The sequence below is a fragment of the Ochotona curzoniae genome, unplaced genomic scaffold (genome assembly GCF_017591425.1).
Source record: "Ochotona curzoniae isolate NIBS_2020 unplaced genomic scaffold, NIBS_Ocur_1.0 scaffold_4937, whole genome shotgun sequence".
Classification (NCBI taxonomy): domain Eukaryota; kingdom Metazoa; phylum Chordata; class Mammalia; order Lagomorpha; family Ochotonidae; genus Ochotona; species Ochotona curzoniae.
Window position 1 is genome coordinate 1954285 of NW_024467126.1, and position 272457 is coordinate 2226741.

General features: G+C 56.1%; 14 protein-coding genes and 1 non-coding gene across 28 annotated transcripts; 8 read left to right on the forward strand and 7 right to left on the reverse strand.

The window, feature by feature from the left end:
• Nucleotides 1-2479: 2479 nt before the first annotated feature.
• On the forward strand, nucleotides 2480-3800 carry CST6 (cystatin E/M). The gene is made up of 3 exons (XM_040970976.1): nucleotides 2480-2760; nucleotides 3228-3353; nucleotides 3654-3800. The coding sequence occupies exons 1-3, from the start codon at nucleotides 2521-2523 to the stop codon at nucleotides 3735-3737; spliced, it is 450 nt and encodes a 149-aa protein (XP_040826910.1). The 5' UTR covers nucleotides 2480-2520; the 3' UTR covers nucleotides 3738-3800.
• Nucleotides 3801-17618: 13818 nt separating this feature from the next.
• Nucleotides 17619-20936, reverse strand: GAL3ST3 (galactose-3-O-sulfotransferase 3). The gene is made up of 2 exons (XM_040971044.1): nucleotides 20652-20936; nucleotides 17619-18818 (listed from the first exon to the last, which is right to left on the reverse strand). The coding sequence occupies exons 1-2, from the start codon at nucleotides 20735-20737 to the stop codon at nucleotides 17642-17644; spliced, it is 1263 nt and encodes a 420-aa protein (XP_040826978.1). The 5' UTR covers nucleotides 20738-20936; the 3' UTR covers nucleotides 17619-17641.
• Nucleotides 20937-26303: 5367 nt separating this feature from the next.
• Nucleotides 26304-42975, forward strand: SF3B2 (splicing factor 3b subunit 2). 3 transcript variants are annotated; one of them, XM_040970848.1, is made up of 22 exons: nucleotides 26304-26470; nucleotides 26597-26643; nucleotides 26925-27002; nucleotides 27634-27873; nucleotides 28037-28087; nucleotides 28963-29080; nucleotides 30259-30368; nucleotides 30582-30678; nucleotides 30760-30851; nucleotides 31107-31358; nucleotides 31454-31591; nucleotides 31761-31841; nucleotides 32079-32306; nucleotides 32919-33068; nucleotides 33894-33983; nucleotides 34071-34178; nucleotides 35236-35343; nucleotides 35591-35733; nucleotides 35813-35914; nucleotides 42148-42247; nucleotides 42335-42520; nucleotides 42736-42975. In XM_040970848.1, the coding sequence occupies exons 1-22, from the start codon at nucleotides 26338-26340 to the stop codon at nucleotides 42805-42807; spliced, it is 2724 nt and encodes a 907-aa protein (XP_040826782.1). In that variant the 5' UTR covers nucleotides 26304-26337; the 3' UTR covers nucleotides 42808-42975. The 3 variants fall into 3 exon arrangements, with proteins under 3 accessions (XP_040826782.1, XP_040826783.1, XP_040826784.1); XM_040970849.1 differs by lacking the exon at nucleotides 28037-28087; XM_040970850.1 differs by lacking the exon at nucleotides 28037-28087 and having other exon boundaries at nucleotides 31764-31841.
• Nucleotides 42976-43877: 902 nt separating this feature from the next.
• PACS1 (phosphofurin acidic cluster sorting protein 1) lies at nucleotides 43878-174709 on the forward strand. 2 transcript variants are annotated; one of them, XM_040971024.1, is made up of 24 exons: nucleotides 43878-44471; nucleotides 145247-145334; nucleotides 152233-152322; nucleotides 152871-152996; nucleotides 154565-154709; nucleotides 154871-154962; nucleotides 155049-155129; nucleotides 157020-157079; nucleotides 157655-157815; nucleotides 158538-158631; nucleotides 164276-164356; nucleotides 164885-165000; nucleotides 165098-165233; nucleotides 166125-166229; nucleotides 166826-166932; nucleotides 167560-167714; nucleotides 167829-167939; nucleotides 168424-168526; nucleotides 168830-168872; nucleotides 170409-170451; nucleotides 170688-170823; nucleotides 172034-172260; nucleotides 173274-173393; nucleotides 173478-174709. In XM_040971024.1, the coding sequence occupies exons 1-24, from the start codon at nucleotides 44104-44106 to the stop codon at nucleotides 173591-173593; spliced, it is 2904 nt and encodes a 967-aa protein (XP_040826958.1). In that variant the 5' UTR covers nucleotides 43878-44103; the 3' UTR covers nucleotides 173594-174709. The 2 variants fall into 2 exon arrangements, with proteins under 2 accessions (XP_040826958.1, XP_040826959.1); XM_040971025.1 differs by having other exon boundaries at nucleotides 44257-44471; nucleotides 164888-165000.
• An 8916-nt stretch (nucleotides 174710-183625) lies between these two features.
• On the forward strand, nucleotides 183626-190443 carry KLC2 (kinesin light chain 2). Of its 3 annotated transcripts, none has more exons than XM_040970999.1 (15): nucleotides 183626-183920; nucleotides 185557-185787; nucleotides 186184-186253; nucleotides 186652-186874; nucleotides 187097-187184; nucleotides 187286-187387; nucleotides 187462-187635; nucleotides 188051-188150; nucleotides 188357-188406; nucleotides 188488-188555; nucleotides 188818-188926; nucleotides 189010-189162; nucleotides 189262-189386; nucleotides 189487-189544; nucleotides 189627-190443. In XM_040970999.1, exons 1-15 carry the CDS (start codon nucleotides 183687-183689, stop codon nucleotides 189708-189710), a joined length of 1869 nt encoding a protein of 622 aa, XP_040826933.1. In that variant the 5' UTR covers nucleotides 183626-183686; the 3' UTR covers nucleotides 189711-190443. The 3 variants fall into 3 exon arrangements, with proteins under 3 accessions (XP_040826933.1, XP_040826934.1, XP_040826932.1); XM_040970998.1 differs by having other exon boundaries at nucleotides 183661-183920; nucleotides 188051-188154; nucleotides 188340-188406; XM_040971000.1 differs by lacking the exon at nucleotides 185557-185787 and having other exon boundaries at nucleotides 183632-183920.
• A 598-nt stretch (nucleotides 190444-191041) lies between these two features.
• Nucleotides 191042-197088, forward strand: RAB1B (RAB1B, member RAS oncogene family). 2 transcript variants are annotated; one of them, XM_040970861.1, is made up of 6 exons: nucleotides 191042-191137; nucleotides 193152-193224; nucleotides 193419-193514; nucleotides 193601-193696; nucleotides 195515-195646; nucleotides 195732-197088. In XM_040970861.1, the coding sequence occupies exons 1-6, from the start codon at nucleotides 191124-191126 to the stop codon at nucleotides 195924-195926; spliced, it is 606 nt and encodes a 201-aa protein (XP_040826795.1). In that variant the 5' UTR covers nucleotides 191042-191123; the 3' UTR covers nucleotides 195927-197088. The 2 variants fall into 2 exon arrangements, with proteins under 2 accessions (XP_040826795.1, XP_040826796.1); XM_040970862.1 differs by lacking the exons at nucleotides 193601-193696; nucleotides 195515-195646.
• Nucleotides 197089-197654: 566 nt separating this feature from the next.
• Nucleotides 197655-202414, forward strand: CNIH2 (cornichon family AMPA receptor auxiliary protein 2). 5 transcript variants are annotated; one of them, XM_040970875.1, is made up of 7 exons: nucleotides 197937-198017; nucleotides 200744-200812; nucleotides 201185-201238; nucleotides 201302-201352; nucleotides 201383-201495; nucleotides 201583-201726; nucleotides 201808-202320. In XM_040970875.1, exons 1-7 carry the CDS (start codon nucleotides 197937-197939, stop codon nucleotides 201833-201835), a joined length of 540 nt encoding a protein of 179 aa, XP_040826809.1. In that variant the 3' UTR covers nucleotides 201836-202320. The 5 variants fall into 5 exon arrangements, with proteins under 5 accessions (XP_040826810.1, XP_040826813.1, XP_040826809.1 ...); XM_040970876.1 differs by lacking the exon at nucleotides 201302-201352 and having other exon boundaries at nucleotides 197655-198017; nucleotides 201185-201232; nucleotides 201808-202414; XM_040970879.1 differs by lacking the exons at nucleotides 201302-201352; nucleotides 201583-201726 and having other exon boundaries at nucleotides 197933-198017; nucleotides 201185-201232.
• Nucleotides 202415-202652: 238 nt separating this feature from the next.
• Nucleotides 202653-205530, reverse strand: YIF1A (Yip1 interacting factor homolog A, membrane trafficking protein). Of its 2 annotated transcripts, XM_040970671.1 has the most exons (8): nucleotides 205353-205530; nucleotides 204618-204829; nucleotides 204353-204457; nucleotides 204113-204191; nucleotides 203499-203556; nucleotides 203259-203414; nucleotides 202941-203034; nucleotides 202653-202864 (listed from the first exon to the last, which is right to left on the reverse strand). In XM_040970671.1, exons 1-8 carry the CDS (start codon nucleotides 205381-205383, stop codon nucleotides 202718-202720), a joined length of 882 nt encoding a protein of 293 aa, XP_040826605.1. In that variant the 5' UTR covers nucleotides 205384-205530; the 3' UTR covers nucleotides 202653-202717. The 2 variants fall into 2 exon arrangements, with proteins under 2 accessions (XP_040826605.1, XP_040826606.1); XM_040970672.1 differs by lacking the exon at nucleotides 203259-203414.
• Nucleotides 205531-207827: 2297 nt separating this feature from the next.
• TMEM151A (transmembrane protein 151A) lies at nucleotides 207828-211238 on the forward strand. The gene is made up of 2 exons (XM_040971021.1): nucleotides 207828-208037; nucleotides 209872-211238. Exons 1-2 carry the CDS (start codon nucleotides 207963-207965, stop codon nucleotides 211228-211230), a joined length of 1434 nt encoding a protein of 477 aa, XP_040826955.1. The 5' UTR covers nucleotides 207828-207962; the 3' UTR covers nucleotides 211231-211238.
• Nucleotides 211239-220282: 9044 nt separating this feature from the next.
• On the reverse strand, nucleotides 220283-222514 carry CD248 (CD248 molecule). Its single transcript, XM_040971066.1, has one exon. The coding sequence runs from the start codon at nucleotides 222512-222514 to the stop codon at nucleotides 220283-220285; it is 2232 nt and encodes a 743-aa protein (XP_040827000.1).
• A 9195-nt stretch (nucleotides 222515-231709) lies between these two features.
• RIN1 (Ras and Rab interactor 1) lies at nucleotides 231710-237561 on the reverse strand. Its single transcript, XM_040970800.1, has 10 exons — nucleotides 237518-237561; nucleotides 236646-236826; nucleotides 236438-236552; nucleotides 236281-236362; nucleotides 236083-236174; nucleotides 235252-235992; nucleotides 234826-235131; nucleotides 234468-234599; nucleotides 234147-234298; nucleotides 231710-233754 (listed from the first exon to the last, which is right to left on the reverse strand). The coding sequence occupies exons 1-10, from the start codon at nucleotides 237559-237561 to the stop codon at nucleotides 233308-233310; spliced, it is 2292 nt and encodes a 763-aa protein (XP_040826734.1). The 3' UTR covers nucleotides 231710-233307.
• A 420-nt stretch (nucleotides 237562-237981) lies between these two features.
• BRMS1 (BRMS1 transcriptional repressor and anoikis regulator) lies at nucleotides 237982-243423 on the reverse strand. Of its 2 annotated transcripts, none has more exons than XM_040971002.1 (10): nucleotides 243318-243423; nucleotides 241198-241343; nucleotides 241027-241117; nucleotides 240808-240935; nucleotides 240633-240712; nucleotides 240344-240440; nucleotides 239853-239945; nucleotides 238899-238963; nucleotides 238756-238795; nucleotides 237982-238527 (listed from the first exon to the last, which is right to left on the reverse strand). In XM_040971002.1, exons 2-10 carry the CDS (start codon nucleotides 241334-241336, stop codon nucleotides 238520-238522), a joined length of 741 nt encoding a protein of 246 aa, XP_040826936.1. In that variant the 5' UTR covers nucleotides 241337-241343; nucleotides 243318-243423; the 3' UTR covers nucleotides 237982-238519. The 2 variants fall into 2 exon arrangements, with proteins under 2 accessions (XP_040826936.1, XP_040826935.1); XM_040971001.1 differs by lacking the exon at nucleotides 243318-243423 and adding an exon at nucleotides 241629-241830.
• Nucleotides 243424-243738: 315 nt separating this feature from the next.
• Nucleotides 243739-245805, reverse strand: B4GAT1 (beta-1,4-glucuronyltransferase 1). Its single transcript, XM_040970838.1, has 2 exons — nucleotides 244606-245805; nucleotides 243739-244420 (listed from the first exon to the last, which is right to left on the reverse strand). Exons 1-2 carry the CDS (start codon nucleotides 245659-245661, stop codon nucleotides 244229-244231), a joined length of 1248 nt encoding a protein of 415 aa, XP_040826772.1. The 5' UTR covers nucleotides 245662-245805; the 3' UTR covers nucleotides 243739-244228.
• A 439-nt stretch (nucleotides 245806-246244) lies between these two features.
• On the forward strand, nucleotides 246245-246326 carry TRNAS-GCU. The gene has a single exon. It is a non-coding gene; the product is annotated as a tRNA-Ser (tRNA).
• A 5728-nt stretch (nucleotides 246327-252054) lies between these two features.
• On the reverse strand, nucleotides 252055-259222 carry SLC29A2 (solute carrier family 29 member 2). Of its 2 annotated transcripts, XM_040970869.1 has the most exons (12): nucleotides 259188-259216; nucleotides 258907-258988; nucleotides 257702-257865; nucleotides 257455-257594; nucleotides 257026-257160; nucleotides 256416-256513; nucleotides 256164-256248; nucleotides 254506-254642; nucleotides 254193-254298; nucleotides 254005-254090; nucleotides 253454-253653; nucleotides 252773-252974 (listed from the first exon to the last, which is right to left on the reverse strand). In XM_040970869.1, exons 1-12 carry the CDS (start codon nucleotides 259214-259216, stop codon nucleotides 252863-252865), a joined length of 1374 nt encoding a protein of 457 aa, XP_040826803.1. In that variant the 3' UTR covers nucleotides 252773-252862. The 2 variants fall into 2 exon arrangements, with proteins under 2 accessions (XP_040826801.1, XP_040826803.1); XM_040970867.1 differs by lacking the exon at nucleotides 254506-254642 and having other exon boundaries at nucleotides 252055-252974; nucleotides 259188-259222.
• Between the last annotated feature and the right edge of the window lie 13235 nt (nucleotides 259223-272457).

The window sequence follows — 272457 nt, forward strand, 5'->3', positions numbered from 1 at the left end:
TTTCGGGAACAGCTCAGAACTGGGGTGGGGGAGGGTCACCAGGAGTCACAATAGCAGGTGTGGCTTACTAGGCACCTCTTGCTTATCAGGCAGGATGAGCTCAGTCCCCTCCAAGCCCTAGTGAAGACCCTGAGGGACCCAGCCCAGACAAGGTTTCTGTGTTCCAAAGACACCCCACGGCCAGCTCCTGTGGGGAAACGTTGGGAGTGCAGAGAATTGCAGACAGAAGCCGGACTTGCCCATTTCTCAAACGTTTTAGTAGATGCTAAGCATTTGGAAGGCAAAGATTGAGTTACTATCCAGGTACTAGGTCAACCCCCCAAATTCCAGGCTGAAGCCAGAACCTGGGGGCTCAACTTGGGGTCTTTGGGAGCTACAGGAGCCCGAGGGCTGCAGCCATCAGCTGTCGCCCCCCCCCCTCCAACTCTGCCCCCAGTGTGCACACCAGCACAAAGCTGGGAGTGAGTGGGAGCAGAGCTGGTATGTGAACCCGGCCACTGGGGCATAGGACATAGCTGTGCCAAAGCCTGCCCCAGGGATGCTGTTTTCTGTTTCTTGTTGTTTGTTTTTTCTCTTCTTTTTATTTTTATTTATTTTTTTTATTTTTATTATTTTGTTTATTGGAAAGGCAGATATACAGAGAGGAGATACAGATAGGAAGATCTTCCGTCTGATGATCCACTCCCCAAGTGAGCACAACGGCTGATGCTATGCCGGTCCGAAGCCAGGAGCCTCTTCCGGGTCTCCCACGCGGGTGCAGGGTCCCAAAGCTTTGGGCCGTCCTCGACTACTTTCCCAGGCCACAGGCAGGGAGCTGGAAGGGAAGCGGGGCTGCTGGGATAGAACCGGCGCCCATATGGGATCCCGGGCGTGCAAGGCGAGGACCTTATCCACTTGCGCCACCGCGCCGGGCCCTGTTTTTCTCTTCTTTTGAAAGATTTATTTTCATTGGAAAGGCAGATTTACAGCTTTACAGAAAGGGGAGAGCAAGATCTTCCATCCCCTGGTTCCCTAAATGCTACAACAGCCAAAGCCGAGCTGATTCAAAGTCAGGAGCCAGGAGCTGCTTCCTGGTCTCCCACGCAGGTGCAGGGTCCCAAGGCTTTGTTCCATCCTCGGCTGCTTTCCCAGGCCACAGGCAGGGAGCTGGGTGGGAAGTGGAACAGCCGGGACAGGAAGCAGCACAGCTGTGGGTTGCTGGTGCCGCAGGCTGAGGCTTAACCTTTTACCTACCCAACAGTGTCAGGTCCTGACTGGCACCTTTCCTCATTTGTCCAAAGTGAGGAGGTGACAGAGCTGGTTTGGAGCCCCACTCCATGCCAGCTCTTACCCTTTGGCTTAGGAGCACAGGTTTCAGGGATGGCCGGTGCCACCATTTGCTGTTTACCGGCTGGTGATCTGTTGTGTGGGAGCAGGGTTGAGTCCCCATGCGATAAACAGCCGCTAGCCCAGCCTGTCCTCTCCCACTCCCTTTGTATTCAGCACCAGGCCTCTTCCAGGCTCTCCACGTTAAGCACATTAAACATCATTTTTTTTTAAAGATTTATTTTAATTTTTTTTTTTATTGGAAAGGCGGATATACAGAGAGGAGAGACAGAGAGGAAGATCTTCCGTCCGATGATTCACTCCCCAAGTGAGCGCAATGGGCCGATACTATGCCGATCCGAAGCCAGGAGCCTCTTCCGGGTCTCCCACGCGGGTGCAGGGTCCCAAAGCTTTGGGCCGTCCTCGACTGCTTTCCCAGGCCACAAGCAGGGAGCTGGAAGGGAAGCGGGGCTGCCGGGATTAGAACCGGCGCCCATATGGGATCCCGGGCGTGCAGGGCAAGGACCTTTAACCACTTGTGCCACCGTGCCGGGCCCTAAACATCCATTTTTTAAAGATTGACTTCTATTGGAAAATCGGATTTACAGAGAGAAGGAGAGACCAAGAGTTTCCATCCCCTGGTTCACTCCCCAAGTGGCTGCAATGAAGCCAGGAACTTCCTCCAGGTCTCCCACTTGGGTGCAGGGTCCCAAGGCTTTGGGCCGTCCTTGACTGCTTTCCCAGGAGGAGCAGCCAGGATACAAACCGGCCCTCATATGGGATCCCAGCAGATGCACTTTAACCACTAGGCTTCCACGCTGGACCCCTGCAACACCCAATTCATAGAAGAGTTAACTGAAGCAGCGGGCAGTTAGGTAACCCCTCCAGGTCACCTCACTAGGACTGGGTGGCAGTAGGAGTGCCCCAGGACACTGGATGGCCCTCTGTGAGCTGCCCTCACGGTGGCACTCGAGGCTGGGGTCTGATGCTGCCCCTCCCTGGACAGGTCGCCCTCCGAACTTCAGGAATCTGGACAGGTTGTGCGCGCAGATGTGGGGCCTCGCCCCCGCCCCCGCGGCCTGTCCCCACCCCCCAGCTCCTGGCCGGCGGAGGCGCCGCGCGGAGGCGGCGGTGGCAGGCGGGGCCGGGTGGGGCATCATTGGAGCCCGTAAAAGCCGCGCGCGGACTGCCAGCTGGGCACTGACAACGAGAACCATGGCGCGTCCCAACCTCGTTCTGGCCATCGGCCTGGCCCTGCTCGCCTTCTGCCTCCTGGCGCTGCCGGAGGACACCTGGGCGGCGCCGCGGGAGCACATGACCGGGGGACGCCAGAACCTGTCGCCCGACGACCCGCAGGTGCAGAAGGCGGCCCAGGCAGCCGTGGCCGGCTACAACATGGGCAACAACAGTCCCTACTTCTTCCGTGACACCAAAGTCATCAAGGCGGAGAGCCAGGTGAGGAGGGCCCTGGGGACACCCGTGCCGGGGGAGGGGCACACGAAAAGAGAAAGCCCTTTCTGAGAATACTCAAATTGCAAAGGCAAGCTCCAACTGCGTACAGCACGCTTGGTTCCCTTGGCTTCCACACTGGTCTCTGCCCGAGTGGGGTGCGACAGAGGGCAGTGGACAGCGCCCAGCGCTGTCTTGCCTGGCGTTGGCAAGGGGTGGGCAGGTGTTCTCAGCGCCTGCATGGGCCATGCCTCTGCCTTTTCCCCTGGACAACCCCGCCGGAGCGCCTCCCCACCCCAGATCTGAGTGCTGAGCTGGGTACACTGTGTGTGTGTGTGTGTGTGTGTGTGTGTGTGTGTGTGTGTGTGTGTGTGTGTCCTGGACCCTGCAAGGGAGGTGGGGAGAGGCAGGTGCGAGTGGGCCCCCGGAGGGGTTGCTTGCTGCCCCCTTCCCTGACCTGCGGCTGTCCCCAGCTGGTGGCAGGCATCAAGTACTACCTAACCCTGGACTTGGGGAGCACGGCCTGCAGGAAGAGCAAACTTGCTGGAGACAACGTGAACCTCACCACCTGTCCCTTTGCTGCAGGGGCAGAAGAGGAGGTAACAGCCCTTCCGCCCCACCCAGCTCAGTGTCAGAGCCCAGAGCTGTCCCTCGTACTGGCTGTCCAGCCATCCTGAACTGGTCTGGCTGGGCAGGCCTGGCTGAACCTGTCCGGCCCTCTGTTGACTCAGCCTCCAGGCCACAATGATGGGGTGCTGGGAGGCGGCAGCGGCTGGGGCTTCCCCAGGGTGTGTGGTGTTTGGGCAGCTGTGGACTCCAGCTCCTTCAGGAGGTGGCTGCGCCCCAGGAGTGAGGCCAGCAGGGGTAGGCTAAGCCGGTGGCCCCTGCTCTCTCCACAGAGGCTGCGCTGTGACTTTGAGATCCTAGTTGTCCCCTGGCAGAACTCCACCAAGCTGCTGAAGCAAGACTGCGTGCCACTGTGAGGCCCCGGCGGGCAGCTGCCGGGGGCACCCCAGCCTCCACCCAATAAATCCCCAGCAAGTGTCCTGCCTTGGTTACTTCTGTGCTCTGTGTGCCCTCCCACGCCCCCGTACCTGCGTCGTGTGCAAGGGCTGACTGGGGACACAGCCCCCCCCCAAGATCTACAAACCCCCAAACACTCCTGCATCAGAGATGCCCAGCGTTCCCAGAATCACAGAACAGGGGTGTCGCCAGCCCCGCCCACGGCTGGACATCTGAGCACTTTGAGTCCATGGGGAGCTGAAGCAGCTGGACGGCCCGCAGTGGGCTCTCAGCCCGCAGGAAGCCCCAGATTGCCAGGGGGTCAAGGACAAGTTGTGACCTGCAGAGCCACTGAGGGCTAAGGGGCCAGGAGTCCCAGGATGGCATCGCCCCCCAGGGCCACTCCAGGACATCCCCCCCACATACCTGGTCCTGGGTGGGACTCTTGGGAGGGGCCTGATGGGGCCCCCACGGGGTGAGCTCAGTCCGCTGTCAGGAGGGAGGGAAGGGTGGATGTTGCTTACAGAGGACTCACAGCATGGTGAACCCAGACCGAGGGCTGTGGGTGCTGCTGGGGCATACAGCGCAGCACCCACAGAACCCTCAGCGGAGGCGGAGCCCTGAGGGGCGCAGGTGTTCGCCCTCCAACTGCCTTCTCCGAGGCTGGGCGTTCTCAGCACATCATGGGGAGCAAGAGTGCACCCTTCAATAACAATAGACCCAGCACATGTACACACACACAGATCTGCCACTTACACACACACAGTCATACACACAGACCATCACACACACACAGACCTACCACATATACACACCCCACCTGCAGCCACACACACACACTTCTCATGCACACAGAGCTACCACCTACCTACACTCACACTGTCTACTATCACACACAGACCTACCACCTACACCTACAGAGACCCACTCCCCATGCACAGGCCCGCTACACACACCACATACTACCACCTACACAGACACACCATACACACACCACACATACAGAAACACACACAGACCCACTACACAGACACGCACACACATGCACACAGGACCCCCCCCAAATCACAGTCAGAAACACCCATAGGTAACCCCCTGGAGTCGCACATATAGACTCCAAATGCAGCCCCAGAACCACCCACCTCGCCAGGGGCTCCTGAGACGCACCAGCACCCACATCCACATGGGGGTCACATCCACTGGATGCCTTGGGGACCCAGCCAGGCAGCTCAGGGTGGTGTGGAGGGCACCCCAAGGCCCACTGCTCACCCTTCCAGGCAGGGCCCAGCACCCCTCCTGTGTGCATGTCTGTCCCCTCTGGGATGTCATGAGTGTCCCTGTGTCTAGACTGTCTCCATGGGGCCTACGTCCTGCCCCTGGATTGGCCTCCACTACAAATGAGATGGTCAGGGCAGACCATGTGAGACCCCTCCACCCGAGGCTGAAGCCTGACTCGCTGGCTGGGTCTCCTCACCCAGTGCAAGCCCTGCCCGTGGCTATCCCTGGCCAGGCATGATGCTGAGCCAAGGCTGTGAGTGGGGTGGGCTCCTTCAGGCCCTGGTGCAGGTGGTGCTGGCAGCAGCCACCAGCCCCTCACTTTGGGGGTCCCCTCCCCATAGCCCTGCCCCCTCCTGCCTTCCACCAGACTGCCCTCATTAGGGCTCCCTAGTTTAACCCCAGGGGACAGAGGACAGTGATGACCCAAGACCTCTAGGTCCGTAATGTCCCTGTTGAGCTGACACTTTCTGGATCCAGAGGTTCTGGCAGGCCTGGGCTCCTGGGCTCTGAGGGCACTGGCCCCTGGTGACCCTGCACTATTTCAGCTGGTGCTATGTCTCCAACTGGCATGATATCCTCCCCAGAGCAGCTCTCTGGCCACCCTCACCTCCCATGCAGCAGCAGCTGGGCCTGGTCCCCTGCTGATGGCCAGGATGCTGAGTCCATCCACCACCCCCTTCCCACTTAGTGCCCTGGCCAGTAAATCACACAGCTTCTTGGGGTTCCAACTCTGTTTGGACGACCGGACTGCATGGCTGGGCCCACCATTCCATCACTCCTAAGACTTGGTCCCTGGCCGGGCAGCCCTGGGACACTGACAGCCATGTCTGGGGTCCGGCTCTCCAGGATCACTTCCTGAAGTCTTCTTCTCCAGCCTGGGAGGGGAGAGGACAGGTGCCTGAGTCTGGGCTGTCCTGCTGTCCCAGGACCCCTTCCTACGACCTCCCCTCTGCCCTCCGCACCTCGAAGGTTGTGTCCACGATCTCATCGATGACCGTGGCCTGGGAGCGAAACTTCAGCTGATGCTGCTCCACAGCGGCCACTAGCTGCAGGTACCGGAACAGCAGCTCCCGCTGCCTGGGAGGGAGGGGCGCTGCTCGCATGTCTGCCCACCCCGGGCCGGCACCCCCACACCTCATCCCCACCTCCCCCCGCGCCTCCTCACTTCTCCGTCATGGTTCCGAACTTCTTCTCCAAGAGCTGCCTCTGCATGGTGCTTTCACTCACTACCTCCTCAGGCTCTGGGCGAGGGGCAAGAAGGTCAGGTGTCAGGGAGAGGGGGCAGCAGGGGTGCAAGCAGCTGGAGCTCACCTTGCTGCAATAGCTCTGCCCATCCAGCATCCCTTTCCCGTGTTTCTGGGCCAAAGTTTCCCAATTTGCCTGGGGAACTGGCTCTACCATATGATTGAACCCTTGCTGCCTGCAGTCTCCATGGCTCCTAGTGACTGAGCAGCCATTCACATCTCTGTTCTTCAGGGGTTCACCATCAGGTGCACCTGTTTGGGAAGGGCCACTAGAGAGATCTGCCACATCAGTGAGCTTGGACGCTGCATTGTGAGAGGGAGGCCAGCGAAGAGAGGTAGGGTGGTCCACTCCAGGTAGACCAGGTGGAACCGAGCCAGGCTGGGCCCCTACCTGCTTGGCGGAGCTCAGTCACCGAGTCTTCCAACAGCTTCTCCTTGATCCGTGCAGCTCTCTGAAGCGGGGAGGGGAAGAGACAGGAGGTCCTGGGTCTTGTTGACCAGTCCAAGCCACACACCCCTTCCTCCATGGATCCTAGATAGTACCTCCTGCTTCACTTTCTCCAGGCCTTTGAGCAGGGCCATCTGGAAGTTATCCACCAACACAGCGATCACCAGGCTGCAGAGCAGGGGCGGAGTGTGCCCAGCGGGGCCTGGGCTGGGGCGGGGCCTGGGCCGGGCCGGGGCGGGGCCTGGGCAGGGTGGGGCGGGGCCTGGGCAGGGCGGGGCGGGGCCTGGGCCGGGGCAGGGCGGGGCCTGGGCTGGGGCAGGGCGGGGCCTGGGTCGGGGCAGGGCGGGGCGGGGCCGGGGCTGGGAGCAGAGCCGGTGCTCACTTGAGAAAGATGAAGTACTGGATGATGATGTAAATCATGAGAATGGGGATGATGTACCAGGCGCCTGGGGAGGGAAGGACACGGGGGTCACCAGGAGGGGCCAGCAGGCATCCTGAGCTCTGCCCCACAGCTGAGATTCAGGGTGAGCCCCGCTTCTCCCCCTTCCAGTCAGCTGGGTCCCTTGCCCTCTACCCACCCTGGGCCCGACTGTCTATATAGATGAGGGACCAGTCATCCAGCGTGAGCATGGTGAAGAGGGTGAAGATGGTGCTGAAGATGTTCTGGAAGCGCTTGGGGTCGGACTTGCGAAACAGCGCGCGCAGGACCACAGAGAAGAGGACTGGAGGCTGCTGAGGGCCATCTGCGGCACCGAAGGCCCCCCTCACCCTCTACCTACCCTCCTGCACCGCCTCCCCCACCAGCGCAGGATACAGAGGCAGGTGAACATCAAGATGAGGATGGCTGTGATGGATGGCAAGGACCGGGCCAGGGTCCCTGTCACCTCATGGAGGTTGGTCAAGAAGCTGCAGGCAGAGGTGGACAGGGAGACCGGGTCAGTGGATGGGAATGGAGGACATGACCCCGTCCCCGTGGTCACTTGGGAGAGCCCAAGCCCTGATCTGGAAAATACGTGCTAGCAGGGTCCCCCCACTCCTACCCCTCCCCAGGAGGGTCCCAGCAGCTTCCTCAAGTCAGGGGAGGGACTCAGGCCAGCACTCCCACTCCGCCCCCCTGTGGTGACTGGCTGACCGGAGCCTCCGCAGGACCCGGATGGCCCTGAGAGCGCGCATGCTCTTCAAGACTTTGAGGATCCGGAAGAGGCTTTGATTGTAGAAGGAGTGGGAGAGGGAGTTGATCTGCATGAGGATGAAGTCCAGTACCGCCACCATCATGATGCAGAAGTCTGTGGGGCGCAGAGGTGCCAGTGCCCTTAGCTGGCCAGCTCACCTTGGCCCGGGCCTCCTGCATCCGCAGTCTCCCCCATCTCCACTCACCCAGATTGTTCCAGAAGTCTCCAAAATATGCAAAGCCCAGCGCAATGATCTTGAGCAATGCCTCCACCACATAGATGGAGAGGAAAATACAGTCCAGGAGCAAGAAGTGCCACTCTGTGGGGGACACCAAAGGGCTCGCTTGGGGCCATCCTGGCACCCCTGCCTTTCCCTATGCAGTCCTCATCCTCTTGCAGATATCCTAGGCTACCCTGGCTTTGCCCTCAGAGCCTGTTTGACATAACCACATCCATGCGCCCTTTGGCTAGCCTGTGAAGTGGGGACCACAGCAATGCACTTGGCAGTTACTTCTGGGCAACGTTAAGTACTTAGATCAGCAGTCGAGTCCTCTGATGCCCTACCCCCACCCATGGGGGCTCAGGGACAGCCTCCCCAGGCCCTTGGCTCTTGCCCATCCAGGAGCCCCACCCTAGTGGACCCTGGACGTCTTGAAAAGGAGCGCCGCCAATTGTCTGTAGCCACAAACAACAAGCCTCCTAGTTCAGCAACCTCAGAGCCAGCTTTGCAGACTCTGCCAGTCAGCTGAGTTCTGTCCATCTCCTGGGACCGGGTTCGGGCCTCAGGAGGTCAACATCGGCTCTTACCTCCCCGGATCTCCACTTCAGCGAAGGTCTGGGCCACCAGCATGGCAGTATTGAGGCAGATGACAAGGAAGATGAAAGCCTCAAAGGCCAGGCATTGGGTCAGCTTCCGCAGCATCCTCTGGAGACCACGAAAGAGGAGTTCTGACTTTTCCCACAGCCACTGAATGCAGTTCAGCGGGTTCAGCTTCTTGTGGGTCCGGGTGGTGCGGCCAGCTGTAAGAAGCCAGAGCATCAGGTCTGCAGCTGGGGTTCATGCCTGCACGCATGTCAGCTGCTCACTCCCGGGGCTGGTCTCGGGGGGAGAGGGGTAGTGGGGGGAAGCTGTACTATCTTAACCCTTTTTGTGCCTGTCACCAGTCTGGTTGCAGTTGGAATTGGTTTGAGCATACCCCAGGAGTCCCCACACCTACACCTATGTGCCTGTCTTTGCTTATGCAGCAACTTGAGGCAACCCTGAGCCTCCACCACCATCTCCTCTTAGCAAATCTGCCCTCCTTCCCTTTAAGATTCTGTCCAGGGAGCCAAAGCTGCCATGTGGTCGGTATAACTGCTGTCTATGCACCAGTATTCCACAGGGACGCAAGTTCAAGTCCTGGCTGCTCCACTGCCAATCCAGCTCTTTCTTAAGGCTTGGGGAATCAGCTGAGGGGTAAGACCTGGATGGAATGGTGAGTGGAAGGGTGGGGCTGAGGCTCACATTTACGCTTCTGCACCTGCTGGTCATCCTCAGAACCACTGTCTGAGTCCTTGCTCTTGGCGTCCCGCTGGGGGTAGACCTTGGTGGAACCAGCCAGGCGGGAGGGCAGGGTGCTGCAGCTGGAGCTGCAACTGAGCTCCAACTGCTGGGAAGAGAGAGGCTTCTGTAGGGCACCAGGAAAAGGCTGCTGCAAGGGGACTACCAGGTGCTCCCTGCGGTGGTGGTAGTCAACGGGCTTCTGCTTGTCGTGCTCCTGGTCTTTCTGTTGAGGGTGCTCAGCCAGTTGACGTCCATGGTGGTGAGGCGTGCCCTCCAGGGAAGTGCGGGGCACATTCTCTCTGTGGCGAGGGTGCCTTTGGTGTGGGGGACTGTTGCGACGGAGGGGGCGGCCATGGTGGCGGGCTTCCCTGTGCTTGTGGTGGGGCTTGGTGTTGGCATGTGGCTCATCTTTGTGATGGGGACCACCGTCCTCTGCGTGAGATTGGGGTCGACCATGCTGAGAGGGATTGGTAGGCTGGTGAGGTCCACCAGGGGGAGCAGGAACAGTAAGGTAGGGGGACCCACTGTGTCGGTCAGGTTCAAGGTAGTGGGGGAGTCCACCATGGAGAGAAGAGGGCACAGAAAGGTGGTCAGATATAGTATAGTGGGGTCCACCATGTTGGTCGGGCACAGTATGATGGTGGTGGGGTCCACCGTGTTGGTCAGGCACAGTATGATGGTGGTGGGGTCCACCGTGTTGGTCGGGCACAGTATGATGGTGGTGAGGTCCACCGTGTTGGTCGGGCACAGTATGATGGTGGTGGGGTCCACCGTGTTGGTCAGGCTCAGGATAGCGGTGGGGCCCACCACCTTCATCAGGCTCAGGATGGTGGTGGGGTCCACCGTGTTGGTCGGGCACAGTATGATGGTGGTGGGGTCCACTATGGTGGTCGGGCACAGTATGACGGTGGTGGGGTCCACCGTGTTGGTCAGGCTCAGGATGGCGGTGGGGTCCGCCATGTTGGTCAGGCACAGTACGATGGTGGTGGGGTCCGCCATGTTGGTCAGGCACAGTATGACGGTGGTGGGGTCCACCGTGGTGGTCAGGCTCAGTATGGTGGTGGGGTCCACCATGGTGGTCAGGCTCAGGATCGTGGCGGGGTCCACCGTGTTGGTCAGGCTCAGGATGGCGGTGGGGTCCGCCATGTTGGTCAGGCACAGTATGATGGTGGTGGGGTCCAACATGGTGGTCGGGCACAGTATGACGGTGGTGGGGTCCACCGTGTTGGTCAGGCTCAGTATGGTGGTGGGGTCCACCCTGTTGGTCAGGCTCAGGATGGCGGTGGGGCCCACCACCTTCATCAGGCTCAGGATGGCGGTGGGGTCCGCCATGTTGGTCAGGCACAGTATGATGGTGGTGGGGTCCACCGTGGTGGTCAGGCTCAGTATGGTGGTGGGGTCCACCGTGGTGGTCAGGCTCAGTATGGTGGTGGGGCCCACCATGGTGGTGATCAGGCTTAGTGTGATGGTGGTGGGGTCCACCGTGGTGGTCAGGCTTAGTGTGATGGTGGTGGGGTCCCCCATGGTGGTGGTCAGGCTTAGTGTGATGGTGATGGGGTCCACCATGTTGGTCTGGTACAGTATGATGGTGGGGTCCACCATGGTGATGGAGTCTTTGGTGATGCATTCTGGAGCCATGGTGGTGATCGGCATCCATGGTCTCCTCAACATTAGGGTGGTGGGTGGGAGCAGTGTCACGGTAGGAGCTCAGAGCAAAGAATGCAGGCTGGGGGGCCATCCCAGGGGCGTGGGATTGGAGAGAATGATGGGCGAAGGCACCATCATCATCAGACAAGTCTTGGGACTCACGAGAACCATTGTGATGATGGGACACGCCAGGATGGGGGCCCTTGTCCCCGAGCAGACGGCGATGCGGGAGTGTCGAGTGGGCACGAGAGAACTCGTCCAGGTCGTCGGTGTCTGCCTTATTTGGATTCTTCCCAGACATGGAGAGCTGATCGGCTATTCTGACAGGACCCTCTCAAGGGAGAGGACTCAAGTCTGAGGCTTTCTGTCTCTCCTCCACGTGAAAGCCAGCTGAGAGGACAGAGGTTCCAGGCAGATCTGACCACTCCCGTGGAATGCTCTCCTGTGTGATGTCATCGTCAGGCTGCTGAGGTCATCCTCCCGTGCCTCCTGGGGGCGAGAGTCAGGGGTGACTTTTCCCTGAGAACAATTAACATGAGGCTGTCACACTCACCATTTTTAATCAACCAAAGTCTTTTTCTTGATAAAGAAAATAGATTTTTTATTTGTAATGGAAAGGCAGATTTACAGAGAACAGAAGGATTTTCTGATTGTTTACTCCACAAATGGCCACAAATGGCCAGAGCTGAGCCAGTCCATCTAAAGCCAGGAGCCAGGAGCCAGAGCCAGGAGCTGTTTCAGGGTCTTGTGTGCAGGTGTAGAGTCCCACACTTGGGGGCATTCTCTGCTGCCCTCCCAGGGAGCTGGCTGAGAAGCGGAACAGCTGGGACACAAATCTGTGTTCCAGGCTTTCCTCTTCTTTGTCATCTGCCTCAGCACCGCATGCTGGTGGTCCCGACTTCTTCCAAGATTCCTACATGGATAACAGGGGCCCAAGCACGTGAGCCATCCACCACTGTTTTCCCCATGCACGTTCGCGGGGAGCTTAGTCAGAGGTGGAGCAGCCGGGATATGACTCACGGGGGTGCTGGTGTCAGCGGCAGTGGTTTACGTTCCTCCCCACAATGTCCCTTTATTTTTGACAATCTTTACATAGATGATTAGGGCATCAAAGGTCAAGTGGGTAAGACCATTGTTTCCACATTATTGCTTTTTTTCTGTAGTGAGGTACAGGGGGAGATGAAGGGAAAGCCCCACCAAGCCTCACCCCACCCCAGGTCCCCGATGTGGGACACGCTCCGAGGGTCCTGCTTTGACATGAGTTGAAGCCAGTTTCACCATTCCAAGCACAATAAAGTCGCTGCAGAGTCCACTGGCTGACATAGTCCACCTTAGAGTCTCCGTTTGCCCAGATTTTCACTGCCAAAACGTGACTGGGATAGTTGATCAATTTGTTCTGTCCTCTGTTGTGGTACCAGGTGTCCCCCTGCAGGTTCCGATGCTCTGCTATATCCTCCACGTGAGCCTGGATATGCTGTCCACTGCTCCGTGTGAGCCTCTGAGGAGGCTCGTGGGCCAGTTCTTAGCTGGGTGTCAGGTCCATGACCTGGAGATCTTTAGATGTAATTCCATCTGCTGCAGAATGGAGTTAGCCAACGTGACGGCTTACACAGGCTCAGACTGGGCTTGAGTGATCATGTCAATCTTCTATAAAGGGAAGAACAACAGAGGCAGAGTGCGGCCCCAAACTGCAGTGAGGGACACCATGGAAGAGAGATTCGGAGAGGTGATTCCTTGTGGGGATTTTTTTTTTAAGATTTATTTATTTATTGGAAGGTCAGATATACACAGAGGAGGAGAGACAGAGAGGAAGATCTTCCATCCGATGATTCACTCCCCAAGTGAGCGCAACGGCTGATGCTATGGCCGATCCAAAGCCAGGATCCAGGAACTTCTTTCGGGTATCCCACACGGGTGCAGGGTCCCAAGGCTTTGGGCCACCCTCGACTGCTTTCCCAGGCCACAAGCAGGGAGCTGGAAGGGAAGTGGAGCTCCCGGGATTAGAACCAGCGCCCATATGGGACCCTGGCGCATTCAAGGGGAGGACTTTAGCTGCTAGGCCATGCCACCGGGCCCCTTAATTTTTTTTTAAAGAGAAAGTTATGGGTCCAGCATGGTAGCCTAGTGGCTAAAGCCCTCACCGTGCACATGCCAGGATCCCATACAGGTACCAGTTCATATCCTGGTTGCTCTACTTCCCATCCAGCACCCTGCTTGTGGCCTGGGAAAGCAGTCAAGGACAGCCCAAAGCCTTGGGACCCTGCACCCGTGTGGGAAATCTGGAAGAGGCTCCAGGCTCCTGGCTTCACACCGGATCAGCACACCTCCAGCTGTTGCAGTCACTTGGGGAGTGAATCAACGGATGGAAGATCTTCTTCTCTATCTCTTTTCTGTATATCACTTTCCAATAAAAATAAATAAATCTGTTAAAAAAGATAAATTTATTTTCTGAAAAGGAGGGAGAACTGAGCTCTTCTATCTACTAATTCACTCCCAAATGTCTGTAACAGCTGAAGCTAGGACAGGCTAAAGCTAGGAGCCAACAGCAACTTTTTAAAAAATTCTTTTATTTTGGTAATCTTTGCATAGTTGATTAGGGCACAAAGGGTCAAGAGCTACAGGAAAGTAAGACCATTGTTTCCACATTGTTACTTTCTTCATCCGGGGTAAGGGAAGAGATAAAGGGAGAAGCCCCGCCCAGCCTCCCACCGATCCCAGGCCTCCAGTGTAGGGCACGTTCCGAGGGTCCTGCTCAAGCAGTTTTGATAGTTGAACAGTTCCGAATTGCTGTTAATCTTGCCATTCCAAGCACAATGAAATCTCTTCAGAATCCACTGGCTCACATAGTCTCTTCATGGTTGGGGTTCTGGGATCAGCAGTTCAGTTGGAGGGATCCCCAAAGAAACTTCATCTGAGGTGATCCCAGGTCTGATTCTTGTGTGTGCTTGCCGGTACAGGGGCCGGCACCAACCGTCGCCCCAATCAGCTTATGCACATGCTGGTTATTGTAATTGCTGTCTTCCTCATGAACCAATCGTTGTTGCAGTCCAGCCCGATCCTGCCCACCTCACACTCGGCCATCATGCAAACCAGTGGGAGCTGCAGCCTAATTGGAGCGACTCCCCATAATCCCACCAGGTCTGCCCCCTACCCTGGTTCCCATGCTTGCCACTATGTACCACAGACTTGTTCAGTCTGTCCGACATCCCATTTAGCTCTTGCACATGTCAATGGGCATTGAAGCCAACCAAACCTACTGTCCAGCCCACACAATATTGGCAGGTGCTGTTCTGTCTAGTCACCACTGCCCCAATCCCAACAGAAACTCAATCCAGATGTTGTCCATGGGTGGCAGGGACCCAAGTAATTGAGTCATCGTCTACAGTCTCCCAGGGTGCACATTAGCAGGGAGTCCACGGATGGAAAGCAGGAGAAGCAGTGGGTGGGGCAGCATGGGGGTCGTAAGCAAAAGCCTACAAAGTCAGCACCCAAAGTGATCACTTGTGGAGTCCTGGCTGCTCCACTTCTGTTCTAGCTCGCTGCTAGTGTGCATGTGAAAGCAGCGGAGGACCCAAGTGAGAGACCCAGAGGAGGCTACCAGCCTCTGCTTGGCTCCATTTTGGCTGTTGCAGCCAGCTGGGGAGCACCCTGGATCCCTAGCTCTGCAGCTCTGTTTTTCAAATAGAAATGAAGAATGAAAATCTTGTAAAAGAATAAAAAAGAAAGCTAGGCAGACACTGCAGCCCAGGTGCCGTTATAGGATCTGAGTAGCCTGACTGGTTTCACGACCTCTGGGAAACCGCACCTGCCCCTTCCCCTGGCTCCTGGGGGCCCCTCGGGGCTGCCTCTGCCTGTCTGGATTGAGAACCGCGCAGAGGGGCAGCCCAAACTTCATTTTAGATGTTTATTTATGTGAAAGTCGGATTTTTACCGAGAGAAGGAGAGACAGAGAGACCTTTCATCTGGTGCACTCCCCAGATGTCTGCCAATCTGAAGCTGGGAGCTTCTCTCTGGCTTTTCACACAGGTACAGGGTCCCTAGGCTTTGGGCCGTCCTCTGCTGCTTCCCTAGGACACAAGGAGGGAGCTGGATGGGAAGCAGGGCCGCTGGGACACAAACTGGTGCCCTTAAGGATTCTGGTACCTCAGAGGGAGGATTAATCTGGTATGCCACGACACCCCCGCACCCCATCTGGATTATTTCTTCTCCTTCATCTTCCTTCTCTTCTTCTTCTTTGATTTATTTATTTTTATTGCAAAGTCACATATATATATAGAGAGAGGAAGAGAGACAGAGAGGAAGATCTTCTATCCGATGATTCACTCCCCAAGTGAGTGCAACGGCCGGAGTTGCGCTGATCCAAAGCCAGGAGCCAGGAGCCGTCTCCAGGTCTCCCACACGGGTGCAGGGTTCCAAGGCTTTGGGCCGTCCTCGACTGCTTTCCCAGGCCACATGCAGGGTGCTGGATGGGAAGTGGAGCTGCCTGGATTATAACTGGAGACCATATGGGATCCTGGGCGTGCAAGGCGAGGACTTTAGCCACTGGCCACCATGACAGGCCTTAACGTGGACTTCTGGGCTGGACACTGAAGGCCTCTGGTAAGGTGGCACAGGCAGCGCTCCCCCCAGACTGCCTATCACCCACCTAAGAGGTGTGGATTCAGTTCCTGGTGGGGCAGAGGTGGAGTGGAGGTGAGCATTTGGGGAATGTTCTCTGTCTCTTCAATAACAAAAATGTAACAAAAAGCCCAACCCAGGGTCTAGCACAGTGGCCTAGTGGCTAAAGTCCTCACCTCGACCGTGTCAGAATCCCATATGGGCGCTGGTTCAAAACCGGTGGCCCTGCTTCCCATCCAGCTCCCTGCTCACGATTTGGGAAAACGAGTCAAGGATGGTCCAAAGCCTTGGGACCCTGCACCCACGTGGGAGACCTGGAAGAGGCTCAGGTTCCTGACTTCAGATTGGCGCAGCTCTGGTTGTTGTGGCCACTTAGGGAGTGAATCATTAGACAGAAGATGTTTGTCTCTGTCTCGTCTCTCTCTATATATCTCACCTTGCAACAAATAAAATAAAATAATCTTTAAGACGATAACAGCTGGAATGGTCTTCTGGCATTGTTGACTGCCTGTACACCATTCTGGCTGAGGAGACGGAAGTGATGTCAGTGTTCCAGAGTCAGCAAGCAGATACTGGAGTTGGGCTTTAAAAAAGGGGCCCAGCGTGGTGGTCTAGTGGCTAAAGTCCTCACCTTGAACGCACCAGGATTCCATATGGGCACCGATTCTAATCCTGGTAGCTCCACTTCTCATCCAGCTCCCTGCTTGTGCCCTGGGAAAGCAGTCGAGGACAGCCCAAAGGCCTTGGGACCCTGCACCCGTGTGGGAGATCCAGAAGAGGTTCCTGGTTCCTGGCTTCAGATCAGCGCAGCACAAGCTGTTGCGCTCATTTGGGGAGTGAATCATCAGGCGGAGGATCTTCCTCTCTGTCTCTCCTCTCTGTATATCTGACTTTGCAATAAAAATATATAAATCTTAAAAAAAAAAAAAAAGAAAGATGAGGACTTAAGCCGCAGCGCTGGGCCCCTAGCTATGCTCCCCGAGATGTGTCAGTGTCGCTCGGAACAATGCACCAAGGCACCTCCCTGGGACCGCCTACCCCTCTTGAGGTGGCTTCTGTTTGAAGTGCCATGTGTGCTGTTGCCACACTGAAGGGCACTGCCCAGAGGACCTGGGCTGCACCACAGCCTTTCTCTTGTGAGGAAGTCAGGGACACGCAGAGAGTTAAACTTTGGGGTGCCCTGGAAGCTTATCCTCCAGCCGGCATTATGAACCGGGAGCCAGCATTTGGCTCCACCTGCCTCCCAGCTCGTCCCGTTTCTAAGCCCGGCTCCTGGTTCCCATCCCTCCCACGAGTCCTTACGAGTCCAGAGGCCCCAGGAACAATCCGGGGACAATGCCCGGTGCAGCCATTCAGCTGAGGCTTTCTGGAGTTGGGGTGTGCCTCTGAGGGGGGTAGCTATGGAGTGCCCGCACCCCCAAGCCATGGCCACAACTTGTCTTCCTTCTCCAAAGTGGGGGAACCTGACTTTCAAGGACTGACTTACAACATACCCATTTTAACCATGTTTTATTAAAAAAAGAAAAAAGAAAAGAAAACCCAAACCAATTAATCAACCAATTTACTCAACCCAAGAACTCCTGGTTCCCGGGGTCCAGGAGCAGCTTAGGTCTCTGGGGGAAGTAGAAATCTGGAAGACGGACAGTTTGGTGGCGGGGTGTGTGTGTGAGGGGACAGATAGGAAAAGCAGCCCTACCCCCAGGGCGCAGCCACTTGGAAATCTCGGTGAGGGCTCAGCCCCCAGGGGGGTAAAAAGGGAGGGGTAAGGTGGACGGCTAGCCTGCAGAGCCCTTGTCAAGGTCATCCGTTGGACGGGAGGGCCGTCTCTTGGAAAATGAGGCTCAGGAAAGGAGCCGCACCCCCAAGTTGGGAGCAGGACGCAAGCCCTTCAAGGAAGGGCGAGCCCTGACTGGTCCAGGAGGCAGGTGAGCAGGACTCAGGGGCCTTGTTCCTGGGGCCCGCGGGGCAGCGCTCGGACGGGCCGAGGTGGCGGTGGGTTGTCTAGGATGGGTTCTGGCCGGGGCCGCGCGCCTCCCCGGCGCTTCTGTTTCCTCAGCAGGTAGTTGGAGTACTGCACTTCGGGCATGGCCAGCTTGAGGCAAGCCTCGGTGGCAGGCCCGCTGCCCGCCGGCAAGTCGTAGCCCATGATGTCCACCTTGCGGCTGGGCTGCCAAGGCTGCAGCTGCTTGGTGCGGATCTGCGCGGCGGGCCGCAGCACGGGCTCGTCGCCGAAGCAGCGGCGCAGCAGGCGCTGGCGGGCCTCGCGCAGCTCGCGCGCCTCGCGCTCCACACACGCGCGGCCGGCCCGCGCCACGCGCCGCCAGAAGGTGGCATTGAAGTGGTCGTAGAGGCCGGCGTCGAGCGCGTTCCAGGCGCGCGCCGCCCGTGCCAGCGCCGCGGGGATGGCGGCCAGGCGCGAGGAGGCGGCGCGCGCGTTCAGCTTGGCGTACAGCACGTCGTCCAGGTCCCAGGCTAGCAGACGGCGCAGCAGCACGAGCGACTCGTCGAAGTACTCGGCGATCATGACGAGCGAGAAGACCTCCTCCACCTGGCGGATGAGGCCGGCCAGGTAGGCGGCGTCGTCCCGCGGGCTGCGCTCGTTGTCGCCGCCCAGGTCGTAGGCCAGCGTGTTGTGCGCAAACATGGCGAAGTGCTCGCCGGCGCGGTAGTAGGCCTCGGGCGCCCGCAGGAAGGCCTCCAGGGACGCGTTGGGCACGCGTCGGAAGGCCGGGCAGTACTGGTTGTAGTAGCTGAAGAGGGACTCGAACATGGCTGCCGGCTCTCGCAGGATGGTGACATAGACCGTACCGGGTGGCATGAGGCGCGCGAGCTCGGCGCGGTCGAAGCGCAGGTGGCTGGCCAGCATGTGCGGCGGCCGCGTGGCCGGGTGCACGAAGTGCGCCGAGAAGTTGCGCGGATAGCAGAATTGGTGCTCGCAGCTCGGGTGCGGCAGGGCCACCGTCAGGTTGTGGCGCTCGGCGAAGCGGAACAAGATGTTCTGCACCGTCGTGCCCGCTGTCTTGTGCGTCTTCAGAAAGGCCACGGTCATGTGCTTGGGGCGCAGGGGCGAGGCCCGCAGGGGTGGGCAGCTCAAGGGGAACAGCTTGGGGTACCTGGAAGGGTCGATGCGGGATACGTGGAGAGGCAGGTGTCAGAGACGGACTGGCCGTCCTGGGGCTCCCTGTAGCCCCTGGGATTCCCGCTGGCCTCCCGGAACACATGCCCCTTGACCTCGTCTCCCTCTGGACTCTGGGATGGAGTCAGATTTGCAGGATCAGAAAGTAGAGCAGAAACGACAGCACCTTGCTTGCAACAGCAATGGCTTCTCATTCAGCCCGCAGAAGGCAAGCCATCTCACGGTCAGCCACCCCCCAGGGAGGTAGCAAGATGGGACAACACCCCTAGGAAACCGAGGCTGGCTGTCCAGTGTCTAGGCTTGGAGCATGGAAGGGGGACGGGCCCCCCAACCCCGACACACTCCAGTAAGCCTCCACAGGGCGCTCTTCCAGTGCAGCCAGCCTGCAGGTACGGCCACATCCCCAGCTGACACCCTGGCTGTGTCTGGCAAAGTCTGCCCCAGAGGGTCCCCAGAAAGCCACACCTGGGCTTCTGGTCCCCGGAAACCATGACAATGGTTTGAGTGTGTTGTTCTCAGCTTCTGCACACTCCAGACACTTGATTCACGTGGGAGTAGATTACAGGCGAGCGCCCTGGCAGAGCTCTGCTTCTCAGATGTAGCTACGGGAGCACGTGGGGAAAAGCCACCCACAGCACGTCTGGAGTCAGCCCAGTCCCCAGATCCTCTTCCGCCTTACTCTGTAACCGGCTCCTCCCTGTGCTGCTACAGGGGCGTTTGCTGGAGGGTTTGTGTTTCTGCTCAGGTTTGTGGGGCCTCCTGCACTCGCCAGGCAATCGCCTCTGGAGCCTCTCACTATTTCCAGGATATTGTCTTGGGCTCAAGATACCACAGTGTTCAAAAAAGATCTTTGGGGACCAGTGAGGTAGCTCATCAGACTAACCTTCCACCTATAGCGCCGGCATCCCACATGAGCACTGGTTTGTGTTCCGGCTGGTCCACTTCCCTTCCAGCTCCCTGCTTGTGACCCGGGAAAGCAGTGGAGGACAGCCCAAAGCCTGCGTGGGACCCTGTGTCCATGTGGGAGAGCCAGAAGAAGCTCCTTGCTCCTGGCTTTGGATTGGCTCAGCCCTGGCCATTTGTGTTCATTTGGGGAGCGAACCAGAGGATGAAAGATTTCTCTCTGCCTCTCCTTGTAAATCTGCCTTTCCAATACTAATTAATAAGTCTTAAAAAAAAAAAAAAGCTGATCATTCTCGTACATTCCTGAAGGGCGTTTGGGGATACTGGGGCCCAGGGGGTCTGTGTACATCCTGATTCCCCCTTCCTTCTAAGCTGAAGTGATGCGCAAACCCTGTGCAGCCCTGAGAACGCCCTGGGCTGCCTGCCTGGGGCTGGTGTGGGTTCAGGCTAGCGTCCACTCAGACATCCCTTGGAAATCCAGCACATTCCCTGCAAGGGGGTCAGAGTCCACTCACACTGCTTCTAGAGGAACACACCCTAGGAAAAATGGGGACCCTGAGGCCCAGAGAGGGGCAGAGAGTGAAGCAGGCTAACTTGCTGGGTCACTTGTAACAGCACCCTGCCAGGCACCACGGAAGCCGTGACAAGTTGCCACTGTTCCCTGCTGCAAAGCCCAGGGGAGACGGCTGGATTCAAATCCCAGCCCAGTCTGATCAACTCTGCAAAACTGTGAGCCAGCCCACGGAATCTGTGTGGCCCTAAAAGGAATATAGACAGCAAGAACTTTCAGGACAGAGGGACGGAGCAAGGCCCGGCAGAATGCCTCTTTGGGCAGGTGCACGAATGGGCAGGGGAGCGGCGGGTTCCATCGCTAATCCAGTCCGACCCAGTCCCGGTCCCCACTTACCAGCGGAGCTGCGCCCCCTGGTGGATGAGCAGGCTCACGGTGCTGGCGCCCAGCAGCAGCAGCAGCATCTTGCGGCGGCTCATCATCTTCACGTTGTGCTCCAGGTGCTGGAGGACGGTAGGAGGCACGGTGGGAGCACTCACCCCAGCACCAGCGTGGGGCCTCACTAGCCAGGATTCCCTTGGCCAGCACTCATGGGGGCTCCTGGGGCTCTGGTAGCAGGGCCAGTGTTCCCGAGTACCCTGGCAGGAGAAGGAGGCAGACAGGTTTGTCCTGGGCAGAGGAGATGGGCTCTGAGCCCCAGCAGGGCTGCTGCAAAGGAGAGCCCCAGTGAGTGGGGTGAGCCGAGAGGCCGGGGCAGATCAGATTGCTGGCTACCATGACCAGAGCCTGTCTCCTCACAGATAGCCTGGCCTGGGGTGGAATTACAGGGCCTTGGGTGGGGCTGGCCCTGCAGGCCCTGGCCACTCCCACCCTGAGTCCCATCTCCAGCATTCTCTGACCCTCTTTCCTCTTTGTCTCCCGGTTGTGTGTATCTGCCACCTGACAGACTGGCCGCAGTGTCACACTAACTCGGCTAAGAGCTCAAGAGTCCCAGCCCCAAGTGTCCCATCCTGTGGGACACCCTCCCCAATGGGTCCAGCCCAGGCTGGTCTGGCTGCCCTCCTCATGGAGGCTCCCAGTGACACTCCGAGCCTTCCACGGTGACAGTGTCATTCACTGGGCAGTCAGTCCCTGCACAGAAATTGCTCCCACCTCATCTGTGACGAAACCACAGCTCTAAGAGATGGCAGAGGTGACGGACACAGTGGTGAAAGGCAGAATGAAGGCTCACACCTGTTCTTCCTTGCTCCACAGTCCATAGACCCCGTTTGTGCGTGTGTGTGTGTGCGTGCACGTGTCCCCACCCCTGCCTTGGATGCTGGAAGTTTTGCAACCCTTAGCTCTGCCCCACCCCTCCCCTGTGCCCCCACCATCTGAGCTCCTGCCCTTTGGGCCCAAGACCAAGAAGTCCACGAGGAATAAAAGGGACTTGAAATCCTGGAACCCAACGTGGATTCCATCCCCAGACACCTGAAACCTAGGTGGCCCCATGGGGTGACGGCAGCTCAAGGTGCGTGGACAAGGCACTGGGCTGGCAGCCTGGCAGGGTTGGGGGCTCCTGTGTACGAGTGGGCCTGCTGAGAATCTCCAGGAGGGGAGCCCTCATCCTAGGTGAGTGGCAGGGAAAGAGAGAGCTGTGGCAGAAGGGCCTGGTGTCTGCCCGAAGCCCAGGATGGCCTCACCTTCAGCAACTGAATTGAAGAGTTGCTTAGGCAGCTGTGCCTAGACCAGGCTGGGCTCCTGGCTCTTCCCACGGGTCTGTTGCCAAGCCCTAGACAAGCCCTCTCACCCCTCTTCCAAGGTGAGGTGGCAGGGGACCCTTGTGTGTGTAGGTGGAGCTGGGGCGCTTGGGTCCCAGGAGGGGTGAGGCAGTGTGTAAACCCTGGGGCCTCACCCCACTCACCCTGGGGTCTGGTGCCTTCCTCCCACTAACTCTGGATCATATGTAAACATGGCTGCATGGAAACGTGGCCCTTCCCCAGCTTCCTGTCTCTCCAGGGCTCAAGGGTGTGGCCCCAGAGAGTGACGGGGGCATGGCAGAGGAAGCCAAGGCCTGCCTTGGCCGCGTGGGGCTGGCTGGGCAGAAGAGGGCTGCCTCAGCCTTGGGACTGCTAGCAGGAGGAAGGCAGAGCGCCGGCCCTCCCAGGATGCACTTCTTCCCTTTGCTCTTCATCTTGCCCGACAGCCTTGCTGCACAGATGGGACCAAGGGAGGACAACTTTGGGGAGTGAGGGTAAGTCTGTTCTTCTCCCACCTTTGCTAACCTTGCTAAATGCACCCTGGTTTCCACAAGAGTCAGGTCAGCCCAGGAGGTGCAGTGCCACCATGACTGTCCTTGGGGGGAAGAGCTACAACAGCCACACAAGGAGGTGCCAGGTGCCTGCCTCACCCCTTTCCCAGCCTCCCCTCCGAGGCAAAGCTTCAGGGAGCTGGCCAGATGCCGTCCAAGACCTGCTTGGGAACCCCCTGGCCCTGCTGCTGGCCACTCATGGTGCCAGGGCTACTCACTGCCCACCTGCAGCCTGGCTCGGTTCCTTCCGAGCGGCCTTGGCTATCCCAGCATCCTCTCTGGGACAGCCGGGCTCACCCCAGCACTGGCCCCTCGGCCTCCGTGTTGCTCTGCTGCTGACGCCGCCAGGAACACGTGGAGCATTTTCTCCCTGAGAGACCTTCAGGTATTTGGAGCAGCGACCCAGTCCCTGGGGGGAGTGCTGGGCTGAGGCAGGCATTCCAGGGCCCAAGAGAGTGAGTGTGGAGCCAGCGCTGAATGAGGCCTAGTTTCGTCTTCCTCTTGCCTTCCTGGGCAAGCTCCCTCAACTAGGGATGCACCTGGCACGGGCAGTCAGTTGGGGGTGGGGAGGGCTCCATGTGTCCCTCCAGGTGGGGAGCCAGGCCTTGGGCAGTAGCCCTGGTTCCTGCCTGGGGGCCTCAGCTAGCTCCCCCACTCCTGGGTGATATCTGTGGAGATAGGTCCCCCCTCCAGCCGTGCACTGGCAGGTCGAGGTGCCAGGCTCATGAGAATGCCTGTGCTAATTTTAGTCAGAACCGGCTACCACAGGCGGCTGCCTGGCTTTGCAGATCGCTTCGCTTTCCTCAGGGAAGCCCAGGGCCTTCTGCCTCAGGCCTGGATGCCTACCTGCTCCCAGATGAGCCCTCTCTGCCCTGTCCAGCCAAGCTCCAGGGCCAACTGGGATGCACTTGAAGGAGGGGGTGCCCTGGCTTGGACCATGCGGGTGCAGGGCCAGCCTCCGGGTGGCTTTGGGTCTCTATCCTGACTTGAGGGATGGCACAGACCCAGCCGAGAGGGAAACTGACCCAGGGCACTGGAGGGGAGGGGCCAAGGGTTGAGGGCACTGCCAGTTAGTGGGCTAGAAGATCAAAGAGCTCCCCACCCCCAGGTCCCCCAGCCTTCTCTCTCTCAGCCACCCCCATAGCTTCTTCCCTCCAGACCCCCTTTATTCTGTTCTCTCCATCAATGCCCACTCCCACCCCATCCCCCTTCCCTTGGTTGCATCCTAGCCTCCCCAGGGATAGGCCAGACTTGTCTCCCCCCAACCTGATCCTCCCTGCAACCCCCTCCAAGGAGGAGAGCGTCCCTCCACATGGCTCTCCCGCCTTCCTCACGTCCCCCACCCCTGGCCAGTCAGTCTCCAGCCCTGGCCCGCCACTGCAGTACTCACGCCGCGCGCGCTTCGGCGGGGCTCTGCCTGTGACTCGCGTCCCGAGTGGTCGCCCCTGCTTTTTGCCTCTGGTCCGGGAAACCCGCACGGGGTCCGAGGGCGCCCTGGCCCTGCACGCCGAGCGCGGGTCGCTCGCCTCACCGCGCCAGCATGGGATCAGGTGGCGGCGTCTGCTCGGCTCCGCTCCTCTCGGCTCTGCCCGCCCCCCGCCCCCCATCGCACACCGGAGGCGGGGCGGGGGCCGGGCCGCGCAGGAGTTGGGGGAAGGGGATAGGGATCTGGAAGGGGAGGGGGTACCCATCTGCTGGCGGCTGCCAGCGAGCTCTCTGCGGGTGGCATCTTGGCAAGCAGGCGCCTTTCTGGGGCAGCGCTGGATAGGCGGACACCCATGTGGACAGCTCCATTCACTCCCTCAGCAAAAAGGAAACTGAGGCTGCAGGGGCGCCCTCCTGGGCCCCACAGGTCCTGCTGGAGCCAGGATGAGGTGGAGCAGCAGCAGATGCACTTACAGGCAGGCACAGGCTCTCTTAGCCCAGTGTCTGTCCCGGGACGGTGCGCCTGAGGCAGATCCCTGCAGCTCGCCCACACCAGCTCCCGGCAGTGGGGGCAAGCTGGCGGAGTGGAGGAACACTCCAGACCGGAAAGCAGTGGGAGACCGGCACCAGGAGCCCGCTGCTTCCTGGGGTTGAGGGCCACTTCTGTGGCTTCACGCTGTAAACTGGGGCACCCAGAGCCCTCAAGGTGAGGGCAGTGGCTGGCCGTGGTGGGTGAGGGGGGAACCTTCTTTCTGCTTTGCTCTGAACTTGGGAAGGCAAAGATGCTGGAGCTGGGCACTGTCACCCAAAGCTGGGACCCGAATGGGCAGGGGCAGGTGCCCCCTCTCCCACCCAGAGGCCACAGGTGTGACAGTTCTTGTTGAGGAGGATGGCAGGGTTAGTCTGGCCACTTGGGTCCATCAACTCCTGTCACCCTTCTTGTGTGTGTGTGTGCACGCGCAGCGTGCACATGTGTGTGGAGGGGGTCCCTCCTGCTGGTGCGATCCAATGAAGCCAACTGTGTGTCCTGCGGTGTGTCCTGCTCTGGCCCCACTCTGTTACTCTGTTTCTGCCAGTTTACCCTCCTCCCCAGGTGTGCATACGCCTCGGTGCCCGCAGCCTCAGACGACCTGCCCTGGGTGGGCTCTCAGGTTGCAGGGAGCAGAAAGGGCCTTCCTCTAGAAGGTTCCGCCTGCCTGGGCTGATGTTCCCAAGGGAGAGGCACCACTATTTTTTTTTTCTGTCCTATTATGTTTTTGGCTTCTCTTCTGGGAGCAGGTACCAGGGGTGGGGATGGGTCTGGGCTTGGGGGAGAGTCAGGAGAACTTCCCAGCTAAGGTGGTGAGCCCAGCTTTCCCAGCCCAGGCCTTCTCTGTTCTCTCTCCCGAACCCCACTTTTGTGTTATTTCCCCTACTCTCAGCTGTTTCTCCTTTGGGGGCAGTTATTGAAATGGAGCTTGCCAGAGAAAAGACCTGAAGTGTGTGTGAGAGAAACTGTGAAATGAGGCCATTTCCGTCCTCCAGAGCCAGCGGCAGAGGTGGAAAGGGAGATAGAGCGGACGGGCAGGCCAGGCCGGCATACGTCCATCACCTGTGGCACAGGGAGTGTGGGACCAGGGAAGAAGACTGGGGCGGGGGGAGGGGAGATACAAATGTCCAGGAAGGCTTTTTCAGGTCTTTATCACCTCTTGATCGCCAGCTGCTGCCAGACAGGAAAAGAGGAAGCCCCCTGCTCGCATTGTTAGGTGGTTGGAAGGGAGAGCGGCCTGGACTGGGCCTCGAAGGTGTCACAAGGGGCTTCAGTATTGTCCTCCAGCTGGAGCGCCTCTCTCTCGGGCTCCGATCCCCTTTCAGCCCATTCTTCCGCGCCAGGGCCGAGGGTTGGCCGGAGACAATCAGACTCTCTGTCCGCCACCGGCTTCGGCACCCAAAGGTGCGCGCCACAGCGGGGAAGCGGCCTCCCGGGACTCCCCAGGAACGGAGACATTCAGGCCTCTCATGCTGAGGCTGAGAGCAGGCTCCCGGGGAGGAGAGACACAGGAAAACAAAACAAAACAAAAAGCAGAAACAGTCTCTCGCCAGCAGCCTTCTCTCTCCCCGCGGCTCCGCCCACGGCCTCCGCGGGCTCTCCAAGGGCCGTCGCCTGGCTCCGTCCTCCACGGGCCAGAAAAAACTACGACTCCCAGAAGGCTTCGCGCCTGGCCACCTGACGACGCCGTCACTAGCCAATCGCGCCTTCTGACGAAGCCTGCCTTCGGCCCGCCCCGAGAGGACGTGGCGTGCGTCGTCGCCGGAAGTTCCGGGAAGTAAGGGTCCCGGAGGGTGGCCGGAGCTTCCGGGTGGGTCGCGCGCCTTCCCGTGGCCAAGATGGCGACCGAGCATCCCGAGGCGCCCAAGGGGGAATTGCAGCTACCGCCGCCTCCACCTCCAGGGCACTACGGCGCCTGGGCGGCCCAGGAGCTGCAGGCCAAGCTGGCAGAGATAGGAGCTCCGATCCAGGGTGAGGGGATCGGAGGGGCCTGTGCAGAAGCGGGGTCCGGTGACCCGGGAGACTCGGGCTGGGGGAGGTCCCTGCTCGGCGTTGGGGTTGGCGTGGCTCGCACTGACCCCGAGCTTGGTCCCGCAGGGAGTCGCGAGGAGCTGGTGGAGCGGCTGCAGACCTATACCCGCCAGGTACGTGATGGCAGCGGGGCGCCCCCGACGGCCCGTTCTGTGTGGTGAATGCATCGTGTCAGGGCAAACGCGGGCTTTTTCTTTTCTCTTTTTTTTTTCATTCTTGCTCCTGCTTGTCAGTTCTGCTGCCATCGCGCCTGAGATGGTTGGTTCTGTTCTGTGCCAGCCTGCGCCCTGGCACACGGCCCAGGGCACACTGCGCTGAATGAATGGGAGAGTTTTGTGGGGGCGGGATGGCGTCCGTGTACACCAGCCTGAAGCCTTCCATTTTACTTTTGCAGACTGGCATTGTGCTGAATCGGCCGGTGTTGAGAGGCGAAGATGGGGACAAGGCTGCGCCCCCGCCCATGTCAGCACAGGTAAGAGTGGGGGTTACTCTGCCTGCGAGTGCCGTTGTGGGTTTGGGCAGGGAGCTACCGAGAGGGCACTAATGGGCATGGACTTGAAGAGGTGGAAGCTTGGCTTGCCCACCCGTGCCGACCGGGGACCAGCCACTTGGCTCATCCTGGCCTGGTCACCGTGTTACTCAGTGAGACGTTTAAGGACCAGCTGCCCAGTTTGGTCTCCTACTTCTGTTGCACGTACTGGGTCATGATTTCTGTTCATGGAAGTCGTCTTGGCATCCACTCACTTCCTTGCTAGGATGTGACTGCTTTTCTGCAAAACCCCATCCCTCTGACCCTGCGTGTGACTTGTGCCCCGCGCCCCAGGCGTCTTTGGAAGTGCCTTTTACAGGTGTCCTGGGGTTGCATGTGAAAGCTGCATCTGTGAGCTATTCCCATGGACACAGCCGAAGGCTTTCTCTGCTTGGCATTCCAGAGAACAGCTCGCTTCTCTTCCTGCCATTCTGAGGCGATCCCTCTTACAGAGCAACAGTCAGTCCCCTTGGGCTTTGGGTTCTAACCCCTGGTTCAGAGTAGAGCCCTCAGCAGTGTTTGCAGACTGAGTGGATTCGAAGTCGCCTGGGTCACCATCTTGTTCTCTCTGCAGCTCTCCGGGATTCCCATGCCGCCCCCACCCATGGGGCTCCCTCCTCTGCAGCCCCCTCCGCCACCCCCGCCTCCTCCACCGGGCCTCGGCCTTGGCTTTCCTATGGCCCACCCAGCCAGTCTGGGGCCCCCGCCCCCTCTCCGCGTGGGTGAGCCGGTGGCCCTGTCAGAAGAGGAGCGGCTCAAGTTGGCACAGCAGCAGGCCGCGTTGCTGATGCAGCAAGAGGAGCGCGCCAAGCAGGTAGGGCAGACAGCGATGTCCCAGAATCAGGGCTTCTGGGAAGGTTTGGACCAGAGAGAGTAGAGTGTAGGCCCAAGGCTGGAAGAGAGGCCCAGGCAGCAGGCGTTGTGGCAGCCGACCTGCGGGGAGCCAGCGCTGGTGTGAGCTTGTTTTCTTTTTTAAGCAGGGAGATCATTCACTGAAGGAGCATGAGCTCTTGGAACAGCAGAAGCGGGTCATACCCCTCCTGCTCTCCTCCTGGTCCAGCCCGCTGGCTGTCCCTGGCAGCGCCCAGCGTGCAAAACGAGAGGCGCCATCCCCAACCAAATCCCAGAGTATCTCAGGAAGAATTCAGATTCTTTTTTTTCTTAGCCTGCAAGTTGGTAAACCACAACCTGTGGCCTATCTCTGTATGCGCTATAAACTAAAGGTGGTTTTTGTATTTTTAAAAGATTGTTGTAAGCAAAACCCTAATCAAGACTATGTGACAGAGTCTACACAAATAGCCTGTATTTCCTGAAACAATCACCATCTTGGCCCTTCCGAGATTGCCGACCGCTACAGGTCTCAGCGCATCACCTGAGGCGCCCGGGAAGGGTATTTGGGGTGTGGGAATGATGTCAGAGAATCTTAGGCCCCAAAGGTAGACCCTGTCAAGTGTTATCCAGCGGTTACTCAGGACTATTAAAGCCTTGAGAGCAAAATAGGGAAGAACGGGTGAAATCATCTTCACCCAGAGCGTGTGGCTCTGAAAGGGTAGAATTTAGGGTTCCTTCCAAATAACTTAAGTTTTTTGGAGCGGAAAACTCATTGAGAAAACAGAAGGCATTGTTTAACTAAGTGGTACATTTTTTTTCATTTGTTTTTTCCTGCTAGGATTCAGGAGTTTCCTGGGGTTTTCCTTAGTGTTATTTTCAGGGGTTTCCCATTGCTGGTGAGAGGGCTCCCCTGTTTGAATCAGCGAAATGGGTGAGGCAGAGAGGCTGGCAGACCCCAACTGCCTGATTATTTTGCTCGGGCTTGTGACCCGGCCGACCTAATGCATTCTCCAGGGGCTGCCTGCCAAGCGCACAGCTCAGCAGTGTCTCTGCTTGCACGTCCCTCCTACAGGCAGCCGTGTTACTGGAGCAAGAACGGCAGCAGGAAATTGCCAAGATGGGTACCCCAGTCCCTCGGCCCCCGCAAGACATGGCCCAGATGGCTGTCCGCTCCCCTCTGGGTCCTCGAGGTAAGAACCAGGAAGGAAGGAAAGGCTAAGGAAAGTGTTGTTGTTTTGTTTCTGCTTTTGAAAGATTTATTTGTTTACTTGAGAGATCTCGCCCATCTGCAGGTTCCCTCCCTAGACAGCTGCAAGGGCCAAGCCTGGGCCATCCAGGAACCAGGAGTGTCATCCACATCTCCCACATGGGGGCACAGGCCATTTTCCTGCTAGTTTTCCCAGGCACATTAGCAGGGAGCTGGATCAGAAGTGGAGCTGTGCCCTGCACAGTAGCCTAACAGCTCAAGTCCTCACCTTGCATGTGCTGGGGTCCCATATGGTGCCGGTTTGTGTCCCAGAGGCCCCGCTTCCCATCCAGCTCCCCGCTGTGGCCTGGGAAAGCAGTGGAGGACGGCCCAAAGCTTTGGGACCCTGTACCCATATGATATACTGAGAAGAAGCTCCTGGCTTCGGATCAGTGCAGCTCCAGCTGTTGCGGTCACTTTGGGAGTGAATAAACGGATGGAATATCCTGTTCTCTGTCCTCCTCTCTGTGTATCTGACTTTCCAGTAAAAATAAATAAAGTCTTAAAAAGTGGAGCTGCCGAGACTTGAACCCAAAGCCCATGTGGGATGCAGGTGGAAGCTTTATGCTTTAAACCATGGCACCTGCTCAAGAGTGTTTGCAGTGGTTTATAAGGCCAGTACTCACTCCGTGAACACATTCAGCTCTTTATGTTTGCTGGGTCCTTGGCCCCGTATGTAACTGCAGGTGGAAGATAATCAGGAAAAGTTTTTGTTTGCTGCTGTACAACTTTGCTAAACAAAACAACAAAACAAAGCATTTACATTTTGTTAAATACTGTCATCCATCTAGGGATAACTTGATGTATACCAGAGGGTAGGCATAGGTTATATGCAAATATGACCCCACCATCTGTAAGGACCTTAAGCATCTGTAGTGTGGGTGTCTGGAACAGCTGGATCTGTGACATAAAGGTGCAGCTCAAGGCAGATTCACCAATAGTGTGTACTCAGTCAGGACCCAGACCTTCTGGGTCTGAACTCTCAGCTCGTGAGACACCCCAGGCGCCCTTCTGGTTTCCTGTGCCCTGAGGGATACCCATCACCCTGACTTCTAGGGAGGGAGGTAATTTTTTAAAAGACTGTTTTGTTTCTTCTGTTGAACTGCTTATTTGCTTCCCTAGTTGCGGCCCCAGTGGGCACAGTGGGTCCCACTCCCACTGTGTTGCCCATGGGGGCCCCTGTTCCTCGGCCTCGGGGCCCCCCGCCACCGCCTGGAGACGAGAACCGAGAGGTGAGACGGAGGCGCTCTGGACAGGAGAGTGGTGGCGTGGCAGGGGCTGTTTCTGTGCGGGGCTCCCTGTTGCGGGTTAGGACTGCTAAGGCAGCTGTCGGGGGCAGCTGGCGATGTGCTGCCTGCTGCTCGTTCTCTCCTGGATTGCGGCTTGTGCTTCAGGAGGAAGGGGCTGCTGGGATGCAGCCCCTCTGACTAGGCTGTTTTGGGCAGATGGATGACCCCTCTGTGGGTCCCAAGATTCCCCAGGCGTTGGAGAAGATCCTGCAGCTGAAGGAGAGCCGTCAGGAGGAGATGAACGCCCAGCAGGGTGAGCGGGGGCGGCCCGAGGTCAAGGACGGCTGGGTCCAGGGGGGGTTGGAGCACTGATGGCCGCCTTCCTCCCTCACAGAGGAAGAGGAGATGGAGACAGACACCCGCTCATCCCTGGGCCAGTCAGCCTCCGAGACTGAGGAGGACACGGTGTCCGTGTCCAAGAAGGAGGTACCAGGCGGTGGGCGCGAGCTGGGGGAATATGGGGAGACAGGGTGTGGGTGCCAAAGTGGCCCCTGGGGTAAGCGTTGAGGAAAGAGGAGCTGGGTTCTTTCAGAGAGGTCCAGGAGCTCAGCCAGTCACACAGAGCCTGACGGGGCAGGGCTGGCCTGTGGTTGGCTCTGCAGGGAGAAGCGGGGTGAGGGGTTAGGGGGCAGGTATGATGCTTGGGTTTTTGGACCTAGTGAGTTTTTCTTGTATGGACAGAAAAACCGGAAGCGCCGGAACCGAAAGAAGAAGAAAAAGCCGCAGCGAGTGCGGGCAGCGCCCTCGGAGAGCTCCGGGGACCGGGAGAAGGACTCCAAGGACTCCAAGGATGGGAAGGACGCCAAGGACTCGGGCCGGGCCCGTGGCTCCGACTCGCCGGCCGCCGACGTGGAGATCGAGTACGTGACGGAGGAACCTGAGATTTATGAGCCAAACTTCATTTTCTTCAAGAGGATCTTCGAGGCTTTCAAGGTACAGGGAGCGGTGGTGCTCGGTGGCGGGCCGGGGCGGCCGGGGCGGCCGGGGCGCAGGCTCAGCACCTGCCTGTCCCCCGTCCGCCCTCTCAGCTGACTGACGATGTCAAGAAGGAGAAGGAGAAGGAGCCTGAGAAGCAGGACAAGCTGGAGAACTCGGCTGCCCCGAAGAAGAAGGGCTTCGAGGAGGAGCACAAGGACAGCGACGATGACAGCAGCGATGACGAGCAGGTGGGGCACGTCCCCTCCTGGCCCCGGGCACCTGCAGCCCGGCACCCTGCTGCCCGGGGCAGTGGGGGACTCTGGGAGGGAGCGTCTGTGTCTTCTGTTCTGGGGAGGGCTGGGCACCATGATTCCCTGCCGAGAATCCAGCCCAAGAGGGACTATTGCTTTGTGCCAGGAGAAGAAGCCGGAAGCCCCCAAGCTCTCCAAGAAAAAGCTGCGGCGGATGAATCGCTTCACTGTGGCTGAACTCAAACAGGTGAGGTCCCAGCCTCCGCTCTCCAGGAGCCTGGCTGCTGAGGAGGGCTTTGAAGGGGGCTCGGGCATTTGGGAATGGGTACTTCCAAGAAGAGGAAGGTGAGAGTCCGACCCGCGAGCCGGGGGTGCACGTGAGGAAGGCGGGAGTCCGACCCGCTAGCCGGGGGTGCGTGTGTGGGGTGTGGGAGTCCGACCCGCGAGCTGGGTGCACGTGAGGAAGGTGCCCTGTGCTTTCCAGCTGGTGGCTCGGCCTGATGTCGTGGAGATGCATGATGTGACGGCACAGGACCCCAAGCTCTTGGTTCACCTGAAGGCCACACGGAACTCTGTGCCCGTGCCGCGGCACTGGTGTTTCAAGCGCAAGTACCTGCAAGGCAAGCGGGGCATCGAGAAGCCCCCCTTTGAGCTTCCAGACTTCATCAAGCGCACAGGCATCCAGGAGATGCGGGAGGCCCTCCAGGAGAAGGTGGGGACCTTCTCGGGGCCTGCGTGGTGCTCGGCTGAGGACTCCGGCTCCGGCTTGGAGGGAGGGCTGGGAGGCTGCGGGCAGGGTGGGCTCCGGGCCGTTCTCTCCCAGTGCCTGCTTAGGACCCTGGCTCCGAGTGGCACTTTCCTTCTCCCTTCCTCTGCTTTCTCACTTGGCCAGCTTACCTGACGCCTCCTTGCACTTTGTGGTTGGGCAGTCCTAGCAGCAGGGTCACGGAGAGTTGGGTCCCCGGTGACCCAACGTGACACACAGGGACCCCGGTGTGACCCCGGTGACACACGCCTGCAGCAGGTACCCAGAAAAGCACTCCCAAGAAGGCTGCCTTCCCGAGAGCTCTGGTGCCTTTGTTCCCTCCAGGGACGAGCGAGAAGCCTGGGTGCTTGATTAAGGAGTTTGAAAATGGCTGTTGACCTACTGAGCTGAGCTAATGTCATCCATCTGGCTTATAGATGATGTGATGTGGAGGGCTTAGTGCAGGAGGGGTTCGTGGTTTTCTCAGTGAGATGTGCTTCCCTTGCTGTGTTTTGGGGTCCTGTGCTAAGGGTTGAGCCTGGGGGAGCCTGCTAAGGTGTCCTTGGCCCTCTCCTGCAGGAAGAGCAGAAGACCATGAAGTCAAAAATGCGGGAGAAGGTTCGGCCCAAGATGGGCAAGATTGACATCGACTACCAGAAGCTGCACGATGCCTTCTTCAAGTGGCAGACCAAGCCGAAACTGACCATCCACGGGGACCTGTACTACGAGGTTCGGGGCCTGGGTGGCAGGGCTGGGCCGGGGGTCGTGACTGGAACCCTCGTCAGAAGGGTGTGAGCAGCGGGTGAGCACCACAGCCTTAGAATTGCCCGTTAACTGCTGTTGGATGAGATGGAATTTAGAGTTTTTTTTTTTTTTAAATTGTTACTTATTTGAAAGAATTACAGAATTGGGGAAAAAACTGAGACAGAAATAGAGAGGTCTTCCATTTACTGGTTCACTCTCCAAAAAGCCAAAGCCAGGAGCTCCATCCATTTCTCCTCCATGAGTGGCAGGGCCCAGGTACCTGGGCCATCCTCCACTGCTCTCCCAGGTGCAGAGGTGGGAATCTGGATTGAAAGTAGAGCAGTCAGAACTTGAAGTAGGATTCTTACAGGATGCTGGCTGGCAACATGGGCAGCAGCTTAACCCACTGCGCCACAGTGCTGGCCCTGGAGTTTGAAGTTTACACTGAGGTTCCTCTTTGGTGTCCAAGTGCAGACCATGTCTGAAAGCAGTGATAGTTTGTGGTAAGTTGCGTAGGGATAGAGGCTAATGGCAAATGATCCTCAGGATACTTAGTATTGGAGATGCAAAAAAAGTTTCCTTGATTTCTGACCTTGAACTAGTAATGCATACCAGGGACGTTTTGAAGGGCTCACGGTGGGTCGGGGGCGGCCCTGGGCACCCAGGTCCGCTCGCTTGTTCCTTCTGCTTGTGCTGCGCAGAGCCCTGGTGAGGCAGTGGGCAGCAGGCAGTGGTCTGGTTCTCATGTCTTGCCCCGGAGCTCGCGGGGTGTGTGGTGTCCCCGCTGAGCAGCCTGTGCTTCCTCCTCAGGGGAAGGAGTTTGAGACCCGACTCAAGGAGAAGAAGCCTGGAGACCTGTCTGATGAGCTCAGGATCTCCCTGGGCATGCCGGTCGGCCCGGTGAGTGCCAGGCCGCTGGGTGGTTGGCTGCTGGCCGGGGAGCAGGCCGGTGGGGCCCGGGCTAGATGCAGTCTTTCTGTCCCACAGAATGCCCACAAGGTCCCGCCCCCATGGCTGATTGCCATGCAGAGATATGGACCACCCCCGTCGTACCCCAACCTGAAAATCCCCGGTCTGAACTCGCCCATCCCTGAGGTGAGTGATGGGTGGTCCCGGCCACCTCTGCTAATGAACGGAAGGTGAGTGTGTGTTTTCCATCTGAGCTCCATTGCGTATGTAGAGAGAAACTGGATCTGCTTTATAAAATATGCTGGGTTAAGAATTACACCGATGAGCAAGCCTGCAGATTCGTGATTCAGGAATGGCCAGTGTTGTTTCCATGTGGACACTTGGTGAATTCCCATGTCACCCTTGGCAGGGGCCGTGCCCTCCGCTGTGCTCCAGTTCTGCTTCATGTGTCGCTGTAGCAAGCACAGAAATCACGAACGCTTGGGCTGTTGCCATTTCCAGACACCTTACTGGGCCGCACATTGAGGCACGAGTGAAAATGGTTTTGTCTCTTGAAGGGTGCAAAACTTAATTTTTTTTTTAAGATTATACAGTTTTTTAAAAAGTGATTTATTGAAGGGCAGAACTATGGGGAGGGGAACACAGAAGGCAGTTTTTCATTTGCTGGCTTATTCTCTAAATGGCTGTAACAGCCAGGCCCAAGCCAGTAGCCTGGCGCTTCCTCTGGGACTCCCACGAGGGTGCCAGGGCCCAAGCAGTTGGGCCATCTTTCATTGCTTTCTCAGGTGCGTTAGCAGGGAGCTGGATCAGGAATGGAGCAGCTGGGACTCATTGGGATGCTGGTGTTGCAGATAGTGGCTTAAAGAACTACACCACAACCTTGACTCTGTAAAACTTATTTTTAAAACAGCATTGTTAAAAACAAAACAAAACAACAAACTAACATTGTGAAGCCCTAAGTTTAAAAGTGGTATTTTTGAACTTCAGATAAAATTTCAAGTTTCACCTTCAGACGTAGACCCTGCCGTGAAGGGTGAGGTTGCCCGCTTGCTCTGTCTCCTGTGTCTCACTTGGCATATCTCGGGGTGTTGCTTGCTCACATGGGATTATGTTCTGCACTCATTCTCTGCTGTGGGCCTAGGTGCAGGCTCAGCAGTCTGAGGAATAACTTCTCTCGCGGGCCCTGGGGTTGTCAGGGGGTGGCTCAGTGGCAGAGCTGACGGTACCCCTCCCCTGTTTGCAGAGCTGCTCCTTTGGGTACCACGCCGGTGGCTGGGGCAAGCCCCCCGTGGACGAGACCGGGAAGCCACTCTATGGAGACGTGTTCGGAACCAACGCTGCTGAGTTTCAGGTGCGGGCGGGGTGGCGGCAGGCCTGGCTTTACTCTGTGTGGTGAGGGACCCGAGTGGAGTGGTCGGGCTCTGGTTGCCTTATGGGGGCCAGGAGCTCCTCAGAGACTGATAAGGGCAATGTGTTCCAGCGGGGTGGGGGTGTCCCATTTCCTTGTGTCTCCCTTCAGTTCACAGGCTTGGCACCTGCTGGATACTTAGTAAACAGTTACTGAGTTACTGTTTACTAAAGTGACTGCTCTCTTTCAGACCAAAACTGAGGAAGAAGAAATTGACCGGACCCCTTGGGGGGAACTGGAGCCATCTGATGAAGAGTCCTCAGAGGAAGAGGAAGAGGAGGAAAGTGATGAAGACAAACCTGACGAGACTGGCTTCATTACCCCTGCGGACAGGTGCGGGGCAGAGCTGGCCTGCTGAGGTGTTGGTGTCTGGGGGCTTCCTCCTGAGCTGGAGCTTGTCATCCCTTTGCAGTGGCCTCATCACCCCTGGAGGGTTCTCCTCCGTGCCTGCTGGAATGGAGACCCCAGAACTCATTGAACTGAGAAAGAAGAAAATCGAGGAGGCGATGGATGGGTGAGTGCACTGGGTCGGCTGGACGAGGGCAGGGCTTTGCCGACTTTTTGCTGCCAGGCTAGTGGCTGCCCTGGCTACCCTCCCTGTCCCAGCACCTTCAGTTAGAACCAGTTCTGTGCCAGGCCCTCCTGTAGGCAGTGGGGAGTCAGTGTGAAAAAAATGGGCAACGTCCCTAGGCACAGGGGAGTGAGATCATTTCCTGTGTCGGTGAGGGTGGAGAGGTAGAGACGTCATGGGGGCTGCTGGGGCAGCGGAGCCCTGAGTGGCTGGTGAGCCAGTGCCATGACACGGTGGGGCCAGCGGAGCCCTGAGTGGCTGGTGAGCCAGTGCCATGACACGGTGGGGCCAGCGGAGCCCTGAGTGCTGGGGGAGAGCTAGCCCCACGATGCTGCCAGGCCAGCGGAGCCCTGAGTGGCTGGTGAGCCAGTGCCATGACACGGTGGGGCCAGCGGAGCCCTGAGTGCTGGGGGAGAGCTAGCCCCACGATGCTGCCAGGCCAGCGGAGCCCTGAGTGGCTGGGGGAGAGCTAGCCCCACGATGCTGCCAGGCCAGCGGAGCCCTGAGTGGCTGGTGAGCCAGTCCCGTGACGCTGCAGTGCCAAAGACACCTGCAAGGCCCTGAGATGGGCATGCTGTGCATGGCCCTGTGAGTTTCTTTCTTTCTTTTTTTTAAGATTTGTTTATTTTTATTGGAAAGTCAGATATACAGAGAAAAGGAGAGACAGAAAGATCCTCCAACCGATGATTCACTCCCCAAGTGACCACAACAGCCGGTGCTATGCTGATCTGAAGCCAGGAGCCAGGAACTTCTTCCAGGTCTCTCACACTGGTGTTGAGTCCCAAGACTTTGGGCCGTCCTTGACTGCTTTCCCAGGTCACAAGCAGGGAGCTGGATGGGAAGTGGAGCTGCCGGGATTAGAACCAGTGCCATATATGGGATCCCAGTGCGTTCAAGGCGAGGACTTTAGCCACTAGGCCACGCCGCCAGGCCTGAGTTTATTTCTTAATTTTAATTTTTAATTAGTTTTAACAGATGCTCAATGTGATTTGTAAGATGTTCCCTCACTCCTACACTCCTTCCTTCTCCCTTTTTTAGTTTTTGAGATAACACTTTAAATTTACATTACAATAAAAAGGCCTAATGCTTCACCAAATAAGTTATTAACAAGTAAAAAGTAAAAGACCTTACTTTAGTGGGAATACAGCAGCTATAAGCACTAATTACAAAGAAAGTTGACTAAATTGACTAAGTAAATTTTAAAGTAATCACAGAGCGTTAAAACTATAGTAGCATAACATTCGTAACCATTGGCCTGACAAGTACAAAACAAAGTTTTACAAAATGTATATTTTATAATATGAAATAGTACAGACAGACTATATCATATATATTCATCTATTTTTCTCTTTAAATTTTAGCTCCCACATGAGGGAGCACGCGGTGTTTGTCTTTACGGGTACAGCTTATCTCAGCTTGAAGTGCTCCAGTGAGGCATTTTGCTGCACATAGTAGAATGTCATTTTTTTCTTTTCTGTTTTTAAATATATAGCTGAATAACATTCCAGTATCTACACATTTTGGTTATCTGGTCCTCAGATGCTGGCCCTCCAGTGCTGGTTGTAGGTTTCTAGGTGGAATCTGCTCTGTGTCCTGATTAGACCCTGAGCTGACTCTTTGACATTGTCTTCTTGCTCTCTCTTTCTCTCTTTTTTTTTAAAGATCTCTGTGATTTAAATTATTGTCAAATAGTCCCTGGTCCCTGCCATTTTTTTTTTAAGTTATTTTTATTGGCAAGTCAGATTTACAGAGAGAAAGATCTTCCACCTGCTGGTTTATCCATAACCAAGTGGCCACAATGGCCGGAGATGAGCTGGTCCAAAGCCAGGAACCAGGATCTTCTTCCGGGTCTCCCATGTGGGTGCAGGGGCTAGAAAACTTGAGCCATTCGTGGCTGCTTTCCCAGGCTGTGAGCAGGGATCTGGATGGGAGGTGGAGCAGCTGGGATACAAACCAGCATCCTCTGTGGTGCTGGAGCCACAATGTGGAGGATTAGTGTATTGAGCCTTGGCTCTGGCCTCTTTTTAAAAATTGTAGCTTTTGGCTTAATGAACCATTGGATTCCAGTGCACCTCCTCTGCTGGCGTATGGTCTTTGCTCTAGGGTCCGTCTCTGTCCCTGTCATGACCTGCTCTGATGAGCTAACTCTTGTACAGCTTGGGAGGGCTCCCCAGCCAGTAGGCAGCTGGCTTCTCTCCTGGCCCTTCCTGCTGCCCTGGTAAACCCCGTCGGCTACATAGTTGTTATTGCTGTTTCTTCGGCCGTTATCTGTTAGGCTTAAGTAGCAGCAGGTGGCTGGTTACATTTTCATTGTCCTTTCCCTGCTTTGTATGTGTCTGCATTATGCTTTATGTTTGAAGGGCGTCCTTTAATGTATTTTTTGTGTGTGGATCTGCTGGTCACAAAATCTTCCAGCTTTAAAGAAATATAAAAAAGCTAGGGGAGAAGTGGAGGGGCGGTGGAGGGAGCCCTAGTTTGGTAGCCTAGATGCTGAAGTTCTCACCTTGCATGAGCCAGGATCCCATATGGGTGCCGATTTGTATGCCGGCTGCTCCACTTCCCATCCATCTCCCTGGTTGTGGCCTGGGAAAGCAGTCGAGGACGGCCCAAAACCCTGGATCCTGCACCCACATGGGAGATCCAGGCTCCTGGCTTCAGATTGGTTCCGCTCCAGCCATTGTGGCCACTTAGGGAATGAAACAGCAGATGGAGGATCTTTGTGAATCTGACTTTTTAATAAAAAAAAAAATCTTAAAAATTTTATTTCCTTGAAAGGCAGTGTGAAAGAAAGAAAGATAAGGAGACACAGAGAGCTCTTCTTTGTGCTGGTTCTCCCTCCAAGGGCTGGGCTAGGCTGAGGCCAGGGGCCTGGGACTGTCTGGGTCTCCCACATGGGTGCCAACGGCCCAAGGACTTGGGCTATCTTCCGTCGCCTTGTCAGGTGTCTCAGCAAGGAGCTCGTGAGGAAGTGGATTAGCTAGGTTATGAACTGGTACACATATGGCTGCGTCATAGGCAGTGGGTGAACTTGCTATGCCACAGAGCTGGCCCTGAAAAGTTTTTTTTTTCTTATTTGAGACACAGAAATTCCTTATTTGTCATCCCCCTTGCCCTGCCATACTTCCAATGGCTAAGGTTGGACTAGGCTGAAGCTGGGAGCTGGGGATCCAGTCCAGCCCCTGCTCCATGGGTGTCAGGAAGCTAATGACTTGAATTGTCTCCGCAGCCTCCTGGGTATGTATCAGCAGGAAGCTGCGGTCAGTAGCCAGAGCCCGAGCTGGGTTATCAACCCAGGCACTTCAGTATGTGATGAAAGCATGTTAGCTCCTGGCCAGATGGTCGCCCCTCAGTTTCTGTAGTTTTAAAAAGTTCTTGACTTGACCTATCTTTTTATTATTATTATTATTATACTTATTTGAAAGGCAGAATGATACGAATCAAAGACCTTGCATTGGGCTGAACCAGAATGACCTCAAGAGCCAGGAGCTTCTTCTGCGTCTCCCATGTGGGTGCAGGATCCCAAGCACTTGGGCCGTCCTCTATGGCTTTCCCAGATTAGCAGATGGCTGGATCAGAAGTGGAATAGTTGGGGACTAGAACTGATTCTCATATGAGATATCTGGACTGCAGGCAGCAGATGAACTTGTTAAACCACAGTGCCAGGACCCGTTTCTATTGTGACAATCTATTGAATGTAGCTTTTCTTTCTTGATGTTTTAACTTAAAATTTTTATTATTTGAGAAGCACAGAGAGAAGCACAGACAGATAGGGAGTGGGGTGAGTATGAGAGAGTGGTCTCATGTTCGCTGCCTTCCCAAATGCTGGGCCAGGCCTGTGCTAGGGTCCAGGAACCCAATCCAGGACTCCCACTTTGGTTGATGGTTCCCAAACTCCTTGGTCCACCCCTTCCTGCCTCCAAGGGTGTATATCAGCAGGAAGCTAGCATGCAGAGTGGAGCAGGACCCCGGGTGTCTGACCTGGCGTCTTAGCCGCTAGACTCCCAGCCCCCAATGTAGTTCTCATCTCTCAAACTTTGATTTGGATCTTCTTGTTATGATCTCATTCTCCACTTTTGGAGCACGTGGAAAGCAGTTGTAGTATTTTAATGTATTTGCCCGATTCTTTAGCAAAGCAGATTTATAGGGAAGAGGACAGGAAGATCTTCCATCCACTGGCTCACTCCCCAAGTGTGGCCAGAGCTGACTTGATCTGAAGCCAGGAGCCAGGAGCTTTCTCTGGGTCTCCCAAGGACTTGGGCCATCCTCTGCTGTGTTCCCAGTCTACAAGCAGGCTGCTGGATGGGAAGTGGAGCAGCTGGGACCCCTGGGATCCTGGCCCCCGCAGGTGGTAGTTTAGCAAGTTGAGCCATTGTGCTGGCTCATCGTCTGCTAGTTTTAATGTTCCAGTATTCTGGGTTGATTTCAGTTGAGGATTCTCTTCTTTATAGGTTCTGTTTTCTTGCTGTTTTGCATGTTTGATAAGTTTTGATTGGCTGCCAGGCTTTGTGAAGTTGACCTAGAGTGTGTATTTCGTGGTGTGCTCACATGACGTCTTCAGGGTGTCCAGGGCCACAGTGAGGGGGAGCCAGTTTCTCTCAGGTCTTACCTCGTCTCCTGTCTCTGCCTCACACCCTAACTGTGAGTGCAGCTTTTCTGGCCAGTGGCGTCAGCACTCAGCCTGTCATGAGCAGGTGGCAGGCTGCATTCCCATGAGCCCTTTCGGGCAGTTCTTTCCCAGGCCTGGTCATCTCCTTTCACACGTGCTCCGGGTCCCCTACGGCCTTCCAAGGGTTGAGTTCCTTCCCAGTTCTCAGGCTCAGGACCTCTGGTTGTGGTGGGCTCCCTGGACTTGGGGCTTCATCCCCTCAGCCCAGGGTATCACACCCTGCCTGGTGTCCTGGTTCTGTGGCTGGAAACTCAGTGCAGAGTGGTGGGCCATGGGCGGGTTCACCTTGCTGCTTCCTGTCTCAGGCGATCATTAGCTTTTGTTGTCCCACGTTGCCTGTCTTGAAAGCCACTTGACTAACTTATCCAGGGTAGGTTGCTGAATTAGTTTATGAAGCTCACAGTTTGGGAGGTTAAAAGCCGAAGAGCCAGCAGTGTCATGGCAGGGCTGAGGGTAGGCACACAGATTACACTGCAAGATGGAGCCAGGGGCAGGCGCTGTGGCCTAGCTAGTAAAGCTTCCCATGTGGGTAGCATTTCGAGTCCTGGCTGATCCACATCTGATCCAGGTAGGTCCCTGTTAATGTGCCAGGAAAAGCAGTGGAGGATGGCTGTTGCAGCCATCTGAGAATGAACCAGCAGGTGAAAGATCTGTTTCTCTCTCTGTAGCTTTGCCTTTTTAATAAATAAATAAAATCTTAACAAACCAACCAACCAACCAACCAGGATGCCAGCGAGAGGCGTTCAGAGGTCAGTCTCCAGTCTTTAACACCCGACTCCTGCCAGAACTGAGAGGTACAGAGAACTGTCTGTGGAGCCGGCACTGTCTGCCCCCTCGCACAAGGCTCTGCCATGTCTGTGCTGCCGAGCCTGGGCCAAGCCGCCCACACATGATTGCGTGGGGAAGCAATGCCTCTGTTCAGATTTTGGACCCTTTCAGCAGCAGCTTTAGGATGTTCAGGAGAACCGGAAGGGCGCTGTGGACAGCACAGCGAGGCTGGAGCTGGGAGGGCCACAGGGTGGGCCCTTCAGTCGCTCCTCGGAGTCCACACAGGATCTGGCGCGAGAGTGAGCTCTGCTTTACGGAGGCTGTTCTGGCTGCTGTCTGCAGAAGGAACAGTCACCCTTCTAGTTGTGCGTCAGGTGGAGGCAACGCTGTGCCCTGGGGTAACAGTGGCAGGTCTGCTCAGTCTTCTGAGCCACAGGCAGAAACGGGCAGGGCGTCTGGCTGGGTCTGAGCCGTGGGCGCCCCGAGGGCCGGAGCCCGGTACATAGCACTCACAGCCTCCTCTCCTCCAGCGGTGACTCTGGACCAGAGTTCTCGCCGATGCTTTCAGCCACTCTGACCTTTAGCGGCTCGCTGGCCCGTGAGAGTTCAGGGGGCCTCCTGGCTCAGTCTCCAGCTGGTCCAGGCTCTGCCCTGGCAGCAGCACTGCACCCCCGCTCCCCCAGCTGCCCACCCAGCACAGACTCCAGGTGCCACTGGGTCTTGACTGCACTGTCCTCTGCAGGAGTGAAACCCCTCAGCTGTTCACCGTATTGCCGGAGAAGAGGACAGCCAGTGTTGGCGGGGCCATGATGGGGTCCACCCACATTTACGACATGTCCACGGTGAGCCCTTGGAGGATGCTGCTTTGGGGGCCTGGGAGGGGGCCACCCAAGGCTGTCCGGAGGTAACAAGGCCTGGATGTGTTGTAGGTGATGAGCCGGAAGGGCCCGGCCCCGGAGCTGCAGGGTGTGGAGGTGGCCCTGGCGCCCGAGGAGCTGGAGTTGGACCCCATGGCCATGACACAGAAGTATGAGGAGCACGTGCGGGAGCAGCAGGCCCAAGTGGAGAAGGAGGACTTCAGCGACATGGTGGCCGAGCATGCTGCGAAGCAGAAGGTGGGAAGCTTGGCTCTGCCCAGCCATGTGCCCTCTGGTGGTGAGGCTGCAAACCTTAGAAACCCTACAGCCGGCAGCCCTCTGAGAGCCTTGGAGCTGAGGCTGGGAGGGAGGCGGGCGCCAGCTCCAGGCTCAGGCTCTGTATCCTGCTGCCTGCCCCTGGTTCTGGCCTGTGCATGAAGCGGCTGCTGTAACCTCTTCTTTCTCTCCTCTAGCAAAAGAAGCGGAAAGCTCAGCCCCAGGACAGCCGCGGGGGCAGCAAGAAATACAAGGAGTTCAAGTTCTAGGCACCCCTCCACACTCAGCCCATCCCGGGTCCACACTCAGCGCGTCCTGGATACCCGGGCTGTCCACGCGGGTCCCCGAGAGCCAGTTCTCCTGCAGTCCCCAAGGGTTTATCACTTCATGTTCCTATTTTAGACCTGTTTTGTAAATAAAGCTGTTTCCCAAGGAAAGAAATGAGAATGTAACACTCCTGATCCTCCCTGTCTGCTTTTAGCTCCTTCTCCAAAGGGACCTGAATAGCGGCCGCCTCTCACTGCTGGGCCGCCCGTGACGGGTGCTGCAGGTGCGGCCGGGGGTGCAGTCCTGTTTCTCCCCGCACCTCCCAGCTGTGGGAAGGCTCTGGGCAGGTCCCTCTAGGTCTGGGCTGACCTTACAGCTTTGTCCTTGGGGTGTAAAAATAGGCGGCTTAGTGCCCTGGCCAGACTGGGGGCATGACAAGTGGGCTTGGGGAGAGGCGGGGTCAGGGCCCAACACCTCAGGGGGCCCCAGGTGACCCACCTCAGGGGCAGGACCAGGGTGTGTGTTGGGGTGGGGGACAGAAGGGGTTGGTTTTTCTCCCGGTTGTCGCTTTCTGGGTGGGACTAGGATCCCAGCGCGGCTGCACGGAAAGCAGCCGGGCTGTGCAAGGGCCCGCGCTTAGTTTGGGAATTCACCCTTGTGAAGGACCTGCCGGCCTCGGGGCGGAAGCTTCCCGGCAGCGCGGCGCTTGGCCGGGGCTCTGCCGACCGCAGGGGCCGTGGGTCGGCATCGGGGAAGACCCGGCCTCAGCCCGGCGCTCTCAGCAGCCCCGCACCCTCCGAGGGCCCGAGGCGCGCTCCCGCGGCTGCCCTCCCGGCCGGGACCGCGCCCCGGAAAAGCGGGGTTTCCGCTGGCGGGGGGCCCGCTGGCGGCTCCGAGAGGACGGGGCGGAGCGAGGAGGCCGGGGCGGCCGACGTCAGGGCTGCGCGGGCCGCTCGCCGACCCCCGGCTGCTCCCCCAGCCGCCCGCGGCGCGCGCCCACAGCCCGCGGGGGGCTCCCGGCGGCGGCGAGCCCGGGCCCGCCCCTCGGCGCCGGGCGGGGCCCTCCCGGGCACGCCCACCCAGTGTCTCGGCCGCGCGAGCCGCAACAGGCGGCGGCGGGCGAGCGCGAGGGCCGCGCGCCGCGAGGCCCCGCGCGTGCGTGCAGACTGGCTGGCTGCTCGCGCTCGGGCGGCGGGCTGAGGAGAAGCGCCGAACCCCCGCCGCGGGGGGAGCCTGGGAGCCGGCTCGGCGTCGCCTCGGGCCCCGTCACCCCGCGCCCCCGACCCGCTGGCGCGGCCATGGCGGAGCGCGCAGGGGCGGGCGGTGGTCCCGGAGGCGCCGGGGGCGGCAGCGGCCAGCGAGGCTCTGGGGTCACCCAGTCTCCTCAGCAGCCGCCGCCGACGCCGCCGCAGCAGCAGCAGCAGCAGCAGCAGGCGCAGCAGCCGACGCCCCCCAAGCTGGCCCAGGCCACCTCGTCGTCGTCGTCCACCTCGGCGGCGGCTGCCTCCTCGTCGTCCTCGTCCACCTCCACCTCCATGGCCGTCGCGGTGGCCTCGGGCTCCGCGACTCCCGGCGCCCCGGGGCCAGGCCGCACTCCTGCCCCGGTGCAGATGAACCTGTACGCCACCTGGGAGGTGGACCGGAGCTCGTCCAGCTGCGTGCCCAGGTGAGCGGCGGGCGGGGTCGGGCTGGGCAGGGCTGGCCGCGGGGCCGCGCCGCCGGGCTGGGTCTGGGCCAGGCCCTGCCTCCCCATCTCTGGGTCCCAGCGCCCCGGGAGCCGCTCCCCCTCCCCCAGCCCGCGTCCCGCTGCCCGGGCTAGCCTAGCGGGGCCTCCCCGGAGGGACCCGCCCTCTCCTGGTGGCCCCACCCTCGGCCTTGGCGGGGACCCCCTCCCCGCTGCCCAGGGCCTGTCTGTGGGGTCTGCGCGAATCTGGCCTTTCTGATGGGCAGTGTCCCTCCCCATCTCCCCGTCCCGTCCACCGGCTGCCCAGATGTGGTCAGGCTTTCTCCTGGCTGTTGAGAGATGCCAGGAAACTTGGCCTGTGCCCATCCTTCAGGTCCTGGAGTGACCCTCCTGGCTTCTTGTTGACCATGGGGTACACATCTTAAGCGTGGGACTCTCTGTTTAGTTTTTGGGTCCTTTCGTGTGTTTTTGGACCCCGTTCCTCCCCACGTAGAAACTTGGTCATACAGAGCCCCCAGAACGTGATAGCTGCAGCCAGTCTTGCTGGAACCCTGGAATTATCTGGGGGACTTAGGTGCCTGTGACAAAATAGGCTGAGGTCCTGCTCTGCCTCTCTGGGGACAGTGGGCTGAGCCTGGCCTGTGCCCACTTTTTACCAGGAAGTAGCGGGGAGTGGTACGATTGGGGTCTGTTGCCTTCAGGTCTTGCGGTCACTCATTTTGTAACTCGAGGTGGGCACAAGGGCTTGTAAGGGGAGTGAGGGGGCCTGGCAGGGCGCCACCTCAGCCGTTTTTCTCTGGTTCTGCCCTTCTGTGGCCCAGGATTCCATGCACAGAGCATGCAGAACTTGCTGGGAAGTTGGGAAGTTGTCTTCAGCCTGCAGGAGCCTCAGCCCTGTGACCCCCTCAGCTGCGTCCCCAGGGGAGGGGAGGGGTTCCAGCAGCATTGGAGTAGTTTTTTTTATTCTAGTTTTACTGTGTAATTTGCATGATGAAATATTATTTATTTCTGTTCTGAACAAGACATCTTTTGAAGTTTGTATAAACCATGTCGTAGGAGGCACCTCCAAAAAGTTTTTGCAAAATTGAAACTAAAGATAAGTTGATTCTGGTGATGTATATATGTATATATATGTGTGTATGAGGGGTCTTCAGAAAACGCATGGAAAATGTGCATTATGAAGAAACAGGGACTTCAAAAAATTTTTTGCAAATATGTTTATTTATTTGAGAGTTCTTTATTTTGAAGGAGTTAAAAAGCAAGAGGGACAGACATAGATCATCTTGGCTGGTTCACTCCCCAGATGGCCACAGTGGCCAGAGCTGGGCCAGGCCAAAAGCGTGAGCCAGGAGTTTTATCCAGGGCTCCCGTGAGTATTCAGGGTCCCAAGCGCTTGGGCCATCTTCCACTGCTTTTCCCAGACAGGAGGGAGCTGGATCAGAAGTGGAGCACAGGGTCAGAGCCGGTGTCCTTTGCAATGCTGGCATTGCAGGTGGCGACCTTACGTGATAAGCCACAACACTGGCACGTGTATGTGTTTTATTTATAACATGAAGATTTTCAGACACTGCTTTTAAAAAAATTTTAATTGGAAACTCATATTTACAGAGAGGAGGAGAGAGAGGCTTTGGGTCGTTCTCTACTGCTTTCCCAGGCCACAAGCAGGGAGCTGGATGGGAAGTGGGGCAGCCAGGACACAAATCTGCACCCATATGAGATCTCAGCACTTGGAGGTGGAGGATTAGCCAGTTGAACCATTGCAGTGCCCCCACCCCCAAATATATTAAATTTAGTTTCCATGAACTTTCTGAAGTTCCTTATATGTGCTGTCACTTAGGTGCTTTTTTTTTTTTTTCTTTAAAAATGTTCAGATTCTTAAAATTTTAACTTCACATTAAGTTGTGGAATTGTCAATGAAACTGACAGGTAGTGTTGCGTGGATGACCATGACCTGACTCTCCTCACAGACACTCACAGAAAGCTTCCTGTTTGTCTTGGCGTGAGCGGTAGAGCTGGCTGGCCCCCTCAGAAGAGACACACATGGGGTGCAGGTTGGGGCTCCGCTGGGCAGTGCCCACCCTCTTCTCGTCTCCACTCCTCTCTGGGCTCTGGGCCTCAGCGTTACTGCTGGCCATTCCAATCTCCTCTGGGTGGGCGCCCATGTCCTAGGCCTCTCCCAAGCAGGCCCTAGATTGTGGATCCAGGGCTAAGGGAGCATGAAAGCTGGTGGCGAAGATTTGGGGGTGAGCCATAGAGTGTGAGGAAGGCTGTATGTCTTTCCCCAATGCCTGTAGAATATAATTTGCTTAAGAAAAAAAATGACATTGCCTTTATTAGATATTTAAATAAAGGGGAGAGTTGTGGTTGTTTCTCAACCCTTAATAGCTATTAAATTTCCTTATAATCATAGTTTCTTTTTGGAAAGTTTTTATAGATGAATGGCATACCTACAATTGTTTTAAAATAAATTAGCCATTCATTGTCATTATAAAAAGAGATGTATTTATTTGAAGGGCAGAGTTGCAGAGAAAGAGGGAAAGAAACTTCGTCTGCTGGTCACCCCCACATGGACACAGAGCTGGAGCTGGGCCAGTCTGAAGCTGGGGGAGTGAGCTGATTTCAGGTCTCCCACACGCGTGCAGGACCATTCTGCTGCCGCTTCCCTTAGGTACATTAACAGGGAGCTGGATGGGAAGTGGAGCAGCCGGGACTTGAACTGGCACCCATAGGGCATGCTGATGCTACAGATGAAGACTTAACTAGCCAGTCCTCTTTCTTCAGGCTTGGTGTGTGGAGATCTTCCTTCATGTCTTGTCTTGTCTTGTCTTGTCTTCTCTTCTTTTCACTTCTCTTCTCTTCGCTTCTTTTCTTTCTTCCTTTTTTTCAGTTCCTGTAGATCACACAGACAGAAAAGTTGCCATATTTTATACAACCAGTATTTCCCCTGTGCTGTAAAAGTGATTGCTAAGCGGTAGCGGCCTTCCTTTGCCGCTCAGGGCAGAGCCTATTTGCATGTCCCTTTCAGCCTGTGTGCTTGGGGAAAGAGTGCCAGTTACCAGCCACAGTTCTCCTTATACCATGTTTGTGTGTGTGTCTAAGATTTATTTTTTTATTTATATTGGAAAGGCAGATATTCAGAGAGGAGAGATATCTGCTGCTTCACTCCCCAAGTGGCCTCAATAGCTGAAGCTGAGCCAATCCAAAGCCAGAAGCCAAGAGCTTCTTCTGGGCCTCCCACACCGGTGCAGGGTCCCAAGGCTTTGGGTCGTCCTCGACTGCTTTCCCAGGCCACAGGCAGGGAGCTGGATGGGAAGTGGAGCAGCTGAGACACGAACAGGTGCCCATATGGGGTGCTGGCTGTACAAGGTGAAAGACTAGCCTAAGCCACTTTGCCAGCCCCAACATGTTTTTTTTTTTTTTTAAATTTTAAAAGTGAATACTGAGGGGCCATTCTTGTGATTTAGTGAGCTATCACCTGCAGTACTGCCATCCCACATGGGCTTGGTTGGTGTCCTGGCTGCTCTACTTCCAGTCTGGCTCCCTGCTAATGGCCTGGGGAAGCAGTGGATGGTAACCCAAGTGCTTGGGCTCCTGCTGGCTGTGGGCAAGTTCCTCAGGGGGCAGGGAACCTGCTGTTGGAAGATCTCTTCCTCCCTCTGTCTGTAACTCTACCTTTCAAATACATAAACCTTAAACACACACACATAGATACTGAAAGGAAACGTTAGTGGGCGAAAGTGTTGGGCACAGCTGAGTTGGCGTGACTGGCCCACGGTGGGAGGCTGCTTTCTGGAGGGCTCCTTGGGGTGACCGTCCCTCACCGCGGCAGCACGGGGCAGGTGTCCCACTCTACGTTTGGACTGCACATCCGGACATTCTCTCCCTCATCTTTGTTTTTGTGTTGATTAGGAATGCTTTCAACCATGCATTTTAATGCATTTTAAACGGTATGGGTGAAGTAGAATGCATTTCTTAAATGATAGAGTCGAATCAAGTGCAAGGGATGGGAGCAGAGCGTGCTGGTGGCACTGCTGGTTTGTCCCTGGCATTAGAGGTCTTAAGACCAAGTGTGTGTCATAGGAGACCTGACTTTCACACGGTGAGGCTTGTAATGGGATATCCTCCCTATCAGGGCCATGCTATCCCTCCTCCCTATGGCTGCTCAGATTCCCAAAATGCACGAGAGAGTGACTGACCGCGTCCGGTGCGCGAATATCGATTCACAGGTCTCCTGGACACAGCAGTGGTTATGTGATTTCTCTCCATGGTAGTCCTGCAGATTCTTCACCAGGGCTGCCGTCAGGGAACGTGTGAGTTGGGTTGGGTCGGGGCTGTATCTCTTACTTCCCACCCTTGGCATGGTACCCCTGTTTGGGCCTGGACTCTGGAAGGTCTTGCGGGTTCAGTGAGGTGTGCTGGGTTCTCAGCCAGGCTTGTGTCTGTCCCATTCTGGAAGTCCTTGAGGAAGCTGCAGTAGCTTGGGAATGATGAGCAAGGGCTGGTGCTTCTCCAGCAGGAGGCCCGAGTGGAGCTGAGGTGCTCGAAGGAAGACAAGAGCTTGCCATGGCCCCAGGGCCGTGTGCTGAGAGCCCTCAGTGAGGTGGTCGGGTTCTGTGAGGTTTTGGGCCAGCCCCAGGCCCAGATCAGCATAACCGGGCCAGTTCCAGTGCCCCCCTCCCACTGGTCCCAGTGTACCTCTCTGGTCAGAAAACCAGAGGATGGTGTTAGCCTCAGCTCAAGGTGTCCCATGTGGTGAGCCTCCCCCAGGTTCTTGACCTTGGGAAGTCCAGGTAAATGGTGTGTTATCCCTTAGCTTAGATGATAACTTATAGAGAACAGGTTTTTTGTATTTTTTTTTTCCAAAGCTTTCCTTTTGATATTGAACCATGCCTTAAGATCATGGGGTGTTTTATCTTTTAAAATTGTACCCTTGGGCCCAGAGTGCTGGCTCAGGGCTAAATCCTTGCCTTGCATGCTTCAGGATCTTATGGGTCAGTTTGTGTCCTGGCTGCTTCACTTCCCATCCAGCTCCTGTTTGTGGTTGTGGACTAAAAAAGTATTCGAGGATGGCCCAAAGCCTTGGGTCCCCGTACCCATGTGGGAGACCTGGAAGAGGCTCCTGGCTCCTGGCTTTGGATCAGCTCAGCTCTGGCTGTTGAGGCCACTTGATGAGTGAACCAGCAGATGGAAGATCTTTCTGTGATGGGCGATCTTTCTGTCTCTCCTTCTCTCTTTATATCTGACTTTGCAATAAAAATAAATAAATCTTTAAAAAGCAAAATAAACAAAAAGCTATGCTGTCAGGGCCAACATTCTAGCATAGTGGGTAAAGCCACCATCTGCAATGCCAGCATCCACTGTGGGTGCTGGCTTGTGTGCCAACTGCTCTGTTTTGGATCCAGCTCACTGCTGATGGCCAGGGAAAAGCAGCAGGGAATGGCCCTTGTGTTTGAGCCTTGTCACCCATGTGGGAGACCTGGATGAAACCCCTGGCTCCTGGCTTCGGCCTTGCTCAGCCTTGGCCATTGCAGCCACTTGGGGAATGAACCAGTGGATGGGAGATCTCCCTGTTTCTCTCTCTCTGTATCTCTTTCAAAATAAAGAAATATTTTTTCTTTTGTGTTATTATCATCGTATTATCATTTTATGATACAGTTCCATAGGCCCTGGGATTTCCCCTCCCCCCGCCCCCCTCTTCTGAGTTCCTCCTGTATCATTACAATGTAAGTCCACCATTGCGGGCATGGACCGTGGCAGAGTGTCCAGCAGCCTACTGTCAAGACACATCCAACGGTTTCACAGGAGTCCATCCTCGATCCGGAAGTAGAGCTGCGCACTGCACCGTATCCTCCCATCTGGACATGTCAGTCTCCACCACACAGTCACTATTAATCCCCCCAAGTGAAGACCCACAAAACAAAACCAACAGCAGGAAGAAAACAGAAATTTACAGTGCCATGAAGCTAAGCAACATGCCGCTGGGTATCATGGTCTCCATTACAGTTACTATGCATCCCCTTAAATGAAAAGCCACAAAGTAAAATTAACAGGAAGAAAACACAGAAACTCCCAATGCCATGAGGTTAAATAACATGCTGCTAGATGGCTAATGTGTCGCTGAAGAAATGAGAGAGGAAATCAAGAACCTTCTTTTTTTTTTTTTTTTTTTAAAGATTTATTTTTATTATTTTTATTATTGGAAAGGCGGATGTACAGAGAGGAGAGACAGAGAGGAAGATCTTCCGTCCGATGATTCACTCCCCAAATGAGCGCAACGGGTCGATACTATGCCAATCTGAAGCCAGGAGCCTCTTCCGGGTCTCCCACGCGGGTGCAGGGTCCCAAAGCTTTGGGCCATCCTCGACTGCTTTCCTGGGCCACAGGCAGGGAGCTGGAAGGGAAGCGGGGCTGCCGGGATTAGAACCGGCGCCCATATGGGATCCTGGGCGTGCAAGGCGAGGACCTTTAACCACTTGCGCCACCGCGCCGGGCCCAAGAACCTTCTTGAAGAAAATGATGCTACTATATCATCTGAGTCATGAGAGAATTTAGTGAGAAAATGTGTATTGAAGAAATGAAGCTAAAACATCAAAATCCATGAGATGTAGTTTCCCTTGATCTTTTTTTATTGGTGAGATATGTCTCCTGTAGGAACAAATAGGTGAGTTGTGTGTTTTTTAAATCTAGTCTACTAATCTATGACATTCAATTGATGAGTTTAAGCCATGTACATTCAGAGTTAACATAAATAGGTGGTAATTTGGTCCTGTCATTTAGCAATGGATTGTTCATTGATTTAGTCTTGTGTTGTTTCCCGGGATGTTCTTTATATTTTTCTTTGTTTTTTGTGGGTGCTATTCCTTTTCTCATCTTTTTTTTTTAAAGATTTATTTATTTTTATTGCAAAATCAAATATACAGAGAGGAGGAGAGACAGAGAGGAAGATCTTCTATCTGATGATTCACTCCCCAAGTGACCACAATGGCCAGTGCTGCGCTGATCCAAAGCCAGGAAGCAGGAGCTAGGAACTTCTTCCAGATCTCCCACATGGGTGCAGGATCCCAAGGCTTTGGGCTGTCCTCAGCTGCTTTCCCTGGCCACAGGCAGGAAGCTGGATGGGAAGTGGAACTCCCGGGGTTAGAACTTGCACCCTATGGGATCCTGGCTGCATTCAGGTGAGGATTAGCCGCTACGCCACCACGCCAGGCTCTTCCTTTCTCATCTTGAAGTATCATGTGTAGGGCAGGTTTGGAAGAGACGTATTCTTTTAACTTTTCTTTATTGTGGAAGAATTTTATTTCATTTTCAAAGACAAAGGAAACCTTTGCTGGGTATGTTATCCTGGGCCAACAATTTTTTGCTTTTAGAATCTGGAATATGATGCTCCGTTTTCTTCTGGCCTGTAGAGTTTCCTGTGAGAGATCAGCTATGAAACTGATTCTCATTCTTTTACTTGTCAACTGATTTTTTTTCACAAGTACATTTAAGGATCTTTTCCTTATGTTCGATTGAAGAGAGATTAATTATCATGCTTCGTGGTGAAGATCGCTTTTGGTCAACCCTTTTAGGAGTTCTGTGCCCCTCTTGGATGTTGTTTCCAAATTCTTTCTCCAGATTAGGGAAGTTGTTTTTTTTTTTTTTAATTATTTCATTGAATACGTTTTTAAACTCAGCTTCTCTTTCTGTGCCTTCTGGAACTGCAACTCTTATATTTGGCCTTTTCATAGTCTGTTAATTCTATAATTTTTTTTTTTTTTTAGCTTGACCCAGCTGTTTCCAGCTTTTTGATTGTTTCTCCATTGTGACACAAAGTATCTTCCATTTCTGAGATTCTGTCTTCTGCCTTATTCATTCTATTATTGAGACTTTTCACTGAATTTTTAGTTGCTCTATTGCTTCCTTCATTTCCAATAATTAGGCTTGATTTTTTTCAGTGTTGCTATTTGCTGTGTGACATGTTTCTTAAATTCCTGCATGTGCTTTTCATTGTTGGTAAGAAGCTTTATAACAAGTGTTTTGAATTCTGTATCCCTCGTTTTCTCGATGTATTGCTCAGTTAACTCTGAGGTTGGCAAAGGTTTTTCCTCTTTTGCAGAGAAATCTTCAGTAATATTCTGTGCCTTTGTTTCCTCTTTTGGTCTTGGTCATTGTACTTCTGGTTATCAGATTCTTCTCCTTGGGGCAGGTTTCCAAGCTGTGTCACCCACAGGTCTGCAGTTGGATTTTACTTATTGTGGTTGGTACACTGTTCTTTGTTTGCAGTCACTTGTACCCACTCCCTCCAGTGAGTTTCAGATCTGGGTTCTTTTTTAAAGATTTATTTTATTTTTTATTGGAAAGGCAGATATACAGAGAGGAGAGACAGAGAGGAAGATCTTCCCTCCGATGATTCACTCCCCAAGTGAGTGCAACGGCCAGTGCTTGTGTCAATCCGAAGCCAGGAGCCTCTTCGGGGTCTCCCATGTGGGTGCAGGGTCCCAAAGCTTTGGGCCATCCTCGACTGCTTTCCTGGGCCACAGGCAGGGAGCTGGAAGGGAAGCGGGGCTGCCGGGATAGAACCGGCGCCCATATGGGATCCCAGGTGTGCAAGGCGAGGACCTTAACCACTGTGCCATCGTGCCGGGCCCCAGATCTGGGTTCTTATGTTAGGTTTCCACCATGGTCTCCGTAGCCTCAGCTCCTGGCTGAATACTCCACCTCCTGTGATCCACTGCTGTTGTTGCTCCGTTGTCTGTACTCCCTTCTCCCAATTCCAGTTCACGCAGTTCCCAGGATGATAGCGCATGTGCAGCTCACTGTTGCCCCTGCAGTTTCAAAGCCTTTGCCACACTGTACAAAATGGCACCTGATATACAACTCATGGAGTTCTTGATCTGCTGGCCGTTAGGTCTGGGGGTTACCTGGACCTTTCTTGGGTGGAACCTGAAGGATGCCATGTCATTGCAATTCACTGAGCCAGAAATGAGTTCACTCCAGCTCAGTGCATGCAAAACTGTCCCATAGCCATTGCCTCGCTACACAAGATGGTACCCGATTCTGTCTAGAGGGGGTTTGGCTGTGAAATCTACTCTGTTACTGCACCACATGTTTGGGATATGCTGTTCTGACTCTGCTCCTAGTCAGATAAAAAATAAATGAAATACCAGCAGGATGGATGTTCTTTGGGTTCACCTCCCAAGCTCCCACTGAACTCCCCTTCCCACCTTGTTGCTGGAGGAGTTGCATCCGCTGGTAGAGTTAAGATCACCACTAGCTGAATGCTGCTGGGGTATCAGTCACTGCAACACCACACTGTTGTCTCCACTGCTTTCCTGTGTCTGTCAGTCTCCAGGTGCCCCTCTGCTGTTGTTCTGTCCTCCTCTATTTCCTGGAATGTGCCCTCTCTGCTTCACCCTGGCTAATGTTTCTCCATCTGTTTAAACCTGTCCTCATCCTATCCCGCCATCTTGATTCTCCTCAAACTAAATAAATCTTAAATATACACAGATCTTGAAAAAAAAATTCTGATTAATACAGTAGCCACTCATCACATGTGGCTGTTTAGATCAAGTAAAATAAAACTTTAAAAAAATTTACTTCCTTGGTTGTACTCGCCCCATTTCATGTCACATGAATTGAATGTGGCTAGTGGCCTTTTTTTTTTTTTTAAATGTTTATTTTCATCTTCTGGGAAGGCAGAGCCACAGACACAGAGATGAGGTGTCGCACCCGCTGGCTCACTATCCACACACCTACGACAGCCATGGCTGGGCCAGTCTCAGAAGCCAGGAGTTCATCTAGGTTTTCCGCCTAAGTGGCTGGGGCACTTGAGCCAGCTCTTGTCTCCTCCCAGGCACACTGGCAGGAAACTGGATCGGAAGCAGGCTAGCTGGAGCTCAAGCCAAGCGAGTGGCAGCTGAGGCTGCTTGCCACCGTGCAGTGTGCAGATCCAGGACCTGCCCCAGGCCAGACAGGGCCTAGACTGTGCCACTGTTACAGAAAATTGCTTGAGTTTTTCTAGTTACTAATATTTGTGGTTCCAGGAGAAAACATTTACAAGCTCATCTCACGAGGGATTAATGTCCAGAATGTATAAGGAACTCAAACCACTTAATAGTAGAACAAACAGACTAAAATTGATTAAACATTTCTCCAGTGAGGATGTACAAGTGGCCAACAGGTTTGCTAAGAAAAGCACAGAGAGGCAGCGTCTCACCTGAGCTAGGTGCCTGCTAGCCTAAAGATAACAACTATGGAGAAAGAGGGACCATAGCACACTGCTTTTGCAGTGTAAGTGTGGCTGTTACAGCGGACAGTAGGAAGGCTCCTGAGAACCCTGGGAGTCAAAGGGCCCTGTGGCCCAGCTGTCCCACCAGGGCTGTATGGCCAAAGGGCTTGTCTGTTGCAGCCCTATTGGTTCACAGTTGCTCAAGTACGGGCAGATAAAAAGCTTCAGAAAATGTGGTGTCTTTGTTCAGTGAAATTTTAGTCATAAACAGCAATGAAATCCTGTACATTTGCAGCTACGTGGATGAAATTGAAGGATGTTATGTTGAATAGGGAAGGCTGGACCCAAAAAGACACCACCTGCGTGTTCTCATGTCCCTCTAGAAGCTGGGAAGGTTGATCTATGTAAGTGGAGGCTGAACACGGCATGCAAAAGAGAAGGGTGGCTTACTAGGGGCATGGTGTAGGTGGACAGGAGGAGCGCCTGTGGTCCACAGCTGTGGTGCACGTGTTTCAGAACAGTTGAAAGAGGACTTAGAAGGTTTCCAACCCAAAGAAATGCTAAATGATTAAGATGAGGTGTATGCTAATTGCCCTGATTAGATTGTTACATGATGTCTGCATGTATGGGAATGTCACACTCTGCTCCCAAGATATGTCCCACTGCCATACATCCCTCTCTGTAACCGCCTTTGGAATAAAAATAAATACTAATAACAGTGAGAACCTGTTACGAGTTGTGTCTGTCTGGTGTGTCTGTGCTGGGGTCTCTGGATATTTGCCTCCAGGAATTCCCTGAACTCCCCTCCACACCCCCACCAGCTGGAGACGTTTCTCTTGATTTATTTTGCTTTGTATCCTTTTGTTCTAATAAATCCTAGCTATGAGTGAAACTGATAAAATGATTTGTTCCTATTCATTTATTTAAAATATTTTTGTCCTCTTCCAAATTATTTTGAAATATGCCTTTCCTTTATTATTTCAAGGGCCCATTGGTTTTCTTTCCTTTTCTTTTCCCCTCTTTAATCATTGATCCTGGCCTGGGACTGGTGAATTGTGATGTAGCAGGGTAAGGCTCCACTTGGAAGCTGACATCCCATAAAGGACCTGCTTCAGTTTTGGCTGCTCCATTCCCAGTTCAGCTCCCTGCTAATGGCCTGGGAAAGCAGGGGAAGATGGCCAAAGTGCCTGAGCCCCTGCACCCATGTGGGAGACCCGGAAGAAGCATGGCTGTCCAGGGAAGGAACCAGCAGGTGAAAGATGTCTGTCTGTCCGTCTATCTCTCCTCCTCTCTCTCTAACATTAGTAAAGACTAGTGTTAAAACAGTAAGCATTGGTATTGCCTGGCTAGCTCTACCTCAGTTATTCTGACAGTTGACAAAAACAACCAGAGGTACTGACTCCAAAATGATTTTTTAAAAAGATTTGTTTATTTCACTTGAAATTGTGAGAAATTGTTTATCTGTTGGTTCACTCCCAGTGGTGGCAACAGCAGAGCTGAGCCTGTCTGGAAGACAGGCGCTTCTTCTGGGTCTCCCCGGTGGGTGCAGAGCCCCGAGCACTTGAGCCATCTCCCTCCGTCTGGGTGGGAAATAGAGCAGCCGGGACATGAACCATTGCCCACATGGGATGCCGGCGCTGTAGGCGAGAGCTCGGTGTGCTATACCATAGCTCCAGGCCCTCCAAAAATGATTGTTACACTTATATTTTTAGATTTTTAGGGATTGTATGTGGTTAAACTTTTTTTGAGTGATTTCTAAAATTTGTACAGTAGATGTATCATATCTAGTAAATCCTTTTATAAGGCTTATCTGAAAGGTAAAGTACACACATATATACAGATTGATCTTATGTCTGCTGGTTTGTGCCCCAGATGACTGTAGCAGCCAGATCTGGGCCAAGCAAAGCCGGGAGCCTGGAACTCCATTCCAGTCCTCAGTGTGGGTAGAAGGAGCCCTGTCCTGTTGCCTTCCCGGATGTGTTCACAGGGAGCCCAATCAGAAGCAGCACAGTGAGGCCTGGACTGGCACTCTGATATGGGCTGTTGGTATCGGAAGCAGCAGTGGCTTATCCCACTGTGTCATAACGCTGGCCCCAATAAACACTGCTTTACAAGTACTGACTCGGAATCTAGCATACTAAATACAGTCGGACTGTATAATTCAGAGCAACGAACTTTATGAGTTTTAGATTGTAATGCTATTTTAAAAATACAAATTGCATGAGGCACTGGATGGATGGGAAGATGGGCACCAAAACTGTACTCTACCCATTAGTTTGTTCATCTTTAGGTTTTTAAAGATTTATTTACTTAACTTGATGGGTTATTGGCTAAATCCTTGCCTTGCATGTGCCAGGATTCCATGTGGGTGCTGGTTTGTGAACCTGCTGCTCCACTTCCCATCCAGCTCCCTGCCTGTGGCCTGGGAAAGCAGTCAAGGACGGCCCAAAGCCTTGGGACCCTGTACCCACATGGGAAATCCAGAAGGAGCTCTTGGCTCCTGACTTTGGATCGACTCAGCTCTGGCTGCAGTGACCACTTGGGGAGATCTTTCTGTCCTCTTTGTAAATCTGCCTTTCAAATAAAAATAAATAAATCTTAAAATTCATTTACTTAATTTGAAATAGTTACAAAGACAGAGTCAGAGAGAGAGATCGATCTTCTATCTGCTGGTTCACTCCCCAGAGAACTGCAATGGCCATGGCTGAAACAGGCTGAAGCCAGGAGTTTCACATGGATCTCCCACAGGGATGGCAGGGACCCAAATATTTGGGCCGTCTTGTGCTGCCTTTTTCAGGCCATTAGCAGGGGCCTGGATGGAACACAGAGCAGCTAGGACATGAACCCTCAGCGCACATGGGATGCCGGCCTTGTAGGCCATAGCTTTATCCATGATGTCACAACACCAGCCCACGTTCATCCTCACCAATCGCAGAACTAGTGAATGGAGAATGTTGTGGACGGGATGAGGCAGAGAGCATGACGGTGTAGATATGTCTGCTTTCTGCCTAGTCTGACTGTGTAGATTTATTTTAAACTGTGAAGGTTTCGTTGTTGTTTTCAAGATTTTTTTTTTTTTTAATTGGAAAGGCATATATATAGGGAGGAGATACAGAGAGGAAGATCTTCCATCCGCTGGTTCACTCTCCAAGTGGCTGCAATGGCCAGAGCTGAGCCAATCTGAAGGCAGGAGCCAGGAGCTTCTTCTGGGTCTCCCACGCCGGTGCAGGGTCCCAAGGCTCTGGGCCGTCCTTGACTGCTTTCCCAGGCCACAGGCAGGGAGCTGGAAGGGAAGTGGAGCAGCCAGGACATGAACTGTTGCCCATATGGGATCCTGGTGCATACAAGGCAAGGATTTAGCCACTAGGCTGTCATACCATACCCTGTTGTAGTTGTTTTTTGGATGAATCAAAGGTTAGATTGTTTTTAATTTAACTCTGTCTTCAGTTTTCCTAAATCTTGAATACAGTTCCTCCTTCTCTGTGAGTAATTTCCCTGTCCCTTCCGGTGGGCTTGGGTTCCATTCGTGCTCCCAGCACTTGCAGGACTTGGAGTCCTATAAGCTGGGTAGTGCCCGTGGCTCATTTGGCAGAGGTATGTTTTAGGACTGTGTGCACCCTAAGAAATTTCACTGTGGGTGATTCACTGTATTTTTGAGTGACCGGACAGAGGAACATGCAGGCATGGGAGAAGAGAGGTGTTAGCCGAGTCTCCCACCACAACGCCTGTCGCTGTCTCTGCAGGCGGGGCCGTGGCTTCCGATGAGAGCCTGCCTCTCAGAGCCTCGTGAGCAGGGCTCCTGGTATCTGGTGGGTAGAGTTGGATTTGTCTCCAAGGAATTTTAGACTGGCTTTTATGGTTAGTTATAGAAAAAAAATGTTTTTTTCAGTTCTTCAAAGTGTATGTTTGTGGATCTGTGTGTTTCAGTTTCTTTTTATGTCTCTTCACAGGTGGTCTGTAGCAAGTTTTGTGTTTGCTTTTTAGTAGCTTAGACCCCAGAGGACTTAGGACCTCAGTGGTCACGTGTTAGGTGTCCCCTCCACTCTGACCTCCTGGCTGAAGAACTCTGGGCGGCTTAAGCCTTAGGCAGCAGTCTCTTCTGTTTTCCGCTCCCACACGCATTGCACCTGTGAAGGTAGGCCAGCAAGTTCATGGAAAGCTGGACTCCAAAGGGAAGTTTATTTTGGCGCCAAGCAAACAAAAACCAAAACCCCAAGAAAAACCATGTGTCCTCATCTGTTGGTGAACCTGCGTGTCCTTGGCCACCCTGTCTTTCCAGACAGCCACGCCTAGTGACAGCTGAATCTGTCCCACAAGGAGCAGGTCACACCATCCCCTCCCCTCAGTGTGACCTTCCAGGTCATCTAGTCAGCAACCCAGCTGCCGCCTGCCCCAAGTGAAGCCCTTGATTACAGGAAGTGTGCAGTCAGGGCCGTGGGCGGGGGTGGGGAAGATAAGAGACCCTCCCAGATAGCTTTCCGGCCCACTTAGAATAAAACCGCTTTTTGTGGCTTGGGAGAGGTTTGTTCACCCCTGTGGTTCCTTCTGCTCCTTCTGCTCCATGCTCTGGGCAAACTGTGCGAGGGAGGTGTGGTTCTCCCTTAAGGCTTTCACACTTGCTGCTTCCTCGAGCTCGGATGCTCTTCCGGCATCATGTGCCTGTCCACCCTCAGCGATGCTTTGGATCTTGGCAGCCTTACCTGCACAGCCTGTCCCGGAAGTTCATGAAGCATCTTTGCGTTTACTACAGTAAATGTGTTCATTCCTTTTAGTCACTTTGTAGGCGCTCAGTATACCATTGTCAGTTAGTGACACTGATTTTCATGCAGCAGTGCCCGTTTATGTGTCATGGTTATTGAACAACTCTCTCTTGGCCCCGGTGCATCTGCTTCAGCACTGTTTATTGAGGTCTCTGTGTTGGGCACTGAACCAGGTGCTGAGGAAACAGTAGCAGACAGCTCAGCCATGTCACTCCTCTCCCAGAGTGTGGGTTCCGGCAGTGCAAGACAGGTGGCAAACCATCAAAGAATCAGGTCTGAAACAAGTGGCCGGGTAGGAAAGCAGGGTGGGGAGTTGGGAGTGCTGGGGCTGGTCAGGCAGTGCCGATGCGCAGTACGCGGCTGCTGCCATTGCTGTCTCGTGCAGAGTCTTCCTCTCTGAAGGGAAGTGAAGGCCATGGGAGGCCGCGGCGTTTCTGGAAGACCTCGCTGTGCCCAGGTGACTGCAACTGGGATTTGTCTGATGCCCCGGGCCCTGGCTGTTTCTCCTGGCTGCTGCCCGCCATGCAGGGCCTTCTTCTGCACGCTGGAAGCTCAGCAGCCTGCTCTGTCCCCTTCCAACAGCCAGAGGCCGTGCGGCCCAGTAGCTGGGTAATGCGGCTTCTTCACCTTCTGCCATTTGTGTGACCTTGGGCGAGTTACTTCACCTCTCCCTAAAGCAGACACAATGACTGGGCCAATCTCAAAAGGTTATCGCAAAGATTAAGTGAGATTAATACGTGCTAATTGCGTATATAGCTCCCTGGGAGCACCGAGTAAATATTAGCTATTGCTAATTTCTCTTGCCAGTTCCATTTCTCTGTACAACCATGCCCCGTTTTTCCCCCAATAAAACCTATGAACACCTCTGGACTCGGGGAGCTCCCCTGATCTGGGCGGGACCACCAGGCATGGGTCCTTGCAGCCCTCCCAGCCAGTCAGACCAGTCAGTCAGGCACACTCTGCTTGTCCCAATCCTGTTTCTACATCCTGCTGCTTGGCGAACGGAAGAGAGCGTGCAGCCCCGCCTGCTGACCGCAGCTTTGTTTTGCGCCAGCCTGAGTTGACAGCTTCCCCGTTGTACCTGCTGACTTCTTGGCTTGGGCTTGGCAGCGGCCAGCCTCCCACCCGAGAGCAGCTGGACCGGTTTACAGTCGCTTGCTGCCAGTAAAAGCAGAGCTGCTCCTTAGGGCGTGGAGATGTAAATGGAGCCGTGCCTTTGTCTGTTTTGCTTCAGTTTCTCTATTTTTTTTTTTTAAGATTTATTTATTTTTATTGCAAAGTCAAATATACAGAGAGGAGGAGAGACAGAGAGGAACATCTTCCATCCGATGATTCACTCCCCAAGTGAGCGCAATGGCCGGTGCTGTGCCGATCTGAAGGCAGGAGCCAGGAACTTCTTCCATGTCTCCCATGTGGATGCAGGGTCCCAAGGCTTTGGGCCGTCCTCGACTGCTTTCCCAGGCCACAGGCAGTGAGCTGGAAGGGAAGTGGAGCTGCTGGGATTAGAACCAGCTCCAGTAAGGGATCCTGGCGCGTTCAAGGTGAACACTTTAGCCACTAGGCCACCAAGCCAGGCCGCAGTTTCTCTGTTTTTGTGTCTTATCACCTGGACCCTACTCTGTGGGGAGGAGTTGGTATGGTGGTGCCCCTCCTGGAAACCGCTGGGCCTCCTGTAACGGCACCAAGGCTTGTCTTTCCATTTTGACTGGGAATCTACAAATAGATCCATGTGTTCACTTACGGATGTGTGAAACCAGATTTACCTTCCTGGACTGCAGTGAGAAGCTTGGGGTGGGTGTTGGGGCTTAATGAAGAATGGGGGGAATGTCAAAGGACTTACGCTTTCTTTGTTTATGAATAGATGTGACTGTGTCCCAATAAACTTTTCAAAAAAAGATTTATTTTTATTTGAAAGATAGAATTACATAAAAAAGGAGAGATCTTCTGTCTGCTGATTCACTCTCTAAACTGATTCAGCAGTTGGAGCTGGGCTAGTCTGAAACTAGGAGCCAGAAGCTTCTTTGGACTTGCCGACAAGGATGCAGGGACCCACACTCTTGGGCCATCCTTTGCTTTCCCAGGCCATTAGCGGGGAGCTGGATTGCAAGGGGAAGCAGCCAGGACTTGAACTGACACCTGTAAGGGATGCCGGTGCCACACTTGAGGCGTAGACTGCTCCGCCATGGTGCTAGCCTCATCTGCCTTTTAGCCATGACTGAATGGTTGAGTATGAGGTGAAGAAAAATCCGCCATATAATCTGAGAGTGGGAGACTTGCAGCTGAATGTCTGCTTTGCTCCAGCTGTAGGTTGAGCTTCAGAGGAGGAGAGACTGGGCTGATTGTCTAGTCACCCTGCTTGGGAGATGCTTAGAGCCATGGAGCACCCCGTATGCCTGCACTAGGGAGCTGTGGTTAGTAAACAGAGCCCTGTGTGCTCGCAGTCTGGGTGCTCACCTCTAGGCAAGCTGCTTTTTCTCCTTGATATTTTAAAGCAAGGATGACTTGTATTTTTTTTTAACCTCATTGATTTGTTATGAAGAGAATAAAATATGTATCAGGTAGTTGAGCATCTGATTTCATATAAATCAGTGGAAATCGTCAGTGATGGAGTGGTACCTCTCCTGTTGTGGTCCTGGCTTCTTATGAGTTGCTGTCATCATCTTCACAAGCAGGTTTTTGTTGGGTGCTCCGGGCTCATAGACGGTGGCGTGGTCTGTGGTGGAGTAACGTAGACACCTCGCAGTGGAAGATCGAGGAACACGGTCTGTAGTGTTCTGTTGTCTTTGGCACGCGCCACTTTTGCTGTGGATGAAAATGAATAAACAACTCTGGAACCAGGGTCCCTCTGGGAGTGAGGAAACTCCTGGGGCTGTTAATGGGTTTAATCACGTTTCCTCTCTACCACCAAGATGTGCAGTAAAGCTGTTCATGCCCTGGCCTTTAATGGGAGAATTGTTCATTAAATGCATGTTGATGTTATTGCTTGTTTTTATTACTTGTGGACTCTCCTCAGTCTTTCCTTTAAAACACATGTGGCCCATGGCGAAGCCGTGAGTGAGCGTGTTAGTGAGGGAAAGAAGGAAGCAAGGGGGACGGTGGGCAGCAAGTACTGAGCTGTGGTCCAGCAAGTCCTCACGCGGTGTTACCATTATGCCAAGTGAATGTGACTGGAAGGACTGTCCTGGCAGAGCGAGTAGGACGTACTGGTGGGTTCCAGGAGCATCCAGGGGACCTGTGGGGCTTCAGCTTTGATCTTGGGAAGGGAAGCCATCTCCAGGGGTCCGAGCCTGGAGAGAGCTGTGACAGTGTTTCTAAGTGTGCCCAGTGCCTGTGAGGTGGCAGGGCTGGAGCAGAGCACAGGGGGAGGGAGGGAGGCCGCTGGGCCGATGGTGGCTTTGGGCTGTTCCTGTTGCTGACAGAATGCTTAGATTCCAGGTAGCCCTTCAAGCCTAAAGAGGTTGCTTATGCATTTGTTTTTTTTTCTTAAGATTTATTTATTTTTACTTGAAAGCTTGATATACAGAGAAGAGAAGAAACAGAAATATCTTCTGTCTGTAGATTCACGCCCCAAGTGGCTGTAATGGCTGGTGCTGAACCGATCTGAAACTAGGAGCCCGGAGCCTTTTCTGGTTCTCCCACGCAGATACAGAGTCCCAGGGCTTTAAGACGTCCTCGACTGCTTTCCAGGTGCACCAGCAAGGAGCCGGATGGGAAGTAAAGCAGGCCACGTGGGATGCTGACGCTGTGGGCAGCAGCTTTACGTGCAGTGCCACTACATCAGCCCCCTTACTGAATCTGAGTCCTAGTGAGTGACAGAGCCAACTCTGCTGCTTGTCATTAACTAGAAATGTTTCTTTGAGTTTGTTGGATAATGAAATAACTGATAGGTTGGCATCTAATGTTGTTTTAAAAATGTAAACAAATTTTTTTAGATTTATTTTTTAAAAAATTCTTATTGGAAAGGCAGATATACAGAGAGGAGAGACAGATCTTCCGTCCGATGATTCACTCCCCAAGTGAGCGCAACAGCCGATGCTATGCCGATCCGAAGCCAGAAGCCTCTTCCAGGTCTCCCACGCGGGTGCAGGGTCCCAAAGCTTTGGGCCGTCCTCGACTGCTTTCCCAGGCCACAGGCAGGGAGCTAGATGGGAAGCGGGGCTGCCGGGATTAAAACCAGCCCATATGGGATCCCAGGCGTGCAAGGCGAGGACCTTAACCACTGCGCCATTGCGCCGGGCCCTGTAAATGATTTTTTTAAAGACTTATTTATTTCACAGAGTTACAGAGCTGGGAGTGTGGTGTGGTGGGGTGGGGACATACACACACACAGCGAGAATCTGAGTCTTGTATCTGCTGTTTCACTCAATGGGCTGCTCGTGCTGCTGGGCCAGGTGAAAGCCAGGAACCAGGATCTTCATCTGGGTGTTCCTTTGGGGTGTAGGGGCCTAAGCAATGGGATCATGTTTTGCTGCTTTCCTAGGCGCGTTAGTGGGGAGCTGGACTCAAGGACTCCAGCTGTGGCTTGAACTGGTATCCCCTGTGTGATGCCGGCATTGCAGGCCACGGCTTACCTTGCTACACCACAGCACTGGCCCCACAGATGATTTTTTTGCTCTAGCCGCAGTGAAGCTGTCAGAGCAGCTGGGACTCAACATCCCTGGTTATCCTGCGGTCACTCTTGCCTGTGAGCCATCTCCACTCTTACGTGATGATTTTGGGGCCAGTGCTGACTCGAGTCTACATGCTTCGCCACGCAGTGAAAGCCAGAAGCACCTCTGTGGGGTGGCTGGCTTGCCATGCTTTCTGCAGCTGCTCTGCAAGGAGGAGCTTGTCTGTGCCATCTTGAAGGTGGAGCTATTTTTGAAAGGGAGCAGGAAGATAATGGAGCCCTGGGCTTGGGAGTGCCGCCTCGGCTCTCACAGACCCGGAGAGACTGGGCTGCCACCCACCCGAGGGCTCCTGCAGCCCTCTCCCCTGTTCTGCTTACCGGGTGGATTAGGCTGAGGGTTGGTCCACTTAGGTAATTACTCTTGAAATGGCATCCTCCTTTATGTTTTTGATGAGTGCGTTGCTGGGGGTCTTTTATGTGGGCAGCATAAAATAGAACAGTTACCAAATTCGGGAATCAGTACTCCCTTTGTGATTTTTTAGGAGCAGTTGATGATTTGCCACCGATGGTTAATCTTAGAGGAGTCAGACTCCAGGCCCCTGTTCTGTCCTGAAGTGAATTTCCCACATAATAAAACGCAACACCTCTGCAATGGAAACGTGAATTCTCAAATATTAAGTGCTCCCGGCTCCTCAGAGGCCACAGCTGTCAGGTGATTGCAGGCACACAGCTGTTCTTGTGAGCGGGACACTGAAGGGATTGATCCAGGTCTGTTGCCTTGGCGACTCTGATGAGATGTTGGCAATGCCATTGGTGCTAGGATGTTTCAGAAATGGCAATAAATCTGCTTAAAGAAATTGCAGTCTTGTCCATGATTCACATGGATAAATTCAGAATATGGAAAATGGTGAAAAAAAAATACCTTTATGTCTCTTGAAATCTCATTAGATCTAGACCTGGGATATTAGAAATCTTTTTTACTTTACTACCTGTAGGTTTTGCAGGGCCAAAGGTAAGTCTATCAGAAAGCTGATACAATTCAAACCGCTGGGCTCAGCCCATGCGCAGGCTCACCTCTGTTTCTTTCTTTTCCTTCTTCCCCCTTTTTTTTTTGAGATTAATTATTTTATTCAAAGTCAAAGTTACAGAGAAAGAGGGAGAGAGAGGGAGGAAGGGAGGGAGGAAGTGCTTCCACCCCTCAGTTCACTCTGCATGTGGCCACAGTGGGTGGGGCTAGACCAGACTGATGCCCAGAGCTGGGAACTCTGTCCAGTTATACAAATGGGTAGCAGAGGTCCAGGTCATGGGGCTATCACCTGCTGCTTTCCCAAGTGTATTAACAGGCCACTGGATTAGAAGCAGAGAAGCTGGGACTCAGATGACAGTGTCAGCCATGGCTTGCTGAATCAATCAAACAATTAATTAATTTTAAAATAATCTTACATAGTTGATTAGGGTACAAAGGGTCAAGGGCTGCAGAAAAGTGGATACACCATTGTTTACACACTAATATCAAGCCCCACCCAACCTCCCACCCATTCCAGGCCCCCAGTGTGGGGCATGTTCTGAGGGTCTTGCTCAAGCAGTTTTGATAGTTCAATAGTTCTGAATTGCTGCCAATCTTGTTGCTCTAAGCACGATGAAATCTCTTCAGAATCCACTGGCTCACATAGTCTCTTCATGGTTGGGGTTCTGGAATCAGCAGTTCAGTTGGAGGGATCCCCAAAGAAACTTCATCTGAGGTGATCCCAGGTCTGATTCTTGTGTGTGCTTGCTGGTACAGGGGCCGGCACCAACCGTCGCCCCAATCAGCTTATGCACATGCTGGTTGTTGCAGTTGCTGGGTCAGTTCTGTTTCCAGCCCTATCTTCCACGCGAACCAATGGGTGTTGCAGTCCAGCTCAATACTGCCCACTCTATACTCAGCCCTTACTCAAATCAGTGGGAGCTGCAGCCTAGTTGGGGCAACTCCCCATAATCCCACCTACCCTGGTTCCCATGCTTGTCAGTGTGTACCGCAGACTTGTTCAGTCTGTCCGACATCCCATTTAGCTCTTGTACATGTCAATGGGCATTGAAGCCTAGTTCAACCCAACCAGCCCTACTGTCCAGCCCATACACTTGCTGTTGGGTGCCTTTCTGTCTAGCCACCCCTGCCCCTGTCCTGGTTTTCGTGCCCTCCAGTGGGAGTGGTAACCCAAGAGGGAGTGCCCACTATCTCCCTACTAGGCCACTCCCACTCCCGGATTATGCACTCTCCAGGTGGTTCTGGAGTTTAACTTGACAGATTTAGCCCCCAATGCCAGCCTGTGCCAGGCTTGTTGAATTTTTACAAACAGAATGTGCCCAGCTCCTACAATGAGATACAGAACCCTAGCCTGCACCCCCAGCACACGACTGCACCCTCTTCTGATCACTGCCATTCCCTTTCCCTGTCCTCCATAGGGAAGCAGCACCACGGCTGCCAGCAGCACCAGCTAGGTCTGTCCGCTGTTGTACTTTGTTCATCTGGGCTCCATTTCTACTTCCGCTGTTGTACTTTGTTCATCTGGGCTCCATTTCTATGCTCCACACCGTGTTTATGTGACTCATCCTCATAGTAGCTTGTGGTTTTTGGTTGTTTAGTATTTCATCGAGTGACTAGATGGCTGACCATGGCCACATAGGAGATTTCCAGTTTGGTGCTAACCCCTACCCCATCTCTCTCAGATATTTTCATATATATACTCCTTTCTTTCTTTCTTTCTTTCTTTCTTTCTTTCTTTCTTTCTTTCTTTCTTTCTTTCTTTCTTTCTTTCTTTCTTTCTGTCTGTCTGTCTGTCTTTGAAAGGCAGAGTTATGGAGAGACAGGGAAACAGAGAGAAAAGAAGCCTTCCATTTGCTGGTTTGCTCCTGGCTGCAATAGCCAGGATTAGGCCAGGCTAACTCCAGAAGCCACTTCCATGTTTCCCATATGAATGGCAGAGGGACAAGGACTTTAAAAAAATTTTTATTTTATTTTATTATTTTTATCAGAAAGCCAGATACATAGAGGGGAGGAGAGACAGAGGGCAATGATCTTTCGTCTGATTCACTCCCCAGTGGTCCCAATGACCAGGGCTAAGCTTATTTGAAGCCAGGAGCCAGGAACTTTTTCCGGGTCTCCCATGCAGGTGCAGGGTCCCTCTCCACGGCTTTCCCAGGCCACAAGCAGGGAGCTGGATGGGAAGCGGGGCTTTCAGGTTAGAACTGTTGCCCACATGGGATCCCGGCATGTCAAAGATAGGACTTTAGCTGCTAGACCACTGCTCCGGGCCCAGGTCCACAGACTTTAACCCTTGCTGCTTTCCCAGGTGCATTATCAAGGAGGTGGATTGGAAGTGGAGCAACTGGGACTCAAACTGGTGCCCATATGGAATGCCAGTGCTGCAGGCCGTGGGCTTAATTCACTGTGCCCCAGCATTGGCCCCAATACTCGGCCAGCACTGGTCCCAGCACTCGGCCCAACACTGGTCCCAGCACTGGTCGCACCACTTGGCCCAATCCTCCACCTGTTGAGTAGATTATCGGGGGTGGGCTTGCCGGATTGTAGAGCTCAGGGTAACAATTTCGGGATGTCCTCTTGTTCCATCCTGCCTTGTCCTTTCATTTCAGATGTTCTAACTACAGAAGTGGTGCTCAGTGTTTTTTGTAAAAAAAAAAAAAAAGATATATGTATTTACTATATATATATAGTAAAATATATATTTTTTGTAAAATATATATATATATATTTAACTTAAAAGATACTGTTGAGAGAAAGGGAGATATATCTTTCATCTGCTGTTTCATTCCTCATTGACTTCAATGACCAGAATCTGGATGGGCTAAAGCATGAGGCAGGAGCTTCCTCTGGCTCTCCCATGTGGATACAGGTGCCCAAGCACCTGGGCTATCTTATGATGTTCTCACAGATGCACCAGCAGGGAGCTGGATTAGAAATAAAGGAACTGATTCTAGAAATGGTGCTCACATGGGATGCAGCATTGGCCCCAAGAACTTGGTGTCTATTGGTCATCCAGAGAAGCCACTTCTGTGAATTGTCTGTTCAGGATATTTGCCCATTTTTCTCTTTTGGGTTCTTTTTTTTTTTTTTTTTGAAAGATTTTATTTTTCTTGGAAAGGCAGATATACAGAGGAGAGACAGGAAGACCTTCCGTACGATGGTTCACTCCTCACGCGGCCGCAATGGCCAGAGCTGTACTGATGCAAAGCCAAGAGTCTAGAGCTCCTCCGGGTCTCCCACGTGGGTAGAGGGTCCCAAGGCTTTGGGCCGTCCTTGACTGCTTTCCCAGGCCACAAGCAGGGAGCTAGATGGGAAGCAGGGCTGCTGGGATTAGAACCAGCTCCCATATGGGTTCCCGGCGTGTGCAAGGCAAGACTTTAACCACTAGGCTATCACGCCAAGCCCTGGGTTCTTTTCTTTTACATGTTTGTTTTCTCAAGATCTTCTTATATGCTGGCGTTTTATACATGTATGTGGGTTTGTAATTGCTTTGCATAGTCTTGGCCATTTGTGTTTCCTTAGAAATTTTAGAATCTTTCAATTTTCTTAACAACTTTTTAAAATGCAGATTTTATTTGGGTTTACATTTAGTCTCTGAATTAAATTGGAGAGAAATCTCTAAAACATCAGGTCCTTCAATCCCAGGTCATTCTTTTTCAGGCCTTTAAGTGGGTTTTTGCTTTTGTAGCATAGACATATGCTGCATCCTTCTTTAGCTGTTTTCCTGAGCATCTCATACATTTTAAAACTCTAGAGCTAATTTTTTAGCTATTATTTTATATACTTTTTCTCAGGGAACAGCTCTAACTTGTGTGTGTGCTTTGGACCCCGCAAACGCTGGTTTTGTTCCTGGGAGGAATGTTTTCACTTAGGAGGACGTTGGCAGTTCCTTGGAAGGTGGGCATGTCTTGGTTGTGCTGGGCTTAGAGGCCCCCACACCTGAGGGCTGTGGCATGCCCAGCCTTCCTGACTTTTTCTGCTGCTGACGTCCTGTTGTGATGGTGCAGGAAGCACCCAGAGGCACCATCACTGCCCCCAGTAACTCCTGAGATTCATGGCTTGAAGCCTTCTCAGAGTCTGCATATGTTGGAATGTGTTGGAATTTTGCTTGCTTTAAGAAGGGACTTACAGGAACCCGGCAGGTTCGTGTGTTGCCATCTGTCATCTTCTGGACTTTAAAGACTGGTAAGTGGTCGGTCTTCATCGACTTGCATTTACACTCCTCTGGATAGAGCAGGTTGGACAAGAAAAACAGAGGCAGAATCGAATCCTTCCTCTAACAGGGAAACACTTTGTGGTTTAGGATCAGTTAGTTACTTTTGAGCCTCTGTCTCTTCATGAAGATGAAAAGAAATAAAAATAGTTGGCTTTCTGGGGTAGGTTAAGCCACCTGTTGGAATATGTGTTTGAGTGCTTGGGTTTGAGTTTCTGCTGTGCTTCTAGCCTCCTGCTAGAGTGACCCTTGGGGTAGCCAAGATGGCTTGAGCACTTGGGTCCCTGCCACCTGCGGGGACCCCCACGTGGAGTTCTTGGCTCCTGACTTCGGCCATTGTGGGCACGTCTGGGAGTGAACCAGCATATAGAGCGCTCTCCATCTGTTTCTTTGTCTCTCAAATCAAACAAGTGAAAGTGTAAGCAGAGTGACTGTTGGGCTGATGGCTCGGTAGGTGGGAGCAGCAGAAGTGCCTTGGTGTAGCGCCGTGCATGGTCCTTCCCTGGGGCTGCAGGAATATTACCAAGATGAACCCCAAGCTGCCGCATCCGGGTCAGCACAGTCACAAAAGCAGGGCAAGTGGTGTCTGTTTTCTGAAAGTGCACATGTGGACGGGAAGGCAACCAGGGCACTCTGTTGGGTTCCTATGTCTTAATTCTGGTTTTGTAAATGAAAGTAGGCAAGCTGCTCACTTTCCATTTCCTTCATTGTCTTACTGGTAGAAATGCTTTGAAGATTAAGATAAAATCATTCAGAAATGTTATCTTCCGTAGTGAAAGGCACCATATGAATATGGGTGATGTGTGATTATAATTAATTTCTCAATCATGTTAATTTGTTATAACCTTGGCCTTCCAGCCAATAGATTGAGAAATCCCTGGCTTGTCAGCAGATAGAAAGGTGATGAGACTTTGTAATGTAAAACTTGAGGAAGGAGAGATGCTCCACCAGCATGTTTAACTCTAAGGAACTGCCAGTTTATTGAAAATAGTCTTATCTGTTTACGTTCCCTGTAGCTATGGCTGGCAGATCTGTAGGGAGCCCATCTCCTGGTGTTTATGTAACTTAGTTCCTCTGGAACAGGTCCTGCCCCACCTGAGTCTTGGATGTCACCACAGCCTCAGCCTTGGAACCCACAGAGACCGTGAGACCGTAACCGTAGTTTCACCTGCTGTGCAGTTTATAGTAATACCATTGTGCTACAGGAGAAAGCTAGTACTCATGTGATACAACAGTTCCTATTGCGCCTGTCTCCACCAACATCTAGGTTTGCAGTTTTTTTTTTTCCATTTTAGCTGTGTTAATGGTTATGAGGTGGTAGCTCTTTATGGCTTTTTTTTTTTCTTTTTTTAAGGTTAATTTACTTAATTTGAAAAGCAGAGAGAGAGAGACTGAGACAGACAGACACTCACTGTCCATTTGCTGGTTCATCCCGTGAGCTATACAGAACACTAATGCTCCAAGTTTGGTGAAGAACAGCATGTTGGCATAATCACAAACTACAAAGAATAGTCGTCAGTTAGTGACGTTGCAGTGGAGAAGAACAGACATTGGCAGGTTCCAGGACTTGGGCCGGGCTGGGTCTGCTGTGCGGGTGCCTGAACCGTCACCTGCTTCCATAGGAGCATTAGCAGGGAGCGGGGCTGGAAGAGGTTTAGCTGGGACTTGAACCACCATTCCCAAATGGGATGCAGGTGTCCCAACCTACTGCATCATAGCACCCACCTCTCTCTGCGGTGTTAATCTGCATTTCCCTAATAATACTGACCAGTTAATGGTCTGATTGGATATCTTTTTTGTGTGTGATGTATTTGTTCCAGTTCCCCCCAACCCCCATTTTTGGAGGGGAATTGCCGTGTTTGTCATGTTATAATTTGTCAGAGTTCTATTATATATTCCAAGCCAGGCCCCTTAGCAGATATGTGTGTGTGAGTGTGTCTTTGTCAGTTTCTTCCAGTACCAGACTTCAAATGTGTGAGTATTTGTGTGTCTCTTCCAGTACTCAAGTGTGTGTGTATGTGTGTGTCTCTTCCAGTACTCGAGTGTGTGTCTGAGTGTGTGTGTGTGTCTGTGTGTGTGTCTCTTCCGGTACTTGAGTGTGTGCGTGTGTGTGTGTGTCTGTGTGTGTGTCTCTTCCGGTACTTGAGTGTATGCGTGTGTATGTGTGTCTGAGTATGTGTGTGTGTGTTTCTTCCGGTGCTCGAGTGTGTGTGTCTCTTCCGGTACTTGAGTGTGTGTGCGTGTGTGTGTCTGAGTATGTGTGTGTGTTTCTTCCGGTACTCGAGTGTGTGTGTATGTGTGTCTGAGTATGTGTGTGTGTGTCTTCTGGTACTCGAGTGTGTGCGTGTGTGTGTGTCTGAGTATGTGTTTGTGTGTTTCTTCCGGTATTCGAGTGTGTGTGTGTGTGTGTGTGTGTGTGTGTGTGTGTGTCTTCCAGTACTCGAGTGTGTGAGTGTGTGAGTGTGTGTTTCTTATGATACTCGAGTGTGTGTGTGTGTGGTCCAGTACTGGAGCGTGTGTGTGTGTGTGTGTGTGTGTGGTCCAGTACTTGCATCTCCCTGGCCCTTCACAGATTCCCAGACTGCTAACCTTTTACTGCATTTGCTGTTACACTGTTTCTCTCTCTAGATTAGTTTTTCTGAGTCATTTGAGAACCAGTCACACTTGGGATGCTCTGTTATCCTGAAATATTTTAGGGTGTGTTTCCCTCAGGCGGGAGTCCTCTCACGTGTTCAGTGTACATCCCTCTTAGATAAGGAGCTGCCGAGGAGGATCGCTGGCTTCCAGAGCAGGGCTGTGGCTGAGTTGTTAAGGCCCTGCTCTGGACACCCAGGCGCTGTGACGGAGTCCCTGCTCCTCTCCTGCCTTCAGCTTCCTGCCTGCACACCTGAGAGGCAGTGGGTGACATCTGCCTGGGACCCCAGATAGTTCCTGGCTCCTGGCTTAGCCCCCTAGCCTGGAGCCAGTTCAATCAGCTACGGGGAGTGAATCCACAGAAAGGAGCTCTGTCTGCCTGTCTCTGCCTCTCAGAACAAACCCTGGGGCTAGTGTGGTGGCCTAGGAGCGCTGATGACACAGGCATCCTGTATGGACACCCATTTGACACCTGGCTGATTTGCCTCCCATCCAGCTGCCTGCTGATGGCACAAGCGCTTGGGCTCCTGCACTCACAGGGACCTGGAAGAGGTTTCCGGCTTCATCCTGGCTCAGTCCTAGCTGTGACAGCTGTGGAGAGACAGGTCCTTTTCTCCTCTCCCTTTCTCTCCCCCTTTCTCTCTCATATTCATTCACTCACTCACTCTACCTTTCAAATAAATAATTCTTTAAATAAAAATTCCCAAAACGACAAGCCTTGTTGTCCATTCCATAGACACTGTTCACATTTTGCCTGCTACCCCAGCACAGTCCTTTTCTTTCTTTTTTTTTTTTTAAAGATTTATTTATTCATTGGAAAGTCAGATATACAGAGAGGAGGAGAGACAGAGAGGAAGATCTTCCGTCCTATGATTCACTCCCCAAGTGAACGCAACGGTTGATGCTATACCGATCTGAAGCCAGGATCCCAGGAACCTCTTCTAGGTCTCCCGCACAGGTGCAGGGTCCCAAAGCCTTGGACCGTCCTTGACTGCTTTCCCAGGCCACAAGCAGGGAGCTGAATGGGAAGTGGAGATGCCAGGATTAGAACCGGCGCCCATATGGGATCCAGGGCGCCTTCAAGGCGAGGACTTTAGCTGCTAGGCCATGCCGCCGGGCCCAGCCTTTTCTATTTTGCTCCAGGATCCCAGTGAGGGATGTGTGTTCTTTTACACTGTCCTGTTAGACCCAGCACTGTAGCCTTGTAGCTAAAGTCTTCACCTTGCATGTTCTGGGATCCTATATGGGTACCAGTTCATGTCCTGGCTGCTCCACTTCCCATCCAGCTCCCTGTCTGTGGCCTGGGAAAGCAGTCGAGGACGGCCCAAAGCCTTGGGACCCAGCACCCATGTGGGAGACCTGGAGGAGGTTCCTGGCTTTGGATTGGCTCAGCTCTGACTGTTATGGCCACTTGGGGAGTGAACCAGTGGACAGAAGATCTTTCATCTTTCCTTCTGTCTGTAAATCTTACTTTCCAATTAAAAAAAAAAAATCCTGTCTCTCTATGTCCTCCAATCTTCAAAAATCCCTTAGTGCTTTTCAGTCATTTGTGTCTTCGTCAGTGTTATGTGTGTGGGATGAGTATAAGCTGTTCCCCGTGTCTTCCCTCGTGGCGTCCGTGATTTGGTCCCCGTGTCTTCCCTCGTGGCGTCCGTGAGCTGGTCCCCGTGTCTTCCCTCGCGGCGTCCGTGATCTGGTCCCCGTGTCTTCCCTCGTGGCGTCCGTGATCTGGTCCCCGTGTCTTCCCTCGTGGCGTCCGTGATCTGGTCCCCGTGTCTTCCCTCGTGGCGTCCGTGATCTGGTCCCCGTGTCTTCCCTCGTGGCGTCCGTGATCTGGTCCCCGTGTCTTCCCTCGTGGCGTCCGTGATCTGGTCCCCGTGTCTTCCCTCGCGGCGTCCGTGATCTGGTCCCCGTGTCTTCCCTCGTGGCGTCCGTGAGCTGGTCCCCGTGTCTTCCCTCGTGGCGTCCGTGATCTGGTCCCCGTGTCTTCCCTCGTGGCGTCCGTGAGCTGGTCCCCGTGTCTTCCCTCGCGGCGTCTCTGAGCTGGGTCTTTGTGCCGGTTCAGGTTCTGATTTCTTGATAGAAAGTAAGGCCACAGCCTTGAGCATACCTGGTTAAGGGGCATGCCGTATTAGTTCACCCTGGGTGCCACCTCCACTGGTGTCTGCCGGACCTCTGCCCTTCTCCACTGCGGCGTTGTGGCTTCCTCCTCATACTGTTGGGTGTTTTGAGATGAGCCGATATCCTGCTCCTCCTCCGGCTCGGGGCTGCAAGCGTTAGTGTCCTGCCTAGGTCGGGGACTCCTGCGTGGCTGCCAAATGCTGCTGTATGCGTGGCTCCTTCTGCGTGCAGAAGCTTGCCTTCTTTTGCGGGGAGGAGCTGCCCCTTCCCCATGACCAGCTCAGGGGTTGGTGTTCATTGGCTCATGAGTTGTCAGTCCTGTGACGTGTTTTATTGTGCACGAGTATGTGTGTGTGTGAATGAAGTTTGTTGTTTTTCTCTCGCTTGCCCACTTCCCCCTTTCTCTTTACTTTTCCTATTTGCGTTACCCTCTACCAGGTGACTCATCTGTTTCCTTCCATGTCTTTCCGCTTTCTCATGTGATACAGGAAGGTACATGCATGTACCCACAGTCCACAGTGACTCAGGAATATCATTCAGAAAATGGAGCCGCATTAGAATCAGTCTTTTCACACCCTGTTTTTCTCACTGAAGCCTTTGTGAAACTTCCTGCAAGTTCAGGAGAGTTTGGGCTGCTAGTGGCTGCTTCGGTGGTCTAACGGCGAAGGGCTGGGCTTGTAGGAAGGTTCATGGGACACGGCACCGGGGACCCCCAGAGTGCCAGGCCTGCTGCGGAGAAGGACTTTGGAGAGGTGGTGGGGAGCGCCGCTGCTTGGTTTGTGAGGGAGAGGTTTCTGCATAATTTGAAGCTGCTCACCAGGCAGTTGAAGTCCAGGACTGGGACTGGAGCTGCTGGACCAAAGTGTGAGAGGTGGTCTCCAAGCGAGCTGTGTCTTTCTCAGTGTTCCATGCTGTTAGCATTAGGCCTGGGGAAAAACGTGGTTCCCCTTGCAGGCCAGCCGGTGAGTTCTGCTCTGCAGGATGTGATCCAGCGGTGGGTGGCTGTTGGCCTGACGGTGCTGACACTGTTTAGAATGCCTGGGTCCCACACCGGAGTGCCCCAGTTCCTGCCCAGCTTCCTTGGGAGGCCATGACGACGACTCGAGCGGCTGCATGGGTTCCTACCACCCACAGGAGAGACTCGGGTGGAATGTCCACCGAGTTCCTTGTATTTGGCTTCCATCGGTTGAAGGCATTTGGGGACTATGCTGTAGCAGATGGGAGCCTGCTCTGTCTGCCTCTCAAATATTCAGTCAATAAACTGTTGATTTTTCAGGTGAAAGTTTTAAAATTTGATTTTAGTGTGGACTGAGGGAAACTTTTGCTAAATATAGGTGGATGTTTGCTAGTTTTTTTTCAGAGACATTTAAGAGGTATTTTAAAAAAGATTTATGTTTATTTTTTATTTGAAAGACACAGTTACAGAGAGGGAAGACAGAGATCAGTCTTCATCTTCTGGTTCACTCCCCAATGGCCACAACAGGCAGACCTGGCTGATCTGAAGCCAGGAGCCAGGGGCTTCTTCTGGGTCTCCAACATGGGTGCAGGGGCCCAAGCACTTGGACCGTTTTCTGCTGCTTTCTCAGACATGTTAGCAGGGAACTGGATTAGAAATAAAGCTTCAGGGGTCCGGCGGTGTGGCTTGGCGGCTAAAGTCCTCGCCTTGAACTTGCCAGGATCCCACATGGGTGCTCATTCTGGTTCCAGCAGCTCCACTTCCCTTCCAGCTCCCTGCTTGTGGCCTGGGAAAGCAGTTGAGGACGGCCCAAAGCCTTGGGATCCTACACCCATGCGGGAGACCTGGAGGAGGTCCCTGGCTCCTGCCTTCAGATTGACACAGCACCGGCTGTTGCATTCACTTGGGGAGTGAATCATCAGACAGAAGATCTTCCTCTCTGTTTCTTGTCCTTTCTGTATATCTGACTTTCCAATAAAAATAAATCTTAGACAAAAAAAAAAAAAAAAAGAAAGAGAGAGGGAAAGCATCTTGAACTTGCACCGATATGGGATGCTGGTGCTGTAGGCGGAGGATTAGGGTGCTCTGCCACAACATGAGCCCCAAGACTTTTATTTGTTAATTTGGAAGGGATGGGGGGAGGAGAGATTGATTGATTGATTGATTTTGACTTTTGATTCATTCCCCAAATGGCCGTAATGGCCATGTCTGGGCCAAAGACAGGAGTCTGGTACTCTGTCTGGGTCTTTGACTTGGATGCTGTACCATCCTGTTCTGCTTTCCCGAGCACATTAATGGGAAGCTGGGTCAGAAGTGGCGCAGTAAGGGCACTAACCAGTGTCCACGTGGGTGTTGTTGTGGGCAGTGGCTTAATTTGCTGTGCTACGATGCTGATCCTCCCACTTAGAACATTCGAAGTTTAAAATCAGAGTTACCGGTTCGACTGATCTTTTTCACCAGGTGAAACCAATTTAGGCTGGTGTGGTAATAATGAATGATTTTTTTCCTCCTGTTCTCCTTTTTAGAGGAAGATATGTGGTGTGATTAGCAAATGGATATGGAATGAGTATCATACACACATGATTCTTTTTTAGACTTTTTAAAGATTTATTTTAGTTTTAGTTTTTTATTGAAAAGTCAGATATACAGAGAGAAGAAAATACAGAGAAAAAGACCTTCCATCCTCTGGTTCACTCCCCAAGTGGCCTCAACAGCTGGAGCCAAGCTGATCTGAAGCCGGAGTTAGGAGCTTCTTTTGGGTCTCCCACGTGGGTGCAGGGTCCCAAGGCTTTGGACCCTCTTCCAGTGCTTTCCCAGGCCAGAGGTAGGGAACTGGATTAGAAGTGGAGCAGCCAGGAACTCATGGGAACCTGGCGGTTGCAAGATGAAAATTTAGCCAACAAGGCTATCATGTTGGACCCATGCAACATGAGTATGATTAAATTCTTAAGCAGGGGCCGGCGCGGTGGCGCAAGTGGTTAAGGTCCTCGCCTTGCACGCCCGGGATCCCATATGGGCGCTGGTTCTATCCCGGCAGCCCCGCTTCCCTTCCAGCTCCCTGCCTGTGGCCTGGGAAAGCAGTCGAGGACGGCCCAAAGCTTTGGGACCCTGCACCCACATGGGAGACCCCGAAGAGGCTCCTGGCTTCGGATTGACACAAGCACTGGCCGTTGCACTCACTTGGGGAGTGAATCATCGGACGGAAGATCTTCCTCTCTGTCTCTCCTCTCTGTATATCCGCCTTTCCAATAAAAACATAATAAAAATAAATATTTAAAAAAAAATTCTTAAGCAAGGCTGGCCTGGATGACCACTCTGACTTCCTTGAGGTTATTACTATGTGATTATTGTGAAATATATTGACCTTGGACTCAATAGTAGGGATTACTAATACCCTCTCCTTTTTGGAACAAAAAATCTTGCATTCCCACCCTCTACCAATTCCAAGAAAATTGAAGGAAATCGTTGATTTTTCTACTTTTAGTCTAGTTCAGTGAAGTTCAGAGCTGGAGACGACCCCTGAACTCTGTGTGTAAGCGGTACAGTTGGAGGGTTGGAGGGACCAACATTGTGGCACCATGAGTGAAGCTGCCATTCCAAACGCCAACATTCCACATGAGCACCAGTTGTGGTCCTGGCTGCTCCACTGCGGTCCAGCTGTGTACTGAGGTGTGTGGGAAGCAGCAGAGGCTGTTGAGTCCATGCCGGTTATGTCGGAGAAGCTCCGACGGCGCTGCTGGCTGCTGGCTTTGGTCTGGCCCAGCCTGGCTCTTGTGGCTTTTGGTGAGTGAACCAGCAGGTGGGAGAGCTCTGTCTCTGTCCTCCCCTCTTTCTCTGTCACTGTCACTGTGCCTTTTAAGTTAAGTTAATCTTTTTAAAAAATTTGTGGGGCCAGTGTTGTAGCATGGAGAGTTAAGCTTCCACCTTGATGCTGATATCCCCTGTAGGTGCTGGCTCACACCCTGGCTGCTTTCCCTCTGGTCCAGCTCCCTGCTGATGTGCCTGGGAAAGCAGCAGAGGATGGCCCAAGTCACTGACGTGGATGCAGTCCCTGCCCTTTGGCCCTGGCCTGGCCCGACCACAGCTGTAATGGCCATTGGAAGATCTTTTTGTAACTGTGCCTTTCAAAAAAAAAAAATTTTTTTTTTCAGTAGATCTACAGCAGAGTAATTTTAGAATTATTCTGGTCATAGGTCAAGGGGGTGAAGGATGTTCTTATCACTGTTTCCTGCTCTAGTCTGTTAGATTTTGATCTTTTTTCTTAAGATACCTTTGATAGAATATGAGGTGTCCCTTCTGGGTGAAGTGCAGAGAACTGCACAGCTGCCGGCCATCTAGCAGCTGCCGGCAACAGAGAGCAGGTGGGAATCCGCAGTGATGGGGTCTGCAGTGAGACAGGCTTCAGTCACCCCTCTGTGGACACTGCCACTCCACGTTGAAACTGTAGGAAAAACCTTAAAATCCGTAAGAATAGAGAGATTTGTGCAGTGACTCCTGAGTGCTCGTCACTCGTCTCTCAGGCTGTCCACTCCGGGCTAGGGGGTCTCATCTGCCCGTGCCCCGCTTGTGCCCACGTCGTTCAGAGGCAAACCCCATGCGTGTGGCATTTGAACACACAGGAGTATCTCTGACGTGTGGGGACAGCAGTAAAACATACACAGCCACAGCTCCATTCTCTGCTTACGAGAGCCAGCAGTAGGCCCTTGGGATTCTCTAAGTCCCCGTCCGCTGGCCTGGCCGTCTGGTTGCAGCCCGTCCCGTGACCGTGAGGACGGGAGCCCAGTCAGGGAAAGTGTGGATGTTTGTGGAAGGGAAGCCGCAAGTGTGAGTCACGCAGAGATGCCCTTGTGGAGTTTTCCAGCTGAGATGGCTTCTGGCTAGCGGTGTTGGCGGGCTGGGTTTGAACCACAGAGGACCAGGTCTGCAGGGCACTCCCTGGGCCACCCCCTGCTCCCAGCACGGGTTTGTGGATGAAAGCTTGCTGGACAGAGTTGCCCCTGTTCCTTTACGTCATTGCAGACTTGCAACACAGAGTCCCTGGGACCTGCAAACCCCAGATATTTGCTGTCTGGCTCTTCATAGAAGTTTCTCCCCGCGACCTAAAAAAAGCCAGGCCTGGGGTCAGTACTGTTAGAGGAGCCCAGTTGGCTGTGTCGAGTTGAACCAGCCATGGTTTTGTGATATGTAGGAGAAGCTGGGTGTTGCAATTTGCTACATATATATATATATTTTAAATTGGAAAGACAGACTTACAGAGAAGGAGAGATAGAGGAGAAGATCTTCCATCTGCTGGTTCCCTGCCCTAGTGGCTGCAGTGGCCAGAGCTGAGCTGAGCTGAAGCCAGGAGCCAGGAGCTTCTTCCTCCAGGTCTTCCACATGGGTGCAGGGTCCCAAGGCTTTGGACCATCCTCGACTGCTTTCCCAGGCCGTAAGTAGGGAGCTGGATGGGAAGTGGAGTAGCTGGGACACATACCAGTGTCCATTTGGGATCCTGGTGGTTGCAAGGCAAGGACTTTAGCTACTAGGCTACCGCGCAGGGTCTGCTTGGTTCTGTGTTCATGGCCCGTTCCTTAGCCTGGTAGAAGTGTCCCCACAAGGCTCTCTGCTTGTCTGGTTGTCATTTGATCTCTGGGTTGTCAGTGGTGTTGCTTACCCCCAGTCCAGCTAGAATGCTCAGTCAGGGGTCTTTTGTCGGGGCTTGGACCAGTGACACACGTAGTAGGAACTCGGTAAATAATTGCTGGGTCAGTAAGTGAGTTGTCTTGATCCTCTTTTGCTTTAGACTCGTTTGAAACCTCTTGGGAAAACAAGCATGGCATTTTCATAGATGGCAACCATGTTATTTTATAAATCTGTCATAATTTCCCCCAACAAAGTTTAGAGATTTTTTATCTGATCAATGCAGTGGAGTGTTAAGCAGCAATTAAAACCAGCAATTATCATGACCCTACAAATGTGGGAAGGTGGGGCGCAGTCAGCCTTGCCTCACTCAGATGTGTGTGAACAGGAAGATCTTACAGAAATGAGGTCACTGTTTCAGTACAGTGGAGTTTTGGGGAGTTTTTCTCTCCTCAGTTGTCTGTAATGCTAGTGCTTACTCATCTATATAGCAGTGATTTTCACAACAAACTCTCCTTGCCCCCCCCCCCCCCGTTCTCTACCCAGAGTGCACCGTGCCGTGTGGACAGCCGGTTCCACAGTTGTCACAGGTTAGTGATGGGGAAGATCAGCCCGTGCTGTGATGCGTGCCTCTGGCCGACTTCCCAGCCCGGAGTGTGGCCGTAGGCATCTTCCCTGGAGTCTGGTTTGGACTTATTAAATGACCAGGGAGACCAAAGCCCTGTAACTGAGGCGGGAGCTGACAAGTGTGGAGAAGGGATGGTCAGGGAGAGGCTGGGTTAGACTGGATTTTCTTGCAGCAGGGCTCCAGCCTCCCTCTTATTCTCAGCTCACTCTAGCCACTGTTCCATGCTGTCCCAGAAAGATAGCACTTTGTAATGGATCAATCACATCCTGTGTTCTTCCCCCCTTTTTTTTTTTTTTTAAGTTTTGCTTTATTTTTTGAGAGGGAGAGCTGTCACTGCTGACTCACTTTCCAAATGTCCTCAGTGGGGAGAGCTGGGCTGAGGCTGGGAGCTCATTCCAGGTCTCCCATGTGGGTGGCAGAAGCCCAGCTGTGTGGGCCATCACTGCTGCCCCTCGGTGTGCACTAACGGTGGAGTCAGGAGTGGGGACCTGGCATCCAACCCAGGGACCTCCGAATGGGCTGCAGCGCTGTAGCGCTGTTTTTTTTCTGGTTTTTTGTTTGTTTGTTTTAGATTATTTGAAAAATAGGAGAGGGGTAAAAGAGAACTTTCGTCTTCTGATTGACTCCGCAGATGGCTGCACCAATGGGTGCTGGACTGTGTTGCAGTCAGGAACTTCATCTGTTTCCTAAGTGGTTGCAGGGACCCAAGGAGTTGGGCTGTAGTATGCTGCTTTCCCAGGTGTGTCAGCAGGGAGCTGGATCAGAGGGAAAGCAGGTGGGACTTGAACTGGTGGCCTCACACACACGGGATGCTGACAGCTTAACTGTTAGGCCACACCGGCCCTGATACAAGTATCCCAGCCACTAAACCAGATGTCCACGTTGGCTTACCTACACAATATAGACACGACTTTCCCCTTCACCCTTCACATAGGTTTGTGCGTGCAAAATTGTGGTTCTTTATACATCACTCAAGAATGTGAATTTTCAGCGCTTTTATCTAAGTAGATTTCTTCTACCAAACTGCATCTCTAGGATTTATATAGTTGGTGTGAAAATTGTTGCCTCCAGTTCCTGCTGCCAACATTCTTGCCAGAGACTGGCACAGAACAAAAAAAGCAAAACGCAGCAAGGAGCCTGGTGCTTAGGAGAACGGGCACCTGGCCCTGGAGGGAGCTCTTCTCGTTGAATTCAGGGTCCAACCCAGAACCCTTGCAGTGGTCTCCCTGCCGCTCTGTCCACCTGCCCATGTGTAATCTCTGTTACTGACGGATCGTGTGTGGCCGTCCCCAACCGCATCCCGAGGGCCGCGGTGTTGCTGGTTTCATTTCCTCTTGTGTCCCCAGTGGTTAGATTAGGGTCAAACGCATAGTGAATGCTTGGTGAACATTTAGTGCTATGTCACAGTGACCCCAGGGGTTCTCCTCCCGGGCGTCCCCAGGGTAGTTTGGAAAGTTCAAGAAAATGTTTTGAGTACTGAGAGTAATGGAGAAGCAGCACTGAGATGGTGGCAAGTTTTGAAAAGTCTGGAGAGGCAGGTATTTGACCTGTTGGCTTAGGCACGTTTCAATGCCCGTGTCTCCTGGTGGGGTACCTGTCCAGTGCCTGGCTTCAGCTCCCTACTGCAGCTTGCTCCTAGTGCAGTCCCTGGGAGTCAGCTTGGATGGCTCAAGGGATTGGATTCTGGACTGATGTCCCAGCTTAGCTGCGGCTGTTACTGGTATTAAAGCAGGAACCAGCGCACAGGTTTGCTCACTCCCTCGCTCTGCCTCTCAAACACATGTCATGATCATGTGGTAAAAACAGCTGGGCTCACCTGCAGTGTAGCTCATCCCCACTGCTGTGATGCTCAAACTGGAGAGCAGGTGTTCTGGTCCCATGGAGAGCTGGCAGTGTGTGTGAGAGGGAGCTCCCAGGCCGCTGACTGGTGTTGTCTCACGTAAGACGTCTGGGCAAGCCGCACACGAGTCCTTTGCAGCTGGCATTCAAGTTCTCATGGTAACCGGGCAGAGAAGGGTGGGGTTTGCCAACCTGAGAGCAAGCTGGTCAGGACTGGCCCGGAGTTAGACTGCATGTAAGGCTGCGGGGGTACCTGTCATGCTCCCTGTGGACCCCACTGCCTGCCTCAGCCATGTCAAGAGTGTGGCTTTGTACTTGGGCCACTGTCACAAGTTACCACAGATCCAGGGTTTCAGCAGCAGGCCTGTAGAATGGATGCCCAGGCTGAGGCCAAGGGGCCAGTCTCCGGTGGGGGCTCTCTTCCTGGCTTGCAGGTGGCCAGCTTCTCATGGTGTCCTCTGTGTACAGGAGGAGTGGCGGGGTCGGGGGGCCGAGCTACGGAGAGGGAAGCGCTGTATGGCCCTTCCTCTCACACCAGGCCCTCCTGCTGATGTAATGACCTCCCCACCTAGCAGCGTTGGGGAACATAGTTGGATCCACAGCAGATGTCTTTCTGACAGGGACAGGTGCCCTCATGCTTCAGGTCAGCTGTGTCTCACGGGGGTCCAGCCTCTGTTTGTGGTCTAGAAGGGCATTTCCGGAAAGCCCCGTGCAAGGTGTAGGGCGTCCTGTACCCTGCCATCGCCGAGCCCACTCCCAGTGGAGGAGGCCGAGCTGACCAGCTGCGCTGCAGGGGTGAAGCTCCATGTGTTCTCGGCAGATGTACCCGTAGCCCAGCACGAAACGGCACCTGCGGCGCATGGTCACCATCCACACCCACTGCACCCGAGCGGCCACTCCCTGCCCTCCTGTCCATGCCCTCTTCCCTCATCCTCACTGGTGACGGTTACTCCAGCACTGTCTCCCCGCTCCTTCCTGTGTTCCTCAGCGGAGGACTTTCCAATATTCTGCTGAACGCTACTATTTCCTACCACCGCTGGTTTCTTTTCCTTGCCACGTTCAGTTGCAGCTTTACTGACCCCCTCCATCATCTCCTAGCTTTCCACCACGGTGATTTAGGGTGTGAAGCAAAGATTCCTCCCGTCGGAGCCGACTGTGCGCCATGAGTAAGACAGGGAAGCTGTGGGCCGGCACTAACGCACTGCTCACGAAGTTGTTCCTGACGCAGCCTTCTGTGAGCTTCTTGCTGTGTCAGTGGCACAAGCGATCTGAGAATTCCTAGTAAGCCAACATTTCTTTTTCCTTCTCAGAGGGGTACTGTTAAATTAAGTTTGCCTTGTTCGCCATTCACTTTGAACTCAATCTGGTTTGCCTGCTGGCACTCGGTCACATTCCCGAGTGTGACTGACCTCTCTGCCCGCATGGGATGGGGTGGGGTGGCGGAGCAGCCTTCTCCCGCTCAGTCTCACGGATGACTCGTCCTGAAATAAGGAAGAGCACGTGCTGCAGGCCTTACTGTTTCCTAGTGCCCATGACAAACTACCAACACTCTTCATTTTATTCATTATTTGTAGCGAGGAGCAGTCTCCTTTATTTTTAATTTTCATTTGAGAAACAGAGATGAGACAGGGACAGAGCTGCTGGTTCCTTCCCCAGGTGCCTGTCGTGGTGGGAGGCTGGGCCAGGCTCCAGGTGCCAGGAAGCCAGGAATTCAGTCCAGACCTCCCTCCTGGGTAGCCGGGGCACAAGTACTCGAGTACCCACCTGTTGCCTCGCAGGGTGGGCATTAGCGGGAAGTTGAGATCAGGGCTGAGCTGGGTTCCACACCCAGCCACTCTGGTGGGATGCTGCTGCCCCAGCTGCCGGGGCGGGTCAGTGCCTCCTGGCCTGAGTGTGGGTCTTTACGTCAGGACGTAGTCCACTAAAGCTCTCCGATCTGCGTACTCTTCTGCTCCTTCTCTTCCTGGCGGTTCTTTTCAAACCAGGCATGTTGTCCAGTGTCTCTTGTCCCTGAGTCGTACATTTTCCAGGAAGGTGACCTGCTGGTATAGTAACTGAATGTATTTTCAGCAGTTTTACAATTGTGCAGTAGAGGGTTTTAAAATAAGTTTTAAAATCTCTTTTTCCTGTTATATATATTTTCCCCAAATTTGCTTGTTTCTTCACCCATCTGTTCATCCGTTCCCCCATCTAACAGTTCCTGAGCATCTACTTGACCGTTTTGTACCCATGTTCTGTTTTCCATGCTCAGCTGCAGTTTCTTTGTTTTTGTCTTCCTTCCTCCCTTCCCTCCTTTTTTTTGGTTTTATTGTTTTTTCTTTTTGTAGAAAAAAAAATGTATTTAGGGTCCAGCTCAATGGCTAAATCCTTACCTTGTAAGTGCCAGGGTCCTATATGGGTGCTGGTTTGGGTGCTGATTCATGTCCTGGCTGCTCCACTTCCCATCCAGCTCCCTGCTTGTGGCCTGGGAAAGCAGTCGAGGACTTGGGACCCTGTACCCACGTGGAAGACCAGGAAAAGGCTCATGGCTTAGGATCAGCTCAGCTCAGGCCTTTGTGGCCATCTGGGACATGAACCAGTGAATCACTTTTTAAAAAAAATGTATTTATTTTATTTGAAAAGCAGAGATTTCTAGAGAGAAAAAGAAGGAAGAGACAGATCTTCTTTGGTTTGCTCCCAAATGGCAAATTTTATTTCAAGTGCTGTGTCAGGCCAAAGCCAGTAGCTTCTTCCAGGTCTGCCATGTGCATACGGGGCCCAAGCTCTTGGGCCTTCCTCCACTGCTTTCCCAGGCCCTAAGCAAGGAGTTGGATGGGAAGTGGAGCAGCTGGGACTGTGCAGAACTGGTGTCCACATGGGATGCCGGTACTGTACGTGGAGAATTAGCATGCTATGCCATCATGTTGGCTGTTGTAAAGGTAATATTTTTAAGTTTTTATTTATTTAGTTTTTCATTTATCTGAAAGTCAAAGTTACAGAGAGAGAAGAGACGTGGCATCTTTCATTGATGGTTTACTTTCCAGATGGCTGCAATGACAGAGCTAGGCCAGCCTGAAGCCAGGAACCAGAAACTTCTGGGTTCCCCATGTGGGTGCAGGGGCCTAAACACTTGGACCATCTTCTGCTGCTTTCCCAGGTCATTAGCAGAGAGCTGGATGGAGAAGTGGAGCAGGCGGGACTTGAAGCGACACCCGTACGGGATGCCAGCATTGCAAGCAGAGGCTTACCGAGTTACGCCACAGTGCCAGTCCATGAAAGTGTAATTATTAAAATAGGGAACAAATGTGATTCCCTCTCCTCTGGCTTTCTCATTATTATTGAAATGACTCATGGTAGCTGCAGAAGTGAGGGCACTCTGGGACACTGTTGTCAGATGGAGACAGATGTGAGAGCCCCACGCGTGTACTTACTCAGAAATGGCTTGATCGAGATGGAATTTATACACCACACCACCCGCCCACTGAAGGGTTCAGTTCTGTGGTGGCGAATATATAGTTGTGCTGGAATACATGTACTTTTAAGTTTCCTACCAGCATTTTTTTAAAGGTGAAATTAATTTTAGTAATTTTATTTAAAGTACATCTAAACTGTTATTTCAAAATAATTAAAAATTTTTTTCATTGTTTCAGTTTTTAAATGCATTAAAATTTAACAAAATTTAAAATATTATCCTGTGCAGCCTAGTCTTATCTTCCGGGTCTGGTCAGCAGCCACCCTGTCTGGCTGTGGCTGGATATTTCCTCAAGGTAATCCCGCCCTTTGGTGGACTTGCGGAAAATGCCACGGCAGTGCAGCTGCTGCCGGTGAGAAGGCTGTCTTGGAAGGTGAGTCAGAGTTGAGTGCACAGGTGTGGCTTCCTGAAGGAACAGTGAGAGAGTGTGTCCAGTGCTGGGAGGGTCTCCCCAGAGCCGCTGTGAGGTGCTGGGGTGAGGTGGCAGCAGCTGTCCCACGGCCGTCCCCGGCACCTGAGTGCTTTGTCGTCTCATTGCTCCGAAGTGCTCTGAGGCCGGCCTCCGTGTCTGCCTTGTCCCACAGGGCTTTCTAGAGCTTAGGAGGAGGAAGTAAGTGGACAGTGTTCCCTTTCTCCGGCTTTTTACCGGCTCCACATCCCCTGCACGCTCATCTGTCTTCCGGGCTCTGCTGCACTCAGCAGCCAGAGGGCAGCCAGCAAGCCCAAGAAGTAGCAGCACCTTCCGGTGTCCAGCAGGCGACGCAGAGTAGGCTGGGGCAGTTGGACACTGCGGTCCCCTCCAGGCAAAATGGTGGTCCCGGCCTGACACCCTGGATTCCTGGTGAAAGGTTTTTAACACAGTTGTGCTTTGTGACTGAGTATCGTTAGGTGCACAGTATTTGTGTAGCCATTAAAAAAAAAACTGCTTTTTTGTTTGTTTGTTTGTTTTTTGTTTGCTCTTAAAGATTTATTTTATTTTGGAAAGTCAAATACACAGAGAGGAGGAGAGACAGAAATTGTCCATCCATTGATTCATTCCCCATGTGGCTGCAATGACCAGAGCTGATCTGATCTGAAGCCAGAACCCGGAGCCTCTTCCGGATTTCCCACACAGTGCAGGGTTCCAAGGCTTTGGGCCATCCTCCACTGCTTTTCCAGGCCACAAGCAGGGAGCTGGATAGGAAGTGGGGCGCCGGGATTAGAACTGGTGCCACCCATTTGGGATCCCGGTACATGCAAGGCGAGGACTTTAGCCACTGGGGTACTGCACTGGGCCCAAGACTTAATTTCATTTGTAAGGCAGAGGGGAAAGAGAGAATGCAATCTTTTAGTCCCAAACACTTGAAGCAGGCAAGGATTGGCCAGGCTGGAGTCAGGAGCCAGGAACTTTGTGCAGCCTCCTGGTCACCCTGTGGGTTGCTGAACCCCGAGCACTGGGCCATCAGACGCTGTCTCCTGGGTGCATTGGGCAGGCAGCCGCAGTGGAAGGTTAGAGTAGCTGGGAGTGGATTGGACACTCCCAAGTAGAATGTAGACTTCCCAGGCTGCAGCCTGGCCCTGCTGTCACTGTCCCACCTTTGGACTTCCCCAAGATATATTAGAACAGCTCCCAATCACCTGAGTGAAAAACTGTACTAACTAGACTAAAAGTCAGTAGGCTGTAGTGGCCTCCCTCTCCGTTCGGCGTTCAGTTTACGCTGCTATTTCCTGGGCTCCCAGTCTGCCTCTACTTGTCTTCTACCAGACGTCAACCAGATGCAAACCAGTGACCATATGGGATTCTGGTGCTTGCAAAGGGAGGATTAGGTGACTGAGCCATGATACCAGGCCCAGTGAATAAAATCTTAAAAAAAGGAAATACAGATGTTTGTGATACATAATGGATAAGGACAAGTGGTGGTGGGAGTATATAGTGGGGCAGCTGTCAGGCAGCATTGTGGTACAGTGTGTAAGCCAGTGCTTGGAACACCTGGCTTCAATATCAGTGTGCTGGTGCAAGTCCCAGCTACTCCCATTTCTGATCCAGCCCACTGCCACTGCGTACCAGGAAGACCCAAGGGTTTGGGCCACCAACATGTGGCAGAGTGGGTGGAGTTCCAGAACCTGATGCTGAGCTGGCCCTGCCCTGGTTGTTGTGGACACTTGAAGTGTAGAACAGTGATAGGAAATCTCTCTGTCTCTCCTCCTCCTCCTCCACCTTTTTTTCTCACTCTGTCACTCTGCCTTTGAAGCAGAAGAAAACATTTTTGAAAGTGCAACAGTTCACGCACCTTTCCTGGTACAGAGGCTGAACTTCAATAAAGTGTTAGAGGCAAAACAGGGCAGTGCTTAGAGAAACAGTCTAACGCTTCCTCACAAGATGTGTAGGATGTCCCCTCAAGACCCTGCAGTTCCCGCCCCCAGGTTTAACCCCCAGGACCCTACAGTTCCCGCCCCCAGGTTTAACCCCCAGGACCCTGCAGTTCCCGCCCTCAGGTTTAAGGCCCAGGACCCTGCAGTTCCCGCCCCCAGGTTTAACCCCCAAGACCCTGCAGTTCCCACCCCCAGGTTTAACCCCCAGGACCCTACAGTTCCTGCCCCCAGGTTTAACCCCAAAGAAAGTAAAGCTATGTCTGCACAGAATGTGAGAGGGACTGCTCACTGCTGTAGCATTCCTGGTAGCTATGAGGCGGAAGTAGCACAGATGTCCATTAGCTGGTGTGATGGACAAATAAAATACAGTCTATCCATTACTGCCGGGGTTAGTGCTGTGGGGTGGTAGACTAAGCCTCCATCTGCATTGCCAGCATCCCATATCGGCACTGGTTCCAGTCCCAGCAGCCCCACTTCCCCTCCAGCTCCCTGCCTGTGGCCTGGGAAAGCAGTCTGGACAGCCAAGGCCTTGGGACCCTGCACACGTGTGGGAAATCTGGAAGAAGCTCCTGGCTTTGGATCAGCTCAGGTCTGGCTGTTGTGGCCACTTGGGGAGTGAACCAGTGGATGGAAGAGCATTCTCTCTGTCTTTTCTCTGTTGGTAAATCTCTTTCAGATAGATAGACAGGAGATCGATCTTTTTAAGAGCCAAGCAGTGATATATGCTACTGTGTGGGTGAACCTTGAGAATACTGCCGGAGACACCGTGTGTCGCTCTGTTGTGTGACACATGCAGAGCTGGTAGACCCCTGGTCGGAAGCAGATCGGCTGTGGTGTGAGCTGGCACGGCTGAGTGGACAGAGAGGGTGGCTGGTGGGATTTCCTTCTGGGAGGACCAAGGTGTTTGCGAATAGATTGTGGTGACAGCTGACAGCTCCGCAGATGCACTGAAAGCGACGGCATCGTGCGTTTTCAGTGGATGAGTTGTCAGTTTCATTTCAGCCAGGTTGTTTAAAAACACACAGGCAGGATTTCTTGGTAAGTCCTCAGTGATGTTAGTTCTCCACACTGGTTTCAGTCGACCTTTCTTTATTCTCCCTCAAAATAAAAAAATAATAATAAAAAGAAGAAGGCTGGTGTTGTAGTAAGTAGAACAGCTTCTACCTGCAGTGCTGGACCCTGTATGATTCGTGTACTGGCTGCCTTGCTTAGGATCAGACTTCCTGCTAATGGCCTGGCAAAGCACCAGAAAGCGGCCAAAGCCCTGGGAACCGTGCCACCTACATGGGAAACTTGGATAAAGTGCCTGGCTCCTGGCTTTGGCCAGCTCAGGTGTGACTTGCTGCCGATGGGTGTGAACCTGCAGGTGCAAGATCTTTCTGTTTTGTGTGGGTCTCTCTTTAACTGTCAAGTAAATAAATTTTTAAATGGAATAAAAAGGGGCCCAGCACAATGGCATAGTGGCTAAAGCCTTGCCTTACAAGCACTGGGATCCCATACGAGTGCTGGTTCATGTCCCAACTACAACATTTCCTGTCCCACTTCCCTACTTGTGGCCTGAGAAAGCAGTTGAGGATGTCTCAAAGCCTTGGGACCCCACACCCATGTGGGAGACCTGGAAGAATCTCCTGGCTCCTTGCTTCAGATTGGCTCAGCTCTGGCCACTTGGGGAGTGAACACTGGACAGAAGATCTTTCTGTCCTTCCTTCTCTGTAAATCTGCCTTCCCGATAAAAATAAATAAATCTTTAAACAAAAGTATAAAGACTTTACTGTTTGTCTTAATTAGATTAAATATTCATTTTTCTCACTGAACAGTCACACCTAGCTTTTTTTTTTTTTTAAGATTTTTATCACAAAGTCAGATATACAGAAAGGATGAGAAACAGAGATCTGTCCAATGACTCGCTCCCCAAGTAACCACAACGGCCGGTGCTGTGCTGACCCGACCCAAAGCCAGGAATCAGGAACTTCCTCCAGGTCTCCCACGTGGGTGCAAGTCCCAAGGCCTTGGGCCATCCAGACTGCTTTCCCAGGCCACAAGCAGGGAGTTGGATGGAAAGTGGGGCCGCTAGGATTAGAACCAGCGCCCATATGGGATCCCAGTGCTTTCAAGGAAAGGACTTTAGCTGCTAGGCCACCATGCCGACCCCCCTCTTTTTTTTTTTTTAATATTCATTTTATTTGATTGGAAGGGAGGTTCACTTCCCAAGTCTCTGCCGCGGCCAGGGGCAGGCCTACTGAAGTCAGGAGCCTGAACTGCACCTGGGTCCCCACACAGGTGTCAGGGGCCCAGGCATCATCTTCTGCCTTGGGAGAAAGCTCGGACTGAAACCCTGGCACTTCGATGTGGGACATGGGTGCCCCAAGGGGGCAGCTTAACTGCCCCATCAACGCCTACCTCATTTAGCATTTTTTAATATGCAACTTGCAGTTTTCTCTTTTTGCTATTAAAAAATATATTTAGTTATTTGAAAGGCAGAGAGAAAGAGGTAGATCTTAATCTGCTGTTCTCTTCTCAGATGGCTCTGCAATGGTTGGGGCTGCTCCAGGCCCAAAGCAGGAGCCAGCCTCCAGCCAGGTCTCCCACAAGGATGCAGGGACCTAAGCATTTGGGCCATCTTCTGATGCTCTTCCCAGGTTCATTAGCAGGAAGCTGGATTGGAAATGGAGCAGCTGGGACTTGGATCAGTGTCCATATGGATGCCAGTGTTGCAAGTGGCAGTTTAACTTCTGGGCACATGGCTGGCCCCCACAAGGTTATTGTATACATTTATGTTTTGAAGGTCTTATTACACATTGAGACCCTGCACGTGGAAATCCTGGGGCGTGCTGTGTAATAAGGGGTTGTACTCACACATGCCACACACACACACTCTCATTCATTACAGTAACCCTGCGAGGTTGCCCACAGCTGAGCAGGCAGGCTGTGCACTCCGGTGTGGCTGACTCCAAGGGCCATGTGCTGGCGCTTTGGGTCTGGTCTGCACTGCATTTTTGCTGATTTAACCGTACATTCATTCTGATGTTTCTCCAGCTTTTTTTTCTGAAATGCTGAGATGAGACTACATCACCAGGGGTCTTGTATAGTCCAAAGGCAGCCTGCAAATGCAGTTTTTTTGAAATCATATTTAATCTTTGAAAAATTGTACAAATTCTGCTTCAGCCCTTTGTGTGTATCTATTCAAATAAAGTTCATCTCCCCCATTCCCAAAAATTCTAGTCCTTTCCTCCTCTCCTGAGGTTATAATTTTTGCAAGTGACATGCAAAGCTGATTCATAACCTACTCCGGGATGGGCATACCTAGTTCCACTGGGAGCTCCAACTCTGCCTCCTGACCCTGTTGGCCCTGGGAGAAACAAAGGTGGCTTCCGTGACTTGGTTCCAGCCACTCATGGGGGAACCGTGGACTGAGTTCTTAGCCCCAGCCGTTGAGGGCATTTGGGGAGTGAACCATTCAGTGGAAGCTCTTTGTCTGCCCCTTAGAAACCGACAGCTCAAGCAGTGCACAAGGTGTGACGGCAAAATGCCCCCAGATGCCTGCAGTCCTGCCCTTCCTCACCAGCAGTGTCAGCAGTGTCCGCACGGACACTCGCAGAGGGAGGAGCGTGATCAGGACCCCAGCGGGACTCTAAGTTTGACTCTCAGGGAAAACGTGAGTTTAGACTAATGTAAATAATTTGCTTTATGGTTTTCGGTTCTTTATTCAGCTGTATAGTTATTTATACTACTAATTTTTAAAAAATTTACTTGTTCTTATTGAAAAGGCAGATTACAGAAGGAAAAGGAGAAACAGAAAGATCTTCTATCCTCCGGTTCACTCCCAAAATGGCAACATTGGCCAAAGCTGGGCCAATCTGTAGCCAGGGGCCAGGAGCTTCTTCTGGGTCTCCCATGTGGGAGCAGGGTCTCAAGGACTTGGACCATCCTCAGCTGCTTTCCCAGGTCACAAGCAGGGAGCTAGACCGGAAGTAGAGCAGCTGGGACACAAACCAGCACCCATATGAGATCCGGTGCCAGAGTGTAGCATTACCTTGCCGAGGTAATACTGGAGGTAAATTGCACCGATGGTGATGTTGGCAGAGCAGGAAGGAAATTGTCGGTTTTCTATGGTTGTGAGCTTTTTCACCATCATACCTGGAGGGCTCTGTCCCTCGGCCTGCACCTGAGTCCTCTAGAGACGAGCGCCTGGCAGCTCCGACAGCAGCTCTTCATCACGATCTCCCCGGGGAGTTGAACGAGTGTTATCTTGCCTTTCCCTTTCCAGTGTGAAGATCCTGCTCATCCACTCAGTGCTGTGAAACTTGGTGCAACCTCTGCTGGTTGTTTTGATTATTAATATTCACAATGCTGAAAACAAAGGAGCAAGTACCCTGCTTCTCTGTCATCTTGTGCTGTGCACGTGGAGATGCACAGATGGGAGAGGCAGAAGGCTCAGCTGGACTCGGGCTGAATCTCGGGCAGACGGGATCCCCTGACGGAACGCCACTCCCTGGCTCGGCTTTTTGGCAGCTCTCCGGTGGGGGGTGGGCAGGCTGCCTTGACGTCTGCTTTATGCTCCTGTCCCCACGCCCCCACGCCCCCACGCCCCCACGAGGGCCTGCACTGCTCTCTGACGCACCTGAGCCCGGCGCTACCTTCCGCCCCTGTTCTGCTTTTGGTTTCTGGTTTGCCTTGGCGCCCCCGGAGCGTGACGGTGTTGTGGCCGACTGATTGTCCCAGCTTTGAGCTTCCTTCCTTCCTCTTAGACAAACATTCATGGCAACCTGTCACATCTGAGTGTTCAAATCCTTGTCAACCTTTAATTTATTGTAGCCTGACTGAGTTTCAAAAAGAAAAAAGGCTTTTTCCTCTAAGAATGCTCTTGGCAAGAAGTTGGAAATGCCAGGAGCCTGTTGCCAGGGAGGGTGCTGCTGTGTGCCAGGCCAGGTGTGGCAAGGCTGCATTTGAAGCCAGTACAGGAAAGTGTTGGGGGCACAGGGTGAGGTGAGGGGCTCAGGGCACGAGCAGGGCCTGGGCATTGCTTCTGTCCCCTCTCTAGCCTCAAGGTGGTCGACTCCTCTGTCTCATGCCATTTTTTTTCTTGCTGTCAATCAACCACAATTAGGTCTACTGTGGCCAAATGATGTTGTATTCGCAAAAAGGTTGTAGTAGCCAGGGAGAAGGTGAATTTTGAAGCATTTCCTGTAACCTGTCTTAAAAATGGCTGACCCTGGTCTTCAAGGTAGAGCTTGCCTTTTTGGTCTCTGCGTCCCGCTCAGCTAAGCCTTCGGAGTGGTCCTCATGAGCTTCCCCTTGAATGGAGGAGAATGTGAGCACTCAGTCTGTAGTGTGTCAGTGACAAATGAAGCAGAGAGCAGGAAGTGTCAGGGCTGGCTGTAACTGATTTCCTTTGTTATCATCTTTTTAAGATTTACTTTATTTTGGGGCCTGGCACTGTAGTCTAACGGCTAAAGTCCTTGCCTTGCATACACCAGGATCCCATATGAGTGCTGGTTCTAATCCCGGTGACCCTGCTTCCCATCCTGCTTCTGGCAGCTCCACTTCCCATCCAGTTCCCTTCCTGTGGCACGGGAAAGCAGTCGAGGACGGCCCAAAGCTCTGGGATCCTGCACCCACGTGGAAGGACTTGGAAGAGGCTCCGGGCTCCTGGCTTTGGATTGGCTCAGCACCAGCTGTTGTGGCCGCTTGGAGAGTGAACCATCGGATGGAAGATCTTCCTCTCTGTCTCTTCTCCTCTCTGTATATCTAACTTTCCACTAAAAAAATAAAAATAAAAATAAACTTTAAAAAAAAAGATTTATTTATTTTTATTGGAAAGGCAGATATACAGAGAGGAGGAGAGGCCACTATGCCAGGCCCATGGTTTCATTTTCAGAACAGCACACACTCCAGGTGGATGCCTAGGGATGGGATGTGAGATGCTAAGTGGGGCACCCCCATCTGCAATTGTAGTTCCTGGTTCAGGTCCTGCTGGCTCCTGCCTCTAGGATGCAGCAATGATGGTCAGACCTGGGTGGTCCACCACCCTCTGGAAGACCCCCGTTATGTCCTGGACCCCTGGCTTGGGCCTGGCCCAGCCCTGGCTATGATGGGCCTCGGGGGTGTAAACCAGAAGGGGAGAACACACGCTTTCTCTGTATCTCCATCTTTTGGATACATTTTTTAAAAATGCTATCGTTTTACACATTTGAGAGTATTGTGAGCAGGGGTCTCAACAGAGCCCAGCCTGGAGTCCATGACCACACCCCCGAGGGCCTTTCCTTCAGCCCCTCCATAATTAAGACATACTTCTTTTCTTTTTTTTCCTGTTGTATGTGAAATTAATGCAGTAAATTTTTCCACATAGATCTTCATACTGTATGTAGTAATTGTGGGTTTTTTGGGGTTTTCTGTAAATCATGTCACTTTCTCTGGAGGCTGGTGTCCTCTGTGGCGGGGCGGAGTGGGGTGGGGAGGAAAACCCCAGGGTACCCTGTGCCTCCTCGGAGACTCGGTGTGGGTCACTCTGGCTTAAGCTAGTCTGAACAGGGTCATCAGCTGGCTGAACTTGAGGAAGAGGAGACTAAAAGGAGCAGCCTGAGGGACTGGTGTGCATGCAGGCAGGGGTGGGCTGCTCTCGACGCTGTGTCCCTTCCCCGGGTGTTACTGGCCCACTCTCAGGACGCCTGGTGGCTCTGTCAGCAAGTTCTGAGTTGGTGTACCACCTTTTTGCCTTCCCTCCCCTTGTCAAGTAAGGTTTTACCTACTTAAAATTTTAATTCATTTTCACTGTATTTGAAATATAGACTGATACAGAAAAGCAAAGTTCTCCCATTTGCTGGTTCATTCCTCAGATGCTTACCATAGCCAGAGCTAGGCCAGGCTGAAGTGAGAGTCCGGAGCCACACCCAGGCCTCCTACCTGGATGGCAGGGATGCCCGTTCTTGGGCCTCTCAGGGTGCCCTTTAGCAGGAAGCTGGATTCCAAGTCGAGTGGCCAGGGGCAGTGTTCTGGAACACCGCTTAGGTTTACACCTGTGGTGCCGGCATCTTGTGGGAGCGCCGATTTAAGTCCCAGCTGCTCTCCTTCTGATCCAGCCCCTTGCTGGTGTGCCTAGGAAAGCAGTGGAACGTGGCCCAAGTCCCATTCAGATGGAAGACCTGGAAGAAGCTCATAACTACTGGCTTTGGACAAGTCCAGGTCCAGCCGTTGTTGGTCATTGGAAGTGAAACTAATGGGTGAAAGATCTCTCTCTTTCTTTATTGTAACTCTGCCTTTCAAATAAAAATGTCTTTTTTTCTTAAAGAATTATTTATTTTTATTACAAAGTCAGATATACAGAGAGGAAAAGAGGCAGAGAGGAACATCTTCCGTCTGATGATTCACTCCCCAAGTGAGCGCAACGGCCAGTGCTTGCGCCGATCCGAAGCAGGGAACCAGGAACCTCCTCTGGCTCTCCCACGCGGGTGCAGGGTCCCAAAGCCTTGGGCCGTCCTCGACTGCTTTCCCAGGCCACAGGCAGGGAGCTGGACGGGAAGTAGGGCCGCCGGGAACAGAACAGGCGCTCATGGGATCTCGGTGCGTTCTAGGCGAGGACTTTAGCTTGCCAGGCCATGCCACTGGACACTATGTAAGTCTTTTTTAAGTTTAGTATATTTATTTTATTTTTGATGATGTTTACTTAGTTGAGAAAGCTCTATACCCACATGAACCACTGATTAGGGTGGGAAGGGTCGAGGAATGGGAGAAAGTGAATGAGACCATTGTTTCCAGCTTTTTCTTTCTTCCTGTAAAAGTATGTAAGGAGTAGTAAGGCAGTCAAGTAGTTCCCCATAGGATACTGGGATCCCAGGTAGCAGACTCTATAACCTTGTTGCCAAACACCCATCCCTCAAACATTGTTTTTTTATTCTTTAAGATTTGTTTTATTTATTTTTGAGAACAAGAGAGACACATTTCACCTTCTGGTTTACTCTCCAGATGGCTGCAATGGCCAGAGGTGGCCCAGGCAGAGGACAGGAGCCTGGCCCTCCATCCACATCTCCCGGGATGGAGGGCTTCAAGCACTTGGGCCGTCATCTTCCACTGCCTTCCTAGGTGCTTTCCGAGGAGGCAGGGTCAGAAGCAGCATAGCTGGGATTCTGTCCAGCACCCTGAGATGGCGTGCCAGCATTGTAAGTAGTGACCTAATTCACTGTCCCACGGTACCAACCCTTCAAATATTGAGATTTTTTTTTTAAGCATCTGAGTCAGTTAGGGATACTGAAACTACAAATTCAAACACTTGCCCTCACAATTGGCAAGGTATTGATGATTGCATCACCAGCTGCAGTATAGTTTTATGTCTTTCTAAGTAGCTGAGAAAGGCCCAAAGAATCATAATACTCAGTGACATCTGGAACTTATATGAACCTCAAGTTTCTTTGTTATCAGCTGTCAGAACACAGCCACGTACCCGAGTTTGTGCATGGCCTGTGGCTGCCTGCTCCCCAGGGAGAGCAGAGTCGAGTCGCTCAACTCATGATCCAACCGTCTGGAAGGCTAAAATATTTTGGTCCTTAGCTCTGTTGTGGAAGATCTTTCTGTCTCTCTTTCTTTCTGTAAATCTGCCTTTCCAATAAAAGTAAATAGTAAATCTTTTAAAAATAGCCCTTTAAAAAAAAGATTTATTTATTTTTATTGGAAGGCAGATTTACAGAGAGAAAGAGACAGGTCTTCCATCTGCTGGGTCATTCCCCAAGTGACTACAACGGCCAGAGCTGAGCTGATCTGAATCCAGGAGTCAAGACCCAGGAATTTCCGGGTCTCCCATGTGGGTGCAGGGTCCCAAGGCCTTGGACCAACCTCTACTGCTTTCCCAGGCCACAAACAGGGAGCTGGCTGGGAAGTGGAGCAGCCAGGACACAAATAAGCGTCATTATGGGATCCTTGCTTGTACAGGGAGGATTAGCTAAGTGAGCCAACACAGTGGGGCCAGTCCTATTGGTTTTGGTAGCTGGCAGCAAATCATGCAATTGTCTTTCCTCCCCCTGACTGATGTGCAGCACAGATGATTTTCAGGGCACAGTAGCAGGTATTTGTCTTGTTTTCTTTGACTGGAAAATCATGTTGAGGAATGCTTTAATATTTCTCAATTCTCATAGCAGAGAGTATCTGGTATGAGCCAAATGATTCCAGAACATTTGCCATGAGAGTAGGACATGCAAGGTCCATCTCCTACTGGTGCGCTGTGCGGTAGCGCCAGGATGCAGGCCTTTGCAACTCTTCCTGCAGGTGTCCATCACTGGTGCTGCCCCAGCTCACTTCCAGGCAGCTGTCCACTCGGGGGCAGAGTGGCCTGTGTGTGGAGCTGACCCTGCTTCTGTCTGCCCCAGTAACCTTGAGCAGCTCATCTGAAGGCTCGGTGTGTTGCTGTCTCCTCTGGAAATGGCACTATAAAAATGACCTTGTAAGAATGAAATGAAAAAAAAAGAATGAAATGAGATCATGTTCTTTTTTTTTTTAAGATTTATTTATTTTCTTTACAAAATCAGATGTACAGAGGAGGAGAGACAGAGAGGAACATCTTCCATCTGATGATTCACTCCCCAAGTGAGCGCAGTGGCCGGTACTGCGCCGATCCGAAGCTGGGAACCAGGAACCTCTTCCATGTCTCCCACACGGGTGCAGGATCCCAAAGCTTTGGGCGGTCCTTAACTGCTTTCCCAGGCCACAGGCAGGGAGCTGGATGGGAAGTGGAGCTGCCGGGATTAGAACCGGTGGACCATGTGGAATCTCGGCGCATTCCAGGCGATGACTTTAGCTGCTAAGCCACTGCCGGGCCCGAGATCATGTTCTTAAATCTCCTGGCACTATTAGGTATTTAATGTAATATAACCATGAAAATTATTACACCTGTGAACTCTCACTATGTGTCATCTTTAAGACATCTTAAAAAGCAAAGCTGTCCCAGCAGTTTATTTTAATCAGTGATTAATAATAGCGCATTGGGGTGGGTGCTGTGGTGCAGCAGGTCAGACAGCACTTGGAATGTCTGCAGCATGTCACTTCAAGTTCTGCCTGCTCTGCCTTTTTTTTTTTTTAAAGATTTATTTTTATTATTTTTTTATTGGAAAGGTGGATATACAGAGAGGAGAGACAGAGAGGAAGATCTTCCGTCCGATGATTCACTCCCCAAGTGAGCGCAATGGGTCTATACTATGCCGATCCGAAGCCAGGAGCCTCTTCCGGGTCTCCCACGCGGGTGCAGGTTCCCAAAGCTTTGGGCCGTCCTCGACTGCTTTCCTGGGCCACAGGCAGGGTGCTGGAAGGGAAGCGGGGCTGCCGGGATTAGAACCGGCACCCATATGGGATCCTGGGCGTGCAAGGCGAGGACCTTTAACCACTTGCGTCACCGCGCCGGGCCCTGCCTTTTTTTTTTTTTTAAAGGCTTATTTTTTATTTATTTATTTTTTTGTATTGGAAAGGCAGGTTTATCAGAGATGTCTTCCATCTGCTGGCTTACTCCCTAGATGACCAGAGTTGAGCCTATCTGAGGCCAGGAGTTTCTTCCAGGTCTCCCACATGGATGCAGGAGCCCACGCGCTTGGGCTGTCCTCAGTTGCTTTCCTAGGCTGCAAGCAGGGAGCAGGACAGGAAGTGGGCTTGCCCAGTGCCCAGGTGGGGTGCTGGCACCGCACCACTGCCTGGGTCCGTTACCCTGCTTTTGATTCAGTTTCTTGCTCCAGCTAGGAAGGCAGCAGATGAAGGCCTACATGCTTGAGTTCTTGTCACCCACCCATGGGAGACCCAGCGTTCTGGTCTCTTGGCTTCAGCCTGCCCTGGGCTGTTGTGAGCTTGTTGTGGGAAGCCGAGCAGCAGATGGAAGCTCTGTTTATCACTCCCTCTGTTATTCTGCCTGTAAACAAACTTTTTTTTTTTAAGGTCAGGAGAACCATTGTGTTTTTGAAAAAAATTACGCATCAATTGTGATTTAATTCATTTGTATGTATGCCTGGCTTCCTAAGCACTGGGTACTTAGACCCAAGACCTTCCCTGACTGGTAAATTTTAGCTCATGTTTTCATTCAAACTGGCTCGTGGATCGTCAGTCCGGCCAGGCAGACATATTCAGTAATCACTGCATCGTGCCGTGAGCGGGTGTCACGGGACAGAGTGTTGCTGTGTCCCACCGGGGTCCTTTGCCTGCCTCCTCTCCCTCTTCCCCTCCCGTTCTCAGTGATGCAGTTGTCTCAGACGTAATCTCCATGGGAAGGTTCCAGTCCACTGGCAGGTTAGTTTTCATGAGGAGGTCGACTGAGAAGTTCTGTTTTCTGAGCATAATTTCTGGTGCCATGAAAGAACCATGGTCAGAAACAGAAAATACAGCCAGGCTACAGTATTTCTCAGATCTTCATCTGTGCAGGTATATAATGGGGATACTAATTCTGTATTTTAAGCAAACTCAGTTTGTGCAGTATTTGTGTTTATGATTTGCTTAATGAAGCATAGAGTGGGGTACCTCCAGACAGCCCATGTTCCCCCTGGAGTCCTGCATGAGGTCGTGTCCATGCAAGCAGGCCAGCATGTGAGGTTGTGTCTGGAAGCACAGGCTGTGGAGCCATATGATGCCGCCACCGTTGAGAGCTCGGCTTTGCCGTTTGTGCACTGGCTGTGTGATATTGACCTTGAGCCTTTCATGGGAGGAATGATACTGTGGGTGGCGGTGAAGGCAAAGTGAAGGTTAGGCGTGCAGTATGCTCGGCAGGGTGCCTGATGTGTAGGAGTGCCTCATCCTCCCCCGTGTTTGTGGGTTATTTTAGACATCTGTATAGAATGTTACTTCTAAGGATGCCGAACTGAATCTCCTCGTCCATACAGTTTCACATCTTCCTCCCTGATCTCAAATCCCAGTCCCACCGAGCCAGCCTCGGAAGCGGTGTGGTCCACCTCCCCAGTCCACAGGCCCGTGCCCTGTGCCCGGAGAGCACCTTGCTGCTCATCTTGTCTCTGCTCTTCTGAACACACTCATCCTCTGCCCTGGGAGTCCTCCTTCCCCCCGGCCATGGGCTTCTTCAGCATCCTGTGTATGTCCCTCCCTGTGCCGCCTGGCGTGGTGCCCTGCTGGGGAATGCTGTCTGAGTCTGTCTTCACAGAGAAGTCTCCAGGGTGCAGGTGCAGCTGGAGCAGCAGGTCTCCCCGTAGGCTTTCTGTGAGGCAGTGCTGTTTGTCTGTTCAGAACCTGAGAGACATGTCGGAGGTGGCTCTGTGAGAAGGGAGAGAGCCTGGGGCTGGGAGGCTCAGGCCTTCTTCTCTGGGCTCACGTTCCTCAGCTATACAATGGGAACAGAAGGATGGTGCCTGAGGCCAGCATGTGCAAAAGGACATGTGATCCATCACAGGGATGATTTCCGGGTCCTTGATCGCCACCTGTCCCAAGACTTGCGTTGTGTTTTAAGAACTAGAGTGTTTTGTTTTGCCTTCTCACTTGTTCATGAGTTCTGATGATGGACACCAACTTGTGCCTTTCCTCAGTAAGTTCTTGAAGTGTCAGATGTCCTGGGTTCGTGGTCCCAGCTGGGAGTCTGGCATCCCTTCTGAGAAACAGAGAAGCCAGCCCAGCAGCTTCCTTGCACAGGTGCAGATTGTTTCAGACCACAGCGTGTCTGAGGCTGGGCTGGCTCCAGGGCCGGGTCATGGTGCAGATTGGCAAAGACAGCAGAGGCCCAGCCCTGCCACTGCTGGCCCAGGCTTGTCCTGGCTGGCTCCGCGTGCCGCAGGTGGACGCACTTCTAGTCGGCTCCAGAGCGCCCAGCTGGGGAAAACCAACTACTGCTTCCCGGCTTCTCCCTGTCGACATGCAGGTGGTCTCCACCTCTTAACTGCTGTGACTCGTCGTGCTTATGAACAAACACTGGGCCTCCGTAAGTTCTTTCGCAGATGTAGCATCATTCCATTAACACAGAGACCTTGTTTTGCAGCTTAGTTTCTATCTTTAGTATCACTTGGTGTGTGAAACTCTAGTTGTTTTGAACGTCACGCTTGGTGTTCAGTAGGATTTGATTTCATGGTAAGGAAAATGTAAGCCAAACAAGGAGAAAGGAGTCTTGGAAATTGCTTTCTGCCATCGGTTTAGAAGGTGTTCTGGATTCGGAGTAATTTCCCAGGGCCAAAGAGCTAAGTCACTGTAGGTAACTCAGAGTGAGGGAGACTGTAGCATTAGTCACAGGTTCAGATAGAAGCACCACCCAGTGGGTCCTTGGCCTCTGATAGTACTGCTGACCAGTACCTGACTATCCCTGTGAAGGCAAAATGAAATAGAACTGGGATAGTCTCAGGATCCAAAAATGAAAGACAGTTTACTCCTGAATGCTGGGCACCTTCCTCGTGTGCTTCCCCGGCTTGCACAGCTGTCCACCTTGTGTGTCCTTGCACAGGCTTGCCTGTGGCTGGTCATCTGTCGTGCTCCACTTTCCTGCTGTGGTCATCATTGCAGGCAGGAAGCTGCGGCAGAATCAGAGGCTGTGGCCTGCCGGGAGGCGCCCCAGTAAGAGTTCCTGGTGGGGCTTTACTTTGTCCTTGACTTCCAGTAATCGGGGCGTTCCATTGCCCTGAAACACGTTTTTGTTAGTCATGGAGACGCGCAGCTGGCAGTCAGGTAATCCCTGAGCAGGTAAATCCCAGCGGAACCTGAAAACTGGGTCTGCCTTTCCTTAATTGGTACCTGGCTTAGGATCAGCTATTGAATGGCAAGGAAAGCGTCAGCCATTTGAAACGGAACTTAAATTACTGGTCTGTCCATATTTAGAATTTCTTGCAGGCTCTTCCACTGTATGTAACATTGAAATCCTTGGTGGTTGGCTGCTGCAAAAATGAATCTTTGACCCAGCAACTTTAAATGCTTTTGATGCCACAGGAGATTTTGGGAATTTTAATTTAATGTGTGCTTGTCCTGAGTGAGGGCGGGGGTGAGGGAAAGCCACGTCCTGATGTATTGAAGGCCTGCGCCTTTTGCACCTCCAGCAGAACCAGCATCCTGTCCTGGCTTTTCTCTCTGGAGGCCGTGAGGAGCCAGTGGAGTGCAGAGACAGGGGAGGTGAGCACCAGCTGAATGCCCTGTGGGGGTCTGCGCAGCCCAGGCTGCAGGTGCACAGAGGACAGTGGCTCTCCCGGGCACCAGCTGTGGACCTGGCCTTGCCTGTGGTGGAGCCAGGATGGGACCTACCCTTTATCCTTGCCCAGTCCAGGCATCGTGGGCATCACTCTTTAGCCAATTCTTGTTTTCCTAGTCATGCAGCCCTTGTCATGTTGGCACTTGTCCTGGCACAGGGAGCAGGGCGCACCCTTTGTTGGCCCTCAGGCTCCCTGTCTGCGCAGTGCCAAAAGGCTTGTCTCTGACAGACTCACATGTGCACCCCTCCCTGAGGGGGGACCAGGCCTTGTCGTGGGAACGCTGCCCACAGCAGGCTTCCCCACCCACCGGTGATTTCTCACTTGGGACTCACTGTTCATGTTTCCTCTCGTTGGTAAAGGGATGTTGCTGATCAGAGGAGGGCAGAGATGAGTGGAGGAGAGATGGCGTGGCAGCATCGCTCCTAGCGGAGGGCACAGAGGGTGGCACTGTGGGGTGGAGAGAGGTACAACACTCCACCTCTCCTGATGAGAGCTGTGCCATGGGCCGGAAGGTGAACACAGCAGCATGAATTCAGTGTGTGACTTCAGCTGACTGACAGGTGTAATGTTACGCCTAGAGCCAGCCAGAAGTGCCGTTGTCCCCTGAACCTGCGTTGGTGGATTGTTTCTGGGATCCATAAAGGACTGTCCTGAGATACGGCCCATGTCCATCCTCCCATAATCCCTCCTGGCTTTGGCCTGGAGTGACCACAGCTGTGTGGCCACTGGAGCGTGCACCACCAGAGGATGTATAGTATCTCCCTCTGTCCGTCTTGGTCTTTGGGTCCCATGGGCGATGGACATGTTCAGGGTGGCTGCCTGGCTGTGTGTTCAAACTCATCAGATGTCTACTGTAAAACAGATGTACTTCAGTACGGCATTACACTGAGTTATAATAGGTTGGTTTAATATATTGAGATGTCCTGTTGTATTTGCACATGTATATACATTGGTTTTTTTGTCAATTAAAAAAATATATCTGTGTACTTATTTATTTGAAAGAGTGACAGAGAAAGAGGGAAGTGAGAGGGACAGGGAGAGATAGAAAGATTGATCTTCCTGGTTCACTCTCAAATGGCAGGATTGGGCCAAGCTGAAGCCTAGAGCCTGGAACTCCATCCAGCCTCTCATTTGGTGGAGTGAGAGGGAAGGTGGGGCCTGAATACTGCAGAGTACTCAGCAGGTTACATATCACACACTTCGGGTACACATCAGCAGGAACCTGGAGTGGGGAGCAGAGCCATGACCCAGACCTAGGCCATGATCCTCCCAGCAGGTTCAGCTGCTGCGCCCACTGCCCACCTCCTTTTAAAAACTAGATATTCTTAAACAGTTCTGAATAGCCTAGCCTGGCATGACCTGCGCTCCAGCCTGGCTCCAGCACATGGCAGTAAGCTAAGGTAGGCCTGGCCCTGCCTGGTGTGCCCCACCCCAGAACCAACCCACACACTTGCAAAAAGGTGGGGCTACTTTGCCTGGCCTGACCAACACCCAGTCCTGAATCACATGCTCACCAGTGGAAGCTGTGTGGGGATTTCAAACTCCCGGACCACGTCCACTCCCAGACTCAGATCTCACATGTGTTGGCAGGGTGAGGCCCTTACCAGGCATAGCCTGCCAACTATGGCCCAGCCACCCCACACCCTATTCTTAAGTGTGCCAGCGGAATCTTCAGCCTGGACCAGCCTGGCCTGTTCCAAGCCCAGTACCAATGAGTATCAGAGGGTTCCATGGTCATGTGTAACTCAGCCTATCACTACCCCCCATCTGGGTGTCCATATGTGGGCACAGGGGCCCAAGCACCTGGTCCATCTTCTGCTTTTCCTAGCATGTTAGCAAGGAGCTGGACCAAAAGTAGAGCAGCCAGGACTTGAACCAGCAGCACCCATATGGAATACAGGCACTGCCGATGGAAGCTTAACCTGCTATGTCATAGCATGGGCTTCTTTTTTTTTTTTTTAAGATTTATTTTTATTATTTTTTTATTGGAAAGGCGGATATACAGAGAGGAGAGACAGAGAGGAAGATCTTCCGTCCGATGATTCACTCCCCAAGTGAGCGCAATGGCCGATGCTATGCCAATCCAAAGCCAGGATCCAGGAACTTCTTCTGGGTCTCCCACACGGGTGCAGGGTCCCAAGGCTTTGGGCCGTCCTCTGCTGCTTTCCCGGGCCACAGGCAGGGAGCTGGAAGGGAAGCGGGGCTGCCGGGATAGAACCGGCGCCCATATGGGATCCCGGGCGTGCAAGGCGAGGACCTTAACCACTTGCGCCACCGCGCCGGGCCCAGCATGGACTTCTTACCTAGTTTTTAAATTTGTCAGTTTGGCCTGTGTATAGTTTGTTATATTGTTTTAACACATATTTGTCTGTTAATGGGGATAAGGATTTCTGTGTTTACTAGTTAGTCTGATTTTCTTCTTGTGAGTTACCCAGCCATATTTGCTTTTCCCATTTCCCTAAATGTCCTGTTAGCAACCATGTCAGCCATGGGAAGGTCAGATGGCTTGTGTGGCCCTGCCTGATAATGTTTTTCATGGTATCCATGCGCAGCAGAAACTCCTTGTTCCCAGCTACTCCACTTGTGATCCAACTTCCTGCTGATGCAGTTGGGAAAGCAGCTGAAGGCAGCCTAAATACCACTCATGTGGGAGATCCACCTCTCGCCCTGTAATTCTGCTTTTCAAATAAGTAAAATCTTTTTAAAAAAAGACAGAAGTATAGCTGTTTTTTTTTCCCTGGCAGTCATCATTCATCCAAGAAAATGGTACTACCTGCCCAGTGCCTCCCCCAGAAACCTGGGCTTGTGTTTGCTTCATTTTCATTTCCTGTTCTTCTGCCCAGCCTGTCCGCAAGCTCTGTGCATTCCCACTGCAGGACAATCTCGGGCCTGGCGCCTTGTGACAGCCTCTGCCTCCCACATCTGTGTGCTCAGGGCCAGCCAGAGGCTTCCTTCTTATAGCTCCGGAACCATCCATGCTGTGTTTATAGTCGTTTGTAGTTGGTTGACAGCGTTGAGAGAGAGAGATCGATCTTCTGTCTGCTGGTTCACTGTTATGGGCCAGGGCCAGGCCGATGTTAGGTCTCCTGGGCCTCGCCTCCCAGGCGTGCTGGGTCCCAGGTGGAAGCCTGGCTTGCAGCTGAGCACTCCAGTGTGAAATGGACAGCACCTCCACCCCCTGTGCCACTGCACCCGTCCAGCTCTGTGGCCTTTTGCTTGTGATAGTCAGAATTTCACGTTCCCACTTCAGAAGTGACCTCAGAACACGTTCCGATCACAGACAGCAGTGCAGGCTCGTTACCGTGTCGCCACGTCCCTGGGGACTGATCCCTGCGTGGCTGTCCAAGCTCCTCTCTGTTCTGCTTTGCCAAATGCTTCTACTCTGTAGCTCACATCAGAATTTATTATTAGTATTAAAAGGCTCATTTATTTGACAGAGAGGGGAGGAGCGAGAGACATCAATCTTGTATCCACTATTCAGATTTACTGCAGAAGCCAGGGGCTGGGCCGGGCTGAAGCCAGGAGTCGGGAGCTCCGTCCTGGCCTCTGCACTGAGTTGGAAACCTGGAGCAGCCAGGACTGAAAGCAGCGTGGTAGCCTCTGCCTTCCTCAGAGCATTTGCACGCAGCCCCAGTCTGGAATGATCCTCTCCCAGCTACTGTCTACTTGCTGGTTCTTGTCTTCCGGTGGTCAGCGTGCTGTCCTTCGGTGCCACCTCCCTGACCTGTCAGAGTGAACAAGGAGTGCACCCTCCTGCCAGTCGGGGTCTGGCTCTTATGTGATTGTTGGCTTCCAGTGATGTTTGGTTCTTTGCTCACCTGGTGGCCACCTCACAGCAGCTTGCAGCAGCTGCAGGAGAGCCGCATGGCATGTCTGCTGTGTCCGGCTGCGGGAGGGCCGTGTGGCGTGTCTGCTGTGTCTGGCTGCGGGAGAGCCGTGTGGCATGTCTTCCGTGTCCCTGGCTGTCTTGGTGCTCACACAGCGCCGTCATGTGCCGTGGCCACTGGCTGATAGGCATATCACAGATGAGTGAGCGGGTCTCGGAGGCAGTGGGAGAGCTACTTCTTGGTCCTCAGAGAGGAAGGCATATGTGTCCAGACTTGGACGTGGCCCTGCCCTTGACTGGCTGGAGACCTGGAGAGTCACTCCGCTTCCCGGGGTGTGGTTTTCCTTTACTAAGTTGGGGTGATAACACAGACAGAAGTGGTGTTTGGGGGAGGAACCGATAAGGTAACAGTTGAAGACTCCCCCAGAAATGCGGTGACACCCTGCAGTATGTGAGGAAGCCTCCCTCTTGGCCTCCCTGGTTCTCAGCACTTCTTTTCTACCCGAATCATCCAACACGAAGGCAGGGTGGTGTTGTACAAGAGCTGAGCTGCCAGCAACATGGACACCCCATAGCAAAGCGCTGACTTGAACCCTGGCTGCTCTGTTGTCAGGCCAGCTCCCTGCTAATGTACCTGGGGTGAGCTAATTACTTTGGTCCCTGCCACCTGATTGGGAGACCCTGGAGCTCCGGTCTCCTGGGTCTGCTTGGCTCAGCCTGGCTGTTGCAGCCATTTGGGGAGTAAACCAGCAGACAAAAGGTGTTTCCCACTCTTTCTGTCTCTGCCTTTCAAGTAAATAAACCTCTACAAACAAGAGAAAAACAGCACTTATTACTGGTTAAGTGTGCTGGGTTGGTCAGAATGTGTCTTTTTAACTTAGCATGATTAAAATTGCACAGATGCGTAACCACCCATCTTCTGCACAGTCGACAACCATGGCGTCACATGCAGGGACTCTCTGGGGGTCCTGAATCGGCTCTGTCTTTGCCCTTCTCTATCATTGGAAGTCTGTCTGCTTTGCTCTTCTCTTGCCCTCTGCACTGTCCCTCAGTCCTCTTCCCCTTCTGTCCCTGGGTTGCTCTGGTAGCTACTGGAGGCCCGGCCACTCCTGGCTGTGGACCTTGCTCACACTGCTGCAGGGCACCTGGACAGCCCATAGCGCTCATGTTGACTCTGACCTGTTCAAGGGTGTCACAGGAAGACAGAGTTCTGGGGTCTGCATTGTGGATGATGTGTGGTGGGGGTGGGGGAATGAGATCTAGGTTAAGAATTATAAAGTGGGGGTGGGGATAAGGATTAAGAGAGGTGGGGAAAGGATGGAGGGAGATCGATGATTTTTTGAATAGGGTTTTATTTTGTGTAGTGAAGGTTAAGGGGTGTAGGGGAGGGGAGGGTTGGTATGTTTGAATTAGGGGAGGAAGGATGGGGGTATAGGGGATAGAGGAGGGGAGGGAGAGGATGAGATGTGATGTTAAGGTAGAGAATGGGGGTGGAAGGATTATAGGTGATGTATGGAGGGGGGTGGTAAGGGAGATAGGGGTAGTATGGAGGTGAAGTGGAAAGGGATGAAAGAAGGAGGAGGGGGTAAAAGATATGGGGGGGGGAATAGTAATAAAAGGGAAGGGGAGAGGAGGAGTGAAAGGTTGGAAAGTAATGGATGGTAATTAGAGTGTGGTGGGAGGTTGGCGGTGTGGGGCATGATAGTCTGGTATGTGGGATGGTGTTTGGGTGGTGGGGGTGTGGGGGGGGGTGGGGGTGGGGAATATGATTTGAGGGAGTATTTGGGGGGATTATGGAGAGGGGTGATGTATGGAAGTTAGTGGGTGGTAAGGGATTGGTTGGTTGGATGGGTGGTGGGGGGAAAGTGAAGGATAGAGATAATGAAAATGAAAGGTTATGGAAAAAAGTTGGATGGTAGGTTTTGTGGAAGGGGGAGGGGAATTGATGTGGTGGTTATGGATAGGTATTAGATGGATTAGATTAGTATGAGGATTATGTGTAGAAGTGGGGTATAGGGGGAATTGAAATAGGAGAATAGTAAGGAGAATTAGAAAGTATGTTGAGACGGGCGCAGAGGAGGATGACTTGAGCCCGTGACCTCTGCTTCCACCTGAAAGTGCCTGAGGACACTCCTGACCTCAGACCTGAGCAACTCTGGTCATTATAGCTGCTTGGGGCATGACTCAGTGAATGGGAGCTCTCTCTATAAAACTGCCTCTCAAAGGAAAAAGAAGCGACTCTAAAATAAAGAAACGTGGAGTTGGTGCGGTAGCCTAGTGGCTAAAGTCTTCACCTTGCACACCCAGGATCCCATATAGGCACTAGTTTGTATCCTGGTGGCCCTGCTTCCCGTCTAGCTCCCTGCTTGTGGCCTGGGAAAGCAGTGGAGGACAGTCCAAAGCCTTGGGACCCTGCACCCATGTGGTATACCGAGAAGAAGCTCCTGGCTCCTGGCTTCAGATGAGATCCTTCAGCCACTTAGGGAGTGAATCAGCAGACGGAAGATCTTTCCCTCTGTCTCTCCTCCTCTCTGTATATCTGACTTTCCAATAAAAAATAAATAAATCTTTTAAAAAAAAACACACACACAAAAAAAAGATAGAAAGAAATGTGACCATGGTAAGGCCCGGCACGGTAGCATGGCTGAAGTCCTCACCTTGCATGCGCTGGGATCCCATATGGGCACCGGTTTGTATCCTGGTGGCTCCGCTGCCCGTCCAGCTCCCTGCCTGTGGCCTGGGAAAGCAGTCGAGGACGGCCCAAAGACATGGGGTCCTGTACCCACACAGGAGACCAGAGGAAGCTCCTGGCTCCTGACCTCAAATTGGCTCAGCTTCAGCCTTTGCAACCTTTTGGGGAGTAATTCAGCTCTGTCTCTCTCTCTCTGTGTATCTGACTTTCCAATAAAAATAAATCAAAAAAAAAAAAAGGCAAGAAAGAAATGTGCCCACAGTAGCATCTTTATCTTCCCACCTTCACGTCCCTCCCCACCCTCCACAGGTCTTTTATTCTTGTATCTTAGTTCCTGGGTTTCCTGTTTTTCTGTGTATTGGTCTCTTACCTCAAAAATGCCTTATTTTGTCTCCCCAGTCATCATTTCCATTTTGAACTAAAAATATTTCCCAGGCATGGCTAAAAAGTGCCTAGTACTAAGGAGAGAGGAAACGCTGGGTTTTAGACAAAAGTTAGATGCACCAGTAGAGACGCATGGCTGTCAGCGCCATGGGACGGGTGAGGCGGCAGGCTTTGCCGTCTTGGAGCCTTCTCCAGGAAGAACTCAAGGTCGATGAGAACCTGCAAGTGACTAGTGGCTCAGTGACCTTTCCCATGCAGGAAGTGCACCATGGGGCTGGCCTGCACTGGGAGGCTCAGCCGCCTCCAGGCGCTGCGTCAGGTCCTGCCTGTTGACTCCCTGCTGAGCGTCTGGAGTACAGCGCCCTGAGGTGGGACTCCTGTTTTGTTGCTTTGTAGGTTTAAACTCATGGCCAGACTGTAGCGAGAGTGATGTAGACACATAAACACCTCCAGGTTGGTCATGCGGCCTTACGACCAAGCACTGCAGCACCAAGACGCCATCCCTAACCATCCAGGCCTGATGTTTCTCTCATTAACCTAATTGAGCAGGCCAGCAGAGGAATGAGGCTGAAACAGTCCTGCACAGTCCCACCCCTGGGAGAGGCAGTGAGGCAGCGGTCAGGTGTCCTCTGGGTTGGTTCCCCTGCAGAGTGCACTTCCTGCGCTCACAGGAAGTCAGGGTGGTGAGCACCGAGGTTCCAGCGAGACTGGGTGGGAGTGGGCATTTGTTGTTTGACTGCCTTCTCCTCATATGTGCGTGTCTTTGGGAGGGACTTGCCCAAGTTCAGTGTGAGGCAGCCCAAGCAAGGGCTCTGGTCTTGCTTCCCATCAGGCGCAAGCCTTGCTTCCATAAATCCACTCCTGCACTCCGGCTGTCCCGCCTGGGCCTGGATGCTTCCACCACTGAAGAATGTAGGCCCCTTTTAAGGCGGCCTGTTCCTTTTATAGACCGCCTTGGTTGTTGGAAAGTTCTGTTTGTTCAGTTGAAAGTTAACTCATGGGAATTTCCTTGAATTCCGTGCATCCTGATTCAACCAAGCGCTGCAACAAGTGTCCCAGGGTGTTTTTCCTTAAAGATTTGTTCTTTTATCTGTTGGAAAGGCAGAGTGACAGAGAGAGAAGAGGCAAAGGGAGAGATGAATCTTTCCTTTGCTGTTTCAGTCCCCAAATGACTGCAACAACCAAAGCCAAGAGACTGGAACTCCATCCAGGTCTTCCACGTGAATGGCAGAGGCCCAAGGACTTGAACCATCATCCACGGACTTCTCAGGCTGTAGGAAGCTGGATTGCAAGCAGAGTGCACAAGCTAGCACTCTGATGTGGGGAGCTGGCATTGTAAGTGGCAGCCTAATGCACTGCACCACAATACCAGCCTCTGGCTTGATGTTTTACTGTGCTTAAAATCTCGGAAAGACACCTGCCAGTCTCCATGCCAAGCTTTGCTCAATTTTCTCTTGGCTTGTTGAGCTTTTTTCTGCCTGATTTTGGGGAGGTTTTTTATTATTATTATTATTGTTATTATATTTGCATTTATATGATAGATATTTCATCCACTGGTCCATTACAGATGCCTGCAACAGCCTGCAACATGATTGGCCAGGCTCAGACTCAGGAACAGTCTGCATTACCCATGTCGGGGGAGGAACTCTAGTACTTGGGCCAGTTTGCACTAGTTCCAGGGCACATTAACACAGAGAGGGATTGCAGAGGCCACAACCAGCAACCAGCAACCAGCAACTTTAGCAACTCAGTAAACAGCAACTCAGCAACTCAACATTTTGCCTCATTTTCAGTCTTTGTTTACAGTACTGTCTGTCTCTTATTTATTTGAGTGAGAGAGATTTACTGGTTTACTTCCTAATTGGCCACAATATTTGGGACTGGTTCAGGCTGAAGCCAGGAGCCTGGAGTTCCATTTGGGTATGCCACATGGGTGCAGGAATCCAAGACCTTGGACCGTCCTCTGCTGCTTTCCCAGGGCATGCGCAGGGAGCTGGATAGGGAGTGGAGCAGCTGGTGCCTGAGCTGATGCCCACACAGGATGTGCTCCAAGTGGAGGACCAGCCGGCTATGCCACTACGCTGGCGCCTGTGTTTTTCTGTTTAAATCGCCTTTGGATTTTATTCATACTTTTGGAATCTGTTCATACATGAAAGAATACTGTCCACTTTGAAGCTTTAAAAAAGATTTACTCATTTTTATTTGAAAGGGATATTTACAGAGAAGGAGAGACTGAAAAAATCTTCCATCCATTGGTTCACTGCCCAGATGGCCATGATGGTTGCTATGCCCATCCGAGGCCAGGAATCTGGAGCCTCCTCTGGGTCTCTCACGTGGGTTCAGAGGCCCAAGGACTTGGATCATCCTTTTTTTAAAAAAAAAAATTTTTTTTTCATTTATTTTTATTGGAAAAGCAGCTTTACAGAGAGAAAGACAGACAGAAAGATCGTCTGTTTGCTGGATTATTCCCCAGTGTCCGTGACAACCAGAGTTGAGCCAATCTGAAGCCAGGAGCCAGACGCTTCTTTTGGGTCTTGCATGCAAGTGCAGTGTCCCAAGGCGTTGGACCATCTTCCACTGCTTTTTTCCCCCAGGGCATAACAAGGAGCTGGATGGGAAGTGGAGCAGCTGGGACATGACTCAGCATCCATACGAGTGGATTACAGGCAGAGCATTAACCAGTTGAGCCATTGTGCTGGCCCCTTGTGCCATCTTTTGCCACTTTTTGAGGCACATCAGCAGGGAGCCTGATCGGAAGTGGAGCAGCCGAGACTGGAACCAGCATCCATATGGGAGGGCAGCACCACAGGCAGAGTCTTAACTTATTAAAAGGCCATTGTGCCAGCCCTCATTTCGAGGCTTTTTAAAAATTCCTACCTTAAGGCGGGTATCATGGTACCACCACAGGTTGAACTGTCACTTGGGATGCCCGCAATCTTTACTGGAGTACCTGGGTCCCCGCTACCCAGTGGGAGACATGGTGGGGTTCCAGGCTCCCGGCTTTGACCTGACCCCGTCCTGGTTACTGTAGGTGCTTCAGGTGTGAACCAGCAGATGGAAGACCAACCTCTGTGCCTTACACTTTGCTTTTTAAATAAGTAGACAAATCTCATGCATATACCTCTCTCTCTCTCTTTTTTATTACTTACATGGGTTATTTTTTTAATGTATATTTAAATCTTTGACCCATCTGGAATTTATTTTGATGTAAGATATGAAATATGGGTTCAAATTAGTTTTTTTTCCAAGCTGACGACGCAGTGACTGCAGCACTCTATTGAATTACTCACTTTCTCTCAACTGATTTGGAATTCCATTTTATTAAATTCATGACGCACTTTTGGATCTATTCCCAGAACTTCTCGTGTTTTTCTGTCAAGCAAACCATCGCACTGTCTTAAGCTTTTGTTATTGCAATTTTTAATCCAAATGTAAAACTTTCAGCCCTTTATCTCGCCAGCTAAGATGATCTGAGACTTCCTACCTCAGCAACCTGCTTCTTTTTGCTTTGTGCTGGTCAGTAAACACCCCTTGGTATCGTTGAAGCCGCTGACTAACAAGGGGACAGAACTGGTGGCTAGTATCAGACTGTCCTTTGGACCCCGACAGGAGCCACTGCTGTGTTCCGTATTAGGAAAGCAGCACAGTTGGTTCCTACTCAGGACACTAGCTTCGAATGCAAGACTGAGTTTGGGCATTCCTCTGTGTATTGTTTTTTTTTTTTTTTTTTTTTTTAAAGATTTATTTTTATTATTTTTTCATTGGAAAGGCGGATATACAGAGAGGAGAGACAGAGAGGAAGATCTTCCATCCGATGATTCACTCCCCAAGTGAGCGCAACGGGCCGATGCTATGCCGATCCGAAGCCAGGAGCCTCTTGCGGGTCTCCCACGCGGGCGCAGGTTCCCAAAGCTTTGGGCCGTCCTCGACTGCCTTCCCAGGCCACAGGCAGGGAGCTGGAAGGGAAGCGGGGCTGCCGGGATTAGAACCGGCGCCCATATGGGATCCCGGGCGTGCAAGGCGAGGACCTTTAACCACTTGCGCCACCGCGCCGGGCCCAGTGTATTGTTTCTCAAGCTTCGATGTGAATAGGAATCACCTCTGAACCTGTTAAAATGCAGGTTCTAATTTGCAGGTCTGGCATTGGCCAAGATTCTGCATTTGTAGTGATGGCCTGAGCGGTTCTCCTGCTGCTGCTGCTGCTGCTGCCCTCTAGAGGCATCTTGCAGGACTGAGTGAAAGTGACTTAGGCAAGATATGCTGGATGTGTCGTGTTGAAGGCCGCAGTGACCCCAGGTTTGTGCACCTGCTGGCTTGCCCCATCCAGGGGCATTACTGTGGGATTGACTGGACTGGCCCAGGGAAGTCAGCTCCTGCCCTCAGCATTGTCAGACAAGCTGCCCGTGAGGTCCTAAGCATGGGAAAGGAGTCCTTCTACATCAGAATCAATCCTGTTGTGAAACCAGAGCTTACACCCTGAAGACATTTTGGCGCCGCTTACCTGTTGGTTTTGATTTGCATGGGGTAGTCGGAGCTAAGCCCCAAGTACTGGCTGTGGTTACTTTGAGTGGTGCCAAACCACAGATGAAAAACCTACTTGTATTTGATAAAACCAGCTTGTCTCCGAGTACTGGTGATCCTAGGAACGTGGTCCCTATAGCAGCTGCAACTCTTTGCAGTTCAGCTACTCTGTCGGCTGGTGCTCCTGTGACTGTGAACGGGGGTGCAGGCGTGGCACTGGCACAGTAGTTAAGACGTCCCTTCTGAGCAGACAGCAGGTGCTGGCTGAAGTACCTGGGTCCCTGCTGCCCATGTGGGAGACCTGGATGGAGTTCCTGGTTGCTGACTTCAACCTGGTTCAGTCCTGGCTGTCGCAGGCCAGGAGAGCCAGTAGAGGAAAGACCTCTGTTTCTTCCTTTCTGCCTTTCAAATAAAAGGAAATAAATTTTAAGAAAATTTGAAACAACAAATTATATGTTTAAAAATGAAGCTCAATGGGCCTGGCATGGTAGCCTCATGGCTAAAGTCCTTGCCTTGGATGCATCAGGATCCCATATGAACACTGGTTTAATTCCAGCAGCCTCACTGTCCATTTAGCACCCTGCCTGTGGCCTGGGAAAGCAGTCGAGGACAGCCCAAAGCCTTGGGACCCTGCACCCGCGTGGGAGACCCGGAATAAACGTGCCTTTTTTTTAAACAAAGAAAAAATTGGGAACCAGAGTTGTGGTGCAAAGAGTGACGCCACCGCTTGCAGGGCCAGCATCTCATACCAGAATGCTTGGTCTGCTCTGGTCCAGTTTTCTGCTAATGCGTTGGGAAGAGCAGGGAAGATGGGCCAAGTGTTTGGGCACTTGCCGCCGTTATGGGAGGCTTAGATAGAATGCCTGGCTCTGGAGTCTGCCAGTCCAGACTCAGTGTCTGTAGCCGTTTTGGAACTGAACCAACAGGTGAAAGATGTCTGTCTCCTGCTTCCTCCTCTCCTTCCCCTGCCCTCCTCTTCCTCCTCCCCTCCCTCCTTCCTCTCTCCGTCTTCCTTCTCCTTTCCTATCCCTTTCTCCCTTCTCATCTTCTCCCATCCCCTCCCGCCACCTCAGTCTCCCTAGCTTTCAAATTAATAGAGTCTTTTTGAAAAAGAATCATCATTTCATACCAAGGAAAAATTGAGGGAAAAGATAATGGCTTACAGATTAAAATCTGATATTTTCTCTGATTTGTAACTGTCAGTGTAGACAAAATGTGAGTAGGGCTCATCAGGAAAGCAGGAGGAGTTTGGGCGGCGCCACCTCCCATGAGGATAGCTTGGTGAATGCCACCCAGGGTGCCACCTTGTACCGCCTTGCACTCCAGCCACCCTCCCTGGAAAAACCCAGAATCTTGCCCTGATGACATCAGAACCTAACAGGGAACCAAGGCAACCCTGCATTGACTCCAGCTCGTGTGGCTTGAGCAGCAGGCCAGGCTGTGCAGGCCGGGCAGCTGGGGCCTTGTAGGAAGGAGAGCAAAGCTGCTTCTCCTGGGCAGTGTCCACTGCAGTCAGGTGGTGCCAGGCTAACAGAGCTCTGCCGCCCAGGCAGTATTAGGTGATGGTGTTGTTGAGGAGCCTGGCAGTTGAATCACCTTGAAATCAATCCTACCTTATCAGTTAGGGCTACTTGTAATGGACTGCCAACCTGAGGAGATTTCACCTGGCTTGTTCAAAATTTCTTGACGTCAGGGCCTGGCGCGGTAGTCTAGTGGCTAAAGTCCTCGTCTTGCACGTTCCCAGAATCTTGTATGTGCAATAGTTCTAACCTGACAGCCCCGCTTCCCATCCAGCTCCCTGCTTGTGGCCTGGGAAAGCCGTGGAGAGGGACCCTGCACCCGCATGGGAGACCCGGAAGGTCCTGGCTCCTGGCTTCAAATAAGCTTAGCTTTGGCCATTGGGGCTACTGGGGAGTGAATCATCAGATAGAAGAGCATTCCTCTGTCTCCCCTCCTCTCTGTGTATCTGACTTTCTGATAAAAATAAATAAATCTATAAAAGTGGAACAGCCTAGACACAGACCAATGCCCATATAGGATGCCAGCATTGCAGCAGCAGCTTTACCCCCTACACCACAATGCCAACCCCAGAAGAAAAAGCATTTTAAAACATTTCCTAAGTGATGCTGTAGTTAATTTAGGGTGGATTGTGTGGAATCAATGCTTTCCCACAGTATTAACACTATGTTAACTTAGTAACAGCAGTGAAAAAAGATGCTTTTAATTTTTTGAGGTGCAAGTTACAGAGCTCTGTACAAGAATCCAAAATTCTCGAGCATTGATTCTTGTTGGCCTCGTACAGACCACCAGCTGTCCATCACTGTCTGTCTCAATGGAGAACACTGACCTTGGCAGCAGTGCCTGGCTGCTGGACCGCGAGAGCCAGGCAGGGTATTTTACAGCTGCAGGTGGGTGAGGTACCACAATCTGAGCTGCTTCTGTAACAAAGAGCAACTGTGTCATGTTGAGGGAGTGGACAAGGTCTGTGCAGGGAAAGAACTGTTGGTGTGTTGTGTGTGCAGATAAGCATGCAATCCATCAGGGCTGGCTGCCCACCCCAGGGCTTGGGCGATTGGCATTCATTAGCCCTAGGTGACTTCACCTGCCAGCCCGGAAAGGAAACAGGAACATAGCCCAGTGGCTTCCTTTTGTCTAAGGGTCAAGGTGAAAACTGTTGGTCCTTAGGTAAGACTTAGTTGACCAAGTAAGATTGTGACAGGCATCTCTAGAAAGTTCTGTTTTTGCTTTCTCAAGAGCTGGAAGTACAGGGTGGAGTGGCTTAGGAAGACAACTGGTGTGCAATGGTCACCGTACTTCTGGGGTCGGCTGGCATGTAGAGGATTTAAATGTGTCTGAGGGCAGAACCAGGACCGTTGTGGGACAATGACATTTTAGCACATTGTTCCCCTACATTAACGAGGCTAGGTGGAATTGTCAAGCAGCTGTTTGGAGGCTCTGGAAGCAGAACACATGCAAGCATCAGAACTGGGAAACGTGTGGCATGAGCAAGCATGAGCTCCAGGTAACGCGTGGAAAGGCGATTAAATTGCAGAATGTTTGTATGAAATGTAGAGCTGTTGATGGCGGTGAGGCAGTGGGGATCCCCGGAGACGGGCTGACATCTTCCCGTCTGGGAGGTACTCCCTAGACAGCCACAGTAAGCAGGGCTGGGCCAGGCTGGAACTCCCTCTGGGTCTTCCCCCGGGCAGCAAGGGCCAAAGTCCCAGCATTGTCCTCTGCTCCTTCCCCAGACACATCAGCTGGGGGCTCAGTTGGAAGTGGAGCAGCCAGGACTCCAGGCAGCGGTACTGCTGTGCACCACGTACATGTCCGACGTTCTGGCCTGGAGTTACTCCCCCCGGCTCTGTGATAGGTCAGTCAGGGTGGTGCAGGCCACCCTGGAGGAACTTGCCTGGAGCGGAAGGCAGAAAGTGCTTGCCCAGTTGGCAGTTGGCAGCGAGAGTAGTGATCTCAGCACAGTGTGTGGCAAATGAGTGAGGAACGCCCACTCTCCTGGAAGCCCGAGTGAGTTGTCCAAAGGGGATCGAAGCAGCAGCTTGACATCACGTAGATCTTGCACAGTCGACGCTGAGAGGACTTGGGAAGCTGTGCACACGAGGCTGTCCGTCTTACAAACCTGTGCACCTGTGCCCCAAGACTGGAGAGCTGCCTCATCTGCATATACCTGGTTGGCTAGGAAGCTGTGGGAATGTGCAAAGGAGATGCCAAAGGGCTTACCAAAACAAAAGTGAGAGTTGACCCTGCAACTACCTGAGCTGTGTTCAGCCTGGCCCCTTGCACAGATCCTCAGCTCTGTGCCCCTTGGCCCCTTAGGTTTACAGGCAGAGATGGGTGAGCTCACCCCTGAACCATTGTCTGAGTGCTAAGCTGTGTGGGCACACAAGAACAACCCCTAGGAAGTCAGGCTTAATGAAAAAACCCAGTAATTTGAAAAGGAAAGGAAAGCAACTGAGTAGAGACATCAAATGGCCAACATGGGGAGGCAGCATAGCTGAGGTGCGAAGAAGGAATCATGAACTCGGAAGAATGAAGAGTGAATAATTGAGAAAGCAATGACCACAGCTTTGGAGAGCTGTGCGACATGAGGCAACCAACATGTGTGCAGTAGGAACCCCAGAAAGCGATGAGATGAGGAAGTGGGAACAAACCAAAGTCCTGGCCAGAGAGAACCCTGGATAGGATCATCACTGTGCAGCCCCCTCTGAGGCGATTCCCATTGGCAGCAAGCGCCAAGTGGTTCCTGGTGGTGTGATGGTGTGGATGATGGCGAATTCTCATCAGAGGCGGGATTGTCCAACAAAGGCTGAGAGAACTTGTTGCCGGCAGGTCTGCCTCTCACGAAATGGTCAAAGTCCCTTTAACTGAAAGGCAAACACTGGCTGTGGACAGTAATTTAAATCCACAAGAAGAAGCAAGGCGCGCTAAAACTGCCGAGTATGTCAGTAAATCCTAAGGTAGAAGACAGTGCATAAGAATAGCCAAGGCTGCCCTGCGGCTGTGAAGCGTGATTGGCGTAGCCCGTCCGAGAGCCAGATGGACAGTAGTCATCACAGAGGCCAGCATTTAATCCTTGAGACTGAGCACCGGCAGCTTGAAGACTCTGTAATGAAACTGCTCAGCCCCATTTGTGGCAGTGAAAGACCACAAACAAGACGAATGTGTGTCAGAAAAGAACTGAGTTAATAGTCACACGTGACAGGGCAGGCACTAAGTTGCTGTGTGGGACCCCCACTCCCCCACGTCAGAGGACCAGCCTCCGCTTCCTGCTCATGTGTCTCGGAAGGTGGCAGTGCAGGGGCCTGGGTCGCTGCCACCCACGCAGGAAGCCCAGATGGGGTTGTGCTCAGGTTTCAGTTGGCCCAGGCCTGATAGAAGTAAATAAAACATTAAGAAAAACTTTTAAAACATTTTTTTTAAGTTGTGGATTTATTTATGTCAGCTCAATACTGTGATTATAACATAATCAGGTCTGTATATCTTCCAATGTGGAAACTTGCTCATTTAATATAAATTGCAAAATATAATCCTTGTGTCGAGAGAGACATGGAAGTACATGCTCTAAAGTTAGTACATCACAAGTTCTTATTACACATGCACAGGTTGTCTCACACACAAATCCACGCCCCGACAAGCGTGCACATCAGTGCTCTGACGTGTACACTCCCCACACCCACCTGTGCGCATATACACAGACACGCGTGTTCTCTCACAACCATTTTCCCCTTGAGATCTGCTATGGGGATTTAGAGCTGGGGATTTTTCCACTTTACTGTGCATTTCCAAAATAAATTTTGAATTTTTTATAGTTGTGCCATTAATACTTTGTAAAGATGCACATTTTGTTGCTAAAGAGATGTTTGTTTATTCGAGTGGCAGAGGGACACACACAGAAGGAGACAGCCACAGCGGCCAGGAAGAAGCCAGGCGCCTGGGTCCTCCTCACTGCCTTCTCAGGGCTCAATCAGAAGCAGGCAGGCGCTGACATGGGATGCTGGCACCGCAGGTGGCCCCTTAACCCAGTGTGCTGTAACACTGGCCTGCCCACACGTTCTTAAAAAGCAGCTCATAGCATAATACTAATCTTGTGATTTCAAGCTGAATTGAGCTTGTCAGCGCACGAGCAGACGTCAGAGTTTCCGTTCTGCCTCTTGTGCTGCTCTTTTTCATGTTGGCATATTTGTGTTACGTGCGTGTGTCTTTTTAGTATATTGTGAAGTCTTTGGGGACAGAGTTGCCCTTGCGTGTTCCGTGCCTCCCTCCCTCCTGGTCTCTTGCTCTCAGGTAGTGCTTTGCAAACAGGACATCTGCAAGTATGGATGCTAGCTCGACATGAAGTAGCAAATGCTGCTTTTTTGCTATTATGTGTTACGTGATGTCATTTTTCTCTGTTTTCAGAGCCAGTAGAGTAGTATATAGTGCAGCTATTTGATCCACTGACATATCTTCATCTTTCTTCTCTCTCCCAGAATAAGCCCAAAACCAAGACTGCTTTTCTCATCTCCCATTACTAAAGGTAGAGCTGGTAGAGTTCTGCTGACTTCCAGACTAGAAAAGGATTCAGTCACTCCTTTTCTTTCACTTTATCTGACTCTCCTTCCGTGCTTTGTACCCTGTGCTGGGTTCAATGGAATGAAACGACAGTGCCAAAGTGCAGCCCTATAGGCCAGAGGAGGTGAGAATGGAAGAGCGGCTGGAGAGTCCCTGGGGAGGTCCTGGCAGCAGGGCAGTGCGGCCCAGCATCGACGCCAAGTCGAAGCTCGGCCAGCCTTCCTGGGGAGGCCCGAGGAGCCCAGCATGGCAAATGGCAAGCCCAAGTGCACAGCCCTTGGGTGCGACATGTCCCACACTGGGCACCACTCAGGTGGAAGCTGGCTGGCTCGGAGCATCCAAGCACAGAGCTGGGGCTGACAGGGCAGCTGGAGAACGTGAGAGCGACGCTGGAACACAGAAGCCAAGGTGTAGGGGCCTTCAAGCCTCTGTCCCTGGCAGCAGTCCTTGGTTGTTTGGCACGTTACACACGTACAGGGGACACCACACACACCCTGTCCCCAGGAAGCCAGGCTTCAACAGTGGTGGGAGCTGCAAGAACCGAGCTGCAGACACAGGAGAGACAGATTTGCAGCTTGAACCTGACCAGGTTGACTGCCTGCAACGACAAAACAGCTTCCTCAGAAAACGGAAGAATCCAGTGTGGGCGCCAGTTCTTATCCTGGCTGCTCCACTTCCCATCCAGCTCCCTGCTTGTGCCTTGGGAAAGCAGTCGAGGACGGCCCAAAGCCTTGGGACCCTGCACCCACACAGGAGACCTGGAAGAAGCTCCTGGCTCCTGGCTTCAAATTATTTCAGCTCTGGCCATTGCAGCCACTTAGGAAATGAACCAGCAGACTAATAATTTTTCTGTCTCTCCTCTCTGTCAATCTGCCTTTTCAATAAAAATAAGTAAATCTTCCTCTTACACCTCATGTCTGGGTTTTCTATCTTGAGTTAAAGACGTGTGAAGAGATAAGAAGGCCTACCTGGTCTTTGGGAAGCAAAGCAGTCATAGAAACTGGCCCCCAGTGCCCCTGAATACGGTGTGCAGTCTTGTCTTGCTGCTTTTGAGCAGCTGCTGCAAGTGGGGTCAAAGAGTTCCAGGCAGGGCCCGGCGCGGTGGCACAGTGGTTAAGGTCCTCGCCTTGCACGCCTGGGATCCCATATGGGCGCCGGTTCTAATCCCGGCGACCCCACTTCCCATCCTGCTCCCTGCCTGTGGCCTGGGAAAGCAGTTGAGGATGGCCCAAAGCTTTGGGACCCTGCACCCGCGTGGGAGACCCGGAAGAGTCTCCTGGCTTCGGATCGGCATCGCATCGGCTGTTGCGCTCACTTGGGGAGTGAATCATAGGACGGAAGATCTTCCTCTCTGTCTCTCCTCTCTGTATATCTGCCTTTCCAATAAAAATAAAAATAAATCTTTTTTTTAAAAAAAAGAGTTCCAGGCAAATAGGAGCAGAGCCAGAAAGTGTGGCAGACATGAGATGAACTTAGGGAGTTGAAATCCTAACTGAAATAAAATCTGACTCTATGTTCAATATCGGTTTTAAAGTGAAGTAAGAGAAAAAAATGCACCAGAAGAAGGATCAGGGGGAATGGCCCCACTGAGAGAAGGGAGGGATCTGTGGTCAGGGGGAAGGGAGTGGACAGGAGAGCTGGGAGCAGGTGAGGAGCAGAGGGCAGGAAGGAGCAGCTCGGGCTCACATCAGGCCGAAGACATCACTGTGCAGATTAAAAATGTACTTGGATCCTGGGAACAAAGGAGAAAGCACAGCTAAACGCATTGTGGTGAAACTGCTGGAACGTCTGAAATGACATACTGCAGAAAAGCGGGGTCAAGGTTGGGAAAGAGACTGACCAGCATCAGAGATGCTGGCGGCCCGAGACACAGCTCCTGCCAGCGCGCTGTGCCAGCGGCGACTTCAGGGGCCCCAAAGGAAGACTAGAGTTCAGCAGACAGTGGAAGAAGCCCTCTTCGGCAGAGCTGCACTACACAAAGTGTTGAGGATGGAGAGAAGTGACGCCAGGCAATGCTCTGAATCTTCAGAAAGCCCTGGAAGTAGTAATATGTAGTCAAGTAGGCTAACATCTTTTTATAAGATTTATTTTATTTTTATTGGAAAGTCAGATATATAGAGAGGAGGAGAGACAGAGAGGAAGATCTTCCGTCCGATGATTCACTCCCCAAGTGAGCGCAACGGCCGATGCTATGCTGATCTGAAGCCAGGAGCCTGTTTGGGGTCTCCCACGCAGGTGCAGGGTCCCAATTTGGGCTGTTCTCGACTGCTTTCCCGGGCCACAGGCAGGGAGCGTGCAAGGCAAGGACCTTAACCACTGTGCCATTGTGCCGGGCCCAAGGTTAAGATTTTTTAAAAGAGGTTTGTTTATTTGAAAGGCAGAGTCATAGAGAAGGAGAGGAAGTCAGAGCTTCTACCTGCTGCTTACTCCCCGAATGGCCTCAGCAGCTGGGCCAGGACAGAGCCAGGACCCCTAAGCCTGAAGCTTCCTCTGGGTCTCCCATGTAGATTCAGGGCCCAAGGAGTTGGGCCGTCTTCCCCTGCTTTCCTAGGAGCCTTAGCAGAGAAGTAGAGTGGAGGTAGAGCAGCCAGGATTCAAACCGGCGCCCTGTATGGGGTGCCAGGATCACAAGACATGGCATAACTGCCGTGCTACAATGCTGGCCCCAGGTTAGGGTTTCTTGGCAGTTGTTTTTGCTGTTGGACAATATCCCACTTGGAATAATGACTAGAAAATCACCCCTAGAGCTGGAAAGGGCTTCTCCTGTGAGATATGACAGCAGTTTATCACTGATTTATGAAAGATAGATTCACTTTCTGATGTAAAAATTGAGAATTTAATGCAATGCCCTTTTTCCCTTCCTCCTTCTATGTGGAAATTATATTTTCAATTTGGGGGAAGGATGCTTTTATAACTATTACTTCCATATCCGATTCCACTGATGGCATTAACTCTTTTGTTTTTCTCCTTGCTAAACATTGAAAACCACTAAATGATATTTATTCTTCAATATAAAGTACTGTGACTGTGACCTTAGAAGGCTAATTACTCCTCGTGCGAAGAAGGCGTCTTGTTCATTCAAAGGACCAAGATCACATGGCTTCTTTTCCTTAAGCGTCATCAGCTGCTTAGAATCATCTCGTGGGGTTTTTTTCCCCATTATTTGTTTATTTTTTTAATTAGTTTTTGTTTTTGTCTTAGAATCATGTTTTACCATGCCTCATGTCTGGATAATTTCTTGTATGTCTCTACTTTTTGATCTCCAGGTGTTCCAATTCCTTTTTTGTTGCTATGTTTTTTGTTTGTTTGTTTGTTTGTTTGTGTTTTTTGAAAGGCAGGACTTAGAAGGGAGAGGTGTGGGTGTGAAATCTTTCATCTGGTGGTTTACTCCCCATGGTTGTGCTGGCCTGAGCTGGGCTGGTCCCAAGCCAGGGGCCAGGAGCTTCTTCGGGTGTCCCATGCAGGTGCAGGGCCCAAGGAGCTGATAGGAGGAGCAGCCTGGACTCCAAGGGCCCCCATACGGTTATCCTCTGCACCCCACTGTGTCCCCCAGTGTTACTTAACTCCTCATTTCCACTGAGCGTTACGTGCACTCCCTCCTGTTTATTCAAAATTTCTTTCCAAAAACTCCTGCCTTCCTGCTGATCTGGACTGCATGGTGTGGGAGCTGCCTTTGCCACAGCCCCTGCCCTCTGCCAGCTCTCAGCCCTGCTCCGTTGTGGGGCCCGGTGTTGCTCTACCTTCTGCATACATCGCCTAGCAGACAAGAAGAATGCTCACTCTCCTCCAGCTATTTATAATAACAATGTGTGTATGCTGTAGGCGTGCTGATTTCAGAAAGTTCATGGAAAATGTGTTATGAAAAATGCAAAGATTTCGAGATAATAAGCTTATCATTTCATTCTGTTTCCCAAGGACTTCTGAAGGCCACCTGTGCCCAGCCGCACACCTGTGCCTAACAGCTTGTTTCAGAGATCTCTCCCCAGCCATACAAAAAGAGCTTTTCTGTTTGCCCTTACAGCTGCGTTCAGGTCTGTCGATGGGTAGTTAAAACTTTCCCGTCTACTGTTATAAACACCATATATCTATCTGTATAATGAATCCCTGGAGTAGAAGTGCCAAGCCAGAGAATTGCTAGATTGGTAGGAGCGACCACTGTCAGTGTGTCCCAGTTCCCCCCTCCATCAGCTTGGACAGGTGCCTGTGTCCCCGCCCCCTTGCCTCTGGGCTGGGAGAGGGTGCTCCTCTGATGGGGGAGCCTGACACCGTGTCCTGCTGATGGGTGTGTCCCTGTGGGACTGACGGGGGCGCTGTTCCAGTCCCACAGATAGCACAGCAAGTCTGATCTCTTTATGCTAGAAGAAATTAACCACAGGCCCTTAATTAGAAGAAGATTTGGCAGTGTGCCCGGCTCACCCAATTGCAAAAGGAGAAAACGGACTGCATTGGTGGCATTGTTCAGAAGGGGTAATTTAAGTGCCCTCTCAGCTGGGCCACCATTGCCCAATTAGGCAGTCTGCTCGGAATGAAAACACTTGAGTGTTTTTAAGGCACAGCGTGGTAGGTGGAGCAGAGGTTTTTTTTTTTCTCTTCCTATATTTGCATTGAATCATTTAATTACACAAATGACACATTCCCTGTCTTCTTGCACACCGCTGTGCTAGGACTTGAGGGAGCTAGCAGGATGAGTCCAGCGCTGCGTGTCCTTCAGTACACCTGTGAGGGACGACCCTAACTTAAGGCTGAGTGCCTATTTTTTTGGGGGGGGAGGTGATTATTGGAAAGTCAGATTTACAGAAAGGAGAGACAGAAAGATCTTCCATCCATCGGTTCACTCCCCAAGTGGCTTCAGTGACCAGAGCTGAGCTGATCCAAAGCTAAGAAACAGGAGCTTCTTCCGGATCTCCCATGCGGGTGCAGGATCCCAAGGCTTTGAACCATCCTCAATTGCCTTCCCAGGCCACAAGCAAGAAACTAAAAGGGAAATGGAGCAGTCAGGACACAAATCAGCACCCATATGGGATCCTGGCGCATGCAAGTCAAGGACTTTAGCCACGAGGCTACTGTGCTGGACTCAAGGTTGAGTGCTTTTAGCAGTAGATGCAGTGCAAGCCGCTAAGTATGGTCCTCCTAGCTGGCAGTGGGGAATCGGGAGTAGAGGGAGACTTGGAGGGACTGGAGATAGCTGTATTGGCCCAGAGTTCAAGGCAGTTGTTCTCAGTATCTTTGCCAAGCTTGAGCTACGGGCACCAGTTCCTGGCATTAGCATGCTCTTGCCGAGGGATCGGGTCGGCTTGGACACTGACGTTGTACACCTGGGCATGCCCCCAGGCAGTCTAATTGAGTGAACACAGACTTGCCCATCGCAGCTGGCATTCGCCGGCTGCCTGACCTCAGTGGGCTGAACTTCCCCTCGCCTCAGTCCTCTCGCTCTAAATGATCATGAAGGTAGGCACACAGACTATGCTTAAAGGTGCCAGCTAAGATGCACCATCTCCTATTGCATACCTGGGTTCAGTGCCCACCTCCCACCCCCGATTCTGCCTTTCTGCTAACACAAGCCTGACCCAGGCTCAGCTGTTGCGGACTTGGACCAGTGGCTACTCTCATTCTCTCTCTGTCCTCCAGATAAACATGTGTAGAAGTTTTAATGCAGATTGTAGCAGTTACAGGCATTGAATGAGTGCATATGGCAGTGCTTGGTGCGTGTTTGCCATTGTTATGCATATCCAATTTATACATTGAATATGTCTGTGGTTACAGAATTCAGGCATGATCATTGTAGGGGAAAGGGAAGTATATAGAAAAGCCTTTTGTAGCCCTCACCAGTAAGCCCCCCTCGCCCCCAGGGGGTCTCCCTCGCGTAGTAGTTGAGGGCATGGACTCAGGAGCTCATCCTCTGGCCCCCATGGTTCCTAGCCTTTCCACCTCACTTGCTTTGCTCACCAAGGTGCAGATTTTTTAAAGCACCCCTTAAAGTGAGTTCAGAGCATGAAGGTGAAGCATTTGGAAGAGTGCTAACACAGTTAGGGGTCAGGCAAGAGCGTAGCACCATTGGTGTCTGCGTTTGACCAGCCTCGTGGATAAAGAATGCTACGGGGAGCCAGTACTATGAGAACACATACAGAGGTGGGCCTTCAGCAGGCTCCTGCAAATATGTATTAGGAAAAGACTCTAAATGTATTTCAGAAGTTTTTATATCAAAATAAGTGTCTTTTATGAATTTTTTAAGTAACCCTCATGTGTGTGATATGCATAATCTGGCAGAAAGAATAGCTTAAAGAAAGGTACCAAGTGCCGGTGCTGTGGCATAGTGAGTTAAGCTGCTGCCTGCAGTGCCAACATCCCATGTGGACACCAGTTTGGTTCCAGTCTTGGCTGCTCCACTTCTGATCCACTTCCCTGCTAATAGCCTGGAGGAGCAGTGAAAGATGGCCCGAGTGCTTGGGCTCCTGCACGCCTGTGGGAGACCTGGAAGAAGCTCCTGGCTCCTGGCTTTGGCCTGGGCCAGCCTGTACAGTGTCAGCCATTTGGAGAGTAAACCAGCAGATAAAAGATCTCTCTCTGTAATTCTGCCTTTCAAATAAATTAATTGAATCTTTTTTTTTAAAGGAGGAAGGCAATAGGGGAAGAGAAGGAAGGAAGGAAAAACATTAAAATGGAGAAAAAGGAACTGACAGTTAAAATTAGTCAAGAGAGGGGGCTGGCCCGGTGGCTCAACGTATTCATCCTCCTCCTTACAGTGCTGGCATCCCATACTGGCACCAGTTCTAGTTCTGGCTACTCCACTTCCCGTCCAGGTCCCTGCTTATGGCCTGGGAAAGCCATGGAGGATGGTTCAAGTCGTTGGGCCTGTGTACCCACACGGGAGACCTGGAGGAGGCTCCTGATTTCTGGCTTCAGATCAACTCAGCTCCAGCAGGTGCAACCATTTGGGGAGTGAACTAGTGGATGAAGGGCCTTCTCTGTCCTTCACTCTGTAAATTTCCCTTCCAATCAAAATAAATAAATCTTTAAAAGAAATTAGTCCAGAAGAGGTTGCAAATCTTTGTTTGCCCTAATTAGAAAAATGTTCCTTCCTGGACAGTTGGAGACATGACTACATCTGTGGTTTATAGCTTAAGTGGGGGGTGTGTTTGGCATGGCAGTTGGGACAAATTGGGACGCCTGGTTCCCATATTGGAGTGCCCAGGTCTGAGTCCCAGCTCTGTTCCCAACTTGAGCTTCCTGCTGATGCACACCTAGAAGGCGACAGCTGGTGGCTCCAGTACGTGGATCCCTGGCACCCATGTGAGAGACCCAGGTGGAGTTCTTAGCTCCTGACTTCATCCAGCCCACTTCTGGCGGCAGCATTTGGAGAATGATCCAGCAGGTGGGAGGTCTCTGTCTCTCTCCATGTCTCTTTATGCCTTTCAAGCAGACACAAAAAATAGCAACAAGCGACCTCAGAATAAAGTAGGAATGTCAGTATTATGGACAATAGTACTAATGAAATTGTGCTGTTATTCTAATTCCACTGGGACAGGGAATAAATTCCCAGCCAAATAAAATAGACTCAATTGGCCACAGTTCCTTCCCAAAGAAGGAACGTTTATTCTGATGTGCAAATTGGATGAATGGAGCCAGCTGTCACGGCACCAAGGGATGTGGTGTTGACTTCCTGTAAGGCACAGCCTCTCTTGGGTTCCAGCAAGGACAGGCTAAGAGCCCTGAAGGGCAGACAGTGCCCCACCAGACAGGTGTTAGCCAGCGCCATGGGACCATGGGAGCCCCCAGAAAGACAGGTCTGCAGAAAGCTCATGGGAGATGCATGTTACGGATAAAACCAGCTGTGGCTTTCAAATCTTTTTGTTGTTGTTCCAAAATAAGCTTCCCTTTTAATTCCATTTTTCTGTATTTTTGAAATAAGTATTTTCCAGTCCTAAGCTCTGGCATTTGGAATTGTGATCTCCTATGGGACTAGTGTGTTTGAAGATGAAATCTTCATAAAGTAGACCTTACATTGAGTCCTTGGAAGAGTGAGAGAGAGATTTGAGACACAAGGGAGGCTGTGTGGACCCCAAGGCCAAGACTGGGGATATGAGGCAAGAACACGGCAGAGGGCGAGTGGCTGTTGAGACTTTTGACCTCTGCGTGTGTTTCTCTGCTGTAAGGCCACCTGTGGTCATTTGACCCACAGGTTCAAAAATGTATTTGCTAACACTTGTGAACCTGCCGTGTGACAGCAAGTATGAAGCCTGCAAGTTTTATAGACAGTAACTTTGAGATAAAAGAAGTCCAAGACCTTACATTAGGATATAAATAATCCTGATGGGAATAGTAAAATGACCATTTTATTTTGCAACCCTCAGGAAAGATGGAGGGAGGGAGAAATTGGGAGGGGAGTAGCAAACTTATAATCTATCAAATCCACCACTAGGGAGTAAGGAACTAAAAAATGGTACAAATAGGTTGTATTTCATACTTGTCCATGGAGAAGTTGGGGGTAGTCTGACCTAATTACCCTTGTCAAGCTTGGAGACTGTGCTTGGTTTGTTTTCATGTTGCCTCTAACCAGCCAACCTCCTTCTCTTACTCTCTCCCTTCTTTCCTCCATGCCCTTTCTCAGACAGACACAGACACAGCACTGGCACACTACCCCAATGTCCGCAACAGTTGGAGCCAGAAAAGCAACTCAGGTCTCCCACAAGAGCGGAAGAATTCTGTCACTTGAGTCAGCCCTCTCCTTCCAGGGGTGTGAGTCAGGGAATAGAGGCAGGTGTCAAATCCAGGCATGTCACTGTGGGATGGGCAGGGAATGGTTCTGAGCAGCATCTCACTGGGCCAAACACCCAGCCCCTGTCTCTAAGCTACTTGATGCTAAGCTAAATGAATATTCAGGTCTTAGGTCTAAACTTGGCACTTGATATGTTGGGTCCCAGTGATGGACATAAATACCTCCTTTGCATCCCAGGGTTGTTCTTGTCGAGCTGGAAGCTTTGAGTGGACAGCTGCAACCCGGAGCCGCATGGTTCCAAGCTGGACCATCATGGGACAACCATGGTGGGACAGTGTTGTGTCCTCCCTGTGGGCCCTTCAGGCTTGTTCTGTGGCTTCCCACAAGAGCAGCAGAATATGGGTCTTGCCCTGAGTTAGGATGGACAAGGAAGATTGTAGGGGGAAAAAAATTACCTCTGGACAGACAAAATCAGCAGGTTACACAAGACTTCAAAACGTGTCCTTTTAAGGTAAAATGGCAAGTTGCTTCAGCCCCTAGCATGACCTGCTTTAAAAATGTGAGCTGTCTTTGCAGAGAGAGATGACATGAATTCAGATTACATGTTTGGTTTGTGTAAAGGCTGAGAGATCCTGTCAGAACCTAATGTTTGTGCGAGGGGACTGGCAAGGGCAGGAGAGGTGAGTGGGCATGGAAGGCTGCGGAGTGAGGCCCCGTGATTCCTTTTCCCACCCCGACCCTGCACATGTCTCCCACAAGTGTGTGCGAGGGGCATGGCCTAGGTGCCCACGCCTGGCAGGAGCCATGACTAGAGGAAGGAGCACAGATCCTGGGCCGAGGCTCTCGCTGTGCTGCACTGCTCTCAGGCCTGTCAGTCTCTCTTGAAACTCTGCGTCCTCCCGGTTTTTCGTTCTTGTCTCAGCTCCTCAGTTAGTGGTCCCGGGAGTGCAGTGAGGTAGCCCCAGCGGAACTGAGCCCGTCTCGGCTCTCTGCTGCATCGTTCTCCTTGTGTACAGGTCTTGGGTGGCATCAGTGCTAATTCTTAAGCCTTGTAACTATACGTTAAAATTCTATTTCTCTATCTGAGAGGCAGAGAGATGGACACAGGAGGACAGGGAGAGATGACCCTCAGCCATCCACTGATTTGGCTGCCCTGGTGCCTGCCAGAGCTGGGCTGAGACCACAGCCGGGAAGTTAGTCTCACTTTCCCATGTGGGTGGCAGGATCCCACAAGCTGGAGCCACTCCTGCTGCCCCCAGCTCTCCCCCAGGGTCTGTGCTAACAGGAAGGTGGAATCCAGAGCTATAATCTGGACTGGAACCCAGATACTAGCATGTGGAGTGTAGAAGAAAAACTTCCCTTCTGTGCTAACAGCTGAAGCCTGAAAACCATACAGGAAGTTAGAGGAGATCGTGAGGCCACGGCTGCTCAGTAAGCAGCTGAGTGCCAGACAGGAGTTGCTGCACGCACGTGCTGCTCAGTGTGGAGACCATCTAAGGCACGATGCACTTTGCAGCTTGAAATCTTGCTCTCCGTCGTCACGTGCCTCAGCAGGCACTCTCCTTTCCTAGGAGGAAAGCTCTTCCACTGAGCTTTCATCTCCCCTGCCAGTGGTCACCAGTGTCCTCCTCGTTGCCAGACACAGCAGGCGTGAATGCTGCAGTCCTGGCTGGGCTGGCGAGTGCACATCCTTCCAGTCCCCCCTCCACCAACTGCTCTGCTGTCCTTGGCTGCTGCTTTTCCCTCTGCCAGCCTTGAGCGTCCTGTCAAGTGCAGCTTCTCTGTCATGGGCCTTTTCATTAGAGTTCTCCGGAAGCTGAGCCAGTCTTGTAGCTTTCAGGGTCATGTCTTGGGGCTGGCACCATAACATAATAGGTAACGCCTCCACCCATGGTGCTGGCATCCCATATGGGCACTGGTTCAAGACCCGGTTGCTCCACTTCCAATCTAGCTTCCTGCCAATGACGGGGCCCCTGCATCCACATGGGAGACCCAGAGGAAATCCCTGGCTTCTGGCTTTGGCAGTTGTGGCCATTTGAAGAGTGAGCCAACAGGTGGGAGACCTGATTGCCTGTCTGACCTTTTTCTGTAACTGTGCCTTTCAGGTGGGAAGATAAGATAGATCCTTTCCACGGTACCGCCATCTGCCTGCCGTGTCGCACAAGCCAAAAACCCAGAAATGCCTTTGAGTTTCCCTTTTTTTCTCTGTGTCCTACTTTCAAGCTACCAGCAAATTCTGTCAAATTGAACAGAATGTTCCGGAATCCTGCTCGTATGCTCATCTCCAGAGCAGACCTTCCTCCTGTCTCACCAAGATGGTGACCGCAGCCTCCTCGCCCCTGCCGTCTCCGCCTCCCCATCCTCTGATCCCTTGTTGACCCAGCAAGGTGGTCCTGGACAGAGTGTCATGCCAGCACTGAGGACGCTTCCGTGGTGTTTCTGTGATGAGCAGGTGCAGGTCCCTTCGGCTGCATCTAATCCCGTCCGCCCATGTGCCCCCAGCTCACATGGCTCCTGTGTGCTGTGCTGCGGGCATTCTTCACGCTGTGTTGCCACCAGACCCCTCGGGCCCTCTGCATTTATGTGTTGCCCTCAGAAGTGCATGCACCTCCTGTGAATGTTCCTATATAGGTGACAGGTCGCTTTGAAAGATTTATTCATTCTCATTGGAAAGGCAGATTTACAAAGAGAAGGAATGTGGAGAGAAAGATCTTTGATCCATTGGTTTACACCCAAAGGGGCCACAAAGGCTGGAGCCAAGCCCATCTGAAACTAGGAGCCAGAAGGCTCTTGAGTCCTCCCATGTGGGTGCAGGGTATCAAGGCTTTGGGCCACTCTTTACTGTGTTCCTAAGTCCCAAGCAGGGAGCTGGAAGGGAAGCAGAGCATCCGAGACACGAACTGGCATCCGTTTGGGATCCCGGTACATGCAAGGCAAGGATTTGGTCACTGAGCCATCGTGCCAGCCCCACCGTTAGCTTTTGCTTGGCCCTAAATTTGATCGAATACCACACACCTCAGCGCCCTATTTCTGCTCGCTCCGCGTTGCTTTGAGCTGAGTTTACATTGGATGTAAACTCAGTTCCCTTGTGTTTCACTTGTGTGATTGTGTGACTGCCGCAGTTTCCTGTGGCATACTCCTGACCCTGGTGTGCCTGTGGGTTCTGACACACCTTCTGCTAACAGATGTCCAGTGTGGAGAGCTTCCCGAGGGCAGGCGGTGTTCTCAGCAGTTCCCGAGGGGTCCCTGGGGGGTCCCAGAGGCTCGTGGCATCACCTAGCGGAGGAGGGAGGTGGTGGTTCTCGAGCAGGCTCCGCCCCCTGCAAGACGATGCTGGACGCTTTCTGCAGTGAAGTACAGCCTGTGCCCGCAAGGCCTCATGGCACCGCCTGTCACCACAGAGAGCTTTGCCAGCTTAGTGGGTGTCAAATGATATTTTGATTTCCATTTGCATTTGTCTGATTGCTAATGAGGCAAAGCATATTTTTGGTTTCCTTTTCTCAGCCGCTGTTGTTTCCGCTTCTAGAAGCACGAAACGTCTGTTCCTGTGGTCTGCCCACTTTGCTGTGGGTTTGTTGGTCTCGTTTTCTCACCAAATTACAAGTATTTATTAGTTTGTTTTGCTTTTTGGTTTTTATAACTTTGTTTTAAGTTTTATTTATTTATTAGAAAGGCAGATCACAGAGAGAAGGAGAGGCAGAGATCTTCCATCTGCTGGTTCATTCCCAAAGGGTCACAGTGACCTGAGCAGGACTGGTCCAAAGCCAGGAGCTTCCTCTGGGTCTCTCACATGGGTGCAGGGTCCCAAGGGCCTGGGCCGTCTGCTGCTGCTTTCCCAGGCACATTCACAGGGAGTCGGGACTTGAACTGGCACCCATATGGGATGCCAGCACTGCTGGTGGCAGCTTAATAGGCGCTATGCCGCAGCGCCGGCCCCACCACCTTTTTCTTACATTGAGGTGCTGTATGATTATGCAGTTAATCCTTGACGTTTCCCTCGAGCCTAAATATAAGACCAGTTTAAATGTGTCTATGTTTGAGAAGGATGTATGTTCTCTGATTATTAATTATTGATTCAGGATTTTCTACATGCTCATTAGGTCAATTATCTGTAATCCTTTTTTTCTGTTTATCAAATGCTAAGACACATGTGCTGAGCTACGCACTTCTGTCGGCGAGCTTGTCACTGACTGTCCGTGTGCAGCTCCGGGGACCTGGGACTGTCTTCCCGGTGAGCTCATGGTACCAGTTCTGGAAAAGACGTTTGTCATGAATATAGCTGTGCCAGCTGGCTTCTCATGACCTGTTTGCCTGGTGTAACTTGCAGTCTTTGTTTTTTTTTTTTTTGAGATTTAATTATTTTTATTGGAAAGGCAGATATACAGAGAAGGAGAGATAAAGAGAAAGATCTTCCATCTGCTGCTCACTCCTCAGGTGGCCGCAACAGCTGGAGTTGAGACAATCTGAAGCCAGGAGCTTTTTCTAGGTCTCCAAAGCGGGTGCAGGGTCTCAAGGCTCTGGGCCGTCCTCGACTGCTTTCCCAGGCCACAGGCAGGGAGCTGGAAGGGAAGTGGAGCTATCAGGACACAAACCAGTGCCCATATGGGATCCAGGCGCCTGCAAGATAAAGACTGTAGCCACTAGGCTGAGAGTCTAGGGCCTGTAACTTGCGGTCTTTTAGGTGATCTGTTATGAAGCCATACAGGTTGGTTGGCTCCTTGAATCTAATCTGTTCATATCTTCTTTTCCCTACGAGGTTAGTCATTGTTGTGGCTATTGATATACTTAGATTTGTTTCCTGTCATCTTCACTTACTCTTCCTTCCTCTGAGTGGTTCCTGAACTTTTTGTCTTTAGTTGGTTGATGGTTGTGCTCTTGTATTGTTTTTCTAAACTATGAGTTTGAAATGGCGGACATTCGGTTTGTATTTTCTTAGCGATCACACTCAAGCTCTGAAGGTGATTTCTGAAGAGTTTAAGGTTATTTTCCATCTTCCTCTGAAATAGTTAGGAACCTTATAAGAATGGCTTGACTTTGTGCAGACCCTCGCACCCAGCTTGCTGTGACATGTACTGCATGTTTCGACATTGTCACTGTTGTTTAATACTCACAAAGTTTGTTTATATTTGCCTACTTTAAAAAAGTTACTTGTTTCAAAGGCAGAGTTACAGAGACAGTGAGGTCCTCACCCTCTGATTCGCTCCCCAAATGGCTGCAATAGTGGGCGCTGAGCTAGTTCCAAAACCAGCAGGAGCCAGGAGCTTCTTCCAGGTCTCCCACATCGGGCAGGGGCCCAGGCCTTGAGCCACCTTCCACTGCTTTTCCAGGCACACAAGCTCTTCTATGATTTTCCACATCCGCTATTTCTTTTTCTATCCCTGAGCTGTTTTTCGAAGTATGTTTTTAATGGACAGTGTATCCTGGAGCCCCGTGGATGTGTGCACCAGTGACCAGGGCTCCCTGCAGAGTCCCCTCCTACACTGAGCTGTGTGACTGTTGGAGCCTGCAGAAGGGCGGATCCCTGCTGTCCAGCAAGCTCGTGAAGCCCCAGGGACTGTTGGCTTTGCTCTTTCTTGGACTGCTCAGTCTGGGGGGAGGCAGAGAGACACTGAGGCCGCCTGGCCAGGGCCAGGTTGAACCCTAGGTCAGCTGCCTGGGAAGCCGACGCTGGGGCTCTACCAGAGGTGACTGCAGCCCTAGCCAAAGTCTTGCTGATTTTTTTTTTTTTAATTTTGAAAGGTATGGCATTCTGTCCTGGGGGAGGGGCTCACCCGGCAGGCCTTCAAGACCCCCTGCTTGGAGGCTTTTCAAGACTCCCTGCTTGGAGGCTTTTCAAGACTCCCTGCTTGGAGGCTGAGCACACTGGCTCCTGTGGGGGAGGGAGGCTCAGTGGATCTCCCAGACCGCTCTATCCTGGAGGCCAAGTTTTTTGACCCACAGGGGTACCTGTGCAGGGCAAAGCCCCTCGGTCTGCCCAGGGGTGCACCCTCACGATTAGAGTGTCACGATTTAATTTTTGTTGACGGAATCACACCGGCGGCAGTGGGAGAGGACATTTTTTTTTATGCCCACGTTAGTAATCACATCCGAGGGACTTCCATAGATAAGTCCATGTGTATGTATGGAGGGGACCCACACCAGAGTGGTTTAGAGGGGAGAACAAGAGTGAGAGAAGTTGGTCTGTTAGCAGAATCTGGGGGAGCAATGTAGGCTCACCCCTGTGGAAATGCACTCTGCAGGCTTCTCCTAGAGCTGAGGATGGTGTCTGGCCTAGCTGGGGAGTTAGGGGGCACCCCAAATGGGATGGTGTTCCCACTGGTGATTTCGAGAGTAGGACTGGGTGCAGCAGGTGCGTGTACATGGCTACTGACTGCACCAGCACGCGTGTGCACTGGGGTGGCGGAGCGACAGGTTGGGCTTGACTCCAGCCCCCCACTGGTACTCATGAGAGTCATTTTGGTGTAGAACTAACTGGCCATACCAGGTTCTTGACTCCCGCTGAACTACATGATAGTTGTGTCTGGGTACATCCCAGGCAATGCTGGGCTACAACAACAAGAACCAGAATGGGTATGGCCAGTTGAGCAAGGCCACTGTTCTTGTCAGGACAGGAGGTGGACAGTTAGCCTGGGCCAACGACCCGCTGGTGTGCACAAGAACTGCCACTGGGAGGAGACTCGATGGAAGAGCTTGGGAAACTCCTTCATTGGGACATAGACCCTGCAAGAGAGTGCAAGAAGCAAGGCAAGGGCCCGGCGGCGTGGCCTAGTGGCTAAAGTCCTCGCCTTGAATGTGCCAGGATCCCATATGGGTGCCGGTTCTAATCCCGGCAGCCCCACTTCCCATCCAGCTCCCTGCTTGTGGCCTGGGAAAGCAGTTGAGGACGGCCCAAGGCCTTGGGACCCTGCACCGCATGGGAGACCTGGAAGAGGTTCCTGGTTCCCGGCTTTGGATCGGCGCAGCACTGGCCATTGCAGTCACTTGGGGAGTGAATCATCGGACGGAAGATCTTCCTTTCTGTCTCTCCTTCTCTCTGTATATCTGACTTTGTAATAAAAATAAATAAATTTAAAAAAAAAAAAAAGCAAGGCAAAAAGCAGCCCAGACCATGCCAGGTTACAGTACCCGCTGTCATACATGTGGATCAGGTCTGGGGGCGGACCAGTCTGGGCAAGCCTATAACACCCAATGGCAGATCTGAGAACAAGCGTATGGGGCAGAAGGACCCAGATTGGGCTGCAACACTAGCCAGTTCACATTAGGACTGTGACAGCAATTAGGCCGGGCTGGGATAGGCTGCAGCACCCACTAACAGGAGCTGGAATAGGAGGCAGACTAGACTAGGCCAGGTGGCTCAGTAAGACTGCAGAAGCTCAGATGAGGCAAGTCGTGCCAGCCTGGGTGAAATGGAAGCCAGGTACATGAATCCCAGGGACAGGGGTTCTGAGATGGTTGGGTAGATTGGCTCAGGTCATGGGGTCCACATATGTGGTGGAGAGTGAGTTCCTGAGTTCCAGGGGACAGGAGGAACTGGTGGGGTGTGGGTGATTTGTCCCCGATCATGGGGCCCACCTTCTAGGTGGATATTGGTTCCGTGAGCCCCGGGGTGGGGAATCTGGCAGAGCCTGGGTCTACTGGTCATGATCTCAGGGCTGGCATAATAGGTGGATACCGGGTTAGTGGCCCGGGTTAGTGGTGGGGGATCTGTGATGCTTGAGACACCTGGCCCAGCTTCTTGGACTCGCTTGCAAGAACATGCCCTACTTTATGAAAAAGCTGGAGCAGTGTACACAGGCCCTGATGTAAAATGAGATTAAGGCAGTGCATTGGATGCTATAGCAGAACAACTAACTGGACAGCAACCCCAAGCAAATGAAGACAGCAAATAATCTCGGTGAATGGAGCCAATGGACATCGGGAGGGTGACACCATCCTTGGATCGGTGAAATAGGCAGCATTTCAGAACTATCCAAGCCACTTGGACAGAACCCTCAGAATATGTCCACATTGAGACTCTGTGTTGATATGAGGTGGCGGTTCCTCATCCCTGGATACTGGGACGTGTGGAAAGTCATGAGTGATTTCCCCTTTGTTTCTCCCCTTCCCCCAGGAACAAGAATTGGCAAATTTGGAAGTAATGAATTCACCCATTTTTTTCCCTAAACCTTGACCCTTTCCACCCTGGTCAACCGTGTAATAATTATTTTTAAAAATAAAATTTTAAAAAGGTATGCAGATACAGAGCCATGATGGCCAGGGCCATGCCAGGCTGAGGCTAGGAGCACAGAATTCAATCCAGGTGTCTCTCAGGGAGGCCACTGCCTCCCAGGACACACAGGAACAGGGAACTGGTTTAGAGATGGAACCACAACTCTAATCAGGAATTCTGAGAAGGTGTGCACATCCCAAGGGCTGTCCCAACTCCTGCACCGAATGCGCTCCTCATTATACCGGCTTTCAGGACATACCACAGTAATCAGAGCAGTGAAGAGCGTCAGAGGAACAGAAACCGCAGAAGTAAGCCCACACACCTGCAGCCAGCTTGCCCTCAACAAGAGAACCGAAAACAATTCAGAAAGGGTAGTCTCGGCAACAAATGCTGTTGGGATAATTGGATATCAGCTTGCAGAAGTAAGCACTAAGACCCCCACACCGCCTCCCACCTTGCACAGAAATGAACTCTAAATGGATCAAGTATCTACACCTTGATACCAACAACCACTAGAGGAAAACATAAGGAACACCCTATGAGGAACAGGCAGATACTTCTCAGAAAATCCCGCAGCAGCACAGGCAGAGTGAACACATGGGACCACATCAAGCTAGGACAATTCTGTACTGCAAGGAAAATGGCCGATGAGGGGAGGAGGTAACCAACAGAATGGGAGGAAAACCTTCGCACTTCACAACAGGGAACTAATATCCAGGATCCACCAAATAGCTGCAGAAGCTCAACAGCAGCAAAACAGCCTGGGAAGAAATGAGCAAAAGGGTCCAGCGCTGTGGCCTAGCGGCTGAAGTCCTCACCTTGAATGCACCGGGATCCCATATGGGTGCAAGTTCTAATCCTGGCAGTCCCACTTCCCATCCAGCTCCCTGCCTGTGGCCTGGGAAAGTGGTCAAGGACGGCCCAAAGCCTTGGGACCTTGCACCTGCGTGGGAGACCCAGAAGAAGCTCCTGGTTCCCGGCTTTGGATTGGCTCAGAACCGGCCGTTGCGGTCACTTGGGGAGCGAATCATCGGACGGAAGATGTTCCTCTCTGTCTCTCTTCTATGTTTATCTGACTTTGCAATAAAAAATAAAACAAATCTTAAAAAAAAGAGTAATGGGCAAAGGACATGAACAGATATTCTCAAAAGAAAGATGCCGTTTTTAGCACCTAATAATATAGATGTGTTTTTTTCCTTGATCTTATTAATCTGGTAATATGTATCACTAATGTGCTAACGTATCCCTAATCACCCACCATTCTTGTCTGAAAGTCTCCCTTGGACAGGGCATTCCTGGTTGGCTCTACCTCGATCTCCCTGTTCCTGGGTGCAAGTGGAGGGCTCCGACTTGAGCATTTGGTTCTGTTCTTCCCTCACACCCACACCCACTCCACATCAGTCGGTAAAGCAGCGGAGCTCACGTGGTTGTGATGAGGGAAGGGCCAGGATTTGTCACCTGCTGGTGACGCAGTTAAGGAAAGCGTTTGAGCACCTCTGATACGCCAGGCCTGTACACAGGGGAACTGCTCACATTTCTTAGTTCATGTAGCAATCTGTAGGTGAGGGGAAGTTCACAGAAGTCTTTAGTACTAAGACAGCTACTTTGGACCTCAGGATTTTGTCTGACCTGTTTCTTATCCAGAAAATTAACCATCGGGGAGACTATAGGAGGGAATGAGATGTTATCAATTTTGCCCCTCCATGCAAATAATTGTCGTTTATACCCCACCAAAGGTGCAGGCATGGGAAGTGAGTGAAACGTGGAGGCTTGGGGGTGTGCCGCACACACACTCAGTCCTGTGGCCAGGAACGAGACATCTGGACACTCACCTGGGTGCTGGCTTTTCGTCTGGGGCCAAGGCCTGTCCTGCTTCCCTCTGAGCCCTTCACCATGAGCGTGTGCTGCTCGGGTCCTGCTGTGTCCCCGCAGAGCGCTCCCACAGCTGCTAACGTGGAAACGGCCTGAAGCCCCGGGCCGTCAGAGAGCAACTTGTTGGGATGTGTCCTTCTGATTATCTCTTAGAAAGAAGCCCAAGCTTATTCTTCCTGTCTTGTCGCTAAAGAACTAGAACGGAGAGAAGCAGCTCCTCCCAGGACACAGCCACTTCCTGGTAGACAGAGGAGGAATCCAGCTCATTTGTCTCCTGCATTTATCTGCTCTGATCTCAAAGGACCACTGTTTTGATTCAGAAATTCTGATTGGTCCATTTTTCAATGTCATCCTTTTCTGTCCAGAAGATGGCCACCCCAGTGCCTGTCATCCCCCTAAAAGGGGGTAGAGGCTTCAATTTGCAGGGAGTAGCTTTGAAACAGCTGTTTAATATGGCCAAAATTGTTTTCCCCTATCTCACAAACACAGAAAACCTGGAGGATCCCTAAAGACTCTGGCCACATTTTTGTTCTGCTGTCTGTGCAACTGTCAGCTGCCTGATTCTCACAGACGTAATCCGATGGGATCTAAAGGACATAGTTTCCTGAGAGAATGGCACCGTGTTCGGATAACACAGACTCACTGAAGCCGTATCCCAGTTACACAGCACTCTGCTTTCGTGTAATGTAGCACTTAATTATGCAGCCACACTCGTTGGCTAATTACTTGATATACTTCAGACCATTGCTCTCAATTAGGTTATAAATTGCTCAGAAGCAAAGATTATGCCTTATCTTCCTGTTTCTCTCCGCTGCCTTGCTGGGCATATGAGCAGGGAGCTAGATTAGAAGTAGAGGACTGGGGCCCGGCACAGTAGCCAAGTCCTCGCTTTTTGCATGTTCCAGGATCCCATATGGACCCAGGTTCATGTCCCAGCTGCTCCACTGCCCTTCCAGCTCTCTGATTGTGGCCCGGGAAAGCAATCGAGGACAGCCCAAAGCCTTGGGACCCTGCACCAGCATGGGAGACCTGGAAGAGGTTCCTGGCTTTGGATCGGCTCATCTCCAGCCATTGTGGCCATTTGGGGAATGAACCAGCAGATGGAAGATCTTTCTTCCTTTCTTTCTTCCTTTCTTTCTTTCTTTCTTTTCTTTCTTTTCTTTCTTTTCTTTCTTTTCTTTCTTTTCTTTCTTTCTGTAAATCTGACTTTGCAATTTTAAAAAACTGGAGCACCCAGCTCTGCTCGTGTAGTTTTAGTTCTCATTGTTCTAGTGGCCTGTAACGTGGATCATCTCCTCACATGTTTACCATCTGTAAACTTCCTTTGGTGAAGTGTCTGAGTCAAACATTGGTGAGCATTGTAGCACAGCAGGTTAACTCACCGCCTGTGACACCAGGATCTTGTATGCGCACCAATTCCAGTTCCGTGCTAAGCACCTGAGAAGGTGATGGAAGATGGCCCAAGTATTTGGGTGCCTGCAGCCACCTGGGGAGCCAGGATGGAGTTCCAGACTTTTGCCTTTGGCCTGATCCAGCCCTGGCTGTTGCTATCATTTGAGGAGTGAACCAGTGGATAGAAGATCACTCCACCTCTCCCTCCTTTCCTGTCATTGTGTCTTTCCTTAAAAAAAAAAAAAAAGGTTTATATATATACTTTTTATTTTGAAAGGCGGATATACAAACAGAAGAGACAGAGAGGCAGGTCTTCTGTCCACTGGTTCACTTCCCAAGCATCTGCAATGGCCGGAGCTGAACCGAACCAAAGCCAGGAGCCAGGAACTTCTTCCAGGTCTCCCGTGTAGGTGCAGGGTCCCAGGCCGTCCTCGACTGCTTCCCCAGGTCACAGGCGGGGAACTAGACGGAAAGTGGAGCAGCTGGGGTATGAATTGGCACCCATATGGGATCCCAGCACATGCAAGATAAGGACATTAGCCACTAAGCTATCACACCAGGTCCAGATTTATTTTATTTTATTAGGCAGAGCTATGGGCGAGGGTGGAGGGAATCCCAATACCTACAGAACAATGTCTCATAATACAGTGTAATCAATAAAGAAAAAAAAAAAAAGGCAGAGCTACAGAGAAAAAGAAAGACAGAGATATCTTCCATCTGCTGGCTCAGACCCCAAATGGCCCACAATAGCCTGAGCTGGGCCTATCCTAAGCTAGGAACCTGGAATTTCTTCTGGGTCTCCCGATTTGAGCCATCCTCCACTGCTTTTCCAGTCCACAAGGAGGAAGCTGAGTGGGAAGTGGAGCAGCTGGAACACAAACCCGTTCCCATGTGTTGCAGGCGGAGGCTCGGGATGGTGTCCCGCGGCACAGTCATACGGGAGCTTTTTGATGAGCATGGATGTTGGACATTTTCAGTTTTTCTACACCTATTGTGATCATATGGTTTTTTCTTTTTTTGTTATGGCAAATTGATTTTTCTACTATTACATGAACCTTGCATTCCTGAAATTAAAATCTTCCTGGTCTCAGTTTATTGTTCTTTTTGTATATATTGCATTATGTTTTTGATATCTTACACAGGATAAAATTTTTTGTTTTTTGTTTGTTTTTTTTTTGCTGTAAATATGGTTGCCAAGGAAGTTTGATTTAAGCTCACACATTGCCCGAAGCGTATTTCCATCAGAAGGCACTGAGGGTCCTCCCCACGTGAGTGCCTCCCGCTCTCCGAAATCTGTCCTGGTTAGTCTGTCACTCCCACGCTTCCAGAGAGAGCTGCTGCCATCAGAGGTTAGACCTCGGTCCTCCACCAGGCCTGTCGTAGCATGTGAGCTGGCCCACTACTCCCCTCCTTTTCTGCCCCCGTCCCTGCTCCGTGGCAGATCCTCCTTGCGTCTCGGGTGCCCTGTGTTCCTGGCATACCGCGTGGTGTGCTGGCTCTCAGGGGTCTCTTGCAGCCGGGGCTCCGGGTCCCTCACTGGGCCCTTTGTGCAGGGCTGTCTCTAGCCGAGGCACAGCCTGGTGTACCCAGGCCCCACTCACACCCCACCCTTGAGGTCCACCAGGGTGCCAAGTTAAATGGCCAGGGCTGAGCTATCGCTCCTCAATTCCCCACTCTGCTGTACCCAGCTTTCCCCAGCTCAGTTAACGAACAGCCCTCCTTCCCGGATTCCCAGGCCCCAGACCTGGGAGTTAGCTTCTTGTCTTCACAGTAAACCAGATTCAGAACACTTCACCACCCACGCTGCCACCTGCCCTCAAACCATGGCTCCCCTTCATTCTGTTCTGACAGCACAGCTGAAGCAATCTTGCAGAGACACATCGAAGTTTCCTCACCTTTTATGGCGTGTAAAGCAAATCCTTCCTGTGGTCCAGCACACCAGCTGGCCACCTGCTCCCCCTGGCCGCCGGCCTCGCCTCCTCTGGCCTTCTGGCTGGGTTTCAGGCAGACAGAGCAGGAGCACTGCCACCCGAAGGCCTCTGCACATCTCCTCCGCTGGGTCTGTCCTGAGCTACCACCTCACGGCTCTCAGCCTCCCTGCCCTCTTCTTCCTCACACTCACAAGCTGGCCGACTGGGCAGTTTATGTTGTTGTTCTGCTTATGATGGATCGACTGTGTCCTTGAACTAGAATGAAACTGCAAGACAGGAGTTTTGTGTTGTTCCCTGTTGTGTCACTAATGACTGACACAGCACCTGGCTCAGTGTGAGGGTGACTGGTACACGTCAGAGCAAAATGAGAGCCCAGTCCCTGCCAGAGGATGCCCGACTCTAGAGCCTTCATTCTAGATCTTCAAAAACCCATAAGCAAACTAGCAGCTAGCCATGCAGCTTGCCTCCAGGGGAGTGCCTGGGCTCTGCCTAGGGACTCTGGAGTTTGGTTTAGTGAATGCTTGTGTGGTCCCTGTGGGTGCCGTTGGTCTCCCCACAAGACTCCTTCAGGGACCTTCCCCATCAGTGTCCCCCATGCTCCATGCTTCCTCGTCTGTTCCTAGCTTCACATGGATGGAGCCATGCATGTGTGTCCTCGCTGGCACAGGTGGACATCACGCTAGCTCAAGCTGGTTATGAGTAGGGCAGTTTGGGGCATTGCTGTAGCTGTGTCTGGGGCTTCACTTGTCATGGAAGCATGGGGCAGTTGTCTGCCATCCAACGACATACCCGTGGTTTTGCATCTCACCACCTGCAGGCAGGGCTGTGGCTGCGCCGTGTTTTCCTTCACCAGTATTCAGAATCATCGATCCTTAGAATATAAGTGTAACATTATTTTCCGCTGTAGAAAACTGAGGGAAGCAGGAGCATCATCAGCAAAGGACCCTTCACTTCAGGCTGCAGGTGTGTGAGTAGTGCTGAACAAGACACAGGAAGTGGGTCTTACCCAGCGTCTCCATCGTGAGATGCCTTCACCCAACCCCAGTGGCCCTCAGAACCAGGAGGCTGCAGGTGGTCCGACCCCGGAGCAGGTGCTGCACGACTGGGCCACCTCCATGAAGAGCATACCCAGATGCACACAGCTGATGTAAGCCAACAGAAAGACTTTGAGTGCCTCATCAGAAGATGGAAAGAACAGATTGAAGAACACTCCAGGCCAGGCTTTCCAACAGGCACATAAGTCTGTAGGCACACGGAGGTAGACAAGGACAGTCAACAGGCCTTAGAAAGAATTCCTCGCCTCTGCTGACAACCTCTCAGAACATTCGAGACTGCTCGTGTAATACCCTTGGAACATTCTTCCCCCCTCCCCCCCATTGGGGCCTCACTGTCCCTGGCCTTAATGTAGTGTGACAGCAAGGAGCAGTGCACTTTCTCCCCCACCCCAAGGCCCAACACGGGAAGGAGAGTGGAATCATTTCTCTCCCCTGGAAACCCACGTGAACCTGCAGCCGCTTCACTTTGTAACGGGAATCTTTCGTCACTTGAATGTGAATGTGACGTTTAGAATTCTATCTTGTTTTCCTTAAAGACATAGTTTGCCCATATATTGAAAATGCTTACCAACAATTTTTCTTCTAGTTCTCCAGTGAAGTACCACTTACCAACTGAAATTGGAGCCCGAGTGAAAGCCTGACTTTGTGCATCAGATGAGCTTCCTCCTGTGCGACCGCGGCACAGGTTGACTACGAACCTCTTGGGATCCTTATTTGAACCTTAGACAAATCGGTGAAGCACAAGTCAGGGAGCTGGTACCTTACGGTTGACGTTTTCTTATTCTTTGAAGAAAATGAGACACATTTGAATTCCCAGAGCCGCTTGAGTATCACTGATAAGGAACACCCAAAAAAACCATGCTGAATTGATTGCCAAAGGCATTGAAGCATGGTGCTGGCGTCGAGTGTCCCAACAGACCCGAGCACACCTCTGGCTCTCTTGACGCTGGAGGCCCTGGGGTGGTGGCTGAGAGACGGAGGAAGAACGATTCTCCAGTTCACTCTCCAGAAGCCACAGTGCCAGGGCTTGTCCAGGAACTCAGCCCTGGCCAAGAAATCTTTAACCACATGGTTTTAAGCGGGTTTCCCCTGTGGATGGCAGGAACCCAAGTACTCGAACCATCAGCTCTGCCTCCCCGGGGTCTGCACTGACAGGAGGTTGAGCGGAAAAGCAGGACCCAGGCACTTCAGGACAGGATACAAGCAAACATCACCCGCAGGCAGCCCACCCAGCCCAGGGCGAAACACTTACTGAGGGCGGGTATCTGGCACAGCAGTTAAGATGCCACTTCGGGAGCCTGACGTGGTAGCCTAGCAGCTAAAGTCCTCACCTTGCATGCTCCAGGATCCCATTTGGGCGGCACCAGTTCTAATCCCTGTAGTCCCACTTCCCATCCAGCTCCCTGCTTTCTCTGGGAAAGCAGTCGAGGACGGCCCAAAGCATTGGGACCCTGTACCTGCCTGGGAGACCCTGAAGAAGCTCCTCGTTCCTGGCTTGGGATCAACTCAGCTCTAGTTTGCAGCTACTTGCGGGGTGACTCAGTGGATGGAAGATCTCTGCCTCTCCTGCTCTCTGTGTATCTGACTTTCCAATAAAAACAAATAATAAAGCTTTAAAAAAAAATAAAGTACCACTTGGGGCATCAGAAAGAGTGATACAATGCCCAATGCACTGCAGGTTCCAGCTTCCTGTGCAAGCACCCCCCGGGAGGCAGCAGCTGGCAGCCCCCCAGGCAGCAGCTGGCACCCCTCAGGCAGCAGCTGGCACCCCCCAGGAGGCAGCAGCTGGCAGCTCAGGTGCTTGGGTCTCTGCTGCATGAACCCATGCTGAGTTCAGCCTGCTCCAGCCCGGACCACTGGGGGAGTGAACCAGCAAATGGAAGATCTTGGTCTCTCTATTGCTTCCCTCCCTTCTCCTCTCTCTTAACTCTGCCTTTCAAATAAATAAAATAGGAAATACTTAAGAGACATGTTTGTGATTTTTTTTCTTCTACTGTAATTCTATCCTAGTGTGCTATCGTAGTATGTGTGTTCTGTTAGAGGCGAGATGGGCCAGGGTCCAGCGGCCTGCGGGTCATGGTTTGTCTTTCCCAAGGGCTGTGGGAGCCCCACGAAGCTGCCGTCACAACCTTGGGCGGCGTTGCAGGTCGTGTGGTCTCTGTTGTGGTCAGGATCATGGTCAAGTCCATTCTTGTCCCTGAGACTGCGGGGTTGGGGACGGTCCCATCACTTTTAGCCAAGAGGACCTTTGCAACTTGTGGTACTGAAGATTTTGTATGTACCTGGAGCAGAATTCAGCTGTCATTGAGTTTACTGCCATTTCCTGCTGGCGGCATCTGTTTCCTTTGCACGGATGATCACCTGTGAATGCAGCAGATGTGCTTGGGTGGAGGGTAGAGGAGGAACTGGGTGAGGGGCAGCCATCTCTGCCCTCCCCAGACCCTGTATGTGCTCCATCGCACCTGCCATGACCCACAGGGCAGGCTGGTTTCGGCTGGAGACACAGGAGCACCTCTTAATTGACGGAATCCCTGTCTTCCTCCAGGCTGTTCAACTTGACCCTGAAGAAGCTGGTGATGCTCAAAGAAATGGACAAAGATCTGAGCTCCGTGGTCATCGCCGTGAAGCTGCAGGTGAGCGGGGTGGAAGCAGGTGTCCAGGGTCAGAGACGTCCCTGCCCGCAGAAAGCCCCCACACCTTGCGGGTGTCAGCCTGCAGAGCCCACCCAGCTCTCCACGCCTCACGGCCCGCCTGCCTGTTAGCTGAGGCACACCATTTCATTTCCTCACACCTTCTTAATTGTCGGGGGGTGGAGAGGAACAAAAACACCGACACCGCTCTCCCTGCTCTGGCCAGGGGGATTAGCTCAGGACTGACATGGGCCTGGCGAGGCACAAGACCACGCAGCAGCTGGGAGAGCAGCGGGGTGGGTTTCTCAGCAGATGCCAGGGTTGGGATGCCGCAGCCAGTTGTCTGTGGTGTGGGGAAGACTTAGAGATGACTGGGCTGCTCACCTTCTGGGTGATCTCGCATCTCACTCCCCGCCCTCGGGCTTGCGGGGAGATGGTTAGTTCTCTGAGTGGCCGCCATCTCAGGGAGGGAGAGGCAGCGGCCGCGCCAGGCAGGGCCCCCTTACCGAGCAGAAAACCAGCAGCCGCACCGGGACTGGGGGCTCATGAGGGGCCGTCAGCACGGAACCCGGGACCCCCTCCTCAGCCTCAGCGGGACTGGGGGCTCATGAGGGGCCGTCAGCACGGAACCCGGGATCCCCTCAGCAGCAGCAGGACTGGGGGCTCATGAGGGGCCGTCAGCACGGAACCCGGGACCCCCTCAGCAGCCTGTGTTGTCAAGCAGATGCCTCGCAGCCCGGGATGACGTGCTCCTCACTTAGCCCTCAAACTGGATTACTCTTCGTGAATGGCCGTGTTACCCCGTAGCTTTCTCGTTCCCTCTTTTGTGTGTATAATTCCTGCCAAATTGCAGAGCCGTCCGCGGCCACGGGTTGGAAACGTGAGTGCGGCCCAGGACACAGGCGGTTGGGGCTTTTCGGCGTGTCCTTCCCCACCTGCCTGTCGGCCGCAGGCGGCGCTGCCTTACCTGGCTGAGGGCCGGTGCCCTGGGCTGCACGCGTGTGCAATGCTTGTCTGCGTTCCCGGGTGCTTCTGTCATCCCTGCAATAGAATGCTTTATACCAAAATCAGTCATTTGCTTTTTATTTTCTGATTAAATTATGCTTTCTAAAATTAATGCCACTTAAAGTTAGCCTTAATTTTTTTATTACTGCACTTAGAAGTAAATGAAAGTAATTAGATACAATCACATTCGCCTGTTCCAGCGTTTAGTGGCTGTCCAGGGAGTGTGTGCTGCTGGCCTGCCCGGAGGCAGGCCCACTGTGAGGGCACCCTGAAGCACTGTGGTGGTGAAAGCCCTGGCATTGTTGACGCTCTCCACACTGCCTCAACGGTCTGCAGCTGCCGGCTGAGAGTAAAAGCAGCTCCACTTAAGAACGAGCTTGAGGTCAAGATCCCACCCATCACAGAGAAGCCCAGTCTGTCTCCAGGACACGTTCTCGTGCCATTACGGCACCTGGCACAGCTCCTGCTCTCCAGAAGCAAGGACTCTGCAGGCAGACTGTCACCTGATAGTCAGCTGTGCTCTCAATAATCAACAACCTGGGCCCAGTGCAGTAGCCTAGTGACTAAAGTCCTCACCTTGCGCGTGCTGGGATCACATAGAGGCACCGGTTCTAATCCTAGCAGCCCCACTTCCCATCCAGCTCCCTGCCTGTGGCCTGGGAAAGCAGTCAAGGACGGCCCAAAGCCTTGGGACCCTGCACCTGCGTGGGAGACCCAGAAGAGGCTCCTGGCTCTGGATCACCTCAGCTCTGGCCGCTGTGGCCACTTGGGGAGTGAATCAGTGGATGGAACATCTTCCTTTCTTGTCTTGTCTTCTCTCTGTATATCTGACTTTCCAATAAAATTTTAAAAATAATGAACAGTCTAGCTCTTAAAAAAAAAAAAAAGTTTAGTGGCCTGGTGGAGACAGGAAAGCTGCTGGGCTGCAGTTACAAGAAAATGTGAGAGGATTCAAGAGAACAAAAATAGACAGCCCCAGAGGCTGTGCCGGAAGGGAGGCAGCCTGTGCGGGAAGCCAGCCGAGCCTGTGGGACTAGGAAAGGGTTTTTGGTTACTGTGGGAGAAGTCATGTTTGTTAATACGATGTTCAGAGCAAGGAGGGGAACTGGAGGGGGGCGGCTCGAGCAGTGTCCTGGGGGAGGGGAGCGGCTCGAGCAGTGTCCTGGGGGAGGGGAGCGGCTCGAGCAGTGTCCTGGGGGAGGGGGGGAGGCCGGGACCCTCAGGCCACATGATTTCAAACAGCGAAGTGGGGGTGTTCCCATGAAGCAGGACAGAGGTGTAAGCAGGTACTCATGGGGAACACTCCTCCATCCTCTGTGAAGAGGGGTTGGGGTATTAGCTTAGAACTGACCCACCCGGCTCCGAACACGTGGCTGCCCAAGCCTCCGTCCAGCCCTGCCGCCCGGGAGCCAGCCCCTGGAGGAGGCCGGCGCCTTCGGCTGGGTATCAACTTAAGGTGGGGGTGATAGATATTGGGGATCTGAGGGAGAACGGGAACAATGGCATCACTCCCTGCCTGCCAGCAGAGTGGGAAAGCGAAGGGACTTGGGAAGAAACCGCATGGCTACCAAGCCGTGCTCCAGACCAGCCAGCCTCGTTCCACACTTCTGTCCGGTCCTGTCGGCTGGTGCGGTCATACTGCACTGGGCTGGAACTGATGAGCAGTACAGGGGAGAAGCTGGGATGTGTGAGGGCATGTGTGTAGAGACAGCTGGCAGCGTCTAGGCGGGGAAGGGAGGGAGGGACGTCATGTCAGGGCACAGAAAGGCTGATGAGCTGCGAGAATTATTGTTGAACTGGAAAGAGCTAGAAAGCTAAGAGGGGGCACCAGCGTGGCAGGTATGGGATTGAAACCACATACTGATTATAGTGATAACAAGGGCCAGAGCTGGTCATGTCAAGTGGCCAAGGTGGTTGGAAGAGGCTTTGGGCGACTCCACAGCCAGGCAGGTGGGAAGAGATCAGAGCAGCCCCGGGGAGAGCGGCGGGCAGCCAGTAGCTGAAACCTGGATGTGGGCTAAGGTGACAGCAACAAGAAGCCATGGAGAAAAAACATAAACACACACACACACACAGAGAAGAAGAAAAGGAAGAAGTCAGGGAGCTGAGACTCTTGTTATTTCCAAGTGGGAACTTGGAGAATGTTCTAGAGCGCTGATGAGTGGCAAGGAGACCACCTGCCTGCCATGCCCAGTGAGAGCGCCTCCCAGGCCAGGCTGAAGCAGGAGCTGGGAGCTTCATCCAGGTACCCCAAGTGATTGCAGGTACCCAAGGACCTGTGCCATCTTCCACTGCTTTCCCACAAGCATTGGGGGCTGGATCAGAAATGGAGCACTTGAGACTGCTGCCCAAATGGGATGCTGACCCTACAGGTGGTAGCTTAACCATTTACACCACCATGCTAGTGCAAGTAAGACTTTCTTAGCCAAAAGGCATAACCACAAAAGAAAAACTAGCAAAAGAACTTGATAAAAATTATATATTCCATCAAAGGATACCAGTAAGGAAAATAGTAGACAAAATATCTGATAAATGATCTCTAGAAACGACCAAGAAAAAGCTACTCAAGACCAAGACAAACAGGCCAGCTGTTTTTAGTGGGCAGAGGGGTTCAGTCAGGTCTGGAGTCTCTTGCCAGGAGACTCCCAGGAGCACTGTGGACTGGTCGGAGGTGCTACGTGGTGTGGCTGTCGGACGCGCACGCTGCCCGTGTGGAACTGTGAGCAAGTCTGGCCGCCTCACACAGGCGAACAGGCGGAGCAGCCAGGGCTCGTGCTGGCGCTGGGGACCAGGGCGTTGGAAGCCAGCCTGACACATCCTTGTGAAGTTAAGCTCACTTCTACCCTCAAGCCAAGCAGCTCCACCCAAGGGGTTTATCTGAGAGTCAGAAAGTACCCACCATCTTGGCCAAGAAGAGCAACATTAGCCACTGTGGTCAAGATCCAGAAAAGACACTATGTGAAGGTCCCATCACAAGAGGCTAAATAAGCAAGGTGCCGGGCATTCGGCACTGCAGGGCTGCTAGGCAAAGAGGGGCAAGCTGTTGCCCCCACAGCAGACGGAGAGCCGCACACAGACCGTGGTGGGCAGCAGAGACCCAGCCAGGACCAGCCAGCTCTGCTTCCTTCACTGTAACAGCAAGAAAAATGAGAGTGTTGCTCGCCCCTGGAAGCAGTGAGGGGCTGGTGGGAGCGAAGCGGGCTGCGCCCGGGCATACCGTGGCCTGTGGGTCCTGCACTCAAGATCACGTGCTGCACTGTCATCTACAATGAATCTCAATTTAGGGGAAAAAAGGTTTTGGTTGAGCCTCCTGATCTCTTTTTTCACAGCTTTCAGATTTCTTCCTTGATTTATTTCCAGCGCAATGGCTTGATTTATTAATCCCCCCTTCAAGCGCAGATCCCAAATGGGCGCTGGTTTGTATTCAGCTGCTCCGTTTCCCACCTAGCTCCCTACTTGTGGCCTGGGAAAGCAGTGGAGGACAGCCCAAAGCCTTGGGATCCTGCACCTGCATGGGAGACCTGGAAGAAGCTCCTGGCTCCTGGCTTTGACTTAGCTCATCTCTCGCCATTGCAGTCATTTGAAGGGTGAGCCAGTGAATGGAAGATCTTTCTATCACTCCTTGCTGTAATTCTTCCTTTCCAATAAAAATAAATAGATTTTTAAAAATTTGCATGGAGGGGGGTGAACCCCTCCAATTCGCGGGTTTACTTCCGAAAAGACCACAATGGCCAGACCTGGGCCGTTGTGCTGCTTTTCCAGGTGGGTCAGAAGTGGAAAAGCTTGGATTCAAACTGGTACCCATGTGGGATGCCAGCACTGCAGGCAGTGTCTTTTTTTTTTTTTTTTTTTTTTAGAATTGTTTTTATTTTCATTACAAAGTCAGATATTTGAGAGGAGAGATAGAGAGGAAGATCTTCCGTCCGATGATTCACTCCCCAAATGACCACAACGGCCGATCCGAAGGCAGGATCCGGGAACTTCTTCCAAGTCTCGCACACGGGTGCAGAGTCCCAAGGCTTTGGGCTGTCCTCAACTGCTTTCCCAGGCCACAGGCAGGGACTGGATGGGAAGTGGAGCTGCCGGGGTTGGGGTTAGAACCAGAGTCCTATATGGGATCCCAGTGCGTTCAAGGGGAGGACTTTAGCCCTAGGCCACAGCACTGGGCCCTGCAGGCAATGTCTTAACTCACTATACCATAGTGCTCTCACGTCTGCTTACAGTGCAAGGATAAGTTAACTCACCCTGATTGTTGGCACCTTCAGATTCCTTCTCAGACTGCACAAGTCAAGCCCCAGCTGCTGTACTTCTGGTCCGGCTTCCTGCAGATGTGCCCCCTGGGAGATGGTGGGTAGGGCCCAAGTGCCTGGCTCCTTGCCATCCAGGTTCTTGGCTTCAACCCGACCCGACTCTGACTGCTGGGACATTTGAGGAGTAAACTAAAGAAAGAAAGAAAAGTTATTTCCTTTGGAATTTATTTTATTTTAATTTGAAAAATTTATTATGGAGAGAAGAGACAGAGCTACTCTGTTTGCTCATTCACCCTCCAAACGGCCGCAGCAGCTAGAGTGAGCCAATCCAAAGCCAGGAGCCAGGAGCTTCTTCTGGGTCTCCCACACAGGTGCAGGGTCCCAGGCAGCTGGGCCATCCTACGCTGCTTTTCCAGGTGCATTAGTAGGGAGCTGGATGGGAAGCAGAGTAGCCGGGACATGAAGCAGAGCCCACATGGGATGCCGACACTTGCAGGTGAAGGATGAGCCTGTTGGGCCATTGTACTTTCTAGAACGTTGCTCTCACTTTGTTGCCCATGGAGAGTGAGTGTACAAATCTTACCGCATCCTTACCAACCGGGATGTTGTCGATTTATTTATGTTGCTACCGATGGTATAACCTGTGTGAGGCCATTTCCCTCATGCAGTCACTGCCACGTGGAAGTGGTCCCGGACTGTCTCCTACCAGGGAGCAGACTCTTCCCTGACTAATAAAATCCTTCACCTAAATTGAAAAAAGAAAAATAAATAAAATCATGTTTATTTTTATTTTTAAAAAAACTCCTTTTTCTTCTTTCCTTAGATAAATTTATTTCACATCCTTTATTTGCTGTGTGATTTTCTGGAACTCAGGTTGAAGGAGACGTGTCCTTGTCCTCGCGAGGTGTTTAGTCAGTGAGAGGGCGTCTGACCCAGGGCAGGTTGGGCGGGGAAGGAACAGAAGGGAAATCTTACTGGAAGAAAATGACCTGAAGGCTGAGACCTGCAGGCAAGTTAGCGAGCACCTGCCCGGGAGAGGACAGCTGGCTGAGGTGGCCTTCCGAGGGGAGAGAGGGAGGCTTGGGAGGGGGTCATGGGCTGTGGCCTTCCCAAAGCCTGGGAGAACTATGGGTGCACCTGCTGCTTAACACAGAATGCACCCGCCACACTCTGATGAAGTAAGTGCAGCAGAGACGGAAGAAGCGCTCAGATGGTTCCACAGAAGCCTACTGGGTTGCAAGTTGTCGCAAACACTAGACCGCTTGCTTTGGCCTGTCAATGACACAGCTATGACAGGGGTGTTTTTTTGGGGGTGGGGGGGAGTAAGATTTATTTTTTTTTTTTATTGGAAAGACAGATTTACAGAGAGAAGGAAGGACAGTAAGGAATATTTTTCGTCCATTAATTCACAGTCCCCAAGTGGCCACAACGGTCGGTGCTGAGCTGATCCAAAGCCAGGAACCAGGAGCTTTTTGCAGGTCTCCCATGTGGGTGCAAGGTCCCAAGGCTTTGGGCTGTCCTCTAGATCAGATAAAAACTGGCACTCATTTGGGATCTTAGCACATGCAAGGCAAGGACTTTAGCCACTAGGCAACAGCACTGGGCCCAGTGACAGGATTTTTTTGTTTTTTTTCTCTTGGTTTCAGGGTTCGAAAAGGATTCTTCGCTCGAACGAGATCACCCTGCCCACCAGCGGGGTGGCGGAAACTGAGCTCCAGTTGGCCTTCTCTCTCCAGGTGAGGCCCGCCCCAGCAGGCCTCTGTCCATGCTGGCAGCTAGAGATCCCTGTCCTCCCTCCCCAGTGCCCCCTGCAGGGCCACGGAGGCCCACCCAGGCTGCTGAGCAACAAGCCTGAGCCCTTGGTTTGGCTGACCTGAAGCCGCCTGCTGCACCCTTCCTCCTGTCACACTCAGCCCCGGCCTGGTCCGCATCCTTCTGGATTCACAGCACTTTCTCTGGTTTTATTTACCACCTTGGCCTCCTATGAGCCCACATGATCCTCTCCATCCTCTGTCCTCCTCCCACCCCATCCTTTTCCCCTCCTGCCAGGATGCCTCTCCCATCCTAATCTCAGTAACCCAGATTGAAATACATGGAGACAACTCTGGATCCCAGGGCACAGAAAACGCTTTGTGAACGCATGTGGACCTCGCGCTCAGAGGCAGCCCCTCCTGCGGCAGTCTCCATCGCATTTCTCCCACACCCAGTCAGGGCAGCTGAGACCCAGGGCGTGCGTGGGTCCTGCCTGCTCAGTCTCCTCTTGGCCCTGTCATGTGCCCCACAGTACCCTCATTTCCTAAAGCGAGATGCCAATAAGCTACAGATCATGTTGCAGAGGAGGAAGCGATACAAGAACCGGACCATCCTGGGCTACAAGACTTTGGCCGTGGGACTCATCAACATGGCGGAGGTAAGCAGGATGTTTCTGCAGCGACGGCCTCCAGCTTGGAGCCCAGGGCCGTACCAGCCCTCCCGGGATCCCACCCTGGGATGCTTTTTTTTTTTTTTTAAGATTTATTTTATTTTTGTTGGAAAATCAGAGATACGGAGATGAGGAGAGACAGCAGAGAGGAAGATCTTCCGTTGATAGATTCACTCCCCAAGCAGCCACAAAGGCTGGAGCTGCACTGATCCAAAGCTAAGAGCCCGGAGCCTCCCCGGGTCTCCCACACAGATGCAGGGTCCCAAGGCCCTGGGTCACCCTTAACTGTTTTCCCAGGCCACAAACAGGGAGCTAGATGGGAAACAGGGCCACCAGGACACGAATTGGCATCCATATGGGGTCCCAGTGTATGCAGGGCGAGGACTTTAACCACTAGGTCACCACGCCAAGCCCCAGCCTGGGATTCTTGCGGCTGGTTGGCTGGTCAGCTGGCTGTTAAATTTTATTCCCTAAGATCAAATTATCAGAGCTACAGAACATCCCTCAAATACTTGTCACAATGGTTTTTTTTTTCTTTAACTTTTTATTTATCTTGTGAGAAATGGACCTTTCGTCCACTGGTTCACTTCCAAACACCCAGCCCTCTGTAACTTAAAAAAGATAGTTGTAGGCTTGCAGAAGAGCTGTCAGGATACCGCTCGGAGCTTGCATGCTTGGCCTTGCCTGTGCTGTTTGCTCAGCAGCTCGACCCACGCCTGACCTACTGTTCTCGTGTCGTGTGTACACTCACAGACACACTGTGGGCTCCTCTGAACCGCTCGAGAGTGACTCACCAACATGTCGTGAGAATCCTCTTGCCTGACCCCCGGACTACCAAGATCCCATTTAGGCTGCGTCTGGCATCCCAGTTGCCTTGAGATGCCAGCTCTGCTTGCTGGTCATTGTCTGTTTTGATACTCAAGTTGTTTCCGATGTGGCCAGTAGACGCCCCGAGCTCGCTGGCTCCCTCTTAGATCTGCTTTCTTGGGTGGTTTTGTTTGCTTGCTTGTTTGTTTTATGAAAGCAGGAGACAGAGCTTGCAGCCTCTGGTTCACTCCCCAAATGGCTGGAGGTCCAAATCCAGGAGCTCCTTGTAGGTCCTCCATGTGGGTGGTATGGGCCCGGGGACTTGAACATCTTCTGCTGCTTTCTCAGGCCGTTAGGAGGGAGTTGAGCTATGTGGGAAGTGGAGCAGCTAGGGCACAAACCAGCACTCCAGTGTGGGATGCCTGCATCGACAAATGGCAGCTTAACCCACTTTGCCTCCACACCGGCCCCCTTTGGGGGTTGGTGCAGTTTTCGTTGCAGAAGCCTGACTGAAGGAGGGATAGCCGTGTTGATGTGGGGTTAAACAGAAGCATCTGGTCAACATGGAGTGGATGCCGGAGCCCAGACCATGTGCTCCACAACACGGGCGTTTCTGGCGCCCGCCTTGGGGAAGATTCTGTGACTCGCCCTGGGGAGGGCCTGCTCGGAGCAAGCTAGGGCTCAGGAGGCAAAGCTGGGTGTTGTGATGTTGTGCACACTTTACTCGTGCCACTGCCCTCTGACCCTAGGTGATGCAGCACCCTCACGAAGGCGCCCTGGCCCTGGGCCTGCACAGCAACGTGAAGGATGCCTCTGTGCCCGTGGCGGAAATAAAGATCTACTCCCTGTCCAGCCAGCCCATCGACCACGAGGGCATCAAATCCAAGCTGTCAGGTGAGACGAGCACAGCGTGTGGAGAGCGTGTGCCCGGGGAGCCCATCCCACCTCCACCCCAGGAAAGCTGAGCCGGCCGCTGCCTCAGTGTTGAGGGGGAGCCCTGAGTGCTGCCTGTCGCACAGTCTGGACGTGCCATCTCACTGAGCCGTCTGTTCCAGATCGTTCTCCTGACATCGACAATTACTCTGAGGAGGAGGAGGAAAGCTTCTCGTCCGAGCAGGAAGGCAGTGATGACCCCCTTCATGGGCAGGTACCACATCCATCGCAGTCCCTCAGGTGGCGTCTGGCAGGCTCCCGGGGCTTCTGCCTCACTCCCGCTTCCCCCCACCCCACCAGGACCTGTTCTATGAAGATGAGGATCTGAGGAAAGTGAAGAAGACCCGAAGGAAACTGACCTCGACTTCAGCCATTACACGGGTGAGCTGCCGAGGCTCCAGGGGCAGGGGGCTGTGCTGGACTGCCGAGGCTCCAGGGGCAGGGGGCTGTGCTGGACTGCTGAGGCTCCAGGGACAGGGGGCTGTGCTGGACTGCTGAGGCTCCAGGGACAGGGGGCAGTGCTGGGCTGCCAAGGCTCCAGGGGCAGGGGGCTGTGCTGGGCTGCCGAGGCTCCAGGGGCAGGGGGCAGTGCTGGGCTGCCAAGGCTCCAGGGGCAGGGGGCTGTGCTGGGCTGCCGAGGCTCCAGGGGCAGGGGGCTGGGCTGGGCTGCCAAGGCTCCAGGGGCAGGGGGCTGTGCCCAGGGGCAGGGGGCTGTGCTGGACTGCTGAGGCTCCAGGGGCAGGGGGCTGTGCTGGGCTGCTGAGGCTCCAGGGGCAGGGGGCTGGGCTGGGCTGCTGAGGCTCCAGGGGCAGGGGGGCTGTGCCCAGGGGCAGGGGACTATGCCCAGGGGCAGGGGGCTGTGCTGGACTGCTGAGGCTCCAGGGGCAGGGGGGCTGTGCTGGACTGAGAGTTCCCTCAGATGGGCTGGGGCCTTCTGGCTCTTTCAGACACGGTGCGTCCCTCTGCATTCCCCCCACCTCCGCCGCCAGAGCAAATCACCACCCTAGGATACAGCAGTCCCCGCCGGAATATCGTGGGCTTCAGGGACTAGCAGGGGAGTGTAGAGGTTTGGGAGTGAGGAGCAGAGCACAGCCGGGACGCCATGCCCCTCAGGAGCCGTCCCAAGCCCCGCCGTGCGTGTGGAGGGAGCCACTCCATCCAGGCGCCCCACGAGGCTGGCGAGCATCCGTGCAAACAGCACTCTAGGGCCCCAGGGCTGCAGGGGGCCCAGGTTCCACAGGATCTGGTTGCAGTCCTGACGACAAGCTCAACACCTTGGAGACCCTCTGGGTACCTTCAGGTGACACCTCTTCCGTGAGATTCTAGAATCTCCTCAGTGACCCTGCACTGAGCCTGGAGTCCCGGGGCCGCTGTGTGGGGTGGCCGCAGTGCTGCACTCCCCAAAATGACGTCCCACCCCCACCCCAGTGACACAGCTGCTACACCTACCCTAGACGTGTCCCCCACCCCAAGTGTCCCTGGATGCCATGTAAAGCACCAAGGCTGCGACAATGGTATCCCTCAGAGCAGGCATGAAGACTTGCCTTCTCCTTGATGGTGTCTGGGCAAGCCCGGGCTGAGCCCCCGGGCCGGTACAGGGCTCAGCCACAGCAAAAATATTTAACTTGTCCTAAATTTGTTTGTATGCTTCACTTCTTTTTATTTCTTTGAAAGGCAGATTTTCAGAAAGAGACAAAGAGATCTTCCACTCACTGGGTCCCTTCCCCAGGCGGCTGCAGCGGCTGGGGTTGTTCTGGGCCACAGCCAGGTGCCAGGGGCTCCATCCGTATCTCCCACACGGTGGTGGGGACCCAGGCACCTGAGTCACCGTGTGTTGCTGCTCAAGCGTGTTAGCAGGGGGCTGGATCAGAAGCTCGGTCTCAGGCAGGCACCCCTACATGGGGTGTGGGTGTCCCAGGTGGTAGCTTAGTGCACTGCACCACACACCCTGTCCCTCCCCGTGGGTTCTTAAAAGTCAAGCTTTGCCAAGTAGGCCTTGGAGGAAATGTTATCAATCCAGAAGACACTGTTACAGAGGCTACATATAGCATCCAGATGTCTGTCTGGATGTGCTTATTAATTTGAAAAAGCAGAGATGATGGGGATGAGGGGTAAGTAAGAGATCTTCATGCACTGGTTCACTCTCGAAGTGGCCTCAGTGGCCCCTGTCCCACTACATGCTGCTGGGGGGAGCGTCCTGGTGTCCTCGCACGTCCTGACTGAGGGTCAGTGTTGGTGCCCTCTGAGAGCCCTGTGCCGTCTGTCCCACAGCAACCCAACATCAAGCAGAAGTTCGTGGCCCTCCTGAAGCGCTTTAAAGTTTCTGATGAGGTATGGCCCCTGCTCCTGAGGCTCATGGTGAGCTGGGGTCCCCAAGTTCCCGTGTTGCCACTGGGAGTCGGGGTTCTGGCAGGACCATGCCTACGCCCCACTGCGTACCCAGTGTGCTGCAGGCCATGTTGTGACGGACCGGCCATGGCCCCCTGGCTTTGCTTGTGCCCATTCAGGGTAGCCAAAGAAGGGGGTGAGCTACTGGACAGACAGGCAGGCCGTCTACACGGTGCTCAGGAGTCTGTGGGGCTGAGACAAGGCTGCGCAGCTACTGGGTGTGGGTGCCAGTACCAAGTGTGGGCATGGAGGTTGTTCACTCCATCCTCGAGTTACTCGAGGAGAACTCCCTGCCTCCTGGGGCTCCGGGGTTGGGGTAAGGACCATCTGCGGGCTGTTCAGGGTGGTGGGGCTGGCCCACCAGCACCGTAGCCCCCTGGAGTGAGGACCACCACAGGAAGGACACGTGGACCACCCTGCTCGGCAGTTTCAGGGAGGGCCAGCTAGTGTCTGCCCGGGAAAAGGGGCATCTCGTCTACCAAGAATCCCTAACCCCAGCAGTTCCTTTGCCCCTGCAGGTGGGATTTGGGCTGGAGCACGTGTCCCGGGAGCAGATTCGAGAGGTAGAGGAGGACTTGGACGAGCTGTACGACAGTCTGGAAATGTATAACCCCAGCGACAGCGGCCCGGAGATGGAGGAGACAGAGAGCATCCTCAGCACCCCGAAGCCCAAGCTCAAGTGAGGCTGCCTCCCCCCTCGCCTACGTCCCCCGCATCCCCCACAAGCTCGAGTGAGGCTGCCTCCCCCCTCGCCTACGTCCCCCGCATCCCCCACAAGCTCGAGTGAGGCTGCCTCCCCCTTCCCCTACATCCCCCGCATCCCCCACAAGCTCGAGTGAGGCTGCCCCCCACTTCTTACAAGCTGTACCTTCTGCTCACCTCCCTTCTAAACCTGTAAAGTTCACTGTGGTTAGCTCCTTGGAGTCCCCCTGTCCTGGGTACAGCTTCAGGCACACCAGCGATGGGTCCTTACCGGCCCTCTTCCCCACTCCTGACGGTGGTGGGTGCGTACTCCCTCCTGGTGCCACTCCTCACCAGCCTCTGGCCATTGCATCTCTCAGTCTGTACTGAGCTCAAGGCCAGCCTGGCCTTGTGAGCACTGAGCCGGGCCTGGTGCCCTGTGAGTGCTGAAGTGGGCCTGGTGCCCTGAGCGCTGAGCCAGGCCTGGTGCCCTCTGAGTACTGAGGTGGGCCTGATACTCTGTGAGCACTGAAGTGGGCCTGATGCCCTCTGAGCACTGAGTTCAAGGCCAGCCTGGCCTTGTGAGCACTGAGCCGGGCCTGGTTCCCTGTGAGCACTGAGCCGGGCCTGGTGCACTTGAGTGCTAAGGTGGGCCTGGTGCCCTCTGAGCACTGAGCTGGGCCTGGTGCCCTCTGACACGTCTCTGGTTCTTGGCCACAGGCCCTTCTTTGAGGGGATGTCGCAGTCCAGCTCTCAGACGGAGATTGGCAGCCTCAACGGCAAGGGGAGCCTGGGAAAGGACACTGCCAGTCCGGTGAGCAGACCCTGGCTGCAGGCAGCGGGAGGGCAGGGAGGAAGGCAGGGGACGGGGCCCTCTGAGCCAGGCTCCGCTCATGGCTGCATCCTGCCCCAGCTTCCAGGTGGGGCTTGGCCATGGAGGGCGTGCTGCGTCTGGCCCTCATGTTCTGGTGTGTTCCCGCCCTGGCAGGGAGGCTCCAAGCCTGGCTTGGTGGGTGCACGGGGCCAGCACCAATGAGAAGGGAGTCTGGATGGGGCAGGGCTATCCAGGAGACAGCAGATGGGCCTCAAGAGAGGAGAAGGCAGAGGGGCTTCATGACCCAGCAGGACTGAAGGTGAGCGCTGAGTGAGAGGGACAAGGCAGGCTGTATGCTATGATGCTTGGGCCCCTCAGGGGGTCACAGGCAGTGCCTGCCCCTGTGCCCATCTAGAGGCAAGTGGATGCTGTGTGTGGTTTTAGAGCAGAGCTCATGGTTTGCTCCTGAAAGCCCAGGTAGTAGATGAAAGAACCGAAGCCTTTTAGTCCTCCTATTCCTGCCGCTTTGCCAGCAGATGTGGCCTGATCACTTGCTCACTAGAGGGATGCAAGGCTGCCCCACAGGAGCAGATGCCACAAGCCTGGCAGGCGCGCAGCCGGTGCCAACGTCAACGCCTGCAGGCCTTTCTTCCACCGCCAGGTGGCGCTGTGCCCCAGCTGCTGGCTTCTAAGCAGGACAGGTGCAAGGATCTTGAGTCTGTGCCCTCCTCACCACCCCTCGCAGTGACAGGTAGCTGAAGCTCCTCAAGCTGTGCTGGTCATGTTCGGGGTGTGACCCGGCCTGCCCATCTACGAGGACAGTACGCTGCCCGCTCCGTGAGGGACAAGCCGTCCTTGGCCAGGGTCAGCAACAACCAATGCGCTGCAGCACGACAGTGGCGTCACCGTGAGCTGGCCCGGAAGGCGTTCTGCCTGCACCACACAGTGTGCGCTCAGAGAGTGCTGGCAGCTTCAGGCGGGGGTGGCGGCTGCTTCCTGTGTGGGCAGCCAGACCCCCGCGTTAGAGGTAGCCCAGGGCCTTACATCCTGAACTTGAGAGCAAACCAGGAGTCCTGGCAGTGAGCAGGCGGTAGGGTTTATTGGAAGGCAGAGGGAGAGTGTACACACACACACACACACACACACACACGGGTCACAGTGTTTGTCCCCACGGAGCAAGACTCTAAGCAGAGGCATGAAGGCAGTGAGCACTGGGAAACCTGGGGGGAGGGAGTGTGGGCACCCCAGCCCGACAGGAGGGGCACGTTGCTGAGTGGGTCAGCGAGCTGACCGTGACGAGAGGGCATGGAGAAGGCCCAGTGAGGGCAGGAAGTCAAGCACAGAGGACCACTCGTGCACCAAGCAGCTCCCTCCTTGGAGTCAGGGCTGATACACCAGCGGGCCGGGCTTGGGATGCGGGTTAGTGTCTGTGTGTGTGTCCCCCTGTGTGCCTGCTGTGTCTCTGTGTGTGACTCGGGGGTCTCGTGCTCTATAAACAGAGCCAGGCTTCCACAGGACCACATGGCAGCCCCTTCTTCCTGGTGTGAGAGAAACCAGTGCATTGTGGGAAAGTGAGCTTCGTGGATTAACAGTGTGGCATTATAGTGCAAGGCTAACAGAAATTATTGAAAGAATCTTCCAGCTCCTTTGTTCCTATCCTGTCTTCCTGCCTGTCTCCCCTGTGTCACTGGGACGTAAGTGAGGTTGGGGGGCAGGAAGCACACCGCTCCTAGGCTGGGGATCCTCCTGTTACAGAACGGGAAGAGCTACACACAGTGTTGCTTGAAGAACCGAAAGGGGTGGGATCTAGCCTGGGGTTGGGGCACATGGCCTCACCTAGGAAGGTGTCACTGAGTCTGGTGCGTGATGGCAAATAGGGCTTAGCTGCACAGAAGGTGCCGGAATGTGGGCTGTGTGATAGCTTAAGCGTTGGTGGTCCTAAGCCCCAAGCCACGCACTGGCTACCTGCTAGCCCTGCTTCCCATCCAGCTCCCTGCTTGTGGCCTGGGAAAGTAGCAGAGGCTTGCCCAGGTCCTTGGGCCCCTGCACCCGTGTGAGAGACCAGGAATGGGTTCCTGGCTCCCAGCTTCAAATCAGCTCAGCTCTGGCCACTGTGACCATTTAGAGAATGAAGCTGTGGATGGGGGACCTCTCTGTGTCTCTCTCTCTCTCTCGGTCTCTCCTTTCTTTGTACAAATCTGCCTTTCAAATAAAAATGGCTTTTTTTTAATGTAGAAGTTCATCAGGGGAGGTGTGGTGCTGCAGGTTGAGCTTCTGCTTCCACCCGCCGCGTCCTGTGTTGTTCCTGGCTGCTTGTGGTCCAGCTCCCTGCTGATGCACCTGGGAAGGCAGCGAAGGATGACACCCCCGTGTCCTGCCAGGCCCCCACCCTCCCCATGCCTGTCTTCTAACAGCGTCTCCCACAACCTGCCTAAGTGCCCCTATTTGTGAGTTTGCCTTAGTACCTTCTGTGATGTTTCCAGGATGGAACTGCCTGCCAGAGCAGCCCGCCATTGGGAGCAGGCAGCGGCACCTGTGAGAGGCGTGCGCATCCATGGAGACGCCGTGGGGGCCACGGGGCAGTGCCCGTGCCTGCCTGGTGCTGGGCCCCCGCAGGGCACCTTAGAGCTGGCTCAGCTTTAGACTCCTAAATTGATAGAATCTGGACCTTTTTATTTTTTTTCCAAATTCAGACCTTCAAATTCTGATTCCCTTGGCCAGATTTCAAACTCATGTTGCTAGTTGCTGGTTGCTGGTGTTTCTATTCTGAAGAGCTCCATATGTCTTGATATGGGCGTGGGACTTTGGAAGCCTTGGGTAGCAAAGGCGCCACCGGAAGTAAAGAGCTAAGCTGTGCCTTCCCCCGAGGGCGTCGGGGTACGTGGTGCCCCTGCTGCCTCAGCTGGACGGCCTTTCGCCCACCCATCTTCTGGCTGTGTTATTTCGATTTTCGTTCATCTTCCTTTTTGGCTGCCCAAATGTTCAGAGGATTCAGTTTATCAAGCTAGAGCCAGAAAGAATGTCAGCTGACACACACTGTTGCCTTCTTGCCATTGTAGCGTTTTTGTTGAGACTCAAGCCCACAGTGATGGTCTTATCTCGTTCTCCAGCACCTGACCTGTACCTGACTGTGTTGGGGAAGGCCACTGCTTCCCAGGTGTGAGACGATGGCCTGCTGGCCTGTGCTGGAGACCACAGAGGGCCCAGCTCCTGGGGCAGAGGGGCACTTAGCACTCGGAAGAACGGAACCCACAGGAGACGGGGCAGGGCTCCCTGGGGGTGGTCTGGCTTCTGTGCCAGGCTTGACCTCCAGCGCAACAGAAAAATGAAAGATACAGGTTTTTTGCTTTTTGTTGTTGTTGTTGGTTTTAAATTTACTTATTTGGGCCCAGCACAATGGCTCAATGGCTAAATCCTTGCCTGCACACACCAAGATCCCATATGGGCACTGGTTCGAGTCCCAGCTGCTCCACTTTCCATCCAGCTCCCTGCTTGTGGCCTGTGAAAGCAGTCAAGGATGGCCCAAAGCCTTGGGATCCTGTACCCGTGTGGGAGACCTGGAAGAGGCTCTTGGTTCCCAGCTTTGGATGGGCCTAGTTCTGGCTGTTGCGGCCACTTGGGGTGTGACCCAGTGGGTGGAAGAAAAGTAAGTAAATTTTTATTTTTTTTTTTAAAGTGGCTGCAATGGCCTGAGCTCCCTGCTGAGTGTGCGCCTGGGAAAACAGTGGAGGATGGGCCAAGTCCTGGGGCCCCTCCTAACTCCTGACTTCCTAGCAGCACAGCTCTGGCCGGTGTAGCAATTTGTGGAACGAGCCAACAGGGGAAGATCTCTCACTGTCTCTCCTTATCTCTCTGTAACTCTGCCTTTCAAAGAAATAAATAACTCCCTAAAATCTTTTATTAAAGAGAGGAGAAGAAGAGAGAGAGGAAGATCTTCAGTCTGATGATTCACTCCCCAAGTGGCCGCAATGGCCAGAGCTGAGCCAATCCGAAGCCAGGATCCCAGAGCCTCTTCCCACGCGGGTTCAGGGTCCCAAGGCTTTGGGCCATCCTCGACTGCTTTCCCAGGCCACAAGCAGGGAGGTGGATGGGAAATGGGGCCACCAGGACATGAACCAATGCCCATATGGGATTCCCAGTGCATTCAAGACAAGGACTTTAGCCACTAGGCTATGGCACCGGACCCTTAGATCTCTTTAAGAAAAAAATAAACAGGGCTGCAGCCACCCCGGGGCTTGACCATGAGGCTGCCTGGACGCCTCCCCACATGGCAGCATCATCACCTACTCATTTTCTGCACAGCATGTTGAGTCTGCCAGTCTTGCTGAGATCCAAAATTGAGCACAGCCACCTTCTGTTTTGGTGTGACCATGGCCCTTCTGGGGGTGCAGCCAGGCCACAGACCGTTGTCATCTACTGCTCATGTAGACAGCATGTGACTGGGCCCACTGTGTGTGCTGGGGGCTGTTGCATGGGACGGGCCAACTTGGGACACAGGCTCCTGGGGCCTGGCTGGGCATGTTGGGCTAATCTGCAGGTGGCTCTGCAAATGGCCAAGGATATTCAGCAATGGCTGCAGCCAGGTTTGGCCAGGGGAGGTGGGCATGGCTGCCACTGGCGTGCGGTGATGGAATCCAGGAACAGTGATGACCAGCCCATAGCACAGAGGCTATCCCAGCCGTGTGGGAGCTGCTTGGTCCTGGTTCACCAGTGACACTGGACCTGCTGGCTGCGGTGTAGAAAGGCTCTTGAGTCGTGGGTTCTGCTTTCCTGCAAGAGAGATTCAGTCAAGGCTCACACTGCCCTGCAGCCCAGCCCCCAGCCCACCGCCCCACAGCAGCCCCCAGCTGCGGCTGTGATGCCTGCACAGCCAGAAGCATTTAACAAAGTAAGGTGTCAGCATTTCAGAGTGGGAGTTAGGAACAAGTTCCCGACTGAAGAGTGTCCTTGAGGGGCAGGTCTGTGGTGTGGCCGGTTAAGATGCCACTTGGGTCGGCGCCTCCATCCCGTTCCAGAATGCCACCATGTGGGATGCCAAAATGGAGCTCCAGGCTCCTGGCTCCTGGCTCCTGGCTGTGGTCTGGCCCGGTCCCCCACTCTGTGTGTGTGTGTGCGCGCGCATGCGTGCACACATGCATGCTGCCTTTCAAGTAGATGAGAAAGAACAAACATTTAAACAGTTTAACATTGGTTATCTTTTTGCTGAACACATCCTGCTGGGGAAGGGAGTGCGTTCTGGGTATTTCTGCCAAGCCACCATGGATGTCCCTCAGAGTCAAAGACCTGAACCGGAAGATCCTTCTTTGGTGGGTGGGGCGCCTTGACCTGCTGCACCCAGGGTGGAAGGCCTCCCCATCCGGCAGCCGAGCCCTCAGCCTTGAACTTCCTCTCCCACGGACATGTCCTAGGAGTCTGGGCTTTTGGGTCTCCCTGGCACTGTGTTAGCCCCTGATTGTTACAAAAGCAACGGACTCCCACAAACCATCTTGGTTACATTTTGTGCAAGTGTGCCCCCCAGAGATGCAGAGCCCAGGGATAAGGGTCAGGCAGAGAACATGCTAGGGTCAGACAAGCCCAGGGTGGGCCTGCGAACAGCAGTGACTCGGCAGTGACTCGGCAGTGACTCGGCACTCTCTCTTTGCAGATGGAGTTGGCTGCTCTGGAGAAGGTCAAGTCCACTTGGATCAAAAGCCAAGAGGACAGCCTGACTGAAACAGATACTCTGGTATGTCAGGTTCCCCCCTTCACCCCACTTCTGCCATTGGCGCAAGCATGTGTGCCTTTATAAGTTCAGAAAAGGCCCTCGGTGCCACCTGTCAACTTGTCATAAGCATGTAGATTGCGAGTGCCTCTCATTCCCTTACAGCATTGCTCATAGGATGTAACACCCTGGAGATCAGGTTTTTCCTCAAATTAGCTAACCAGACATGTCCCTTTCTCCCCATTGATCAGAGCTGATAAGTCTTTTTAGAAAGGGGGGATCTGAGACAAAGGCAAGGTCTGGACTCAGAAGATGGGGGGTGGGTGCATGTTGGGGAGCCGGAAGGAAGGTGGACAGGCATTGGCATCAAGGCGAGGACAGTCAGTGAGAAAGACAGCGGCAGACCCAAACCTCCAGGCCTGCTCGGGTGCGGGCCAGCGCCCTTTCCTAGGCCCGTCAGGGAGCTGGAGCGGGTGCAGGGGCTCCTGCCCTCAGCTGGCCACGGAGGTGACGGGCCCTGGTCATGACCTCTGCTGCCTTCCCGCCTGGCAGCAGATCACCGACCAGGACATGTTTGGAGATGTGAGCACGAGTCTGGCAGTGCCGGAGAAAGTCAAGACTCCCCTCAAGTCCAGCAAGGCGGACCTGCAGGGCTCAGCCTCACCCAGGTACTGCTGGCCACAGGGCCACCCCGCGCGGGCCTGGGCCTGGGCCAAGGGGCTGCTCCACCCCCATCCCCCCACACCCATCTCCCCTTCCTGACAGCAAAGTGGAAGGCATGCACACACCACGGCAGAAGAGGAGCACGCCCCTGAAGGAGCGGCAGCTCTCCAAGCCCCTGAGTGAGAGGACCAACAGCTCGGACAGCGAGCGCTCGCCGGACCTGGGCCACGGCACACAGGTGCTCTGGGACCCCGAGGTGTCACTTCTAACAACTCCCTGGGTCGGTTAAGTGGAAGGGAGGGCAGAAATGCTTTGAAATGCTCTAGACACAAGTCTTGAAAGACACCCTACCAGGGGAGGACCCTCCATGCTTTCTGTGACGCCTTGGCCAGGGGACAGCAGGGGGCGAGAGCCGGAGTGCCCTTCCCCACCCTCTGGGCTGTTGTGCCTACACGTTCCCCAGCTGCCAGTCTGGAGGTCGTTGGAGGCCTCGGCTTGGGCTACAGGCCTTCCGTGTTGTAGCGGCTGGGCCAGTGTGCTGCAAGCCAGCCAGCCGTGTTCAGATCAGAGGGCGTGAAGGGCCTAGAAGCCCAGAGAAACTGGAGCTCGGGCTGGCAGGGGCTGGGCACGTGGCACAGGAGCAGCAGGGCCTGCACGTTCTCTGACAGACAGTGGTGAGGGGGACTGTGTGTCGGCGTGGCTTCCTGAGGTAGACGCTGGGCATGGCTGGAAGAGCCCAGGCCCAGAATAGTGCAGGGCCTGGGGCAAGGTATTGTTGCCCGTGCTAATCACTGTTCCCTCGGGCAGTGCTGGCTGCCACCCCCGCTGCTCCCCACAGCCGACAGTGCCGCTGTTCTGGGCACCTGCTGCTCCCGCTCGCCCTCTCCTGCCATCATCCGGTGCCCTCCCCAACTGCGCCTTGCCAATCAGCCTCCCACCCCCCTCCTGTTGAGGTTCTGCTGCTGCCCCCTCCTCCCTCCTCCCTCCTCCCTCCTCCCTCCCTCTGCCCTGGCCAGTCCCCTTGCCAAATGTCTGATACCTGTGTGTTCTAAACGCCCACATTTGGGACATCCTGCCTGACCCAGCGGCAACCCCTGGGCACCGCTCAACACGTGTGTTTGTCCCACAGATCCCAAGGAAGGTAGTCTATGACCAGCTGAATCAGATCCTGGTCTCTGACGCCGCCCTCCCAGAGAATGTCATCTTGGTGAACGCCACCGACTGGCAGGGCCAGGTGAGGTGGTACAGCCCATCCAGGGTGAGCATACTGCAAGGCAGGGCCAAGTGACACAGCGTGGCCTGTCCAGGGTGGGCATCCTGCAGAGGCTACATGAGGTGGGCCCGGAAGCAGTGTGTGGGGGAGCAGGAGGACCAGCCTCCTTCTGCCACTCCAAGCCAAGCCCAGAGCCCAGGCCCTGTCCTACCTCGGGCACTGCCCAGCCTGTGTGGTCTCAGGCATGAGCTTTCCTTTGTAGCCTTGACTTCTTTATCCTTTCAAAGGCCAAAGGAGGCCGCTTGGGCCATCACGCTCCCAGGGCAGAGGCACCTGGGGCAGCCCCGAGGGCTGTGACCCTGTGGGGGTGGCTGTTGGTTCCTCACCCTATCTAGGGTCACACACTGGTGTCCCTAAAGCCTTCCCACCACCCTTGGCCACTGTTCTTCCGCGTGGTCTGCCCCCACCTCTGGACAGGCAGCTGGGACACCTGCCCTTTTTCGCCCAGCCTTGGTCTGGGTGAGGAAGGTGGGTCCCTGCAGCTCAGCCTGGACCTCTCCTGCCTGGAGGAGAGCAGCGTGGCCTCACATAGGACCCTGTCCGGTCCCTCCCCACAGTACGTGGCCGAGCTGCTGCAGGATCAGCGGAAGCCCGTCGTGTGTACCTGCTCCACTGTGGAGGTCCAGGCCGTGCTGTCTGCCCTGCTCACCCGCATCCAGCGCTAGTAAGGGCTCCGGCTTCCCTCAGGTGCCCCACGGGGTTTCTCTGGCTTCCAGGCAGTGTGAGGACCCACGGCTGTCTCGTCTGAGCAGGGTTCAGCCACCCTGCTGGCCCCAGAACCCAGAGGGAGATGCCTGTTTTCCCCCAGGCCCAGGCCTCACCTTGCCTTTCTCAGTATCCTTTGAAGCCCCTCATGATGAAGGGAGGGCACAGGGTTCTGGAAGGATCTGTGACTTCATCCACCTCCTTGTCTGCTCCCCAAGTACCTGTGACAGCCCGGGCTGGGAACTCTGTGTGGGTCTCCCACTAGGCGGTAGGAATGTAGATGCCTGAGCCCTGGTCCATCAGCTCCCAGGCAGGCTGGTGAGGAGCTGGCACCCCAGCATGGCACGCAGCATTCCCAGGAGCAGCCTGACGCGCTGCGCCGTGATGCCAGCTCCTGACTCGTCCTGTTAGTTCTAGACGTTTTTCTTGCCCCTGCTCGCCTCCTGTAGATAGGTGCGCTGTTGCCCCGTGTGTAGACAGGCTGTGTTGATAGGTGCGCTGTTGCCCCGTGTGTAGACAGGCTGTGTAGGGTACCCAGAGCCTGGTGAGCCCCCCTGCTAGGTATAGCTCTCCCTTTCCCCTCCAGCTGCAACTGTAACTCTTCCATGCCGCGGCCGGTGAAGGTGGCAGCTGTGGGCGGCCAGAGCTACCTGAGCTCCATTCTCCGCTTCTTCGTCAAGTCGCTGGCCAGCAAGACCTCCGACTGGCTGGGCTACATGCGCTTCCTCATCATCCCGCTTGGTAACCGCGGGCCGGGGCCATCGGGGAGGCCGGGGCCATCGGGGAGGCTGGGCCCCTGAGCTCCTGCTGCTCGCCACCCCCTACCCTTCCTGTTCCCCTCCCTGGTTCCTGCAGGTTCCCACCCTGTGGCCAAGTACCTGGGCTCTGTGGACAGCAGGTACAACAGTGCCTTCCTCGACTCTGGCTGGAGAGACCTGTTTAGTCGCTCAGAGCCACCCGTGTCAGGTAGTAGCCCTGGGAGGAGCCCCCATACTGAGTAAGGCCCCCCAGGACTCCTAGAGCCGGCTGGGGCAGGGGAGGTGGGGGACTGGTGGGTGTGGCCCTCATCCCTGGGCCCTTTGCACATTCACTGTCCAGCAGGTGCTCATCAGATGGGGGCTGGATGTATCTGGGATCGGCCTCTGCTCCCCAACATCTAGTAGGGGCAGGGTGGGAGGCAGGCCATCTCAGGATAGGCCCAACAAATGAACAGCACCATAACAACCCAGCAAAAGTTGGGGAGCTGAGGCTGAGCGTAGGGGCGGCTTGGCAGGCCTGGGAGGAGGTGAGAGGTAGAGATCTGCTAGGCTACCGTGAGCCGCAGGAGGTCTCTCGGGAAACAGCCAGCAAGAGGGTGGGGTCTCGGAGGTCTTTCCCCACCAGACCCCCAGGTGGGGGAACCCCTGAGAGGCCGTGCGGGTCTGGGAACTCACTGTCCGCTTCTCTGCAGAGCAACTGGACGTGGTGGGGCGCGTGATGCAGTACGTGAATGGGGCTGCGGCGACGCACCACCTGCCTGTGGCCGAGGCCATGCTGACCTGCAGGCATAAGTTGTGAGTTTGGTTCCAGGGGGTTCTGGTGGGTACCCTTTGCCTCTTTAAATCCAACAACAGAAAAGCTGTACCCCCCCACGTGCCGCTCCCTCCTGTGCTCCCCGGTGACCCCTGTTCCTGCCCACAGCAGAGATAGGTCAGAGTGTTTGGCACCCTTGTCTGGGGCTCCTTGTACACCTGCATTGGGCAGGAGAGGTAGTGCGGTAGCCCACGTCCCTCGGCAGCCCCCCAGGCTGTGAGGTGTTCTCTGCCCCACACCGCTGCATCCACCCACTGACTGTGAGCTGCCCTGTCTCCCCACAGCCCCGACGAGGACTCCCATCAGAAGTTCATCCCCTTCATCGGCGTGAGTACCCCACGCTTGCTCCCCACCCCACCACACAGCAGGATTCCCAGGCAGTGGAAGGGGACCTCTGACCTCAGGGCTTATTGCACCTACCGTGGAGATGTGGCTGCCTGTCACACAGTTCCTGGGCCTGCATGACCTGGCCGCCTGGCCATCGGCTGTGTAGGCTGGGCCTCATGTCGGGCTGGCCTCTGAGCATTCCCCTCTGGTGAACCCTGGACTGCCCTTAGGTACCTCACCCTAGGCCCTGAGTCTGGTGCCTTGCCTGGGCCCGAGAGCAGACAGCTTTCCCCAGAGAAGCCAAGGAACACATGTCTGGGTCTCTGGGGCCAGGGTCATGACCTCTTTCCTTCTCTGTTTAGTCAAGGAGTGAATTCTGCAGCCCAAAACAAAAACCTCTGGCAGGTTGTCATTGCTGGCCTTGGTCTGTTCCGCTGGGAGTGGCTGGGCCACAGGCTGACCCCAGTGGGGTTGAGAGGGCCCAGGGAGCAGGGCCTGGTCAGGGAAAGGTGCCACTTGGCATTTTTGGGATACACCAATCCCTTCCTTTGCTTTCTGTAATCTCCTTGAGGGTCCCTCAGCAGCTCCAGGGGGAGGGGAGGACCTGTGAGGCCGAGAGGGGCTTAGCTCCCCACACTCTGTTCTCTGCACTCCTGACATGCTGGCTGCCAGAGTGAGCTGGGGTGACACGCCATGCCCACTTGGGCCTCGCAGCATGGTTGCTCCCTGCCTACCTCAGCAACTGCTCCTTGAGGCCATGCCTTGGGCACGTTCCAATTCATTCCATTGCCTGCTGCCCAGTCCAGGAGTTGAGCCTCACACCTCTTGAGATCTGGGCTGCTGCTTGCTGTGACTTCACAAGCAAGAAATGAAAAATCTCAGCTGTTTCTGTGGAAGCCGAAGCACTTGCAGTCTCTCAGGCTGCCAGAGCAGCAGGGGCGAGAGGAGTTATCTCCCCGAAGCTCCAGAGCTCGTTATTCCTCTCTGGAAACCACAGACTCCTGGGGCAGACCTATTTGTGTGCACCCACTCCCTGCTCACAGCCACTGCCAGGGCCCCTCTGCAGGCCGCACGTGGTCTCCAATGCCCACGCATCCCGAGTCCAGCCCCCAGCCTCCCAGCTCAGCCTGCCTTCCCCCCCACCCCAGAGCAGGACTTCACCTGCCAGCCAGGCTGCAGTCCTGCTGGCTATGGCTAGCCACTGGAGGGCCCCCTCGACTCTCTCCAGGATTCTCTTGGGAGCCTGTCATTCTCTTGGGAGAATTCCAGGGGAGGCACTTTCTGGTGCTGACACCCTGAGATGCTGATCCTTAAATGTGGTGCCATCTTCCCAAGCCCACTTAGTCTTGGGGCACGGGGGGGGGCCCTGCCCTTGAGAATTGGCCTTTGTCCTTTGCCTGGAGACAGCCTCAGGGTCTCGCAGGCCCCTGCTCAGTGTTCAGCCCGGGGTGGTCACATCCCAGGAGGGCCTGGGCGGTTCCATGGCACGGCAGGAGCTCTGATGGGGAAGCTGATGGGTGCTGCCTCCTCCTGCAGGTGGTGAAGGTGGGGCTGGTCGAAGACTCTCCCTCCACTGCAGGTGAGCTTGGGCCCCTCTTTGCTTCTCAGGGTGAGAATGGTGCCTTCCTGCTTGGCCTTCTAGTTCAATGGGCTGGATGCTGAAGGTGTTGGGAAGTCGAGGTTGGGCCAGGAGGAATGTGGGCACCCTCCCACGTGGCTGGCGGTGGTGAGGGTGATGGGGAGAGCACAAGACACCACCAGAATGACACTGTGCATGCCACTCACGTGTCGGGTTGGCTTCCTCTGTCCCGACAGGTGATGGGGACGACTCACCTGTGGTCAGCCTCACCGTTCCCTCCACATCACCACCCTCCAGCTCAGGCCTGAGCCGAGACGCCACGGCCACGCCACCTTCCTCCCCATCCATGAGCAGCACCCTGGCCGTCATGGGGTAAGGCCCAGTCCCCAGGAACAGCAGAGACCACAGTTACCAGTCATGCTTGTCCTTGCACAGCCCGGGAGGTGGGCAGGCACTTCCTGCCAGGTCTTTGTTGTGGAGTCGCTCCAAGCTTTATAGCAGAGGCCCCGCCGGGCACATGTGCAAGGGCACCTGCAAGCCACGAGTGGTTGGAGTGCTCCACTTCTCTGACTGGAACAGCGGACTTGGCTTGTGTCTGCAACGGGGAGGGGAAGGGAAGCTGGTCTGCTCGAGACTGCCCCCCAGCCCACCCAGGATGGACTTTAGGTCCCACGGAGGCCTGAGTGAGCATGGAGGCAGGGAGCAGAGGCAGGAGGATCATCCACTCACTGCTCCCGTGCCACATGTCCTGTGGGAGGCGCTGACCAGGGCTTTGCCAGACACACCAGTGACCAGGCTGCAGTCCCCAACCTGCCTCTTGGCCTTAGAGCCTGTGTCCTCCCTGCTCCCTTGTCCTCTCATTTGCCTTGGTCTCCTGACATCAGGAAGGGACCCCCAGGGACTGGCTGGCCTCCTGGTACCCCTGGCTGCCCACTCCAGCCGTAGCCTGACCTGGAAGGGACTGCCTCGGCCTCCTTTCGCATCCACTCGAAGCTTGGTGTTGGGTGTTTTTTTTTTGTTTTTTTTGTTTTGTTTGTTTCACGGAACCATGAAATGAAGCGGAAAGAGACAAGTCAGATGATTTTCGTAGCTTCTGTGCCTATTGTGTCTGACGCCTCCTTTCAACAAAACATCAGCCCTTTTTCCCCAGGAGCTAAAATTATCACTGAGCTAAAAGTGCCACACAAAAGAGCCAGCACAGGTTGCCTCGCCAGCTCCCCCCTGACCTGCACTGGAGCCACTGCGGGGCCACTACCTGTATGCACATGTGTGCATGAGTGTGCATGAGTGTGTGCAGGCATGTATGTATGTGCACATGTGTGTGTGTGGCCTCTGTGCTGGTGTATATGCTCACTTCTTCCTTCCGGAAGCTTCCTTTGCTTCCATCCTGCTGGAATGGCTCAGTGCAGCTCCATCACCTACCCCGGGTTCTCCTCGCTTTGTCCTCTGGACTGCAGAGAACCAAAGCCAATCAGGGCTTGTCCTCCCTCCGAGGTTCACCCTCCCACTGCCCCAGCCTGGCCCCCTGTTGCCAGACCCTGAGGGCAAAGCCATCCTCTCCCTTTCCTATCACCCTCTCCAGGAGCCCCAGTAGCCCCTATGGGGATGTGATTGGCCTCCAGGTGGACTACTGGCTGGGCCACCCCGGGGAGCGGAGGAGGGAAGGCGACAAGAGGGACGCCAGCTCCAAGAACACCCTCAAGAGCGTCTTCCGCTCAGTGCAGGTTTCCCGCCTGCCCCACAGTGGCGAGGCCCAGCTCTCAGGCACAATGGCCATGACTGTGGTCACCAAAGAGAAGAACAAAAAAGGTAAGTGCCTCCTGGGCCAGGCCTGCCCTCACCCCTCTCCTGCCCTCACCCCTTCAGGGAGACGCAGTGAGGATGCAGCAGCCTTCCCATCTGCAGGCCCGCCCCCCGGGGGACAAAGCCATCCAAGGGGCGACCCCTGACACCAGCCTGGACTGTGGGTCGGGAAGAGACATGTTCACACCACACAAAATGGCCTGACGTGACTGGGCAAGGCAAGGCTGAAGGCCGGAGCCTGGGGCTCACTGCCAGCCTCCCAGGAGTGTTAGCAGGAGCTGGATGAGAAGCAGAAGTAGCATTTACCAGTGGGGAGCCAGGGTCCAGGGAGCATCTTACCCACTGCCCCACATGCCTGCCTTGGGGTACAGCCCCCTTCCAGGTCCAGGCGGCAGAACTGGGAGTGGCCCTGAGTAGTAGGCTCTAAGAAAGTGAGGCAGGCCTTGCCATAGCCAATCCTTGCTGCTGTCAGCTGGACACCCCCAGCCACAGCATATGCCGGTCACAGACCCTAGGCCTCCCCCGCTCCTGTGAAGTTACCCAGAACAGCAGAGCCAGTTTCTGGACTTGGATTTCCCCAGTGACCTGGGCTGCAGCCCACCCAGTGAGGCCCTCCTCCCTGTCCATGCTCCCCACGTACACACCCCCACCAAGCATGGTGACCTGGAGAACCCTCCCCTCACCCAAGCAGGGTTAGCAGGAGGACGCATTGCAGGCGTCGTAGCTGGGGAGCAGGCCTGCCCAAGACCACCTGGAGCCAGTGTTCTAGCTGGGAGGGATTTCAGTAAATGCAGACCCAGGGTCCTCTCTAGATGCTAAGGCCTTGAGGGCAGGGGGAGCAGGCAAAGCCACGCAGGAACCTAGAGGTCCTGCCACTACAGCGTGCTGCCAGGAGCCAGGGGAAGGATGCGGAGAAAGCCCAGTGGGCTGCACATCGCCTCTCTGCAGCAGGGGGCTGGGCGCCAACGGGGGCTTCCCCTACCCCCAGAGGTAACAGGGCCATGCTGCCCACTTTGCAGTTCCCACCATCTTCCTGAGCAAGAAGCCCCGAGAGAAGGAGGTGGACTCCAAGAGCCAGGTCATTGAGGGCATCAGCCGGCTCATCTGCTCCGCCAAGCAGCAGCAGACCATGCTTAGAGGTACTGGCGGGGTGGGAGCCGAGGCCCATGTGGGGGGCCCTGCGGGTAGCCCTGCAGCCCCACTCACTCCCCTGTCCCCCTCAGTGTCCATTGACGGAGTGGAGTGGAGCGACATCAAGTTCTTCCAGTTGGCAGCCCAGTGGCCGACCCACGTCAAGCACTTTCCAGTAGGACTCTTTGGCAGTGGCAAGACCACCTGAGGCCCGTGTCCCAGCCACTCTCCCTCCTGGCACTGCCACTCAGCCTCCCTGCCTGGGGCCCGGGCCCTGCATCTCATGTGCCCAGTCCTGAAGGACACTGCCACTGGAGACACTGCCCTCCCTCCGCACTGCCCAGCCCCACCCCTCCTCTGCCCTGTGCTTCTCCTCCCTCTGAGTCTAGGCCCAGGACAGTGGGTTTGGCCTTGTGCCCACAGTCCCTGGATCAAGTCCCCTGGGGCTTCCTGTGTGCCACTTGCCCCTCTCCCTGCTGTGGCACCAGCTCCTGAGCTGGAACCCTGGTCCACAGTGGAGAGTGTGGACCTCCTCCTCACCACCCCCGGGATCTCATGTTCTGTGGCCTCACTGGATGACCTCCGATTTTCTGTGGGGCTCTCTGCCTGCCCCACAGCTTCCCAGAGCATATGGGGGCACACCAGAGCCCATGGGACACTCCTCCACAGCTCAGAGAGGCAGAAAGCTTCTCCCGCCCTGGGGCACAGGGTTGTGGAAAGGGCGACCTCCCTCTCCTCTGCCCTGTGGGGGCCTTGTGTCCTGTGCATTTCTTGGGCTCTCCACACAGCCAGTCTCTGGGTGGTCCCATGTGGCCACCCTGGGCCCTGGCCATGGCTTCTTCCTTTCTTTGCCTCCCAGCCCTTCCCCTTATGCCCCCACCCCTGCCACCATCAGCCCAGTTCAGCCCTGCCTGGATTCAGAGTAGTAGGCAGAACCCGTTCCCCCTCCCCCACCTAGCCACCCACCTGTCCTCCCTCCCTGCCTTCTTCCCAGGCCTCCCTCCAGCAGGCTGCTCCCTGCCACAGACCACACTTGGACCTCTCCTGGCCCTCAGCCGTGGACACCCAGGGGAGGCCAAGGATGCCTGCCCATGTCCCAGCCACGGCCCTGAGCCTGTGTTGCCTCTAGGGTTTCCTATCACCCCTCACTCCTCCCTAGGAGAACTTGACTTTGAAAGTGCTTCCCTTGTCCTCCACATCTCCCTCCTTCTGCCTGGCTCAGCCTCAGTGTCTGGGGCGTCTCTTGGGCCAGAAAGGAGGTGGGGGGTTATTGGGAGATGCTGTTGAAATTGGGTTTTTCATTCAATAAACTGATGATTTCTTACCAGCTGCGCCAGGCTGCCCCTTGCTGTGTCCCAGGAGTGGCCCAGCAACCAATATCTCACGACTTGATGCCATTTGAGGTTCAGCCAGGAACCTGGTACACATAGGAGCCTCACGGCCACCACAGTGCACACACGGGGCAGCCCCTGCATCTGGGTGGCAACGCAGAAGGGGCTTCCAGCTTGACTCTGGAAATCAGCCAGATCCGAGGCCAAAGGGTCGGGACTGGGGACAAGTGCTGAGTTTGTTTCCCTGTCCGCCCCCAACATGAACCATAGAGATGAGGAGCCATCGTGGCCCCCGTTCCCAGGTGCCCAGTTCGTCCCCTGCACGCAGCCCAGAACTTGGCATCTCGCCTGGCAGGGAGCACCCCAGAGAGCACAGCCAAGCTAGGGAGCTGTCGCCAGATTTAGGCCCAAGGCCAGACAACGTAACAGAGACCCTGGGACCAGGCACATGACACGTACAGCCTCCTTGAGCCCAAGAAAGGGTAGTAACAGCTGCCAACTCAGGGGTAGAAGCCAGAAAGACCGAATGTTGCCATGCAAGTACCCAGTGAAACTGGCGGGAGGAATGGCTGGGGTCACGCCTGGCCGTCACGTGAGCCTGGGGGTGAGTACGCGCATGAGCACACAGGAGCAGAGCTGCAGGCGAGGCTTGTGCAGGGCCTGAGAGCAAGAGCATTGGTGTCAGGCCCGGCGGCATGGCCTAGCAGCTAAAGTCCTCACCTTGAACACACCAGAATTCCCGTATGGGTGCCGGTTCTAATCCCGGCAGCTCCACTTCCCATCCAGCTCCCTGCTTGTGGCCTGGGAAAGCAGTTGAGGACGGCCCAACACCTTGGGACCCTGCACCCGTGTGGGAGACCTGGAAGAAATTCCTGGATCCTGGCTTCAGATCGGCACAGCACTGGCCATTGCGCTCACTTGGGGAGTGATTCATTGGACGAAAGATCTTCCTCTCTGTCTCTCCTCCTCTGTATATATCTGACTTTGCAATAAAAATAAATAAATCTGGAGGAGGGGCTGGTGAGAACACTCCAGCCCTGTCTCCACCACCTGTCCCTGCTTCCCTGCTACTCTAGCTCTGCCCTCTCCTCCCCTTCCCTTGAGGTTTATTTTTTTTTAAGATTTATTTTATTTATTTATTTATTTTTTTTTGGAGAGTCAGATATACAGAGAGGAGGAGAGACAGAGAAGATCATTGCTGATTCACTCCCCAAGCAGCCGCAACAGCCGGAGCTGAGCCAATCAGGAGCCAGGAGCCCCTTCTGGGTCTCTCATGCGGGTAACAGGGTCCCAGGATGGGAAGTAGGGCTGCTGGTATTAGAACCGGCACTCAAAGGGATCCCAGCATGTGCAGGACGAGGACTTTAGCTGCTAGGCTACTGCACCGACCCCCCCCTTGAGGCCCTTTTCCTCACCATCCCACCAGGAGTCCCTTTACCAAGGTTACCACTGACCCACCTCCCCAGCCGCTCCGCCCTGGCCTCCCTCACTGCCCAGCCTTAGGCCTCCCCACGCTCCCCCAGTCTCCCGTGACTAAGGCTGAAGGCATGGTGCTGAGTCCTCCATGCCCGGCTCCCTAACCCAGCAGTTATCAGCAGGTCCCTTCCAGGCCCCTCCCGCTCTGTGCTAGATGCTATAGCCGTCTCCCAGTCCTCCCTACCTCTGCTCACGCCCCTTGCACTCTGTTCCACTCAGTAGCCAGAGCATTGTACAGCGTTGGCTACGTGATGGAAATCACCTGCCCGACTATCCAGCAGCTCTCCTCTCCCAAGCCCTCAGGGAAGCCTTGGAGGGCTGCCCAGCTTACCAGCTCGTCCTCCCTTGCAGGCTCCTTCCTGTCACACAGACACAGCAGACACATTCTGCTGTGGACCCCCTGCTCCACCTTCCCCTACAGAAATGTCACCCTTCTCCGGCCCTTTCCTCCTATCTCTTGGCACTTCTTGGAACTTAATTATCCGTCTGTTTATCTCTGGTGCTAAAATAGAAGCTTGCAGCAAAGCAAACTGCTCCCCCCACAGCACTGCTCACCCTTTCTTGGGTCCCCAACGCACGCTTGGCCCATTGTGGGCCCACAGTTGTCTTGCTGCTGGCCTGGGGTCCCTAAACCACACATGCCGCTCTGAACACCTTGCCCGCCTGCCTCAGCCCCTTGCCCACCTGCATCAGCCTCTTGCCCGCCTGCCTCAGCCCCTGGGCAGCCTGCCTGAGCCCCTTGCCCACCTTCCTCAGCCCCTTGCCCGCCTGCCTCAGCCTCTTGCCCACCTGCCTCAGCCCCAGGGCAGCCTGCCTCAGCCCAGGGCAGCCCACCTGCCTCAGCCCAGGGCAGCCCACCTGCCTCAGCCCCTGGGCAGCCTGCCTTGGCTCCCAGGCCTTGGGATTGTGGGAGAGATGTGGCCCTTGGTGAAGCAAGGGTGGAAGGTTCTGATACCTCGGCACAGTTCTGCTGAGTCCCTGGAGACCGGTCAACACATCCATCTCCAGGGCCACCAGAGACCCCCTAACAGCCCAGGGGCTGGTGGAGGAACCCGTACTTAACCTGCACACCAACTACACAGCCTGTTCTGTGCATTTTTGTAAAGATTTGTGTGTTTGAAAGGCAGAGCTAAAGAGCGATTGATCGGAGTCTACATGGCAGTGAATCAAGCTAGCCCTTCACCTGCAACGCTAGCACCACACAGTCCCAGCTGCTCCACTTCTGACCTGGCTCCTTGCTAATGGGCCTGGAAAAGCAGCTGCACCCACGTGGGAGACCTGGAAGAAGTTCCGGATCCTGGCTTTGCATCTTAAAGAAAAAAAAAAGTGATCTCCCATCTGCTGGTTCATTCTCCCAATGGGTCGTCATCTGCTGTATTCCCAGGCACACTACACGGAGCCAGATCAGAAGTGGAGCAGCCAGGACTGAATTGCTGGTGCTTATGGGAAGTGGCAGCATCATATGAGCGACTGAGCCCACTGGGCCACCGCACCAGCCCCTTGAGATGTTTTATGTCCAGTTTCAGTCTGCCTTTCTGTTTTGTTTTGTTTTAATTTATTTTTATTGCAAAGTCAGATCTATATAAAGAGGGAGAGAGACAGAGAGGAAGATCTTCTGTCCCATGATTCACTCCCCAAGTGACTGCAACAGCTGGAGCCAGGAGCCTGGAGCTTCTTCCAGGTGGCACATGGGTGCAGGGTTGGTTGGCATTGGGCCGTCCTCCACTGCTTTCCCAGGCCACAAGCACGGAGCTGGAAGGGAAATGGGGCAACTGGAATTAGAACTGACACCCATATGGGATCTCAGTGTGTTCAAGATAAGAACTTGAGCCATTAGGCCACCATGCTGGGCCCCAGCCTTTCTGTTTTAAAACACCCTCATTCACCCATCCCTTGGTGTTGTGTCTCACCAGCAGGTCACGTTCATGTCGTAACTGGGGAGCCAGTAGCACCTCACTGACAGCCGGAGTCCAAAGCTTTGCCTGGTTTTTCCTGACTACCAGAATCCCATTCAGGATACTCTTCCAATTTCTTAATGTCTGATGTGTGTGTGTGAATATGTGTGCTGAAAGACAGAGAGCACGAGCATCCATTGGCTTACTCCCCAGGCACACACAGTGGTTGAGATAGGACCAGGCTGACATCAGAAGCTGGACACTTCATCCAGGTGTGCCTTGTCGGGGACAGGAACCCGCCGACTCGAGCCATCACCGCTGCCTCCCAGGGTTGGCATCAGCAGCAGGAAGACAGAAAAGCCGAGGCTCGAACCCTGACATGCTCACATGGGGCATAGGGGTCTTCAGCCACAGGCCAAATGCCCACCTTCGTGAGCTAGGTTTCCAAGCTATGGACTGCAGAAGCCCACACCTGTGTCCACTCCCTGTCGCGGGCTAATTCTCACCCTGGGTGTGCATACACAAGGGTGACACACAAGGTTGGAGCCTCACCCATCTAGGCACCCCAAGGCCTGTAGGGGCCAAGAGCAAGCGAAACATTTTGCATGGGCACATAGGCAAGGACATCCAGTTCTGCCTGAAGAGGATGGCCCTAAGGACATGACACCTGCACCAAGGGCTGCTGTGGGTGCAGGAGACAGTCCGTGTGAAGCCGGAGGAGCAGGTCCTCAGGTGGGCTCAGCAGGTCTGAAAAGGCCCCAGAGGCATGGCCAGTGTAGGGTGGCTAAGCCGATTACGGGCGGTTTCACCACCACACATGGGCCTGGGGTTCTACTCCAGCTGGAAGGCAAACTTCCTTGGCAAGTGGGAGAGCCAGGCTGACTTCCCTCCTGACCCCACGGGCACCTGCCATGAACATCAGACGCTTCGTCCACCATCACGCCAGCTGCCTCTTCTGCTAGTGTTCCTTCCCAAACGCTTTCTCTCTAGCCACACTGTATGCTGAGGCTGGCAGCCCCCTGCGCTCTATGGCTTTGTTGTTTGTTTTTTTTCTCCCCCCATCTCCCTCCCCAGCACAGAGTCCATCAGTCGATGAGCCTGGTGAGCCTGGATACTGATGACTTCTAGGAGCAGTGTCTGCTAGGAGGAGGCGGCGTGCTATTAAAGTTGGACCCAATTATTCTGTTCTGATAACCCACCCTGCAGGTGAGGGGGTGGACACAGTGACAGCGCATTTATAAAAAGCATGCATGGAGCACATAGGGGAAATATGGCTTCGTGTCTCCCCAGTGAGTCTACCCCCAAAACCTGGGCTCCTGCCCCACTGAGCAGGACAGGGATCCTGCCAGCCTGGCTGGGAGCAAGTGGGGGCCTCTCCCGCAAGCACCACAGCAGCAGGAAGAGCTGACTGTGAGAAAGGGGGCAGGTGGGAATGCTGGTAGGGATGGGTGGGGAGCTGGGGAGCCTTGGAGGAAGCGCCTGCCACACACACTCCACCAAGGAGAGGCTGGCGCTCACAGCTCCCAGCCAGCAGATGCTTCGAGGGGTGGGGTGGTTTCCAGGAAGGAAGCGCCTAGAACCACTTCCCCCAGCGGGTGTGGGACTGCAGGCAGCGACCCAGGAGTTCAGTCAGTGTCACTGGACGCCTCCACTCCTTCTCCGTGGACTGAGCCATCAGCGACAGCCAGGCAGGAGCCCAGCAGGCAGTAACAGTCCCTCCCGTGGGAAACGTGGGAGATGGTGTGATCTTCAGAGCTGAGATAAAGCCGCTAGGGGCTGGAAGGTAACAGTGCAAGGTCAAACATCAAACGCAAGATAAGATCCTGGGAACAGGGCTAGGAAGATGGCCTCAGCCTCCCCCAAGCCCGGGGCACACAACCCGGAGAATCAGGACCAGCAGGGCTTGGAGGAACAGCAGGTACAGCCACAGCAAGCAGCAAGGAGCCAGCTCAAGCCACCTAGGCAGTGCTGCTTCCGTAGATGAAAAAGCTTGGCACAAGGTTGAGGGGGCAATGGGGCTGTGTGTGCTGCGGGTTGTGCCATGGCTGCAGACACCGACACACACACACACACACACACACACACACACACACACACACACACTGAATTCAAGCTTCTAGAAGAATCCGGCAGTCCCTGGAAGCCTGGGCCCCCACTGTCTCACCTCATGTGGCTGCCCTTCCCTCTGGCGACCTGTTTCCACATGACACATCGCAGGCATTGGAGTCCTCCAAGAAAGCTTCTCTGCACAGACTTGCTGAGCCCTCAGGTGCCCACTGGACAGGCAAGGGAGGAGACTACAGCCCCTGGCAGATTCAGGGGGGTGTGTGTTCACATTGCCACCAGGCTGCCTCTGGAAGACACAGCTGCTGGAAGGCCTAAAAGGATCACAGAGCCCAAATACGAAAGGCATTGGCCAGCAGGGCCCCCTTGCCCACCCCACCGGCCTGAAAGCATCCTGGCCTCCTACAAGTATCAGGGAATGAACACAAGAGCCTGTTGGCAGCAGGTGCCTCAGGGGAGGCCAGTGGTCGGGGAGAGAATATTTCCGTGTAACTTTTTAACAAAAATGTATTTATTTGCAAGACAAAGTTGCACAGAGAGGAAGAAAGATTTTCCATCCCCCTGGTTCACTTCCCAAAGGCTACAACAGCCAGGCCTGGGCCAGGCCAAAGCAGAACCCTAGATCAGCATTCCAGTGGGTGGGGTGTCGGGTTCAAGCACATGGACCATCGTCCCTGGCTTTCTTGTGAGCCTAAGCAGGGTGCTGAATCCATAATGGAGCAGCTGGCACTCAAACAGAAGGTGTTATGGGATGCTGGCTTTGCAGGCAGTGGCTCAATGAGCTGTGCTACAACTCTGACGCCAGATTAGTACAAAAATGAAAAGTTCTCCTTCTAGCAGCCCCTCCTCCCATGTATCATGGACACATTCCAAGGCCTCCGGAGGGTGTCTGCAGCCACAGGCAGTAGCAAATCCTAATTACGTGTTTCTTTCCTGTGGAAATAAAGCAAATGTCTCACTTCCTTTAAAGAATATTTATTTGAGGGCCCGGTGTGATACTTAGTGGATAAAAGTCCTCAACTTGCCCATGCCCAGGATCCCATATGAGTGCCAGTTCTAATCCTGGCTGTTCCACTCCCATCCAGCTTCCTGCTTGTGTCCTGGGAAAGCGGAGAAGACGGCCCAAAGCCTTGGGACCCTGCAATCCATGTGGGAGACCTGGAAGAAGTTCCTGGCTCCTGGCTTCGGATCAGCGCAACTTCGGCCATTGTGGGCACTTGGGGAGTGAACAAGCAGACAGATCTTTCTTTCTGTATCTCCTTCTCTTTGTATGTCTGACTTTCCAAAAAAAGAAAAAGAAATCTTTAGAAGAAAAAGGAATATTTATTTGAACGGCAGGGTTACAGAGAGATTGTCCATCCTTTGGTTTCTTCTCTAAATTGGTTTCAACAGCTACAGCTGGACAGGTTAAAGTCAGGAGCTTCCTCCAGGTCGGCCACACAGCTGCAGGGTCCCAAGGCTTTGGGCTGTCCTGGACCACTTTTCCAGGCCACAAGCAGGGAGCTGGATGGGAAGTGGGGCAGCAGGACGTGAACCAGTGCTCTTATGGGAAGCTGTTACTGCAGGCAATCCTACTGCACTGCAATGTTGGCCCTTAACGTTCAATTTCTAAGTAAGGACTTCACAATACCAAAATAGAACAATTATAACAATATGCCATATAAGTTATCTGAAACCTATGGTTGGCTAAGGGTCTTTCCCGCAGCAGCCTTGGGCTGTGGCTGACTGGGGAACCCCTCCTCTGTAGAAGAAGGGCTGCTGGTTCCTCAGGAAGTTGAGACCTTGGATGGACATATCCCCTAGGGCCCTCGCTGCCTACCAACTCCACTGGGGCTGCAGGAATGGGTGGGGACCCAGGACAGGGAGGTCATTGTGCTTGGCTCCTGGGCCCCATGCTGAACGCCTAGGTCTGAGCAGGGGTGGGGCTCCCAGGCGGGGGGCTCCATCTGGGGACACCAGGAGGCCAGGGTCTCCATCTCCACTGTGCTGTGTGCAGCCTGTCACTCCTTAATGCCTCACCTGGAAGCAGCAGCCACAGATGCGTAGACACCCACTCAGGATTTTAATTTAGTCTGCTGGTTCCCTCCCCAGAGGCTGGGTGAAGCAGGGCCCAGAACTCCATGCAGCTCTTCCACCAGAGGCGCAGCAGGGACCCAGCCTCAGTAGGCACCGCTGCCCCCCAGGTTCTGCCCTGGTGGGATGCAGCAGAAAGACAACCTATCCACTAGGCCGACTACCTGTTTCTTCAACCAGCTCTCCCTGACATCCGCCGTGTCCCCAGCAGCTACCCTTGCAGTGACACAACAGTCTCGGCCTGCCCTGGGGGAGCAGGCCACTGGAAGCGCAGCAGAGCGTCCAGCCACAGGGGTCAGGCTCCCCTCTTCTCTACCCGCTTCCTCCCCCCAGCAACCCCAATACAGTGGGAGGAGAATTCTTTGACACGCGACCAGCTCCCAAGCCGGGGTGTTTCTCTCAGGACGGTGGAGCCCGGGGTCAGACCCCCGAGAGATGCGGGGAAGGGCAACGACGGAGGGCGCCACGGAGTCTTATCACGCCTCCGAGCCCCGCCATGTGCCAACTGCGCCCCCGAACCGGATGCCGGGCTCCTCCCGCCGTCCTCGCTGAAGGCGTCCCGGGAGCAAGAGGCACACCCAACCGAGGAGCCCGGAGGAGGTGTCCGCGGTCCACCTGCGCCGGGCGAAGCCGCGCTCCGCCCCGGGAGAAGCACCGCCCCGCGGAGCTGCGCCCGCCCGCTCCTTTAAGGCGGCGCGGGGCGGAGAGGCGCCTGTTTCGCCCCCTCCGACGCCTGCGAGGTAGCAGCTTCACCTTTAAGGCGGCGCGGGGCTTGCCGGGAAGGCCGGCGGGATGGACGCTGCGGGCCCGGCTCCCGGTTGTGGGTCCCGGTGAAGCGAGGCCGGCGCGGAGCGGAGCGGCGGCCGGGGCCGAGGTCGGCGGGGGCGCGGCCCGGGGATGGGTCGTCGTGGGCGGAGCGGGGCTGCCAGCGGCGAGGGAGGGGCGCGGCCCTGTGGGGCTTGGGTGGGGGGCTCCCTCCGCCTGGGGGGGGGGAGGGGTGGTTGCGGGCGTGGCCTTGCAGGACCCGGACCCCCGGCGGGGCTGGCAGGTTCACCCCCTTCCAGAGGGGTTGGGGCTGGGGCCTGAGTGGGCTGTCCGAGGGGTGCTGGGGCCGCGTCTCCGGCACAGGAGCGGACCCCTGCATCCCGCGCCGCGCTCCCCGCAGCGTCGGTGGCTGCTCCATCAGGAGGGAAGCCTGGAACCTGGGCAGCCCGAGCCGGTGGCGTGCGGGGCTGAACGCGCGGGTCCGGCCTCGCTGGCTGCACCGCATTGCGTCTCCAGGGCCGACGCGGGCCGGGCGCGCCCCCTGTAGGCTGAGCGCGGGCCCCGGTCGTGGGGTCTAAGGGTCTGGGCATCTCCACCTCCCTGGGGCACCCAGGCGTCGGGGAGCGCCGGGGTGGTCGGCGCCCACCTGCCCACCCGCGCCCCCTCGCCTTCCCAGGCTGCGCGCGCGCGCGCCACCATGGCCACGATGGTGCTTCCGCGGGAGGAGAAGCTGAGCCAGGATGAGATCGTGCTGGGCACCAAAGCGGTCATCCAGGGGCTGGAGACTCTGCGCGGGGAGCATCGCGCCCTGCTGGCCCCCCTGGCCGCGCCCGACGCCGCCGGCGAGGCTGCCGAGCCCGGCTCGCAGGAGCGCTGCGTCCTCCTGCGCCGATCCCTGGAAGCCATCGAGCTGGGGCTGGGGGAGGCACAGGTAGGTCGGCCGGGTCACCGCGGCGACTGCGCGGGGAGGGATCTGGACAGGGCGCCCCCAAAATGACTGTTGAGGACCCTCTCGGTCCTCCCCCTCCTCAGACCCTGATCACTCTCGCTCACTGCCCCCCACCCCCACAGGGCCACTTCCTGCTTCTGGATAGACAATCCCGCAGAGGAGTCCTTGGGGAGCACCTGCTCCCTCACCCCATTGGTCTGTTTGTTGCTGTTGTCGCTGGGCTCCCTGTGGGCCAGGCGGTGTGTCAGGTGGCAGAGACACGGAGTCCCCAGTCCAATAGGAAGCACACACACACACACAGAGATCATTTTATCCATGGTGAGAAGCTCTTCAAAGGAAAGAGCAGGGTCTTGTGATAGCTGCTAGCCGGAGGTCTCTGCTGAGCACTCCTGACTCCTCTGGGGAAATGACATTTAAGGACGCGAAGAAGGCGGTTCCAGAGAAGGGAGGGGGGCATGTGCAGGGGTCCTGGGGTAGGAAAGATGGGGGGCCACTGAGAGGGGACAGTGTGAGGAAGCCAGGGCTCAGAGCTGGCCTGTGTAGATGGCAGCCAGCGTGGGCCTTGGCATCTGCCTGGCACAGCAGGCCTCTGCGGGGTTCCTGCAGGTGGCCAGCTGGGTTGAGGCCCACCTGCATTCCGGAAGCTCCCTCCAGCTGAGGCGTGAAGAATAAACCTGTGGTCAGGGACAGGAATGGGTAGCCAGGGGCTGGCTGGGAAGCTCAGCTGAAGATGGTGGCCAGAGGGGAGTGGCCAGTCTTCGGGTGGGCTGCAATGAAGGGGAGGGCCATGAGACCCTGTCCACTCGAGCTTGCTTTTCACCTGAACCAGGGTGGGGGCTGTCCAGGACACTGGCCTGACATGCCCGAAGGCACTGGCATGTCCAGAGGCTTGGTGTGCCCCTCAGACCCTGGTCCTTCCCCTGCCCGATTCCGCTGGCCTAGGCAGGCCCCTGCATCTTGATTTTCTTGTCTTTAAACTAGGGACCGTCTGCTGGGCTTTCTTCCAGGCTGTTTAGGGAGTGTTGTCTGCAACAAGGGTCCTTGGGCTGTTTGCTGCTGAGCTAGAAAGCAGAGCAACATGCTCTCCACTCTCCCTTTATCACCTGCTGTTGGGCAGAGGTGACCACACAGGGGCCTAGCGGGCATGGCCCAGGTGGAGCTCTGCGGATGGCAGTGAGGGCAGGGGTTAGGAGGAGACCCATGTGAGCCACAGAGGCAGGGGAGAGGCCTGCAGATGGAGGCCTCTGGATGCCCCCTTAGCTGCCCCTGTGGCCCACCAGGGCATCTTGGCTTGGCACAAGTGCTCTTCCCCCACCTGGGGCCACTGAAGACTCGTACTGCCATGAACCCCTGACAGGAGTTGGGGTGGCCCAGCACCCCAGGTCTCTTGGCCCCTGAGAGCAGTGAGGCGTGATTGGCTGCAGGGACACCACCAGCCCAGGAGACACAGATGGTCTCTGGCTGCTCAGGGGCCTAGCACCCAGACAGCCCTCCTCCACCGTCAGGGATGTCCACCCTCCTGGGCTTTACCCTCAGACAGGGATTGTTTGGGGTGTTGAGGGTGAGGGACCCCAGTCCAGAGGGGCCAGGGCTCTGATGTCCCTGGCTGGCTGCACAGGTAATCCTGGCGCTGTCGAGCCACCTGGGGGCTGTGGAGTCAGAGAAGCAGAAACTGCGGGCGCAGGTGCGGCGGCTGGTGCAGGAAAACCAGTGGCTACGCGAGGAGCTGGCGGGGACGCAGCAGAAGCTGCAGCGCAGTGAGCAGGCCGTGGCCCAGCTTGAGGAGGAGAAGCAACACCTGCTGTTCATGAGCCAGATCCGCAAGCTGGACGAGGACACCTCCCCGAGTGTGAGCACCAAGCCACAGGGGGCAGGTGGCACGGCGGCTGGAGCAGGACACCTCCCCGGGCCTGAGCCCCATGCCACAGGGGGCAGGTGGCACGGCGGCTGGACGAGGACACCTCCCCGGGCCTGAGCCCCATGCCACAGGGGGCAGGTGGCACAGGTGGCTGGAGGAGGACACCTCCGCGAGTGTGAGCACCAAGCCACAGGGGGCAGGTGGCATGGCGGCTGGAGGAGGACACCTCCACGGGCCTGAGCCCCATGCCACAGGGGCAGGTGGCACGGGCGGCTGGAGGAGGACACCTCCCCGAGCCTGAGCCCCATGCCACAGGGGCGGGTGGCACGGATGGCACAGGGTGTATACCTCCCACCGCCCTCACACCTGCCCTGTCTCCCTCCCCAGGAGGAGAAGGGGGACGTTCCCAAGGACTCTCTGGACGATCTATTCCCCAATGAGGAGGAGCAGAGCCCAGGTGCGCAGGGGAGGGGCAGGAAGGGGTGAGCAGGGTGAGGTGTCTGGGGCCCTGGAGCTTGTGGGCAGCACAGATCCGTTTCTGGCAATAGCAGAGTGGTGTGTCCCTTAGTGCTCGAGTTTGCAGGTGGGTTGTTTCTCCCTGAGCGGCCTCATGGAGACCGATGAGAGCAGACATCCCAGTTAGAAACACAGGAGAGCCAGGCCCAGCATCAGGTCCCCTGCTGTGCCCCTGCCAAGCTACAGTGAGAGGTGCTGAGCACAGAGACCTTGGGGCTGCAGGGTGTGTGTCACAGTGCCCACAGTCTATGCAGGCCAAGGCTCCAGGGCAGAGTCGTGGCCATTGGCCGGTATGTGCTGTGGGAACACGGTCCATCTGACATGCCTTTGACCCTGCAGCTCCCAGCCCTGGAGGAGGGGATGTAGCTGCCCAGCACGGAGGCTATGAGATCCCCGCGCGACTCCGCACCCTGCACAACCTGGTGATCCAGTATGCGTCACAGGGCCGCTATGAGGTGGCCGTGCCGCTCTGCAAGCAGGCACTCGAGGACCTGGAGAAGACATCAGGCCACGACCACCCTGACGTGGCCACCATGCTCAACATCCTGGCACTGGTCTACCGGTGAGAGCCTTTTCAGTCCCAGGTGTCCCTGGGCATGCCTATGTGCCAGCCGTGGGCTGGGACCCAAACACCAGCAAACTGCCCATTGGCCCCTAAGCCCCTGGAAGACCAGGACTGCCCAGGTCCCAGTGCACATTCTATCACATCAGTGACAACAGGGAGAGAGACCCCAGGCCACCAGGGCTGGAGGGCAACACTGACCACGTGTCCATCTGCCTCCAGGGACCAGAACAAGTACAAGGAAGCTGCCCACTTGCTCAATGATGCCCTGGCCATCCGGGAGAAGACATTAGGCAAAGATCACCCAGCAGTGAGTGGGAGTTGGGGGAAAGAGGTCATCCCCTGCAGGGGTCCCAGAGTCTGTGCCTGGCAGGGCCACAGCTCAAGGAGCCTCCATTCTCCCACACCCAGGTGGCTGCGACACTCAACAACCTGGCGGTTCTATACGGCAAGCGGGGCAAGTACAAGGAGGCTGAGCCACTGTGCAAACGGGCACTGGAGATCCGTGAGAAGGTGGTTGCCATGGCCGGGGGTAGGCAGGGGACCCAGCAGCCCGAGCCCAGCCGTGACTGCTTCTCCTGTCTCAGGTCTTGGGTAAGTTTCACCCAGATGTGGCCAAGCAGCTCAGCAACCTGGCCTTGCTGTGCCAGAACCAGGGCAAAGCCGAGGAGGTGGAGTACTACTACCGGCGGGCACTGGAGATCTATGCCACACGCCTCGGGCCGGACGACCCCAACGTGGCCAAGACCAAGAACAACCTGGTGCCCGGGGCTGGGAGGGGCTGCAGGCTGAGTGGGAGGGCGGGCTGGGGGCTGCAGGCTGGGTGGGAGGGCTGCAGGCTGGGTGAGAGGGCGGGCTGGGGGCTGCAGGCTGGGTGGGAGAGCCGGCTGGGGGCTGAGTGGGAGGGCCGGCTGGGGGCTGCAGGCTGGGTGGGAGGGCTGCAGGCTGGGTGGGAGGGCGGGCTGGGGGCTGCAGGCTGGGTGGGAGGGCTGCAGGCTGGGGGCTGCAGGCTGGGTGGGAGGGCTGCAGGCTGGGTGGGAGGGCCTGCTGGGGGCTGGGTGGGAGGGCTGCAGGCTGGGTGGGAGGGCCTGCTGGGGGCTGGGTGGGAGGGCTGCAGGCTGGGTGGGAGGGCGGGCTGGGGGCTTGGCAGCCTGCTCACCCCACCTGGCCCCGCAGGCTTCCTGCTACCTGAGGCAGGGAAAGTACCAGGACGCAGAGATCCTGTACAAGGAGATCCTGACCCGTGCGCACGAGAAGGAGTTCGGTTCCGTCAATGGTGAGTCGGGGGCATGCACCCGCCTGATTGCGCCCCATGCACTCCGCACACCAGGGGCTCCCCACTCGCCTGGTGTTACCTGGCCCCGGGGATCCCTCAGCGTCTGGCCCATCATTTGTACCTGGCGTCATGTCGGGGTGGCTCCTGAGGCCCGACCCAGCAGGAAGGCTCGGGGGGCTGGCTGCTGAGGCTGCCCTCTCCCCCAGGGGACAACAAGCCCATCTGGATGCACGCCGAGGAGCGTGAGGAGAGCAAGGTGGGTCCTGGTAGGCCTGGGCAGGGCACGGGGCTGGGTGGAGGGGGCTTCACGCACCTCCCCTGACCACTCCTCCCCCAGGATAAGCGCCGGGACAGTGCCCCCTATGGGGAATATGGAAGCTGGTACAAGGCCTGCAAAGTGGACAGGTGAGGGCCTTGGGCAGGCTGGGGGCAGGAATGTGGTATCTGGTCACCCTGAAACATACTGCCCCACTTGGTCAGCTCACCCTTGAGGGCCCAGACCACAGGCCACTCCTCCCAAGAAGGCAAGGCTTGCCACACCTGCAGCAAGAGTGGGGGCTACAATCTGGTTGGGGGATAATTGCTCGGGGTGCTAGTGCCAGCTGGGTGCGAGGAGGGCTGGAGTAGTGGAAGGACGGGTCTGACCACCCCACCTGGCCCTCCCCAGCCCCACAGTCAACACAACCCTGCGCAGCCTGGGAGCCCTGTATCGACGCCAGGGCAAGCTGGAGGCCGCACACACACTGGAGGACTGTGCCAGCCGCAGCCGCAAGCAGGTGGGGCTCCTGGCGAGGGGTTGGACAGCACCCACAGGCCCTGCATTCCCAGCAGGGCCTGACGCTCGCTGCCATCCCCTCAGGGCCTGGACCCTGCCAGCCAGACCAAGGTGGTAGAGCTGCTGAAAGACGGTGGCAGTGGGCGGGGAGACCGCCGTGGTGGCCGGGATGGGGCAGCTGGGCCTCGGTCTGAGTCGGACCTGGAGGAGGCAGGGCCTGCAGCCGATTGGAGCGGGGTGAGTCCGAGGCCTGGGGAGGGGGCACACAGGGAGGAGGTGGGATGCAGGGGGGAGAGGAAGGGGGCGGCCCAGAGTCCTGAGCCTGACGCCTGGCAGGATGGCAGTGGCGCCCTGCGGCGCAGTGGTTCCTTTGGAAAGCTCCGGGATGCCCTGAGGCGCAGCAGCGAGATGTTGGTGAAGAAGCTGCAGGGCGGGGGCCCCCAGGAGCCCCCCAACCCCAGGTGAGCCCCCGAGCCGAGGCCGAGCACTGACCCCCACCCTCCCCGGCCGCTTCGCAGCTCCCCTGGCTCATGGTGGCCGTGCTCTCATCCTCTGCCTCAGGATGAAGCGAGCCAGTTCCCTCAATTTCCTCAACAAGAGTGTGGAAGAGGCTGTCCAGGTAGGTGCAGGGTAGGGGCGACGGGGCGGCATTGGGTGGGGGTGCCAGGGCACGCCCTCAGCCGCTGCCTCTCTGCCCGCAGCCCGGAGGTCCTGGCCTCTCCGACAGCCGCACCCTCAGCTCCAGCTCCATGGACCTCTCTCGACGAAGCTCCCTGGTGGGCTAGGCCTGAAGGGGCAGCCAGCTGCCAGAGCCGCTGCCCAGCACAGCCCCCAGCCCTGCGCATGGGCCTGCTGCTTGTCCCGCCTGCCTCTCCCCAGGACCCCCTTTTCTGTTCAATCTCAGGGTAACCTCCTCCTTTGTCATCTCAGCCTTGGCCGGGGGGCCTGGCTGCCCCGGCTGCTCCCCGTATGTATTCCTTCCGGCGGAGCCCCTCCTCCCCGGGCCCATGGGAGGGGCTGGCAGCCCACCTTCCAGAGCCAAGAACACTAGGCCCCCGCCTCCCCGGCGGTTGCTTCTGTATATAGAGAAATAAGTTATTGGCCATGCCCCCCACCCCCGGCCCACAGGACTCCTCAATGTCTCCTCGTCCCCTTCTCTAGAGGTACCGCCCAGGCCTTAATCAACCCCATCTCCGCGCGGGGGCGAGGGTCTCCCAGGCCCAGGAGCTGCGCCGCCCCCCAGGCCGCCGGACCTTCTCACGCCCCTCCTGGCCCCCCAGGGATGCACACCAGCTCGCCATCACCCGGGCCAGAGGGTCCTCGCTCGTTGCCGTCCATCCTAGCAGCCGGGCCCTGCGCCGCACCCCGGCCTTATGCACTGCTCCTCGTCCGGTCGCCCCTGGAGCCGTTCCTGCCACACCCCGTCTCGCACCTGCAGCTTCTCGCGAGGGGCGGGAGAGGCTGCCCCTGTTGGGGTGGGCATGAAGCGGGCGCGCCCTGTTTTCAGATGTCACTATAGAAATAAAGATGGCTTGAACCCAAGCTGGGCCTGTTTTGAGACGGACCAGGTCGAGGTGGGGTCGGGAGAGGTTGCAAGAATGATCAGAGTGTGTGTTGGTTTCACTCCATCCTGTCCAGCCCCTTGCAGGTGGGGGTCAGAGACCCTGCCCTCATCCCTGAGTTGTTGGGGGGCACCGCTGGGCTCAGACTTGCTTCTAAAACCTCGTTGCAAAGAGTGGAGGGCTTTGGTGAGGGCTACCGTACTCTCAGGCTGTCTGACCTCGAGCAGATTTCCATCCATAAAACCGGAGTGCTGGCATGCTCCTGCAGGAGTTAGGAAGACGGCATCTGCCAATCGTGTGCATGTGCGAAACCCAGCTCCAAACCGAGCCTCAGCCTGGGTGGGGAGCGCAGCCCTCCGCCCGGGACTACTAGCAAGCGAACTACGAGCCCCAGAAGGCAATGCGCAGCAGCAACGCACGGACTCGGAGCTACACCTGCGCAGTGGGAGAGAGTCGTGACACATGAGAAACTACACGTTCCAAGAAGCACCGCGGCGAGCCCCCCCACCGCATCCGCCGAGAACGTCTGCGCCTGCGCGTCGCGGGCGGGGCCTCAGGGGCGGAGCGGCCACCATCTTGGAACGGGAGGCGGAGCAGAGCCGACTGGGAGCGACCGAGCGGGCCGCCGCCGCCGCCATGAACCCCGAATAGTGAGTGAGCCCCGCCCGCGCCGCCTGGCGCAGCCTCGGTCCCGAGTACGGGCTTGGACGCATCCCGGAGTTGTCTAGCCCGGGTCAGGGCTGCGCGGAGCCCCCACATCCGGGTCCCTCTTCCACTGACCTCCCTCCTCCCACCCCCAGCACACATCCGGGTCCCGCCCCTCCTCCCCGGGGGGCCCCGGACCCCGACTCGACACCCCGATCCTGGAACCCGGGCCCGGGACGCAGCGGTGCCGGGGCCGCGCCTGGAGGCCGGAGGCGCGGTGCTGCCGGTCCCCCCGCCGGCGGCCGGGCACCTGCCACGGCTCGGGTGCCTCCGGTCTCGGGTCTGGGCCCTGGCGCCCTGCTTCGCGAACTCGTCCCGAGGAGGGATTGGGAGCCGGGCAGATCCAGCGGGAAGTCGGGGAAGGAGCACAGAGTGCGCTCAGCGCAGGAGATGGGCGCGGTGGGGCCGCGACCACTGCCCGGGAAGGGGGCGTCGTCCCGCGTGCTGTCTGCATCCTTAGCCGGCGGAGCTGGGCAGCCCGCCCCCGGGGAGGGAGGGTGTCACCCGGGAGGAGTTGGGTTGGGGTCCGGATTTCCTGGAAGGAGTGGGTGGGGCGCCTGGGGGAGCGCTTGTGAGGTCGGGTCAGCGCTGTCCTGGTGACTGACTGGACTCGGGGGTCCTCCGTGGGGCGGGAGGATTCCACATCTTAGGGTTGCAAGTGCTTGGTGGCTGGAGGGCATCTGCGCCTCTTGTGCCCTGGAGACTGACTCGGGCAGCTGGACCCCTCCGCCGGAGGCCCTCGGGTGGCCCGTCGGGGCTGGCAGTGGCAGCTGGACCCCGGCACGGGTGGCCCGCAGGTGCTGGCTCCCGCTGTGTCCTGCCCTGTCCTTACCTGTGTTCAGGTCCCAACGGCACCACAGCTGTCCCCTGGCAGGGGACGGGAGCTTCCTCCAGTATCTGCTGGTGTTGGCATCTTGCTTTCTGCAATTCCCTTTTTCTTCTTTGGTCTGGCCTCGGGTTCCCTTGGGTGAGAGCGAAAATGGGTGCTGGGTTAGGGCCTAGAGGGGACTCTCTCCAACACCTACAGCCCCAGCAGTTGTCAGGATCCCTTGAGCGAAGGCAAACGGCACTGGGTTAGGGCCTAAAGTGGACCTCCGGCTCTCTCCGAGCTTCAGCCCCACACAGCTGCAGGGGCCCTCAGTGTGGTGAGTGCTGTGTCTTGGGGCAGTCACTGCCACCTCTGAGCCCTGGGTGCCTCGCTGGCTGCCAGCAGCTGTAGTCCCTTCCCTGGGCTGTTGGGGGGACCTGGAGCAGTGCTGGTGCTGCCTGTATGAGGGGCCATCCCTGCCACCTGCCCACTGCCCCTCGCAGGGATTCAAAGCAGCTTCTTTCCATTTTTAAACTAAGACTTACTTATTTGAGAGACAATTACAGAAAGAGAGGGAGATCTTCCCCAAATGGCCTCAGTGGCTGGGGCAGGGCCAGGCCAAAGCCAGGAGCGTCTTCTGGGTCTCCCACGCGGGTGCAGGGGCCAAGGTACTTGGGCCATCCTCCACTGCTTTCCCAGGCACATTAGCAAGTTGCTGGATCAGAAGTGGAGCAACTGGGACTCAAACCAGTGTCTGATTGGGATGCCGGCACTACAGGCAGTGGCTTAACCCTGTAACACCTCAATGCCAGCCTCTCATCAACTTCTTTGCACGGCTTTTTGGCATAACAGGTTCTGGGTTGAACCCTAGTTTTCCCTTCTGGGGCCTCCTCTCCCAGGCCAGGCACACTTCAGGGTGCTTCGGGGGGCCGCTAAGTAGCCGCTCCTGGACGTAGCTGTGAAGTGTGTCAAGAGTCCGAGGAGGAGGCCAAGCCCTGGCACCTGATAGACTGTGATTCACAGCAGGTCACAGTTCCCCTGAGGGCTGGCTTGTGACACGGCAGCAGTGGGTGGATCTGGGGGCTGTGTGTGACCTCAGGATGTTGGCAGGCAGCCCCTCGCCTTCACACCTTCCCTGCCTCTCTCCTTAGTGACTTCCTGTTTAAGCTGCTCCTGATCGGTGACTCGGGCGTGGGCAAGTCATGCCTGCTCCTGCGGTTTGCAGTGAGTAGCCCATCTCCTCCCCCCCCCCCCTTTCTGTGCCTCCTTGGGATTCTGGCTGGCGGCTGGTGGGGCAGGGACAGCCCGGGGGCATGGTGGGGCTCAAGGATGAAGTGCGGGGCCTACCAGGAGTACCTCCGAGTAGGGGTTGAGAACCAAGGCTTACACACCTGCTCAGCCATCTCCCTGGCCTCCAGGACGACACATACACCGAAAGCTACATCAGCACCATTGGGGTGGACTTCAAGATCCGGACCATTGAGCTGGACGGCAAAACCATCAAACTCCAGATCGTGAGTGGCGGCCTTCTGGACTGCCTGGGGAGGGCCAGGGCACAGCTGACCCTAGCTGACCTCCCTCTTCCGCTCCCACCATGCAGTGGGACACAGCTGGGCAAGAGCGCTTCCGGACCATCACTTCCAGCTACTACCGGGGGGCCCACGGCATCATCGTGGTGTATGATGTCACCGACCAGGTACTGCTGGGCTCCCCAGCATCGGCCTTGCCTTCTTGGCCCTAAGTCTGTGACTAAGGCTGCTTCTCTGTTCTTCTTGGAGAGGAGGCTGCCTGTGCTGGGGGAGCACATGGCGGGGAGGAAATGGCCCCAGCCAGGCCTCAGCCTCGCGCCACCATTGCTACCTTGGTTAGCTGGCTGGTCACCATGTTGGGCCTGTGCTTGCTGGGGGCAGCAGCCAGGGGTCTTCCCTCTGGCAGGGACCCAGAGTTTGGGCCAGTGTGAGCAGAAGTACAGGGGTGCTGGATACACAGCGCTGGAAGCAGCCAGAAACGTGGCCATGTGACACTTGGGGACAGGCCCGCGTCACATTGCTATCTTCCCCATGGGGCTGGGAGCTCAGGATGGGGGTGCCGCTGACAAGTCCTCTAGCTGGTTGGGGGCGGACACAGGAGCCCAGTCTGCTTTGTCGGCTTCCGGTGGGGAACCTGCCCTGGGGATGTGGGGGACTGCATCTGCCTCCAGGAAGGCGTCCCCCTGCTCCCAGCCCACCTGCCAGCCTGGGTGTGCCCTGCAGCCCTCCTACCTGCCAGTCCTAAGGCGGGTCAAACCTCGCGGGATCCCCTGAGAGGGCCTTAGCCTGCTGCTCTCGGGGGCTTTCGACTCCATGCCCACCTTCCCCTTGGAAGGTCAAGGTCCTAGGGCCCTTCACCTCCTGACTTCAGTGTCTCCTGGCTGGGTCATCTAGAACTTTCCCCACAAGCCCAGACATGTGCTTCCCAGCAAAGACCCAGCTTCCACCTCCCTCCTGCCAGCACAGCGTGGCCACGGAGTGGTCAGGCTGCCCTGTGGTCTAGCCTCGTCACCATAACCCCGCATTGTCCGTGCACTGGGCATGGAGTGCTGGCGCTGGGTTTTGCATGTGAGGAAGCAGCTCGCCCTGCTCCATGAAGCCATGGAGGGAGCCAGGGCTCCTGCCCGCAGGCCGCGTGCAACATGCACGTGTCCGCTTGCATCTGGGTAACCTGGCCAGGAAGCTTCTCCTCCCGCCCCCGGGCCTTTCGTCTCCCCAGCGTCCCTGTCAGCTCTGTCCCTTCAGAATAGCAGTGATGAGGATAATCGCCGCTCTCGCTAATGAAGCTCTTGTCGGGAGGCGGGCCTGCATTCATTCTGTTCTGCTGACAACAGCCCCACCGGAGGTGCTGGTCTGCAGCCACGGGAAACTGAGGCCTGGGCAGTCAGGTGGCCTTGCCAGGAGTGCAGAGCCGCTGACTGACAAAGCCGCGCCAGGACAGTTCAGCTCTTTCCCACCCCGTGCCCTGTGCTGCAGACCATCTTCTCTGTCCCGGGCTGATCCAGCCCCCTCCCCCTGGTTCCTGGTCGGCCAAGACAGCATGCTCAAACACTTTGTGCCCTGCCTCGCCTCCCACCCGCATAGGGCCTGCCTGTGGCATCCCCACCAAGCCTGGGTCCTGGGCATGTTGTCTGAAGGTGCAGGCCAAGCTGTGAGCTTACCAGGGGAGTGCCACCAGGGCACCGGCCCCAGAGGGTAGAGAGGACTGTGGCTTGAGTCCACTTGGGGTCAGGTGAGAGGGCCTCGATGTCACCATTGGGCCATGCATGCTGCCGCCACCACGGGGACACTGTGTCCCACTGATGGCCACCTGCGATCCCATCTCCCCTCTGCCTTCCAGGGCCACTGGCTCCCACATGGGCCTGGGCCTGGAGGAGGGTCAGCTGTTGGGGTGCTGGGCAGGGCAGAGGCAGGCTGAGCCTGGTGGGGAGAGGCCTGCCCCTGGCCCCGGCGGGCATGGGTAACTTGGTGGCCTGGCCCCCCAGGAGTCGTACGCCAACGTGAAACAATGGCTGCAGGAGATTGACCGCTATGCCAGCGAGAACGTCAACAAGCTCCTGGTGGGCAACAAGAGCGACCTCACCACCAAGAAGGTGGTAGACAGCACCACAGCCAAGGTGAGGGGTCGGGCCGCCCGCCTGGGGGCCCCTAGCACCCACTGCTTCTTACCCCTCTGCCTCTCCCCCTCCCCTCCCCCGTCAGGAGTTCGCTGACTCGCTGGGCATCCCCTTCCTGGAAACAAGTGCCAAGAATGCCACCAACGTGGAGCAGGCGTTCATGACCATGGCTGCGGAGATCAAAAAGCGCATGGGGCCGGGGGCAGCCTCGGGGGGTGAGCGGCCCAACATCAAGATCGACAGCACCCCTGTGAAGACGCCCGGTGGTGGCTGTTGCTAGGAGGGGCATGGGGAAGTGGCACCAGAGGGACCCCTACAGATGATGCCCCAGAAGGGCGTGGGAAGTGCCTCCTTCTCCCTCTCCCGGGGTATTTGAGTCTGTGATTTCGGGGTGTCCTGGGCACCCCATCTCCCTCTGGCCCGTCTGCCTTCTGCCCTGGGCCCTGCTATCAGGACCCCCTACCGGAAGAAACCCTGGACCTGGGGCTGGCTGGGGCAGGGCCTGCTCTGCTGCTGCCTGGGTAACTGCGGATACCACCCGTCTTGAGAAGGAGGGCTTCTCCGCTTGCCCACCCCCCATATGCTGCACTGGGTTCTCCCTGCCCCTCTTCCCACAGCTGGGGCCCATCCCTGCCCCCCGCCCTGACTGCTGTCAGAGCCTGGGGTCCCGAGTCCTGGGCCCTGGGTTGGGACCTCAGGACGGGTGGCAGCCCAGCAGCCCACCCTCTCTGCTCCACCTGCCCTGTCCCTCCCACACGCCCAGCTCCAGCCGTCCAGCTGCCATGGGGTCTGAGCACACAGCGGCCAGGTGGGCGGGTAGCCGCCGCGCTGGGCCTGTGTCGTGAGCCCAGAGGGTGCCTGCTTCTGCCGCCCCCTGCCCTGCCGGAGCCGGCTGTGTGCTGCCTGTACACCGGGCCCCTTTGTCCCCTTGGCAGGCGGAGGCGGGAGGCCCACCATGCTGAGGCCGGGCGCTAGCCTTAACCCTTGCCCTGCCAGCACCTACTCCCTCCCTGAGGCAGCACATCTGGCCTGGGCCATTCCATCCCCTTGGCGCCTCAGATGGCAGACCCGCCACTGCTTTGGGGGCACAGGTCTGGCCCCTGCCACTTTCCCCTGCTGCCCAGGATCCTGACCCCTCCCTCTGGTACAGCTGCTTCCTGCAGGAAAACAAACCTTTGGTCTCAATGTAGAAGCCATGTCCTGGTGCCGTCTCTCCTTGTCTGGCTCCTGGCCCCTGGCCCCTGCCCCATGCCCCAACTAGTATTTAATTCACAGGCCTGCCCCTTGGGGTGTGCCCCTGCTCCCAGGTTCCCCTCTGGTGCCCCTCTGGTGTCATGTCAGACATTTTACAAGGAAAAGCCACTTGGGGAAAGATGGAAAAGGACAAAAAAAATAATAAATTTCCACTGGCCCTCGGATGAGCTGAGGGTTTTTGCCAGGAAGTTGTGGTGGCTGAGCGTGGTCTGTGGGCTCCCTTGCGTGGTGTGGGGTAGGTGGACTGGGCCTTGGGCCCCGGGCTGGGGTTTGCACAGGGTCTTGGCTGGGGACTGTGTCCCAGGGTTGCTAGCAGAAGCCCTTGACCCACATACTGGGGCCAGGAGAGCTGCCTGCTTCTGCAGCTATGGTCCCTCCCCAAGGGCCCAGCACGGCTGTGTCAGGGAGGCAGGCAGCTGGCGGGAGTACCTGCTGAGCCTCAGCTAGTTCCCCAGCTGATGTGTGCTGGACCTGGGCAGCATGGGCGCCTGCCCCCTGCATCTGGCCTCCATGCCTCGGGTACCGCTCAAGTGCCTTTGCCCACTGGGACGGTGACAAGTGCTCGGCCTTCTAGCCGGAGCTCCTGTCCCAGTGAGGCGCGGTGTGTGCCAGTGGACCGAGGGTGGCTGGGGGAACGAGGGTGCCTCTGTGCCTGGGGTTCCTGCGCCACCTGGGTTCCGGGGGTGGGGGGCGGGGCAGAGGGGCGCCCCGAGCCCAGCCCCGCCCGAGGCACGACGGCCCCGCCCCCGGCTCCGCCCCGCCGGCTTCGCGGGCTGGAGAGCGAGGGAGCCGCGGGCGAGGGATCGCAGGATGAGCGATCGGGGCCCGGGCAGCCGGCAGCGGACGCGCCCCCCGAGCCCCACAGCCCGCGCCCCGTGCCCCCCACGGCCCCGCGGCCCCGGTCCCGGCCACGCCGCTTGCGTCCCCCAAACCCCGCGGGCCATGCCCGGCCGGCCCTAAGTGCGGGCCGGGGGGCGTCCCCTTGCGCCCGGGCCCCGCGCTGGCGCCCCCCGGGCCACCGCCCGGCGCGGGGGCCATGGCGTTCACCTTCGCCGCGTTCTGCTACATGCTCACCCTGGTGCTGTGCGCCTCCCTCATCTTCTTTGTCATCTGGCACGTAAGGCCGGGTTGGGGCTCGGGCTGGGGGTGGGGTGGGGGCCGGGGGCACGAGGGCCAGGGGGGATCGGGCGAATGGGCTCAGAGCCTGGGGCAACTTGGAGCCTCTTCACTGCTATCCGCACGACCCCGCTATCGGTCAGCTTCGCCCCCATTAGCACCTCCATGGTCGGCTTCCTTCCCGGTGCCCCCTCCTTCCCTCCACCGCCCCCGCCTGTCTGTGGGCATGTTGGGCAGCCCCTTGCCCCTCTGTCCCGTGCAGCCCAGGGGTGGGGATACTGAATTCTGGAATTCTTGTCCTCCTCCCATGCCCCTCCTGTCCAGCCACCCCTGTTTGTCTGTCGGGCAGTTTGTCTGTCTACTGCTCTCCCCCCCCCCCACTCTTTGTGGGTTTTTCCAGCCAGAGTGATGGAGCCCGTTGCTATGGCAACTGCATCTGTTTACAGGACCCACATATCTTGGAGCCTATTAACCCATTCCCTTCCCAGCCCCCTTCCTGACCAAGCAGGGTTGGCTCAGAGCAGCTCCCCCCCCCACCTCCCCATCCCCCCATGTCCCTCCTCTTTCTGCCCCCACTTCCCGCTTTGTCCCCCTGCTCTGTCCCTCACCCTCCTTCAGTGTGCCCCTTGTCCCGCAGCTTCCAGCTCACCCCTCTTCACTGCTCCACCCTGCCCCCTCCCAGATGGGCCGGGTGCTCTGGCTCCCACCACGCTGCCCCCCTCATTTCTCTCCATCCTCTCCCCAAGCCCCTCCATCACCTCACTGTCCCTGCTCCCCCCACTGCTCTCTGTCTGGGACCTGCCTTGCTCCGGGGCCCTCCCAGAGCTCCTGACCCACCTCTGGCTTTGCTATTCCTGCCACCTTTCCTTTCCTTTGCCATCCCTGCCACCTTTTCCTTTTCCCCATAGACCCCTGCTGGGGGTGGGGACACACAGGTGCCACCCTACGGCCTGCCTTTGTTCCTTGCTTCTTTTGAAGGCTGTAACTGACTCTCCTGCTTCTCTCCCCCTCCCTCCCTTCTTCTCCACCCTTCCATCTTGATCTCTGAGACTCTGTCCTGAGCAAGGGCCAAGGCCTTCACAGAACTGGGGGACACGGGCTGGTTCCTCGGAGTTCAGGAAGCTCTGGGACCTCCCACAGTCCTCGTCCAACACACCTGTGTGCAGACAGACTTGGGGTGTGCGAGGGGCAGGGGCTCTGGACCCAGCACTCAGCTCTGCTCTGCCCCCGTTCATCCCACTTCTGTCTTGCGAGCACTTACTACTAGCGAGCCTCGTGGCTGTGGGACTTTAGCAAGCCCTTCTCCCAGAGGCCACCTCCTCACCTGGCCCCACGGTGTCAGGAGGAGCAGGGGACAGCAGCCGTAGTCCAAAACTGGTAAGGACTAGAACCTTCCAGGGCAAGACCCCAGATCAGCCCAGACCTTGCTGGTCGCTAGGCAACCCTAGTGGTGAGTGATGTGTGTCAGCTGTCACTGTGGGGGATTGTTTGTTCCGGGGCTGGGGGTGCTGAGTCAGCGCCAGGCAGCCTGGGGGGTGGGAGGCGCGACACCCCGCCTGTCGCAGTGCCAGCTCTGGGGCAGACAGACGGCACCCTTCCGCTCCCTGCTGGCCCCTCACACTGTGCCTGGTGGAGCTGGGAGGGGGCTCCAGATGGCCCAGCTCCCTGCAGGAAGGCCGTGTTCTTTTCCCTCCCCAGCCGTCTGGGGTCTGGCAGGCTTGGGGGTGGTGGGCCTGACGCTTCCTGAGGGGAGGGGGCCCAGTCGGCTCTGCTACCAGCCCACCTCCCCCAGCCGTGCTTCCCCTAGGCACGCCTGCCCGGGGCCCTGCTCTGTCCCCCCTGCTCTGTTCCCCCTGCTCAGCCCACTGAACCCTCTGGAGTTTGCTGGGAAGAGCTGCAGGCCCCACCACGCACGCCTCCCGCCTCCTCTGCAGCTCTCCTCACTCAGGCTAGCTCCTCACTGGACACATGGTGGCCAGTGATGTTCATGCTGTCTTCCAAAACGTCGCTTTATGTTTAAAAAATGGATTTCAAAAAAACTTATTTGCACCCGATAGACGTGTCCATGTCTTATTTCTCACCAGTTACCTTCACTCTAGTCCCTATGTCAGTAAGCACAGGGCTGCTGGCCCAGTGCGAGTGGCAGGATGGGGGACATCCAGGCCCTCCTGCCCCTGGTCCTGGGATGACAGTCTGACATTCCCTGAGTATTGGCTCCTGGGCTGACCTCTGACCTCCCCACTTCCCCCACCTCCGCCCGCCTCTGACTTCCCTCCTGTCCTTGACCCTTCCTTGTTTTTGCTGCCCCCCTGTGCTGTTCCTCCCTCCTGGACTGGTCCCCACTGCACCCCACATGTTGTCATCACACCTGCTCAGCATCAAGTTGCTCCTCCACCACCCCTTCCCCCCAGCCCCCCGAGTCTCCAACGGCTGGGAAGGAGCTTGGAGTTTGCCAAGGCTTAGGTCCTGGGTCCCAGGTCTTGAGGGGTGGGGCCTAAAGCTCAGCACGCACTCCATGGAGAGTAGTCCCCCATGGGGTGTCTTGGAAGGGGGTGTAGGACCTAAGGCCACCAAGGCTTCGTGGCAATCAGATCATTGTATGATCGGACCGCACTTTGCCCCTCACTGGGTCTCAGTTTCCCCACCTTGGCAACCAGTTCCTGTGCGTCATTTCTGACCCCAGGGAAGGCAAGCCTCAACCCTGACGAGGCCCTGCTCCTTCCCCAGATCATTGCCTTTGATGAATTGCGGACCGACTTCAAGAACCCCATCGACCAGGGCAACCCAGCGCGGGCAGTAAGTGATACATGTGCTGTGACGAGGTGTGTCAGTCCGTCTGTCTTTCCCTCCGTCCTGGGTGGGGCTGGGGTGGGCATGCGGATGGCGTTGGGGGAACTGGCGGCCCTGCCCCTTCTGCCCCCGCCCCAAGCAAACACCTGGCACGGGCTTCCGGGCCCAGGTTCCTCCTGGCCAGGCCACCGCTGCCAGGCCGTCGCCGTGGAGACGCGGGTGAAGGCCCCTCCATGGCGACGGTTGCCCTGGAGACGGCGCGGCTGCTTCCTTGCCGCTCTGGCGCCTCCTGGCGGCCGCGGGCAGGGCGGGGGCGGAGCCGGCAGGTGGGCGCCCAGGGCGCATCGCATCGCCGCCTTTTCCTTCCTTCCCCTACAGCGGGAGCGTTTAAAAAACATCGAACGCATCTGCTGTCTCCTAAGGAAGGTCAGTGTCTGGGCTGCGGCCGGGAGGCACCCTGGCCCCACGCCGCTCACTCTGGGGTGTGGAGCCCAGCGCTGTCCTCCCTCGGGCTGTGTGGGAGGCCGGGGGGCTCTCAGTCCCCAGGTCACGATGAGTGGGCTCCTCCTCCCGCAGTTGGTGGTCCCCGAGTATTCCATCCATGGCCTCTTCTGCCTGATGTTCCTGTGCGCCGCCGAGTGGGTGACCCTCGGCCTCAACATCCCTCTCCTCTTCTACCACCTCTGGAGGTGAGGCCATCAGGGACGGCGCTGGGGAGAAGAGGAGGTTGGCCTGCAGGTGCACTCAGGCCCCGTCGTGCCCGTGCCGTCCCCCAGGTACTTCCACCGGCCTGCGGATGGCTCCGAGGTCATGTATGATGCTGTCTCCATCATGAATGCCGACATCCTCAACTACTGCCAGAAGGAGTCCTGGTGCAAACTCGCCTTCTACCTGCTCTCCTTCTTCTATTACCTGTACAGGTGAGGCCCTGCCCTTGGCCCTCGAGTGGGGCGGGGGGCCTGCCGGGCAGCCCTCAGGACCTCCACTTGGTCTCCCCGCAGTATGGTTTATACGCTGGTGAGTTTCTAAGGGCGACGCCGGCCAGGGAGCAAGCCCAGAACGGACCGGACGCCTGTGCATCCCAGCCCTGCCCCTCGGCCCTGGGGAGCGAGGGGGCACTGGTGCCCCCAGCCTCTTGGGCTCCCCACCCCCTCAGAAACTGCTGCTGCGGGCACACCCCGCCTCCAGTGCCCTTGCCCCAGGCCACGGACTGGGCAGAGTTCTCACAGGGCAGGGCTCCTCTGCCGGCCTCTGGGCATGGCAGTCACACCTGCAAGGGGCAGGACCTCCAGCCTGGTCCTTGTCCACTTCCGGGAGAACCTGGGCAGAGCTCCACTCTGGAAATTCTGGGCCATTACCTTGAACCCCCAGCCGGAGGCTCCCCCTGCAGGTGGGGGTGCCCACACGGGGAATGAGTGGGCTCAGCAGGGGTCAGCCTCACCCCGTCCCCCCTCCTGCGCCCCAGGCTAGCCAGTCCTATCTCTACTTGCCTTCCCCACCATGCCCCCTCCCCCCACCCCGGGACCTATTTTCTATGTCACCTGGAGGAGTCCGGCACCCTCTCCCCAGCCATTTGTGACAAAATATGAATAAACTACTGAGAACCTGTGGGCCCTGCTTCTGTTAGAGGAGATGGGGGGAGTCTTAGGGGACAGCCCTGAGTGACAGACCCCACTGGGGTCTTCCTTCTACCTGCTGAGACCCTTCCGTTTGCCTCTCCAAGAGGACCAAGCGGTCAGTACCTCCAGGAAGCCCTCCTAGGTGCACCCCCTTTCAGACAGCCCCAAGCCCACCCCCTGGGCAAGGCAGAGCCCCACCATGGCCCCAGGAACAACAGTCCACAAAATTGAGGAATCAAAGTTTTAATGTCTGGAAAATGAAAAAAACCTGAGTGTGGGGGTGGGGCAGGGGTCACCGGACCAGGTGGAAAGTCAGCCAGTATATGATGAGGGGCTGGAAGGCTGCAGCTCCCAGGGTCAGGTAGAGCTGCAGACGCTGCTGGGGTGCCGGGGACCCCATACTGTCGGGGCCCTGGGCTGCCGTCCGCAGGGAACGCACCTGGAGGGAGGGGGAATGGAGGTAGGTGGCTGGGGAAGCTGTCCCCCGCCGTGCCCAGGGCAGGGGCCGGACTCACAGTGAAGTACATGAGAGCGGCCGAGGTCCAGGCCAGCGCCACGTAGTAGCCATCGCTGCCAAACAGCAGTCCCGTGAGCACACTGAGGATCATCCTGGGGGAGGGGGAGGCCGCTGAGCCCCGAGTCCGCCTGCCAGCCCCTCCCAACCCCCAGCCATTCCTGCTGGCACCCACACGCAAAATGGAGCTGGGGCCCAATGGCAGCCTTGCCCACTCAGCCAACTCCAAGTGGGACTGTAGCAAAATGGAGCAGCAGAGACCCCCTCCCTTCCCAGGGCTGCCCCAGTGGCCCCTCACTTTCTGGGTCCCAGCGCTCACCCCACGTATTTGTAGCCGCTGTAGGCCAGCAGGTGGAAGGTGCTCAGGCTGCTGCGCACCGTGACCAGGTAGAGGCCGAGCAGCAGGGCCAGTACCTCCACCAGCACCCACGCCAGTGCCGTGCTGGCACACAGGCCCAGCACCTCAGGAGAGAACCTGCAGGAGAGAGCCCAGGGGTGTGGGTCAGAACTCAGTCGTGGCAGGATGGCGGGGGCAGGGGTGTGGGGGATAAGAACCTACCTTTGCTGAATGCCCAAGGCCATCCCAGCCAGCAGCACGTAGGTAATGAAGGCCATGGCTGCCAAGAACAGAGGCAGGCAGGTGGTCAGTGTGGCTCCCAGTCCCCTAGCCCCACGCTTGGGAGCCCAGAACACCCCCTCCTGCTGCCTTTCGGAAGTTGCAGTACAGGCAAAGCCGCTGCCCAGCCCAGACAGCACCAGGGTCATTTCTGGCCAGAGGACAGGGACTAAAATCTGCTGGGAGCCTAGGGCTCTGGAAACAGCCTCCCCTCGGCCTCTGGCAACTGATGGTAGCCCTGCCCACTCAGCCATCTCCAAGTTGGACTGTGGCAATAGGCTACGCTCATGCCCACCCTGGCTTGGTCCCTCTAAGTCATGCAGCAATCAGGAAGGGCTTCCTGGAGGACAAGTCTGACAGACGGTCACAGCTGACAGGTGCTGCCTGTTCCCTCTGTCCAGAGCCAGAAGGTGCTGGAAACTCAGGGCTGGGCAGGGACGTGTCCAAACCCAGAGGCAAAAAGCATCCCCCCCCCCAGACCTGGCATGGCACACACAAACCTCATGAGCAGTGCCAGGTGCGAGTGCCCCACCCCGGGCCCCAGGTCAGAGACTCACTGGGGATATAGAGGTCAGGGGCGTTGAGGTCTTGCCGAGGCGGCAGAGGCACGTCGTGGCTGTACTGCATCTCCCAATTCTGGTAGCAGGTTGGGAGAGGAGAAAGAAGGGGGCGTGGCTGAAGCTCGAGGGCGGGGCTGAGGTCCCAGGGGCGGGGTCACTTCCTGAGGGCGTGGCTGCGGCCGGGGGCGGGGCAAGGACCGCTGGCCAGCGTGGGGTCCCCCGGCCCCAAGCGCTCACCTGGTGTGTATAGGGGAAAACAAGCAGCCCCAGCTTCTTGGCCACGTAGGCCGTGTCCACAGCAAAGAAGTACTTGAGTTTGTTCATAGACACAAAACGGTGCAGCTGGGAGGGGAGAGAGGAGGCAGTGGGCGAGCCACCCCACACGCCCCGGAGTGCTCCTCTATGGGGTCCACAGGCTGGGAGGAGCAGGTGAAATCCCGTGAGCCCCGGCCTTGGCCAGCAAGCCCACCACCCCTGCCCTGGGTGACGGGAGAGCCCACACCTCCTTGTGCATCATGTCCTTGCCGTGGGATGCAATGGAGCTGCCGTAGGCCATGGCCATGTTGGTCATGGGGTCGCCGAGTAGGTGATTGACACTGAAGGCCACGTCGGTTCCTGGAGCTGCATATCCCCCGACCTGGCTCGAGTACCCACCACTGGTGTCATCGAAGAGGGGCGGGGGGTCCGGAGCTGCCCGGACCCTGTGCTTGGAGCCTGTGGGTTCGGAGATACCAGAACTGGTAACGAATTCCAAGCAGGAGCCCAAGCCACCACCCCCTTTCCTCTGCCTGGGCTGGAGGGCCGGGAACTGGGTGCAGCGTGGGTTAAGCCGCTGCCTGCGATGCTGGCATGCCACACAAGCGCCAGTTCAAGTCCCAGCTGCTCCACCTCTGGTCCAGCTCCCTGCTCGTGCGCCTGGGAGAGCAGTGGACCCCTGCCACCGACGTGGGGACCAGAGTCCCAGGCCTGACCACTGTGAACCAGGGCATGGAAAACAGTCCCTCTGTCTTCCCCGCTTCGACAACTCTATGGTTGAAGTAAACAAGCTGAATTGCCGAAAAAGAAAAACGGGGCTGGAAGTGGCTGGCCGCCTGGCAAGGAGAGTGGACCTTCTCAGGCCGGGTTCGCAAGGCGCAAAGTCCGGGCCGCGCCGAGGAGTCTCGCGGGGCGCGGAGCCCGAGTGCCACCCCCTCCCGGACCCGGACCCCGCTCGCCCGGCTCCCCGGACCCCACGCACCGGGCGCCCCGTAGCCCGAGTGATAAGCCATGGCCGTGCTGCTCGCTCTCCCCGAGGGCCTGCCTGCGCCGCTTCGTGGGAACGAAAACTAAGAGGACGCTTGCTCAGCTCCCTGGGCCCCGACCGAAGTTCCCCCGCAGCCGGACACGTCCCGGGGCTGGGCGACTTGGGCCGCCATGTCCTTTGCGTCATCCTCGGCCGCCTGCCATTGGCTCTTGGGCTGTCCCGACTCTCCTGTCTCTTCTCCTAATTGGCTACTGGAGTGCCCTTGCCGAAGCCAATTCGGCAGTGGGCAACTTCCTGAAGAGGGGTGGGTGGACTGTTCAAGGTGCCCTCGGATTGGATAAGGAGCTTGCCAGTTCGCCTTCAGATAGGAGGGTGTTGAGAGATTAACTTCCGCGTCTGCGCAGTGTGGCATCTGACGCTCGCCCTGCCACGACGACACCCGGAGAGCGGCTGCTCCAGTCGCTGAAGGGAATTTCATTAACGGGAGGTCCGTCCGGCGGGGAAGGGGAGGCCGGCCTCTGACCAGGCCCCTTCTCCCGGCGGCCGGCCCCTCGCTCTGCCGCCCTGTCCCCTTCCACGTTCCACCCAAGCCTGGAGCAGAGCCTCGGCCCACGAGGTGGACGTGGGAGACCCGCCCGGACACGGCCCCCCTCTCCGCGGACTCCGCCTGCCGCCGCCCACTGCTCGGGTTCGCGAGGCCGCTGTCCGCCGCCTGGTGCTGAAAGCGCCCTCCCGCCTCCGCCGCCCTTCAGATTCCCTCCCCCAGGGGCCCTGGTGCTGCGGGGTGCTGGGGGCGAGGGGGACCCCACGGCCCTCCACGCTCATGCGCACACATGCAGAGACATGAAGAGACCGAGAGTGGTACAGGCTGCGCAGGAAGGACACTTTCCTAGGCCAGTCGCATTGCCCCTTCCACGGTTCAGCTCATTTGGGGGTGCAGGTGCACTGACCCCAAAATTCCTGAGTCATCGCTGCTCTTCTGGGCCTGCTGGGGGCTCCCTCCTCGCAGCCCAGCTTCTGGCCGCTCCCATGGTCTCCTGGGGCTTCTATCTCACAGGAACTTTGTCTTTTTTTTTTTTTTTTAAGATTTATTTTTATTGCAAAGTCAGATATACTGAGAGCAGAGACAGAGACGAAGATCCTCTGTCTGATGACTCACTCCCAAAGTAACCACAATGGCCAGAGCTGAACCGATCCGAAGCCAGGAGCCCGGGTCTCCCATGCAGATGCAGGGTCCCAAGGCTTCAGGCTGTCCTCAACTGCCTTCCCAGGCCACAAGCAGGGAGCTGGACAGGAAGCAGGGCTGCTGGGACCAGAACTTGTGCCTCAAGGCCTAGGACTTGCTAGCTAGGCCACCGCGCCGGGCCCAGGAACTCTGTCATTCTAGAGAATTCCATCAAGTCCTCTGCCCCCTCCCCGCCCCCTCCCAAGGTAGCAAGCTCTGGGATCCACCTGTCCAAAGCTTAGCTGTCCTCAGGAGTCCTCCCAGCTTGTCTCAGGGGGACAGGGGAGCAGGCTGGCCTGGCCTGCAGGCCCATTGCCCCTGGACATGGGTTTCTGAAGCCAGGCCTGGTGTCACTGCCCGCTCCTGACCCATCCTCCACGGCCAAGCACTGCACTCACACATCGCGAGGTGCTTGGGAAGTAGCTGCGCCCTAAAGTGAATGAAGAGATGGAGGAGCTGGGACGGATCCTCTATTCCAGTCACCTCTGCAGGGGAGCAGCGGGGAGGTGGACTAAGGGGTTCTGAAGTGCTTTTGCTCAAACACACGCAAACACAGAAAGACCCGCCCAAGGTTACCATGTGCTCACCATCTTACCTGGGGCAGGGTCCATATCCTGCAGTCTAACCTGAGGGTCCCCCTGGAGTGTGGGGAAGTAGGGGGCAAGGAGCAGGACTGACAGCCCTGGCTGGGGCTGCAATTCCTGGCAGGGTTCACCCCACCTCCATGCACCTCGCTGAATGCTTGTGACTTGAATTCAACACGTTCCCAGAACCATGTCTCCACGGAAAGACTGGGTTTGTGGGTGCAGCACACTAGCCTGAGGCCATTACAGACTAGAGGGTCCCCCGTTGTGCCCCAGCCGCCCGCCTGTCCACCCTAAGCAGAACCCAGCACCACTGTCCAGCCCACCCCCTCTGCGTGGCCACCTGCCCTTTCCCCAAGAAGCGAGGTCCCACAGGCGCCCAACTCCTTCGGGGCTCACTCTCCCCATCTTACAGCCGGCAACACTGAGGCCGCCAGAGAGCAAGAACTGGCCCAAGGTGGCAGTGGCCGGCGTGCGCGGCCGGAGGAGAGCGCGGGTGTCCAGCGGGGCGCGGGCCGGGCTGCTCCGAGGCGGGCGGGGCGCGCGGTGCCAGGCGCTGCCGGCGGCGCCTGCGGGGCCGCGGGGCGGGGTCAGCGGAGGGCGGGGCGCCGGGCCCCGCGGCCGCCGTGCGCTCTGTGCGCTCTGCGCGCTCGGCGCGCTCGGGCTCCGGCTCGGCGCACTCCCTCCGCGGCCGCCGAGCCGAGCGGACGCCCCCGGGGCCGCGCTGCCGCCCTCCGTGCTCCGCTCTATCATGCCCGGGGCCCGGGCCGGGGCCGCCCGAGCAGCCAGGACACCATGCCCGAGGGCGGCGGCGGCGACGGCGGGGAGGTGCCCGCGCTCATCCCGGACGGCGAACCGCTACGGGAGGAGGTACCGGCGCCGAGCGGCGGGACCGGGACGCAGGCTGGGGCGGCCACAGCAGAAGGCATGGGGGGTGGAAGGCTCGTGAGGGTTGTGAGGGGTCCAGGTCCCGCCGGGCAGTGACGTCATCGGGGTGGCCTGCGCCCCGGCGGAGGGGCGTCTCTGGGGTTTTGGGGTGAGCGCAGAGATCGGGATGCGAGCAAGGCAGAGCGGAGATGTGGGGGCGACTCCTGCCTCCAGCGCCCCTCAACCATCCGCGCCCGGCCGGTGACGTCAGTGCCTGGCCCCCATCCTCCCGGTTCTGCAGCCGCCGCCGCCCGGGAGCTGCCCGCACCCACGCCCAGGGCCACGGGGTCAGGCCCCCCGCTCTGCCCTGCAGGCCACTCACGAGGTGTCCGGGCGGCGCCCGCAATGCAGCAGCGGTGGCGGGGCCCGCCGGTGGGGGCAGGGAGGAGTGGGAGGAGAAGGGAAGCGACCTCGGGCACCCCCTCTCTGCCTTCTCCCCCACCTGGCTACACTAGCTGCTGGGCTGTGAAGCGCCTTAAAACGACCCCTCCTCAGCCTTAAGCCGGAAGGTCTGCAGGAGGATGGGGCGCTGGTTAAGTGGGGTGCAGGTGACAAAGTGAGGGGGCTGGGGGCGTGAGTGCAGCATGTTTTCCCTAACCTGGGGAGGGACACAGAGGCCCCGCGGCTGGGGGAGGGTCTGGTGTGTACCTGTGTCCTGCTGTGGGTGGGTCCCTCCTCCCGCACCCACCGCGGAGTGGGGTGTGTGGGTGTCAGCTTGCAGCAGGATGGGGGCAGGGCGCTGCGCGCTGTGGGCAGGTGAAGGAGGGTCGATGGGACGTGACATGCAGGAGTGTGTCCTGTGGCCCATGGGTCCTTGGGGAGGGTGTGTGGCCTCCGGCACCTGGCTGCTTGCTGTGGGTGGAGACAAGTGACAGACTTGGAGAGCCAGCAGGGACCTGTGCTGGGAGCAGGGAGGAGGACAGGTGTCTGAGGGGCAGACCAGGCCGGTGGGGTGGTGGGAGGTGTGCACCCAAGGTGGGGGGAAGGGGCTGCAGTGCCCCCTACTCCCTGGCAGGTGGGGGCGGTGTGGTTCTCCTTTGGTGTGTCTGGGAAGCAGGAGTGGGGTCTGGGCAGAGAAGGCCAGCCTTCAGCCTCATCTTTATACCCCCTCCGCCTTCCTTTCGGCTTCCTTCCCACACCCCCTCCCCTGAGACACGCTCTCTTCTCTCTGGAGGGGGCGGGGCGGGGAGGTGGCCAGGCTGGAAGGCCTGGCAGGGGGGAGGGTGGGCAGGGAGCGGCTGGCTGCCCAGCAGCTGTGTGTACGCCCCCTCCCTCCCTCAGCATAGATGGGGCGTGGTGGACAGTGCTGCCAGTGCTCCATCTGCTGCCCCCACAAGCCTCCCCCTCTGCCTCGGGCTCTCGCTCCCCAACTTCAGAGCCTTTCCTGCCCCTGCGCATGGAGTCACAGGTCATGGCAATGATACCTGTTGCCACCTGGTGGGGGGCTGTGCTAACACCTTCACACCCCTGGCTCAGGTCACTAGAGCCATAGCAGGGCCCCAGTTAAGATGAGGAAATTGAAGCCAGCCAAGGAAGAGGGACCTGTCCCAATCCTTGGTGGAGGAACTGTGGGGGGGGGCTGGGGGGCTGGGGGGTTGGGGGACAGGAACGGTGCTTGTGTCCTCCTGCATGGCGGGCAGGGCCCAAGTGGAGGCCAGGGCAGACAGGCCTGGGTGGGAGCCAGCTACAGACGCCAGGCCTGGAGCAAGCCTGTTGCTGGGCCTCACCCCCTGCCCTGACCACAGCCTTCCCGCCCCTCTCTCTGCCTGCCCTGCAGCAGCGGCCCCTGAAGCAGTCCCTGGGAAGCTCCCTGTGCCGGGAGTCGCACTGGAAGTGCCTGCTGCTCACGCTGCTCATCCACGCCTGCGGCGCCGTGGTGGCCTGGTGCCGCCTGGCCACGGTGCCGCGCCTGGTCCTGGGACCCGAGGCGGCCTTGGCCCGCGGTGCTGGCGGCCCGCCGCCCACCTACCCAGCCAGCCCCTGCTCCGATGGCTACCTGTACATCCCGCTGGCCTTCGTCTCCCTCCTCTACCTCCTCTACCTGGCCGAGTGCTGGCACTGCCACGTGCGCTCATGCCAGGCGCCACGCACGGACGCGCACACCGTGCTGGCGCTCATCCGGCGGCTGCAGCAGGCACCGCCGTGCGTATGGTGGAAGGCCACGAGCTACCACTACGTGCGCCGCACGCGCCAGATCACGCGTTACCGCAACGGCGACGCCTACACCACCACGCAGGTGTACCACGAGCGCGCCGACAGCCGTACGGCGCGGGGCGAGTTTGACTACTCGGCCCACGGCGTGCGTGACGTCTCTAAGGAGCTCGTGGGGCTGGCCGAGCACGCGGCCACGCGGCTGCGTTTCACCAAGTGCTTCAGCTTCGGCAGCGCCGAGGCCGAGGCCTCGTACCTCACGCAGCGGGCCCGCTTCTTCAGCGCCAACGAAGGCCTGGACGACTACCTGGAGGCGCGCGAGGGCATGCAGCTGAAGGACGTGGACTTCCGCGAGTCGCTCATGGTCTTCGCCGACCCGCGCAGCCCGCCCTGGTACGCCCGCGCCTGGGTCTTCTGGCTCGTGTCGGCCGCCACGCTGTCCTGGCCGCTGCGCGTGGTGGCCGCCTACGGCACCGCGCACGTGCACTACCAGGTGGAGAAGCTGTTCGGGGCCAGCTCGCCGCCACCGCCACCGGGCGCCGGGCCCAGCGGGCCCCCGCTGTCGCGCGTGGCCACGGTGGACTTCACCGAGCTCGAGTGGCACATCTGCTCCAACCGGCAGCTGGTGCCCAGCTACTCGGAGGCCGTGGTCATGGGCGCCGGCTCGGGCGCCTACCTGCGCAGCTGCCAGCGCTGCCGCCGCTCGCTCAGCAGCACCTCGCTGCCCCCGGCACGCCCCAGCGCGCCCCGGCTGCCCTTCAGCCGCAGCCGCCTCTCGCTGGGGGCCGGGGGCCGCGCCCCACGCGGGGTCTTCCGCAGCTTGAGTGGAGGGCTGCTGGGACCCCGGCGGGAGGACACGCAGCCGCTGGAGAGCCCGCCCGAGCCGCTGGAGAGCCCGCCGGGCTACGAGGAGGCGCTCTACTTCCCGGTGCTCATCGTCCACGGGGACAGCGGCTGCCGGGGAGACGGGCAGGGCGCGCTCTGAGACGCCCCCACCTCACGCGCACGGGGTCCGGAGCAGTCTCTTCCCCGCTTCCCCACTCGTGCGAGGACGCAGACGTCTAAGCAGGTGGCCCAGACCGGGGGTGGGGGTGCTCTGGGCACCTTTCGGGGAGTGGAATCGCCAGCCTGCCTCCTACGGCGTCACAACCTCGTTTCAGCCCCTGTGACAGCAGATGAGCTGGCCAGGGAGAGGGAAGGGAGGCCTCCTACACTGGGCAGGGCAAGAAGTTTCCAGATATGCTGGGCGGGGGGAGGAGCCCTGATGGTGGGTCCTTCTCTGCCTTGGCTGAGGCTGCAGTGGGATCCCCCTCCCCTCCCCCCAGCAACCCAGAAGCACAAAGCGGTGGTTTGGGGTCACGCCCAGCTGGAGGTGGCCCCTCTCCCTGCCCCAGGTTGCCCTGCCAAGCCCCTGAGGTGCGGACCCTCCGAAGGGTCCTGAAGCACAGCCCCCTCCCATCCAGCTGCCCCTGCACCTCGTCCCCCACAGACAGCCCCCACTGGAAGTCCTGCATCATCAGACTCTGTCCCCCGGGCACACAGCCCCAGCTGGGCAGCTGTGTACTATTCCAATGCAGTTCTCTGCCCCTTTACCGCCCTGGGGACCCCAGGGCATTCGAGGGGCCCGCCTGGCCTTGGCTGCAGTGGCCTCTTGGACAATGCCCTGGCCCTGCCATGGGAAGTCCCCCACTTCTCCCATCAGGGGAGGCTGACCCCCCACACAGCCTGGGGGACACTGTCCCTCTCCCGTGGAAGACAGAGCAACCCCTTCTCCTCCACCCCACCCCCGATAACGGGGCCTTCCACATCTCACCCCACCAGGGCCAGCTAGGGAGGGAGGCAACAGGGAAGCAGCAGATTAAATAAAGGTATGAAACACAAACTCTTCTCATGTGTATGTGTTCCTGTGGAGGACCTAGGGCCGCCTCCATGCTGCCTCCAGCCTTCCCAGGGGCTGAGCCGGGGCAGGGAGGGGACCTGCTGCTGGACCCTTCCTGCCTGGGCTGCGGCCACAGTGGGACCCTCCTTCCACCCCACCCAGACGCACAAAGTGGTCGTTGTTGCCACCCACCGCGTAGATTCAGGTGTGGGTCCCAGTGAGTGGTTGTTCCACGAGACCCTGGCCTTCGGGTTGGGTCTGTTTTGAGGCTGTGTCCTCTCCTGTGTCACTGGCTGGTGCCCAGCATGGGCAGCAGGAGCTCCGGCCCGCAACATGCAAGTTCAGTTCCTCACGGGCTGTTGATGAGGTCTGGGCACTGAGCGGATTGTGATGCAGGGGGCGGGGGACATGCAGCCAGGAGTAGCCGGTTCCAGATACGGGCAGTCTAGCATGGGAGATAGGTGAGAGACAGGGAAAGGGCCTTGCCAAGGGAGCTGGGACAGGTGCTTTGGAGTGGCACTGTCACAGCTGCAGTCAGGGTACTGGGAAGTAGATGCCAGCCTCCTGGGACCGCATGACAAGCCCTGGCATGCAGCAGGGGGCTGGGAGGGGTGGGACTCTCCCAGGCCATGGGGCACACAAGACCAGGGCAGGGAGCAGGCTTGGCAAGGGAACTCTGGGGACTCCCTAGCTAGGCTGAGAACTGGAACTGGGAGCGGGCCAGGTTGAGCTAGGTTGCTGTGCCTGCTGGCATGCTCAAGACCCAGAATGGGAGTGGCCAGCCAGGCAAGGCTGTAACACCAGCTGGCAATTGCTGGGACCAGGTGCGAGTCATGTCAGGCTGGACTTCAGTACCCCCTAGCAGGCACAAGATCCACGGCTGAAAAGTTTGCCTGGCAGGTAAACTGCGGGCTCTCCCCTGCTGGGCTGCAGCTCCTGCTGAAGCACATGAGAACCAGGACTGGGGGCAGGCCAGCATGGATACGGCAGCAACGGCACCTCTTGGTATACATGAGGTCTGGGGGCAGTTTGGGGGCTGAGCTGACCTGCATCACCCACGGGGGCATAAGAGAGCTGGATGGGAGATGGGCTGGGATGAGCTAGACCTCAGCAGAGGCTGGTATACACAAAAACCAGGACTGGGAGCATACCTGGTAGAGGTTACTAGGGTTGCCCTGACTAGGCCGTGGCACCCACTGGTATGTGTGAGGATCCAGTCTGTGGCAGGCTGGCTGGGCTGGGCCACAGTACCCATCAGTTCATCTGAGGTGTCGGGCTGAGGGAGGAACTGACTAGCAGCTGCATCCACCCTGTAAACATTGACTGGTGCGGGTGACAGATGGCACCTGACCCTGCACTGGCTGGCACACGCATAAGTCAAGTCTGAGGTTTCTTGGGATTCCCCAATTAAAGCACTGAACTGAAAACCCCAGCCACAGGGAAAATCACAGGACGTGTGGTTTAACCTTGGAGTGCGTGTATCAGGACTGGGATTCCTCATTGCTGACACGCGTGAGGTGGACAGTATGTCCAGTTGCACACGTGGGACATGACAGCCAGCTCGTACAGCCCGGACAGAAAGCAGGTGGACCACTCCTAGTAGCCCGGTTTCGCAGCATGTTCCGGGGTCTGTGGATACACTGAGGTGGACTTGCTCAATCAGGAGACCTTGGAAAGACTTTTTCAACCCTGGAGGAGTGAAACCAGCAATGTCTCAGAACTATCAAAACCACTCAGGTAACCCTGGGAACTCTTCCTCCCACGGGGGTCTTGAAGGCGTCATCAAAGCGCCGTCCCCCATCCTCAGGTACTGACATTGTTTGAAAGCAAGCAGCAGTCTCCTCTCCTCCTCCCTATGCACACAGGAAAAAAAAAAAGGACTGAAACTCGTGTCCCACGGCCATTGCTCTGTACCTGTACCCCCACACACTCATCAGAGACCCACATGGGCGTCCACCCTTCTCACTGTTGTAAACAATATTTTTTTTAAAAAAAGAAGAAATTTAAAAAAAGAAAGAAATCAGCAGAGCAGCCACCAACTGATCCCAGCCCGAAGTGAGACCGTAAAATGGTGAAGCTGCTTGTAGCCACCAGACACAGGGGTGATCTGTCCCATGCCCCCCAGCACTGGCTAACAAAGCCATGGGCACACTTGCTGCCTGGTGGGGAGGGCACTGGTGCTACACAGCCAGGCAGGGAAGGGTCCGAGGGGCGGCACCCATGTTTGGTCCCCTGAGCCCCAAAAGTGTGTGTGTGTTCAGTCTCTCACGCTGGCACCTAAGAAAGGGCTTGGAGCCTCGTACCCAGAGGCCTTCCTGTCTGTTCCCCAGTTGAAGCCTGACAGTCTATACAATAGCATGCATGACCAAAAGGAACCGCCAACTTCCAATCCCCGGCCCTGCCCTGGCCCGTCCTCTGTCTGCCTTTGGGTCAGCAAGGATCCGCCCACTCGGATGCTCTGCCAGAGTCTGCATGACAACCACATCCTCATTTTCAGCTGTGGATTCTGCAAAGGGCAAAGGGCAAAGGTACCGAAGTCATGAGATGTGGCAAGGAAGCCTTTTGCTGGTCCTCTGCACCCACAGCTGTTTAGCTTCACTTGTTCACAGCTGCGCCCTTCCAGCTCCAACCAGACTCTTTCTTTATTATTCTTTTTAAAGATTTATTTTTACTGGAGAGCCAGATATACACAGACGAGGAGAGACAGAGAGGAAGATCTTCCATCTGTTGGTTCACTGCCTAAGTGGCTACAATGGATAGAGCTGAGCCAAACCGAAGCCAGGAGCCAGGAGCTTCTTCCAGGTCTCCCACACGGGTACAGGGTCCCAAAGCTTTGGGCCGTCCTCCACTGCCTTCCTAGGCTACAAGCAGGGAGGTGGATGGGAAGTAGAGCTGCAGGGTTAGAACCAGCACACACATGGGATCCTGGCGTGTTCAAGGCGAGGACTTTACCAGTAGGCCATCATGCTGGGACCTTAAAAATATTTCTAACTCTCATGGGAGAGGTTAGTCTTTTTGGGGGAGTGGTCTGTTTCCTTATTATAGAGGGTTTTTTTTTTTTTTTTTAAGATTCATTTACTTGTATTGGAAAGTCAGATACACAGAGAGAAGCAGAGACAGAGAGGAAGATCTTACATCCGATGATTCACTCCCCAAGTGAGCGCAATGGCTGGTGCTATCCCAAACTGAAGCCAGGAACTTCCTCCAGGTCTCCCACGCGGGTGCAGGGTCCCAAGGCTTTGGGCCGTCCTCAACTGCTTTCCCAGGCCACAAGCAGGGAGCTGGAATGGGAAGTGGAGCTGCCAGGATTAGAACCAGCGCCCATGTGGGATCCTGGTGCGTTCAAGGCGAGGACTTTAGCCGCTAGGCCATGCCACCGGGTCCATAGGGTTTCTTAAAAAGCAGGAAAGGAGAGGGCCCCAGCACAATAGCTCAATTGGTTAATCCTACCCTTCAAGCATCGTGATCCCTAATGGGCACTGGTTTGTGTCCCGGCTGCTCCACTTTCCACCCAGCTCCCTGCATTTGGCCTGGAAAGCAGTCGAAGACAGCTTAATGCCTTGGGAGCCTACACCCATGTGGGAGACCCAGAAAAAGCTCCCAGCTCCTGGCTTGGGATCTGCTCAGCTCTGGTCATTGTGGCCATTTGGGGAGTGAACTAGCAGAGGGAGGATCTCTCTCTCGCCTACTTTCTGCAAATATGCTTTTCCAAAATAATAATAATAATAATGCATCTTAGAAAAAATATTTGTTTGAGGACTAGTGCTGTAGCACAGTAAGCTAAGCATCCCTCTGTGGGGACAGCGTCTTGTTTGGGTGCCTGGTTTAGTCCTGGTTGTTCAACTTGCAATCTAGCTCCCTGCTGATGTGCCTGGGAACCCAGCAAAGGATGGACCACGTGCCTGGGCTCCTGCATCCATCTGTCGGATATCCACATGAAGCTCCTGGCTCTGGCCTGGCCCAGCCCCAGCTGCGGTGGCCCCTGCGGAGGTGGAAGATCTCCCTGTTTCTCGCCTCTCTCTCCTTCTCTTTGTAATTCTGCCTTTCAAATAAAAATGAATAAATAAATATTTAGGGCCTGGCACACTAGCCTAGTGGCTAAAGTCCTTGCCTTGAACACGCCAGGATCCCACATGGGCACTGGTTCAAATCCTGGCAGCTCCACTTCCCATCCAGCTCCCTGCTTGTGGCCTGGGAAAGCAGTTGAGGACGGCCCAAAGCCTTGGGACCCTGCACCCGCGTGGGAGACCTGGAGGAAGTTCCTGGCTTCAGATTGGGATAGCACCAGCCATTGCGCTCACTTGGGGAGTGAATCATCGGATGTAAGATCTTCCTCTCTGTCTCTGCTTCTCTCTGTGTATCTGACTTTCCAATACAAATAAATAAATCTTTTAAAAAAGAAACATTTTTGAAACACAACAGGACTGTGTTACAAAAGGCTGTGGGGGCCCCTGGCCTTAGTGACTAACATTCTCAACTTGCATAGGCCAGGATCCCAGATGGGCGCGGTTCTAATCCAGGTCACCCCGCTTCCCATCCAGCTCCCTGCTTGTGGCCTGGGAAAGCAGTGGAGGACGGCCCAAAGCCTTGAGACCCTGCACCCATGTGGGAGACCTGGATGAAGTTCCTGGCTCCTGGTTTCAGATCAGCTCAGCTCCAGCTGTTGTGGGTGCTTGGGGAGTGAACCAAAGGATGGAAGATCTTCCTCTCTGTGGTTCTGCCTTTCAACAACAACAACAAAATCTTAAAATAAAGAAATAAATTAAAAGGCTGTGGCAGGTAGCAGGTGCAGAGTGCATGGGTCAAGGCACTGGGTTGGATTCCCAGCTCTCCCTACTGAGTCTAGTTTCCGGCTCATGCACACCTCGAGGACAAGGATGGACTCAAGCCACTGGCTGTCCCTGCCGTCCACGTGGAAGAGCCACATTGTGGGTACCACCTCCTGCTACTGGCCCCAGCTCAGGCCCAGACATTGTGGGCATTTTGGGGGTGACCCAGGGGATGAGAGTGGTCCACTGGTTGACCTCCAAAATCCAGGTCAAGCCAGCTGGCCCCAGCTGGCTTGGTCTGGGTTCCATAGCTGTGGTGGTGGAATGCTTGAGATGCAAGATTTGTGAAGGAAGAAAATTTATGTTTGGACCCAGTACAATAGTCTAGTGGCTAAAGTCCTCACCTTGAATGCACCGGGATCCCAGATGGTCACCGGTTCTAATTCCAGCAGCCCCAATTCCCATTCAGCTCCCTGCCTGTGGCCTGGGAAAGCAGTCGAGGACGGCCCAAAGCCTTGGGACCCTGCACCCGTGTGGGAGACCTGGAAGAAGTTCCTGGCTCCTGGCTTCTGACTGCCATAGCATCGGCAGCTTGGGTCACTTGGGGAGTGAATCATCGGACGGAAGATCTTCCTCTCTGTCTCTCCTCCTCTCTGTATATCTGACTTTCCAATTTAATAAATAAATCTCTAAAAATAAATAAATAAATAAATCCTAAACAAAACTTACTAAAAAAATGTATGTTCTAGAGTCTGGGCAAAGTTGAATCTCGCGGCCCTTCACCTCGTGGGCAGAACGTGACCTCCGCGGGCCTGGGAACCAGCAAGGCACCCTAGGCAGCGTTTGCACAGTCCGCCCCCAGACCCCGCCCAGGCACTGTCCCCCACCAAACACCTCTGAACAGCAACTCGGACCTCCAGCTCCCGGCCCGGGGAAGACGGGGAAGCGGCGGCCTCGCCTGCTCGCAGGGAAGGGAAGCCGGGTCCTGGCGATCTGGGCCTCGGGGTGGGAGAGGCTGCGACCGGAGAGCCCCCAGGGAGGGACAGCAGGAGGGCCCAGCGGCGAGCAGCGCGCAGGGTGAAGCCCCCATGGGGACAGACGTCCAGCGATGACGAGACCCCCACCCCCGTGCGCAGTCGGCACTTCTGTCCAGGTGACACAACTCTTGACAAATGAGAAAAACAAAAAATACAGGAGCGAGCGGGCACGTTTGGAGGGGCCGCGTCGACGGCAGGCGGCGCTCACGACCCGCTCCCAGCACGCCGCCCTTCCGGCTCCGTCCGGAAAATGGAGTGTGGACGAGCGTAGACGGCGGGGACACGGGAAGGGGACCGGCACCGGGTTCGGGAGCGGCCCGGGCCGAAACGACCGAACCTGAACTCACCCCGAGGCCCGGAGGCAGCGGGACGCGTGCCCGGGGGCGGAGCCTCCCGGGAGGCGGGGCTATGGGCGGGAGGGCGGAGCTCCCTCGGGGGCGGGGTTATCTCCTAGCAGGGGGAGGAGCCTGGAGGCTGGGGTTACAACTGCGTAGGCGATGCTTATGAGCGTAATTTCCAGAGGTGGACGCTGGCGGGGGCGGGACCTAAAGGCCCATCGGGGCGGGGCTTGAGGGCTCGGTTAGTGGGCGTTCCTGGAAGCGGGACGCTGAGTGGGCGTGTTCGCCCTGAGTGGGCGGAGTCGTCTGAGAGGGCTCGGGGAACGCGTGGCGGCAGAGGCGACTGAGGGGACTTGAGGGCGGAGCTTGCACCGGGCCTGGCTTGGAGGGCTGAGGAATTCCGGGTCGCCTCACGGGCGGCCTGAAGGGGCGGGGCTCGCCGATCTGTTGGGCGGGGCACGTGACGCAAGAGTGTGAATTCTGGGCGGAGTTCGTACCTCGGGCGGCTGAGCGGCACACCTGGGCGGGTCGGCGGGCACTCGGGCGTGGGGGGCGGGGCCTCGCGAAGGGCGGGGCCTCGCGAGGCTGTGGGCGGGGCTCCTGGCTCCGCGGGCGGGGCCGCTGGCCAGTGGGCGGGGCCGGGCGCGGGCGGGCAGGCTGGCCCGGGAGGCCGTGTGTTTCGGCCCGCACGCAGCTCCGCATCTGGTGCTCATTACTGGATGACAAAGAGCCGGCCCTGGGCCCCCTGCCCCACTCCCAACCCCCCTCCGACTGCGGTGCCTTTAACTCCTTCCTGCCCTCGAGGCGCTGGGGGTCCGCTGGCCCGGGTCACTCGAGGCCGCGCCTGGCCTTTCCTTCCCGCTCCCCGGGGAGTCTCGTCACGCCTAGTACGACGCCCGAAACTTGCGTTCCCCGACCCAGGAGTCGAGGCCACCCTACGGCTCCCCGACTCCCACCCAGCCTGCCTCCCCGGCGGCGTTTCCGAAGTTAAAAGCTGGGCAGGAGCCGGCAGGGGCGTCTGGTTCGAGTTAGAGGAACGTGAGGGCTGGGGGCCGGGGGCGGGCCGTGGGCCTCCCTCCCTCCGGGACCCCCCGGGTTCGTCTTCAGCTCCGGACCCACCGCTCCCGTCGCCTGAGCCCCATTTCAGCCCTGCCCAACGCCCCCTACCCCAGGCTGTCCCCTCAGCCACCAGTGGGCCAGAAGGTGGCTTAGGGCTCCACGGGGGCGCCGGCCACCACCCCGGCTTGCCTGTCCGGGTGGTCGCGGCGACTGCCCTGGCCTAATTAGAGGCCCCAGAGACGCTGCAGCAGGAAAAATTACAGAGGCGGTGGGAACCGGCGCCGCCTGGCCTGGGTCCCCTCGGCTGCCCCAAGGCCGTGGGCCCTGGACACCCCCCCCTGCCTTTCATGCTGTGCCCAATGACCAGCTCCTCTTCCTGTCCTGGGTCCCTGCTCCCTGGCTCCCAGCCTTCAGGCTCCCTGCTTCCCAAGAGCAGCCCAAGGGAGGGTCATCCAAAGCCCAGGTGCTAGAATGCCACAGGATCCCCCTCCTTTCTGTCCCAGAGCCTACCTTTGACCCTCAACCCTGATCTGGCCCAGGTTCCAGGAACCTCCCTGGGGACAGCCCCACCTTCTCTGAGGAGAAACACAGACAGGATTCACCCCCACTCTAGACCTCACCCTCTGGCTGGCTGTGCAGCCCTGGGCAAGGTTGTGTCTGCCCAGACAAGCCACCTCCGTTTCTCCGAGTCCCCTACCCCAAGGCTGTCCCCTCAGCCACCAGTGGGGGTCAGGAGCTCTTGTTGGGTGAGGTCAGCACCCCATTTATTGGAGGAGACCCCAGCCCCGCTCCCCGCCCCAAGGTCCGCGGGGGGGGGGGGGCCTTGGTGTGTCTGTCCGTGTCCTGAGTGCTGGGCCGAGGGCCCAGGGGTGGGGTGGGGCGGGAAGCCCTCTGTCCGGGGGTAGGCAGCTCCCGTGGGTCCCTGTGTCCAGTGCACGCCCCATCTCCCAACCCGTCACACACTGGTTCTGCAGGTCTGCACCGCTGTGAGGCTTCCCCGTGGAGGTGTGGGTTCCGTGGGGCCCTTGTTCCCAGCATGGGTGACCCAGCGATAGCAGTCGGTGACACGCTTGTTGGATGCGTGGGGGCCACAGCGGGTGCAATACACGATGCCCAGTGCAAGCAGGACCACCAGGAAGACACATGTGGGCACCAGGAGTGCCACCAGCAGCCAGCGATCATCCCTCCGGCTATGGCCTGCTAGGCCAGCCTCCAGCAGGGCCGTCGGGGCTGCGGTGGGCTGGGGGCCACCTCCTTGTGGGACTTGGGGGGCTCTGGAAAGGGGCCGTGAAGGATTGACAGGTGAGGTCTGGTTAGTGGGGATGTCAGGGAGCAGGCTGCTGGAGGGGAGGGCTGCGGGCCGGGTAGCAGCGGGTACAGGGGCTTGAGGGTGAGGGGGCCCCAGGGGCCTGGAAGGGAGTGGAGGAGAGGGCTGGACGGTGGGAATGACAGGAAGCCAGGGGGCCTGAGTCCTGGCTATGGGACCATCTGAGGTCAGAGGGCGCTGATGGGCACCAGTAGTGGTGACCACAGGGGCAGGATCAGCTGGTCCTAGGGCTGGGTGAACCGTGGTCCGGGCATCAGAAACTTCCGTGTCTGGAAACACGGGATAGAGATCAGGGTATCGGGCTGCGGTCAGTGGGGGGCGGGGGGCAGGGCGCTGTGCTGGGGAGTTGTCTGTGATCCCAGGGATCTGATGATTGCGGGGCACAGCTGGGTATGTGGCAGGGTTCCCCAAGGGCTGACGAGCAGGGGCCAGGGCTGGGCGTGTGGCAGAGAGAATGGGAGGTGGGTGGGAGGGAGGTGGTGTGGGGCGTGTGGTCGAGACCACTGCAGGCCGGGTGACAGAGAGCACTGAGTGGGAGGGGACCCTGGGGGCACTGAGCGGGGGTGGCCAGGTGGGCTCCAGGTGGGGTCTGGGCGGCCCCTGGTCCTCTGAGAAGCCAGGGCTGTAGGCCAGGCCGAAGTCAGGCAGCTGCGTGGGCTCCAGCCACAGGAAGCCAGGCCCATCAGTCCAGGCGCCATCAAAGTCCTCCCAGGTCTCCTCCTCCTCGTCTTCATCATCCTCGCCGCCAATACCCAGCAGCTCCTCTTCCAGATCTTGGGAAGCCCGGGCACCCATGGCCCCCGCGGGGCTGCAGCTGATGCCGTCCGCCTCCAGCTCGTGCCCCTCGCTGCAGTAGCACTCGAAGCCCCCGACGTAGTTGACACACATCTGCTGGCACACCCCAGCGATCTGGCACTCGTCCGTGTCCACGCAGCGGTGCGGCTCATCCTCAGCAGGCCGGAAACCCAGACGGCAGTGGCAGCTGTAGCCCTGTGGTCCACCGGGCTCGCACTGCTGCTCGCAGGGCGCCTGGGCACAGGGGTCCTCGCAGCTGTGCCCATCCGCCGCCAGCCGGAAGCCCTCGGCACAGCGGCACGACACCTGGCCATCCTCCTCTTCCACGCACTCATGCTCGCAGCCCCCGTTGTCCGGGCCGCAGCCGGTCCCCGGGCACAGGGGCCCAGCCTGGGACCAGCCCACACCGCCAGTGGGTTGCTTCACACACAGCAGGGACGCCCCCCTGCCTGCCTGGCACTGCACGGCTGCCACAGAGCCAAAGGGCAGCCACTCCAGCTCCGTGGAGACCAGGTGGAAGGGCGTGGTGTAGACGGCCAGGCCGGCCTGGCCCGCCTCTGCCGGTAGTGCTGGGCAGGCGCCCTCAAAGCCGAACTGGCACAGGTAGCCATCCACAGCCAATGTGCATGAGCCTTCCAGCCAGCGATGGTCACCGCTCGCCTCGAGGGCTGCACAGCGCTGGGCTGGGCAGGGTCCCGGCGTGGCGGGCTGAGCCCAGTTGGTGAAAGCCGTGTCCTGGTCTCCCGTGGTCCATGTGAAGCCGCGCAGCGGGCGTTGGGGCTGGCACTGGCGCGCCTGCCGCTGCAGCCCAATCCACAGCAGCCGGCTGGCCGGGCCGGCACCCACCAGACTGTCCACACGCTGGGCCTCCTCAGGGCTCCGTGGCGTGGCCAGGTCACCTCCTAGCTCCCTGCAGGCCCGCCAGGCCTCCAGGAAGGTGCGGCGACGCGGGAAGAGGGCGTAGCAGCTGCTCGGGCCGCAGGCAGCACGGGGTTCGGTGGCCCAGGGGGCCTGGCCCAGTGTGGGCAGCGCGGCCGCCCAGGCCAGCAGCAGGCGCAGCAGCATCGCGACGCCCCCCGACTGGCCGGGCCCAGGGCCGGCAGCCGCTCTTGACAGGGGGAGGGACTGGGGCCTCCAGCAGGCGGGCCGGGGGGCGGGCCGGGGCCGGGCTCAGACCTTGTAAGGAGTGGGCTGGGGCGGCTGCCAGCTCCCTGCTCCCACTCCCCCGGGGCCTGCTGGAGCAGGAAGCAGTGGGGTGGGGGTGTCGGGGTGGGGAGGGGGCAGGGGAGGAAAGGAGGCACAGCTAAGGGCCGCCCCAGGCCCCACAGGGCTGGGAGTCAGGGAGCAGGGAAACGCCTGCCTGCTGAGGCGGCCAGACCCAGGAAGCTTGGGCTCAGTCTGGGGCTGAGGGCTGCAGGTCTTACGGCTGAGGTCACTTCCAGGCCAGCAAGGGCGACAATGCAAGCTCCTGACACCCACGCTCGTGCCAGCCACATCACAGCCCGGTGCACATGTCTCCAAGCACCACGCAGGGCAGCTCTCAGAGTGTCATGCAGGGAACCCTGTGTGTCTGGATGACACTCATGTGCCTGAGACCTGCTTCCCCGGCGCACATGTTGTGACATGCTAAGCACCCAGGGATACATGCTCTGACATGCACAGGAGCATATGTTCTGACATGTTAGTTCTCTGTGGTACATGTGCTGACATGCTAAGCATACAGGGCCCACATCCTGACATGCTAAGCCCCAATGAAACCTTCTGCTTGGCTGGCTGCTGTGCTTGGCAGCAACAGGGCCCACGTGGGACCAGCCTGAGCCCATAGGCCTGGGCAATCCTAACCCCTCACATGTCCAGGGAGTGTTGTCCTCAACCCACTCTGCCCCCAAGCCTGTGGGCTCCAGCCCGGCCTGCGTGGGGGGAGATGGGCAGGGAGCCAGGGACTGCCCTTCCCTCACCCCTGCGCAGCCTGGGGCCCTGGGAACCTGGACTGCAGGGTAAGGCGGTCTGGGACAGGAAATGCCTCTTGGAGCTCCTGCTGCAGGAGGGCAGGCTGGGTGGGGGAGGGGCGAGTGGGGGCTGGGCCGCGCTGGGTGGGGAGCCATGTATGGGCATGGAGCACACAGTGACATACAGAGGTGTGTGACATGGGCAGCATGTGTGTGGGGCCCTTGCCTCCAGGGCCTGCTGCATGGGCTGTGGTCACGCTGCTCTTCCCACCCCTCTCAGAGGCACATGGAAGACCCGTCCAACACCCAGGCAGGCCTCTGGGGAACCAGCTGGCAAGCAAACTTGCCCACGCCCACAGCACTGGCCACTTCTGCATTGGTAGGAGAGGGGGTATGTGTTGCGAGGTTGGGGGGTTGTCCCTCTGGACATTGCCCTGGTCGGCTTCCCACTGGGTCACGGATCTGCTGTGTGACCTCAGGGAGATGACTGCCTTCTCTGGGCCACCGTTTTTTCTCATCTACAACACGAGAGTGAGATGTGCCAGGCTTTGAGCACGGCGGGCTACAGAACATTCGGCTTCCACAGCCAGCTCACAGTACCTGGGGGAGGGGAGTGGCCTCGCACGCCAGCCCGGCTCCCTGAGAACTGGGGAGTCGAGAACTCACACGGCACTTGCTCCAGCCCCAGAAGTTCCCTCTCCACTTTACAGGGCAGTTTGTCCTCCCACCGGCTCAGGCCCCGAGCCCTGGGGTCCCCCTCAGGCTTCTCTCCCACACCCCTTGTTCAACCTCTTGGCAAATCTGACCATTTCTTGCTGCCACCCCCAGCCCCTGCCACCTACCTCTCCCCTGCCTCCTCCATCTTGCCCGAGGGACCCCCTCCAACTTAAATCAGCTCCAGCCCCTCCTCTGCTCAGAGCGAGGGAGAAGCATCTGCCCCCAACCAGCCCGCCCTCCCCTCTCTTCCCCTTTGCCCGGGTGGACTCGCAACCCCAGGGCCTTGACCTAGCTGTCCCTCGGCCCCCTAGCCATCGTGCTCTCCCTGGAGAATCCCGCTGTTGTTCCTCACCTTCTCCGGCTCTGGCCAAGGTCCCGGAGTCCCAGGGTGACCTGGCCTCGGACCTGCGCTCCCCAGCATTGCTCACTGATTGCTTATGGCCTGAACTCCGTCACCCAAGCTTCCTCACAGAATTACATTCAGGGCTGGGTGACTGTTTCTGCTCAGCCTATCCTGGGCCTCCGCCCGGATTCTGATGGCATTCCTTCCAGCTGGGACAATCAAAAAACATCCCCAGGAACCAGCGGGGTAAGCTGCGGCCCACATCAGTATCCCATGGAAGCACTGGTGTGAGTTCCTGGCTACTCCACTTTCTATCCAGGTCCGCGCTAACATGCCTGGGAAAGCAAGAGAAATGGCCCAAGTGCTTGGGTCCCTACCACCCAAGTGGGAGACGGGAAGGAACTCCAGGCTTCTGGCACTGACCTGGCCATCACTGCCATTTGGAGAGTGAAGCCACATCACAGAATTTTTAAAAAGATTTATTTTTATTGGAGAGGCAGATCAGATTTACAGAAAGGAGAACAGAGAGAGAGCACTCGCAAGGTGAGGAGTAGCCAGTTGGACCACTGTGCCTGACCCATCATAAAATCTTTTAAAAGGGCCCATTGTAGTAGCCTAATGACCAAAGCCCTTGCTTTGCACATCCTGGAATCCTATATTGGCGTTAGTTTGTATCCTAGATGCTCCACTTCCCATCCAGCTCCCTGCTTGTGGCCTGGGAAAGCAGTCGAGGACGGCCCAGAGCCTTGGTACCCTGCACCCGTGTGGGAGACCAAGAAGAATCTCCTGGCTCCTCATGTCGGGTTGGCTCAGCTCTGGCGGTTGCAACCACTTGGGAAGTGAACCAGCAGATGGAAGATCTTCCTCTCTGTCTTTCCTTCTTTCTCTCTCTTTTTAAAAAAAAATTTATTTTGAATGGAAAGTCATACAGAGAGGAGGAAAGACAGAGAGAAAGATCTTCCGTTCGATGATTCACTCCCCAAGTGACCACATGGCCGGTGCTGTGCCGATCTGAAGCCAGGAACCGGGAACTTCTTCCAGGTCTCCCACGCGGGTGCAGGGTTCCAAAGCATTGAGCTGTCCTCGACTGCTTTCCCAGGCCACAATTAGGGAGCAGGATGGGAAGCAGGGCTGCTGGGATTAGAACTGGCGCCCATACAGGATCCTGGTGCGTGCAAGGTGAGGATTTTAGCCCTAGGCCACTGCACCGGGGCCAAAAATAAATAAATCTTTAAAAAAAAGGGGGGAGGGAAAGAAAATGTCCCCAGGTATTGTGAAATGACACGTTGCACAGAAGCAGCTGTGTCCCGGGTACCCAGGAGGTCAAGCTCCGCCCATTGACCCCTGTTGTATCCCAGGAGCCTGGGAAGTGGTTGAATAAATGATTGAATGAATGGGACTCAATGGATGAAGAACTGATGTAGCTGGGGGGGAAGGGGAGGAGGGTGGAGCTGGGGTTCTTCAAGTCTCATTTGCTGCTCTCACACACTCTGCCCACCTTCCCCTCCCATCCAGGAAGGGGCACCGCCTTGGAGCTGGGCACTCCCTGGCCTTCAGCGAACTTTTTTGCCAGTGGGGAAACAGAGGTACGGATTGCCAGGCAGGGCTGTGGACCAAGGCACTCTGATGCTCACCCGGCCTTTTAGGCTTGCCCTGCCTCATTGAGGATGACATCAGAATTAGTGAGGAAGACAGGCCAAGAAGGAGGCCCGGCTTGGAAAGCAGCACCTAGGTGTGGGCCCAGGAAGTGTTGGTGAATACAGAGGTCTTCATGGAGATTGCAGGGGGAGCTGCAGGAGAGACAAGCAGGGGTGCAGGAGACACCTGATGGATGGATGGATGATGGCACGCCAGGCAGCACGGGTGGAGGCACCCACAGCCGGGGACCGTCCGGAGGCTGTTGCAATCGTCTGGGAAAGGGAAAGGAGCTGGCTGGGAGCTGGGCAGCAGGGCGGGCCGGCTGGGGGAGGCAGCCTCTGGAGGCTCCTCAGGGGCGGTCCTGAGCCCGCTCCAAGGGTGTGGCTGGCCCAGGCATGATTCAGACCATGGCCAGCACTGGGGCAGCCAAGGGGAAGCAGCAGGCCCCGTCTGGCAAGTGGGTGGGTGGGTGGGTGGGTCAAGGTCAGGCCCCCAGCCTCCAGGCGGGTGAGGGGATTTGGGGGCCCACAGGCGCAGCAAGGCTATGGGGGAAGATGTGCAGGTTGGGTGTGCTGGCCAGCAGAGTCGGGAATTTTGGACCAGGGCCTTGGATGGGCAGAGTGGGGACCTGTGCTTCCAGCAAAGGTGGATGAACAGAGACAGACATGGACATGCCCCCTGGGTGCCCAGGTAGGGTTGAGATGGCACGGGGGAGACCATACGCCTGGCACTGGTGGGTCTGGGTCTTATTCTTCCGGTTCATCTGGTGGCGATCCCTGACTTCCTTTGATTCATGCGCGGCACAGAGCGTGTGTTTGCTCATTGGGCCCTGTGCCGTGGGACAGCAGGTTAAAGCCACCTGCAATGCAGGCATCCCACATAAGTACCCATTCGAGATCCAGCTGCTTTGCTTCCAAGCCAGCTCCTTGCCAGCGCCCCTAGGAAGCAGAAGATGGGCCACAGCTTGGGCCCCTGACACCCACGTGGGAGACTCCAGTGGAGTTCTTGGCTCCTGGCTCTGGTCCAGCCGCTGCTGTGGCAACTTTGGAGCTCTCTTCTCCGTTCCCCTTGTCGCTCTGTCACTTTGTCTTTTCAATAGATTTTTTTTTTAAGACTTGTTTTATTTTTATTGGAAAGGTGGGTATACAGAGAGGAGAGACAGAGAGGAAGATCTTTTGTCTGATGATTCACTCCCCAAGTGGCTGCAATGGCTGGAGCTGAGCCAATCCGAAGCCAGGCCTTGGGCCATCCTCCGCTGCTTTCCCAGGCCACAAGCAGGGAGTTGGATGTGAAGTGGGGGCCGCCGGGATCAGACCTGGTGCCCATATGGGATCCTGGCGCGTGCAAGGTGAGGACCTCAACCACTATGCCATCGTGCCGGGCCCTAGATCTCTTTTTAAAAAGGAAGAGAAGATGTTTCTTGATGATCTGAGAACGAAAGCAAGGATGTGTGGCTGGGAGGGACCAGGTACACCGGGGAGGCTGGCTGTGTGGATGGAGGAGCAGCCACAAGGGTGGGTGGCTGCGTGCAGGTGTGCCTGAGCAGCTGGGTGGGGAGACAACGGGAAGGCACGTGGCGGTGAGGAGCTGCTCGCAGCCTTCGTAGGACAGGGGTCCAAGCAGCTGGCAAGGCCCAAACTCATCCGCCTTCCCCGGCGCTCCTCCCCCTCCCGTTTTCAGGGTGGAACTGAGAAGGGCCAGGCAGCCTGGGTGGGGGGCACACAGCTCCTGTTCTCACCTGGTCGGGGTAGACGCTGATTCAGCTCCTCAAGGGAAGGCTCAGAGCCTGGGGCTCCCAGCCTGTGGGCCCTGGTGGGGAGAGCTGAGCTGGCTCTATAGGGTCCCCCCTCAAAAAAAAATACCAGGAGCTTCTCCCCCAGAAGGAGGCCTAGCCCGGAGCTCCTGGGCCAAGCAGGAGGCAGATGGTGCTGCTGGCTACAGTATACAGAGTGTGTGGGGGGGGTCCTGGGTGTGGGGATGGGCCAGCCAGGGTGGGGCGGAGGGGGGTCCAGTGTGATTGGGGGCGCCCCCTGGGCAGGCGTCCTGGGGAGCCTTGGCAGGCCACGAGCTGAGCCAGCACATAGCTTTGTGTACACATCACCTCCTTTAACCCCCTCCTTCGGCCCCCATCCCCCTACCTCCTTCCCTGTCTAAATGCTTCCCAAACCACCCCAGGCTGTCAGGAGGAGGGGCTGTCGGTGGGTGGGAGCTGGAGGGGTGGGGTGGGAGAGGTCCCGTCCAGGGCAGCGGGGAGGAGGGGAACCTCCCTCCCCCTCGCCTTCCGCCTCTGCGTGCGAAGGGGCTGATCTGGGCCTGTGGTGCTGGGGAGCTGGCACCAGAGATGGTTGCTAGGAAGGGGGGCCCTCGGCAGAGCAGAAAGACTAAGGTAGACAGAGCTTGTCCGGCAGGCCAGAGGTGTACATAGCCCGGTGACACATGCATGCTCCAGCAAGCCCGCACCTGCACCTGCAGCTGTGAGGGAGGCGCAGCTGGCTGTCCTAGGACTGCCCAACCTGGGTCCAGCTGGGCTCTGGTCCCTTCTGGCGGATGCCTGACCTGAACATCTGGCCACAGCTGCCCCCAAGAAAGGGACTCTGGGGGCTCGCATCTGAAGGATCTAGCAGGACTCGGGCCTCCCTGTTTCCCCCTTCCCGGCGACGCACGAAGAGTCCCTCTCCTTCCCCCCCAAGCCCAGGTGGCTGACCTAGCCGGGTTTGTAGAGCCCAGACTGGCTGGCCTCAGTGTCCCCAGGCCTGTGTCCGGGAAGCCCTCCACCCTGGCCCTGCTCTCCCAGGGCCCTTTCTCTTTTGCAGCCTGCCCCCACCAGCCCCCAGCTCTGGAACTTTCCAAGGCTCTCACTTTCCCTTCCTGTCCGACGCCCTCTTCCTCCTGCCCCCTCACTGTCCATCCGGGCAGCCTGGGTCTTGTTGTCTCACCCTCTGACCACAAAATTTCAGTGTCTTCCGCCCCCTTCCTCCCTGCTCACCTCCTGTGCTGGGGCTCTCCCTGCGCTGCCCTCCCACCTCCGCTCTTGCCTTCACAGAAGACGGGCCTCTGGGGCCCTGCCTTGTCCCCTCTGTCTCCAGGATGCCTGGTCACCATCCCTGGGTGGTCTGGACGCCCCTCCTCCCACCACTGTACCCTGAGCCAGGTCCGGGGGAACCCAAGCAGACATGATATTTATGTTAAGGACTTCAAAGTGTAGCTGAGGCCTCGACGCAGGGACGGGGTGGAGGGAGCAGTAGGTCAGGCCGTACCCCTCCGTGGCAAGGCTCTCCTCAGTGACCCAGCACTGCCCCGTGGGACATGGAGACCCAGGCAGACAGAACAGGCTATTTCGGTGCAGAGTTCCAAGAAAGGCGCTTCCGGTGCCCCAGCCTGTCCCCTGTCCCGGCAGCTGGGTCCGGGCGCTTGTGGCCCCACCTCCTCGGCGCGGCAGCCTGGCTGGGGGAGCCAGGGCTCCGGGGGTGGCAGGAGTGGAGGGGATCTCAGCGACAAGGCATCCCTGGCGCTGAGACAGCCGTGTGTGTGCGCTCACTCAGAGGCCTCGTCCGGGCAGGGCCCTGCGGGGCTGTAACCCTGTCGGCCCCGAGGCACACACAACCACCGCCAACCCAGCCAGCCCCGGGGCCATGCCAGTGCCTGCTCACGGGTCAGCATGCTCAGCGAGGGCCAGTCTGCCTCACGGCCCCAACCTTAGCGTAACCCTGGCTGCCTGAGCTGGGGGAGAGCTCAGGGTCAGGAGCCTGCAGGGTGGGGTGGGGCGGGCCGGAAGGGCCCCATTATCTCATTCTGTGTTCAGCTCCTGCGTAGCATGGTCTGGAGCCCCATCCAGGAGCTGCACCCGGCAGACGCACCCTCAGGCAGGGCCAGCCTCTTCAGCAAGCCCCACCCGTGCCGGGAGGCTTGCACGCTCTGGGCCAAAGCCCACCCTGGCTCCAGCGTCCCAGCCCCTGGGACACTGCCCCCTCCTTGCTCCTCCCCAGTCACACCGTGAATCACCCGGGCTGGAATTTGATGAGCTCAGGCTGCCCCGCCCAGGGCCGCTGCTGCTGCCTCCTGCCCAGCCAGGGGGGTCGCCTCAGCCTTGCACTGGGTTGGGGGAGTGGGGCGGTGGGTGAGGAGTGGGGCGGCAATGGGATAGCAGAGTTGCCCCAAAAGGGGCTGGAACTTGCATGGTATGTATGCATGTCTGTGTGCAGTGGATTGTGGGCACACTGCACCCTGTGTGAGCACGTGTGTGTGGGCACGCCTGCCCTCGCAGGACTAGCAGCAAGGGCAGGGACAGCGTGCGCTGTCTGAGGGTGACAAGGAGTCCTGGGTCCCTGGTCCTTGCATGTCCACCTCTGCCCTGTGGGTTTGACCTGGATGCATACTCTGGATCCTAGGAGGATGGCCATGGAGTTTCGTGGTGCCCCTGTGTCCACACTGTGTGGGGCACACGTGGCGTGGCTGTTGGGCTGTCCTGTGCTGCCCATGGCAGGAGGGGTGCAGCTGCTTGGGACTGGCCTGTGGTTCAGGGTGTGGTGGCATGTGCTGAACTCTGGGTGTGAACGCGGTCACAAGGCCATGGCAGGGTGGATGGGGTGGTGGCCTGAGGCCGAGAGCCCGATTCTACCTCACCCCTCCCAGGCTATCTCAGAGAGCCCAGCAAGTCTGGGGGTGCAGGAGGCCACCCCCTTTCCCCATTCCCAATCTGTTTGAAGATGGCCCCAGAACCCCGACTGAGTGCTCCCTCTTGGCCCCTGGCTGTGGGTCAGTCCAAGTCCACTGGGCTGTTTCCACGGACAAAGTGACCCAGTGTGCAGCCGGGACCGGGGTGCGCTCGCCCCCTGGTGGCAGCGACAGAGAACGCAGGTCCCTGTGTCCCCGGAAAGCTCCCTGGAAAGGCCCACGTGCATTTACCAAGTTCCCATTTCCGCTCAGGGCCAAGCAAGGTCCTGAGGTGCAGCCGGGAGCAAGACCCACTGAACTGTGGCGTGCTAGTGGGGGAGACAGATGTTGGCTCCAGCCCTGCCTTGCAGCAGCCGATGACGGAGGAGCTAATCACCCCTGGGAAGCCCAACTTCCTTTTCCTGGAATCACAGGGTGAGGCAGGATCCCAGAAGACCCAGCGATTCTCAGAGACTGCCCCGGTTACCCGGCAGGCAGGCAGAGCAGGTGGCAAGATCTGACCTTTGGGAGGTGGCTGGGGGTGCTTGGTGCTTGGTCAACAAGAGACACTGGTGTCTGGATGTGTTGTAGGACGTGGTGTCCCAGCAAAGCCCCCCTTTCCCTGGGCTTAGCGGGTGCCCTGCCCTGCCTGGGGGGCACGGAGCTTGGTCATGTTGACTTGGCCTGCACAGACCATCCTCCCAGGAGCCACTGTGGGGCGGCTGCAATTCCCAGGGTCAGCACAGGAAGGGAAGGGGGCAGGGCTTGCCAAGTCCTAGCAGGCCGGTTCCCGTGAGACCAACTGCACATCCGGGCCCCTGGGGTTTTCGCAGCACCCCTGCAGCTGTCCCAGGGCCTCCCCTCCTGGGATGGATCCCCAGCTGCACACTCCCCCGCCACCCCTCCCCAATTCCTGCCTCATTGCCTTTTACTTAGTCCTGGTTATCCGACTTTGGTTAAGTGACGGTATTTATTGGGTCCCAAGGCACTGGGGTGGGAGGTGGGGACACAAGAAAAAAGATGGAGACGGGTAGGGTGGGGCTTTATGCCAGTGAGAGACTTGTGGGAAATGGGGGCGCCCCTTGGGCTGTGTCTGCCATGCCTGACATACAGGCTGATCTCTCTGCGGCGTTCAGCAGCCCGGGCACAGCCTTTTCCCAGGTAGGGTACCCCCGAGGCTGGCCTTGCTCAGGACCTCTGACTCCGAGGGACCGTGGCACCCCGCACTTTTTCCCCAACACACACTGGTTTGTGGCTGGGGGAGTCCAGGGTGCAGGACTGCGGGGATCACCCTCTTGGTGGCTGGGCTGTGCGCCCTCTGGTGGCTGCTGCTGAGCACTTTTCTTTGCTCAGATTGGCACCTGCTCCGCTAGGTGGCTTGGGTTGGAGACGAGGGAACCCACTCTTCCTGTATGGCTCCTCCAGGAGGCTGTGGGACCCGGGAGGACTTCCAATCCTGGGGAAAGACTGGAATCGGGTGTTTTCTCCTCTGGGAACTGGTCTCAGGGAGTAGCCCTTCAGGGCCTGGGTGACACAAGGCACGGCTCGATGCAGACTCCTGGCAGGACAGCAGGTGGGGGCTGCTGGCACCCCACCTCCCTCCTGCCCATCCCTTCCCCCCAGTCTTAGCTCTGCTGGATGGCAGAGCCTCCTGGCAGGACAGCAGCTGTGTCCCACTTCAGAGACAAGGACCCTGGGCTGGAGTGTGTGTGCCGGGGGGGGGGGGGGGGACCCAGCCAGGCTGGTCTCAGGATTCCCGTCCTGCTGACCACTCCCCCTTGCACACTGGCCAGTGCCCTATGGTGAGAGAACATGGGGTGAGAAGACTGGGGGACCCAGGCTCCTTCGCTTTGCCCAGTTCCTCACATGTGGCCGCCCCAGCTTCCCAGCAGGTGGACTCACGGATGAGCTGGGTACTGCAGACATGGGGGACAGCTGGGACGACGGTGGCCAAGAATGTGGGGCTGACGGCTCCGGAAGGCCTTCCCAGAAGGCTCAGAGTCCCTGCTCCACATGATCCTCTGACCACTACCAGCTACTCCCTGGCTTCCAGCTACTCCTCACCTTCCAGCTACTCCCTGGCTTCCAGCTACTCCTCACCTTCCAGCTACTCCTCACCTTCCAGCTACTCTCTGGCTTCCAGCTACTCTCTGGCTTCCAGCTACTCTTCATTTTCCAGCAACTCCCCATGTTCCAGTTGTTCCTCACCTTCCAGCTACTCTCCCAGTTTCCAGCTACTCCCTGGCTTCCAGCTACTCCTCACTTTCCAGGTACTCTCCCAGCTTCCAGTTACTCCCCATCTTTCAGTTACTCCTGACTTTCCGGGTACTCTCCCAGCTTCCAGCTACTCCCCATGTTCCAGTTATTCCCCACCTTCCAGTTATTCCTTACCTTCCAGCTACTCCTCTTCCAGCTACTCCTCACCTTCCAGCAACTCCCCATGTTCCAGCTACTTCCTGGCTTCCAGCTGCTACCCACCTTCTAGTTACTCCTCATTTTCCAGGTACTCTCCCAGCTCCCAGCTACTCCTCACCTTCCAGTCACTCCTCACCTTCCAGCTACTCTTCAGCTACCTGGCTCTCCACTTCCCCTGACTCCCCTGGCTGCCTGGGGCCTCCCCCTGCCTGGCCCTCAGCCTGGTGGGCAGTGATCCCAGCCTCTCTGGATCTGGCTTTGTCCTTGTCTCCACTCCCCGTGTCCCTTCTCCCTTCCTCCTCGCTCCCTGCTCCAGGCTGCCCAGTGCCCGGTTCCTGAGCCTCTGGCCACTCTGCACGGCGGTAGACAAGGTAGCCAGTGGGGGGCAGCCCATGGGCCAGGGCTCCAGCAGGCAGGCGGTGGTAGCCCTGTTCCTTGTATAGGAAGAGGCCGAAGGAGTCGGGCTGGGCCACTCGGAATTTGGTGGCACAGAGCTGGCTCAGGGTGGCGATCGAGGCCTCTGGGGGCACAGCCAGTGTCTTGGACGTGCACCCGGTGCTGGGGTCCTGATAGGCAACGCGGAGAAGGTGCTGCAAGGAGAGGCCAGAATAGCGGCTAAGCCCTGCCTACCCGGTCTGCAGCTCCAAGTCACAGAGGCCATCAGAGTGGGCCACACTGGCACGGGGGCAGAGGGAGTGTGGTCGTTCCATGGGAGGACCAACTGAGAAAAGTTGTGGGTACCCCAGTGCGTAGGGCCTAAGGAGATAAAGTAACTGGTCCAAGCTCCCACAGTGACCGATCCTGGCCTTGTCAGCAAGACTGGGGGTGTGTGGGAGGGCTACGTCCCAGAGCAGGGGTGGGCAAGGAGACCAGGGTGGGTAGGGGAGGGCCGAAGCCTACCACCTTGCCCCTCTCCTGGCTGTGTCCAGCCTTGGTCAGCTGGTCTGCAGGGTGGGACCAATCAGGCAGCAGTGGCCGTTACCTGGAGGCTGTGGGTGGCCGGCAGGCGGCGCTGCTCCCAGAGCTGGAGGGCATGCTGCAGCTCCTGCGAGGGGCTCCGGGGGAGGGCACGGGTCTGGCCCAGGCTGCCGAGCAGGGCCAGACTGGCTGAGAGGCTGGTCAGGTAGTAGCCACCTGGGACGCAGGAGGGGACGCTGCAGCAGCTCTGATAGAGAGCCCTGCCCAGCTGGCAGGTGTGTGTGTGCCCTGTGTGTGCCCTGTGTGTGTGCCCGTGTGTGTGTGAACTGTGTGTGTGTGTGCCCTGTGTGTGTGCCCATGTGTGTGTGTGTGTTGTGTTACTCACCCTCTCCTGTGAGCAGGGCCGGCTCCAGCAGCTCTGACATGTACTCGGCCTCCAGCAGCAGCTCTGGAAGGTCGCACTGGGCCAGGACAAGGCTCAGCAGTGGAAGGAACTCGGCAGCACCTGCACCTTCCCCTGTGGGGAGAGGGAGATGTGGCCTCAGGACAGCGACCCCTCCTCTGCCTGCAAGGGGTTTGCTGCGCCCACCCCCTCTCTGGGACTCAGTTTTCCTCATCTGCAAAATGTGTTGATGGATTGTTCCATAGTTGCTGCGTCTTTCTGGGATTCCAGGGGACCTCTGACCCACACAGGCAGGAAAGGGGGAAGCAGGGGAGGGGTAAGGAGGTAAGAAGGGGCCTACCCGCCTGGGCCCTCAGGGCAGTGTAGAGCAGCTTGCAGGCCTGCAGGAGCCGCTGCACCTGGGCACTGGGCGAGTATGTACGGAGCAGCTGCAGCAGCTTCAGGCGCACCTGCTCCGTCTCTCCGGGGGAAGGCAGGCTCAGGCGGGTCCCAAAGGCCGCAGGACCTTGAGCGCGGGCCACGCACAGGCCCTCAGCCAGGCGGTCCAGGGAGCCATCAGCGGAGAACCGGCGACGAAGCCGCGTGGCCAGGAGGGGCCGCAGGGGCTTGAGCACTGAGCGGTGCAGTGACTTCTCCAGGACCTGCTCTGCAGAGGGAGGTGGCAGGCAGGGGTGAGGGGAGTGGGGGAGAGGCGGGGCAAAGGGCAGGGTTAGGGAGGCACCGAACGAACCACCCAGCACCCCCTCCCCCAGGCCGGGGGTCTCACCCAACCTCTCCGGGGATAGCAGCTTCTCTGGGCCCAGCTCTGCACTCAGCATGGCTCTGGCCCGGCTCAGCGCCTGGCGGATGCCCTGCAGCTCCCGGGGCTCGGACCCGGCGCGCACCTGCGTCAGGAGGTCCTGCACCAGCTGGCCCACAGCTGTGTGCCTGTCCCGCGTGAGCGCCGCGGCCGCCCGGCCCACCTGCCGCTCGGGCGCCAGCGGAGAGCAGAAGGCGGCACTCATTGACCGCAGTAGAGGCTGCCGTCGGCGGCCCAGGCGGGGCGAGCTTGCAGGGCTGCCCCCGGGCTCGGGCGCCCCTTCCTCCTCAGAGCTGCTGGGAGAGCCGCAGTCCAGTTCCTGGAGGGCGGGCAGTGGGGGCAGACCGGGGCCAGCGCCTCCGGGCACGCGGTACCCGGTGGAGCTCTCCCTCCGCAGCAGCTGGCGGGAAGGGGGCAGCCTTTCAGCCGCCGTTGCTGCAGGTGGCAACGCGGGCGGAGGCGGAGGTGGCACAGTCGGCGGAGACAGCGGGCTGGAGGTCTCGGTGGACACGCGCACTTTGAAGCTCCTCTTGAATTTTTCCCGCTTGGTGGGGCCCAGGTCTCCCGGGAAGAGGGGGTTGAAGAAGCAGAGGGCGGCCCCAGTGCCCTGGTCCAGTTCTTGTGGGGAGCGGGCCTTTAGCCGCGGCAGCCTCGGGCCATCCGGCAGGCCCTGCTGGGCCTTGACATTGAGGGAGGAGCTCCAGAACTCTAAGGTTGAGAGAGAGGGAGGGAGGGAGTGAGGAAAATATGTCCACGTGCCCGTCTAGGCAGGTGGCCGGGATGGAGGCGGGCCCTTACCAATGCCCAGATGGGAAATGGCTTCCAGCTCCTTGTGGGTGGCTGCCTGCTGGATGGCTCTGGGCAGCTGCAGCGGGAGGAGGAGGATGTCCCTGGAGCCAGAAGGGGCACAGAAAGTTAGGGGCGGGGAAGCCAGGCTGCCTCCGCTCCCATCCAGGGACCCCAGGTGGGCACTGCCAGGCGGCATGCTTGACTCACTGGGTTTGGCAGTAGAAACAGATGAGTTGGACAAGATCAGGGAATACCAGCTCGGAGCCTTCCAGGGAGACGCCTGGGGGAGCTGGGAAGTGAGCTGGACCTCAGGGGATGCCCCCCTCCCTACCAGCTCCCAGCCTCCCCCTGCAGCTCCTCTCACCGCCTGGGTGCTCCTGGATGTAGTGGCTGGAGACGAAGGAGGGGCCGCTGGCCTCTGGCAGCCGCACGCACAGAGCCTGGCACTGCCGGGTGTTGGATTTCCGCACCAGGAACACCTGCGCGGGGACGGAGCCGGGAAGTTCAGTCCAGTCCTTCTCCTTGTCCTCAACCAGCAGGTCAGTCCCAGGGAGGACCAAGGAAGGACTCACCCCTGGTGGCTCGGTCCTCAGTATGTGCAGGGCGGCCGCGGCATTGGCCCGCAACTGCAGCCACACAGCTCGGGTGAGCAGCAGGCGTTCCCGAAGGCTCACGGTGCGTCCTGGCCGCTGGGGCCCCCCTGGCCGGCCTCCGCCGGGGTTGGGCACATCATACAGCGGGTCCTGGGCTGGCCTGTGTATATATGGGGGTGAGCACCCAGTCTTGAGTTGGGAACAGGTTGTGGTGGTCAAGAATGGTGACCTGGCCAGCTTTCTCCCCCCACCTCCTCCGTCCCTCCCGCCCCAACCTGGCCACCCTTCAGCTTCACCAACTTTTCTTTGGGCAAGTGTCCAGAAGGGCCACCGCTGGACAGGCTGAACAGGCCAGGTGCTGCCAAGGGGGCTGCCCTGGGCTTCCCAGGTGCCTCCATGGCAGGGAGCTTCCGTGCTCCTCCTGGTTCCTCCCTGGACTAAGGAAGAGAATTCAGCCCCCAGGCACAGGCGCACTCCCAGCGGTGAGTAACACTTCCTGAGGGCGGTTCGCCCCGTCACACCCCACCAGTTAACTCTTATGTGTCCACTCTGCTGACCAGGGGCCCCGGCTTTCTATCTGTTCTGGCGTCAGTCCAAGGGGCAGGGATCCCCTCCATGCTAGTGACACCCCGGGGCCCCAGCAGTGGGGCGCCTCCTTCCCTTCTTCCTCCTGCTGCTTTGCTGGGTCTCCTGCCCACAAGTGGGCAGGAAGGGGTTAAGTGGGGCCCAGCTCGGTCCCCACAAAGCCTCGCCACTGGGACACCCTCAGTTGGTGGTCAGTTGCTCAGCAGTCTGCTTGCTGAGGGTCAGCATCCCCTACAGGTCACAGATGACTCACTTCAGAGCCCAACCTGGGCTTGGGGAATTTCAGGTTGCCATAGAGAAAAGATGCCATGTCTCCATGGCAACCAACCCCTTTGCTTAACTGGGGTTCTGGGGGTGGTTCTGACACTCAGCTAAGTGGCGGGTGAGGGGGAAGGGGGAATGTGGCTTGGAGGTCCTTAGCACATGGTGCTGCTGCCGGCTGCCTCCCACGTACAGACCTGCCAGCCTGCCTTGCCCATCTGCCAAACAACCAGACAGGTTCAGACAACCCAGAGGCCAGTCCCCTGTGCAGGCCACACCCAGTGCTCTATGTGCCTGCCTGTGCCATGTGCTGCCTGTACCCTACATCAGGGCACCCCTGCTCCTCCCGGGCAGTGAGGAAGGGCAAACCTCACCATCCTCTGCAAGAGGGTCTGCCTGGCTTGGGTGCCGCCCACGGAGGCGAAATCCCTTGTGAGACCAATCAGACACACACAGATCACACCAGAGCCCCAGGGAAGGTTTTTATTTCCAGTCCTGGCGAGTAGGCCCTGAGAAACTGCGGAGCGTGGCATTGCACCTCCAGCTCTAGCCTGGTGCATAAGCCTCACACCCTCCCTAAAACAACAAAAACTCATTCTGGCTCTCCCTGCAGGGGCATCCTGCGGCTGGAAGGCCAAGGGCCAGGATCAGCAGGAAGATCACGTTGCTTTGGCTTAGGTCAAGGTCCCTCTTGGTGGGGACGGGGCACTGAGGAGCAGCTCCAGGGGAGGAGCTGGCCAGGGATGGAGGCGATGGTCTTGGCTGGCCCAGGTCAGCTTGGGGGCCTGAGGAGGGCAGAAGAGGGAGGCGGACAGGTGCCAGCTGGGGCTGCAGGGGAGGAGCCAGCAGGAGCAGCAGCAGCAACGATGCCACAGCCAACCAGCTGGGCCCACTCCGGGGCTCGGGGCTCATCTGTCTGCCTTGTCTGCTGCAGCAAGAGAATGCACGGCCTGGGTTCCATACGGCCACCTGCTGCTCCAGGCATCCCCTGGACCGGGGTGACAGGGTCAGGGTCCTGGGGATGATCAGCTGGTGAGAGACAGTCGCCACCGCTCCTGTAGCACCCCACCCTGCAACAAGCACATCAAAGCTTCCGGCTCCCTGAGCCCCCCTTGAGCCCCTCCTGGACCCAGACAAGGCTGCAGGTCCTGACACTGCTGCTACCTCTCCCTGCGCCCCCCTTTCCCAGAGCCTGGGCTGGCGGTGAGGGGAGAAGCAGGTAGACTCTATTCGCGGTCCTTACCATCTGCTTTCCTCTTCTGAGGGGACACGGCTGCCCGCGCCTGGGTTAGGGAACAACAGCCCTGAGGGAGTGCCCCTCACGGGAGGGGGACAGTACGAGACACCCCTCCCCACGCCCCGGCCGAGGATGTGAGCAGGGCCCACCTTCTGGATGGCCGTCCAGTCCTCCAGGATGTCCACCTCCTGCAGCATGTACACAATGTAAGGGCCTGTGGCGCGGGTCAAGGAAGCAGGAAGCCAGCCAGGTACACGGACGGGACCCGAGGGCACAGTGGCACCGCACACCCAGCGCTGGGCAGAGGGGGCCACGTGGGCAAGTGGGTGCGTGCCTGGATGACTTTCTCCCTTCTTGGGGTCTCCTGGTTTCCCAGGGTGCAGAGGGGAGCTGGGGCGAAGGCCGCCACTGTCTCCCTCCCCCTCCCCAAGTCAGCAGGCCGAGCCCTAGGGACCCGGCCTCTCCAAGGGACCCGGCCTCTCCAAGGGACCCCGCCTCTCCAAGGGACCCCGCCTCTCCAAGGGACCCCGCCTCTCCAAGGGACCCTGCCTCTCCAAGGGACCCCTCACTGGGCTCACGCATGGGGTGCTTCCCACTGGAGATCCCCTCATAACCTTACCCACCCCAGCGTTGCCCCTCAGGTCGCTGCCTTCTGGAACCCTCTGCCACCACAAAAGAAACAGCTCACCCTCGAGCTGGGCATACCAGGAAGGACAAGGTGGAGGCAGTCAGTGCCCTCAGGGAAGGTGGCACCCCAGGTGGGCCACAGCATGCTGGGGGGTGATGTGTGAGATGGCATCTGGTGGTCCCGAGAGGAGGGGACCATAAGCAAAGCCCAGGGCCACTTGCAGATAATGCTGCCCTCAAAGTCAGGGCTGCCTCAAGGGCTAAGCCTCAGTCCAGACAGGAGCTGAGCGGGCAAGGCCCACGCGGCCTGGACCGGCTCTGCACGGTCAGGGCACCACGGGCCATGGCTATGTCTGGTCTGATGTAGACTTGTAGTTCTTGCCTACATCTTCTCCCCCTTCCCATCCCCACCCTGGGGCATTGGGCAGACCCCGACATCTGTCCCCACCCCAGTGAAGCCCCTCAGTGGAGGATACCGGAAACCAGAGGTGCCTTCTTCCTCTTGCTGGGGGGCAGCGAGTCCCAGGTTTTGGTGCCGCCTCTGGCGTTGAGTTTGTCATCCCACCACTCTGTACCACAGACCCAAGTCAGGCCCAGGGACATCCTCGCCACAGGCTACTCCTGCCACGCAGACCCCCTTGGCTCTGGCCAGGAGGACGTCCCCCACCTCCCAGGACCCACAGAGGGGACAGACCCACGCATGCACTGTGAGGGTCCTGAATGCGCCCTGGGTAAGACAGGCCAGGGGAGGCCGTCCTGGTATTCCCCTTGGGTGTACATGTTCCCAGCAGAACGGCAATGACTGTTCCCGGCCCCTAGGACCTCCGCATGCCCACGTGACAGGGGCTATTATATGCGATAGGCCCATCATGTGGACACCTTGTCCCTGGACTGGCAGGGGGACCACTGCTCTGTGAGCCCCTGTGGAGTGTCAGGCTTTGGGTGGCCCGGGTGGCGGTGCCCTCACCAGAGCTGAGGTCCAGGCTCCGGCGGTCCTCCTCCAGCCTCTGGATCCGCTCCTGCAGCTCGCCCCGCAGTGAGTCGTAGAGCAGCAGCTTCTCGCTCTGTGTGGGAGTCAGAGGGCAGCAGAGTGGCTGAACCAGGCAGGGCATGGCTGGTGGCAGGGCAGGCAGCTGGGCAGGCTGGCCAGGGCGGGGCAGGGCAGCCAGGGAGGATGGGCATGGCAGGGCAGACAGCTGGGCGGGGCAGGGCAGGGTGGGCTGGGCCCTTCAGGCCTCCCCCAGGCTGCAGCTCACCTCCAGGTGCTGCTTGGCGCCCTGTAGCTCACACTCATACTTATTCCTGATCACGTCCAGACAGAAGCCCTTGTAGATGCCTGTGAGAGGGAAGGAGCAGGAAGGGGCCCCAGCTGCCCCGGAAGCTGCACAGGGAACAGGGCAGGGGACGGCAGGGCAGGGGACGGCCACACACCTGCCACCTGAATGCGGACCTTGAGGCTCCGCTGCAGCCCCCCGAGAGGCTCCATGTACTCGGGGGCCCTCTCGGCCCCCACTTCCTCCAACCGCAGCCGCAGCTGACTCAGCCGCTCCCTGAACAACCTGGGGGTGGGGGGCAGAGGCAGCTGGGCACTCCTTGTCCATCGGCTGCACCAGGCTGCCCTGCCGGCGCTCCCCTCCCCCTGCCACTCACTTCTCCTTCAGCTCCGAGAACTGCTTCTCCAGGTCCAGCATCTCATTCACGCACTCGCTGCGCCGCCGCTCGTAGTCCTCGTCGTCCATCTCTGGGACGAGAGGCCGGTCAGGGCTGGCTCTGGACAGCTGGCGGCCAGCTGCGCACAGGCCCGCGAGGGGCACGCCTCACCTGAGCTCTCCTCCTCCGACTCGGTCTGGCTGCCACTCCGCTCCTCCTCACTCTCGTCCTCCTCGCCGTTCAGCTCGGCCGCCGAGTCGCCCTCTGCTTCCATCTCTTCTGCGTCCTTGCTTGTCGGCTGGATGGGCATCTGGGGCCTGTGGGTGGGGAGACGGGAGGGTCGCGCCAAACCTGACCCCCGAGGCAAGCAGCGGACAGAGTACAGAGGCAGTGGGGCCTAGGGACCGTGTGCAGCCACACCTTGCGTGGCACGGAGCTGTGGGGGACGCTCGTACCCGGCAGTGTGGGAATGCTGGCCACAGCCAGGACCCACACTGGAGAAAGATCCAAGGGTGGAGTCCCCAGTCCCTGGGGGACCACAGAACTGGGTCCAGCTCCTCCCTGACTCCCTCAAGCCCTCCCTTTGCCGGTGCGTTTCCCACCTGCCCACAATGTCCTCATGTCTCATGTCTCGTGCTTCTTCTGGGGCCACTAAGTCCCCGCCGCCGGCCTCTCATCTTCACTTCCTCCCTCCTGGCAGGGGTAACAGTTTGAACGTGTCCCCATGTTCCTGTGAGTAACTCCGGTGAGAGGTGGCACCTCTGGGAGCCGATTCTACTATGGGCTGGTGCACTGGCACGCTCTCTCCTGCCCTTCTGCCATCTGCGATGATGCAGCCAAAATGTGACCCCTCGGCCTCACACTTTCTCCTCCGCAGAAGTCTAGGAAGTGAACTTTCTGTCCTATGGCGATTGCCAGGCTCCGGCACTGCCCTGCTCTGCTTTGGTTGTCTTGTGTTAGATCCGTTTCCCCCAGGCTGGTCCACGCTGGCTGTCCTCACCATTGGAAACTTTCTTCTTCTTTTTTATTATATTTATGTATTTATTTTTTGAATTTCCAAGGCAGTGAGGTTCAAACATCTCTCATCTTCTAGGTTTGCTCCCTGGATGCCTGCTCCACCTGGGGCTGCTCAGGCAAAGCTGAGAGATGGCCCCTCAATCCAGGTGTCCTGTGTGGGCAGCAAGGACCCCACCACTGCCCAGCACTTGCTGCCCCCTCCCGGCCACTCCAAGGTGGGATCCAGGAGTTCTAAACAACATCTTGCCTTCTCCCATCTGCTTCCCGCTAAGGTCGGGTGATTCTCCACTTCCTAACGCTGCCGCCCATTCCTTCTGCTCCACTCAGACACCAGACACGGGCTAGGTACCACCAGACAGCACAGGGGGTAGGTGCCAGTCCTAGCTCTGACCCCTCAAGGGGCGGCTCACAGGTTCCTGGGAGAGAGGAGCTGATGGACAGGGAACATTCCAGGTGAAGACAAGAGAAGGGGAAGCTGCCCCACCCCCGCCCGAGAGATGTGGGCTGCATCAGCCAAGTTTGGTGGGCCAAGGGAGAGCAGGCTGCGACCAGCACTCATGGTCACCAAAGGGGCAGGCGAGGAGACTTCCCAGCAAGAAGCAAAAGAACCCACAGCTGGGAGAAGTGAGATGCAGGAGGAAGCGGCAGCCACAGCGGCTGGTGTCACTCCTCCGAGGGGGATCTAGCTGCCCCATGCCCATAGACGGGGCGCATGGAGAGCCCAGCAGCTCCCGTGCCTGCATTGTCCTCTGCTCTCTGCTGTTAACAATGCCGCAGGCCGCGCGGGTTTCACAGAGCACAGGTTTGTTTTGGCTCATGGTTCTGGCCCAAGGTCAAGGGGCCACATCGGGAGGTGGTAGAGTCCTGAATCAGGGCCAGTATCCCTGATGGTGATGGAAGACACGGAGGGTCCACCTCTAAGCCCCAGGGTTGGAGAGGACAGAGGGCACTCGAGCCTTGGCCAAGTCCCACGTTCTCGGGGACTGTTTCCCTACCTGGGCCCTGTGCACCTGATACAGCACTGGCACCTAGGTGTGGGAAACAAAACAAAACAAAAAACCCCTTCGTTCTTGCTCGGGGTGTCGCTGAGTACCCGCAAGGTATCTCTGCAGACTTGGCCGTCCCCACAGCAGAGCCCTCCCCGCTGAGGGTCCTCGTCCTGTCCACCCCGGGGTTAAGTCTCCGCTTCCGCCCCCGAGGAGGAAGAGGTTGTGCCGGCTCCCGCCCACGGCCCCGAGCCGCCAACACCAGGCGCCGGGCGTGGCGATACGCACCACGGGCAGCGGGGCCGAGGCTACGGGGGCTGGACAGCCGCCTCGGCCGGGCTCCGGGAAGCTCTGCGCCGCACGCAGTCCCGCTCCTGCGGGAGTTGGGATGCAGTGCCCGGGGTGCTTCCGCGTGCGTCATCAGGAGGCGCCCATTAGGCATGCTGGGATACCGCGGGCCGGTCTCCATAGCAACCGGCGGACCTTCCTGCTCGCAGGCCTCCAGCCTGATGCAGCCCACACTGGGTTTTTCTTTGTGGTCTCCCGGCTGGGCAGCGGGCACCCTCGGCCTTCCCGTGCCCAGTTCTGGCATGCCAGCGGGAGGACCCAGCCCTGCCCCCCACTCCCCAGCGCAGGAGAGCGACGGAGCCAGCTGCGGGTGTGTGAACACTCATTTATTTACACATTGTCACCAGAAGGCCAGTCCCGAGGCAGATGGCGGACCCCCAGCCCTTGGGCCCTCGCAGAAGCTCCAGTTTAGGTTTCTGTTGAGAACCCGCCTTTTTTTGTTGTTTTTCAAAAAAAGTCCCATTTCCTCTGCTCTGCCCGATTCACACCGCCAGCTGTGCTATTGCCTGCCCACCTGAGCTTTTAACAATAATAATAATAATACTGTGATAACAGGAATAAAACTTCACATTGGTACGCAGCGGACAGGGTGTTCACACGCAGCCCTCTCCCGAGGCCCCCGCGGCAGGTCCGTGAGGTAGGTTCTCACCTCCCCCTTGTGTCGGACAAGGGGGCTGGGGGGCTGGAGAGGCCAGGCGGTCAGCTCCAGGCCACGCAGCTAGTTAGTGGTGAAGCCAGGACGGGGTCCCAGCACCCAGCAAGTCCAGTGTCACGACGTCCCAGCCGTGCCCAGCGTCCAGGGGAGCTCCCCCCACACTGGGGCCAGACCCACTCAACCCCAGGGCTGGGGCTCAGCAGCGGCGCGGGGACGTGGGGTACTTGGCCTTCAACTCCTGCTTGAACTGGCGGTAGAGGATCTTGTTGTGCTGGTTCTCGGCCTCCTTCTGCGGGTGGAACTTGAGGGCCTCCTTGAAGCCCTTGTGGACCAGAAAGCCTTCATTCAGCACCTCGAAGTCAAACCCGGCTACGTGCAGCTCACAGGCCTGGGGACGAGAGACGGGCAGCCACGTTGGAGGGTGTGCCCTGGGGCAGAGAGAGGAGCCCCTGACAGCTGCCCTGCACCCTCCACGAATCCCCTCCTCCTCTGCCCATCCTGCCCTCCCTTGACCGTCTGCTACTTAATCACCTCCTCTCCTCCCGTCCCTGCCCATGCCTCCCCGCCGGGCACCTGGCTGATTCGGTTGAAGCCGTACTGTCGAAAGCGTTCGTCGAAGGTGGGCACCTTGCCTCCAGCCACGTAGAACGGTTCCCAGGGGTCCTGCCAGGGTACCACGTAGGCAGGCCTCAGCAGGCTCTCTTCTGGCAAGTTGACCCAGCGGGAGTAGTTGGTGGGTGCTTGGCAGGGGGTGCACAGCCCGTAATAGAAGGGCCGCACCTCGCCCACCTGGTACAGTTGCAACAGCTCTGTCTTGCTCATGGGCATGCGGCGGGCCCGACGGATCTCGAAGGCGGGCACCACCAGGGCCGTACCCCCCCACTGGTTGCTCTGGTCCAGCATTTCCCTCAGGCCTCGCCACAGCCCCTCGCTGGGTACCATGTCCACATCAATTACCAGGGCGTAATTGGCCCCCTCACGGGCCAGATTCCTCAGGAGGTTATTGGGGTAGGAGACGTTGGTCCCCAGGGCATAGTTCGTGCCAGGCTGCGCCACCCTGGCCAGCTTGTCAAAGACCTCCTGGCAGGTACGCAGCAGAGCAAACTCCCCGGGCTCCCGAGGGTCAGGCACGGAGGCCTCATAACGCGAGGGACAGACGAGATGCATGGCCACCCGCGCCCGCATGTCTGGGCAGTGGCTGCTGAGCGCGTAGGCCAGCACCGTGGCCAGCTGAGCCTCCTCCTTGGTGGCTGCGAACACCGACACGGACAGCGGGCCTTCCCAGCGTTCCAGAAGGCCCGACAGGTGCAGCAGGTTGTCGACGCTGGCGTGCGTAGCCAGGATCACGTCGTTGGGGTCCATGGTGGTCTTCAGCAGGCCCCTGTAGACGCGGTAATCGCCGCTGACATCTAGGACGCCCCCGGAGGCCAGCGCGGTGCGCAGCTGCGCCTTGACCTGGTCCACGGACCGCGGGGAGGGCGGGAAGAACTCAAAGTACTGCTCTTGCTCCTCCTGCCCGTGCAACCCGGACAGCAGCGACAGGTACAGCAGCTGCAGCATGGCCACCAGCATGAGAGCGGCCAGCAGCAGCTGGTAAAAGGCGCACCGGATGGCGTAGGACATCTGCATGGCTCTCGGGGGGCTCGGCGCCGCGCGGCACAGGACCACCGGGCCGCAGCTTCTGCTGCCAGGCGGCCGCAAGCCCGGATTTACCGCAGCCTCCCGAGCGCAGCCGACGCGAGCCGAGGCGAGCCGACCCCGCGCGCCGTCCCGCCCACCGCCGGCGCGGGGAGGAGGAGGAAGAGGAGGCGGAGCTGCCGCCGCTGCAGCCGCCGCGCGCTTTGCAAAAGCCCGACCCGGCCGCCTCGGCTGGGCGGCTGCCCGGGACGCCCCCGACTTCCCGCCGGCGGTCGGTGCGCGACCCCCTGGACCACGCGCCACGTGAAATGGCAGCGCGCTCGTCCCGACTCAGGGAGGCAGAGAGATCATGGCAAGGACGGCTGCAACGCGGGGAAGGATGGACGCAGGTGCCCGGCGGAGGCGAGCCGAAGGGAGATTAACAATAACAAAAAAAAGAATAAAACAAAACAGTTCTCTTTTGTCCATGTGTTTCCCACTCTCGTGGTCGGTGGGGAGTGGGGGATGTGGTCAGACCCTCGGGGTGCGGAGCAGATGGAAGATAAGAGGTTGCAGGAAGAGGTGCTGCACACGGGACGAGGTGGCCGAGTGGTTAAGGCGATGGACTGCTAATCCATTGTGCTTTGCACGCGTGGGTTCGAATCCCATCCTCGTCGGCCCTGTTTTGTAGGGGCGAAGTGTCTTAATTTTCCAAATCCTGCTAATCGGGAGCAGCGAGTGTGCGTGGATTTGGATCCAAGTCGGGGGCTTTGTCCTCCCATCTGTCCACCCTGCAGGCACTGAACCTTGTTGGCGGGGTGGGGGAGGGAGGAGGTGGGTTGTGGGTTCCCCTCTTCCAAGTGCAAAATAGAGGGGCCAGCCTGACACCTGTGGCAACTATTGAGGACCCCAGGAGAGGCGTGGCCCCTGTAAAGCAGTGGAACCGGTTGGTGGAGAGTTGGGTAATGGTGTTTGATCCTTTTAATTATTACCAAATCCAACCTACTGATCTGCACCCCCTACACCTGCTTGCTGGGGAACCCCAATACCCACACTGCACACGCACATCCTGCAGCCAGCAGCCCCGGGCGTTGCCTCATCAGCCACCCACACAGAGAGGGATGTAGGAATGCCAGAATTCCCGTGGCGTCTGTACACATGCCCATGTGATACTGTGGTGCCAGAAGTGTGTCTCGGGGGGCAGGGTTTAGGGGCTTCTTGGGACGTCCGTGACCCGTGTTGAGGTGCCTGGTTCGGGTCGCGTCTCCTCTGCTTTTTATTCTGGCCAGTGTTTATCTCACTTCCGCCTCCCCAGCTCTCTACCTGTGTATTTTGTAATGAATGGACTGTGTGTGTGTCAACCACAAGGATTTGTCTGCATGCTAGAGTCCACTCGAACAAATTTACCATTTGAGGGGAGGAGGTATGGGAACCCTGAATTAGGGCTGGCGGCTAGGGGTGGCACCCTGCCATGGGCAGTTGGCACCTGAACCGGGGGCAGTGTGGTCTGCTTCTCCCTCCAGAGGCCACACCATCTCTGGATGGGGTCCGGACTGGACTCGGGGACACTCAGCTGGTGTCCGAGGTGTGTGGGAGAGGAGAAATCCCCATAGATACTTGTGACCGGAGATCACAGATCCGTGGACCGCGTTCCCCACCCCCACCAACCCACATGAACACGAGAGAAACTGGTTTATTTTTTCCCTCCTGGAGAAGGAAGCTTGCTTTACTTGAAGTGTACTGATTGAAATGTTAGTTTTATCAACAAATCTGTCCACAGTAACATTCAGGCTGGTGTCAGATATTGCTGCCATGACCCAATTAAACTGATGCACACACTGTCAGGAGCCTCTGCTGCTTTGTGTGTTTAAGATAATTTATTTATTCGAAAGAGTTACACAGAGAGAGAGGTCTTGCTGGTTCATTCCTTAGCAGTTGTAGGATGAGGATTTAGCCACTAGGCTAATGTGCAGGGCCCAAAATAAATAAACTTTTAAGAAAACAAAAATAGGGCCTGTCATGGTAGCCTAGTGGCTAAAGTCCTCGCATTGAATGAGCCAGGATCTCATATGGGTGCCAGCCAGTTTGTGTCCCAGCAGCTCAGCCTCCCTTCCAGCTCCCTGCTTGTGGCCTGGGAAAGCAGTCGAGGACGGCCCAAAGCCTTGGGACCCTGCACCTGTGTGGGAGACCCAGAAGAGGCTCCTGGCTTCGGATCAGCTCAATTCCAACCGTTGCAGTCACTCAGGGAGTGAATCATTAGGAGGAAGATCTTCCTCTATGTGTATCTGATTTCCCAATTAAAAAAAAATAAATTGGGGGCCCGGCGCGGTGGCGCAATTGGTTAAAGGTCCTCGCCTTGCACGCCCGGGATCCCATATGGGCGCCGGTTCTAATCCCGGCAGCCCCGCTTCCCTTCCAGCTCCCTGCCTGTGGCCTGGGAAAGCAGTCGAGGACAGCCCAAAGCTTTGGGAACCTGCACCCGCGTGGGAGACCCGGAAGAGGCTCCTGGCTTCGGATCGGCATAGTATCGGCCCGTTGCGCTCACTTGGGGAGTGAATCATCGGACGGAAGATCTTCCTCTCTGTCTCTCCTCTCTGTATATCTGCCTTTCCAATGAAAAAATAATAAAAATAAATCTTTAAAAATAAATAAATAAATAAATTGCTAAACTTTTTATAAATAGTAATAAAAGAAAAATAATAAGAAGTAAAGATGGTGGGGTTGCTGTGGTGGCTCCATAGGCTAATCCTCTGACTGCTAGTACCAGCATCCTATATGGGCACTGGTTCTAATCCCGGCAGCTCCACTTCCATCCAGCTCTCTGCTTGCGGCCTGGGAAAGTAGTAGAAAATGTTCCAAAAACATCAAACAAACAAAAAAAGATAAGAACAACAACCAAAAAAAAAAAAAAAAAAAAGAAAGAAAGAAAGAAAAGAAAGCGACCCAAAGCCTTGGGATCCTGCATCTGCATGGGAGACCCAGAAGAAGCTCCAGGCTCCTGGCTTCGGATCAGCTTAGCTCTGGCCATTGTGGCCGCTTGGTGAATGAACTAGTGGATAGGAGATCTTTCTCTGTCTCTTCTCTCTCTCTCTTTTTTTAAATTTATTTTTTATTTTTTTCCTTCTCTCTTTAAATCTGCCTCTCCACTTAAGAAAAAATGACAAAAATAGTGGTCAGGCGGTGTAGAACAAGCATCCTATATGAGCGTTGGGCGGAGTCCTGGCTGCTCCACTTCCCATCCAGCTTCCTGCTATTGGCCTGGGAAAGCAGAGAGAAGATGGTCCAAGTTCTTGGGCCCATGCGTCCACGTGGGATGCCAGCAAGAGGCTCCAGGCTCCTAGTCAGCCTTTTTTGAGAATGTGTGTGTGTTTCAATTTTTGATTTGGGTCTGTTTTTGTTTTGCTTCAATACCTCTGCCACTTAGGAATGTTAACAGTTATTACACTGCATGTTGCTAAGAGGATTTTGTGTAGGATCAAGTTATTTTTATAGGAGTTAATGTGATGTTATAAATGGAAATCTTTCCTTATACTGTGACATGATGATGTCTGTACAAATCGGTGTCTTTCTAGAACCCGTGCTGTGTGAGGCATTCCTCCTCAGGCTGTTGCACTTACGCACCATTCAGGTCTGTTAAAGTAGACGTGGGTTCGTGACTGCCAAGTTTTGCTCAGTGCAGTAGTTTTCATCGCTAGCAGTGGGACTTGCTAATGGAGTCCTCTAGTCATTTCAGTGTTGTTTTTCCCACCATACATCTGTGTATTTTCTCTTTAGGTGACTGAGGGTGTGCGAAAGGTGAGTGCACAGTGACTCAGTTTTATGAACTGCTGTACCCTGTTCATGCATATTGCTCAGTGGCTCCAGTGTATCTTACCTGTACTGACCAAACCTAAATAAAGATTTTTATTGTAAATCCTTTTTTTATATAAAAAAAAGCACTGTATCTTTTAAAAATGTTATTGCAAAGTCAGATATACAGAGAAGAAGAGACAGAGAGGAAGATTTTCTGTCCAGTGATTCACTCCCCGAGTGACCGCAGAGGTTGGAGCTGTGCTGATCTGAAGCCAGGAGCTCTTCCAGGTCTCCGATGCGGGTGCAGGGTCCCAAGACCTTGATCTGTACTCCACTGCTTTCTCAGGCCACAAGCAGGGAGCTGGATTTCAGGAGCGGGGCTACTAGGATTAGAACCAGAGATCACATGGGATTCCGGAAGGTTCAAGGCGAGGACTTTAGCCACTAGGCTACCGTGACGGGCCCCCAGCCCTGTATCTTAAAAACAAGTTGAGTAATGGCTTAGTGGCTAAATCCACACCTTACATGTCCTGGGATCACATATGGGCGCCAGTTTGTGTCCCAGCTGGCTCCCCACCAAACCCTTGTAGAAAATAATTCTATTTTGTTTTCTTTTTCTTTCTTTCTTTTTTCTTTCTAAAATTTAGATGATGTTTACAGAGTTGATCAGTGTGGGAAGGGTCAAGGTTAGGGAAAAGTGAGTGTAATTATCGTTTCTGAATTTTCGATTTCTTCTTCCTGTCTCTGGGAGGAAGGGAGGTGGGGGAGAAGGGGAGAAGCCATACCCAGCCTCACAAATGCCCCAGGACCCAGATGTGCGGAATGGCCACCTGATATCAATGTAGGCATGACCCAAAGGTCGTGCTTGAGCGGTTTCGATAGTTTTGAAATGTTGATCTCACTGATCTAAGGAAGAGGGGACCCTTCCAATGTTCACTGGCTGACACAGTTGGCCTTAGAGTCTCCATTCGCCCAGATATTTGCTGTCATTGTTTGGCTGGGATAGTTGTCCAGCTTGTTCTGCCCTCCTTCCTCTGGCATGGTACAGATGTCCCCTGCAGGCCTCAGTGCGCTGCCATGTCCTCTGTGTGGATATGGGCCAGCTGTCCACTACGTTTCCACTGAGGAGGACCAGTTCTCACAGGTTGGCGCAAGGACCCAGGCCAGGAGACCCAGGCCCTGCTGGGTCCCCTGCCCCAGGGTTTATGCACCCAGCGCCCTCTGCGCAGGAGGGCCAACTACAATTCTTTAACAGTTCTGGATTCTAGAGAGACAGCAAAAGAGAGCGGGATCTTCCATCCATTGGTTCACCCCTCAGCTGGCTGCCATAGTCAAAGCCAGAAGCACATGGGTGCCACTCTTCCAAAATGCCAGGGTAAGTGGACCAGATTGCCTTAGAGGTCACAGAACAGCCAGTGGAAACCCAGCCCTGGACCAATCAGCTGTGTTGCAGATGGAGTGTGAGGTGAAGGACCCAGAGGCGGAGCTGGGGAGGACTCAGCAGTGACCAGCACTGCAGGGAGGCTGGTAGGCAGCTCACAAATCCCAAATGCTCTGCTCTCCTGAGCAGGCCCAACCAGTGCCAACCACACCTCCTCCTTGAGCGGTGGGCAGCTTCCCAGGGCTCCACCCAGGGCCACCCTGCAGCATTGGCTGGTTTTGAGGGCAGGGCTGGGGACCCCACATCAAGAGAGGGCACAGGCAGGCACAGCCCATCTGCCCTGACATGTGAAAACAACCAGCTGCAGGGGCTGGGACCCCCAGCATAGGTCGTCTGGCTCCCACTTTCTTCTGGGACTGGGGAATCAGTCCAGGCCCAAGGTCCCCCCTGCTTTTGAGAAGGGTTTGCGTGTGCCCATTCACACACCCCAAGGGTCAAGCAGCCTCTATATAGCGGTCCCCAGCCACTTCCTGTCCCAGGGACCTTGGGCAGCAGGAAGGGCCTTCATAAGACACAGATCTGAACAGGTCACTCCAGCTGAGTGTCGACATTCAGCCCCTTTGATCTTACACTAAGGCCCCTCATCATCTGTCTCCAGCTGTCACACCCATCTCGTCCTCTCCCTACCTGCTCCCCCATTCCCAAGTCTCTGCTGTCTGTCCCATGCCCATACCGTCCATATCCCCACCTGGGGTGCCCCAACTACACTGCAGCCCAGACAACTCCTGACACAGTGACCTCGGCCCAGGGGTTGTAGCATCCCACCGGGGGCTGCCTGCTGCCAGCTTCCTGCTAAGGCACGGCCTGGGAGGCAGTGACGATGGTCCCCATCCCTGTCATGCACGTGGGAGACCTGCATGGAGTCCCCAAGTCTCAGGTCTGCTGCATCTGTTTAGGGAGGAAACCAGCAGGTGCAAGAGCTGTCTGTCTCTCTGTGGAAGAAAGGGGAAAGTCATGTTGCTTTTTTTCCCCTCTCTCTTTTTAAAGACTTTATTTATTAGAAAGGCAGAGACAGAGATCTGCCATTCTGGTTTATTCTCCAAAAAGCCACAGACAGACAGGGCTGGGCCAGTCAGGAGCCAGGAGCTTCTGCTTCTCCCCAGTGACGGGAGGGGAGGGCAATCCATCTTCCCAGCAGGTGCTCTGCCCTGCCCAGCAGTGGGTGCCACGCAGCTCCCCCAGCTCCTACCAATCCCTGCCCCTCTTCGGGCCTGAGCCATCCCATCTGTCAAGTGGTTGCAACCATTCCCACCACGGAGGCTGACATCACTTCGGCAAAAATAAGTCAGGAAACTCATTGTACAAATGAACGGAACTGTTAACAGACCCAGGAAGGAGGGTAAACAGAGCAGAGAGGTGGGGCTGGTGTGTGGGGCCTGTGCCCTGCGGCCCCCGAGGCAGACAGTGGGCAGGTGGCACAGCACCCGTTGGAGAAGGGAGCCGGAGGCGTCCCAGTCCTTCCCTGGGGACCAACCTCCTGCACGTCCAGGGGCTGGAGGAAGGCCCCCCGTAGAACACAGATGTGGCCGACACTGGCCGACTGCAAGGTGAGGTACACACGGGCAGGCCGACTGCTGCTCCCCGGAGCCAGGCCCGCCAGGCTCGGGCTGTGGGCAGTGCCAGCACCGGCAACGTGCAGGCGGAGGTGCTGAGCCAGGTCCTGCAAGCACCCTCAGACCCTTGGACCTGTTCATCTCCCTCTCCCCTTGAGTGTCCCGGCGTCTTTTGCCCTAGTGACTTAAGCAGCCCCTGGCCTGGGCTGGCCCCTCCTCTGACTCCGAGGAGTCCTGATGGTGGACGGTGCCCAGACCGTGCCCTCTTTCCCCTGCTCATCGCCCTTTGGAAGGGTCCTGGTTGCTGGGTGACCCACGGCAGATCCATCCTCACAGCACCCCCGAGTGGTTGCCCGTGGGAATGCCTGGCTTGTCGTTCCCCACGGGGGCGGGGCTGGGTCTCTTGGCTCTTGGTGGAGTGGGTTACTCAGAGCAGGGCCTTGAAGAGGAAGGAGAGAGAAGCCCCACAGGAAAGTCCCAGCGCCAGGAAGAAGGTCATGAGGGCGCCGGCCACCTCCCTCTCGTGTGGCAGCACCTGCCTGGAACACAGCAGAATGTAGAATGCTCAGAAGCTGCCGGGCTCAGCCTAGACTGCTCCAAGGAGCCAGAGCCCTAAGCTGTGGTCCCGGCGCCCACCCAAGCCTGTGTTTCTGCCACCAGCCCCTTCTCCCTGGGCTGCACCTTCCTGTCTGGTCACTGCCCCTGGACTCCCAGCTCCCTTGCCCTTAGAGAAAAATACACTGCTTTTAATTAAAATTCCAGCTCCCTTTATCCCAAAGGGTTGGAGCTTGCTGGGCCCTGGAGGGTGGCAATCCAACCCACATATCTACAGATGGGAAACTGAGGGTAGAAGAGGCATCCCCCAGAACAGGTGCCTGAGCTACTCTACCAGGCAGGTTCCACCTGCTCGCCTGCCCCAGCAGGGAAGGCCTGGGGACCACTGCGCCCCAACCACGAGCTTCCTTCACCAGGGCTCACCACCTCCCCGCCCAGGTGCCCACCCTGCATGCCCCCTGACCTGGGCGCCAGGCACATGGTGAGGGACACCAGGTAGCCGTTGGAAACGGCGAAGAGCAGCATGAAGGTGATGAAGTAGGCATCCTGTGGGAAGAGGACGGGCAGCCGCGAGCGCTGGGGCACGTGGCACAGCATGAAGAGTGGCACAAACAGGAAGCGCAGGCAGACCAGCAGGGGCAGCAGCCGGCTGTCCTCCACCGGCTGTAGCAGAGATGGGGGTGAGCACACTCCCCATGGCCAGCCCTCCGCCCTGGACGCCCACTCACCCTCAGGGGGCCTGGAGAGAACTGGGGGCTGAACTAAGGCCACCCCTTCGGTAGCTGCTCACTCTCCATGGCTCAGACCCAACAGGACTCTGAAGGCCCCTCTGGTTTTCAAACTTGGTTCCTCAGAGCGCCCCACCCTGGGGTTCCACAGACCCTTCCGGGGTTGGGGACAGAGTGGGTTGGGAAGCTGGATGTCAGGGTCCTCCTCTTGGGTCTCCCCATTGTCTCCTTGCCACCCCCGGGCCCAGCTGCTCTTTCTGATTGGCTGGCTCACAGCTGCGCTCACCCAGAGAAAGTAGGAGGTCAGGCTGCGTCCCAGCCAGTCCATGACGTTGAAGAGAAGGAAGCAGCAGATGGGGTTGAAGAACTGACCTGGCAGCAAGAGGGGCTGGCGGCTCACCCTGGGCCCAGCACCCCTTCCCTCCGTGCCCTCCACCCCACCCCGCCTGGCCTCTCTGGGTGCCCCACACTCACTCCACTTCCCAGGGCTGGTGGAGCTGGTCACCATGGCTGTGATGGCGGGGAAGACTGACAGGGTGACTGTGAAGACCAACACAAGGCACAGCGCCGTCAGCCAGATCTGGGAGCCGGAGGCAGGGGTGTGAGCGGGCAGAGAGGGCAGCCTGCCCTGCCCCTCGCCAGCCCATACCCCACAGGGAGGGCACCCTACTCTGCCCCTCACCAGCCACCTCCACCCAAGGGTCCCCAGCCCGCCTACCATACCCTCAGGTGGGTGGTGTGAGTGAGCTGGGGACAAAGGGAAGACGAGTTCGGGTCCCAGCCAAACCTTTCGGAAGACAGTGAAGACTGAGGGCTTCTCGGGCTGCTGGGCCTCCACGGGCACCTGCTCTGGCTCCTTTTCGGGGTCCAGGTCCAGCGTCAGGGTTGCCTTCTTGGGGCTGCTGGGAATCCCATTCTTGTCATCTGCAGCCCAGGGTGGGAGGAGTCATGTCTGTGACGGAGGGTCCTGCCCAGCCCAGGGCACAGGGGGTGGAGAACGGTGGCAAGCCCATGCACATGGCTCTTCTGTGTTCAGCGCACAATGTCTCATGTAGAAGATGGGAGTGAAAATCCCCACAACCTACTGGCTGTGGCCACTGTCACCTTCCACACTGCTGCACCGACCACCGTGTGTGTAAGCCAAGCCCACGCTGCCAGTCCTACAATGCACACAGTTACACCAGGGCCTAAGCCACCAACCTTGGTGGTCCCACGTGAATGTCATGCTAGGGCAGTGGGCTTCCTTGCCGAGCAACTGTACTTGATACTAAAAGACGAGGCTGTTGATGTGTAGAGGGTCTATTCTACACTTTTGATCATTATTTTAGAGTGTATTCCTTCACCTTTTAAAAAATATATTTATTTTTATTGGAAAGTCAGATTTACAGACAGATGGAGAAGCAGAGAGGAAGATCTTCCATTCACTGGTTCACTCCCCAAGTGGTCTCAATGGCCAGTGCTATGCCGATCCGAAGCCAGGAGCCAGCAACTTCCTCTAGGTCTCCCACGCAGGTGCAGGGTCCCAAGGCTCTGGGCCATCCTCGACTGGTTTCCCAGGCCACAAGCAGAGAGCTGGATGCGAAGTGGAGCAGCTGGGATACGAACCAGCACCCATATGGGATCCCAGGACATGCAAGGCAAGAACTTTAGCTACTAGGCTATTGGGCCAGGCCTGCTGTTCCACCTCCTACCCAGCTTGCTGTTAGTGCGTTGGGAAAGCAGCAGGAGACACCCCAAATGCTTGAGCCCTGGCCACCCACGTGGCAGAACTGCATGGATTCCCAGGCTCCCGGCTTGGGGTCTTGCCCAGCTGTGGCTGTTATGGTCATTTGGAGAGTGACCCGGCAGAATGAAGACCCATCTTCCTCTGTTTAACTCTGGCTTTCAAATAAATGAAATCCTAACACATATGTACACACATATAAGTTGACTTTTAAGTGACGCCTGGTTTACTGCGTCTCATGGTGAGGTCAGGAGGCCATGTAGGGCGATGGCCAGGTCACACTATGACGCACACATGCACCACATGTACAGGACACATCCTTGTCCTTCCCTGACACCTGACTCCAGGTGTGCCTGGTCAAAGCAGCTCCTCCCACACGAACGGAGAGCCGGGGTGGTAGGGGAGGGGCCTGTGACAGCTGGGGCTGGGCTGGAGCCTGAAGCTCAATGGGGCCTTCCACACGACGGAGCACCTGCCCTTTCCCCCCCGCCAGGGTGTGCGTTAGGGACAGTAAGCTGGCACTGCAGGGTGGGATACAGGCATCGGAAGCAAGCTCTTGGCCGCTGCACCAAACACCAGCCATTCTGCAGACTCTCGTGGCTTGCACGAGGCTACTCTGGCTGGCAAAGGAGGGATGAGCTTCCCAGGAAAGTGGCTGTGACTTCGTCTGGGTCCCCCACTCCCACTTTGGCCTTGCCTCCTCGGCAGGGTCTGGGACTCACCAGCCTGTAGGAGCTCAGCTCTGGTCTCCAGCTCTTGGGTTGGGGCCTGCGAGGGCTTCTTGGCCAGGTAGTAGTGGGCAAACTCCTGCAGAGAGAGCGGGAGTTGTCGGCCCTGGGCCTAAGCAGGGGTCCAGAGACCTCCCCACCCCGGCTTGGAGGCCGAGTGCCCCTGCTAGCCGATTCCTGCAGCGCGAACTCCTCGTAGTGCCATGGGCTCTTTGTGCTGCGCCCAGAGCCCCGCAGCATGCTCACCAGGTGGGACAAGCTCAGGTAACACACGATGGACAGGAGGATGCCCACACAGGGTGTGATGAAGTACCCCAGGGCGGAGGTCTGGGCGTCCACACCACCTGTGTGTGGCAGAACCGTGATGACTATGAGCTGTGTGGTGGGGATGGGGGTGGTGGCAACAGCGGGTACCTCCAGCTGCTGCTCAAGACCAGCTGGCTGGCCACGCCCCCTCTTTCCATGCCATGCCTCTCACCCCCACCCATCTGTCCTTCCTCTTGCTGTCCCTCCTCCCACCTGGTGTCATTTTTCTTTGGCACCTGCTAAGGGCCAGAAGTCACTTCCCCGGGGATCATAACACTGAGGCTAAATGTCTCAATGTCCTCCTCTCGGGAACAGGGAATACCCACCTGTCCGAAGCCCCCTCCCTCAACCTCCACTGCTGACCCCAGAGTCTGTACCAGGCAGCAAGTGGCCCAGGCCTTGCTCTCACTCACCGCCCAGCCTAGCCTCTGTCCACTCACCACCCACACCCGCCCTTTCTCTGTTACCTTTGCCCGGAACTCAGACGACTCCTTCCTGAACGCCCCCTCTCAGCTCTCCCAAACCCCAGAGACAACCCTACACTACTCACTGGCCATGGACAGCACCATGGCGAGGGCAGCAAAGATGCCTGCCAGGCCCTGGCCGCTGAGGAAGAGGGTGCTGTAGGTGGAAGGCATGGTCCCCAGCTGCCCGAAGAGACTGCCCTGCAGGATGGCACAGAAGGCTGCAGAGGGAAAGAGATGGGGGCCACTGTAGCTCTGAGGGGCTCCCCGGAGGAGGTGCTGCTGGCAGGGTGTGCTTGGGATTCCAGGATAGGGCCCAGCTTTCCCAGGGACCAACCTCTCCCCCTGCACCTGCCACCAGATCACTCCCAGGTATACGCCCAAGAGTCTGGACTCGGGCCGCCTTTTCTCCTGCTCTGGCTATCAGGGGTATGGGTAACACTGAAGCTGCTTTCCTTCTTGGACACAAGTGCCACAGGGGCTAGCTGGGGAGGAGCAGTGGACAGAGTGCTCACAGTTGATGAACCAGACGGAGGCCATGGTGATGGAGAAGAAAGGCTCGGGGCTCACGTCCACCTTGACCAACGCTGCCGTCAGTGCAAAAAGTAGTAGTATGGCCAGCAGGCTGCCCAGAATCCGCACGGCCTCGGGGATGCTGCATGGCAGGGCGGGGCATCAGCTGGCAGCAGGTGCAGCGGGGAGGGGCAGAGGGAGTGAGGACAGGGCAAGGGAGGGCTTCCTGGCCCACGGGGCGGGCCTTACCACTGGTACAGGAAGGAGTTGAGGAGCGTGAAAAGCAGCAGGGGCAGCTGTGACAGCAGGGTCACCCAGTTGTTGAAGTTGAAGACGTCAGTGGGGGGGCTTGTGCTATTGGTGCCGAGGGTCCTGGCTGTGCCGTTGACCCCCGCCAGCCGCCCCTGGAAGTACTGCAGGGGGAGGGAGGCCAAGAGGGGTCAGGAAGCCCCCAGCGTGGCCCTTGTGCAGGCTTGGACCTGTCTCCCCTGCCCAGCCCACTGCCGCCCTTAAGGGGTTTGCTGAGAGCCACCAGCCCTGGCCCCAGTGCTGACCAACCAACCACATTCTCTCTGGAACCCAAACCTGGCAGCTGCTGTACAGAGCTTCACTGCCTGGCTGCTTGTAGGGTCTAGCCTCAAAGTTTCGGGGTTCAGAATCAGACTCCACCTCCCCTTGGCACCTCATTTCCTCCTCAAGTTCCAGGCATGCTGGGCTAAGGGACTGTAAAGACCAGGCTGGCCCTTGCCTGCTCCAGTAGCTTAGCACAGCTCTCGTTTCCTCTGGAATGCCCTCTCTCTCCTCCCTTCCAGCCACTCCAGACCTCCTCCACCCCCACCACACACACACACACACAACTCCCCAGCCTGAAGCAGGAATGTGGTTTGTCCCTTTGCAGACCAGCAGTGCAGTCCTTCCTTCCAAGCTGGGAGATGCACACGTATCACCTTACGTTATTAATAACCCTGGGCCCCTTCTTGGCTTAGGACCGGGGCTAGTGCATGCTGGGATCTCCCAGCCCAGCAGCACCAGCAGGCATCCCAAACGTGACTTTACAGAATCGGTAGGAACAACCCAACCCCACCCCAAAGGGGACACTCTGGGTACAGACCCCTCCTCAGTGCTGCCTCCCAGTCCCCAGGGGCAGGTGCGCAGCGGTAGTTTATGGAATGAATGAATGAACTTGGTTCGCACTGCTACACCGGCTCAGATGAGCCACTTTCGCAGGGAGTGGCCCAGAAAGGGCCACTCGCAGAGAAAGTGAGCGAGGAGCTCACAGCCGCGGATCCTTGGAGCTGGCGGCGGCCTTGGCTCCTGACAACCTGGGCTTTCAGCAAACTTTGGCTTTCCCGGACGTGAGAGAAGCCCCCTCGGTCTGAGGCTCCGCCTCAGCAAACAGGTGCGCAAAACGACCCCTCAGTCCCAGGCATGGCAGGGGTGACTGCGGGTCTCACCGGGATGGCGGTGATGAAGAAGTTCCATGGAAGAAGGGTGCCCAGTCCCAGGATAAAGAAGCTGATGCCGACCAGGTGGTAGCTGTGGGCACGGCGAGAAGGTCAGCCCGAGGACGCGCGCCCTGCGAGCGGACCGCAGCACCCCAGGCCCCGGCTCGCGCGGCCCGGGGAGTCGGCTGCTGGGAATTGTAGTTCTTGGAGCCGGGCAACAGCCGGCTGGGCTCGCCGCCCCCTCTCGGGGGCAGGGACCCGGAACGCAGCCCGCCAGATCCCCAGCTCACCTGTCCCGTGGGGCGGCTCCTCGCGCCATGGCGGCGAAACGCGCGGGGTCTGGAGAGGGCTGGGGAAGCGGCTCTTGCACCTGCGCCGGCCCGCGGGCCGAGACCGGGCGGGGGAAGGGAGGCAGGCACCGGGAGCCAGCCCGGCCGGATGCGGCGGGTCTCGCGGTTCGCACGCTCCGCCCCGGGGCGGAGACCGAGGGTCGTACACCACTCCTCGCTCCCACCCGCACCGCACAACCCCGCGGTTGCTGCGGTCTCCTGGTTCCCACTCGGGCCCTGCGCCCTGGTCCGCTATAGCAGGTGGGGCCCGAGCCGGGCGGGCGCTGGGAGCCCTGGGAAGGCGCCTGCGCCCGCCCGGGAGTAACGGGAGGAGCAGGTGCAGCCGCTGCCGCCCGCGTGCTTCCTGGAGGGCCGCGCCTCGTTGGATCCCTGGCAACCGAAGGAAAGGGCCAAGGTGGTTAGAATCCCGAGGCTGGTTCGGTAGATGGAATTGCAGCCCTGTGCTCCAGTAGGGAAAGAAGGGCAGGGGGCATCCAGTGGAGGCTGCAGAGAGAAAAACCACCCTGGGGGTGAGCCCAGTGGCTGTGTGTGCCTTTCTGCAATCCCACGTGACAGCATGTCGAATTTATTAAGATCTGAAAGGCATTAGAAAGCTTGGAATTCGCTTCGACTGATTCTCCTAAGTATGGCTTCTTGGGGATCCAGGGTGAACGTCACAACTTCACCAGTCAAGGAAATGAATGTTAACATGTTTTTATTTATCTGAAAGGCGGAGTTACAGACAGGAGAGGGCGAATCTTCCGTACACTGGTTCACTCCTCAGAGGGCAGGGGAACCAGCGTGGGGAGGCAGGTTGGCCACAAGTCCACCTCTAGTGACGCAGTTTAATGACCCTGTGTGTTTTGCCTCCAGCCACGGCCCTGCAGTGGGTGGCATGCAAATAGCTTTAGGGAGAACAGGGACAGCATGAAAAAAGTTACATTCTTTCCAGTTTACTTTCCAGCCTGGAAATCTATCAAGGAGGAAACTTTCAAGTGGCTGCTAAGGGGTTTCTAACACCTCTTCATCTCCCTCTGTCCTTGTGGTACCTGCTGACAGTTTCATTTAAATACACGTTCGTGGTTTATGGCACTGGGCTCTTAGGCTTCTCAGGTACGGGGAGGGGGCGGCCGTAACAGCTCCTCAGCTTGCGTGCTTGGGGTGACCTGTGTTGATCTGCCCAGACAAGGTCAGGCTGACCCAGCGTTGCAAACATCCCTGAATGGGAGTGTCTGACTTACACAGGGTGCTGGGGTCATATCTGCTCTACTCAACAGTCCACAAAGAAACCTTGCCAGAGGTGACCCCAGGCCTGATTCCTGGAGTGCCGACCAGTTCTGCTCATTCTGTCACCCACATCATCCTACACACACCAACAGTTGACCGGTCAGTTCTGTCTCTGGCCCCATCTCATGTACAAACCAAGGCATGCTGCGGCCCAGACCAACCCTACCCGCTACACATTCAGCCCTCGCATACACCAGTAGGAACTGCAGCCTAGTCAGAGCAAGGCTCTGTAATCCCCACAGACCCACCCTCAACCTCATGCATATGCTGGTATGTGCGACAGACTAGCCAAGTAGGTCCCACATCCCATTCGGTCTTACACACAACAGTGGGTGCTGCAGCCTAGCTCAGCCCAACCAACCTTGCTATCTAAGCCCACACTCACGCCAGCAGGTGCCACTGCCTCTCCAACCAGACCTATTACCAGAAACGCTTGGTGAGTTCTTTCCTCAGCTTAATACAGAAATGAAAATCTGGTTGCAGATGAAGAAGTTTTATTTGGGAAGTGACCGGGTGAGCGGGGAAAGAAGAAGGAAGAACACCTCCTGAGAAAGGACCAGGACGTGGGGCGCCTCTCAGAAGGAGAGAGAGACAGACACCAAAGCTTTGAGGAAGGGTCTTGGGATTTTAAGCCTTCCCTGACCCCTCCTCGTTGGGCAGGAACCTTCAAGTAAAAGGTTCCCCATTGGTGGTCTCTTAGCCAGTTTAGAAATGACTGGGCAATTCCTGTGGCAAATCTTGGCCACTTGAAGGTGTGACCAAAATTGCACTGGGCTTGATCGATCTCAAAGCCTACCAGGCTCTGGCTCCCATGCTCACCGGTGGAAGCTGCAGCCCGTCAGAGGTGTGCCCACAGGTTCCTTACTGGGCCCAATCCCAGCCCCGGGTCTTGCACTCTCCAGATGGTTCTGAGGTCTAGCCTAACAAGACTTTCCCCCAGTCCCAGCACTTGTCAGCTGATGCTGCAGCAAAGCCCAACCAGCCTGTATTTACTCTGGCTCATGCATATACCAATGGATTTGGCCACCCAGCCTTTCTCTCTTGCTAACCCAGCTCAAATGCAGACCAATGGGTATGTAGCCTGCCCAGCCTGGTCATCCCCAAGTCCCAGCTCTCATGCTCACCAATGGGAACACTGATCCAGCAGGGGAGCCCCTACAGCCCTCTTACAGGGCTCACCCTCCCTCCGGGTCTTACATGTATTGGTGGGTGCCAGTCTGGCATGGCCAGCCTCACCTCGGCATTTGCCGGTGGGTACGTGACCTGGCCTGGCCCACCAGTACAGTTCCAACTCTTGCTAGTGGGTGCTACAGCCTAGTCCAACCCAGGCAGACCCTAGACCTGGCCCTAATATGAACTGGTTGGCCTTGTGGCCCAACCCGGCTGTCTTGCATCTCATCCTGGTTCTTAAATTTGTCAGTTGGTGTTATGAACTGACCAGCCCAGCCAGTGGGTACTGTAAGCTGACCTGGTCTGGGCTGCTCCCAGCCTCGGTTTTTGTGCTCACCTGCAGGGATGGGGTCCCAACAAAGGACTTCTCCAAGCTCCTCCATCAGGTCACCTCCCAGTGGCAGATCTCTTGCCCACTCCTGTCCTGGCATGTCGCGCCCACGTGTCTTACCGCCCAGCAATAAGACGCAGACGCGAGTGAAGCCTCCTGCGGTAAAATTTATTGTGCACACCAACATGAGGAGGGAAGCGCGGATCCCGGCAGGCTTCTGCTCTTATGTGCTGTCTGGCCCCGCCTCTGCCGATGATAGGTCGGCGTCATGATTACGCAGGGTTCTGGGCGACTGGATTCGTCAGTCCCAGTGTTTACGTGCCTGCCGCGCCGCAGCTCACTGCGCATGCGCTAGGCACGTGCGCAGTACTGTGAAAGCTACGTGACTTTCCACCAGGCACCAAGATCTAGCCTCTCTGGCCGGCGCCATTTTGGGTACGGCATGTAGCCAGTACATACAGATATGGCTGGCAACACTGGCAGGTACAGCAGCCTGGCCCAGCCAGCCCATACCCATTCTGGCTGTCACCGTTGGATGCTACAGCCTAACCCTGCCTGGCCCACCCTCAGACCTAGCCTGTCCTACATCTACCCTGGTTCTCACGAGCACCTAGCCCAGTCTGGCACACCCCAGATCCAGTCCACACCCATGCCGAGGGGTGCTGCAGCTGTGTCCAGCCTAGGTCTCACCCTGTAAGGAGTGACAAACGTCACGCTGAACATCCTTACCCTTTTGGACTCGGTGCTGTTTTAAATATCTGCCACAAAAAGGCACACTACCACATGTGCGCTAATCTCCATCTTGCTCCCCCTCTCTCCCTCTTCCCTTAGAGCTCCCCTCCTGCCATTATGGCAGGGGGCATTTCTCTCTCCCTCTCTCTGCCTCCGCTCCTGTCCCCCCACAGCTATTATTCCTGCTGGAATAAAATCTCCTGCATGGCTCGCTGCATCTGGTGGTACGGTTTGTGGTGGTAAACTGCAAAGAGCTAATGCCGAAAAGAGCTAACGGCGCCTGTTCTGGCTCTCACGCTCCCCAGTGGGACCTGCAGCCCAGCCAGGGCATACATACCCTCAGCTTCCCGACCAGGCCTGCTCCTAGCCGCATATCCTGCACACGCCACTGGTTGCCCTGACCCGGCCTGGTTGCCCATCCCCTGGCTTGGCCTTTGCCATCAGGTGTTACAGTCTGGCCTGACCCCAGTCCCAACTCTCACTGGTAGATGCTGCAGCTAGCTCTGATCAGCCTGTCCCCATCTCGGCCTGGCTTTCATGCAAACCAGTAGGTGTGATAGCCTAGTCTGGCCCGGTGTGGCCCACATCCCATTCTGGCTCAGCACTTTGCCAGTGTGCTCTGGTCTGGCCTAGCCCTGCCTAGTTCGCCACCCTATAGAATCAATCCACACACCTGCTGACAAGTGAAGCAAGCTTGCCCTGCCTGCCTGACACCCAACCCTGGGTGTTTACCCGCAGGAGTTACATGGCCACCAGGTGAATTCCCCAAGTTCTCCCACCAGGCCCACCCCAAGACCCAGATCTCACACTTGCCAGGGCGTGCTAATATAGTCTTACCTGACATAGTCCACCCCCAGTTTCGGCCTTTGCCTGTGCTGGTGCCTGCCCCACTCCCAATTCTTGCGTCTATGTAGGCTGTAGCATCCACAGCCTAGACAAGTTTGGTCTGTTCCAAACCTCAGTACCACGAGTGTCAGAGAGTTCCGTGGTTATGCCTCGTTTGGTCCACCACCACCCCCAGCTCTTGAACAAATGGATAGTGCAGGCCCTGTGGAGAGTGGAGCCGCGCCGCTTGTTGACCATTGCTTCGTGGCACAAAGGTGGTAAACAGGTTTTGGGAAGTTACTGAGGATTGGGCCAAGCACACAGGGAAGCTACGTGACCTAAGTCATGATTGGTGTGCTTATCACATGATGTGAGGAACTGTGTATGGATTGGTTTGTGTAATGTAAAAAGGTCTGGGTGAAAAATAGTTAATGAAGAGATTCTCCCAGGCACGCTTCAAGGCTATGCTAGGCTAGAGCTATCACTATCACTTCAAGGCTATTGCTAACTAGCACTAGGCTGCTTTTGCTTTACTGTAATAAATCTTACAAGTGCTGTAACTGCTTTCACTTTGCCACAATGCTTGAAGTCTTGACCAATAAACCTTTTTAAGAATCTTTACAGTATCGGAGTCTTGCTCGCGGGACGAGGGACCCCGATAGGCCCACAGGGGGGAGCAAACATATCCCCCCCAGACCTGGTTCTCTCACATGCTGATTAATGTCATAGCCCAGCCTAACGTGACCCACCCCTGCTCTGGCACTGGTGGGTATTGTGATCCAGCCTTGCCAGGTAGGCCTTGTAATTCTAGCTTTTGTTGAGTTAGTGGGCGATGGTTGGTGCTAACTAGCCCAGCTCAGGACTCCCACATGGGTGGGTGCATTGTTCTGACCTAGAAAGATGCTTTAGTTTGCCTTCTTGGAAGGCTCTCAGCCCCGACGCTCGCCTGCAAGCACAGTGGCCTTGTCGGCAGAAGCGCCTCCGACGTCATCCTCGTCTGGAAGTACTCCCTCAGTGGTCCCCCTGCACACATCCTGATCCCATTTTCCTGATCAATCCGCAGCCCCCGTGCCCACGAGCACATGGGTTCCCCAGCCCAGACCCCAGAGCCAGTCCTCCGGCACGTGTGCCAGCCTGAGACCCTAAGCCTGTGTCCACTCAGGTGGCAAGCATGTTAACAAATCCCCGTCTGCCAGCGCATCATGCAAGCCTGGGACCTAACGCGCCTTTCCCCTCCTGCCCCATTTGCCTGAGACTCAAACACGTGGAGGAGTTCCCAGGTCCAGCCCCAGGACCACTCTGCTCCACTGGCCCCGGTGCAGCTGCTCAGGCTCCCCTCCCCACTCCTGACCGCCTAGGTGCCGGCACAAGGAAGGCGCCTAGGGGCTTGTGGCATAACTTACAACTTTTTTTTTTTTTAAGATTTTTTTTTTTTTAATTGGAAAGGCAGATATACAGAGAGGAGATACAGAAAGAAAGATCTTCCATCTGCTGGTTCATTCCGCAAGCGGTAACAATGGCCAGAGCTGAGCCGATCCGAAACTGGGAACCAGGAACCTCCTCCAGGTCTACCTACTTGGGTGCAGGGACCCAAGGCTTTGTGCCGTCCTTGACTGCTTTCCCTGGCCACAAGCAGGGAGCTGGATAGGAAGTGGAGCAGCTGGGATATGAACCAGCACCCATATGGGATCCTGATGTGTGCAAGGTGAGGGCTTTAGCCACTAGGCTACTGTGCCAGGCCCCATAACTTTCAGTTTTTACCTGTCATGGCAGTTTAATTTTTAAAAAGATTTATTGATTGATTTAAAAGGCAGAGTTACAGAGAGAGAAGGAGAGACAGAGAGAGATATATCTTTCATCTGCTGGTTTATTCTCCAATGGCCGGAGCTGAGCCAATACAAATTTAGGAGCCAGGAGCTTGTTCCAGGTCTCTCATGTGGGTGCAGGGACCCAAGCACTTGGACCACCTTGTACTGCTTTTGTAGACCATAAGCAGGGAGCTGCGTTGCAAGTGGAGCAGCCAGGGCCTAAATTAGCTCTACCCGCTGCGCCCAGCCCTGCAGGTCGCTGTTCCGAGTATTCATCCCAGTCTCCTGTCCTGATGGAGGTTAAGGCTCCAACCCTCCTGGCCCCAAGAGATTAGACAAGAGCCCTTCAGAGCAGATGGAGCGATCAGGACTCCAGGCAGGAGCTACGAAGCAAGCCTGGAGGGGTCTGCACTTGTTACGGCGCTGAAGGGAGAAGACAGGGGCATCCGGGCAGGGGATTGCCTGGACACGGCCAGCGCGGCAGCCAGGGCCCGGCACATTCTGGCACATGCAGAGTTGGCCTGGGCTGGCCAGACAGGGGGCGGGAGGAGCCAGTCGGACGAGGGCTGAGGAAGGAGTCTGGGTTTTATTTCAAAGATGTTCACAACTCCGTCAAACACGGCCATCTTGTTCGCTGCACAGATTTGGTGGTTCTGCTGTCGTGAGAGCTCTGTAAGACAAACCCGCGGCCAGATGGTAAGTGGAGTGTGAGATTGTATCGAAGTGTGGGACGGGGGTACGAACACCAGGACCTCGAAGGCTCGGGCACGGGTCAGCGCCTCTGTCGGAGTCCCGTGTGGGCCCTCATTCCAGTCCTGGCTGCTCCTGAGCTGGGAAAGCAGCGGAGGGTGGCCTAAGTCTGTGGGATGCTTCACCCACGTGGAGGCCCGAGGAGGCTCCTGGCTCCTGGCTTAGGACCGGCCCAGCTCCAGCCGCGGCGGCTGTTCGGGAGTGAACCCGCAAATGGAAGATCTCTGTCTTTCCTCTCTGTGTCGCTTTGTCCTTTGAAATAAAAATAAATATTTCTTTTTAAAAATTTTATTTATTTTTATTGCAAAGTCAGATATACAGAGAAGAGGAGAGACAGAGAAGATCTTCCGTCTACAACGGCCACCAATGACCGCAACAGCCGGAACTGCACCAACCTGGCGTGTGCAAGGCGAGGACTATTAGCTACTAGGCTGCTGCACCAGGGCACCCATAATTTTTTCTTTCTTGCTTTTTTTTTTTAAGATTTGTTATTGGGCCTGGCACAACAACACGTGCCAGGATCCCATATGGGCATCGCTCTAATCCCGGCAGCCCCACTTCCCATCCAGCTCCCTGCCTGTGGCCTGGGAAAGCAGTGGAGGACGACCCAAAGCTTTGGGACCCTGCACTCGCATGGGAGACCTGGAAGAGACTCCAGACTCCTGGCTTCAGATTGGCACAGCTCTGACCATGGCGGCTGCTTGGGGAGTGAATCAGCAGATGGAAGATCTTTCTCTCTGTCTCTCCTACTCTCTGTGGATCTGCTTTTCCAATAAAGAATCTTTTAAAAATTTTTGTTATTTATTTTTATTGGAAAGGTGGATCTACAGAAAGAGAAACAGAGAGCTCTTCCAGCTGCTGCTTCCCTCCCGAGTGGCTGCAATCGCTGGAGCTGAGCTGCTCCAGGGTCTCTTCCGGGTCTCCCACGCAGGTGCAGGGTCCCAAGGCCTTCGGCGATCGACTGCTTACCCAGGCTATAAGCAGAGAGCTGGATGGAAAGTGGAGTAGCTGGGACACGAACCGCTGCCCGTATGGGATCCCAGTGCTTAAAGGGGAAGGATTAGCCACTTGAGCCATCACGCTGGCCCCTCTTTCCATTTTGATGCGATTCCTTATGTCTTCGGCGGGCTTCGATGAGCTGGCTGTCTTGTGTTTCATGTTCATCTTAGTAAGTTCCCTGTTCCCGTGAGGCTCAGCCACTGAGATGGCCTGGTCCTGCAGGCACTCCAGGGTCGGACTGCGTTTGTGCAATTCTCCCTCAGGTCAGCGCGGTGGTCTAGCTGGGGAGCCTCTAAGAAACCTCCCTTGGGAGGTCTTTGGCCCTCGCTCTCGTGTGTGCCAGCAGGTGCAGTGTCAGCTACCTCATGTGCCAGCGGGTACAGCTGCTTGGCAGTCCCACCCCCAGCACTGGGTCTCATGAGAACGGGCAGGAGCTACAGCCCCGCCCAGCCCAGGCTGCCACAAGGCCCAGCATTTGCACATAGTGTGGCCTAGTTGGGGCAACCCTGAATGACTCCCCACTACACCTGCCCCAGACATGGCTCACATGAGTGCCTTTGGGCATTGCAAGCCAGCCTGGCCCAGTGCGCCCCCACTCCTGGGCTCTTGCACATGTGGGTGGGGGTCTTGGTCTGTGTGCCCCCAGCTTGGCTCGTGTCTGTGTGTGTGTGTGTGTGTCTGTGTGTGTGTGTGTGTGCGCGCCTTGGATTAACCCAGGGAGGCGCTCCAGATGTCCTCTCTGATTAATCGCATCTCAGCTCCCTCGATTGCCTGCGGTGGCCTGTGGAGCCCCTAGACACGCTGTGACACATGTAAGGCAAGCCTTCGGCGGCTCGCGTTCCGAACCGTCCCCCGCCCGCAGCCCCTGGCAGCGCACGTTCCCCATGCGTTTGTGCTGGCAGCAATGGTGACGGGTGACCCTGGCCAGCATGTGCCTGCAGCGCCAAAGTGCAGGGCAGCCTAGGCGATGCCTACAGCTGGAGACGTAAGGTGTACTGTTAGATGCACTGGGCCGAGCGGGGTGGCTCCGTGGCCAATTTTTTTCTTTTAAAGATGCAGTTCTTTTGGCACAAAATCTTTTTAAAATTCATGCATAGTTTGTTCTTTCAAAAATATTTATTTATTTTTATTGTAAAGTCAGATATACGAAGGAGGAGAGACAGAGATGGAGATCTCCCGTGTGTTGAGTCACTCCTCAGCAGCCACATCGGCCGGTGCTACGCCAATCCGAAGCCAGGAGCCAGGAACCTCCTCCAGGTCTCCCATGTGGGGTCAGAGTTCCAAGGCTTTGGGCCGTCCTTGACTGCTTTCCCAGGCCACAGGCAGGGAGCTGGATGGGAAGTGGGGCCACTGGGATTAGAAATAGTGCCCATATGGGATCCCAGTGCATGCAAGGCAAGAACCTTAGCTGCTAGGCTAACATACCAGGCTCCCCCCTTTTTTCTTTCTTTTTTTTTTTTTTTAAAGATTTATTTTTATTATTTTTTATTGGAAAGGCGGATATACAGAAAGGAGAGACAGAGAGGAAGACCTTCCGTCCGATGATTCACTCCCCAAGTGAGCGCAACGGCCGATACTATGCCAATCCGAAGCCAGGAGCCTCTTCTGGGTCTCCCACGCGGGTACAGGGTCCCAAAGCTTTGGGCCGTCCTCGACTGCTTTCCCAGGCCACAGGCAGGGAGCTGGAAGGGAAGCGGGGCTGCCGGGATAGAACCAGCGCCCATATGGGATCCTGGGCGTGCAAGGCGAGGACCTTAACCACTGCACCACTGCGCTGGGCCCCAATATATTTATTTTTATTGGAAAGTCAGATACACAGAGAGGAGGAGAGACAGAGAAGATCTTCTGTCTGATGATTCACTCCCCAAGTGACCACAATAGCCAGAGCTGACCTGGGATCCCGCTGCACGCAAGGCAAGGACATGAGCCGCTAGGCTACTGTGCCGGGCCCAATCTTTGAGCTTCCTGAAGACTCTTCATAAGGGGAAACATTTGGTAACCGAATAATCAGCATTTGGATGTGCTGATTTGGACATGCCGAGAAATGGGTTGTTTGGCTGCGTTTGAACACTGCGCAGGCACGCACACGCTGTGCCAGGGGAGGCTGGCATGCTGCTGGCCCGTGGACTGGGAACAGTGTGGGGAGCAGGTCTGGTACAAGTTGAGGAGAGAAGTGACCAGGCCTTGGCAGACTTCAGGCAACACCGAGCGTGTCGTCCTGCCGGGTGCTAGCTTATTTCCAAGAATTTTCTTAGTGTGTCCAGACTTTGCCAAGAATCTATTGTGTCAAAACAGAAAACTATCAGTGTGGCTATAAAACACACACATAGCCTCTTTTTCCAAAAAAATAAAGATTTATGTATTTATATTAGAAAATCAGATTTACAGAGAGAAGGAGAGACAGAGAAAGATCTTCCATCTGTTGGTTCATTCTCAAAGTGGCCGCAAATGTCAGAGCTGAGCTGATCTAAAGCCAGGAGCCAGGAACCTCTTCCAGGTCTCCCACACGGGTGCAAGGTCCCAAGGCTTTGGACCGTCCTCGACTGCTTCCCCAGGCCACAAGTAGGGAGCTGGAAGGGAAGTGGAGCTGCCCAAATACAAACTGGCTCCCATAAGGGACCCAGCACATGCAAGGCAACTAGGCAACTAGGCTACCGCACCAGGCCCTCATAGCCTCTTTTGTTTACTTGTTAGCAGGAGACCAAGATAAACAGAGAGATGGAGGGGATGGAGAGACTGGGCCCCCACCCACTGCCTCATTCCTCAAATGTCTGCAGCGGCCAAGAAGGGGCCAGCGGAAGCCAGGATCGGGAAATCCTGGGCTCCCAAGTGGGCGGCACTGACCTAACGCTCGGCCCACTGCTGCCTCCAGGGTCAGGACGTGGGGTGGAAGTGAATCCCGAGCACGCCAGGGTGGGATCCGGACGGCTGCACTGCCAGGCCAGGTGCCATCTCGAGATTCTGTTTTTCGGCCACTTCAGCTTACAGAATACTCAGGCAGTGGCGCAGTGTGGCCTGCCGCAGCCGCCCTGCAGTCCCCCGGGAGCGCCGACTGGCCTGCGTGGGGCAGGGCTCGCACCGGCAGTGACCGAAGGCCAGGCTTTGCGGTAAGATTCATTCTGTGTGCGCCATTCTGGTTTTTGTTTGTTTTTAAAGGTTTCTTATTTTGAGGGGCTGGTGCTGTGGCATAATAGGCCAAGCCTCTACCTGTGATGCTGGCAACCCGTGTGGGCATTGGTTCATGTCCCTGCTGCTCCACTTCTTTTCTTTCTTAAAAAAAAAAAAAAAGATTTATTTTATTTTTATTGGAAGGTCAGAGAGGAGGAGGTGAGACAGAGAGGAAGATCTTCTGTCTGATGATTCACTCCCCAAGCTGCTTCAATGGCCAGTGCTGTGCCGATCTGAAGCCAGGAGCCAGGAACTTCTTCTGGGTCTCCCACAGGGGTGCAGGGTCCCAAGGCTTTGGGCTGTCCTTGACTGCTTTTCCAAGCCACAAGCAGGCAGCTGGTTGGGAAGCGGGGCTGCCGGGATTAGAACCAGTGACCATATGGGATCCTGGTGTGTGCAAGGCGAGAACTTTAGCCACTAAGCTACTGCACCAGACCCCTGTAACTGTCTTTCCAAGAAAAAAAAGTAATAAATCTTTAAGAATGATTTGCTTATTTAGTTGCAAGTTAGTGTTATACAGAGAGAAAGAACCCTTCCATTTGCTGGTTCACTCTCAGGAAGATGGCCAAAGCAGGAGCCAGGAGCTCCAGTCGAGTTATGCCTGGGGATGCCGGGGCCATCTTCCACTGCTTGCTCCAGGCCGTGAGCAGGGAGCAGCCAGGACACATCTGACACCCACAAAGGATGCTAGCACCACAGCTGGTGGCTTGACTTGCTACGCCACCATGCTGGCCTCCGCACGTTTGTCTGTTACCACCATGTCGTGTGGAATCACGTCAGTCTCCCCCCGGCACCCCTAACTTCCCCCTCGACACGGACCCCCTGCCAGCTGCCGAGATTTTACAATCTCTGTATTTAAAGAGATTTTAAAGTCTCTGTAGCTTTGCTGTTCCTGAACCAACATCGCGTTGGATGCGCTCTGTCGGGAGCAGCTTCTGCCCGCCGAGGATGCACAGAGCCGTCTCCCCCCTTCCATCCCGTGGCGTCTCTGTCTGTTCCAACATAGCGTTCCGTTGTTCGGCTTGCTGTGGTGTCTGCTTATTCGTTTTAGCTATCTGAGAAGCAGGGCAAAGAACACAGAGACAGGCATGGATCTCCCTGGTGCTGGTTCACTCGCTAAAAGCCCTCAACAACTGGGGCTGGGCCGGGCCACACCCGGGGCCTGGAGCTCTGCCCAGGTCTCCCACCCGGGTCAGCAAGGACCCGAGCACCCTCGCCGTCACCTGCCGCCTCCCAGAACAGAGCCAGGGTCTGAACGGCAGGTGCTCCGGGATGGTCCACAGGCATCTAACAGGGCCCTGATCCGCAAGGCTGAGCTACCTGCCCAGGAATGCTCACCAGCACAGCCCGGCAAGGCTGAGCTACCTGCCCAGGAATGCTCACCAGCACAGCCCGGCTGTCAGCATGTGCAGAGCCCGGGCTCCGGGACCCCCACGACCCCCAGGGGCCGGAGAAGCAGTACAGCACCTCACCCGGCGTCCCGTGCGCTGTCAGCTCCAGGCTGCCTGCACCGGCTGCTGCTGTGCCGACCCTAGCAAGCCTTTCTCATCTGGGAGGAATAACGAGCGAGACGTCTGAGCGCGGTCAGGAAGAACACCCCCCCACCCCCACGTTTTCCCTGGTTTCTGGAATCCTGCCCACCTTCAGCGATGGGGGAGGGGTTGGGTTGAGATGTCACTGTATCTGGCTCTAACTTCCTCCGACATTTTTGTTCCTTATACAATTATTTTTCATAAGATCACAAAAAATATCCAACAATCCTCACACCCAGGTTGTGGATATAGGAGTTGGCTGCAAAGGCTGGAGCTGAGTCAACCCAAAGTCAGGAGCCTGGAGCCTCTTCCAGGTTTCCCACCCAGGTGTAGGGTCCCAAGTGCTTGAGCTGTCCTCCATTGGTTTCCCAGGCCACAAGCAGGGAGCTGGATGGGAAGCGGGGCTCTGGGATCCCAGTATGCACAAGGTGAGGACTTTGAGCTGCTAGTCCACCACGTGGGGCCCTATAGAAGTGTTTCTTATGCTGTTATGTCAATTTCCCCATAGCTTCAAAGCTTTCTTTCTCTCTTCTTTTCTTTCCTTTTTTCTTTTTTCTTTTCTTTTCTTTCTTTCTTTCCTTCCTTCCTTCCTTCCCTCCTTCCCTCCCTCCCTCCCTTCCTTCCTTCCT

Excerpts from the sequence above, each read along its gene's own strand:
- CST6 (XM_040970976.1), top strand. The coding sequence starts at position 2,521 with ATGGCGCGTCCCAACCTCGTTCTGGCCATCGGCCTGGCCCTGCTCGCC. Across the intron at positions 2,761-3,227 it reads TCATCAAGGCGGAGAGCCAG|CTGGTGGCAGGCATCAAGTA; the intron begins GTGAGGAGGGCC and ends GGCTGTCCCCAG. Across the intron at positions 3,354-3,653 it reads CTGCAGGGGCAGAAGAGGAG|AGGCTGCGCTGTGACTTTGA; the intron begins GTAACAGCCCTT and ends CTCTCTCCACAG.
- GAL3ST3 (XM_040971044.1), bottom strand. The coding sequence starts at position 20,737 with ATGATGAGCCGCCGCAAGATGCTGCTGCTGCTGCTGGGCGCCAGCACC. Across the intron at positions 18,819-20,651 it reads CAGGGGGCGCAGCTCCGCTG|GTACCCCAAGCTGTTCCCCT; the intron begins GTAAGTGGGGAC and ends CGACCCTTCCAG.
- SF3B2 (XM_040970848.1), top strand. The coding sequence starts at position 26,338 with ATGGCGACCGAGCATCCCGAGGCGCCCAAGGGGGAATTGCAGCTACCG. Across the intron at positions 31,842-32,078 it reads CTGTGGCTGAACTCAAACAG|CTGGTGGCTCGGCCTGATGT; the intron begins GTGAGGTCCCAG and ends TGTGCTTTCCAG. Across the intron at positions 35,344-35,590 it reads CCAACGCTGCTGAGTTTCAG|ACCAAAACTGAGGAAGAAGA; the intron begins GTGCGGGCGGGG and ends GCTCTCTTTCAG.
- PACS1 (XM_040971024.1), top strand. The coding sequence starts at position 44,104 with ATGGCGGAGCGCGCAGGGGCGGGCGGTGGTCCCGGAGGCGCCGGGGGC. Across the intron at positions 152,323-152,870 it reads AGTTGGCCTTCTCTCTCCAG|TACCCTCATTTCCTAAAGCG; the intron begins GTGAGGCCCGCC and ends TGTGCCCCACAG. Across the intron at positions 167,940-168,423 it reads CTCAGAGCCACCCGTGTCAG|AGCAACTGGACGTGGTGGGG; the intron begins GTAGTAGCCCTG and ends GCTTCTCTGCAG.
- KLC2 (XM_040970998.1), top strand. The coding sequence starts at position 183,687 with ATGGCCACGATGGTGCTTCCGCGGGAGGAGAAGCTGAGCCAGGATGAG. Across the intron at positions 186,875-187,096 it reads ATCCTGGCACTGGTCTACCG|GGACCAGAACAAGTACAAGG; the intron begins GTGAGAGCCTTT and ends ATCTGCCTCCAG. Across the intron at positions 189,545-189,626 it reads GTGTGGAAGAGGCTGTCCAG|CCCGGAGGTCCTGGCCTCTC; the intron begins GTAGGTGCAGGG and ends CTCTGCCCGCAG.
- RAB1B (XM_040970861.1), top strand. Across the intron at positions 193,225-193,418 it reads GCCTGCTCCTGCGGTTTGCA|GACGACACATACACCGAAAG; the intron begins GTGAGTAGCCCA and ends CCTGGCCTCCAG. Across the intron at positions 193,515-193,600 it reads AAACCATCAAACTCCAGATC|TGGGACACAGCTGGGCAAGA; the intron begins GTGAGTGGCGGC and ends CCCACCATGCAG.
- CNIH2 (XM_040970875.1), top strand. The coding sequence starts at position 197,937 with ATGGCGTTCACCTTCGCCGCGTTCTGCTACATGCTCACCCTGGTGCTG. Across the intron at positions 200,813-201,184 it reads AGGGCAACCCAGCGCGGGCA|CGGGAGCGTTTAAAAAACAT; the intron begins GTAAGTGATACA and ends CTTCCCCTACAG. Across the intron at positions 201,353-201,382 it reads GGGGGGCTCTCAGTCCCCAG|TTGGTGGTCCCCGAGTATTC; the intron begins GTCACGATGAGT and ends CTCCTCCCGCAG.
- YIF1A (XM_040970671.1), bottom strand. The coding sequence starts at position 205,383 with ATGGCTTATCACTCGGGCTACGGGGCGCCCG. Across the intron at positions 203,557-204,112 it reads CCCTGACCTCTATATCCCCA|CCATGGCCTTCATTACCTAC; the intron begins GTGAGTCTCTGA and ends TGTTCTTGGCAG. Across the intron at positions 202,865-202,940 it reads CCGCTCTCATGTACTTCACT|GTGCGTTCCCTGCGGACGGC; the intron begins GTGAGTCCGGCC and ends CCCTCCCTCCAG.
- TMEM151A (XM_040971021.1), top strand. The coding sequence starts at position 207,963 with ATGCCCGAGGGCGGCGGCGGCGACGGCGGGGAGGTGCCCGCGCTCATC. Across the intron at positions 208,038-209,871 it reads GCGAACCGCTACGGGAGGAG|CAGCGGCCCCTGAAGCAGTC; the intron begins GTACCGGCGCCG and ends CCTGCCCTGCAG.
- CD248 (XM_040971066.1), bottom strand. The coding sequence starts at position 222,514 with ATGCTGCTGCGCCTGCTGCTGGCCTGGGCGGCCGCGCTGCCCACACTG.
- RIN1 (XM_040970800.1), bottom strand. The coding sequence starts at position 237,561 with ATGGCATCTTTTCTCTATGGCAACCTGAAATTCCCCAAGCCCAG. Across the intron at positions 236,827-237,517 it reads CTGAAATTCCCCAAGCCCAG|GCCAGCCCAGGACCCGCTGT; the intron begins GTTGGGCTCTGA and ends ATATATACACAG. Across the intron at positions 233,755-234,146 it reads CGGCCACCCACAGCCTCCAG|CACCTTCTCCGCGTTGCCTA; the intron begins GTAACGGCCACT and ends CTCTCCTTGCAG.
- BRMS1 (XM_040971001.1), bottom strand. The coding sequence starts at position 241,654 with ATGAGACATGAGGACATTGTGGGCAG. Across the intron at positions 241,344-241,628 it reads CATGAGGACATTGTGGGCAG|GCCCCAGATGCCCATCCAGC; the intron begins GTGGGAAACGCA and ends CCCCACCCACAG. Across the intron at positions 240,713-240,807 it reads GGTCCGCATTCAGGTGGCAG|GCATCTACAAGGGCTTCTGT; the intron begins GTGTGTGGCCGT and ends TCCCTCTCACAG.
- B4GAT1 (XM_040970838.1), bottom strand. The coding sequence starts at position 245,661 with ATGCAGATGTCCTACGCCATCCGGTGCGCCTTTTACCAGCTGCTGCTG. Across the intron at positions 244,421-244,605 it reads GCTTCAACCGAATCAGCCAG|GCCTGTGAGCTGCACGTAGC; the intron begins GTGCCCGGCGGG and ends TCTCGTCCCCAG.
- SLC29A2 (XM_040970867.1), bottom strand. The coding sequence starts at position 259,216 with ATGGCGCGAGGAGCCGCCCCACGGGACAG. Across the intron at positions 257,866-258,906 it reads TCTTCATCACCGCCATCCCG|TACTTCCAGGGGCGGCTGGC; the intron begins GTGAGACCCGCA and ends CTCCCCCTGCAG. Across the intron at positions 257,161-257,454 it reads CTCCGTCTGGTTCATCAACT|CCTTCTGTGCCATCCTGCAG; the intron begins GTGAGCACTCTG and ends TTCCCTCTGCAG.